Below are 288358 nucleotides of genomic sequence, written 5' to 3' on the forward strand. Positions count from 1 at the left end.
CCGCAGAATTAGTGCATTTACGCCCGGAAAATTAGCTTATTTTTAGGTTGAAAATCGCACTTACTCTATAAGACTCCAGCAGAACTTCGGACCGGAAGCGTAAATCCACGTGACATTGGAACTTCCCTTACGTCATTTTGACAGGAAGTTGCAAAAAACCCATTTTGACTAATTTTTTTAGACTATTTCTGTTGCGATACTGTGCATAGTTTCGGTTGGGTGTGTGGTTATCCGTGGAGGACTTCATATTTCTGTACAAAAAAAAAAAGGGGGAGGTTCGCTTGGCAATTTACAAAGTTCAAAAATAAATTTCCCGCAATGAAAAATTGTCCAAAGCCTTCCTCAATGGTGGCAAAAGCTTTCAGAATGTAATTGTCGAAAGTCCGACAATCCTCGGGCGAGTACGTAGCCAGTTAGAATTTTTTATCCCCTTAAGTTAAACACCCTGTATACAGAAGCTACGGTATACATATGCAACTGACCGTTTTTCATGTTACGTGTGTGATTCCCTCTTCGCGGGCTCCTTGACAGTGTTTCATTTTTTCCCCTTTTCGACGTTCCCGTTTATAGTTGGAATAAGAGATGACAGTTTGCTCAGGGAGCTAAAAACTACTGGTACACCAAATTTTCCGTCCGTCTTCTTGATGTGGCGCGAAATGTTGTGTGCGAAGTCGTGTTTTTTTGTTTTTTTTCTTTCTCGTCCTTCTTGTTGTCCGCGTTTTTATGCTCCGTCTTTACAGACAAGTGTCACGGCAGTAAAATTCCCTTGATTAACAAGAAATTCTTTTTTCCCTAGGCAGTCTTCAAATCCCCTAGATCTAGGAAAATTTTCTTAGGTTGGGCAACACTGAACAGGCGTCTCGCCTGCCGGCAGTGAACACGCGCGACAGACGGCTCTGGTGCCAATCCAGAGGAGTTGCACGTGCGGCCTCAATAACGTTCACAGGTATCCCCCGGCATTTGTGTGGATTGAAACTACAGTGTAGTCTTTGAACCCTTGAGGTCGTAGCGCCCAACTGCACTCGGAAAAAAGCGTGTCACCTGAAAGATCTGTCGTAAATTCCAGCCTACTGGTGGTGATAGGGCTTGCCGTTGTCGGCCTCACGTATGTGGGCAACGTCACGACTCACGCCCTGGGGGAATGTGCGTCCTGGGCCGACTTCATAGGGAACTGTGCCGACATATGTCTGAAAGCGTCTGAGGAAAACCCAGGAAAAACCCCAGACAGCACAGCCGGCACCGGGATTCGAACCCGGGTACCTCCCAGTCTCGACGTGACATGGCCAGCACGCTAACCACTGAGCCACGGGAGCTGGTCCAGCCTACTGGAGGCTCCTGGTCCGGCTCTCCTGGCTAACCAATGGCAAATGCACCAAAACATGCATTATTCGTGCATTTTTGCATGGAATGTGCATTTTCATGCGAAATATGCACTAACGCGCAATATATGCATTTACATGCGACTTAAAATCATCGTAATCGGCTGCAAACAGAGACCAAAAGCTGTTTTTCGTTTCCCACGTGCAGGACCATATCGAGAGAGAAAAAAAATATGCATTTGCGTGAAGGTCCTTGCCATACTCATAATCAACAGCCAGGCCTACTCGTTCTTCCCCACTCATTAAAGTTAAAAGAGCCTCATTCTAGGGTCGATTGTTTCAAGTTATTTTTTCTCCCGCACGATTCGTGACTGGAACGTTTCGCCATTTGCTACGACATCTGCTCCTACATTATCATCTTTCATTGACATGTCGGAATAGAGCGTTATTAGTGTGATTTCAAATGTTCGTGTATGTACATGTGTTGTGTGTACCCACTCCCGTTACGGTCCCACTAGGAACCAACGGTGTTGCCGTAGTCTGTCACGCTTAGGAGGGGCACATCACATCTAACGCAGGAGGGACCGTGCATCCTGGGCCGACTTCACAGGGAAGTGTGCCGACATTTGTCGTAATGCGTCTGTGGAAATATAGACCCATCAGCTATACAGGGTGTCCCACCGAAAAAGGGCCAGGGGCTAAAGAAAAAACGGAGTGATTTGCACAAATGGAACCAACTGTACGTGCTTGACAGTTGTGTGGTCTATCCAAAAATATTATGTTCATCGCCCCTTGTCAATGATTTAGCGGTAATTAATTTTCTAACTTTTTAATTATCGGTTTTAGCTCTCAGATGTCAATGAGGAAGTTGTAGTACATGTCGAAAAAGACGCAACTGAAGTGGTTCGAGGTCGCTATGCCTTGTGGTGTCGTTTTTTCCCGGGCTTAAATGTTGGTTTCAGTTGCCGGGCGGACCGCAGATCGCTGCCCAGAATCCGGCACCCGCGCGCGACGATTCCAGCGCCCTCCGACGTACATTGACCTTGAGATTAGTGCTTGGAGACCATCCTTGGGCCACGTCACACAAGAGGAAGATATTTCACCTGTTTCACGGCACACCTATCGGAGTGCACTGCAATCGTCACGCGCGGGCGCCGAATTATGCGGAGCGTTCTGTGATGCGCTCGGCTTCTGAAACAAATTTTTGAACCCGGGAAAAAACTAAACCACAAGCCATAGCAACATCGAACCACTTCAGTTGCGTCTTTTTCGACATGTACTACAACTTCCTCATTGACATCTGAGAGCTAAAGCCGATAAATAAAACGTTAGAACATTAATTATCGCTAATTAATTGACAAGGTGCGATGAAGAAAATATTTTTGGATCGAGCACACAACTGCCAAACACGTACAGTTGGTTCCATTTGTGTAGAGCACTCCGTTTTTTCTTTAGCCCCTGGCCCTTTTTCGGTGGGACACCCTGTATGACTAGTATCAGCCTAACGGTTCATGTTTACCGATTGTTACTGGGTAAACGAATCAGATGCCTCAACATTACCCAAAAATCGCCGATACCTAAATCAAAAAAGTATCGAGGTACGCGTACTGCTTGCGACACAGTTGTCTGAAATCAGCACCCCGTGGTTTATCCCATCTCAAATCTCGAGGTGTTACAACACCATTTATTTCGAGTAAGAAACACGTGCAGCATATGGTCTACTTTGTGGGACAGATGCTCGCCATCCCATCACTCGGGGTCGTAGTCCCTCTGTCCAGTGTACGAGGGAGACACTCAACAAAGCCCAGCTTACCAGAAGACAGCAAGGTTTATTACATCTTGCCGACTCCCAGACCAACCGCTCAGCCTGAGCCCCCACGGCAAAACAGCCCCGGCCAAATGGATCCCTCCGCTTTTATTAAGTTCACCGGAGGCCACACCTCCAATAGGAACCGGTGGCGCACCTTGCCACCACAGGTAAACAAGTTAAGCGAGATAAGTCCCACAGCGGGTGTCACATCCACGTGCCGGCGATAACGTCCCCCACACTCCCCCCTCCTCAATCTCACAGGAGGGGATCATCTGCGTCCAGCATGATATCTTCCGGGTCTTCGGGAACCAGAGCTGGAGCTGCACCAGGTCGGTCGAGTGTAGGCGGGACAGGTCCTCTCAGGAGGTCCGGGCAATGACGTCGGAGTAGAGCCAAGGCAGCAGCAATGTTTGACTCCACTGAACTCGAAGCGGACCTCTGGGCCTCCGTGCGAGCATGGTGAAGATTTCCCCGACGGTGGGCGGTACGGTGAAGCTCAGGGACGCCACACAAAGGGCATAGGATACGCCTTTCCTCGTCCGTCATGGGCAGAAGAGGGTCGGCGGAGTGACGAACCTCCAGGGTCAGGCCTCGGAAGGGATGCGGGATCTGGTTCGGGTCCATTCCCCTCAACGGTCTAGGTTGGGAACTCCAACGGGATCTCCGCGCCCACGACACCGGGTGGCCGCTTTCGACGACAGTCCACGTGGCTACGGAATGCGATGCTCGTCGGGCAGCAGTGTTGACATCAGGAGTAGAAAACTGATTGCGAACGAAGTTGACGGTGGGAGGAGCTGCGCTCCACTGCTTGGTGCCTCGGTGTCATTCCTTTTAAAAACAATAAAACAGTGAAACAGTGAAACAGTACAAATGGTCAGAAGGAATCTCCTGGTGGCTAGGGTCTGACTAAACCCCGAATGCATCGTGAGTAACCGTGAAGACGGGAAACGCACGGAAAAGACTAAGTCGGATGCAGTATGTACTAAAGACCGAGATAGTCAATGCCACTGAGCTACGTCTGCAAGGGCGTGAGCTACAGCGTATGCAACCTGGTTCGAAATTGGAACTGGTGCACATCTGCATGATATAGCGGAAGCACGCAACTTGCGACATCAAACGAAGGCACCGGCACGGCGCACCTGATTTCAATCTCGTCTGATATTTCCGTTGTCGCCTGATAAGGCAGGCTGCTGATCATGCAAGGCTGCGATCCATTCGTACAAAGCACTTGCAAAGGCACATGCACGTAATGTCGCAGTGGCGCCTGCGTTTGCGGTGGCGATGCCAAACCTACGTCAAGGCACTTTCCCCCCGACGACGCCACACTTGACAAGCGCTCTGTCGTACGGTGGTAGCAGATCGCGGCACTGCAAGTGCGCAGTCAGCTCTACTTTTCACGAGTCTGAACCGTGCACCTGCTGGGCGTCAACGGCGCTGCACCACGTGAAGTACACGCTAAGCGGTGTATCTCCCCTGCGCTGGGGGGCGGACATTGGGGGCTGAAGCGGGTGATTAGGTCCGTGGCGGGAACTAGAAAACAAAAAGGACCGCAACCGAATTTAGCAGAAAATGAAAGCGTCCAAAAAGAAAACCTACCCACGGTCACGCTCTCAAGGCCGGCTATTAGACTCAAAACACACAAGGAAAGAACGAATGAGGGAAAAAAAGGGAGCACACCGGAAACCCGCGGTATAACTGGTACCCAACACCAACCCTCCGCGCCCATCCAATCAGCGTAAACAAGATTCAAAATAAGAACAGGACGAAGGTACGACCCGTTATTAACATGCAGCAATTTGCGAAAAGGGGAAATGAAGCGTGCTGGAATTCCGCAGCGCTGCCGCTATCCAACCACCCCGTCATGCCAATCCAAAAATCAAATGAGACCACCAGAAATACCCTTTTAAGCTTTTTGGAAACCTACTGGGTCTTCCTCGCAATCAGACAGACGAGCCGGTTGGGCGCCACTTGTGGGATCAATGCTCACCATCCCATCACTCGGGGTCGTAGTCCCTCTGTCCAGTGTACGAGGGAGACCCTCAACAGCAGAGCCAAGGCAGCAGCAATGGGGCTCTCCGGAGCAGAGCCAAGGCAGCAGCAATGTTTGACTCCACGAGCCCCACGTTGGGCGCCACTTGTGGGACAGATGCTCGCCACCCCATCACTCGGGGTCGTAGTCCCTCTGTCCAGTGTACGAGGGAGACACTCAACAAAGCCCAGCTTAGAAGAAGACAGCAAGGTTTATTACATCTTACCGACTGCCAGACCAACCGCTCAGCCTGAGCCCCCACGGCAAAACAGCCCCGGCCAAATGGATCCCTCCGCTTTTATTAAGTTCACCGGAGGCCACACCTCCAATAGGAACCGGTGGCGCACCTTGCCACCACAGGTAAACAAGATAAGCGAGATAAGTCCCACAGCGGGTGTGACATCCACGTGCCGGCGACAACGTCCCCCACAACTTTTAAATACGATATTGGAACAACATTTTCGAGGGCAATCAAAGAAATATGGGCTGCAGAACTACTGAGAGGCGATTTCAGACAACCGTGTCGCGAGCAGTACAATACCACTGATAATGATTGCCATGCCTGAAGATTGAGGAGACAATTTCACCACGCGGCGTTGAACTCTTCTTTTTATGAGTACAAGCACCTTCTACCAGTGCTCCGATGACACGCCACCGCTGTCTAGTCTATGGGAATCCGTCTGCTGAGGAAGTAAACCAAACTCTGATCATACGAACAGTCATTTAATAACATACCAACATAATGCCGTTTACAAGAAGAAACCGTTTTCCGTGCCAGACCAAGGCAGTCCGCTCCTGGTGACTTACTGAGGAAAAAGCCCCGTCTGCCTAGAGACCTGTTCCGACATATAGCGATTTGTTATATAGCGTAAAGGCCTGTTCCGACATATAGCGATTTGCTATATAGCGCTAGAAAATAGCCCAATATTCTCCTCCTCGCAGTGCTCCAAACCTCTAAAAATTAGCGCTTGTCGGAGTTGAGCTCGTGTCAACTTTTTCAGCGCTAATATTAGCACTACATTCGTATGGCCAGTGAGAAGGTCCTTCTGTGATGACGTCGCGGAAGTCATGGAGTTGTTTTGCTTCCGCATTTCACGGCGTGGCGACCCCATTGGAGCCGGCGAGTCTGTCATCCAACATGTCTGGTAATTTTTGGTTCAGTCAGTTGATCGAACTTGTTCGTTTGCATGCTGTCGAACTCCGGAGGCGCCATGATGGAAGAAACTGGAAACGACCACCGAACTTCCGCTAAATTATAGCGCTAGCGCTGCTTTGCAAGTGTGAACCATGCGACATGTTTTTGCGCGCTGATTTGTAGCGCTATACTAGCCTGCTATACTACTATAATATACTGCTATATACTAATAATACTATACTGCTATATGTCAGGACAGCACTTTATGGCCATAGTTACCGCTGCGCCAATAAAAAACGACTTATCATCATGATATATAGCGCTACAAAATAGGGCGATATTTTCCTCCTCGCATTGCTCGAAACTGCTAAAAATTAGCGCTTGCTCGGGTGAATTTTTTATGCGCTAATATTAGCACTGCATTCGTGTTGGCCAATGAGGAGGCCCTTCAGTGGTGACGTCGCGGAAATCGTGGAGTGTTTCGCTTCAGCATTTCGGGGCACGGCAACCGCATTGGAACCAGCGAGTGTGTCATCCAAAATGTCTGCTAATTTTTCTTATTGCCCTTCTTGATAAGGGGTTCAGTCACTTGATCGAATTTGGTCGTCCAACGCTGTCGAACTCTGCAGGCGCCATGATGGGAGGGACCGGAAACGACAACTTCCACTAAACTATAGCGCTTGCACCGCTTTGCAAGTGTGAACCGGCCGATAACAGTGAGCGCCGTTTTTGTGTGCTGTTTTGTAGCGCTATATTACCGCGCAGCTATATGTCGGAACAAGCCTTACATCGCTTTTAAGCAGTAAGACACCGCCGTCTTTTGCCAACACGTACCACCGATATCAAGTGGAAACCGTACACTTCGTCACTGCTATCAACAGTCCGTAGATCACCGTGTCGTCGGGCGTGCGATTAGATAATCGTTCACATGTTTTCCCCACAAGTCTCAATGATTGTCCTGTTCGCCGCCACCACCTTGTGGCGCTCCACCAAGTGCAACTACTTAAAAGACTTGACATTCAATGCGTCAAATAAGTTTCGTTATGGTCATTTAGTCAGTTCAATCGCTGCCACACATGAAAAAAAACAGCACAGTTTTAATGAAGCATTGTCCGAACAAATCACGTAACAATTTTCCACAAAGACCCGAATAGACGTATATACGCAATACATGGTTTTGACGTCTCACATTTCCTTTTACTTCGTCGAATGCAGAAAGGCTCGCAGGACATTTCAGTACACGCCAGAAAACAATGAGTGGGGCTGTACCAACACTGGAGCCGTTAAACATATTTCGCAATCGTAATGCGTAACAATATCGAGAGCGTGATCCTTCGTAACTTGACAGCCTTTTGCGCCGCGTTCAATGCGAGCGTTTGATTGTTAAATTCTCGGAAGGTTTGACGGCGCCCAAGACATCAATCGTCACCTGTCGAATCTCATCATGATAACGTAATTGCGAAGCACTATTGTGTCACAGTTGTGAATGACATTTGATTGCTCAGCTAGAAATTTTTCCACAAACTGTAGATGACATTTAATTACGGCAACACTTCGTCTGCAAGTTCAAAAATGCAGTGCGCAACTCTTGAAGTGCACAAGAATTTATTCGGGAGACATACGTTGTTGGCTTAGGTGTCATTTACTAACACAACACGACAGGGTTTAGATGAAACAATATAAAGGGTCGTTGATTGTTTATTATTCATTGCTACTACGGCGAACGTCCCGACACCTGGAACAATTTCTTCCACACTCGCCGGGAATATGCGGCCTCACTTGCTAGAGGAGATATTGGCAGGCAAGTATAGAACATGTACCCGATCTTCTACGAAATCCCAAAAGGACAAAAAAAAAAAAAAGAGTGTTGTCAAAACTGAGCATCGCCATCCTATCGGCCCTGCGTGTATGCTCGACCGATCATTCACTGACTTAGGAAATGGCCATCCAGAAAGGGAAACTCCCCAGGGAGTTCGAGGGAAACTCCTTTCGTGGGAAACTCCCCAATCAACATCATCAAATAAAGTTGTAATAAATTCCTCTTCCAGGCTTGTATGAAGCAGTAAGGTGGCGCGCTGTCTTGGTGGAAATGTTTTACAGGGAATGAACCAGCGCTGTAATGCCCTATGTCCCTTGAATAAATTTGTGTACGCTTACAAAATTGTACAATCCTTTCTAAAGCATCCTGTATGTCAATCACACTTTGTAATGGATTTCCTCCAATTAAGGTGGTCCTTACAGTTTTCCCTTTGTACAGTGAAACTCCTTTCGAAAGACTGCGTTGAAAAGCATCGCAATATAAAAACTTCCCAGCGAATGGAACGCATATGACGGTTTAAGGCATTAGAGGATTTTTCAGAACGGGTGCGTCGCGTAATGCCGATGGGCATATGTGCTGAATCCACGCATAAATTTCCTCCTCTCCCTCCTCCGGTGAAAAACAAACAAACAAACAAACAAAACACCGACCTCTTCACTCCCCCAAATTCAGGGTCTGGATCCGCCGCTGCGATAGTCCAGTCGATGCGTCGCCTGCAGGTCCAAGGAAAGAACCGGAGCCTCTCAGGAAAGTGCTTTTTCGGGGGACCGGAGAGCAGCGTCGTTACGGGACATCTGGCGCCATCTTTCGTCAGAAATATAAGAAAGGGCCACGGTCTTCCTAGGCGCTCTAAACATGCTTTTACAGCACAACAATAAACGCACTCTAAAAAAACATTCTGTCGATAAGCTTATTGGGTATTTATATTTTGTTCTTTTTTACGAAGTGAAAGCTATATGCAGGTAAGACTCATCTTCACCAGAAAGACACCCAAAATGGCGTCAGCAAACTTTTCCGACATTTGTTACGACGATTTTTCTGATTGCTAGGCAGTACGACGATGAATGTGAAGCTTTCGAGGATCAGGCATCCGAGGATCACTTGACCGTAGCGTCGAACCGAAAATTCCGTAGGGTTGGTTGAGGTTCGAGTTCAGACCAAACGCAAGGGTTCGGTTGGGATTCAGCTCCAGGGCGACATATGTATAACGGCTTCAACAGCTTCGTTGTATAAAATATGTGCGATGGAACTGTAAGTAGTGCAATGTGAAATATCTTCTGGCGTAGCAATACAACAAAGAGACCCTTTAGTTTACTTTTCGCCGCTTATTCATAGTTTCGGGGGTGAATTAACAGGTCGTTTTTTTTAATCTTTTAAAACTTTTGTAAAACTCAGAGAGCTACCTTTCCCTGTTACCACCGCGAAGCAACTGTGACTACACTCTTAGAAATGAACTTCACCGCACAGCACGCTCTTAGCCAACCATCATCTCGAATGATATCGTTATCTGCCCTGATTTGTTGAAAACGGAGGGCGTACGCCTTTTTTTGTGACAACTATGAACGGCATAAGTGTCACAAAAAAGGCGTACGCCTTCCGTTTTCAACAAATCAGGGTAGATAATGATATCATTCGAGATGATGGTTGGTTAGGAGCGTGCTATGCGGTGAAGTTCATTTTTAAGAGTGTATGAGCTCAGAGAGCTACCTATACACTCTTAAAAATGAACTTCACCACATAGCACGCTCCTAGCCAACCATCACCCCGAATGACAACGTTCTCGCTCTAGATTTGTTGAAAACGGGAGGAGGAGCCTATTTTGTGCCGTGCATAATGAGCACAAAACAGGGTCCTCCTCCCGTTTTCAACAAATCAGGGGCGAGAACGTTGTCATTCGGGATAATGGTTGGCTAGGAGCATGTGGTGAAGTTCATTTCTAAGAGTGTAGATGCAGTTTTCACAGGCGAGTCATGCGGCCAGGCGGGTATCCTGTCGGAAAGTGTATGTAGCTATACTGGACGACTAATCACCTAAATTCATTACTTAACGTAGCGATTAGATCTAAATCCACCTTCATTTTGAAACGAGCATGCATCTTGAGATATAGATCTCCAAATTTTGCTATTCTCCCAACGTTTCACTTGGTGAAGATCTCAGGCAAACTCGTCTTGGTTGTCGTTTAAGCCAGAGTTTATAAAGTTTTACTTCGATTCAAATGAGCGAAATTTCGAACTGGAAGTTCGAAGACCCAGCATGCGTAGCGCCACTTCTTAACTTGAAAACCACCCATACAGTGCCGTCAACCGACATCACCGGGACCAGCCGCGGGATGCTCAGCCGAAACCGCCGCTTTGAGAATAACGCCGCCACAGGCGCAAAAACCGAAAAGCGCCTATTGCTGAGCCTCGTTGCTGATTGGCCATCAGAACATCAGCACAGTCGCGCTTGTTCGCGTGGTGAACCCCATGTGTGGTAGCATCCTAGCCCGCTGTATAAGGAGGTCGTGTGCCCAGCATAGGCTAACCGGAGGTGAGCTTACTCTTCAATGGATCCCGTCTCATGTCGACATCAGCGGCAACGAACGAGCGGACCAATTAGCATCCTCGGCACACCACAGCTGCAGCCCATCCTTACCAGTTCCGGCCGACACCGACAGGCTCATGGCCGTCAAACAGCTAGTTGAAGTGCGTCATCCTTGCATACAGGACATCATGCAGAATCATCGACCCTCTCTTCCCACGAAAGATCTTCCCCGTGTTATGCAGACAATGCTCCATCGGTTACGCACGGGATCTGCGTTCACGAATTCGCAACTGTTCAAGATCGGCTCCAGAGAGGACTCCAGTTGCGGTCACTGTAATCATCCGGAGACTATCGCACATATCCTGACAGAATGCCGCGCATATCATACTATGCGGGAAACTCACCTTCCCCACGCAAGGCCTGGCATACTGACGGACGTCCTCTTCCCCGAAGGTTGTTATGCAGAACGACTTTCAAAAACCCGCGGCCTCGTGCGTTTTCTTCAAGAAACGGGCCTAGCGGAAAGGCCACTCTACACTGTAAGAAAAAAAGGAGTAAAACGGGGAGTAATTGCAGCTTCTACTCCCCTAGTCTGCAATTACTCCCCATTTTAGTCTCCTAACCCCACATTTAGTCCCGACATTTACTCCCCAGGACTACAAATTGTCACTAAACTTCGCGATTGGTCTCCTGAATGCGACAGTCTACGTAAATATGTACCCTTGGTCAATTTGAACGACATAAGGCTGTATAACTCAGACAACGTAGCAATTTTCCAGACATACAGAGTAAGAAACAGTTAGCGCATTTTTCTTCGCAAATTGTGCCCTAGTATGGCGCAAGATTTTATATCACTCGATATATCACGGTTGACGGTTTGCTTCAAAGTATTTTCATGCATGCGCACCAATTATGTACCTGGGACTCTTACAACAGCGCGTGAAATGCGGTCTTCACTCTGTGACATTCATATACTCCCGTGCATTTACTCCCGAAAGGGACTATTTTTTGTGGCAATGCAATTACTCCCCAAAAGGAGTAAAAGTACTCCTTTTTTTCTTGGAGTGTATTGCACCTCTCACCTACAGTGTGCCTCCGTCCCATCAGTATCGGTCATCCTGCCTATGCATCACTTTGAAATCGTCAACTCTCCTCTCCCCCTCTTTTTTTTTCTATAGTCGTGACGATGCTCACTTGAGTGCGGCCAACAACGGCAAGCTACTTCGACACCCCCTCCCTTGTTCGCGTCTCCTTGCTTTTGCCTGTGTGTCTGCTCCGACGGTTAATTTCCGTACTCGCGGACGACTTGCGGCAATGGCTTACCCAGAATTTCGTCCTTGGGGGGTGTTGGGCTCCGCAACGGGGTGTCTTTATATGCTTTTGTCGAAATATTGCGCAATCTCACAAAATTTCAGTGCGTCTCCTGCAGATTTTGGGGGTGTTAGGGGGTGTAGGGGGGGGGCTGAATAAATCACTGACTTCAATGCTTACGATTTAGATTGTGGCGAACTACCGTGAACGGCCGACTGACTGATCCAGCTCAATAGAACAATGGAAAGGTGGAGGACATCGCAGGAAGTCTCTGCACCGCCAAAGCATGTAGAAACGGTTCGTGTGGAAGTCGGCATTCTTCCGAGTTCCCGTTGTTGAACGGTAAGACAAGTTTAGTACTTTCTACTCACACAAACAAATGCAGGTCTATCACGTGAAATGCAAATTAATCACTAGTACTTGAGGCGTTTCATAGTGTGGTGCCGTAATTTGTAGAGTGTGGATGCCGCTAATCAGATTATGTGTGCTGGCCACACTACTTGTCTCCCACATCACAGTCATTCGTTCGATGTGATCTACGAAGGTTTCTGGTACATGTGTATGCATTGATGTTCAAATATGAAATCAGCGTAGATTGCCTGTGCACAGCGCCCTGAGCTGAATGACTTGGCAGACTCAGCTCTCAATAATACACAGACTGCTGTGTGGTGACCACTTCACACTGGATTGACGCTCGTGTCAAAGTTGGGTCGAAAAGAACAGCTTCTCGTGTTGGTTGAAAACAAACAGATCAGTGTTCCCGTGACCATCACCGGAAACGGAAACTTCAGCTGTACTTATTGGATATGTGGGCTGCGATTTCCTTAAACTGCTCCCCAGTGTTGAAAGACGTAATGCTCCAGTGAAGCATGTTGCAAGACGTTGATTAGACCATTGATTAAGGCAAATAAACTTGTGATGTGATCAGTGGCGTATCTAGGGTGTGGCAGGTGTGGACAGGTGCCATGGGCGCCAGGTGAACATGGGCGCCATTATGTGGTCGGGTGTGAATGTGCCAGGTCGGGCACTCAACCTGGCACATTCATAAATGATCTAAAGCACCCGCCATTAGAGAGGTTGTAGTGTGAAACCTAGTGCGGACCACACGAAAACGCATCCCCAAGGACATCATGTTAACCACGAGGTAGCTAAACTGGGCGCGTGACGTATTTGACGAGAACGGGGCACCGTGAGCTAACCGAACCAGCTCAGTGAGCGACTGTCACGGCCGAGACCAAAGCAGCCTAAACAAAAGGGAGATCCCAGTACCCTGTACGGTTACTTGAGACGCGACAGCAGCGTTTGAGGATGTTTAGGTAGCAAGCCGATCGCAGCAGTGGGACTTTGAGAGAGATATCTGAGCAAGAAAATTGACCCGACGAAAAGAGGAGTTCGTATCGGGCGGACCAACAAGAGGGTCGACCTGAACCCGTCTGTCGGGCTGGGGCAGGTGTAAAGTGATGTGACTTCCTGGAGATGAGAATGTCTTCCCGAACTTTCGGGTTGCGGTCCAGATAATGCTTACGATCGCGGTTTCAATTGCCAGCTGTGAGCGGTCATTTAGCAAGCTAAAGCTGATACTCTCGTATTTAAGAGCATCAATGGGCCAGGACAGGCTTTCCGATTTTGCTGTCCTAAGTGTTGAACGAGAAGAAACAGAAAAAAAATTGATTTCAGTGACATTGTCGACAAATTTGCAGCAGCAAAAGCCAGAAAGGCTATCATGTGACGTTAGTGGGCCATCTGCACGTGTAGTAGTTCTGTGGATTTCATTAAAGTATTTACAAAACATGACCAACTGTGTCCTCGATATGTGCCTGAACAGGGGCGCAGACTCACTGGTTGCCATGGGCGCAGGTAGCTCTAGATACGCCACTGGATGTGATGTGATGTGATGTGATATGATAAAGACAAAATAAATTTGTGATTCATAAACCTTCATCGCTTTTCGTTCTTCAACTTTCGGGCAACACGTTCCGACGTTACTAGCAAGCGCGGAAAGAAAATTCGCGACGTCGTCCCAGCGAGAACAATACGAGGAATACGAGAAGACAAGGGGAAGAGGTTAGGAAAGCCGGTTGGTCTGCACGTGCGCACTTCACTCGGGACCTGCGAGCCCGGAGGCGCTGTGAATGACTCCTGGAAATCACGTGGTTTGAAGGCACGCCATTTTCCCTGCACCGTTGTGGCCAGGTCCCCCAAGGTCGCCATATTCCCATGTATTTGTTCCTATCCCGATGCGTGCAATGCCGGAGGCCGCCCTTAGATACCCCATTGTTACCAGACGTTGGCTTGCGTTTGATTGTAGCGCGCTAAAGATCCAGTTGAAGCACAATCCAAGCCAGGCCAAGTCACCGAAGGAGAAATGGACGACGGCGCCTGCGGCGCCTCGTACGAACAGGTACGCTACGTGATGCACGGAGCCGTGCACTAGATCCTTTCGATCGCTCAACACGTTTAAAAACGGGACCAAAAAGTGAAACATGGCACAGAAAGTTGTTATACGCGTTTTATTTGGACATATAAAGACTAGATTCATTCGCAGAAACAACAAAAACATTTTGCCGCTAAACTTAGCGCGCTGAAGTGATCCGGAACGGCAACAGTGGGGTATCTAGTGGCGGCCTTCTTCGTTGCACGCTTTTCCGAGGTGAGTTTGGGGGACCTGGTTGTGGCCATGGGAAGTTCCGGCGGCTGACCGGGACGTTGCGAGCCTGCTCGCACGTGCCCCGAGCAGCACGCAATGCCGCTGACCAACTGGTATCAACTATGATACCTGACACAGTAATACCACTTGGTTATGATGTGGTAATATTTCTTTTAGGACCGCGGAAACTGGGATATGTCGAGGACTAACCCAAACGTTGCCTGCCTGCGCGCTGCTGACGATGATCCAATAAGGCCGAAACCATTGTGCAGTGCTGTTATGGCGACGTCTATAAGTTATAAACTCATGCACCGCGCGCAGCCAAATCAATTCCAAACAATTCCAAGTCCTGCAGGCGTTCGTGCAGTTTTCCACACAGCTGGGTGGATGTACTGTGACAATCGCGTGAACTACGTGACCACGCGACTGCTATTTTATTTTCACTCCTCAACTATCATTTTCTTTACGTCACTACATATTTACCAGCCACATTCTCCATTTTATTTTTCCCAACACCTAACCAAGGAGCTCCAGCTTCTTTTCCCTTAAGAAATGCAAAGAAGGGATAGCACGGTGGGTGCTAAATATGACTGCACATGGAATCGCATACTCTGCACTCTTAAAAATGAACTTCACCGTATAGCACGCTCCTAGCCAACCATAATCTCGAATGATATCGTTATCTGCCCTGATTTGTTGAAAAGGGGAGGCGTACGCCTTTTTTGTGACACTTATGCTGTTCATAATTGTCACAAAAAAGGCATACGCCTCCCGTTTTCAACAAATCAGGGCAGATAACCATATTATTCGAGATTATGGTTGGCTAGGAGCGTGCTATGCGGCGAAGTTCATTTTTAAGAGTGTGTATACGCACATTCCCAAGATTTAGGGACAAAACGTAAAGCGTGCTTCACCTAGTACACCCTTGTGTTGGGTGAAACCCACCCCTACACGGCCCGTAGGCGCCATACATGTTGAACGCTTTTTCTTAAATAACTTCATTTCGCTTGCATAGCAGTGGTCTCTGGGGTGTCTTGAATATGTTATAAAACGAACATATTTACGCAGTTTGAACAGTGTACCAATAATTTCCTTGGTTCCACGGACGTATATATAAAGTGCAAGGGCTCTATGGGAAAATGGGTGGAAACGCGCGAGCGCATGGAACCGACAGTTTTCTACCTAGAAAAGAACGCTTCGGTAGAATGATGCAACTATACCTCTAGTATTTATACTCTCGTGAGCATTTTGACAAATAGAAGCGTTTACGAGTTAATCGGCCAGAAAGTTGCTGGCCTTGCCAACGGCAAGTAAAAATCTGGGCAAGCGCGCCAGCACAAGGAACCGACAGTTTTCTGCATAGAAACGAATACTTTGGCAGAATGATGCAACTGTGCCTCTACTAATTAAATCCCGGAGAGCATTTTGATAAGCGGAAGCGTTTACGAGCTAAGAAGCATGGACGTTGGTGTCCTCGCTCATCGCGCAAGCACGAGGAGCCAAAAGTTTTCTATGTAGAAAAGAATACTAAGGTAGTATGATGCAACTACACCTCTAGGTATTTATATCCCAGAGAGCATCTTTATAAGTGAACGCATTCCTGAGTTAAGTGGCATCAAAGTTGGCAGCCTTGCCCAGTGAAAGTAAGAATTTGGGCAATTGAGCCTTCGCTGAGAACCGGAAATTTTCCACTTAGAAACGAATACTTCGGCAGAATGATACAACGACGCCTCTAGTATTAGTATCCGTTAGAGCATTTTAATAAGCGGAAGCGTTTACGAGTTAACAGGCAGACATTTGATGTCCTCGTCCACCGCGCCTGCACAGGGAACCTATAGTTTTCTACCTACAAACGAATGTTTTTCTAGAACGGTGCAACTATTCCTCCAGTATATAAATCCTCGAGAGCGTTTTAATACACGGAAGCGTTGATGAGTCAAGAGGCATCAAATTTGGTGGCCTTGCCCACGGCAAATAAAAATTTGGGCAATAGCGAGATATACAGGGTGTCCCAGAAAACGTGTCATTGAATTATAATAAAAAGACTACACCACCTAGAATCATGCGGTCAATGGTATTTGTTCTTACTGGGTTTTTGCCACCTCCTCATGTGAATGTCGTGTAACGTAAGTTTAATTATCTAAATTTTTGCGAGCTTAAGTCGGAAGTTTGCCTAGTAAAGGTCACTTTTTTACCCCACCAATGTGAAGAGCGTGTCTAATTTACTCAAATTAATGATAATTGACAGGGATATTCAGGAGCTATCCCATCGGAAAAATTCCCTTGGCAAATTTCTGAGTTCAGTTCGCAAATATTTGCGTAATTAAACTTGGGGTACATGACATTAACTTTACAAGGTGGCAAAAACCTAATAAGAACAAATGCCGTTGACCGCATGATTCTAGGTGGCGTTGTTTTTTTATTATAATTCAATGACACGTTTTCTGGGACACCCTGTATAAGCCATAGTGGTCGACGCGTTGCTCAAAGAATACGAGAGGATGAAAGAGCTATGGAAGGGAAACAGCCCAGTGGTATCGAATGATAATCTAAAATGTTTTGGATCTGTGGTCTTGTTGTATCAATGCGAGGTGATGTATAAATAAAAAAGTTCGACAGCAACTCGCTCCCGGTGCAGTAGAGCGAAAACGAGACCATTCCAGAAGCAACGTTACCAATACTACCACGGTGGGTCGCCACAAGCGCACACTTCCATCCCTCTGAACGAGTGAACTCGCCCGCTTCCGCTCGCCGCTAGGGTGTCTCTGCCCAGAGAAAGTACGCCGCTCGCGCGTTCCGTACACTTTTGTCCAGCACTGTACATGCATAACGACCATAGAGATGCAAAATTTCCGGAAATTGTGAATCGCTCGAAAAAAAAAAACTTTCTTTTTCGTTTTTTTTTGTTGTTGAAAATTTTGAAAAAATGGAAACAAACGCGGTTACTGCTGAGTCGAAGCATTGCCGGCCAAGCCACAGCATACAATGAGCTAGAAACTTTAGTAGTGTTCACCCTGTAGGCATAAATGCAGAGCAGACCATCCCATCAGACTGCTGTCTACTCAGCGATAGGTAATTGGAACAACCCGTCCACTGACTCCGACCAGAACTCCGACATTATGTGAACGCGATGGCGATCGCTTAGAGCAGCCAGACGGAGTTCTAAGTTGGTGCTTGTTGGCGGATTAGAGGCACCTAAGGCACTGTTGGCGGGTTGGAACGCATCAAAGGCACGAAAATTTACATTTATGAATTTTGTCGCCTAGAAATATTGAGCAATTTTTCCGGAGACGAGAAAAAAAAAACGAAAAATAACTTTTTTTTTTCAAAAATTTCCGGTTTTTTTTATGGGGCTTCACATCTTTAAACGAGCATTGGCTTCAGACAGGGGCCATGCCTTTCAGTTTGTACTTTCTGCATTCATTTCACAATAATTTACGAACTTATTCACTTGAAAAAAAAAGGACCCTCAAAAGAGAGGAAACGCTCAGGAAACAGTGAACGAATATAAGGAAAACAAAATATATGTTCAGTTATGTGAAGCAGTGGTTTTTGGCGGTAGACGATACCAAGATTGAGCGCGCATCCATATTTGCTCGACTCTTTCTTCTTTCTTTTTTCTCGTCGATGATGACACGAGGACAGGGCAGTTAAACGTAAAAAAAAAATTCTTCAGTTCCAATTATGCTATTGTGTGTTCCGAAAAATTAAGTCGGTACATTTAGTTACTTTTTATCATGAGATTGACTGCCATTTGATTCATGATTCATAAAACTAATCTAAAGTATTTTTTCCAGCTTTCTCTATGTTTTATGAATTCCATACACGTACCCGATGCACACTACAAAAAATATAACGTTAAGGCCACTTGAGGGTGTGAGTTGTAACGGCGTAATGAACGACAGAGACGCCACGCATCGGCACTTGCGTCTATATCGTTCGTGTCTGCGTCCGTTCGTTACGTCCAGATACAAAAACGTATTTTCTCGAAGAGCAAACTCGATAGACACCGACTTGTTAGCACAATTCGGACAATGAAATATAAAGTATCAGCTCATGATAGGTTTCCTAGTCATTCTCGTAGTACTCCGAAAAGTAATCTGAAAAGTACTGCGTAATCCAGTTACAAATCCCTACAGAAAAATGCGTGTAATATTTCACTAAGCGTACGTACAAAATCTAAATATATAAATATCAATACAGTCACTTTTACTTAGTCTCTTAACAACCCTGCGCGGGAAGCTTTCTACGCTGAGTTCAGGAGACCGGATCCCTTTAAATAGCCGCATGAAAATCGGGCAGCTGGATGCGATAGAGGTTATCTCTGGTGAAGGATCAAAAATACTTTTGATCAGATCATAATATCGGAAAGTGTGTGCACGATGACCTGGACGAATGTGCAGAGGGGAGAGGGACTGGAGGAGAGTTCATCCTCGATACGCCACGTGGTGGCTTCGGGCTCAACTAATCTGGATTGCCCTTGAATCTTGCTCGTACACATGAAGTGCAAATTTCATGAACATGCACGTAATGTTTTGCATTTTACGTGCAAGTGGATGATTCGAAACCGAAAAGGAGCAAATAGAATATCGACGGCTGCAGTGTATCATGTTGCTCATATTAAAACAAGCTAGAAAGAGGAAGCCCAGACTAATCACAATAATCGTGTAGCAAGTCCAGTAATCGTAACAGAAACACGGATCGAAATTAAACATTCCATTCTTTAATATATACCATACTTACAACCCGGTAACGTTAGAACGTTAGCCTGTGCTAACGTTGCAACGTTGTTGTGCACCTTTTGATGAGTGACATATGGCGGAGGGACCTCATCGGCGAGACCAATGAAGTCGAACCTTCCTTGCAGCTGTACCTCGTGGAGCGATGCGGCTCCGAACTGTTTGTGTTGGTCTACGCAGCCTGTGAGCACGTGTTACGTGTTATCGCAAGAGCGCGCGCGATAACTCTTCTCCAGTTCTTGTACTCGGGGGGCGGGGCATCGCAAGGTTTAAAAGGGAACACCGAACTGTGAACGGGCTCCTTTCGGCGACGGTGTGGCAGCGGGCAGATGTCTGGTAAATAAACCTCGTTTTGTTTATGCATTTCGTTGCACTGCCTTTCTTCCTGGCTCTGGAGCTTCCGCGCCAAGAGTAGAAATAGCTTCCCACAACCTTAGTCTACCGGAAACTACGCGAAAGGGCTCTTGCAGCCGAATTTTGAAGCCTGTAAAATGAAAGCGGAATTCATTTGTTAATCGGATTGATATGACTATTATGATCAGGGTTCGCATGTGTCAAAAAGTTCATTCTGAAGGTTTTGATGCGGAACTGAAGAGATTCAGGCTCAGCAATACAAAGTTATTTTGGCTATGTCTTTGTGCGCAAAACTGCATTATGCTCTTGGAAGTGATGTTTGCGTTTCTACAAACAAGCAGTAGCTTATCCATTTGTTTTTCATATTTAGTTAAAGACTTCCCAACCAACCAGCCACCTTCGCCAACGGGTGTGCGTCCTTCCAGGAGAAGTTCACGGAGGGCGGAATGTCCCCAAGTAAAAGGGTCCTGGGGGCTCCTAGGGTAGATGGAATTGATACTTAGGATGAAGAGCTCCGCATCGTATACCTTGTAAAAGGAAGCTCCCCGATAAAGAATCAAGTACACACAAAAACCCACACGTTCACATCACCGTGGCTACATAACTAGTCAACAATTATGAGAGTCTGAAACCCTTGGAGCCTGCCCCCTCTGAAAGTGTGCAGAATCATCTCCTTCCACTTGGAAGAAAAATACTGTTACACGATGTGCATTTCTAGCGGTTCCCGAGTTCCTTACAGACTATCCTCATTTTCAACGGAACTAACCCGCATTCGCATGACCGCTTGAGCACCAATAGGCCATTTAGGGTGTGGTGTCCATATCTGTTGACATATGTAGCCTTCCTGTTGTGCTTGTGGAGGTGGATCAATTATGACTACATCGCAGAAAAACTCGTGATAGCGAACCTCGATATCTAGAGAACAAGCTCAATGAATAGGAACAGCCATTCCTGCTAATATTCGTCTCTTTTTTCTGTTTTCTTTATATGCAACGGTTTCTAGCCCTGCTGATACACCCTGACTGTATTAGCTGTCAAATTAAATGTCAGCGCCAACTTTGTCTATTACTGTTCATGCACCAAAATGGAAAAGCTTGTACCACCAAGAGAAAAGTGGGGTTATCTCTCATCGTCATCACTCATCATTGTCACCACTCATATTAGACCCCCATAGCTATGGGGTAGCGTTCCACTCCTAGAGTGGAAGACCTCCCCACTTCATCATCAGAATATATATGTTGTTGGGGTTATATTGCTATTTGGTCGCAGACTGGCAGAGTTTGGGAAGCGCTGCCTTAGAGTAATGCCGAATTTATTTCTGAGCCAGATAATACATTACTAGAAACAGTGCGCCACGGATGACACACGCCTAAAACACTGTGACATCAGGGTCATTGAATGATCGTTAATATTAAGAAACAAACAAAACAACAACAACTTGTATTGCATATCTACACATATAAGCAGAAAAAAAGTGTCCTGTTGTCTGCCACCTCGTTTATGGCTTGAAAAAGTTCTTGCATGATGAACTAGCACCGGGGAACGGTAAAGAGAGAAGAGACCACAGGACAGGTGTAGATCAACGCCAACAGGCCAGTTTCTTTTCTTTTTTTTACTTTGTTGAAGAACCTACGTTGCCGATATGGTAAAGCCCCTGTCCCATCTACAATGGTGTCAATAGTTATGTCCCATCAAGGACCATCATGAGAGAAGTGGTGGTGGTGGTTGTGACGAAAATCGGCTTGCCGTTGCTGGTCTCACTAATGTAGGAGCGTCACGACTGGAGCCAGGATGAGATGAGATGGTGTGATAACAGATGAAGGGAATGATGACGGCCGAAAGTTAAGATCTTGGGCAGTCACTGCCAGAATTGGTGAGAAGTTCGAGCAGTACTCATATACCTTGAGCGAGGCCAGACTCCTGGAGAAAGTAGACGAGGCTGCGAATTTTGTATAGTCTTTCCGTGGAAGAGCCTCTGGGATGTAGGACATCAACTACCGTACAATTCCTGCAATGGCTAAGGTATTTCTCCCGCACCGCAGCATATGCACAGCAACACGATGTGTTCGGTAGTTTCGATTTGCTGACAACTTGCGTTGTCTAGAGAGCCAATCTTGAATAAGTGGATGCCGATCTACCCCTAAACTTGCCCAATCGGATGTCTCGCAACTTTTCGGCTATTATACACAGTGCCGCCTTCAACCCACTCTTTAAATACAGGCTTGGTCGCTCTGACACCACGTTATGCTCTACGTGTGCCTTGCTAGCAGATATCCAGCACGTAACCGTGGGACTGTGTCCTCCGCAGAGTTAAACGAGAAAGGTTGCGAAATCGACTGAAGCCAATCACTGCCGCTCCGTTCATTGTGGCGTCAGTCCTTGGGCCCTGGACCGGCATCGTGCAACACCGTCGTGCCCTGCAGATTTTCTGCAAGTCACCGATCTCCTTCATGTTGTTTAATCCTGATGTGCGGCCTTGCTACCGTCTCTCCCCTCTCGTCTCCTCATTGTCATTTTACATCTCATGCAGTCCCATCGGCATTGGGGTAGTGGGCCACAACCCAGGTGGCGAATTTCCCCATTCATCATCATCAGCGTATTTGTTGTTGAAAAATATATTTGGATTAGTATTATAATACTCAAAAATGTGTATTACCGGGAGGAATTTATTGGCAGAAAAATAAAAAAAAAGGAAAAGGAAAGACAAAAAGGGAAATGTCAGCCAGGCAGCACGCCAGTTTGCTACACCCCCCTCCAAAAAAGAAAAAAAAAGGAAACGACTCACAGGGAGCCCAGGAGGCCCGAATCACGCAGAAAGCTGTTCTAACCGGTACTAATGTATACTGTTTCATAAACAGTAATACTCCTTGGCTTCACTGTTGTCTCTGTGTGACTCAACCCCGGTATGCAGTGAGGAGAGAGGCAACCTGGGTCCAACAACAACAACAACAACAAATAAATTAATGATGATGAATGGGTAATTCGCCGCAAACCTGGGTTCATGTCAAACCAGATCCGTGTCATTAGGTATTTGTACTGGTTATATCTGGGGACTAAGAATTCACGAAGCACATGGTTGAGGCAATTTTTAGGTCTCAAGAAGGCTATGGTCTTTGTTAACGTATCAAACTTGTAGGATGAACAGCTTAAAAAGGAGGCGGAAGGCCTCATTCTTCCCACTATAGGAGGACACACGCTCCTAAACGGCAAATTTCTTGTGGTGGTTCGCAGTGAAATCTCTATCTTGCAGATGTAACAGCAACTGGTATTCATCGGCTTTAGTGGAGCGGCTTTCCTTTCGAAGGCTGGTGCTCAGACCCAACAAACGAGCCCTTGAAGGCCTGTTCTTTTTTTAGAGAGAAAGTCAAATTGCATGTAAACGCCTGTAGTGTAATATAGGACAGGAAGCTTACATACTGAAATAAACGTTGCATGTGCGTTGCTGTTTTCAACTGTTTTCTGAAGGCAACTAAAGGAATATGTATTTCGTCTATTACCAATCTATTATAATACAGTACTAGTATTACGTTTTATAATTAAAGGTCTGCGCGAGTATGTAATTCTCGACCCACACCCACAGGAGTTTTGGTGGAGCTACCCGCACCCGCTGGTCGTGAGTAGAGGTGCAAAATTTCAAGAAATTTTGGATCGCTCGAAAAAAAAAAAACCGTTTCCTTGGGGGTTTTTCCCGAAAAATTGAACAAAATCGAAACAAACGCGGTTACTGCTGAGTCGAAGCATTGCCGGCCAAGCCACAGCATACAATGAGCTAGAAACTTTAGTAGTGTTCACCCTCTAGGCATAAATGCAGAGCAGAGCATCCCATAAGACTGCTGTCTAGTCAGCGATAGGTAATTGGAACAACCCGTCCACTCCAACCAACTCCGACATTGTGTGAACGCGATGGCGATCGCTTGGAGCAGCCAGACGGAGCTCTAAGTTGGTGGTTGTTGGCGGATTAGAGGCACCTAAGGCACTGTTGGCGGGTTGGAACGCATCGAAGGCACGAAAATTTACATTTTTGAATTTTGTCACCTGGAAATTTCGGGCAATTTTTCCGGAGAGGAGGAAAAAAAGCGACAAAAAAATGTTTTTTCCCAAAAATTTCCGTTTTTTTTTTTCGGGGCTTCGCATCTCTAGCGTGAGGGTGAATGTGCATACCCGCACTACAGGGGGATGCACCCGAGTTGCACAAGTTACAGTACATTACAGAAAAACACGAAAGCGTTTGTGGACGTTTGACAACCGATTTATTTCCCCCCCTTTTTTTTTTGCTATAGCCGCGACGTCGCCCTTTTCTGTGTGGCCCACTGATCTCGATTGTAAAAGGCTGGATCGTGGATAGGGAGCGCGAGCGTGAAGAAACCGGCCGCCATCTTACTGTACCCACAACAGTCGCCGCAGCGATCATGGCAACTTCTTGCAATTACGGTCGTACCAACCGTACTGGCAAGGCTACAGGGCCTGAATTTATACAGGTGAGTCACTCTTCATCAAGGAATAAATAGGCGTCCATTCTGTATATTTAGTTGACCATTATGAAGTGTCTTTTTGCCCAAAACGAGCACTGGATGCAGGTTGCTTGATCGCTCTTCCGACGTTCAATCGAGCACACTTGCATTTTACCCGGCGGCAAATACAGTTTGAGTGCATAATATGCTTGAAAGAACATGTTACACTACACAGGTAGTGTTGTCATCAATATATGTGCAAGCACTCGAGCGCTTTTTTGCATGCATTGCCAGCATGGTACACGGTGTTCTCTGCGGAAGCAAGTGCCACATTCATTTCTTTGAATTACCTTCGCGCACAAGTTCGGTATTACGTCATAATGAGACCACGATTGTCACCTTTTTTCATGTATTGGTATTGTTTTGTGCCTTGGTTTGATTTGTGACAAAGAATCCTACGTAACGGTGTTGTGGCGCGACTTGAATAACGCCTTCGTGCCTGAGCTGTATCGTCAGCATGTTACGATAGTAATAATTTGTAGCGTGTCGTGCTATTTGTAGCAGTTTTTAAGGCAAAAGTGGTCTCTCAATACAGATTTCGTCATGAGGGCTACCCAGTCAATAATCTGTGCAGACTGATACGGCTGGGTGTACAAGTAAGTATCACGTTCCTCATCGACTGGTTTCTACTTTACAGGAAGGAACAACCTCAGTGCACGCACTGTGGTTAGCCTCTCTCAGTTTTGCATATTTTCTTACATGTTCACATCAGAAAGACACCTTACGCTTTAGGCTCCTTCACCCAGCAATATAATAATTAGAGATTATAATTCTTTTTAGAAGAGTTCCCCATATTCTTTTTAGAATAGTTTATAATCTTTTTAATTTTTAGAAGATACAGGGATTGTAAACCATGTTTTAAACTGATGTTTTAACATTTGTCCAATGCATTTATTAAACAACATATTCATTTTTAACTGGTTGCACCCAAACCAATGTTCTAATGTATTATTTCCTTTGTTGTCGATACACCATAAAAAGTGGAATAATCATCATCAATGCAGGTTACTTCACAGCTGCCTCGACATACTCAAGAAATGGGTGCAGAACCTGCGTAATGCCCACAAACTTTGACTACCACAGCACCTCCAGAAAGTAAAGGCATATGTGTCATATGGGACTTTTGAAGGCATTCACAGTATATAATACCTTGTATGAACTGTTGTAGATCTAAGCAGCCTCTACAATACACTCTCAAAAATTAAAACTTGTCAGGGAGCTGTGATAATTGTTTCAGTTAATAGGCATGCACATATACGCTATAAGAAGAAAATTATTTATTGAGAATGCACTTCTCTGGCTACTCATGTTGTTTACATCTACTGTTGATCACATATTATATTCTTATATATTATTATTATATTATCACATATTCGATCACATTAAATTTAAAATTTAGCATATAATAATCAGGAGGGAAAATATCAGGAGGGAAGTTGCTATTCATTGCTCATTCCAAGTTTCCAACCTAAAATTGAGAGAGCGTACCTGACCATTGTCATTCCTAAAATATATATTGCCATTGTAACAAGGTCACAAAACAATAAATGTAGTCTTTTGCGACCTCCCTGCACATTCATTGTATCCTGAAACGCATAAGTGCAAGAAATAAATCTTGAACTTGAATAAACTTGATGTTGTATAAACTTGACATAAAATGTTGAATAATATAATGAATGATATAAAATATTGAATAAACTTGAACTCGTATATTCTCTTTACTCATCATCAGTGATCTTCATTACAAAAGCATATCGTGTTGGACTTTTTTGTTTGCGTTTCACAGACTGGGTACACGAGGGCCAAAATGACAAAATCACAACTGTTTCAAGCTCCAAATAGTCCTGTTGCAATTTGAAGACCATACGTGGAGCTGCATTTTTTGGAACATGCTCCACATAACAAGCATGACAAAGGCAGCACTGGATAGCAGGACCCTGTCCCCAAGCAGCTTTTCTCACGCTGCACTTGTATTCAACAAAAGCATGTGAGTGCTGGAGAAGGACATTCAGTTTGGCACAACCGCGCCTGCAAATAATCAGAACAAATAAAGGAAGAAGCAAACAAAGAAGGGCTGTACTTCAAAAAGAGATAGGTCCTGTGTCTCAAGGAGGTGTTACCACTTTCTAAGTAACTTAATTGATTAAGCTTACATCACTACCTGATTAACTGTCCTAACGAGTGTGATCTAATTGCGTGAAGTAATTATTTGGGCTGCTTCGGTGTGTCCATATTTGCGAGGCAAAGCACCGCTGTCGTTTACTAAAAGACTCCTTCTAAGGTGATGCTTGATATAAATACTAATACTAAAATACTAAATGCATACACGGCTAAAGCAACGGCTGTGATTCTACAGAACGATCACTTTCTGCCATGCGAGTATATCTCTTCCCGGACCGTTCTTTATGGAACAATTTTTGTCCAGAACGCAGTACGGGATATTATATACATGGTTGTTGTTAACCTCAAGTCGTTTCTTATTGAAATATTGGCTGGGAAACGTGCTGTAGTACAATTCGCAGCGCTGCACTGCAGTGACGGTCTAGTTTCGGAATGCAAAACATAACGTAATTAAGAATCGAACGGCAGGACACCTGTGAAACACTGTTAGGATACATCAGTATACTGGCACCTTACAAAATTGTGTGATGACAAACAACGACCAATGCTTGCAGCGCAATAAATACTGACAATCTCTGTTGCCTCCCATTGTTTTATATGGGCACACACAGCACTTTAGGACCCACCAACATGGCGGCCCGAAGGCACGCCTCTCCCCCACGAGCCCCTCTCCCATGCGCGATCCAGCCTTTATACATAGAGATCAGTGGTGTGGCCAACACCGGCGAGCCTATCCTGCCAATACCCCCCCCCCCCCCACCCCCTGTGGTCGGAACAACGTGTACGGCTTTCATTTTCATGCAACGAGGGGAGTGTACCACTTCTTCCGACGTGGCTGCTGACTGGCAAAGACCGTGTTATTCGGCGAAGTTCTGCTTCGGGGGCACCGGAGGGGACCGCGAGATCCAGCGAAATATTAGTCGAACGACATTGATCTGAATAGCGAAGTCCGCGCACAGTAGTTTGGAAATACATCACAGGGTAATCCGAGGGTTGCGAATTGGTTGTCGCAGAGGGTGTTATGAGGTCAAGCTCTGTTTTACAAGCGAGACACATGGACGGCAAAATTCGCGGCGTGGCGCAGTACAAAGCATCCTGGGACGGATTCTGGCGAAATAGGTCGTCGCAGCAGCTCTGTGTACGACGTGTCGCAGCGCGACAAAACTGCTGGATATCTCCGATCACGTCGGCGAGCTGTCGTATCGATGTGATGAGTGATGACGTCATCAACACAACAGCCAATGATGCTACCTCTCCTGTAGATGTGCACTCTTAAAAATGAGGGGGGGGGGGGTGTCGAGGTAGCTTGCCGTTGTTGGCCGCACTCAAGTGGGCATCGTCACGACTATAGCCAAAAAAAATGAAAAGAAGGTGGGAGAAAGGAGAGTTGAGGACTTCAAAGTGATGTAGAAGCAGGATGACCGGTACTGATGGGATGGAAGCACACTGGGTGAGAGGTGTACTAGAGTGGTCTCTCCGCTAGGCCCGTTGCTTGGAGAAAGCGCACGAGGCCGCGAGTTTTTGAAAGTCGTTCCGCACAAGAACCTTCGGGGAAGAGGACGTCCGTCAGTATACCAGGCCTGGCGTGGGGAAGATGGGTTTCCCGCATGGCATGGTATGCACGGCATTCTGTCAGGATATGCGCAATTGTCTCCGGATGATTACAGTGTCCGCAACTGGAATCCTCCCTGGAGCCGATCTTGCACAGTTGAGAGTTCGTGAACGCAGATCCTGTGCGTAATCGATGGAGCATTACGAGGCGTACGCCTTTTTTGTGACACTGATGCTGTTCATAATTGTCACAAAAAAGGTGTACGCCTCCCGTTTTCAACAAATCAGGGCAGATAACGATATCATTCGGGGTTATGGTTGGCTAGGAGCGTGCTATGCGGTGAAGTTCATTTTTAAGAGTGTGGTGGCGAGCCCGAGAAAAAAATGGCGGACAGTGTGCATGTTGAATGCAACGAGCAGCTGATCTCGTCGTGTTGCGCATTGAAAGACAAATGAAATAAGGAACGAATCGTACTCGTTGGCTACCGTTTTATCATGTGAACAAATTTCGTTACTTTTAAATTAAGTGTAAGCGAATGTACCTTTGGCCGCGCTGTTCTACGCCGGTGCGGAGTGACATGTCGCAGGGATGTCGCTGTCCATGTGTCTGTGAATGCAGCATTCGACAAGTCGTCACGCCCCGTCGCACGACGTGTCGTGTATTTCGTCATACATGTGTCTTGCCTGGCTGTGCACGGCAGATGTACTAGATGTCACGTACGGTCGTTGACGAAATCACTGATTGTTCTTTTTGTGTATTTAAACGACTGGCAGAATTTCGCGTTTCATGAAGTGCCGTGCGCCGGGGATTTGCACCCTACCCAATTTAACGTTCCGCCTGTTCACTACTAATATATTACATAACATAATGTATGTATAATGTAATGTACATACATACATAATGTAATGTACATAATGTATGTATATATATACATAACAAAATAAAAACAAAAATACAAGGACGTTTCGACGCCTATACGGGCGTCCTCATCAGTCGGATACACACGAGAAATGTATAGGCGTCGAAACGTCCTTGTACTTTTGTTTTCATTTTGTTATGTAAGCCAGTGTAATATATTTTTTGTGAACATGTCTCCTGGCTTTCGGTCTATTTTCATTCCGCCCGTAAGAAAAACCTCACACAGCGAGCGCCTCCAGATCATTTCGAATGAAAGTCACGAGCGCTATATATCAATTAACGTATTAATTTGTCTTTACTCGTATTCCAGGTCGCGAGTACTGCTTTCATTGTTTCCTTTCATTTTTTACTCCCTGCGAACGACATCCGATAACCTGTTTATGGACGGTTCGTATCGTCCGCGTTTTATTGCTTCTGCATTGGCGTAATTTCTGTGCCCGTGTTCGGTCTCTATTAAGGCCTGGGCGCAGCTCGCGTTACATCACAGACTGAACGCGCCGGCAGCTCGCGTTACCCGAGAATCGAAAGATTCTCCTTTAAAAATTAAGTGGTTAACATTAGGTGAAGGAAGAGGAGGTCGAGAGGGAGCGTGCAGCCCGAGAAGGCGGAGAAGAAGAAAAAAAAAGAAAAAAAAAAACAGGGAAAAGGGGCGGAACGGCGTCCGTTACCCGACGCCTTTACGGGAAGCGAAAAGAAAGAGCCGCTCCCAAATTGCAACGCGCAACGTGAGACCACGGCGTCGGATGCAATGTTGGTGACCCGAAGGAGGGATCTGGTTTCGGTTTTGAGCAAGATGGCGGCGGCGTCGGCAGTGCTGCTGCTGCTGCTGCTGTGGCGCAGAAGGGAGTTTGGTTGCAGCTGGCAGAGTTGGAGAGGTTCGAGGTAACACTACTCGCTCGTCGGGATTGTATGTCGCACGACGCTGGTGTAGGGCTCAGTTTCGTTTCTGCTTTCGCGAGACAGCGGCGAAAGCCGAGTTGGGCTTGTCAGGCAGACAGGAACGTTGCTAAGAGGATCAGTGTTGTTGACTGCGCAGCCAAACTTTGTAGGAGGGAGGGGGAACTTGAGTGAAATTGTACGCTTGCGCAGCATCTGGTGGGAGATTTCGTGTGCAAACGTGAAAAAGCAGAGATCGTGGATTTCACGTAGACGTCTAACGACGTGACATAAATTCTGAAACATCTCCCCCTGTAGGCTTCTTGTGGACGTTCCCTTGGAAGGTCAATACACAATGAAATACCCCGGAATACACATTGCCGAACGATTACTTACTATATAAATCAAGGTGAGGAGGAAATGACTAAATCAAACCGGTTGACCTTCGCCTGTACTCCATCGAAGACACGACTTAGGCACAGACTACAGAACCCTTTATAATTCACCGTTACGATGACGATGACCGAAAGGGGTATCCCGAAATGCCGCCGTTAAGAATCCCCCGTTTAAAATCCCCTATGTTAAAAATCCCAAACGACGCTATAACGTAGCGTTGCGTGCGCGCCCAGCTGTCGGGATCCCCCAACCGCGTGGTGAACCGTAAAAAAATAAAAAAAAGAAGTAAATGAAAAAGAAAAAGCCTACACTGACCTAACCTCTGAACCAAATTCAAATTCTGACCATTTCTGCTGATCTCATGTGGCCCTCATGCTAAGCCTAACGGTCTCCGAAAAACTGTCTTTTATTCACGACAATGACTCCTACCGACGTCAAAATCACGCAGTATTGCGTGGTTGCAGTACACAGTTGCAGTACGTGGTTACACGTAGTAATATATTTTATTCAACGCTATCATTCTGCCATCCTTCATATTAAATCTTCAATTTCGAAACCTGGGACTTTTAACGTTGGATTTTTAACGTTAGGATATCGTGGCATCTCCGACCGAACACGGTTTAGACTTCGTTGACATGGTACCTCTGATATTCTACTTCACGTGTACATTCCGAGAGCAATGTCGTGTAGAAATGTTTCTGTTGGATATGGTGTTCTTCTTTAGACGTGCCACATAAGTAACGGGAAGGAAAAAAACGAGGAGGAGGAGAAGTCCAGGCAACAAGAATACAACTGCCCCGAAAGAAGATGATCAGTTAGAAAAAGAAGGAGTCTGGCTCCAAATTCAGGGATCATTTTCCCTTCGAATCAGTTGGTGCATCAACAGTTACGGTACTCATTTCCAACATGGCTTACTTAAAGTGCAGCTCCGCTGCTGTTCCGAAAGTATGAAGACGTTGTGATATTCAGAACCGTGGTCCCAACTTCATTCATAAACGCACATTGCTTTCCAAATTTCCATACTCCTTCGTAAGAAATTTGAGAAAAACTACCGGGCGGCGGTTCCACTTGTGACGTCATACTTGGAACTGCTCGGATTGGATAGCCACACCTAGCCAGCTCTGCCTGGCAACCGGTTTGTGTTTACACTCCGTCATGGCCGCTGTATCGTGCTGAAATAGCTGTCACGAGCTATCGGGGACCACCGCACCGTTTTATCACGTTTCTTATAAGAAATACTTCGTCTTCGAGCACGTTCTCGTTCTCAATAGCTTTGGTGGTGCTTTCTGCACGCGCAGCAAGTTCGCGCATAGTGCGCTGCCAAAGCTATTGAGAATGCGTACGAGCACGTCACACGTTAGGTGTTAGGTCTTGTTGGTAGCATGAAGCACAGTGCGGGCACAGAATGTCCGCTCACGACGGCCGTCGTTGCACAACGAGGCCATCCTGTAAGGCTTGTTAAAGAAGACCGGCAAAACTATCTTTGAGGCTATTAACGACAGCAATTATCACGGAACACACCCAAAACATTCACCTTCGCCCATAGATCTCCGCCATCGCATCGACGATTTGGCGTTAGCCAAGCCACGAGCGCGGCTAAGCCAGGACGAAGCCGGGATTGGTCAGGGTTTGCCGACTACAGGACCGCCGTGCCAGGGAAATTTAAAAAATTGTTTTCTTAAAAACTACAAACAAATGGTTGAAAATTTTTCACATGTATGCTCCCTGTGCGGAAACGAACGCACAGCCCAAGCATGGCTCCATTCTGTCGCAGTCGAAAATCGGCGGAGCTGAGCTTTAAAGATAATATTGTGTCAGTAATTAGTGCAAGTTTCAATGAACTTCTACAATTAATATTCTTATATAATTGCCATAATTTCACGCGTATAAGCCGCACCACAGATAAGCCGAAGGACCCGTTTTAAAGAACATTTAAATTTTTTTTTCGGGCAGATAAGCCGCACTCGCAGATAAGCCGCGGGCAATACAACGCGACTGATTTGTGCGACAAAGGAGAAAATACTCCAAAAGCCGGGTGATGAAGACATACTGTAAAACCTTTACTGCTCCGACTTGCACAACAATTAATGTTTTAATTGTTGTGCAAGTCGGAGCAGTAAAGGTTTTACAGTGCGACAAAGGAGGCCAAAGAGACGGCCATAAACCCTGCGGTCCATACTCCCGGGGCCGGCCTGGTGTAAAACGAAGGAGGTAGTTCTAGTGTTCTACTACGATCGGACTGTACCCTTCTTGTGTGTTTTTCATGGATCGACGGGTCAGTGGCCTTCCAGAAGACACGAATCACTGTCACCACTTTCGTTAAAGCTGCTTGGGGGAAGGCACCAGGAGGGTCAGTCTACTCGAAGTTGGACACGCCCCTGTTACGCATTATTCATGTATTGGCAGGGCCGTGCTGTTCCAGAGGCAATGTCGGTCCTTTCGTTAAAACCGGCATATGGGTAAAATTCATCAGATAAGCCGCATCGGTGGATAAGCCGCAGAGAACCCGCCAGAAAAAAGAAATCGCTAACACGCCGTGGCTAATACGCGTGAAATTACGTAGTGAAAATAGGTTGATGGTTTAATTGCAAAGTTATAGAGCACAACCTTGGGATCTCTAATCTGCAAAAATTTAAACCGCAACGAGGTTCTGTTCTCCAGTAAACAAGTTGCGAAAATGTAAAACCTCCGAGCGTCCTGCGGAGTTCCGTTTTTCATGCTGCCGGGTTTTCCTATCCTCCTATCGCTGTCGATCTCTTTCATTTTGCTGACAGGCTTTTCCTCAATGCGCAATTTTTACTGATAACATAACTCAAGGTTGTGCTCTACAACTTTGTACTTAAAGCGTCGACCTATTTTCACTTATAGATATTTATTTGAATGTTAATTAAAACTTGCACTAATTACTGACACAATATTACCTCTAAGTAGGCTATATCGGGAACAACATGGAGTGCATGGCCTCCTCTGTATTAATTTCTGTTTGTTTGATTGTTTGTTTGTTGTTTGTTTAGCTTCTCTTCTTGGCTTTCTCATTCGATTTATGTGTTCTTCGATTACAAACTTATCTTGCACAAGAAAGAGAGGTGCTAGAGCAGGTGGCCTCTTCGTCGACACTGAGGTTCACTGTTCTTGGAACCCACGATGTTTACGAGCGACTACACTCTTAGAAAAAAAAAAGGTGCATCAGTTACACCTTTTAGGAGGTACTATAGTTGTCGCATATGTTGTGCCTAAAAGGTTGCAACATTCTACCTGCTACCTCACTCTCAGAACATAACTTCACCGCATAGCACGTTGTCCGCCAACCATTGCCACGAATGATAGGGCTATAGCTCCTGATTCGGTGAGCGAGAGGGGGGGGGGGGGGGGGGCGTACGCCTTTTTGAAGCAATTTGGATATATGATAATTTATTTTTTCACCCTTTTACGCCCTTTATCAGTCGCTATGTTGACCTATAGGTGGTAACTATAGAAGTTAACACCTTTTCACGCCTTTTTTTTTTCTTAGGGTGTAGGTCTATAGGACTTCCTCACTCACGTTGTTCAATACCACGATCTCCTGATTAGTGAAAACGATTGATTATGGTGATACCGTTTCGATATCGTTGCCGTCGGTGGGACTCGTGTTATATAGCGGCAGATTTTTGCTTTGCCTGACACCATATCTCGAGCTTGTTTACCTCTTCATTTATTACGTGGCTGTACAATTGCACTAGTACGTGGAAAAACTAATCATTGCTTTGGAAAGGGAAAGTTATGACCACGGCGCAAAAACTAATTATTACAGTCATGAAATGCTTCTGGAGTGGAACGTTCGCAACGGCTGCGTTAATCGAAACACACACACACACACAAAGGAAAAATGAACGATCGGTCATGTAACGGGTGACCCGTTACATGACCGATCGTTGCAGAAGTGATACGTTTTCTACAGGGCGTTTTTTTATCCTTTACAGAATTTTTATTTAAAAAACTATAGAACAGCACAGGTGTCGTTCTTGCAGTTGAGTTCTACGGCCAGGCGGACATCCTCTCGAAGACAGTACTTAACTTCAAGTAGACTAATTACCTATAATTAATTAATTATAACTCTTTAATTAGTGCATTTCCTGCGAAAGGGAGATAGCAGAACGGGAGAGAGTCCGCGTTAAAAGATTTTTTTTAAATATAGAAACGCGCACGTGCGTTGAAATATCCATAGTCTAATTGTGATATGCAAATGAGCCGAAGCCGCGGCGACCAGGAGCGCAGGGAGCACTGCGATCATTCCACGTCAGAGGGTCACGTGATTCGGAGCGATGGAGATGATTGGAGTATATAGGTACTGATCTGCTGGCCAGATCGACCGCGGCCCAGATAAGCCTCCGTCTGCGAACGTGATGCGCTCCTGAGGCGTGCTGTTTTGGTTTCGGCTCATTTGCAAAATAGCGAAATTTCAGGATAGATATTTCACGGCACGCGCTCGTGACATGATTTTTAAAAGATAGAATTGCTTTCAACGAGGATTGTCTTCCGCTCTGATATCTCGCTTTTGTCAGAGATTCCCTAATTGAAGAACTAATTAATGCATTTCAGGTAATTAATCATGTTGTAATATACTCTCTTCGAGAGGATGTCTGCCTGGCCGTGTAGCTCGACTGCAAAAACGACATCTATGCTGCTATCATACCTTTCGTCTTAAAAAAAAAAATCTGCAAAGGATAAAGAAAAACGCTCCGTATAATCTGTTTGCCAAGGACGTGAGTCATGCTGCTCCTTATCGAGCTGTTTAAGAGTATGCTGCTGACGAATTGAGAGAGGAAGCACCGCGATAGAACTCCGTGCCATTGCGATCACGAACGCCGAATGCGTCACTCATAAGTAGGGTCCGGAAATTTAGGCATTAAAAACGATGGAAATGGACAGGCATTTATAGGTCCTCAAAAATACGAAAACAAGCAATAAAATCCAAAAGTATAGGCACGTTAATCTGGTACGCTCTTTGGCTATGTTGGTGTTTCAGTATATGATCCATCAAGGAAAACTTGCTCGTTTAAAGGATACGGTACAGTGCTGGACAAAAGTTTGCGGAACACGCTCCAGCACATTCTTTCTTCAAAGTGACACGCTAGCAGGGAATAGGACCGTACGGACTTACATACATGTGCCTAGGTAACCCAGTCACCTGTTAGCAAGTCCGTATATAAGGTACTATTTCCTTCTAGCGTGTCACTCTGAGAGAGGAATACGCCGGAGCGTGTTCGGTAAACTTCTGTCCGGCACTGCACATTTCCCGGGTAAATTACTTTTAAAATGTAATTAAATTACATTACTCATTACTCCAGTTAGAATTTAATTAAATTACATTAGTCATTACCGCAACTGAAATGTAATGAAATTACGTTACAATTACTACGAAAAGTAATGACATTACAAAGTAATTACTTTGCCATTATTGGAATACATGTTCGCGAGTTTTGTGGAAGGCACAAGGGACAAAAACACAAAAGTTGACGAAACTTGCCTTCCCTAAAATTCGGGGAAATGTATGCTGGGAATGTAAGAACAGTTGGCTCGTACTCTTCTATTTGTCTCTTCTACATGTCGGGCTAGTGTGCCACGTATGACGTATCGTTCCACAATGTAGAGACGAAGGTGACACAAAGTATCACGACAACAGGAAGATTGTCTGGAGGATGGGGCCCGCAAACAATGATTCTCCAAGGCTACAAACTGTTGACCTGGGGAACGTTTGTTTGTGGGTGCCCTAATTAAGGCAACTGGCTCGTCGAAGGAAACTGGCGTTCCCCGTGCCGATTGAGTGCGTCACCGTTCATAGTGGGCGTTGGAATTCTTTTAACTCGCCGGTCCCCCACTCTCTGCCAAGTGCACGCACAGAACAGACACTCGATTCTTTTGTAAAAAGTAATGAGGAATGTCATTAAAATTACTGCCCAAATGTAATTAAATTACATTACAAATTACATAATGTAAAAAGTAAGTATAAGTACAAGGATATGTAAAGTAAGTAACGTATAAAGTAACCATAATGTAAAAAATGAAATGTAAAAAGTAATGCATTACATTACAAATTACCAGGAAAAGTAATTCATTACAGTAATTTCATTACAGTAATGACATTACTACCCAGGTATGGTACCGTACCATACAAGTTTTGATGTCTGGTATACGAATGCTGAGGTGACCTGGAACCACGCTATATTGCATAACACTTTTAGTTTTCCGTCCTCGAAGGTCTTGGATGGCTCAGAGAGGCCACATATGTTTTGATCAAATATACATGAACCCCTTCTAGCGAACCAAGGTACTGAAGGAAATCAAACGCGAAAAAGGAACAAAAGGCGTAAACAGGTAGAAACGAGAAGCAAAACCCAGCACTAAGCACGAGCCTGAAAGCCACACTCACACTCACAACTTTATAAAAAAAAAAAGAAAAGAAAGGAAAAGAAAAGAAAAGTCGTTATGACATCTAGGAATGCTTAAAAAAGGCTGCAATTCAATAGAATCGATAACAACAACAACAACAACTTTATTTTCGACCTTGGAGAGTGGGGAGTTTCATCGCCACAGGCGATACTCTACCCCACTGCTGGATGGAATTGGGGGAATAAAATAACGAGCCCCTTCACAATAACGATCGAAGTCCGTAGGTGTCCAGAAATGTCAGAAGAGCTTTGAGCGCAGAGCGTTGCTGGGCTGGATTGGGCCAGGGACCAAGCAATTTTGATAGGGAGAAAGGGCGAGAGTCCAGCTGACGAAGAGACTCGGAGAGTGTGGTTCGGGAAGGTTCGTAGTGACGGCAATGAAGAAGAATGTGCTCCAGATCCTCAAGAGCACCACAGCCTAGAATCGATAACAGGGCAGGCAACCCCGAAAATGTCGCATTTAGGCTTTTATAGGCATTTATAGGCAACTGCCTAAAAATTCGGTCCCTACACTCTAAGGGGAAAAAAAAAAAAGGTATGATTTTCTACCCATTTCGGTAGGGCTGCATTGCAACCACATTTCTACTCCAACCAGTTTTACGTTTTGGGTGTAACTACAGAGTAGAAACAAACTACTGAGTAGAATCTGTCGTTCTATACCAGCTTGGGTAGGAAATTGTACCATTTTCTCTTAGAGCAAACGTGTGTGAGAGAGAGAGGAGCAAAGGAAAGGGACGCCGCCGCTTATATACCCGCGGGGGAGAAGTCGCGTGTGGATTGGCACAAAATGGTACAAGTACTATCCTTATGCAACTCTGGGTAGGAAATTCTACATTTTTTTCTTAGAGTGTATAGTCATAACGAATACAGGTTGTGCTGCCATCGTACTCTATTCCCCGTTCAGATCCCGTACCATTCGGACCAATTGCGGTGTAGTCCCGGACGCAGGAACCATTCATCCTTTCACGTTCTTTCCTACATTACGTACTTATTCGTTTTAATAAGAACTGTACACGTAGTTACATGAACTGCGCATGTAGCGTTTCTGCCCGTCCTTTTCACCCCATCTTTTTGACTCCCAATACAAAAAACGGTCGCATAATATATGACGCCATTATCGTGGGGGGCACCGTTAGCTTTACGACTAACGACTGGGAATACCCCTACACCTGTCTTCGAGTAGAACATAGATTTAGCGTACCCCCTTTGCGCGTGTCATGCAACGTTCACACTACAGCAGTGAAGGCCGCGAAAGTTGCGAACAAGGAACATGCCGGTCAACTTGTCACTTTCACACAACAACCCGTATACCCCGCGGGGGCCGCGAATGTGACAAAAGCTGCGACGCGAAAGTTGAGATTGCTTCGGTGGCGGTTGTGGTCATGATGGAAGTGCTTACCGTACACTCTTAAAAAAAAGGGTGTACATTAACTCCTTTCCTTGCCACCGAGGATCTTCGCTAGGTTGAACGGCCGCTTGTCAATGCGTTGCATAGAGAGTTCCATAAGGGCACGCTCGTGGTGGTATTGCCCACAAGCCAGGGTGACGTGGCTGAGGTCGCCGTGCACTCCACAAGTGGGGCAGAGGGAAGACGAGGTGGAGCCGAGACGGTGTTGAAAGGCAGGTGTAAAGGCAACGTTGAGCCTCATGCAGTGGAAGAGAGCAGTTAAAGGGCGCGGTAGTCGCGGAGGGAGGACGAGAGAAAGCGTGGGGTCTACATCAGAGAGAAGGGAGTGAGCTATGTCGTGTTCCCACTGAGCCTGCATCTTGGGACCGGTGAGTGTCGGCCGTGGTCGAACGCTGCTCACCAGACGCAGGGCCTTCGTCTTCTGGCGGAGTACTTGTGCTCCACCGGTCTGGCGACGGCTCTTTGAAAGCCCCATCATCATCCCTTCATCCTCCCCAATGCGAAATAAGGCAGTGTACCGACTCAGCGGCGGTGAATCGCCCACCCCATCATCATCATCCAATGTATGTGTGTGTGTGTGTTTCCTTGCCACATATATAACACCCTTTTGGAGAGTACAAGTACGCTCAAAAGGGTGTCTCCTCACTCCCTCAAGGGAGTAGCATAACACCTTCTCCCTGTCGGGCAATAATATTACTCTCCAGTAGGGAGAAAGGTGTTATGCTACTCCCTTGAGGGAGTGAGGAGACACCCTTTTGAGCGTAATTGTACTCTCCAAAACGGTGTTATATATGTGGCAAAAAAAAAAGGAGTTAAAGTACACCCGTTTTTAAGAGTGTAGTCGGCCACGTTGAGGCGGCCAACATCATGACTATCGCAAGGGTGAAGGGGGGACAGTGCCTCCTAGGCCGACTTCACAAGGAACTGTGCCGGCATTTGTCAAAAAGCGTCTGAGCTTCGACTTTCGCCGGGTAAGCCGGGAATGACGCGAGTCTGGACCAATGAGCGCTCTCCGCGAGCGAGAATCAAGCAGTGGCACGGACGGCAAACATGTCGCATACGAAACCTGTGTATGAAATTCCAATGAAAGCTCTAAGGCAACACTAAATGTTGGAAGGGAGTTGCCTCAGGACAGAAGCCGCCGATATTTCGAACAGAGACTGTTCTTCTTCTGGGCACCGTCCTCATCGTTGGCATGGTATTTAAAGGGTTAGGTGTGACGTGTTTAAAGGTTCATGCGAATTGTGGGTCAACAGCCCGGAGGGAAGAAAGGTTCCGTACGGGCTTTTACGGCCGGAGTGAATGGCTGCTTTGTTAGAGTGTGGAGGGGATTATGTGAACGTAGTGATCTAGGCTACAGACCGGTTACAGAAAAATGGAAGGTTCAAAAACACGTGGACGAAACCGGACAACCTGTTGTCCCGTTTCGTCCACGTGTTCGTGAACCTTCCATTTATATTTTGCACCTGTTATCCTGGTTTATCACAACGACATTATACGTATTTCAAGTGCGGACCTTGAGTACAGATCGAAGAATTAAACGGAACAGAGTCATTCCCGGCATTCGGAGCACAATGTGAACGAAATGGTTGCGACAGCCGTAAAAGCCGTGAATGAATTCCCCCGCGCGGCTTTCGATGGCGCAGTGCGAACATATAGCATCAGAAGTTCAAATCAATTCAATTCAATTTTATTTCATCTTTAGGATGTGGAGATGGGGGGAAAAAGGCTGTGGGCACAGCTTGACAAGTTCCCATCCCCAAAGTTTACGCTTCGAACTAGCACAGTAAGAAATAAGAAACAAGAAACAATGCCCAGTAATTATACACACTAGATATATAAAATACATTATCACAATTCCAGAGGTGACTACAACCCGAGAAAATTAGATGGTTGAACCTCAATGCCATGTTCAAAGAATCTATTTAAGATAAAAGCTAGAATGTACGGGAGTGATTGTTGACCAAAATTTGTACGTAAACGCGGAAGCTTCCATTTTTGTTTTTGCCGAACGTTACAAGGGAAATCATTTGCCTATAGTGTAAATAGTGAAGAAAATTTGGGCATTTTTTGTACATAGATATTAAGCGATGTAGATATGTAGATTTAACACACTTACAAGATTAAACTTTTTAAAATATGCTTTCATGGAGCCACAATAACCAATATTGGCCACGGTACGAATTATCTTATTTTGCATGAGCAGAAGCCTATTTATATTACTTTTAGTTGTCGTACTCCAGCCTAAATGACAATAGTTTAGGTGAGACATAAACAGTGAACGGTATAGTAGTAGCTTAATTTGAAAAGGACAAAGTAAAAAGTTGTGACAAAGAACCAGGGCGCATGAAAACTTATCGCATATTGCTGCTGCGCGCCAGTTTGCGAGAACGATTGCGGGCGATTCCACGAAATCGTTCCGTAAATTTGCTCGCGCTCTCTTACGAACGGCGGTCCTGAGAAAGGCGGAGGACGCGCGCAACGAAACCGAAACTGAGGCGCCGCAAGTTCCGTCCTCCTCCGACGCATGTCGCTACCAACACCGCAAGCGCGCCTCCTTTCCAACAGGCCGCGTCGTCTGCCATCCAGCTGCACGGCAGCATCCAGACTGCGTCTTTGGAGGTTGTGCGAGGCAAATGTTCTGGATCTGACAGCGTAAAAGTGTGTGGTGTTCGAACTCCAGGTACAAATGTGATACTGGTGTTTGTGGCAACGATGCGTTCGAAGACGTCATCCACCTCGTGAACCGTGAACAAAATACTTCGGCCGGCGATGAGCGGCGGACCGCTCGCCGAAAAGTCTCCAAAGCGGCGCTCGAAGAATCGTCGTCCGCTGCATCCTCCAGCATTGCTTAGGGTAAAGACTGAACCTGCGGATGATATAAAGGTGAGTGACCCCGTCCACGAACATCTTCACCAGAGCCACCAAAAAAGGTTGCGTGGAACGAGCTGTCGCTCTGCAATGCATTGACGTGTGTACCAGCCGTTGCGCCACGCCGGATAAACACGTGGGTGCGCATCTGTCCCGAGGCATCGGTATCACTTCTCATTCACCTAAACATTCGCTCCCTTGTTCCATTTCGATTTTACGCTTACTTTACTTTGCGCTTACTTCGTGCATATGCTTAACGAACTGCAGGGACCTGTGCAAGATTTTCCTCACGGGGTGGTGTTCAAATTCTGTGGGGTTGGGGCAGACACACACGAATCCGCGGAATATTGCGCCGAATTTTTACATAAAACATATACGTATCTGATTTTCACCCCGGAGGGTTTTGGCAGAAGCCTTTTTGGCTTTCCGTGTTGAACGGGTGTAGGGGTGTGTACCGCTCAACTTTCGAGCATGCTTTGTGCTTTCTTCTTTTCTGATCCTGTTTTGGGCTTAGAAAGTATGTTTTTCGTGACAACGCGAGAATTCTGAGGGATACTGGAAGTAACTACATGCATCTGGTCACGCAGTTGCTTAACTCGCATAACGATACGTGACGTCTGTTGGATTAAGCGTACAGCCTACTTTTTTTTCACACTGACGTCCAAAGGAACATGCTACATGTTACATTTACATCACATACTAGGTTTACGTGTACTTTTACATCTGGTCCACACTCGAGACACAAATAAACGCAGCGCTTGTGCGCCTCCGCTGGGGAAATTCGACACGCGTGGGCTGTTGTTGGTAGGCATATAAAGTGTTCACGCGTATATTTTACCGCGTACAAAGAAAAAGGAGCGGCGCGGGCTCCTCAAACATCTGTTATGACATCAACTTTGGTGCCGTTCGTTGCGGCTCATCAATCTTTTTGTGTGATTATCCGCACAATGACAGGCAGCGTCGGAAGAGAGGCGATGATGCTTTCGTCCGAGGCAGGTGAGACGGGAAAATGGAATCGTGTCGTCACAATCGATCTTTCGTTTTTCTTCTAAAATGCGGGGCAGTGTTTCTATTTTTCGGTCATGTGTGCAGAATTTTGTGCTTTCCGTCGCTGCTGCACCCCTTGCCGTAGAAACCGCATTTGTGTAAAATTTAGATGGGGCAAGACCTAAATCCAATTAAACCCGTTCGGATGTTATTATTATTGATGTCGTTGAAAAACGTGGCTACTTCGAAGACGTGACGCGCACGGAACATATCCATGTATATACTGCTCGCAGTGTCTAGCATCACGAATTGCACAGTTTTCGTCCAATGAAAAGGACTGGAGCGTTCTCCTTCGGTTACATGTCACCTTCTCGCCTCTTGGCGGTGCTCTGCCCCGTTTTTTAAACTTTTTGAAACAGAACAAGATGGGCCTTTCTGGAAAACCACGTCCTACGACTGTTATTTGTCTCAGTTTCAAATAAGAAAAAATGCCGAAGAGACACGAAAAAAGGGGGTGAACAAACATGACTTGATGATAAGCAATTGTTCTGAGGCTGGAACATACAAAGGGACAAACGTAATACACAAATGGACAAGCAGTTTCAGCAAGTTCAGGAAGTCGTAGTTGAAGCACCCCTTTGCAGTCCGCACCTCGGAGCAGCCTCGTTTGGGACCCTCACGGGCAGTACGCTGTCCTTGCTCTCTTCCTTACCTTGGTTTGTGGTGTCCTGGAAGGCGTAATAAGGCTGGAACCAAAGCTATACCCTCAATCCTTTCCCCGTGTTTTGCTAAGACGCCGCAAGGCACGTATCGCCACACTTCCCCATGAAGTCGTCCCAGGACGCGCCACCATATCAGCATCCAGGCTGTTCGGCAAGAAAACGCCACCAACCTACAATTGGCTCTGTATCACCTGCTTGCTTGTTAAGGTCAGGGTCGGCATATTTCAACTAAATTCGGAGGCAATTATTTCTAATTGATTTGTATATCCCGGACTGTCGCCCGCCGCTGCTACACCATCGTCAGCGGCTTCCGGTTTCTGTTTCGCTGGGCATGGAAGACACCGATTTTAGACAAGGGGGCGGCGGGGACTGGTGTTTTGCGAAGGCGCTATCAGCTTACGCAGCGGCGGCTGCTCGGTGCAACGAGGGGAGCCGAAAAGGGAAGGGGGAAAGTGGAAGGGAAAATGTGACGATTGAGGTGCAGGAGAGGGTGTGCAGTTCCTCTTGCGTCGAATGGTCCCACAGAGTTGCCCACCAGAAAAAAGCATGCGAGCATCTCTCAGTAACCTCCATTGGGATTCCCCAGCACTGTTTCACCAGGATGTTTGACGACGTTACCCGATAACGACGCTCTGCGAAAAAAGTCTACACCAACATCTACATGCAACACAAACATAATCTCAAAATCACTTGCCGGCTGCACATTGTCTCTTTAAAGGAAGAATGCTTGCTTGACACTCTGTGAAAAATTCGGTGACATTGTGTTCGCACTATATCTGACATTGTGCAGTGAGTGTTTCTCGGCGTCGAACGTCTCCCCCTTTCCTTTCCCCCGTTTTCCTTTATGCTTTATCCTGCTGCACCCACTCTACCCCTTTCTTGTTTCCTGTTTTTGGTTGTTTGTTTGTTTGTTCTTCTATTTTTCGTAGCTAACCTTTTTCTTTCTTTCTTTTTTTCACCCACAAACGCGTTTTGGAGTAGCCAGTTCTGACTGGGTCGGGACTAACCTCTCCGTATTTTTCTTTCTTTTTCCAATCCAAAGGAAGAATGAGGCGGTATTTACGGTGTCTCAAAACCCTGTCTCCTCTGTCACACTGTTCATCAGGAATCACCATGCTAAATATTTTCGCTCTACGGTGTCTTATAACGGCGCAATGAAATTTACAAAAAAAATATTCGGAGAAAGAAGCTGCGGACGGCCGACACGATCCACGCGTGACGTCGAAGAGCCCCTGTGCCTTTCTTTATTACGTCACGACGTTCCCTCATTCTCTGATACGCTCTTTCCAAGAGTGGAGGGTGTTTGAAAGATGTGCGGAACAGAGGCTTAGCGCGCGCACTGCCCCTCACTTGCGCCCCTCGTTCTTTCGCAGGAGCTCATTTTATTCGTTGCAGAACACGCCACAGGAAAAAAAGAAACATTTTGGGGGTCACACAGTTTCAGTCAGGCTGGAGTTGACAGAAAAAATCATTAAAAAAAGGGGGAGGGAAGATGAGGGTTAAGAAATATGCGAAGAACAGCAAAAGAAGATGCAAACATTGCGGAAATTTTGAACTGTTGGGAAAACCCGGTGCTTTCATATTTTCTTTCAAAAATAATTTGAAAGAAATTTTCGCTCTCGTACGACCTACGCTCTTAAAAAAAGGGTGTACTTTTAACTCCTTTTTTTGTCACATATATAACACCGTTTTGGATAGTACAATTACGCTCAAAAGGGTGTCTCCTCACTCCCTCAAGGGAGTAGCATAACACATTTCTTCCTACTGGAGAGTAATATTACTCCCCGGCAGGGAGAAGGTGTTATGATGCTCCCTTGAGGGAGTGAGGAGACACCCTTTTGAGCGTAATTGTACTCTCCAAAAGGGTGTTATATATGTGGCAAAAAAAGGAGTTAAAGTACACCTTTTTTTTTAAGAGTGTAGGTAGGGGACATCACAGAATGTATCATAGTGTAGTCTAAACACGCATTTAGTTTGTTTAGCGCACAAATACGTGACATAACAACGTTACATCAATGAACCATTGCGCAAGCCTTTGCTAACTAGAACTAGCAAACGCATAAGGTTCTGTGGAGCCGCAAAATTCGCGGTAATCTTGACTCGCAGATATAGAGAACAACGGTTTCTAATATTCTCTTTTCCCCGAAAACAAAAGAACAAATAAAACTAGAGATAAACACAGTTTTCATTGTTCAGTGGGTAAGATTTAGTACCGGGACGCGCTAAAAACAGAAAAGGAAAAAAGTGGAATAGCTTTTATTTGTTCTAGCTCAAAAATGCACATGTTTTATTACTATTTTGGCCTTGCTTGGGCATTATATTTTCGGATAAGTACATTTTTATTTTAGTCATTGGAAATTTTTGGCAATTTTTTCGACGCCGGCTTATAAATTAAATGTAAGAAACCGGTTCCCCCTCCCCCATTTTTCCTCCTTTTATTCAAGGTCCGCCTATCACTGGTATGCCCCCAATTTGATACTTCTAGAACTCTGCCAGATATTAAATGAGCAACGAAATGACACTAAGTACTGCTGGAAAGTCCGCTTTATTAATCCAGCAGTCTATCAGGGGACACAACGCAAAATATTTTCGTCGAACGGCGTCTGGACGCCCAAATCTATCTTATCTATAAAACTCCCAAAAAAAGCCAGCAATGAGCCGGTCACGTTTGATGACACACCCAAACCTCCTGGAGTGGTGTAATTAGATCAGCGTGACGTAGCATTAGAGTAGAGAGCAGGCAGACACGGTCTCTCATTTTCCACCTAAAATTCATCTGCCGATGACACGGCACGCCATCACTTCAGGCGTACTCTGTACGTCACAGTGTGACGTCAACAACACTCATTCGTGTACGGGCACTCCGAAGGAGTTGAGGATTTCTAGAAGGTGTACACGGGGTGTTTCACCTAAAGCGATAAAAAATTCCAACTGGCGACGTACTCACCGGAGCATTGTGGGTCTTTCGGCAATTACCCGTTCTGGAAACTTTTGCCACCATTCAGGAAGGCTTTGGGCAATTTTTAATTGTGGGAAATTTATATTTTTCAATTGAACTTGGAAAATTGCCAAGCCAAACTTACTTTTTTTTTTTGCAGAAATATGAAGTCCTCTACGGATAACCACAGTCCCAACAAAGACTATGCACAGTATTGCAACAGAAATAGTCGAAACAAATTTGTAGAAATTGCGCTTTAGCCGTGCCTGCTTGAATTTCGCAAAGAAGCGCGCCCGAAATGTGCGTCTAGAGGAGGAAATGAACCCGCCTTGATTTGTTTTGCCTTCTTTGTGATAAGACGCTTGTAACTACCATCAAGGTCAAAGCGGGAGAAAGAAAGGTAAAACTAGAAGCCGGAGCACTTCCTCCTCTCCTCGCACCTTCCGTACGCTCTTCTTTGCGACATCAAGCGGGCGCGGCTAATTTTTTTTCGACAATTTCAGTTGCAATACTGAGCATAATTTTCGTTGGGGCTGTGGTTATCCGTGCAAGACTTCATATTTCCGTAAAAAAAAGAGAAAGAAACTGAAGTTCGCTTGGGAATTTTCGAAGTTGAATTGAAAAAAAAATTCTCAATTAAAAATTGTCCAAAGCCTTCCTGAATGTCGGCAAAAGTTCCCAGATGGTAATTGCCGGAAGTCCCATAATCCTCCGGCGAGTACGTCGCCATTTAGAATTTTTTATCACTTTAGGTGAAACACCCTGTATGTCAAATACCTCGTGCTCGCTCATACCAGCTCTAGGATAATCGTTCTTTCGCGCGATAGCGTGTTATCCGTTGCACAGTCCACCCCAGAAAAAAAAAAAAAAAAAAGAGACAAATTTACGGGCGTGCATATCACTGCTGTTTTAAGTTGTCCAATGACTAACAGTTACTTGCTGCAACCCAACTATTATGTCGTCGTCTCTTATACGGTCTATGTCACAATTTTTTTTCTCGTTTTTCTCATTGTCACATTTTTGGGACCGGCCTTGGTGGAGCACTTAGCATGTGCACCTTTGGCTTCGATCCCCGCCGAGAGCGCCAGCATCTTGGCGGCAGGTTACAAGTTGCTCAGACACGCCTTCTTCAGCGAGAGACGCTGAAAACGCTCTGCTGAGCTTTCAGCACACTTTAAATAACTTTCAAAGGCAGGCAAGATTATTCCGCACACCCACCACTGTGACGTCGCTCATGATCACAATTGTTTCGCGACGTAAAGCCACGAATTGTCATTATTGTTGTCATCATCATTATTTTTCATTTCTGTTCTGATGGAAGAGGTATTCCTGAACACGCAACCACGTTTTACTTCCGGAAAGCGAACGGTTTTCTTGCGCAAGAATAGGAAGTTTTATACCGTGTATTCACACGAGCGACATCCTCACGGAATATTCTAGTGGAAGAAAAAGCGAAAACACTGCTCACAGAGCCGAAGTTCCGTCCCGTGTTATGTTGAGCATTCACGCCGTGCGGAATATGGTGAGTGGCGTACTTCGCATTTAGCAGACGACACTTAGCAGACGACACCGCCAGCGTGTTTTCCTGTCGTCTGCTACGGAATATCTTGTGGCCGTGTAGCAGGATATTCCCCTCGGTTAGCAGTATATGTGAAGACACGACGTTGAGCGCTCGCGCTCACGTCACAGCAGAAAGCTATGACGCAATCCGCTTCTGGGGGAATGTGGCTCGTGTGAATACACGGATAGTGGACCGTGTCACTCAAACGGTTCGCGAAAGGTTTTCCCGTTACCCTATACCAGATCATAAGGTTCTTCCCATTTTTCATCTACAATAACGTCCGCGAAACGTTTTCGCTGAGACGTTTTCGCGAACGGTATCGCAGGTGAACTTCATAATCCCTCGCGATAACTAATAAGTTGCGCTGTCTCGGCGATGATCGTAAGGGTACATTTATGCTGCAGCATCGCTGCTGGCACATGGCACATCGCTGTTTGGCGATGACGAAACAAACACATGTATCTCTGTGGGCGCGTTCATGCTGCAGCATCGCTGCTTGCCAAAGGCACGCCATTATCATCGCCACAACAATGCTGCCAAACATGTTTGAACATGCCCGGGGACTACCTGACTTCTGGCGATGACAGGTCAAACACAGAGCTTTCTGTTGGTGCATTTACCCTGCAGCCTGGCTGCTCGCTCATCCTCGCCGCTGCTTGCCGCTCTGCTCGCTGCACCTAGGAATGTAAACATGTTTGTCTTCCTGGTATCATTGATGACTGGCGTCTTGAAATCCGACCTGCGATTGGTTGTGATGAAGTCGGTTTCCTCCTTCCCACTTTTCCTCGTTTCCATCCTTCCACAGTGAACGCTGCTAGGCGACTGATATAGCGAAAGCGAGCAGCATCTTGAGCAATCTGCAGGGTAAACGCACCCTAGCGGTTATGCGAGCAGCGATGTGCTTGAAGCTGCAGCGAGCAGCGAGCAGCGATGCTGTAGCATAAATGTACCCTAAGACACGATTGGTTGCAGGAATTCGCGCTCGCGTCCCAGATGCCATGGTATTCGACAGTTTCAGCGGATCGTACTTTGTCGCCTTGCGTACGCTACGATAAGACGCTACTTGTTCAGCGTCCGAATGCACAAAGCCACGTTTTAGTGTACCTGGCTGCCCCCGCAATGTCTTCCGGCGAACGCTTTCGACACAAGAGTGACCAAGCTGTTGTCCGCAACCGAGTCCCACGACTTGAACAGCCGAAGTGTAACAACTGACAAGACGCTACTAAACGAGCATACTTTATTTTCGTAATATTTCGTGTCAACTTGTACTTTTAGTATATTTTGCTTTTGGATGTCGAACTCTGAACAGGTCGAGGAATCGCCGGTGCTATAGCCAGGAAAAGCTGCTCCCGCAAAAGCTTCTTGTGTATACATACGCTCTCCTAGAAAACTGTGCACTCTCGGAAACTCTTCTTGCGCAAGGTACTACTGCTCCATGACGAAAACCCGAGACTGGGAAAAAGACGAAAAACAGACGACACAACACAAAGTCTCAAAGCTCGTTTGCTTTTTAACCATTTTATCTGTACTACTGCGCATTCGTAATAATGGGAACGCTATCTAGCGTGCGCAAAGCGATAGCGTATGATTCACTAAAACTGTGACTGACTGGTAGTGACCACAGACATATGTTGCTTCATTGCCGCTGATGCCGACACGTTCGGGGATCAGCTACAATGGGACAGTGTGCGCTGCAACAGCTGCCTTCTTATAAACCTGCAGGATGTTAAAGGACATCAGGTCTCAGGGAGCCGCGTATCCCCAAGTTGGCCACACACTGGAGCGCACTGGGTCTTGAGTCCGTTAAAACGACCCACGATTGAGTAGGGCTGGCTGATATCTTTCGCACTGCAAAGAGAATGGCGTAGAGCTCGGCACACGTAGATGATGTTCTGTGCGAAAGATGGCAACCACAGGAGACTGACTGAGATAAAATAACAAACGCTGAGGACGAGCCATCCCGAATAGATGACTCTTCGTGAAAACCGACGTCGACGTCGACGTCGTCGTCGTTTAATGTTGTTATGGCTGGTCTTCGGGGTTGCGTCTGGAGGAAAGTGGCTATTTCCGTCTATGCTGATGACATTTGTCTCTGGACCAGCGACAAATCTCGACGGAAAAGACAGCCCACGCGTAAATTGGGTATTTCCGCAAATCCGCGGTGCTTGCATACGTAGGGGGAAAAAGCCAACGTACTGGTTGAAAGTGTTACGTGCTTTTGCTTCTGAGTATACAATCTGTTCACAAACGTAGTTCACCAATAATAGCAGTGAACTGCGCAGCAACGCAACAGATGACGCACTGTGGCACGTCATTTCGGATTCACTAAAGAACACCTTATTGCGATTGCACCAGTGGCTTCGCCCATTGGGTGGTTCTGAGGGTCGTGACGAAGACTGGGAGATGGTGGGTTCGAATCCTACCACCAGCTGTGCTGTTTAAGGTTTCCCCTGGGCTTTCCGGCAGGTTTTCCATGCAGAAGTACCCTTGTAGTCGGTTCAAGACGCGTGCTAACCCCCCTGTCGACCAGCTGCATGGCCGAGTGGGCTAAGGCGTCCGCTCGTTGGTGGTAACCAAGGTCGTGCTGTAGACTGGGAGGTGGTGGGTTCGAATCCTACCGCCGGCTGTGCTGTCTGAGGTTTTCCCTGGGTTTTCCGAAGACGTTCCAGACGAATGTCGGCACAGTTCCCCCTGAAGTCGGCCCAGGACGCATACTAACCCCACTGTCCCCCACTCCTTCCTGCTATCCTCTCTCCGTCTGTCCACATCTGTACGTCGCTCATAGCCACTGTTGCTTCGCGGCGCTAACACCCAATCAAAAAAAAAAAAAAAAAAAAATAACCCCCCTGTCCTCCTCTACTTCCTGCTGTCCTGTCTCCATCTGTCCACATCTGTTGTGCGCTGCTCATAGCCACAGTTGCTTCGCGGCGCTAATACGGCACAATAAAAGAAACGATTGATTGATTGATTGATTATTTAAAAGAAAACCAGGGATAAAAAAAGAAACGAATTGCGGCAGTGCATCTAGGAAACATCGACAAAAATGCTATATACGGAGAAGCCACAAGGCGCAGGGTACTTCATGAAGCAGGACGATGGAGAATAGTGCGCGCATCTCGGAGGCTGCGGCCACCGTTTATCAGCTGGTATTTAACGAAAGATACGATTCGATTCCCCACGAATCAAGCAAGACATCGCGCGGATATGCGCGCGGATCCGTGCATGGAACCGCATCCGCACACAGCTCTCGCTACAGCCTACAATCTTGAGCGTGCTACGTGATGACGTCTTCTTTTCGCGAGTGTAACGACAGTGCGTGTGTGATACCCGGATGCACAGCTGGACCGGAACAGAATGAAGCCCCGAGGCAGGAAAACGTGCCCCGTGGGTCGTCAGGTTTCAGTCGCTGTCATTCACGTGTGCCTCGAAAAAGAGGGGACACGAGACCGCTAGATAAACGGTCCAGAAACGGACGCTTCTAAACAGTTTCCCCCGAAAGGCCAGAAATAGCGCTAGGATTACTCAGTTGCTGCTGCGAGGGTTGTCTGTCCGCTATGGGGCCATGGACGAATGTTTACTTCGTTTGCGTAAGGATCACGCTGGTTGGGAGTACTGTCATGGAGTAACATCAGGAGGCCGGTCAAGCTGCCGTCTTGGTTTGAATGCGCCGTACTGCATTGCTCGGTGGGGTCTAGTATGCAATTACTAGGTGGGTAGCATTAACAGCGAGAAAATAAGGAAGAGCAGCGTGTTACGCGAGAGGTAGAAGATAACAACTATCGAGGAAGAAAAGAGAGCTCAAGGTCGCACGCTCGCTCTCCATCGAGGATGATGGCATCGGGTGCATGTGTGCGCGGTGTGTGTGTGGAGGAGAGGGGGGGGGGAGTAAACATTGCTTGCAGTGCCCTGTGCCAGAGATAGACAAACTAAACCTGCACGCGAAATATTGCACGTACATATAAAAAGAAAAGACATATGGCAAAACAGTCTGGATAAATTCGCGACTAACTATTTACCTGTTAATTTTATACACGCCCTTCGGCACCGCTTCCGGTGTGTCACCAAAATGACATCCGGTTTCGCAAGCAAACACTCTCTGCGTCAACCACTGTGCCGATTGATGCAGTTATCCCTTCTGCTTTGAGGAGAGAGAGAGGCCCGTATACGCCTTTTTGTGGCAATTCAGATTGCCACAAAGAGGCGTACGCCTCCCATTTTCAACAAATCAGGAAAGTGAAAGATACTATTCTGCATGGTGGCTGGTTCCGAGCGTCCTTAGTCGCTGAAGGACCGGAAGCCTTCGTGGCACCGGAAGTTGTGACGGGGCCTGTTTATGTTTACCTGATAATGTTACCTGCGTTTTCACCGCCGCGACGTTGATGTCAATATCCTCAGGTTTATGCTCTCCATGAAATCAAACGACCGATTCGATGCAAAAGGAGCTGATTGTGTTTCATAATCTCTGAGAACAATCCTTAGTCATCCTTATCGCGGCCACGCAAACTTGTGACGTCCGCTGATTTGCAGTTGTTGTCGCTTACATCACCGTGAAACTGAACCCGGATGCGAACATGGCGTACTTAGCACCCTGAAATTGAGGGACAACGGAAGAGAGAGAGAGAGAGAGAGAAAAGACTGCAATAACATTCAGCTGTGTTTGAGATTCTTGTTCGTTTGTGTCGTTTTCCTGTTCCCTCAATGTCGTGGTTCTAAGTATGGATATGCAGCAGTACCAGCTGTCCTGCTTTCTCGCCGCCCTCTGCGAACAAGTCGTTCGTTTTTCTTGCCTATCTCAATGAGTACGACACTCTTCTGAACGCAATTTTGCACTTGGCATCCGCACGAGACTTACGTTTGAGTACAATTCTAATCTGAAAAGCTACGGGGGGGAACGAAGAAAAGGCGCAACCAACTGCCTACGAAAGAAGGAAACGAGGATACCTTTGGGACATGAACTATCCTGTGGGTCAGATCCCTTCAGGCTAGAGATGCGAAGTCCCGGAAAAAACCCGGAAATTTAGAAAAAAAAAGTTTTGCCTCGTCTCCGGAAAAATTGCCCAAAATTTCCAGGCGACAAAACTAAAAAATGTAAATTTTCGTGCCTTCGATACGTCCCAACACGCCAACAGTGCCTTAGGTGCCTATAATCCGCCAACAGCCACCAACTTAGACGTCCGTCTGGCTGCTCCAAGCGATCGCCATCGCATTCACATAATGTCGGAGTGGTCGGGTTGTTCCAATTACCCATCGCTGAGTAGACAGCAGTCTCATGGCATGCTCTGCTCTTCATTTATGCCTAGAGAGTGAACACTACTAAAGTTTCTAGCTCATTGTATATGCTGTGGCTTGGCTGGCAATGCTTCGACTCAGCAGTAACCACGTTTGTTTCAATTTTTTTCCAATTTTCGGAAAAAAAAACCGAAAAGGACTTCTTTTTTTTTTTTTGGCGATTCAAAATTTCTGGAAATTTCGCATCTCTACTTCAGGCATACCGTGCTGAGAAACGCGATGGTCGCGAATACCCAGAGCCTCCATTCAACGAGAGGACAACCATCCTAAACATCTACATGCAGCAAAGGTCGACGGCAGAAGTTCTTGTGAACAACTCTCCTTTGCCCATTCATCTTGTAGCACCGAGCGCTCAACATTAAAAAACAAGTAGCCACAGTCGCGCAGGCAAATAATTCGATCAAATCTGAATTGGGTGAAAAAGAAATGTAGGCGCTCCGTTGATATTCCGAGCAAACTTTCCGTACGCAGAATGAATTTTGGTGTCTACCATATACGGCAGCTATCCGGCAGTAAGAAGTGAAAAAGATCGAATGTGAGATCAAAGTATTTTGTAAAAGCACCACGGGGCAAAACACATGACCGTGTGTTTTCTTCCCCGCATAACGAAAGAGGCAACAGGCTGGTACAATGCGATGCCGGAACCAACAATGATGCGGTGACCAAGCGTTGATCTATTGAGAAATCATCTTGTGCATCTTTGTTCATAGATTGCGCGCTGTTCTTCGACGCGGGTTATTTAATAGGTGTTTTCATGTTAGTATTCTGCGCAATATAATATTAATGATAATAATAAGTATAATAATAATAATAACAACACGAACAACTCTGTCGATAACTGTGCGCTGGCGCGTTTGATTTCAGAACCAAACGAATTTACTCAGGTATTATATTTTATCTATTAATCATTTCGATGCTCTTTTATTGTCCGCACGTGGAACAGCAAGTGCTACCTCGCGAGAACACAACAGCAGTTCCGTTAAGAGGCATTCTGCTTTTAAAAAGGCAAGAAACTTTGAGACAAAGTGAAAATTTTAAATTTTGAAAACAAAAATTGAATAAAAACTGAAAATTTGAAAAAATAAAGAAAATAGAGGGTTTTAGTGCATCGTACGCTATCGCTTTTGCGTACGTAAGGGTTATAGCGTTGGTGGTCCTGCGCACGCGCAAAACATAGAGAGAGCTTCGCGCATTGCGCAGAACCACCACGCTATCCCTTACGTCCCCAAAGGCGATAGCGCACGATGCTCTAAAATTCACTATTGACGTGACCCGACAAAATCTGCTCCACACGCACACAGGCATTTTGCGAGCAAGCACTCCTCGACATCGAAACAAAAGACACTATAAAGGCACAGGAAACGTATCATTTATAGTCGTATTATACGCTCCTACACACAGTCCTTGACGAGAAATGCTGGCTTTATAGCTTCCTGACTATAGTGCTCGGCAGCCTTGCGTACGTGCATGCGTGCTGGAGGAGGGGGGGGAGGGGGGAGGGGCGTGTCGTCGGTGGCGGTAATTGCAGCTCCCCTACTGCCGTCCGTTATTTGTCTCTCACAGCCCAGATACCTAGACCTAGTGTCCATCAATGTGGCTGTTTCTGCTCACGTCGGTATTTCGGGCGATGGACTCGATCAAAAAAAGAAAAAATGAAAAATGAAGAAGGCAGGAAAAGATTTGGTCGCAAGGCGAGTTTCTCAGCGGCTTCAGTTTATGTTGTTGATGTTTCTCTCCAGACGTGCTGCAACTAGTCGCGAAAATGTGGATTTTTTTTTTTGAAAAAAGGCAAAATATCGATATTCGTACCGATATATCAATATTGATTTTTTCCTGGATACTCGTGCGCGTAGAACAGCGCCTGCACGATGCAATGCATGGATTGTACATACAGGGTGTTTATTTTTACCCTTTATGGAATTTTTATTTTAAAAAATATGAGAGCTACACAGTTGCTGTTTTGCAGTAGAGTTATACGGCCAGGCGGACATCCTCTCGAAGAAAGTATGCAACTACAAGATGACTAATTACCTAAAATTCATTAATTAGGTGATTTCGGGAAAAGCGAGGGAGCAGAATGAGAGACTATCCTCGTTGAAAGCCATTCCACGTCTAACGCACATGTGTTAAAATATCCGTCTTCGAATTTTGATATGCAAATGAGCCGAAACCGAAACTGCGGCGACCGGCAACGCAAGGAGCACAGCGCTGATTTCACGTCAGAGGGTCACGTGATTTGGAGCGATGGAAATGATTGGAGTAGGCGCCGATCTACTGGCAAGATGAACCGCTTTTCGGGAGGTCATGACTGGGAGGTACCCGGGTTCGAATCCCAGTGCCCGCTGTGCTGTCTGGGGTTTTTCCTGGGTTTTCCTCAGACGCTTTCAGACATATGTCGGCACAGTTCCCTTAGAAGTCGGCCCAGGACGCACATTCCCCCAGGGCGTGAGTCGTGACGTTGCCCACATACGTGAGGCCGACAACGGCAAGCCCTGTCACCACCACCACCACCACCGCTTTTCGCTCCAGATATAAGCCTCCGTCGACGTAGATGATGCGCTCTTGAGGCGCGCTTTTTCAGTTTTGATTCATTTGCATACCAAATTCAGCGATGGATATTTCAGCTCACGCGCTGTGTTTTTCTGGATTTTTAAAAGATCGAATGGCTTTCAACGAGGTTTGTCTGCCGTTTTTCCTCTCTCGCGTTTGTCCAAAAGTTCCTAATTGAAGAATTAATTAATGGATTTGAGGTAATTAGTCATCTTGGCAGTCATATACTCTCTTCCAGGGGATGTTCGCCAGGCCATATAACTCGATTACAAAAACGACATCTGCGCTGCTCACATAGCTTTTTTTTAAATAAAAATTATGTAAAGCATAAAAATAAACAACCTGTATATCGTGCCCATATGTGAGCCCACCAACGCTCTGCCCTCAAAGTTCTTTTGGCCTTTTTTGGACACCATGGGACTTGGATCCTTATTGTGAAGGCGCTCATTATTTTATTCCCCACATAACCACCAGCAATGGGAAACTCCCTATTCATCATCTCGAAATGAAGTTGTTGTCGTATCCTGTAAGATTACATTGCTTAACTAATGAAACAGCCTATGAGAAAATGGCACTTAAAATATTTTCCCTGAACGGTGTCTTATCACCGCCCAAGTGGATTCACAAAGACGGCAAAACAGAAAAAAAGAAAGAAAAATATCATTGTGCGGAGCTGTGTGGCACTTGAGTCACTGACCAATATGCTGCGGTAAGGAATACACTTGATCGGCTATCCCATCGCGTCATTGTCCTCGTGACGTCACGAATGACGTTAACTACACTCATTCTCTTTCGAGCTTTCTGAAGGAGCTTGGCGAGTTTCCAGAACGATGTCCCGCATCAAAGACCTCCTTGTAGCTGTCCATGAAGAACGCTCGTTGTTTCTGGCGTAGTAGCTGGGGGGATGAAACGTAGATGGACGAAGATAACACTTAAGTCGTCGAAAGCCACGAGTGCGTTCGTCTCCGTGAATACGAGCGTGACTTGCAACAGTGTAAAGGCCCGTTCCGACATACAGCGCTTTGCTCCACAGCGCTGCACCACAGCACTGCAAAATAGCGCTGTATCACCACTGTGGGGTTCGCACTTGCAGCGCTTGTCCCAGCGCTGTACTTGGTGATCTCACGTGATCGTACCGTCACGTGAACGCGGCGCCGCGTTCTCATTGGTTCAGGGAGCCTATCGCTGGGAGACAGCGATGGGAAAGTTCACCGAAGCTCAACTTCGCCAAGCGCTGTTTTCCATCGAGTCGCGTTCGGGAGAGGAGGGAAAAACAGCGCCGTTTTCCAGTGCTCTGGAGCAAAGCGCTGTATGTCGGAACGTGCCTTTAGAGTGTAAGTACGTGTCGCTGTGTATACTAGCGCGGTTTGTTGACAAAAGTAACTGGTTCTTCCTGCAACGGAACAACAACAACAATAAATGAGGAAGTGATGATGACATGGGATGTTCCCCGTGGTAGCCACATGACCGTACCCCACTTCACAGTGGTTAACATGAGATGATGAATTATGGTGAGATTGAAGCGACGACAGGTCGGAGTTCTGTTTATAGCTCTTCGAGGAGTCCAGTGGCTTGCATGAAATCAAAAAGGGAGCGAAAAGCCCGGCACTGATGCGCAGGGGAGCTCCATGGACCAAGTACTTTGGACAGGCTGAATGGTCTATGGTCGAGGAGTTCAAGTTGGCGTCGAAGTACCCGGCGTTCACACGTGTACCGCTCACAGTCATAAAATAACCTCTGGGACGTAGGACATCGTCCAGCGTGCAATTCATGCAGTGTCAAAGATATTTTTCCCGCACCACAGCATATGCACAGCAACGGAGCAGGATGCGTTCGATAGTTTCGATTTGCTGACAGTGTCAATACGGTTTGTGTTGTCCAGAGAGTCAATATTGAATAATAGTGATTTAGTGAAAACGCTTCCTGTTCGCAACCTGAAGAGCAGGGTTTGTGTACTGCGGGAAAGACCTTTCAACGGGAGATCAAGTCGATGGTTTTGCAAGATGTCCGGGATCTCATGGTGCTGTGTTAGTATACGATCTCATTGAGAACAAATTTTCTGTGTCTTTCTCCCGGCGCTAGCAATCTGGGGCTAGTGCTGTGGTGCGCAGCAGATGCCAGTTGATGGGGTGGGTGGGGGGTGGGGGAGGGGGTAATGGCAGGATCGGTTCGCCGTTGTTGGCCGCACAGGAGTGGGCGTCGTCACGACTACAGCCAAAAAAAAAAGAAAGAAAGAAGGACGGATGGATGATAGAGGGTGAATGGTGGAGATGCGTAGAGGGTGCATGAGTTTGTCGGGGAGAGCAAAGTGTTAGATGGTTCGTCGAGCAAGACCTGCCCTTTGCAGAAAGAGAATAAGGTTTCTTGCTTCAGCGGAACGTTGGGCAGAAGAACCACCGGGGTAGAGGATGTCAGCTATAGCGTGCTCGAGGTGGAGCGGGGTTTATGAACTTCCCCGCATAGCACGCTCCTATAGGCTATACACTCTTAAAAATGAACTTCACCACATAGCACGCTCCTAGCCAACCATCACCCCGAATGACAACGTTCTCGCCCCTGATTTGTTGAAAACGGGAGGAGGAGCCTATTTTGTGCCATTATGCACGGCACAAAATAGGCTCCTCCTAACGTTTTCAACAAATCTAGGGCGAAAACGTTGTCATTCGGGATGATGGTTGGCTAGGAGAGTGCTATGTGGTGAAGTTCATTTTTAAGAGTGTAGCCAACCATCATCACGAATGACATCGTCCTCGCACTGATTTCCTGAAAACGAGGGGGAACGCCAGTTTTGTGCCACTGATGCAGTACATAATCGGTACAAAAAAAAGGCGTACGCCCCCTTTTTTAAAACAAATCAGATTAGAGAACGATGTCATACGGGATCATGGTTGGCTATGGGATATATGCTATGCGATGAAGTGCCTACAACGGCAAGCCGGTATTCGTCACCACCACAACGACCACAATTTTTAAGAGTGGAGCACTAAAAGGAACCAGTCAGTTTCGGGACAACATGTGCACAGAAATTAAATTGATTTATTAAATCGTTACCTGTTCATTCCGTGGAATCAGTCTTGGATTTTCCCATGGTTTGATGCCCCTGTAGGGGCCTTTGACGAATCCTAAATAAATGAAATAGATAAATATCATTCAATTCCAAACTACACGATCTTTGGGCATGTCACGGCAAATGAGACATGTCTTTTGACATGTTTTAACCCAGAGTGCCTTCGTGCAGATGCGGGCGGCAGTACAACTCGCACTTGTGTTGTGTGTCCGTGTTCTCTGCGCTTACGACATGAATCAATACCAACTACCCCGTTTCCAGACGTTACAGCAGAGAGTGTCTTAGCTTAAGTTCTCTTTAATTAATTTAATTTTCTTTAATAATAATAATAATAATAAATAAATAAATAATAAATAATAATAACTTTTCTTTAATAAATTTAATTTTCTCTTTGCAATGCCCGATAACATTCCTTAATCGTTGTCGTGCACGTCTAAACTGCGTCTGATAAGATGCAGTTTCTTGTTATTGAACAACTGTCGCGCCACTTTTCAACCGAAACCGGGACTGCTCCCAATTACTATGTGTTTTGTAGATTTACAAAAAAGAGCAGACAAAGAGGTTCCGTTCTTCTTTTCCCAAAATAAGGCTTTTTTTTTCTTTTGGTGTGGTTGTTTGCAGTGATAGGCAAACGAGAGCGCTTCAATTAATGTGCTAAATACTTGCAAAAATATATACTTGATCCCGCCGGTGCTAAATACTTCAAGTAAAGCATGAAGTATTCAGAAATGTACTTGAAGCACTGATTAAAGGGACCATGAAAGGATATTTGACAAGCCCACCATCATTTTTAATTTGTTCCCCTGTACTAAAGCATTCACTCTGTGAAGTATGAAGTTGAAAATGGTTCAAATAGCGAAGATATTCTATATTAACCACGGGCGTGAACGGCAGGGTGCTATACGGCCCGCCTCCGAGGCGAACTGGCTGTGACATCATGCACAGAACATGTTGCCGATTCGTGGATGGGCTTTTGCGAGCAACCTGCAAAATTTGCAAACAAGCTTGCATACTTCGCCATGAAATATGTTTTAATTAGACCTGGAGACAAGATTGTATCTAACGTTGACACAGAATCCTACGAGAAATGTAATATAGCCGTTCACTGTCAATATGGTTACCGGAGCACGTTTTCCTCTTTGAACTTCTTCTTCGTCAAAACATACCTCCGTCGGTGACATTTTACGAGCTGCTGAGTACTGCACTATCCATAGACGCTGTGTGTGTCGCATAATCTCTTCCTCCATTGCTGACAATTTACCTTTCGTCATATTTCAAGGGAATTCGACGGCAGATATACGACGTCGTTGTTGTCCAAACCGAAACCATGCACCCACATGGTCCTGCGGGGTGTGTCCTCCTCGTCGTTCACAGTTGGCTGAGAGAATTGGATGGCGATGACGTAAGCCCGCTTCGAAGGCATATATCCAGCGGTCACACCCTGCTATTTTTGTCTGATAACTGCGCCCCCGTTGTACTGAATACGGTTAAAAGTCGATGTGTGTACGATAGTGAGGGATCATGAGAACGGTTTCCGGCAGAGTACTCGGAATTCGCGAAAATAATTTCATGGTCCCTTTCAGAGACGATCAAATACAGCACGTTGTTTTCTTGCCACGTCTTTATGCTCTTCACATAGGGACTAATATGCACATACATACGTCCAAATGGAACTTCTCATACAAACCACACGCAGACGGTGTATGCATCAGGAAGCGATGCGGTGCCAATTTATCAGCTCCATTTGGCTTGCGAACTGGCGCCCTGCTCTGAACACCACCACAAACACTGTGGTGCCGGCTGCCGTAAAACGAGCTATCAAGGCTCGCTGAAGTATACTTGAAGTCAACACCGGCGTCTACTTTGCGCTTCCCGGGGGACAAGTGGAAAATTTACGCCCCCCTCCCGGTATTCGTGCTCCCGGAAAGGTGCTTTGGCCCCCTGCCACCCCCACCCCCCTTGTAGACGCCGACCCAGCTTGAAGTACTTTAAGTAAAGTAGAAAGTATTATTCAGCAGAATTACTTGAAGTAACGTAAAAGTGCCCAAAAGTATTGCAAGTACAACTCAAGTACCGAGTACTTCAAGTGCTGCCCATCACTGGTATAGTCTGGCACAATTATTACCAAACTTGTTCGGCGTGAAAATATGGGGAAATATCTTTTTTAGACGAAATGAAAGTTTAAGTAGCGTGTCTCTGGTGTTCGTCTTCGTCCTTTGTGTTCGCTGGAAGTGAAAGAAACGAAAGTGCCCTGCAGTCACGGATTTGCAGTTAGCAAAAGTAATTAAGTTACAGACACAAGTACTGCGTCCGAAAATAGTATCGAAGTTACTGGAAGTTATTATAGGTTAGCCCTTTCAGGATGCAACCAATTACCATAGTGAGATTTCCGCGGTAGTTATTTTGCGAGGTTGTCGTTCAGTAAGCTCCTAGAGCTCTCCAATCCGGACTAAGTGCGTGGAAAAATATCGGGCTTTCCCACTCGAGTATATCAATTACAGGTACGTTTTACGGCTACTTTCACCAAAAGTGGTGCCTGGATTGCGGTTGCAAGTTCCACTCCAAAAACAGCAATTCGATATTTTAACTACTTACCGAAAAAACTTACTGTTAAATAACCGAAATGTACTATGTTTAATGAACGATTAAATAATTTCAACGCAGCGAAATTAACGAAACGTTAATTCTACGGCCGAAACCTCGCGATCCACTCCAACGTAGAGAGCCCCCCCCCCCCCTCCTCAAAATTTTTTTCTATATCCCCCTCGCTCCAGGACTTGGGACGCACCGCAAAGTCTCACAGCGTGTGACCCACAGCCCAGACAGCCATCATACGGACGATTCCTTCTTTCCGATGCCTCACAGGCCGGTCATTGTGTCGTCTGCCACGAAACACTCAGCAATTACATTGTGGCGGCGAGGTTAATTTTGGCGGCAGTAGGCGGCGATGCGGTTCCCGCTTAGAGCTAAATTACCGATGTCGCGTCATTACTAAAAGGCGTTTGCTTCGTTTGTACAGCCCGAGGACGTACCTGGGACCCACCGTCAGTAGTCCGCGGGAAGGAAAAAAAAACAAAACAAAAAAAGATGGCGCGTTACACAATGGTCGTCGCTAGGGGTGCGGTCGGTGAGTTAATGTGCGGCTTAACGACGCCGTCATTGTTGGGCAGGGCGTCATCCAGCTGTTGGAGAGTGAATCGACGCCCATGCAGTCTGCTTCGCCTTGGGGTTGCCACCTTCATGCACGGTGTGTCTCAGCTCAGTGTTTCATGCGCGGCTTTTCAAACTTGTTTAAGATACTCATAATCCGACTTATAAAGTTGTGGGCGCGTTGGAACTAATCCTTTATCCTTTAAGCTTTATCATAAAGCTTTATCAAGCTTTATTAAACTGGAAACTCTTCTTTTTTAACCTGATTGCACGTTGTGGTCCTGTGGTCCGTTCTAACACGACCATTTTCTTGCTCCTTGTAAAGGGCCGTGGTTCTAATCTACGATATACCATGTTGTTCAACAGGATGTTAGGACGAAGAGAAGCCCTACGCGGTGCATGTCAGTAGAATACGCACACAGACGCTTACGTTTCAATGAAATGTGCATCGCCTTACCTTGGATAGTCGTTCGATGATGAAACTTTATCGTGTAGGATAACTTCGTGCCGTTAGTGTCTTTGTATCGCTCTTTTAAGTAAAGCAATAGGAGCGACCGAACCGTTTTTATGCTTCGCGTTCTGATATAAAAAAAAATATATACGGCATCAGTTCAACTATAACTGCTAACTACTTTTGTAACAGCTGCAGTGTACACTACAGTTTTAACTACGGGCCTTTTCTTAACTTCGTTTGTTTGTTTCTAAGCCTTCCATGTGGCCCCACAGAGCGCCAACGCCAGAGCGCCACAGAGCGCCAACACAGAGCGCCAACGCGTATCAGGAGCAGAGGAGCCACTGCACGGGCCGCATTCTTAGGTCCAGGCCCGGCAGAAGTCCGGCCTTCCTTTGATTTACCTGCCCGGGCTGCATACCTAGCCAGGGCCCGGCACAAGCCCGAAGGATTTTAAGTTTCTTGGCCCAAGTCCGGCTCGAGAAATGTATAAGCTACCCAGTCCGGGCCCAGTGCAGCAGGCTGTAAAATTTGATCGTGGCTAACTAACAGAGTGATAATACAGGCTCGAGTCCGACCAATAGGTCCAACAATGTACGGGCCCGGTCCGTGCCCATTATGGTCGAACCCGGGCCCAGCCAAGGCCCGCAAAAAGAAGGCTTTATCCGGCCCTTCTCGGGCCGGGGTCGAGGTTTCGTGTAAACCCGAGCCCATGCTGTGCTCTAGGAGACAGCATAGTCTCCTCAGATTAAAGTTTTCGAGTAATTTCGTCCTAAGGCAAGGCTGCTAACTTTGTCCTGCACAGCTGCTAATTATATAAAGATAAAGCGAAAGAAACCTCCATAATTTCTTCGTGTTTGGTAGCGGGAGGTGCGCCAGAAATAACGGGCGTTCCTGCACAGAAACAATGGTCGTAGATGATGCGCGCGTGAGAGGGCTTTGCCCAGCACTTGTTGCCCTGCTGCAACTGCCGTTGTAGTTAACTACAGACAAATAAAGTTGAAATACGTAGTTGTAGCTACATTCCTGCAAGCAGTTTATAACTACTTTGTCACCACCATAAGGTTGCCTAACAGCTGGCTGAACCGCATGTCTACTGCTCATCACTAACAGAGAGCCTTTCGAGCTGACTTTCTGCGTACAGCTCCTACACCTTGTTAAACTAGGGCCAAGGGAGTGTGAGAACTTCTCCATAACGGTCCAAATGCGCGTCACCAATCAATTCCGCTCACTCATGCTTCCGCTTCGCGGAGCGCGAGGAAACGTTTCTTCGTCGTTTGTGGAGTCAATTGAAGAAGAAGGAAGTGACGATAATAATAATTGGGAGTAGTTCTATACTGCACCGCTACTGCAGATTAATGGCGAATTCCATTGGAGGAGCAGTTTTTGCCCCGCGCTGGAGGGGGGGGGGGGTTCGTGCATGTTCCCGGCGGGGTCGCACGGGTTTGCTTTGTCAATGGAATGCTAGCATTCAAGGTAAGATGCGCACTCTGTGCATAGCGCGTGACCCGCGCGCTTTCTCGGGTTTGCTTTGGCCACGTGGGGTACAGCAAACTGCTTCGGAATCGCACAGTACAATTACACAGCGGTGCTCACACTGTTCACGAGACGCACGACTACACTCTTAAAAATGAACTTCACCACATAGCACTCTCCTAGCCAACCATCATCCCGAATGACAACGTTCTCGCCCCTGATTTGTTGAAAACGGGAGGAGGAGCCTATTTTGTGCCGTGCATAATGAGAACAAAATAGGCTCCTCCTCCCGTTTTCAGCAAATCAGGGGCGAGAACGTTGTCATTCGGGATGATGGTTGGCTAGGAGCGTGCTATGTGGTGAAGTTCATTTTTAAGAGTGTACCTGCGCGGCACACGAGTAAGAAGAAAAGGAAAAGACAGCTCCAATATCACGGCATCACTTATCGCGCACATGCCGCCTCCTCCCGGTCGTGTTTCGCTGAGGTAATCGCTGGGTCAAAAACTATCGCTCCTTGGGAACAAAATTTTTGCCCCTGCTTCGCCAATGGAACATTCAACGCATACCCCGATTCCGCCAATGCAACGGTTTTTGCCCCTTCCCGGGGCAAATGTTTGCCCCAGCTCTGCCAATGGAATGCGCCAGCAAAGTTATGCCGCGTACCGACATGCGGCAAATTTGCGCGGTCAGGGCGGAAGATCCTCGTAGTGGGGCGGGAGAAGTCGCGTTCCACTTTACCGCGCAATGCAAGATTTTTAGCGGCATGCCGCACATCGTCGACCACTCAGGTGGTCAACGGAGATTGCGTCACGCCCTTGTTTTGTTCCGGCATCCCACGCAGTCTGCAGCACGTTGACAGCGTCGTCAACGTCAAAATGTCCATATCTCGGTTTCCACTTTCCACACATGTGAACCGCATGTGAGTACGCGCACTTGACCGAATTAAATTGACGAGCCCTAACTGTCAATTGAATGCCAGCAAAGCAGCTGCAAGCTGGTAGAATTACGTCACTGCATTTCCGTTTCGGGTGTTTGCACTCCGGTTTTGAGACGGAGTCACAAAGGCTGGGCGCGTCAAGTGCTCCAGTGCGCAGCTCAAGCAGCTTCATTCGCTGGTGCGGTGGCTCATTTAATGCGTAGGGTCACGACTCCCTTAATTCTGGAGGAGTTATACTTAACCCGCCGATTGTGTCAGCAGCCTCGCACAAGTTTGGCAGGGATCATCGTGGCACCGCGTTCGTTTCTGCTCTCCGGCACAGCCTAGACCACCCAGCAATGCATCCAAATGATAATAACAACAACCAAAGGCTGCACAATTACTACACTTCAACAAGAACAAGAACACTTCCCTCAACGACGATAAATCGCTCTCATTTTTTTGTCTTTAAGTACATCGCGTTACCTGGATGCCCCAGTGCGCGTTCTGTAAAACCCCGAGAACCACGAACCGTCGATCGAGACGGACCGATTGCGTGACCACGGGAGGCGCCATCAATGGGGCTCCGGTAATTGTCTTTTGATGGTGGACTCGTCTTTTCTGGATACCCGGGCAAAAAAAGAAGAAAGCGCTCCAATTAAACTACGCCGGCGAATCAGGGACAAAACATTGGAAGGGACGACAAAGAATAATCGGTAAACACGCAATCGTTCCACGGGAGTTGGCGCTTTAATTAATGGAAAACAATTAATTAATGAAGGCGCGTGCGTCTGGACGATTATCGCGCGGATAGAGTCTCTAGTCCAAGGAAACCGTTCGATAACGCTTTCGCTGCATTCACGTTTTTTTACGAAGCTCCTGTATTGACGTCTGGTCTGAAGAGTTCGCCGAAGGTACAAGCTGTCAGAAGGTATACAGGGTGTTTCAGTTAAATCCCCGGGCTAAATAATTCGCGAACCGGCGCACCAATCGAATAACTTTCTTTTTTACAAGTATCTGTCCAATACCGCCTACAAGATGCGCACCGCGTGAATGAGCGGGAGGCGCTCATTATTTAAATAAAAATGCAAATGAGTTTCGTAAAAAAGCGTAACTTCCAAAGCAGGGCGCTGTCGGTATTAAAATGGGTACTACCCCTTTTGGGACCTTCAGTGGACACCTTTCAGAGAAAAATCTGCCACCGAAGCGGGTCATTTGTTGCAGTAATTAATTGGTTTCGGTTTACGTATTTTTGTCGCGGCTGGTCGCGGCGAAGCGCAAAAGGACGTAATTCATTGGTGTAATTCATTGGTGTAAGGACGTAATTCATTGATGGATAAGGGAGTGAAAGAGCGTCTTTTTGCGCTTCGCCGCGACCAGCGACTGAAACACCCTGTATACAGGCCGTTTTTTTTTAGCCTTTATAGAATTTTTGGTAAAAAAAAGCTACGAGAGCGGCATAGATGTCGTTTTTGCATTTGAGTTCTACGGCCAGGAGGACATCCTCTGGTAGAGAGTATGTTACTACGGGATGACTAATTACCTGAAATTCATTAATTAACTCTTTAATTAGGGAAATTCGGCGAAAAGAGAGATAACAGAACGGGAGATAATTCTCGTTCAAATCAATTCTATCTTTTAAAAATCAAGAAAAATTGCGTGTCGTGAAATATCCATAATTGAATTTTGGTATGCAAGTGAGCCGTAGCCGGAAAAGCACGCCTGAGGAGCGCATCACCCTCACCGATGGAGGCGGTTTATTGGGGCAGGAAAGCGGTTTATCTGGCCAGCTGAGCGGCACCTACTCCGAACATCTCCATCGCTCCGAATCACGTGGCCCTCTTACGTGAAATGAGCGTAGTACTCCCTGCGTTCCCGGACGCCGCGGTTTCGGCTCATTTGCATATCAAAATTCGGGGACGGATATTTTAACGCGCGTGCATGTTTCAGGATTTTTTAAACTTGATATAGCTCGCAAGTAGGACAGTCTTTCAACCTGCTATCTGGCTTTTCGATCCGAGATTCCTTAGTTAAAAAGAAAATTAATGAATTTTAGGTAATTAGTCATCTTGTATAGTTACATATACTTTCTTCGTGAGGATGCCCGCCTGACCGTTGAACACGACTGCAAAAACAGCGTCTATGGTGGTTTTTCATAGTTTTATTAATAAAAAAAATGTGTAAATGCTAGAAAAGAAAACGCCATGTATCCGTACTTTTCTTTTAAAAGACTTTCTAATCAAGCTTCCATCCATCTTGCAATCATTTACGTTCCGTTCGACGATCAAACTCGCCGTGAGCTTGAGGTGGCTGTACATCGTGGGCCGCCTTCAACCGCAACCAAGTAAAGTCAAAGGTAATACTAGTCCTCAAGTACCGTATTTTCACGCGTATTAGCCGCGGCTTATGCGCGATTTTTTTTCTCAACTGCGCCCTGCGGCTTATTCACCGGTGCGGCTTATCTGATGACTATTTTTTCCTGGTATTTGCCCCATACGCCGATTTTAACGAAAGGCCGACAGTGTCTCTGGAAGAGCACTGCCCTGCCGATGCACGAACAGTGCGTAACAGGGACGGGTCCACATTCGAGGAGATTGATCTTCCTGGTGCATTCCCCCAAGCAGCTTTAAGGAAAGTGGTGACAGTGATTCACGTCTTCTGGAAGATCACTGACCAATCAGTCCGCGATAAACACCCGACAAGGGCACAATCCGATCTTGGTAGAACTCCAGAACTGACCTCCTCTGTTGTACACTGTGCCGATCCCGGAGTATGGACCACAGGGTTTATGACCTTCTCTATGGTCTCCTTTGTCGCACAAATCAGTCGTCTCGTATTGCCCGCGGCTTATCTGCGGGTGCGGCTTATCTGCCAGAAAATTTTCAAAACGTCCCAAAAAACGCGTCCTGCGGCTTATCTGCGGTGCGGCTTATATGCGTGAAATTACGGTAATTATTCCTGACTCAGCGTGTAGTGGGAAGCAGCGGAATGGTTCAGCATTCAAAGGGTTCTCAGAAATGTGCATTTTCCCCTCAACACAATCACTTCTCGTATACCATATAGTTCATTCTGTCGTCCGCCGCAACTCGTTTGTTCATACAGTGTCTCCATTGAGATAATGTGTATAAAGCGTAACACGAGCAGGTAACATTTACCGCATTTTCTATACAAATACGTTCAATACGCAGTCTCTCTTTCTTGGTATGTGGTTACCGGTCTACCACTCGGCGGTATGCTGCTCGGCGGGACGAGAGGATATCGCGTGTCCTTTGCTGACTTCGCAGGAAGCTGTACCCACATTTGCCATCGGAAGGCATCAAGGGAAAAACACCAGGCTGCACAGCAGGTCAGGTTTTGAACGTCACCACATATAACGGTGAAGTCGAACAATAGACCTTGTATCGCCAACTGTAGGATGGGACAAGCGTTAGCTTGCCCACATCACGCTCCAAAAATAGACCACAAAACAGCAACCGCCTGAGATCCCTCAGAAGCCTTCATTGGGATCGCAAGCGCCACCTGTAGGAGGCAAAGACTCATGGGAACTTAGAGCGTCTCGCAGCATTACGAGTCGTTCAGTGGTGGAGGTAGAAGAAGAACAACAACATTCCCGGTGTGCACAGCAACAGCGTCAGCCGGGGTAAACCATGACCGAAGCAGACGACAGAGCAGCGCCCCTCCAAGTTCCCATGCTGCTATGCGCCTCGCGCTTGGTGGCGCGCGCATCTTTTTCAAATCGTCTATTGCACAGAATGATGCTGTTATCTCTGACGATTTGTGCAAAGCACGGGACGTACGCCTTTTTGTGACACTTTACATAACCGCCAGAACATCACCGTCACAAGGTGGAGGTGGTAAAAGGGCCCGTCATCGGTGGTGCGGGGTGGGGTAACGGCATGATCGGCTCACCGTTGTTGGCCACAGAGAAGTGGGCGACGTCACAACTATGGCAAAAAAAGGAAAAGAGAAAAGAAGACGGATGGAGGATAGAGCATGATGGGTGGAGATGCGTAGAGGATGCATGAGTTCATCGGAGAGAGCAAAGTGTTAGAGGGGTGTTGAACAAGATCCGCCTTCTGCAGAAATGGCTGCACCACCCGTTTTTAGCCAATCAGGGGGCAGAACTATCTCATTCGGGACTGGGGTTGTGGTTGGCCAAGAGCATGCTATGGGCTGATATTCTGTTTTAAGAGTGTGACTTGCTTATTGTAATCCCAGCCGCTTCTGTGTTGTGCCCCAAACACGTACCCCCAAGAAGCCCCGCAATTGGCGACTTTATGGCGTTTACAATGAAACACCGGGTGTGCTGAAGTGTACCCATTATTCGATTCCATATAATTAGAGAAGACGGACGTCTCAACTTTTGGACGGTTGTGTCTGTTGAAAAGAAAGGCGTGGTCATCCCGTAGCAGAACCGAGAAGGGGCGGAGATGCCATTGATTTTCCATCAGGCACCGGCCACGTTCTTCGGACAGGATCGGGGTGCTTCCATAGATACAACTTCCTCTGTGGGACAAATCCTTTCATTCACCGCCGTAATGGCCATGCGGTAGATTGCTGCTTAACCTCCAGCAGCGCCATGAAACGTACCCTTCTCTGCACGTATGTGGCGAGGTCGACATCCCGGATCCAAACCATAGTTAAACAAACGGTGATTTCCTATGGTTAGAGAGTGGACTTTTAGGCACAACCAAGTAGTGGTCTTCGTCGCATAAATCCTTTTAGGCCAACCAACCTTCAGAATCGTATCGTTTTATCTTTCGACTGGAAGGAAAGTTGATACGTGACGTCAATGTCAGTATCTTCCTGTTTCTGCTCAGCGAAGCAATCAAGCTGCGAACTGCAGAGAAGACCCGTCGATTACGTTTCACTTGATCTCTAAACAGTCCTCAATGACCTTTATCTCGGTCGCACACCTTTGTGGCGGCCACCATAAAGTGGAACAGATGATGCTTACGTCACTGTAAAACCGGAACTAGACGTCAACTCAACGTCCATTCGGTTTTCTTGTTTATCCCGAGAGCCAGGAAAGGGGTTGTGAAATCACCTCCAGCAGCATATGTTTAACGCACTATGTCGTGGTTCCGTTCAGCGTACGCAACCAAGCAGGGCGAGACCAGTCCAGACTAACTGTTTATTTCCGAACATCTTGGTGGCAAAAACACTGCATACAGTGAAAAATTAGCTAAGAAGCAAGCGAGCTGGTGAAGATGATGCATAACGTCAAACTTCGAGACTAGGGAACACGAAGGGACAGACACAACACCAAGTTTCGAACACCCGTGTCAGCAACCCATCCGTAATCCTCGGTCTGACCTTGAGCAGACTGCTCGTTCTCCCGAATTGACCTCCTATTTTGTCCTCAACTGGTTGTTTCTCTTCTTTCTGTTGTGTATATATATTTCTCGTATGTGAAGTAAAATTTTCAGCTGTGTTTGAGACTTCGTGTTGTGTCTGTCCTTTCGTGTTCCCTAGTCTTGGCGTTTTACATATTGCATACAGGATCGATGTTGCAGCCAAGCTGCGGAATACACCACTGCTTATTGTCGCTACACAGGCCGGACATTTATACCTTGTCAGGGAAAAATAAGAAGGGAAAAAATCTCTGAGGGCGTTTCCTTTTCCTAACAGTCAGACGCATGTATCTATCACGCTATTTGTAACATTGTAATCCATATATTACAGTAAAACCATACTTCTTCGTGACGTTGCCCACATACGTGAGGCCGACAACGGCAAGCCCTATCACCACCACCACCACCACCACCACCACCATACTTCTGTCCGGAGCACGTTGCTTTTGTAATAATATTTTCAAACAATGCGCTTCGTAAATAAAATTGTAAAATACACTTTCCAAAGCTTAGCTCTCACACTCTCGTTTTATCAATTTGATTATGTGCAAGCCACGCCTTTTTTTTTTTTTTTTGGTAACCCTGTATGTCGACAAAGTACAGAAATTTTTAATCGACATTCTTGTCGATATTCGCATTCAAATATTCCGAATTTTTTATCCTCGACCCCAAAAGTCAAATTGCTGATTGTTCCTGACGACCTTGCGACGGTTTTACAACCTTGACCGTTTCCGAAAGAAACTAAAACAGCACCGCGTTTCTTCCGATCGCTGTCGGATTGTGCATGTCACAAGGCCAGCCCTCTGAAATGAGTCTTAAAAACTTGCTCAAAGATGTCGTTCAAATATCAGACACCCTACCCCAAGGGTTGTAGAATGGCTTGGTGGTACATGTATTGCTGGAGACTGCATACAACTCTCTAAAAAGGTGTTTGTACCACCTACGAGCCTCCAGATAGAGCAGCGATGGACGCTGCCTATTCGCTTAACACGAACGCCAGGACGTGTGTTTATTAATTTTTGAGCCTAGCAGTGCTGCAACTTGTATTTATGCTACAACTTTATGCCACGTCCAAAAACTTATACGCGACGAATTTTCAGTCGTGGATATCTGGGATCCAGACATTCCTACAAAATCACGTGACAGGTATACGATGACTCTTCGAGATATTATAAAAGTAGATCAGATTCCCTGAACTGGAACACTTTGCTGTATACCAGCAATTCATATCTAATAGAAGACGAATGTCGGCACAGTTCCCCCTGAAGTTGGCCCAGGACGCATACTAACCCCCCCTGTCCCCCACCCCTTCCTGCTGTCCTCTTTCCATCTGTCTACGTCTGTACGCCGCTGATAGCCAAAGTTGCTTCGCGGCGCTAACACAGAATTAAAAAATGTAATAGATTTACACGGGTTCAGCCAACAAACGCGTTCACTTCTTACTTAAGTCGCTGTACTCTTTGGTGCGCATTTCTGAACATCTGGGCGGGTGTAATGGTGGCACGCTTTGTCGCACGCTTCTTCCTGGCGTTATCGGCCGCACGCCGCTTACGTTCCTCATTTTCAGCCAGACTTGGGTACATTACATCTAAAAAGTAACTGAGTTACAGTTATAGTTAGTTTCTTGGTCAAGTAACTACTTACAGTTACAGTGACTGAAAGAAAGTAACTTAATTACATTACAATTACTTTTTATAAAAACGACCATGAGAGGGTGATACAATCGTTAAAAACGTGCATTTATTTACATTTACTTAAGTGCGATAAAAGTATTATTGCACTTAACCAGAAGCTGTATAAGTCAATATGTGGCTCTCCCACAGCGAAAAATACGACATGTGTGCGTACGTAAAAAAAGGATCGACATGTGTTCGAGTAACTAGTTACATTTTGCAGTTACATTCACAGAAATAGTAACTAGTTACAGTTAAAAGCTACTTTACTGGAAATGTAACTAGTTACTGTAACTAGTTAACCCCAAAAGTAACTAGTTACAGTTACAAGTTAAAAGTAACTAGGTTACTACCCAAGACTGTTTTCAGCCACCCCGTATGCGTCTCCCGCAGCAATGGCGGCACAACTGCGAACTCCATACCTGTGCGAATGCTCCGCAGCACACCGCATACGCTGTAACTCCGCGGTGTCCGTGTTTCCAGGCAACGTGGACACATCACGTGAGAGATGCGCTATGCAGACACTGGGCGACCAGTGGCATGGCTTGACGGGCGAAAGCGTCCGTTCGTTGGGGATAGCCAAGGTCGTACGAACGATTAGTAAGTGGTGGGTTCGGATCCTACCAACACCTGTACTGCGTAAGGTAAACTGTGTAACTTTCCTTCCCCCTGAAGTCGTCCCGAGGCGCACACCAACCCCCTGTCCTCTCTCCCTCTGTCCTCTTCTCTACGCCGCTCTTAGCCACAGTTGCTTCGTGGCGCTAACACCGAATCAAAAAGAAACACACATTAGCGAGTATTAGCGATTCTCAACAACAACAACAACAACAACAACAACAACAACTTTACTGCTCTGAAAAACGATACGATCAAGGAAGTTGTCAAATCCATGCTTAGCAGCGTGATGCCACCAGTTTCAAAGAAGCAGAGCGATTGGATTCACTCTAAGAAAAAAAAAGAAGAAGAGTAAAATGGGGAGTAATTGCATCTTCTAGTCCCCTGGAATGCAGTTACTCCCCATTTTGGTCCCGTAACCCAGACATTTACTCCCCAGCACTGCAAATTGTCACTGAACTCCACAAATGGTCTTCCTAATGCAACAGTCTATGTGAATATATGCTCGTGGTCAATTTGATGGCATAAGGCTGCATAACTCAGCCAACTTAGCAATTTTCCACCCCCACAGAGTAAGAAACACTTAGCGCTTCTTTCTTCACAAATTGTGCCCTATGGAAGTCGTAAGATTTTATATCGCTCGACATATCACTGTTGACTGTTTGATTCGAAGTATTTTCAGGCATGCACGCGAATTTTGTTCCTGAGATTCTTAGAACACAGCGTGAAATGCAGTCTCCACTCTGTGACATTCATTTACTCCCGTGCATTTACTCCCGAAAGGGACTATTTTTTGTGGCAATGCATTTACTCTTCTAAAGGAGTAAAATTACTCATTTTTTTTCTTAGAGTGTTGTCGTGTTTTCGGGAACGTTATCGTGAACACCGTCCGATGTACTATAGCACATCGGAGGTGCTCTAGCAAAACTATACGACGAAGGAAGTTGTCGAATCCAAGATCAACATCGTGATATAAGCCAACTTCAAAGGAATCAGGTGTTTGGCTTATCACGTTTTCGGAATCGTTGTCATAGAAAAACGTTCCAATCTGCTAAATCTCTTCTAATCCTTCTAAGGCCGGATTCACACGACCGTTCGTCGTTCATATGCTTCAAAAACACAACGTAATGGCATTCGAGCCCCATAGGTTCCAATGGGCCCGTTTTGCCTCCCTTAGAAACACGGACGCGAAAAACGCCTAAATCTCCCTACTGAATCGCGATAAAGAAACCTTTCCAAACAGTGTGACGCACATGAGAGAACTGATCTTCTGAGGCTGGAACAACATAGAAGGGACAAATACATACAAAGCCTCAATTTGCCTAAGAAATTAACGATGAAAGATGAAAGTCACTGAAAAGGTTAGCCAGCTGTCGGAGTCGAACCCACATCTTCTGGATTGCCGATGGTGATGTAAATGTGATGTGGATGTCTAGATGATGAAGATGTGGGTTCGACTCCTACAGCTGGCTAACCTTTTCAGTGACTTTCGTCTTTCATCGTTAATTTCTTAGGCAAATTGAGGCTTTGTATGTATTTGTTCCTTCTATGTTGTTCCAGCCTCAGAACATCAGTTCTTTCATGTTCAACAGTTGCCGCCTGCGTCGATCCCGTCGTATGAATGTGTGTACTAGTGAGCAAAAATGTAAGAGTGAAAGGAGGATGAGTGAGAGAGAGTGGCTGGTTTGTCCCTTCAGATGACGCACCCTGGAAGTCGCTGAGAAGGCGTGTTAGCTTAGCTCAATTGGTAGCGCCTTGGACCGGCAATCCAGAAGATGTGGGTTCGACCCCTACAGCTGGCTTACCTTTTCAGTGACTTTCATCTTTCATCGTTAATTTCTTAGGCAACTTGAGGCTTTGTATGTATTTGTCCCTTCTATGTTGTTCCAGCCTCAGAACATCAGATCTCTCATGTTCAACAGTTGCCGCTTGCGTCGATCCCTGTCGTATGAATGTGTGCATGAGTGAGCGAAAATGTAAGAGTGAAAGGAGGATGAGTGAGAGAGAGTGACTGGTTTGTCCTTTCAGATGACGCACCCTGGAAGTCGCTGAGAAGGCGTGTTAGCTTAGTTCAATTGGTAGCGCCTTGGACCGGCAATCCAGAAGATGTGGGTTCGACTCCTGCAGCTGGCTAAACTTTACAGTGACTTTCAACTTTCATCTTTCAGTGTGACGCGACGGGGACAGATAACCGAAGCCCTAAAAGTGCGTTCAACAGATGCTATCGCATTCACAAAGACAAACAAGCATGCCGTATTCGAGGCTCAACTTCACACTTGCACGATGTGTCATCTCAGGAGTATTACGCAGCATGACACCAGACACGTGTTCCGCTCGCAGGTGTGTTGTGTTAGACACACCGAGTTTCTGCGTCCGGTCCCTATGAATAAACAGCGGCGAGGAGGCAGCATTGCGCAGCGCTTTTTCTCTGCACCGGTGTTGAAGCAACGGAGGATCTGAGAATATCTCTTCTCCTTATTAGGCGGCGCCGTATCGAATATCCCCCAGCTGGGAGCTCGGGTTACGCGCTCCGAGCAGCCGGATACTTTGGCATCGCGTTTCCTGGCTGGCCTTCTCGACGAAATTAAGAGGGAAACCCGACGACCCCGGCGGAGTGTTCTATTTTGTTCCCGGGAATTGTATGTCCGCTTTCTTTTTTTTCTCCGTGGCAAGGACGGGGTCATTCAACGGTTCCTTGTCGTCACATTTTAAAACAAATGTTGCCAGGGGTTTGTCACGCTGGAAAGCGAAGAAGGACGTGTTCCCCCGGGCAATGGTGCATCGAGGCTTCGGCGGATGTTGGTATCGTGGTGGTACAGTGATACTCCCAAGCCTCTTCTGGCAGTGGGCTGTGTAAATAAACTTCAGTTTTAAGTCCAGCGGTTGTCCTGTCAACTTTTTTTGTGTGTGTTTGTGTTTGTGTGTTCGCGTTCCTTCTCTTGGCTCCAGGGGGCTTAATCGCTTCATCGTCGTTACGGTCGTTACAAGCTAACGAGTGGCGGGAAATTCAAAAAGGTGGGCACGTGACACATTGCGCGTGACGTGTACCACGGCCTTCACGTATCGCGCGAAGAGTGCCGTGCACGTGTTCTATCACGTGCCCACCTTTTTAAATTTCCCGCCCACCTTTTTGAATTTTCCGCCACTCGTTAGCTTGTAACGACCGTAACAACCATGAAGCGATTAAGCCCCCAGGGTTGTTTAAGTAACTTTTAGAAAGTATACGAGAAACAGTTACAGGTATACGGCTTTAAAAGTATCCGAGTTACAGATACCGATACCCCGTGGGAAAAAATTAACTGATGCAGTTACGTATACTTACAAAACAGTATTCAGTACTTTTAGAGTTACTTTTCCCATCAAATTGATTGGTTTGATTTAGCGAGCTCTTGGGGGCTGCATTACGATTACTAAAGCAGATTACATTTCGTCACGTGATGTGATATCGCATAATGTTTTTTTTTTCTTTCTTTTCTTTCTTATTGATTCTATACACTTCCCAGATATGAACCATTAAATATCTTTATTCCAAGAAAATAAACTGGAAAATGACCAGATAGCACGTAATAACAAACCAACAACTTATTTCAGCTTTTCTGCTTTTCTTTTTAATATTTCTCTACACTTGCGTGCCTTCTCTTTGCACGAAGGAGCGCAGTAATTTCAAAATTATTCTCCATCATGCGGGTTCGAACATTTGTGCTGACGAGACCCCCCCCCCTCCCCCCCAAGCTAAATAACTGCTCAACCGCGGCACTGCATAGCAACGAAGAGCTTAAAAAAAAAGAAATAGAGACTTCAGTACCGGGAATGATTGTACAGCACTCAGGTCAGGTTGCCTAGCCGGACTGCGCCACCTGTTCATGACGGTTGTCGCTCATATTTTTTTATGCGAAAAAAAAAAGAAGAAAACACTCCAGAAAAGAGCAAAGGTTACTGAACAGAGCAACTGGGCTACGGATAAAAGTACCTAATTGAAAATGTATCTCATATTTCACAAACGCACAAAGCGTGGTCTGTTGCAAATAGCTCGGCCTGCTATACCTGAGAACACTGTACAGCTCCCCAACTGACCCATCGGGTCTTAAGTTAAATAATTAATATTTACTAATCAATTAAACAGATAGTGAAGCAAAATGCTGGCGACTACGATACACAAATCCTAACAACATCCAGTTGGTTTCATTCGGCGCTCCGTGTTTTTTGAAGACCATGGTGAATATTATTTCGGACACCCTCGTACAAACCATGTGCCTCCTCCTTTACCCTGTGTTTCTAATCGGTAATCAGGGATTTTGACCAGCACGGCTAATGGCATATATAATTAATTTCTACTTTTCGAGAAACTTCTATGCTCATGAAATGCTTCCCTAACGAATATGAATGCTGTTCTGCATAAAAGTACACAAAGTGATGGGGGCTGGAGAAAGTGTACTCGTAACTCATATCCCCATTTTTTTTTCTTTATCATATCACGCTCACCATCGGGTCGCCCTAGTAAAAATGGCGAAAAAGTTGGACGAAAGAAAAGTTGGAAAGAAAAGGATAGAGGATAGGATAGAGAAAAAGATAGAAAAGTTGGACGCCATTCTATGTAGGATGTAGGGAGGTGGTACGATGATGAGGGTAGCCGGATTCTCCACAGTGTGTAATCTAATAGAAGCAGTGGTGCAGTGCTGCCGCAGTTTCGCGGATTTTTAGTACAGCCGCGGAGTGATCACCTCAGGAACTGCACACACGAGCTTATTTGGCGCCCGCCTCTTTCAAATTACTCATCCTCCAAACAAAGTACAATACCGATATCTTTTGGAGTTGATATCCATACATTCTTAAAAACGAATAAGATAAAATTCCTTAAATAAAATCCTAGCAGCATTTCGCTCTCGCTTCCGGCATTGCAAAAAATGTGAACAAAACGAGCATTCATTCAAATTCTCGGGTCAATATCCGCGGTATAATCAATCGGCGCCGGTTGCGAAGCGCCAGGTCCCCCCAAACTCACCTCGGAAAAGCGTGCAACGAAGAAGGCCGCCACTAGATACCCCACTGTTGCCGTTCCGGATCACTTCAGTGCGCTAAGTTTAGCGGAAAAGTGTTTTTGTTGTTTCTGCGAATGAATCTAGCCTTTATATGTCCAAATAAAACGCGTATAACAACTTTCTGTGTCGTGTTTCACTTTTTGGTCACGTTTTTAAACGTGTTGAGCGATCGGAAGGATCTAGTGCACGGCTGCGTGCATCACATAGCGTACCTGTCGTACCAGGCGCCGCCACTGGCGCCGCAGGCGCAGTCGTCCATTTCTCCTTCGGTGACTTGGCCTGGCTTGAACTGTGCTTCAACTGGATCGTTAGCGCGCTACAATCAAACGCAAGCCAACGTCTGGTAACAATGGGGTATCTAAGGGCGGCCTCCGGCATTGCACGCATCGGGATAGGAACAAATACATGGGAAAATGGCGACCTTGGGGGACCTGCGAAGCGCAGCATGCCGAATGGGATAGCGCCATGCTTTTCGTTGCCGTGCAGTTTTAGTAAGCAATGTACGAGACACTCCGGGCTTTCCTCGTTTGAAAATGTCCCAACTGGACACCCCGATCTGTTCCATCTGCAGTCTAGAAGCTAGACACGTTACAGCTTCTCATCAACTGCCAGCGATATGAGTAAGTGACACCGTACCACACAGAAAGTGCCACACTCCGGCATCATGTAGGTCGCCTTACACGGCACAGCGGCGTTAGGGCAGAGCTACCGAACTTCTATATCCTTATACAGGGTGTCTCAGTTAAATCCTCGGGCTAAATAATTCTTGAATGGGTGCACCAATCGAAGAACTTTCTTTTTTACAAGTATCTGTCCAATACCGCCTACAAGATGCGCACCGCGTGAATGAGCGGGAGGCGCTCATTATTTAAATAAAAATGCGAATGAGTTTCGTAAAAAGGCGTAACTTCTAAAGCAGGGCGCTGTCGGTATTAAAATGGGTACTACCCCTTTTGGGACCTTCAGTGGACACCTTTCAGAGAAAAATCTGCCACCGAAGCGGGTCATTTGTTGCAGTAATTAATTGGTTTCGGTTTACGTATTTTTGTCGCGGCTGGTCGCGGCGAAGCGCAAAAAGACGCTCTTTCACTCCCTTGCGCTTCGCCGCGACCAGCCGCGACAAAAATACGTAAACCGAAACCAATTAATTAGCGCAACAAGTGACCCGCTTCGGTGGCAGATTTCTCTCTGAAAGGTGTCCACTGAAGGTCCCAAAAGGGGTAGTACCCATTTTAATACCGACAGCGCCCTGCTTTAGAAGCTACGCTTTTTTACGAAACTCATTTGCATTTTTATTTAAATAATGAGCGCCTCCCGCTCATTCACGCGGTGCGCATCTTGTAGGCGGTATTGGACAGATACTTGTAAAAAAGAAAGTTATTCGATTGGTGCACCGGTTCGCGAATTATTTAGCCCGGGGATTTAACTGAAACACCCTGTATGCTGCGTCTGTCATTTGGAGTCGCCCCGTAGACCTCGCTCGCGGCGCTGTATACTTTGTGCTTTGCCTATACACCCCATAGACGGCGTGCTGTGGAAGTATTCTTTCTTCTTACGGTATAATCTTATAATATTCTTTCTTCGAGATATAGGGGCAGAAAATCTGACTCTAATCCACCGTTTAAAATCCCAGATGTTCAAAATCCCAGATTTCTAAATTAAAGCTTTTTTATTTATTTATTATACGTCAAAGGCCCGTCATAACATGACGGAGTCGTGCGTTGCATAGTAGCAACGTACAAAGCATAAGTTATAGGCAAAGTGCACTTATATGAACAGAAGCAAATAAACAAGCAATGGACATTACACAGTATAACTAAAGAACATTGTGGGCACTAAATGCTCAAGTCACCCATTAAATCAACAATTCTCTTTTTGAATGAAACAGGATTAGTAATGGTTGCAATATCATGGTCAAGATCATTCCAGTGTCGTATTGAACGAGGCAAGAAAGACTCCTGGTAAAAGTCGTGCTTACATAATGGCCTCATTATTTTATTAGGATGGCATTTTATTAGCTTTAATGTGAAGAATGACGGAACGATAGTGTTGAATAGTACATATTACTGACAAACCTCGCCGTATTGCCTGATTTTGACGTCAGTATAGAAATCATTGTCACGAATAAAAAGCAGGTTTTTGGCGACCGTTAGGCTTTAGCATGGCGGTCACATCAAAGCAGCAAAAATTATTATGTTTGGGTTAGGTTAGGTTAGGTTTCAGAGGCTAGGTTAGTTTAGGTGTTTTTTTGACAGTTCACCACGCCGTTGGGGGGCGCTCCCCATAGTTGGACACGCATGCAACGCTTCTCTAGCGCCGTTTGGGATTTTGAGCATATGGGATTCTAAACGGTGGATTCTTAACGGCGGCATTTCGGGATACCTCCGCTGTCCGTTCCTTAAGTGAGCTTTTGTCAGTGTCTTGTTAGTCATTGTCAGTTACTTGTCTTTGGAATCCCATGTTTCTCCACTCATTTCGTACATTCTGTTCGCTTCATTGCCTTTCATTTCCATGGATTCACAACATCTCAGAAGATTGCTGCGCCCAGCTATAAGTGGTACGTTGAGAACGAATTCGTCCATGTCTTTGGAGCCTACATTTCGGTGTTTTTATTTTTCTAATTTCAATTCAATTCCTCAATGGAGCGGAACTTCTGAGGAAACCACGCAACGGTCATAATGGCAATGAGTCGTGAGGGAAGACTGACAACAGTCTGCTGTGATTGCTCGCACGCGAATCGTGTCGCTTGCGTTCATTTTATTTACTTTTTATTTTATTTCCGTGTTAGCGCCGCGAAGCAACTGTTGCTATGAGCGGCGTACAGACGTGGACAGACGGAGAGAGAACAGCAGGAAGGAGTGTGGGACGGGGGGATTAGTGTGCGTCCTGGACCGACTTCAGGGGGGAACTGTGCCGACTTTGGTCTGGAAAGTCTTCGGGAAAACCCAGGGAAAACCTCAGACAGCACAGCCGGAAGTAGGATTCGAACCCACCACCTCCCAGTCTTCAGCACGACCTTGGTTACCACCAACGAGCGGACGCCATAGCCCACTCGGCCATGCCGCTGGTTTACTTACTTTTTTAGAAATCGAAAGCTGACCTTCGTCGGGCTAACCTTTCCTCTTTCTCAGCCTCCGCGTTTCCTGCTTTGCTTATTCGTTCGGATGGGGAGGGAGCGTATACATGGATGGGGACATCCACCCTGCTTTTGACGTGCGCAAGCTTCGTTCGCAGCGTGTTGAAAGAGCAACGAGGTGACATTTAACGTGGCTCGAAACCCTGTCTCATTCGTCATGCTATGTCTTCAGGCGCTACAATGCAAAATATTTTCGCTCTACGGTAAGAATTTTCAAAAACAGCCAGACAAAGCAGCCGCGCCCGACCGACACGGTCCTCGAGTCACGTTCTTTGTTTCTTTCTTCTCTGCTCACGCGCCGCTTGTACTTGCTTGCGCTGTGTCGCTTTGCGTCACGACTAACGTGCACGGGACCAGGTTACGTCACTACGTTCTCTCGTCCTCTGATACGATCTTTCCACGAGTGGATGTTTTTATCGTTTTCTTTTTTTTTTTAACGTGCGTGCGAGAGAGGCCTCTACTCGGCGTTCTTTCGCAGGAGCTCATTTTATTCGTTGCAGAACACGTTGCAGCGCTAAAAACAGTAACAGAAATACATTTGAAGATCACCTCAGTGCCCCTTTAACGTCTGCGTGCCTCACGCACCGCTTCCTTCTCTTCACCGACGCCGCTGCGAAGCAGGCCCACACCTCTGCACCATTGTTATCGGTCCCGCTATCACCCTCGTCATGCCGACTCCACATACGCCGCATGTGCTCCCAGTACACTCGCCTCTTCACTGAGAGCGCCGTCCCAGCCCGCACTTTCCTTCATTCCATCGATCCCAAGATGGAGCTCACCATCCCACTGAGCCTCACTCGAAGGGAGAGCTCACTCCTTCACCGCTTACGACTCAACGTCGCTAAGACCCCATCGCGCCAGTTCCTCATGGGCAACATAGGTTCTCCACTATGCACGAAATGTGGTGTGGTGGCGGACACTACCCACCTCCTCCTGCACTGCCGCCTTTACTCTTCAGCCAGAGCCGCACTTGAGCAACAGCTCACACACCTCGGCCTGCACCTCACGCTGCGGACCTTACTCGGCCTCGTGCAGCGCGCCCGACAGTGCGTAGTCACCAGATTGCTCCTCCGTTACCTCGCTGCAACCGACCTACTGGTCGCCCTGTGAACCGGACTATGCCCGCCTGGGTACTCTCTCTCTGATTCTTTTTCATTCTTTTTTTTATTCTTTTTTTTGGGGGAATAGCAAGCCGACACCCTGTCTGGCTGACCTTTCCCTCGTTCCTCGTTCTTCTTTGTTTGTTTGTTTGTTATCATTAAACATATCCCCCCCTTTCTCTTCTTTTCTTTCTTCTTATTGTGTTCCTTAATATTTGTCGCGACTGAAAAATGTTGTGTACGTTCCATTTAGAGTCGCTATATAAGCTTCGCTTCAGAGTATCGACACTGAGGTCCAAGGGAGAGCAGGAGCGCCATTTTGTTTCCGCGCCACACCGGTACCATTCCTAGTTGAGGATCAAATACGGCTAACATAATGCTCGCTGTCGGATAGAGCAACGTGTATGATCGTTGTGCGATAATCCATGTATTGTCCATCAGAACATCCCGAGGTTGTCAAGGTGAGCTCAAGGCCGTCAACCTTGATGAGCTGCTTGTAAGAGAAAGCAACATTTCACCCGCGCACGATAGATGACGTCGTGCGCTAAAGTGCGCCAGAGCCATTTATAGGGAGAGTTTGGCGATTCTTTGATCTTTTGTGGCCTTATGGGAGGAGCTTATTTTGACGTCAGAGTCGTCGTTGCGCCGCCCAAAAAGCCTGAATCCGAGCGGAATCCCCTTATCAGCCATCTAGTCCGCGCCATATTGATGCTGTCCGCCATCTGGTCGACAGCTTCGTGGTCGCGTTGAATGTAATCTACAGGAATAACCGGCTTATGACCCACTCGCGCCAGTGATAAGGGGGGCTTTGTGTCCGAACTGAGAGAGTTCAAGGACGAAAAGCTTTCCAAGCAAAAGGTACGCACGTGTATTCTCTCTTTGGAATGTAAACAATGATCAGCATCAATATGGCGTCGGCGACCGATTGACGACTGGATAACAATGGAGTACGACGAGGGAGGTCGTTTAGCCGTGACGTCGCATGACGCGCTTTAAGTTAGGCTCCTCCTAATGGCCAAACTCTCTCTATAAACGGCTCTGAAGTGCGCGTGCGCCTTGCTACCGTGGCGCGGAAACAAGATGGCGCATGCTCGCTCTTGGAACTCAGTGTCGATACTCAGAAGCCAAGCTTGTTTAGTGACTCTAGTTCCATTTACTGTCTAGCACTTGCAAACGCTTCCTATAACAAACGTAAATGAGACATTTACTTGGGAAAGCCCGTGCGAAACGGTTAATAGTTTTTTTTTTTTCTTTTCGGATCTCCACTACCTAGCTTTGCATACATGTGTTCAGAAATTCCGCTTCCTGTTTATCTGAGGAGTCACACTAATCCAAGATAAAGTGAACGAACTTATATGGGGAGCAGTCGCAGCGGAAGAATGTCAGGCCCTTCCTTTGTACGTTCTTTTCTCTTCTTCTTCTTCTTCTTTTTTTTTTGTTTGGGGGCATATAGAACCATTCCTACATAAAAAGTAGGGATGTGGCAACCGAATCCGCGAATCGTCGAATCCACGAGTCCTACACTCTTAAAAATGAACTTCACCACATAGCACGCTCCGAGCCAACCATCACCCCGAATGACAACGTTCTCGCCCTAGATTTGTTGAAAACGGGAGGAGGAGCCTATTTTGTATCCATTATGCACGGCACAAAATAGGCTCCTCCTCCCATTTTCAACAAATCTAATGCGAGAACGTTGTCATTCGGGGTGATGGTTGGCTCGGAGCGTGCTATGTGGTGAAGTTCATTTTTAAGAGTGTAGGCAGGGATTCGAGATTCGGGAACCCGAATCCCAGTGCCCAAAACGGCGAATTGAATCTTTCGAATCCACCGACCACGTTTGTTCGTTTCTTTTTCAAATTGGCGCCTCCGGAGTCCGCCGAAAGCCTCGTTGACCGACTGGTGTTCTCTTGTTTGTTTGTTTACATTGCTCTGAACTGAAAGAGTTCAGACAGGAACTGTTACATTACAAGTTTAAAAAGTAGTATGGTTTTGCTTTTGAGGGTTGCTTTAGCTTTATGGAAATAATTCAGACTCGAGAATCTATGTATTTCTTGTAGTCACACAGGTAACATGAAAAACGGTTAGGAGCAACTAATATTTATTCGAACAAGAACTTTCGTGCAAGAGACTGCACTTCTTCAGGTTACACAACTAAGTGCGACACGAGTATATATACCAAGTGAACAGATACAATAAAACAGGTTTCCAGAACTAAGTAAACACAAAACAACCAGACAGTAATACGATGCATCACGTGAGCAACCGTCACATAAGAATCAGGAAAGAGAAGGTGTGCGGGTAAATGAGACATTCGGAGAATTGGGATTCAAATGATTTGGTGGTGTTTACTTAGTTCTGGAAACCTGTTTTATTGTATCTGTTCACTTGGTATATATACTCCTGTCGCACTTAGTTGTGTAACCTGAAGAAGTGCAGTCTCTTGCGCGAAAGTTCTTGTTCGAATAAATATTAGTTGCTCCTAACCGTTTTTCATGTTACGTGTGTGATTCCCTCTTCGCGGGCTCCTTGACAGTGTTTTATTTTTTTCCCCTTTTCGACGTATTTCTTGTAGTCTATGAACAATATGTTAAATGTGGTAAGCTATATGGGTATACTTTCTCCCGAAACTGAACTATTATTATATAGTTTTTTCATTAAACAAATCTATATCGTATTCTGCTTCGAAACACTCTCCAGTAGAAGTTTTTTTTTTCTTCTTGGCTTTGTTACTCTTTTGAAAGAAAGGATTCGAGATTTGTAAATATTTGTGGATTCGCAGAACCTGCCTTGGATTCGGATTCGGATTCTCAAAATTCTGGATTCGTCCCATCTCTAATAAAAAGGAACGAAGCAACGACATCCGTTCCGTCGCCGATAGGTTACACTCTTAAAAATGAACTTCACCACATAGCACGCTCCAAGCCAACCATCATCCCGAGTGACATCGTTCTCTGACATGATTTGTTGGAAACGGGAGGCGTACGCCTTTTTGTGACAATTAACATTTCTGCATAAGTGTCACAAAAAGGCGTACGCCTCCCGTTTTCAACAAATCATGTCAGAGAACGATGTCACTCGGGATGATGGTTGGCTAGGATAGTGCTATGTGGTGAAGTTCATTTTTAAGAGTGTAGGGTAAGCTGCTGGAAGAAAAATATGGAGATGTTGGCGCCAATACAACCTATGGGGCTACGCTAGATCAATAACATGTATATAGGAGTAGTATCCGGGTGTGTATGTAAGAAAAAGGAAAACGCTCCTGTGCTCGGATTCTTCAGAATGACTGTATACGGCAGTGTACACGGTTCGTCAAAACAAGAGTTCCTTCTGGTCACTACAGGTGTAGTGCATTCTACAGCTCGGAGTACGAAGCAAATATTTCATTAGTAATTTCATATAAATATAACTTCCCAAGCAGCACAATGTACTGAAAGTCGGGTGCAACAGGGGTGGACGGTATGCGTCTTATCAGTGCTCTTTAGTTTCACGAGTTTGTTCAAGTCTTTCCACCTACCCGTCCACCCCTATTGCACTCGACTTTCAGTACATTTTGCTGCTAGGGTTAGCTGAACCAAGAGCTGACAAAAAAAAAAAAAAGAAGAGCTATTAATTCTTCCCGCCTTACGATGTTGTTTTCGTAGATAAGATTCCTCGTAGCGATAGCGGAGCACCCATAAATTCGCAGCTGCAGAAATATGCGCCAGATATATTTTCCCCAAGTTTTGTCGTAAAGCTACTGGTGACGTTCATTATGCAGCCGAGTCCTGCCTCGTGTGGCACCCTCGTGAGCGTAGCTTGGTGAAGGCCCTATTCTGTATACACTGCCAGATGGGAACGGCTAGGCCAATTATGATCATGGCGTTACTCGCTGGTTTTGGCAAAAATAGCAGCGTGCACACTAGGCGAACTTTACGGTCAAATTATCGATCCTTCTGCTGCGTATCTGGTACTTCGTTCTTTTAACTCTGATGTTTGCACCTCTTCCAAACGCGATGAGGTGAGCTGAACGTTTTTGGCGCCTCATATATTTATCAGCGCCGCAGCTTCCGCTTGTTTTTCTTTTATTTTGACGTAGCATTTCCGTCCAATCTGTTAAAATTTGGAGCAAATCTGTAAATATTGCGGATCAGAGTTCTTTTTGGAGTGAAAGACGGACATCGTGCATAGACGATTGGGACTGCTGTCTTTGAGCATCCATTTTTAGAGCACTGCAGAACTATTCAAACTCTAGATTTATTTCATAACCTTTTCCATTCTTCTGCGCCTCTAACCTCCTACATTCGCCAAGCTCATTACACGAGCAGCCGTGTCAACCATTCTTACAAGTGAGAAACATTCTTCTGTCACACCAACACATTCCTTCTACCCGCGCGTCATCAAACTTTGGAATTCATTGCCCGAAGGAATCGCATCCATCCATGACCATTCATCCTTCAAACCGGCAGCAGCGCATCACCTTACTCCGCAGCGCACATAATCATCTTCTTATTTGGTATTTTCAATTTGGACGCTTGACTCTCTGGTCTCCCACCCACATTGATTATTCAGTGATTGTTGTAATTGTTGTCATTGTAATAATTTTCTTTTGTATTGCCTTCACCCATGTAATGCCTTCTTGCCTATGGGTTTCTAACAATAAATAAATATTCCTCTCCACTGCTCGAGAGTACACTCTTAAAAATGAACTTCACCGCATAGCACGCTCCTACCCAACCATAATCTCAAATGATATCGTTATCTGCCCTGATTTGTTGAAAACGGTAGGCGTACGCCTTTTTTGTGACAATTATGAACAGCATAAGTGTCACAAAAAAGGCGTACGCCTCCCGTTTTCAACAAATCGGGGCAGGTATAACGATATCATTCGAGATGATGGTTGGCTAGGAGTGTGCTATGCGGTGAAGTTAATTTTTAAGAGTGTAGGCAGTTTGTAGTAGTTCTAGGGAGCTTTGAGAGCTCCCGTTACGTTTGTACCTCCGCTTCTAACCGAATATCTTATAACTACCGTCAGGCCTTGCATGGGTCTCGGTTCCGTTTGGATATCCATCTGTAGGACAAGGAAGCGCAATACTTGCCCACATCACATTTCAAAAACGTGTCAGTTTTGTTTGCGGCCTTCGCCTGTTAACACATTATTTCGCAGTTCCTTTAATATTTGCTATCCCTCTGTCTGCCCTTCATTTCAAAAGCATATTTGCAGTGTGTGACTAAACGGAGGACCTGTGGGAACGCAAATGAAATGCTAAAAGATACGCGATCTGCGCGTGTGCTGGTGTGGGAACGGTATACAGCTCACCTCCCCAGGAACCCATCTCACAGAGTGGTGTCATCTCGTCTTGCACGGCGTCGGGTGTCGGCGCGCAGTTGCTGTTTTCGGGGCTTTAGGTTTCCGACCAGGGCTGCAGATGGTGAGATAGGACGGTGAAAGGAGATACGGGTGTTTAGTTCAAGGTGCGTCTACTCTAGATCATGTTTCGGCGCTGCTTTCTACTCTGTTTTGAATGTCGTCATTCTCTGGCTCTCTAGGATATGCATACGGTGGCTTATCGAGTTGTGCAAGTCGTCGCCGGGGGTAACTACGATTTCTTTGCCGTCAATGTACAAAGCATATGCCAAGAGTTCATCTTCGTTTTTGTCGCATTAATGAGTCGCACAGATGCCGGACGTTCATCTTGAGGGGACTAACTAAGACGCAACGTAAATTGGGGATACTGAGTTAAGACAACACACAACGTTTAAAGGAGGTAAGAACTCCTATCTGCAGGTATTTAGTTACGGCTGTAATAGGTGTAATATTGTTCTTCTACGCTTCATAATTCTATTTACCATTTATTGTTCAATACTTCTGCTTCATAACGTGTGCAGCGTTAATACAAAAATTCACTTTTTTTCGGATACGGGCGAGTAGACGTACCGCCATCCAGATACCTCTATCCAATGTTACGTCATCTGAAGAACTGTAGCACCCAATCAGACGCCAACGCGGAGGTACACATAATGTCCTGCTCCACACTTCTAAAATTGAACCTCACCACATAGCACGCTCCTAGCAAACCATCATCCCGAGTGACAACGTTCTCGTTCCTGATTTGTTGAAAACGGGAGGAGGAGCCTATTTTGTAGCCATAATGCCGTACATATAATGATTACATAATAGTCTCCGCCTCCCGTTATCAACAAATCAGAAGCGAGAACGTTGTCTTTGGGGATGATGGTTGGCTAGCAGCGTGCTATATGTGGTGAGAGGTAGACCTATCAGATTCATGTATACAAAACGTGACACAGCCAACAAGTTAAAATCGCCTTTAGGAGCCGACACAGTCGGAGGGTTAGCTTGGTACGCTGTTAAAACAGAACTTCACCCCATAGCACGCTCCTAGCCAACCATCATTCCGAATGATATCATTCAGTGCAGTGATTTGGCGAAAATGGGAGGAAGCGCCTATCTGGGACAGATTATCTTGTCCCAGATAGGCGCCTCCCCTCAGTTTTGAACAAATCATGACGCTGAATGATATCATTCGATATGCTATGTGGTGAAGTTCTGTTTTAACAGTGTAGAGTTCATAGCCCCTTTAAAGGACCTCTGAAAGCCATCTCAAAAATTTTCCGTTCCGAACGCGTTGTGGAAGCAGGTAACTTAACATGATGATTAACACGAAAATTTTCTCTGTGCGCGATGTTTTTCGTAGAAAAAAAGACACTTGAACATCGCCGCGCGTGTTCCCACTCGACTCGCTCCTCCGGGTCAAACGAGGAGGAGAAAGAGAAAAACGTCATTGGTGACGTAATAAAAGTGGTGCGAAAGCGGCGACTGCGCTTCTATCCGGGTCACTGACTGGTTTTCTTTTCTTTCTTTCCGTTTTCTTTCACCCTGCTTTCTCTTTGTCAAGGGATGAATAAGGGAGGACCTCGATATTCATGGTCGTGAAAGCCCCGTTCTCGAAATTCATGTTCTGGAAACAAGGAAAAGGGGAAATGCTGCTTCGTAAGATGTTATGCCGCGATTAAGAACATAACATCACTATTTAACCACTCAAATTCAGGAATTTTCTATATGTGTTCAAGTCGCCATAGCGAACGAAAGACACATTTAGAAGCCATTTGGCTTAGCAGGGCGGCATGTTGGTTGGTTAGTTGTGTGCTTGCAATATTATGGGTGGGTTAGTCACAGTTTGCCGTTGGCAGTTTTCCGCGCGCAACATGTGCATTTTATAGTCAGCTAAAATTTACGCTAGTCACGTGTTGTTTCAGTGCACGCTGATATGTCGTCGGACGCAAACTTAACCGGCGTTGTCGGTCACTATATGGTGAATAAAACTGATGCACTATATGGTGACAAAACAAATGGCGCCGAGCACGGATGAACTCAAACTTGCGTGTCTGCGTCGTCCACATTTGTAGTCTGCATCGGCCAATTCTCGTTTAGCTCGATGGTTGGTAAGTTGACCATAAATTGTGGTGGTCTTATGACACTGCTTGGCTATGTTGGTGTCTAACTCATGCAATGAATGTTCAACTCCTGATGCCACGATGTGCCGGCGACGGCATATTGCGATAGATTTCACTGTATTGTATCTGGCAACGTATGGGCAAGAACACTCCTCCAGCTGAATAAGGAATTAACTGAATGGCTAACAAAGTTGCTAGTCAAAGTGACAGGCACTAGTGATCATAGCGAATTAGTGATATAGCGTATATTGATATAATGACATAGCGGACGGAATTAGTGGTCATAGCCATGCAGCGATCATTTCGAGGCGTGAAGTGAAGCAGCGCTTAGTGCCGCACTGTGTTTATACGTATTGCCACCAACAACACAACAAGAAACAGTCACCACGATAACGAACAGCATACAAAACACAGACACGGACAGAACAGCGTTCAACTGGCACCTGAAGTTTATTTTCATAATCCACCTACTCCGGAAGGTCGCTTTAGGGAAAGCAAGGTCAAGCGGGGAGAGGTTGACCGATTTTTGGTTGACTTTGCTCGGGGAGTTCAATGAGGAGGCCTCTACAATCTCACGGTCTAACCTTGAACAGTGTCCGTAGACCAGTCTTCGTTTACTGTATCTGATAAACCAAAGAAAAAGCAAAAGAAACGTCTTCCACCGTTGCAGCGGGGTTCCGAGTGAAAAATAGCAGACGACGTTCTTCGAACCAATCAGGGGCTCCACCTTTCTCACGTCAAAATGACGTAAGCGGCTCGACGGCTCGTTCCGGGTATTGCCACCGTTGCGCACGGTCGCAATTTTCAAAATCGAATTCTGGGATATTAATGCACCTGTTGATAGTATTACTTCGCATGGTGCATTTTAATATGCTTATTAACCACTTGGTTAAAAAAATGCTAGTGATTAAAGTGCTTTCCTAGCTCCTTTAAAGGAGCAATGAGGTGACATTTAACGTCGCTCGGAATCCTGCCTTATCTGTAAAGCTGTTCACCAGCAGTCACCATGCAAAATATTTTCGCTCTGCGCTGCGTTAACTGCGTAACTAGGGTTCCGGGTTTTCGGCGTTTATTTCTGGACGTTACCAGAGGATGTTTTTCGGAGTTTATTGTTTTTTCAAAAAGCGGAGTTTTTCGGAGTGTATGGTTTACAGCTCAGTTAATATCCGAAATTCGGAGAACATTTGATGACGCACGCACAGTTGCGCAGCGAAAACGCAGTTCTCAAATTTATTGCTTCAACACTAAAGAGACACAAGCTTAACAATACATTTCGTGTGATGTACACTGAGGTGTTCCGCAATTCCAAATGCACCCTTTCCGTGTGCAGTGCTCACTGTTATGCGACAGTACTTACATATGACAACCTCTGCATCGCGATCGCGGGACGGTGTGAACTCCTCGAAATCAGGGTACTCCTTGACGTAGTCGCAGGGCTGCTTTCGCTTGCGTCCCATCTTGTCGTCAGCACTGCAACTAGTTGCCCTTTAAAGGAGCTAGGAAAGCACTTTAATCACTAGCATTTTTTTTAACCAAGTGGTTAATAAGCATATTAAAATGCACCATGCGAAGTAATACTATCAACAGGTGCATTAATATCCCAGAATTCGATTTTGAAAATCGCGACCGTGCGCAACGGTGGCAATACCCGGAACGAGCCGTCGAGCCGCTTGCGTCATTTTGACGTGAGAAAGGTGGAGCCCCTGATTGGTTTCGAAGAACGTCGTCTGCTATTTTTCACTCGGAACCCCGCTGCAACGGTGGAAGACGTTTCTTTTGCTTTTTCTTTGGTTTATCAGATACAGTAAACGAAGACTGGTCTACAGACACTGTTCAAGGTTAGACCGTGAGATTGTAGAGACCTCCTCATTGAACTCCCCGAGCGAAGTCAACCAAAAATCGGTCAACCTCTCCCCGCTTGACCTTGCTTTCCCTAAAGCGACCTTCCGGAGTAGGTGCATTATGAAAATAAACTTCAGGTGCCAGTTGAACGCTGTTCTGCTGTATTTTGTATGCTGTTCGTTATCGTGGTGACTGTTTCTTGTTGTGTTGTTGGTGGCAATACGTATAAACACAGTGCGGCACTAAGCGCTGCTTCACTTCACGCCTCGAAATGATCGCTGCATGGCTATGACCACTAATTCCGTCCGCTATGTCATTATATCACTAATTCGCTATGATCACTAGTGCCCGTCACTTTGACTAGCAACTTCGTTAGCCATTCAGTTAATTCCTTATTCGGCTGGAGGAGTGTTCTTGCCCATACGTTGCCAGATACAATCCAGTGAAATCTATCGCAATATGCCGTCGCCGGCACATCGCGGCATCAGGAGTTGAACATTCATTGCCTGAGTTACACACCAACATAGCCAAGCAGTGTCATAAGACCACCACAATTTATGGTCAACTTACCAACCATCGAGCTAAACGAGAATTGGCCGATGCAGACTACAAATGTGGACGACGCAGACACGCAAGTTTGAGTTCATACGTGCTCGGCGCCATTTGTTGAATTTGTTGTTGTGGGCGCCACTGAAACAACACGTGACTAGCGTAAATTTTAGCTGACTATAAAATGCACATGTTGCGCGCGGAAAACTGCCAACGGCAAACTGTGACTAACCCACCCATAATATTGCAAGCACACAACTAACCAACCAACATGCCGCCCTGCTAAGCCAAATGGTTTCTAAATGTGTCTTTCGTTCGCTAAGGCGACTTGAACACATATAGAAAATTCCTGAATTTGAGTGGTTAAATAGTGATGTTATGTTCTTAATCGCGGCATAACATCTTACGAAGCAGCATTTCCCCTTTTCCTTGTTTCCAGAACATGAATTTCGAGAACGGGGCTTTCACGACCATGAATATCGAGGTCCTCCCTTATTCATCCCTTGACAAAGAGAAAGCAGGGTGAAAGAAAACGGAAAGAAAGAAAAGAAAACCAGTCAGTGACCCGGATAGAAGCGCAGTCGCCGCTTTCGCACCACTTTTATTACGTCACCAATGACGTTTTTCTCTTTCTCCTCCTCGTTTGACCCGGAGGAGCGAGTCGAGTGGGAACACGCGCGGCGATGTTCAAGTGTCTTTTTTTCTACGAAAAACATCGCGCACAGAGAAAATTTTCGTGTTAATCATCAAGTTAAGTTACCTGCTTCCACAACGCGTTCGGAACGGAAAATTTTTGAGATGGCTCTCAGAGCTCCTTTAATAGACCACACAGTATGACCTTGGTTCGATGTTTATTTTAGTGCTTAAGTCACGTGTCGGACAAAGAAATCGTAAAACAGACTGGAGGAAAACCCGGACGGTAAATCCTCAGGAGGTCGAGATGACCGCCGAAGAAAATGATAGGTCACGGAAACCATTATTATGTTGCCGTGGGGCCGGTATCCGAGGTCAGAAGAAACTCAGGACACAAAAGGAGGCCAATAACAATAACCCGGTTATCAGGGAAAACATCTGCCAAGCGGAGTTTTTCGAATTAATCCGAATTGCTTAAAATTTTACCGGAGTACGTTTTTCGGATTTTTTCGGATACATCCGAAAACCCGGAACCCTAGTTATAACTGCGCAATCAAATTTTCAAAAAAGAAGAAGAGAAAAATAATAAATCGGAGATAATAAATTAAAAAAAATAAGTCTGAGAAAGCAGCCGCAGACGACCGACACGATTCTCGCGTGATGTATTGGAATCTCCGTGCCTTGTTTCTTTGTTTTCTCTTCGCAGCTCACGCGACGTTTATACATGCACGAGCTGTTCCGCTGTGCGTCTCTGGTCACGTGAGGGGAGTAGCATACGTCACGACGTCCTCTCCTTCTGCGACGCGCTCTCTTCACGAGGAGGAGAATTTTTCAAAGGTGTGCGGAGCCGAGCCTTCGTGCTCGCACTGTAGGCCATCGTTCTTTGGCGGGAACTCATTTTATTCGTTGGGGGACACTCTGCACCGAAAAATAAAGAAAAAAGTCTGGGGGTCACCGCGGTGCTCCCTTAAGCGTGTGGTCACGAGAGCGCGATGCCGGTGTAGTGTAACGGTGGCGCACATGACTGGCAATAGACTGCCGTCTTTCAGTTCCAGCCTACACTCTTAAAAATGAACTTCACTGCATAGCACGCTACAAGCCAACCACCATCTCGAATGATATCGTTATCTGCCCCGATTTGTTGAAAACGGGAGGTGTACGCCTTTTTTGTGGCAATTATGAACAGCATAAGTGTCACAAAAAAGGCGTACGCCTTCCGTTTTCAACAAATCAGGGCAGATAATGATATCATTCGAGATGATGGTTGGCTAGGAGCGTGCTATGCGGTGAAGTTCATTTTTAAGAGTGTAGACAGCCGACAGTGACGAAAAAAAAAAAAAAAAATCGTTGCATTTACTCCGCATAACCTGGAACGAGGTGTCACATCCCCCTTTTAATTCGCAGTTGAGGAATGTCATTTTTTTTGTGGGGGATTACAGAGAGAATCGGGAAGATCGATAGACGGTTGACGGCTTGGAATGACAAAAATTGGAGGAATAAGGAACACGGTATGCACACCAAAAAGCGACACCGGAACTACCGCTGTGTGTCGCTAACAGCGTAACCTTCTATCCATGGAGGAAGGAAACACAGGAGCGGCCCTTCCAACCTTTTGCCGTTGGGACGGGCGTGCCAGCCCTCACATTGCATTCTGGGATGCTCCTGTCTACCATGTGACCGCTCACGTGACCCCAAGAGCATGCGCAGGCCAGCTCCCAAAGCAGACGACGGGAGCAGTGATTGTCTTGCAGCTCAGACCGCTCAGACATCTGCATTGTGATGAACGCCGCGCGTCCAGTTTTATTTGTGTGCGTTCGGAGGCTTACTCTTGGTTTACTCTTCTACTAGAAGACCGGTCACAGTCTGCAGGACTAGAAACATCATTCGTGGCAGCGACGTTTGTGTAACGACAGCCGCAACTGCGGTAAGAACACGTTAAGAAAACGTTGTTTCCGCAATGGTGCTCACATGTAAGAGTAAATGACTTTGGAAAAGCATAAAAGCACGTTACGCTGCACGAGCAACAAAGCGTTGCTAAACCGAAACTTTAGAGAGGACCACGTGGTGGACAGGAAGTAATGGCGGTTTTGATAGCAGCGACCGCCAGGGGGGTCCCACGGAAATCTGTTCGAAACGGCCGCTCCTGTGTTTCCTTCCTCCATGCTTCCATCCCTCCGAAACAGTGAACTCACCCGCTTGCGCCAGCCGCCAGGGTGTCGCACCGAAGAAAACGTACAGTGCTCGCGTGTTCCGTAAACCTTCGTCCCAATCTGCACCGTGCTATTGATGATCAGCCGTTCCCGAAGCAGCAGCTATATCCAACATTCCAAACTGTCAATTGTATATCGACCTTTCCTCGTGAAGGCCAGCCTTCAAATGGATCGAGTTAAACAATGTTATTAAACATTTTGCTATCAAGTCCAAGTGTAAACTAGCTTTTGCCACATCCTTCTTGCTTCTTTGGTATACAGATACCGGAAGCTCACATCTGAGGTTTCTTGAAGTAACTCGAGGGTGATAACATTTTGTGACTTTCCGGCGATCACTCAGCAAGTGTTCTCCACGGGTGATTTGGATCGGTTTTATGCTCACCTTCTTTCTACGTTCTCCTCTTAGTTTTTAATGTCTTCATAGTCATTATTAATTTCCTAGGTGTACTGTGCTAGACAGGCACAGATTGCGGCCAGTCAAATCCTCTTTTCTCCCTCGTTCTTTTAACGAAAAAAGGGGTTAAAAGGGGTTCTTTAACTTTGGGGAGTAATAGACTTAGTTATATCTGTTTTAATTACCATAATCCTCGCTTTCACAACACTATGCACATTTAAGTCAATAAACCCACTTAAACATTTATTTTGAATTTTCATTTAACACATTCATCTTATTAACATTTATCGGTACTCGCCCAGTTGATGCCCTTCATTACTACAGGTGAGATTTTAACAATGATTTTTTTTCGCATTTTTATTATCACTCCTTCCTTAGAATTTTAACGGTAATCCAAGTATATATACTTTGAAAGTATAAAAGGATATAATTCTGAATATCTCATCCTATTTTTGACACTGTCAAAAATAGGAGGAGATATTCAGAATTTTATCCTTTTATACTTGTACACTTGTACAATAAAGTAACTTGACTCGATTATAAACTTGATTAAAAAGTATATATAATAAAAATTCTAACTGGTGAAATAGCCCTCCGCGCAATCATTATTAATAAATCATAACGTGCGGGAAACACACATAAGTCCAACATTGACGTATCAAAACTCCTTCTTCGACATAGAAATAGAGTATCTCACGGCCGATACGCACCCGTCCCAAAAGCATTGAAGATCGCGTGTCATAGTTATCAACCCAATTTCGAGAACGCTATCATCAGGCTGGGGGAGATCCTTCCCGACGGCGGGCAGGACATCTTCGAAGCTATACCCTCAATGAGCTGTCCCACAAAAATTTGAGTCAAATGTCAGAGGAGTAGAGTATAGATGTCCCTTTTGATGCAGGGCAAACTTTCTGGTGGAGGCACAGAAGCGACAATGTTACAACAATGTTTGGCAGTTCTCGACTAAGAAAGACTTCCCAAAATATTTTGTCGAACTTTTAAATTTCCCCCCTTTGACTAGACTGGCGCTGCGCTCGCCTGAGCCACTCTGACGATGCTGCTTCATTTTCGGTTCCGATTTCACAGTATCATCCGGGGGCGTGTGGCGTAAGGTCTCTGGTGGATTGCCGCACAGTTGGCATGATGGGGTCGAAGCCGTAAAAGATTTCACTTTCCGTTGTGTTTGTTAACACTAATGGAGAACCCTGTCAACCACCAAGGGTAAAAACACATAGGGTTGAAGCACCTATTTGCTAGGCACGGACAGTCCGTTATCACGTACATGCCAACGGAGCACATGGTGGCAGGTTGCTTCACCAAGCCTCCGAAGAAGTCGCAGAACGCAATGTTCGCAGAAGGCTATCGTGTTAAAACACGCTGTTCATTTGCACATCGAAGAAGTTCCTGCTTGGAAGTGGAGTGCGTTTCCTCTGTCACAAATATACTCTGGAGAGATTCCCGGCTTCGAATTGTTCTTCCTGTAGTTTTTGGAAGAACCCCCCAGGTGGGAAAGATTAATCCACAGACCCGACCACTGTGGTGCGCTGATGATCGCAGTTGTCTCGCGACGTAAAGCCCCGAATTATTATTGTAGCTTTTGGCTCTGTTTCTTCATTCTATTATTTTCCTGGTCTTCAATTTCAACGCTATTGATTTGTTTCTTCAGAGGTGCTTCCGCTTTCCAAGCGAACAGTAACAGGGTTTGGAGTGGGGGGGGGGGGAGTTTCAACTCTCCCGAAACCGTACCTTCGGTAGTGCATTTCGGAGAGGGAGACGAGGGCGAAATCCTCCTCCCCTATGTAAAGTTCCCATAGAACCCATCCCGAAATATTTTACTGTCTATACGCTCCTGCCTGCGGAGGTCGCTTTGGTTAGTCGTTGCCTTGTCTGTGTGTTCGAATAGGGCAGCTGCTATAGTGGACGCTGTTCGTGTATCTAGAGTCACTAAATAGGAAGCAGAGTAGCGACACTGAGCCACGCCGGCGAGCGATACCGCCATCTTGGGTCCGGCGCGACTGCGTCGCCTAGCAATGGGACGCCAACGTCCCCCTTCCCCACCAGAGAACAGCGCGCAGTCGAGCCAGCTCACAACCGAGGAAACCTGTTTTGGATGGAAGGGATTCAACATGGACGGCGCGTTCTTGCAAAGAGAAACCACGTGACACGTCCGGCCCAATCGCGGACACCGAACGGCGGCTCCGGCGCGGAAAAGGAAGGCGATACTCTGTAGCCCTATTTAGTGACTCTACGTGTATCCTGCGAGGACGGGAGCATCCCTTTGAGTGTGAGACCTTCCGGGAGAAGGCCGATATATGGACGAGGAGAAAGGGAAGCATGGGGCGAGAACCGTCGCCGCTCATTGCTCGAACTAGCTTGTGTGTGTGCTGTTACTATTTTCTATGCGTACCGTGTGTGTGTGTATTGTTGATCGTGTTAAAACACGTATATGATACGCGAAAAACGTATTTTGACAACTCCAATCTAACTTATGCCATCTTTTCTGAGTTCGATTGAATTTATTGAATTTTCATCACGCCCGGTGCTTGTACCGTGCTATCGATGATCCATCAGCAGCCGTTCCGGAAGTAGCAGCTATTTCCGAGATCCGAACTGTGAATTGCCTATCGATCTTTCCGCGTGAAGGGCAGCCTTCAAATTAATCAAAGCACTAACATCGAACGTGATAGTGTTTAAAGTGTTTAAACAGTGGTTATGTTCATCCCGTGTTGTTTCATCGTGTTTTGTTAGTGTTTGTTCACCGCGTTAGTGTTTATTGATTGTTATCGTGTTAAGACACGCTGTCCATTTGCACATCGAAGAAACTCCCCGCAAAAATTTCGTAACCTACTTTAGTACTTGTCATGCAATGGTGCGCATAACAAGTGATCATGAAGCTCCGACGGAAGTGCAATGGAACATTCTTGTATAGCGAGTGACAATATAGATACCATAAGGGATTTTACGCAAAATTAAAGTGTACTGTATGTATTGCGTAGCCTTCTTATTGGAATGCACTCTGCATTCGAAGCGTTTCCCGGAGTTACTTTCTTTTTTCGTTTGTGTCATCATCGTTGCATCTGATATGACTCCAGCTTTACCTAACAGTATTTGCCTTATTTGTGTCGTTACTTCCGTAATCCTTTCATATTATATGTATTATCCCATTTTGTCCGCTGTGAAAAAGCCGGCTTCCGCGTACCGTGATAAGCCTCTAATGCTAGGTTTTCCTTTTCAAGGTCGTCTTGTCTCGAGAAGTTGCATGTTCCGCCAGTCTGTTATTAGAGGTCGTTTTCGGTTTAGCTTCCAGACTACCTTTCCTCCGCTACATGACGCCCGAGACAATAGATAGTTTTAGCAGACCGTTGATAACGTTGCTTGCGTCGAACTGTATCCACCGGAATCAATCAGTGGATAAGATTCTGAATCACGCACCACTGCGATTGGTTCCGATAGGCACGATAACCTCATCAACGGTATACTAAAACTCACTAATAAACGCTCCCGGTGTAACTTTTCATCAACTTCTGCAACCCTTAACGTAGGTGGCGACACTAGAGAGTTTTTGTAGACCGTTTTTACATCTCCGATACGATACCCTTGACGGCGTTGTTCTCACGGCGCATGCGCGGCGCTATCGGAGCTCAGCTAGCGTATCGCCGGTACGGATCTCCTCGAGTAATAGCGTAACGTGTTTGAGTAGTATACCGGAGGTGTCACGGTGTCGCGGGTTGGGGGCCCGGCGAAAAGAGGAATAAGAAGACTAGGCCAACTATACGCGAGAAGCAAGATGGCGGTGCGGACTCCCATAGACTCCCCTAGCATTTTTATGCTGCGCAAGGTGATTGCGAATAACCCTTTAGTAGATTTGGACGAAATAGATTGCAATAACAGAACTCCTCAGCAGCGTAATATCGAAAGGCTTCACGGATGATGGTTCGCGATTTGCCTCCCCCCCCCCCCATACGGGTTCCAACGCCCCCCCCCCATACGGGTTCCAACGATGTACTACAACGTCAACAGCGTCAGTCTCGATATATCGAATCGTGCATAGTATCGGGGCGTTAAAAAGCGATAAAAACCGGGCTGGTTGGTGGTACATCCTAGAAGCGATAAAACCCCGGTGCACGGGACACAGAGAGACACTGGTTTACCCGTTGCAACGGGTTTACTGAAACTGACTATACTGTTACCGATGCGGCGGCACAAGCCGGCTGGTGTAACGGCATGCAAAATATGTTGGGAGGGGGGATGATATATTTATTAGACGAAAAGGAAAAAAAAAACGGGGGAAAGGTCATCCAAACGTGACGTCGGCTTGCTATTCCGGAAATAAATAAATAAATAAATAAAATTAAGAAATAAGAAATCAATAAAAAGAAAAGAAACGAATTAAAGAAAGAAGAAGGAATAAGAAATAAATAAAAAGAAAAGGAAAGGAATCAGGAAATAAAGGATAAACTAACAAATGATGAAAGAAGGATGAGGTAGATTAAAGACAAAGATGACCAAAAAAAAGATGACTCACATGAAAGAATGATGAGATGGATGGAGGGGTTCTGTGGGGACTTTACTTGTTTCCCTCTGAGAAATGCTCTACCAAAGGCACGATTTCGCGATGGGGGCTTGATGAACACCCGAAACAACCCCTCCCCCCTGGTTACGCCACTGGTATTGGCTGCACATTCCTTAGGCGTGTTTCCTGTTGCTGGTCATACTCAAGCAATATGTTGCCTACAAATGTGCTTAAAGCTGATATGGTTCCGGAAGGGGTGCGCCGGAAGGAAAGGCAGGGGTTGTCGCCAAAGATTGGAGGTGTAGGGAGGTTTGGATTAACGACTGCCCCCTCCCACCAAGTGGTGTTCGACAAAAGCAGTGATCTTTTGCTAATGCACCACATGATTCAACCAGTAACAAATCACTAGTGAGATGAAAGAAGGAGGTCAGGAGGAAAAAAGGTGAGCCAGCTGTAGGACTCGAGCACACATCTTCTGTATTGCCGAGATGTGGGTTTAAGATGTGGGTTCGAGTCCTACAGCTGGCTAACCTTTTCAGTGGCTTCCTTCTTTCCTCATTAATTTCATGGGCATTTGAGGCTTTCTGTGTATTTGTCCTTACTATGTGTGCCAGCCTCAGAACATCAATTGCCACTAGTGAGATGTTCTTTCCTCTTTCTGGATTCTTCTTTTCCTTTCATTTTTTCGTTTTGTCTATGTTCTCTTCCAATGGAACACCGAATCGACATTGCGTCTCACTGACATCTCCCGTCGTCACCTTCTTTTTTCCTTGAATAAACATATGCCCCCGCCCCTTTAAAAAAATCGGGAAGTGACGAATCGAACCAGTCACACGCTTGCTCGGGTGCTTGATTACTTCGTTCCATACTTTGGTAACGCTGTATTCTCCCGTGGCTCAGTGGTTAGCGTGCTGGCCATGTCACGTCGAGACTGGGAGGTACCCGGGTTCGAATCCCGGTGCCGGCTGTGCTGTCTGGGGTTTTTCCTGGGTTTTCCTCAGACGCTTTCAGACATATGTCGGCACAGTTCCCTTAGAAGTCGGCCCAGGACGCACAGTCCCCCAGGGCGTCAGTCGTGACGTTGCCCACATATGCCCACGTTGCCCACATACGTGAGGCCGACAACGGCAAGCCCTATCGCCATCACCACCACCACCACTGTATTCTCGTTCGCACGTGCGCAATTTGCGTCCGAAAATAGCTCGACGCGTCTGCATGGCACGCCCACATTTCCGCCAGCAACAAAACCAGCAACAATCCTCCCTGCCCAGAGAACTCGAGAGAGGAGCTATAGTAGAGAAGTGGCTTTTGACGTTTCCACACGATGCCGCCTGGAAGGGAGGAGGCGTTCAACTGCTGCGCTGGAGAGGCTGCCGCTGTTCTTGGGAACTATTTATGCGACATTAAAGGGGCACTAAACTGAGAGAAAAAAATTCGGACTGAAAGATACTGTTACCCTGGCAACAATGCAAAAGCAACGCGATTCACCCGTCGCGTCTAATACCCCTGTCACACGGGCATTTTCGATCCTGCTCGACCGAACCTACTTGAACCCAATGCAGATCGGATGGTGCTACACGGCCGCTTCCAAGCAGGATCGAACTTTGATCGTGCTTGACTCAAGACAGTTCCCATAACAGGATTGAGAATTTCAAGACGGCTCGACGGCCGCCATTTGCATCCTCGACCCCGGTGAACTGTCATAACTTAAGACGGACATGCGCGCGAAGCTACAAATGATGCTTACATCGGTATACGATAAATTACCACTAATATCGCTGTTATATAGGAAACGCGAAATTAATGAGTTCCGTTTATTCATTTGCACAGGTCAACCATTCAATGCGCATTGAAAGTGGCCGTGTAGCAGCGTCAAAACTCGAGCGTGCTCGGGAAGTTCGATGCAGATCGGATTCGAGAAGGATCGAAATGCCCGTGTGACAGGGGTATAAAACTTTCGCTTTAAAAGCGCGAAGGGCATACAGTTTCCACTGTCCTCTTTCTCTCCATCTCAAGAGGCGAGAATATGGGGGGCCTCCCATTGGTCTCCGCAAACGATGTTCCGCGGTAATTGGACGCCCTACCGGTGGGACGTGTTGCGCGTCTGGGGAGGGAGAAAAGAGGGGTCATCGTAAACCGCGATTCCGCTTGCGCTTAAAGATAGTTCGCTCCCGAACGACACTAAAAAAAGAAAAAAAGAAAAAAGTAAGAACGTGCTGGACAATGCACAACTCCCCGTCAACCCTCTTCGTTCGAAATCGACGTATTTTCCGAGTTTTCCGTATTTTCCTTCGGACGTCGGCAGCGCGTCCGAGCGCCGGGGGAGGGACGTATTGCGGGAGGAGGCGATCGGCTCGCGTGACATTTCGTGACGTTGCTTCAGGTCTGGCGATAGGAAGCCGCATCTCGATACCGGGAAAAACGTACAGCCCTCTTGTCATCACACTGTTCTCGAATGGACGTCGGAAAGCGTGGTTGGAAAGCCTGCTTGCGTGAATCTCGTTGCTTTCAGATGCCTATACAATAAATCATACTGCTCGAGCAGCAGGAAACTAATGCACGGACCCGATAAAGTTCGAAATACCCTACGGTGTCCAACAGAAATCAACGAATCGATGCTTGGAGAGCGAACTATCACTTTAGATCACGAACGACGCCGCGGATGAATCCAGTTACTCTTGTATTGCTCTCAAGGTTTTTGTGTATAATATCACGGTTTCAAATTGCGGTCTGTATTTCGTATGGTGAATGGTATTGCACCCTGAAACACCCCTTGTCCCAACGCGAATAATGTTCATGATGCTGAACTCTTGAAAAGCTTCGAAATTTCAGAAAGGCGTCATAAATTTTAAACGTTTTTGTAAAAAGATTTTCCCGTTTAAAATGCGCTGTTTTTTTTTTCTATACACGCAATTGAAATTACCTTCAGGCCTCTCCTCCGCGATTCTCCTTCCCCTCAGTGTTCCTCCTCTCGACTACTGCAAAGGAGGTCCCCGGTGCCTCTCCATTGTACAGTTTCAAAACGTCGGTTTTGCACACGCGGCTCGCAGAAAGGAGCGTTAGCCAATCATGGACGTTAGATGCGGTGCGACGTGACGTCGTCAGTGGCGTAATCTGGCACCGCAGGTGAGTGGCATCAAGTTTCTCCTCACCACATTCCTGTCGCTGCTCGCCGCAGCGCGGCGCTAGCTGCTCAAGCTTCGCAGAGCCGTTTATTAGGAAAGTTTGGCCATTGGGAAAAGCCTGTCTCAAAGCGCGTCATTTGACATCACACGACAGGCGGTGCCAAGGCAAGTGGCACCATTTTGGACCAGAGCTACCGCCTTGAAATCTCCCATTCCGCCATTTTGGAGAGGAGATACGGCCTTGAAATCCCCCCTCCCGTACGGCAGCGGCTCTTCTTTCATCCCGTTCAAGTGGGCGGAGCGATGAAGTATCTCACGTCACGGCAACATTATTTATCATCATCATTAGAGACCTTAACAATGGCGCCTGGTTCACGCGACCTTCCTCTCACATACCTCTTACTCCACTCTCCCTTGCTGTCATACTTATGCCTGGTTCATACTGCAACTTCTCTCCGTTGCGATTACGGTACGGAACCAGTACGGAGACGGTTGTCGTACGACACGCTGTTCGGACACTAATTGCGTTCTTGGTGGTGGTGGTGATGGTGAAAGGGCTTGCCGTTGTCGGCCTCACGTATATGGGCAACGTCACGACTGACGCCCTGGGGAAATGTGCGTCCTGGGCCGACCTCTAGGGGAACTGTGCCGACATATGTCTGAAAGCGTCTGAGGAAAACCCAGGAAAAACCCCAGACAGCACAACCGGCACCCGGCACAGAATTGCGTTCTTGATACGGAAAACGCTTGTGATTGACCAATCACGCCTCCACTCTAGCACGCCTCCATTCCACAGAGAGTCATGAATGGGCAACAGTGATGTGGTTGGCGAAACTTGGAGTTATATGGAAGCGTACCTGTGGCATACGGAGTAATCAGAGCTTCTTGTTTCGCCAACGTGCTTTCGACCATGGGGGAAGGAAACACAGGAGCCGCCTTTCCAACTTTTTTCCATTGGGACGGGCGTCTAGCCTTCGCATTGCATTCTGGGATGCTCCAGTCTACCACGTGACCGCTCATGTGAGCCCATGAGCATGCGCATGCCGGCTGCCAAAGCAGACGACGGGAGTCGTGGTGTCTTACAGTTCAGATACCCTCATTGTGATGAACGCGCGCGTGCAGTTTTATTTCTGTGTGTCCGGAGGTTTACATTTGGTTTACTCTTGTATTACAAGACTAGTCACAGTCTGCAGGACAAGCACGGAGGACTAGAAACATCATTCATGACAGTATATGACAGCGACGTTTGTGTGACGATGTGGCCACGTTTTGTGTGTTTCTTGATGAAGTGGTAAAGGATGCCATTAATCAAACTTGTACAACAATGGAGGAAATCAAACGAATCTGCAGCTGTAGCACAGCGCCAGCTCGCAAACGAACGATTCAAGATGACTCTGACACACAGGGGCACGAAACAACCGATCAAGTACGTACTTACGAACGAAACCTTATTCCCGTGACAGAGCTGCTTTCCGTTGAACGACAGCCGCAGCCGTGGTAAGAACACGTTAACATAACGTTGTTTCCGCAATAGTGCTCACATTTCAAGAGAAAATCGCTTTGGAAGAGGATAAAAGCATGGAAAACTGCGCGAGCAACAAAGCGTTGCTAAGCCGAAACTTTAGAGAGGATCACGTGATGGACCGGAAGTAATGGCGGTTTCGACACGAGCGACCGCCAGAGGGGTCCCACGGAAATCTGTTCGAAACGGCCGCTCCTGTGTTTCCTTCATCCATGCTTTCAACGGAGGCAGCCATGTTGGAAAAGGAACGGCGACAGCGGAGCAATGAAGCGCTTGCGCGGTGCACGTTCGCTCATTGGTAAGCTGTATAGCCGGAGGCAACCCGTACCTAGGGTAGAAGCTGTGCTGTGTGGGGTTTTTCCTGGGTTTTCCTCAGACGCTTTCAGACATATGTCGGCACAGTTCCCCTAGAAGTCGGCCCAGGACGCACATTTCCCCAGGGCGTCAGTCGTGACGTTGCCCACATACGTGAGGCCGACAACGGCAAGCCCTTTCACCATCACCACCACCACCTAGGGTTCTTCGTTTTCGGGTTTTATGATTTTTCAAATTCGGGAGGGAAAGATCGAGTGCTATTTACACACGAGAATTCGTGAAGAAATCGGGCGCTATGATCTCTGTTTGATATATCACCGGGGAATGTTCGGGTGAAACGAAAGGCATATGAAACAAGCCACTGCTGTGACACTGGGGCGAGAAACAATAATCTTTATATTTCCGCTCGGAACTGGGATAATGAATGACCGCAGTATTCAAACACTTGCCAAGCTCCACAAAAGCTCGTCTTTGACTCCTGCAGGAGGGATCATAAACCGAGGGCAAATGGGTTGTCACAAATAGCTCTCTTTGCTGATATTATGATTCACTTTTCCGACGGTTTACCGAGAACGACAAGCTGAAGGACCGCAAGGATCTCGGGTAAATATCGGGTTTTACCCGAATTCTTGAAAATTTGTTCGGGGGGGGGGGGGGAACTGTCGTGAAAAATCGGGTTTAACCCGAAAACGAAGAACCCTACCCGTACCGCATGGAGTTCGGTGGAGCTCAACTCTTGCGGTGCGCGTGCTTTTCGGTTCGCCGTGCTTCGTCGCCATGACAACCGCGCCGCGCCGCATCCGTAACGCCTGAAAATGCGACAGTGTGAACCAGGTGTAACGGGCGAAGTGGTGTATTTAACGCGCGCTGCCGGCCTCGGTAGCTCAGTCGGTTTTGTGTCGGCTTGCTGAGCGGGTTCAATCCCGGACGAGAACGGTAGCAATGGGGCGGAGGTAAAGATTGCTTCCAGCACATTGTGTCGGAGAAATCCGACGCACGTCAAAAGAACCCCTCGTGGTCGAAATTATCCGCAGTCCTACACAGCGGCACGTGCAGTATGTAGCCACACAATTGTGGGCGGACTCACCTTACGTTTAAATCTACTCCCGATTATTATTAACGCGCGCTACACAATATCGACAAGTTCAAAATCAGCATCCTGTTTCATGCACACCTTTTAGGAGGTAACAGTTGTGCCTAAAAGGTTGCAAAGTTCTACCTCCTATCTACGAATGATAGGGTTACCGCTTCGGATTCGGTGAGCGAGAGGGGCGTACGCCTTTTTGTAGCAATTTGGATACATGATAATTGCTTTTACCACTCTTTTACACCCTTTATTAGGTGGTAACTACATAAGTCACCACCTTTTCACACCCTTTTTTCAAAGAGTGTGGGCTGTTAATAAAACCCTCTCGAGGTGTGAAATAGCAAACCAATCTCAGGTTTTGATGCCCGGTGACATGGACCGGAAAGTTTAGATGCTTCTGCACATATGGGAATGGTATGCCACGTACGACAAAGCGAGCCGATGTGTGCAATGTGCTGCCACAGTGTTTGGTTGGCTGGTCCTTGTTTCTGCCCAGTTGTCTGCTCGCCGATATGGCAGCATGTTGCTTGGGGGAATCGTGTGTGCTGGGCCTACTTCCCAGGGAACTGTGCCGATATTTGCCTTAAAGGTACCAGGAAAGCCAATAGAAAGCATCCAGAAAGAACAGCCGGGGCTGGGATTCGTGTCTTACCAGTTTCGTTGAAGGCGATTGTCAGCTTGACGGTTCGTCATGAGCATTTTCTGAAGCTCTCACTTGTGGACAGCGTGTGTTTTTCACGAGACAAGTTTATTGTGCAGCTGCACCCGTTTTTTCAAAGAAGTAGCTCATCCCCACTAAGCACTAACAAGCTCTCCAAACGGTCCGAGTAGTGCGACACCGCACCAGGGAGAGAGGTGCCGTTCCGAGAAAGAGGCCTTTGGCCCTAACTTGAAATGTGCGCGAACGGACACTGCGCGGGGGATTTGGACTTCGTCCTATGAAGACGACCGAAGTCGTGGTCAGTCCGTGAATGGACGAAGTGATAACAACGAAACTTCAACGAGCAAGATTTGTAATGTGTAACTCCTCATAATTGATACGTATAAACGAACCTTCACTGCGACCATATGGAGCTGGAGCACTGGAACCGATTGGTTTGCCTCTCCAAGAAAGGTCTTAACCGTTGCCAAGATGTCGTCTCAGTAGCTGCGTCATGGGCAGCTATTTTTGGAATACTTCGAATGATCGCTTTTTTTTTATTGCCTCTTCGGCAAACGACATTTTAATCTTAATCTTTCTTCCCTCCGGTCTGTTGACCCACAATTCGCATGAACCTTTAAACACGTCACACCTAACCCTTTAAATACCATGCCAATGATGAGGACGGTGCCCAGAAGAAGAACAGTCTCTGTTCGAAATATCGGCGGCTTCTGTCCTGAGGCAACTCCCTTCCTACATTCTACCGGTTCGCTGGATTTCTACCCATCAACATTTTAATCCGTTTTCTTAGGATGTTTGTTAATCATCTGTTGAAGCTGATCGCAAAAGACCGCTTTTCTTTTTGTTGGAAAGCGTTTAATTGCCCTGTACACGATTTTCATCACAGGGCCACGATGCTGAACCGAACATAGCGTTTGTTCTGGTTATTTGGCTATAAACCGCAACGTTTATGGAAATAAACGTCGCGATTGGCCTTCGCGGGGGAGCTATAGTGACGAATCGCTGGCAAATGACGCATTTGTCGCGTATGCATGTACGGAAGAACGAAAGTTGAGCATCGGGCCCCTATAGTGTGCTCTGAAAGAGTCCCTCGTCGTTTGTGTGGTGAGAGAGAAGAGAAGTTTCATGCTTCAAGAGGTACTATATGAACATGTAGAGAACCACGTGCGCAGCTTTGTCTCCAATTGGGGGGGGGGGGATATGTTTATTAAGAAAAAGAAAGGAAAGGTCAGCCAGACAAAGGTGGGCTTGCTATTCCAAACAAAAAAAAAGGCAAAAGAAGGGGAAGGGGAAGGAAAGAAAAGGGGACGAAAAGGAAAATAAGAAAAGAAAGGGGAAGAAAGAAGGAGAAAAGGGGAAGAAAAGAAGAAGAAGGAAAAAGAAGAAAAGGAACAGAAGAAAAGAAAGGAAAAGGAAAGGAGAAGAAGAAATGAAAAGAAAAGGAAAAGAAGAAAGAAAAAGAAGAAAAGAAAAAAAGAGTTAAGAACAAATGAGATAAGGTAAGGAAAGGAAGAACACAAAACTAAAACTGAAAAGTCACACACACAGTCACACAATCACAAGGCGTTGACAAGCGTGGAGAAAGGGGAGGAGCGCTGTGGTGACTGCCCACTGGGTGCCGGTGAGAAACACAGGGCTCACAGGGAGCCCAGGAGACCCGTGTTACGCAGAAAGCGGAGCACCGCTTTTGTGACTCTCCACTGGTTAGCTCGCTGCACAGGGCCAACGAGTGTTGCGAGAGAAACGTCTGTCTCCAATGGGCAGTTGCTGGCGGCGGTCTTGAGATGGTAGTCACGTACAAAACACCGAGCAACCTGCCTGCCTCTGGTGCTCGAGGGAGAGAGACGGGGGGGGGGGGGAGATCGCGCTTCCTGGGGTGGCTTCCATGGGGAACAGTACCGGTACTTACCTCAGAGTGTGGAGAAGGGAGAAGCCAGGAAATACGGAGACAGCACAACGAGAATTAGAACCCTGATTCATTACCCAATCTCCGACGAAAGATGTACAGCTCTGGTCAACCTTAATAATAACACTGGGAAAAAATGTGGTCTGGTCACCTAGCACGATTATACAGCAACCCTTGGTGCCACGAGGAAATCTTAATTGAACAAAATTATTCTGTTAGTTTAACGCGAGGATTTTGTTTATTTAACAGCCCCAAGGGTGGCCGTTAGCGCGCTCAGGAACGAGACCGCGTTGTTTTCAGTGTTATCATTAAGGTTGACCGGAGCTGTACTCATCGTAATTCTGCATTAGTATTCGGTTTAACTCTCATAATAATTTGGTGGTGGTGGCGTGCTATTTCGGAGGCCGCCTTCATAGGGAACTTGCCTACATTTGTCTCAAAGCACCCCCCCTCCCCCCGTCTGAGGAAAACGCAGGGAAAACACCCCAAGAGAACAGCCGGCGCCCGAATTCGAACCCGCGCGCGTCACCTCTCACTCTCGGCGCGGAATCCCGTCATTGTAGTCACTAAGCCACGAGAGCTGGTACAGTTGTTTAATTAACGGATATTCGATACCGTCGTGGGCCTGCAGCGTCGGGTGTATCCCGTTTGAAACCATTAAAAATAACCTTTCAAAAATAAACGCGTAAGTACCCACTGTTAAAAATATATCTCCCAGAATATACGCTTAAAAATCAACGCACAAGAATAATCGCCGAAGTATACCCGTTTAAATAAAAACGCTAAGGAATCCACGGTTAAGAATATATCGTTAAAAATAAATCGTTTCAGAATCCCCCCAAATCCACCCTACAGTTGCTATAGAGTCGACTATCCCAAACTAACCTAACCTAACATAACCTGATCTAACACGGCGTAAATTGCAATCAGTCCGCCTCCGTGCTAGATGGTGAGGGTATTTTGAAACAGTTTATTTTTAATGGTGAATTCTTAAACGGTGATCTCAAAGCGGGGATAGTAAGCGGTTTATTTTAGGAGAGATATTTTTAACCGCGTATTTTTTAAGCGGATTATTCTTGAATGTTTTATTCGTATGCGTTTATTCTTAATGGTGGATTTCAGGGACCCCCCGCAGCGTCAACTATCGTTTCACGAACGGCAACAGCGCCAGAGAACTTGGGTAACAACAAAGATCTCCCACATCCGGGTACATGTAAATGTACCCGGCTAAGATAGCAACGTAAGGTCTTTCGGCATCGGTTTCGTATAGTGTTGACCCCGTGTTGACAACGGCATATACATGGATGCAAGGAGACGGGTCCCGTTTGTCCATTAAGCTGAATCGAGAGAGTTGTAATTGAAGCCTCCGGTCTCTTCTTGCGGGGCCCGCGACGGTACGCGTCCGATTTCAACCGCCGTCTTGGTTTTCCACCCTTTGCGTGCATCACCGTGTTGGCTCCGGTTACGGCTCCGGGGATTTGTTGTCATCCAAAGCTCATCTGCTGAAAATGCCGGGTACAAAAAAAAAAAAAAAAGGAATCCAGGCGGGTGTTTACGCGCTGGAAGTGCGGGTGTACGATTCCCGCCGCCATAACGTATGCAGGGTAAATAACGTCTTCTTTCCGCGAAACAGAACTGGACCCGTATACTCTTCCATGGGGTGAGCTCGATTTCACCATTGACAGGATGGGAAGAAAGGAAGTAAAGTATACGTCACTGAAGCAGCAAACAGCCCCACTTCGCAACTTTAGGAAAGTACGGAAGGAAATTAAGCACCATTCTGGCGTGTTGCTGTGTGTGTGTGTGTGGGGGGGGGGGGGGAGAAGGAGGAGGCATCAGTGTCAAAGTCGTTACACGCAGGGCACGTCTCTGCCGTTAGGAAATGAACGCTGGGATTCGAACCTGGGCCTTCTGATTTCGGGTCGGATATGCTACCGCTGCACCACGACATTTCTCCGGAGCTAAAGTTCCTCAAGTCCAAGGTACTTCGTCCTGTTCGTAGCCGGCCTCGGCTAATTTCTCGTTGTTTACGTAAGAAATTAATTTTGACAGTGTCTGTTCAGAAAGAAGCACTGGAAGAAGTAACTGGCTCTCTAAATAAACGTTTGTTTGGTTGTATGTGGCATAGGCGGCGTGCAGCGCCTATAGGAGCGTGGAGGAAGGAAACACAAGGAAGCGGCCCCTCCGACAGTTTTCTATCGGGACGAGCGTAGCCGGCCTCGCATTGCATTCTGGGATGCTCTTGTCTACCACGTGACCGCTCACGTGACCCTCCAGACAGCATGGCTCCAGCAAAGCAGACGACGCGAGCTGTAGTTGTGTCGCAGTTCAGATGGCAATATTACGTTGAACGCGGGCTTGCACTTCATTTCTGTGTGTTCGAATGTTTACTGTTCTATTAGAAGACCAGTCACAGTGTGCAGAACGCAAAAGGAGTACGCGGGACCGGAAACATCACGTGTGGCAACGGTTACTTCCAACGTATATACTTTTCTTGTCTAAGTGGTAAAGAATGCCGTTCCATTAATCAGATTTGTACAACAACAGAAGATATGAAATGAATCTGCGGCAGAGTTTGAGGTCCCAAATGAACAATTCAAGATGACTCGAAAACACAGGGGCGACTAAAGCAAGTTACCGTGTACTTACGAACAAAACGCGTTCCCGTGACAGAGCTGATTTCAGTTCAACGAGAGCCACAGCCGGGACAGGAACACACTACCATACGTCGTTTCTACGACGGTGCTCACATTTTCACAATAAATTACTTTCAAAAACCGAAATCATACGGAGAGCAGCGCGAGAAATAAAGCCTTGCAAAACCGAAACTTTAGAGGGGATCACTTGGTGGACAGGAAGCAATGGCGATTTTGACTCGAGCGACCGCTAGAGGGTGGCTACGCTTGTCTGGAGGCAGAGCCGTATATTAAAAGGGAGTCTGGCCATGCCTATACCTGAAGCTCCACCCACTTTTTCAGCTTTCCGACCAATGGAGTCTTGAAATATGGGGCGCTATCAATCAGCCTGTCCTCACTATTTGCCCCCCTATCCAACATGGGCAGCGCCATTTTGGGTGGCAAGTGGATTGGATGGGATTGAAATGGATACCTCTCGCAATCTGCAAAAGTAGTGGATTGTTGGTGCAAATTTGATAAGCGCCACCTAGGGAGCGTAAGGCACGTCGGGAATTGTCGTCTGCTTCCGTCGTTGTACCGCTGCCGGCAGAACCACCTGCTGGGACACATTCTGTTGTCGGTATGACTTTTAAACAAATCTACATGAATAGTTGGAATATAAGAGGCCTAACACCGGCATATAAGGCCTATAACACACAACATATAACACACAATATAAGGCCTAACACCGGCGACAAAACGTATTATTTTCAGTTAGATATTGATGGATGAGCATAGGTTGAAACTGATTTCCGAGAAACTTCTATTAGGATGTACATTTGCAGCGTAAAATCATGTTAGTCTGTGAAAAGTTTTTGTCACGAAATCCCCGCTTCACTGTGTTTGTTTTCGTCGCCATTTTGGGTGGCAGTATGGTGTCATAACGACCCCATCGGTAAAAAGCAAACCAATCAGAGGAGCGAAACTGTGATTGACAGGTCGAGCCGCTTTTTGTGACTCCTCCCAATGGCCAGACTCCTTTTTAATATACGGCTCTGGTCTGGAGGGAAGAGCCGCTCCTTGTGTTTCCTTCCTCCATGTATAGGAGCGCCGGTGCTCGTCCCTCTGGCGGAGAAACGCAAATGCTTCGGGAGACGTTGGGCGCTAGCAGACGACGCTGCGCCCGTTTGCATTCATGTTTCCTGCAAGCGTTCTCGTAGGATTGCCTCATGTTAGATATAGTGTGCCCAGTTTTCGAGCAGGCGTCTCTTCGTAGGGGTAAAACTTTTGTAATTTTTACCACATAACTCACGTGTCGTCGTTGACATTCAGGCAAACCGCGTCAATAGCTTGACATGCTGCGGGTTACCGCTCGCCCGATGTTTCTCCATTTGTGGAAACTCCTGAACCCGTGAACAACAACAACCCTTTAACGAAAACCTTTTTTAACAACAATCCTCGGCTTTCGCGAATATCCTGATTGCTGGGTTCACTTTAATTATTTCCAGATTTGTGGGTGGTGTTGGCAGAGCCGCGGGATGTCCCCCAGCAGCAGTGTTTCCTTTCAGTTTGAATTTTTGGGTTTCCTAACTTGTCGGCCCCAACACGTAGTTTTATGATGGGATAGCGCTCCAAATTGACGCTGTTTCTCAGAAAGGATATATTGCATTTATGTCTAGTAGGTGTGGTTTAACTCTTGAGAATAGTCACATAAGAATGTGGTTCACAGTCTACGATATATTGTGCTAATGTCACGCGTGATTTGAACTAATGCGATTAACTGAGCCAGAAAAGTATCAAAAAGTCACTCTTTCCTCAACGCGTCTCTTCAGGCAAAGGCCAAGTGCAACGTGCGCTTACTCAAGCGACAATTTTGATTGATTGATTGATTGAAAGAAAGAAAAAAAATGGGGATTGCGACAATTTTAATATGTTAAATTCTCGTAGATGCAATGAAAAATGGCAGTGTTCCTATTGCAATAGTACATTACGACTACAAGGTGATGGACTAAAAAGTGCAATGTTTACTTTGTTATATTTCGAGTTCAACTAGCCAAATTAGATCGATTTACGCGTGCAAAACTTTACATTTCATTGCGACGTTTTTACCGCCTTTCTCTTCATTGCGTATTGTTAGCGTTGCTGTGGGTTAACTCTCTAAAGGTACTCGGTTTGATGACTTTTTTATTGGATAGCTAGTTTAGCAGCGTATCTTTCGATTTTTAATGTGAAATGCTCTGTGTCGGCTTGCTTAAAAATCCGAGTCAAAATTAGATATGTCAATTGCCAAAAGAAGACACACACACAGACACACACACGCACACATAAAGAGACGATGATGAGAGGGCGCCAAAGGAAACTCTCAAACCCTTTACATTTTACCACTTTTGGTATGGCACACACCATTGAAATTTTCCCCAAACTTTCCACCACGATATCGAAATCTCCTTCGTTCACAAGAAAGAAAGTAAAATAAAATAAGAATCACAAACCACAACTGCCATTCATGCTAAGGGCGGTTTTTGTAAGGGAGGCGCAGTCGGGAGGCGTCGGGTGCTCGAACGCCGCTGGTTTCCACGGAAATAATTTCCAGCATGTCATTACGTTTGGCGAGAAGCATCCAGACTATTTCTTCGTAAAACACGGTGATGAACGAACACGGTAACTGAATCACGCGTTGTGGATTTGCCTATCTGTCAATGCAGCCGCCGCGTACGACTCCCAGCACGTTTGCGGTTGTCTCCCGCATGGCGGCGCGGCTGTCGCTCTTGACACCGCCTACACTCTTAAAAATGAGTTTCACCACACAGCACGCTCCTAGCCAACCATCATTCCGAATGACAACGTTCTCGTCCCTGATTTGTTGAAAACGTGGGGCGGAGCCTATTTTGTGACACTTATGCTGTTCATAATTGTCACAAAAAAGGCGTACGCCTCCCGTTTTCAGCAAACCAGGAAAGATAACGATATCATTCGAGATTATGGTTGGCTAGGATCGTGCTATGCGGTGAAGTTCACTTCTAAGAGTGTATACATGGAGACTTGGAGAGTGACCGCCCGAGCTCCTCTTCGTCGTCTGCACTTCCTGGTACCCAGGACTTGCGATTGCTGGTGGAGTAGCACTTGCGCTTCCGCCACCTTTGCCCTTCTTCGAAGGCGATGCCCCTGAACGAACCACACGTAACCTCAGGGGCGGATCTAGAAGGGGGGGGGGCAGTTGTCCAGAACCCCTCTTCAATTTCTATCTTCACATAGTTTTTTATTGACCCTAGATCGCGTATCTAGCACGCTGTCCATGGCTGGACCCCCTCGTCAGGAAAATCCTGGATCGGCCCCTGCGTGGCCTTAGCTCTAAACCAAGGTGTTTGCCACAAAAGCGAGCTCGCGTCCGTCTCCTTCCTAGTTGTGTGCGTGAACGATCATGAAAGTATCCGTTGGGACTATTGTTTCAAGCAGTGCCCGGCGCGACGATATTCCGCCTCGTAATGACGTATCTCCCAGCGTCATTGTGACGTTTGATCTTCAAGGAAAAGGCTCGCTCAGAAGGGCCTCGCCCACAGCCCGCGGAGTGTGGACGAGGGAGTCATGTGTACTTTGCGAGAGACAGCGCGGTGCTTCCGACTGTGCCTTCACTGACATGCACGAGCACACATAGGAAGCACTTTACGGGAACGACACGATAAAGGAAGCTGCCAAATCAAAGCTCAGCGACGTGATGTACCAGCGGCATGGCTGAGCGGGGTTGGTCTCGTTCGTGGTAGCCAGGTAGGTCGTGCTGAAGACTGAGAGGTGCTGGGTTCGAATCCTACCACCGGCTGTGCTGTCTGAGCTTTTCCCTGGGTTTTCCGAAGACTCTCTAGACGAATGTCGCCACAGTTCCCTACGAAGTCGGCCCAGGACGCATACTAACCCCGCTGTCCCCTACTCCTTCCTGCTGTCCTCTCTCCATCTGTCCACATCTGTATGCCGCTCATAGCCACAGTTGCTTCGCGGCGCTAGCACGCAATAATAAAAAAAAACGCATGTGATGTCAGCAGCTGCAATAAGACGATAGGCTTATCCCCTCTCCCTTTCTCTCCATTGTCGTGAACACATTCCAATTTACTGAAACTCGCCACTATTTCTCAATTTTGAATGCGAACATCAATTTCGTTGATTTCGTAATTTTCTAAACAACGCTGAAACTGCGTCGCCATTTTTTCTTGTTGTTTTTTGTGCATGTCCAGCGGTATTCCTCTAATGCTGCTGACATCATATTCCTGAGATTTTGATTTTTGAAATTCAATTCAAATTCATTTCAAATTCAATTTTGAGCTTGAATCTTTTGAGTGTTGTTCTCGCAGAGTGTTGCCGATCTACTAAATCTCACTTATACTTGAATATTCGCTAACAGCGTGTTTCACGGAAGCACTTGAGTGAGTTGTAACGTTGCGACATCTCTTGCAGTAGTTGCGTTAAAAGGTAAGGTTGATTTACCTCTTCTTACCAATTTCAAGTACCGCAGGCTACCCCACGGTGAAAAGACTGATAAGATAATGTAGCATAAAATGTTTATACTTTTGTATCCGTTATCAGGAAATCACCAAGGCTCCGAAACATCAACACAGGGCAAAGGCCGACTTTACTATCACTATTGGTATAGTAGTTTTGACAGTTGTCGAGAATAAAATCCGATGTACTAATTTGCGTTGTTGCACACGCACGAGAAACCGCAGGATGAACACTAACACAGTACTAACACAGTAACACAGTACTAACCTTGCCGTAAAATTACGCCTTATAGTTAAAGAGCTACTTCGGAACGATCGGTGAAATAATTGCTGGATTGCTGATTAATGGATGAAGGAAATACGGGTCTCCGAAGATGCGCAATGAACAAAATGAAAAAAAAAAAAAAAGTTGTTCCATCACGATTTTTTTTTTTTTTTTTTTTTTGCGGACGGTCTACCGAACGGATTTTTGTTCTGAAAACGGCTACGATATCAGGTCACCGAAAGGAACAGACGTTCTCATTGGGGCAACTTCGTAGCTTTTATAATTAAAAAGTTAATTAACGATTTTTAGGTAATTAGTCATTTGACGGTCGAGCAGCATATGGCCAAGAACGTCCGCCGGCCCAGAGACGATAGAAGTGAAAACAGCATGTCTATAGCCCTTATAGTTTTTTAATGAAAAATTTGTATCGCCTAAAAAAGACACCCTGTAGAATGATTATTAATTGCCAATGAAGGAACAATATAAAAAAAGCACTAGAACCATATATTGAGAGAACTGAAGTGATAATTGACCAAGTCATCTTGCTGCCGGTCGTAATGTCATAATAATGTGTGTTTTTTTATTATTATTAGAAGCACTGGTACTTTTTCAACATTTCATGTCTCTCAACGATCAATTTTCTTCATCAAATAAGCTTTTTGTAAAATGTCAGACTGGGACTGGAGTTGGGAGTTGGACGGACTAAAAATAATGCGGAGAGGTTGAACTGCTGGTGCTGCATCCCGCTGAAAGCGCTAAAACGATGGTGAAAAGAGGAAGACACACATATAGCGCTATCGGTTTTCGTTTTCTTACTATCATTTTAGCGCTTTTAGTACGGTGCATTTTTGATACTTTTTTGTGAATTCTTGTGTGGAGTCCGGGTACTTGAGTACTTGACGGGAAGTACTCGAAAAAGCACGGTACAAAGTACACGATTCGAAATGTACTTAAAATAAAGTAAGAGTACTGATAAATGTACTTCAGGTGCTACTTGAGTACTTCTCCATGACTGGCTAGGAGAAACTTGTGTCGCACGTTCGATTTTGAGTTGCTGCAGATTAAGCTCCACTGCGCGGCCATTTTGTAGCTACTCTGGCGCCATCGTGCGGGTATTTGCTGGGAGACTGCGGGCGCTTCGGTTCAGTCCACTGGCAGAGCTGTGCGTTCGGGATATGGCTCGTTGTTTGGGCTCCCCGTTGGCTTTATAGATGCATAAGTGTACATTTTTCTACATATGAACTGCGTTTCGTAAGCCTTGGGAATAAAATAGAGTAACAACCGAAGTCAGCAAAGGGTGTGCCATCTGGTAAACTGCTGCGACACCGCAGGTGCTACATGCGGTTCCTAGTTTGTTGAACCATACGCCGAACATAATTATGTTCAATAAGTTCAGCGCACCGGCAAGCAACACACGAAACAACATTATACTTGACGTTTCGGGTCCCATACGGGTCCCATCATCAGAAGTGAGCCGTCCTCTCCGCTACTGCCTATTTATGTACCAGTGGGAGCCTAATTATGTTTGTGTATGTTTTTTCTATGTACATGTGTGTGTGTGTGTGTGTGTGGCGCAAGGGACTATAACAATGCGGCTAGTATTCAGTGGACTGTTGACGTCATGTCATGCTTTTGTCTTCATATATTATTTCACCTGTAAAGCTCACTGTTTCTCATTCACCGTTCTCACTTTCAATTACGTATCGCCAGGAGGCCAGTAGTATTTCCAAATCAATAAATAAATCGCAATGCAAAGTGAACACGGCCGGGGAGTGCCCTCCAATCTACCAGAGCGCCATCGCGCGGCCGCGGTGCGCCCTAACGAGTTTTTCGACGGATTTTCCTGCCCAGAGAGAGTATTCAGAAACCGTGCTATTACATTTCTGAAGTGCCCAAGTTGCAAGCTTTCGGGGAAAGTACACAGTTTCTATAGCTTTCACATTCGCTTTACAGTCCCTTTAACAACAATAACTTTACTTTGGGATGGTGAATCACTCTAGCATGCGACCTCACCTAGACCTCACACATCAACTCCATTGTGACTCAAGCAAATAAATCCCTAGGCTTTATTAAGGGTCACCTGCACCTGGCCTCACCTGAAACGAAGTTTCTCGCCTACACAACCTTAGTCCAACTACAGCTGGAATGTGCCCCTACAATCTGGAAGCCATCCCAACATCCCTTAATCGACAAGGTAGAAGCTGTACAGAACAGAGCAGCGCTGTTCATAGTTCGCGATTACCATCCTTTTTCCAGCGTCTCAGCCATTACAGCCAAGCTCTCTCTTACTCATTTCGTTACCAAACGAAACGTGTTAGGCCTAACGTTCTTTCATAAGGTACATTACGGTAACCCTCTTCCTCACCCCATATACTGTCAACCCACTCACAAGTTATTTCCAAGACTTGATCACCCGCACAAAATACTTGCTCCACCTACGCGAACAAAAAAAAAGTCCTCTACTCTCCGCACCAGCTGATGGTGTCCAACTGGAATGACCTTGCTGCCGACATAGCATCAGAACAAAATAGAGTGTGTTTCACTTAAGGTGATAAAAAATTCTAACTGGCTAAGTACTCGCCGGAGGATTGTCGGACTTTCGGGGATTACCTTCTGGAAACTTATGCCACCATTGAGGAAGGCTTTGGACAATTTTTAATTGCGGGAAATTTTTTTTTTCAATTCAACTTTGAAAATTGCCAAGCAAGCCTCACTTTTTTTTTTCTTACAGCAACATGAGGTCCTCTACGGATAACCACAGACCCAACCAAAACTACGCACAGTATCGCAACAGAAATAGTCTAAAAAAATTTGTAAAAATTCGGCTTTAGCCCCGCCTGCTGAGTTGTCGCAAAGAGAAGCGCAAGGTATGTGCGGGGAGAGGAAGAAGTGTTCCTGCCTCTTGTTTTACCTTTCGTTTCCCCGGTTTGACCTTGATGCTGGCGACAACCGACTTATCAAAAAGAAAACAAAACAACCGTGTTATAACAAAAAGAAGCCAAGACAAATGAAGGCAGGGGACACTCTCTCGTCTAGACGCTGATTTATAGCGCGCGCTTCTCTGGAAAAATCAAGCGGGCCGGGCTAAAGCGTAATTTTTACTAATTTTTTCTAGACTATTTCTATTGCGATACTGTGCATACTTTTGGTTGGGTCTGTGGTTATCCGTGGACGACTTCACATTTCTGTAAAAAAAGTGAGGTTCGCTTGGAAATTTTCAAATTTCAATTGAAAAAAAATTCCCGCAATTAAAAATTGTCTAAACCTTTCCTCAATGGTGGCAAAAGTTTCCAGAAGGTAATTGCCGAAAGTCTGACAATCCTCCGGCAAGTACGTTAGCCAGTTAGAATTTTTTATCACCTTAGGTGAAATACCCTGTATATCGTCCTTTATTCTCAATTGATATGGCCATTTTTAGAACGAATGAATTTCTTTGTGTGGAGTGAACGAGTTTTATGTATTTATGTGTACATTGTTTAGTATTTGTCGTCCCTTTGCACTTTCCCTCTGCACTTTACGTGACAAATTACGTCATCTGACTCAATTTTCATTCACGAGTAACCACTTAACCAACAGGTCTTCATAGCCAAAAGTGCATGCTGAAGGTTTGCGGAAGTTAATTTACATTAAATGAATAATCGAAGTACTCTGTACTTTACCCGAAGTACATTTGCGTTGTGATACTTCGCACTTTGGTGTATACAGACGGCGCCAGGTACTTGGTACTTAAGCACAATATTTTGAGGGCACTGGACACCACAAGTGTCTGCCGCCGTCATAAAGGCGATTAAGGGTCGTTTTGAAATCTGATGCACCCCAACAAGCAAGTTTTTCGCAAACCGGTGGTTCGATCGCGCGACAGAAGAAAACTTCGACGGTTATACGCAGTGACGTTATGATAAGGAAAGTGCTGGCTGTCAAAATCAACTATATATGGCGAAGTGGATTAGAAATGTTTCGCACGCTGACTGAGCACCACAGCGAGCCATTTTTAGCGTTTATAGCATTTTTACCGTTTTTTAACTTTCGTTTCTATCCGGAGCGATTAAATAAACACCTTTCGATGGGGAGGATCACCAGTCTGTTGTGTCACGTGGAAACCAAGCAAAGTATTGATTGCTTAGGTAACGCGAATATTTTCACGTTACCCACCAATCTCATATTACAGGCCCGATTATAAACGCCTCCTCCCAAGAATCTTCGACCCAACTTGTCGGCCATATTTTCTGACGAAACATGTTTTTGAAACACCCAATCTTTACATAAGTCATGCGGTTCACTTTTTTATTTTTTATTTTTTTGTTTATCCACCCGTTCCACTTCAAATGAATCCAGCAATTTCTGACATTATCCAGTTTCTCTCTCAATATGTTATTATGTTTTTTTTTTGTTTTTTATTATTCCGTATATACCGCGCGAAAAATTATCTTCCGCCTGCTTGGGTGCAACCTAAGCGCGGCGCGAAATTCAATGCCTTCCCGTCTCTTTCATATTTTTAAACGCGCGCGTATCGCGTGGCAGCCGACGCTGGTAAAAGGCGAAACCATCTTTCTACCTTAATAATAATATTATTCTTCGCGTGCCTTTCTGGGCAGCCAGAAAGTTGTTAATTTGAAATTCTACGCGAGCGACGAGTTTTTGTGCAATACGTCGCGGTTCTTCGTCGCGCACATACGGGGTCGAGTAATTAAAACCGCGTCGGAATGGTGGCGGACTAAACATATTGGTTTTGTGTTCCCAATGTTGGTCGCGTAAGAAGAGCTTTTGATCGGGCCGTCACCCGAGCCCTTCTTTTTGCCCAACTTCCGTGGAAGAAGAGAATTTTCACCGGAGAGACCGGACAGGGTCGAAATACGGTACCTGTGTTTCGGACATGAATGCATGCGCGCAGTCAAATGAGTTTCTTCGATGCTGGTAGAGAGACGATATCATTGCTAAGGAACTGCGCGCGTGAAATAAAAGTACTCACTCGATCTTTGCATTTTTTTTAATTGTGGTGGCGGCTTGCGTGGTTCTCATTGGCACTCTGAATTAAGCTGGCCACTAGCAACTGAGTGCACTCTTAAAAATGAACTTCACCGCGTAGCACACTCCTGGCCAACCATCATGTCAAATGATATCGTTGTCTGTCTTGATTTGTTGAAAACGTGAGGCGTACGCCTTTTTTGTGACAATTATGAACAACATAAGTGTCACAAAAAGGCGTACGCCTCACGTTTTCAACAAATCAAGACAGATAACGATATCATTTGAGATGATGATTGGCTAGGAGTGTGCTATGCGGTGAAGTTCATTTTTAAGAGTGTGGGATCTCGACATAAAGTTTCGCTGAAAAAACAAACAAACAAACAGAAAAACAAAGAAAAACGAGAAATATTCACTGTTCAGAAGGGAGGAACCTTGACTGTGGCAAGCCATGCACGTCTGCTGTTAAACTTTTATAACATATCGCACCACTTTTCGTACGTAGCTTAATTAGTTGGAACTTGCAAGCAACATGTCGTTGAGCCCGGTCACTGTAACTGACTTCTCTTCCACGGAGATGAGATGCCAGCTCTAATAAGATTGTTAAAACAGGACTTCAACACGTAACGCCCCTTCTTTCATTCAAAATGATGTCGTTCTGTCTAAAGAGTACTTCTTTTTTGAGTAGTTCATACAAAATGCAAAGCCTCCGTAAAAAAGGCGTAAGTCCCTCATTTTCGACAGACGAAGAGGGGAGGTGATACCTGAAGATCAATTCCAACAGTGTAGCTGTCACACACACACACACATAAATGGGATGATGATGTGTAGCTGTCAGCTTCAGTAACTATACAGTGCTAAAACAAACACTCAAGGCCATTAAGGTTGATGTAGTTCTGGCAGCCTTTTACGTAACTTAAATACTCTACTTACTCCATATGTTAGATACTTTTAGGAGTAACTGGACACAAATACTTTTTTAATCTCGGTACTTTGTATCTTAAGTATTTTTGGAAGTAACCTGTACCCCTAGTATGCCTTAGTTACTTTATTATTACCTTCACTCTTAGAAATGAACTTCACCGCACGGCGCGCTCCTAGCCGACCATCATCTCGAATGATATCGTTATCTGCCCTGATTTGTTGAAAACGGGAGGCGTACGCCTTTTTTGTGACACTTAGCTGCTCATAGTTGTCACAAAAAAGGCGTACGCCTCAGGTACGGCGCCTCAGGTTCAATGAATACGCTGGACAGCTTTGGCCCCAAGGGCATGCTACTGAATGCTGGTGCTGAATGCTAGTGGAGAGAACCGCTTTCTCGTATAGTGAGAGCGACCGAGGGAGTCTCATGGCGAGCCTGGAAAGAAAGCGGTCCCTGCACGCTACTTTTTTATTCTTTATTTTAACATTTATTTTACGTCCAGGGCCGCCTTCTTGCCGTAAGCCAGAGTAGTAGCTAATTTGCATGAAACTTGTAACTGTCACTAGTTACTTTTTGCAGTAACTATAGTTATTTTTCTATACAAAAGTAACTGAAACCTCGTTACCGCTTTTCGTTAAAGTAACTGTAAAATGTTTCCGTGAATAATTTACTCAGGTATTGCAGTATTTTTCACTCATTAGCTCCCTATAGAGTCGTTTTGTCAAGACTTTAAATACCTTAGAGTTTTCAACAACAACAACAACAACAAAAAAACGAATTTCGTCATCTCATACGCAGTCCTGTACACACACCTTAACCAACTTCCACCGTGCTGTTAGGGACCAAGGGAAATCATCCGTTTAAAACGCGGTGTAACCATGTGCTAAGATAGTACAAATAAGCGGTATAACTTTTTTTCTTTCGAATTACACTTATTCCGCTCTTTTCCAAGAAAGCACCTGCAAAGTAACTAAGTTACTTCGACGTGGTAGCTGTGTAGCTATAACTAGTTACATTTCAAAAAGAGTAACTGTAACTTTAACTCAGCTTCTGCACTCTAACTGTGACTGCGACTTAGTTATTTCTTTTGAAGCTTGCCCATAACTGCTGCAAGCAATCCGTCTCATCAACATTGGCTATCTTACTGGGTCCCGTTCTTCAGCCGACCCAGTGGGCCGTCACCACTATACGCTCCTCCGTTTTCTCCGCGCTACGAAGCTTGTCATCGCCTTGTGATTGTGTGGACAGTGTATGTGATTTGTCAGTATTTTTTCCCCTTCATGTCTCTTTCTTTTTGCCTCCTTCTGTTTCTTTAGTTCTTTTTTTTTTTAATAGCAAGCCGACCTCTGTCTGGCTGACCTTTGCTTTTTGAAAAAATAAATCTTCATATCCCCCCCCCCCCCTTTCCCGTCTCATTCTGTTTTCTTCCTTGTCCCGTAACTTCTCAAGCTCAAAGGAGATGCTATCGTCGTATCTGCGGGAATAATGATAGATCAATAGAATTTTATCATTCATCCAAATGCGACCCCCCCCCCCCGGGAATTTTTTGTTCCAGCTACGCGAGTCCGGTTCCCAGTATCCCGCATAGCATAGGAAACGAGAGGCAAGACCTGAGGAAAAAGCGTTACCTTCATCTTTATTCTAAAATCTTATCCCTTTACTCTTGCTCCCTATACCCTTTGTTTTTCTCTCACATGCTTTGTTACACTAGTCTTTGTTCCTGTGCTCTTGTGTATGGCGTATCCGTATCTTGCAGCCTATAGACCTCTACCTGTTTGTAAACAAATGACGTCATAATGTTCGACAGCGCCACGAGTTTGGTAGAGTTGAACTACGTTCAAAGCTAGTGGCGAACAAGGTCGCGCCCGAAAACCACGGTCTTGAGGGGATTACGATGGTCTCTGAAAATGACGCGACCTTCGGTCCTACTTTTCTTTCAATAGACGATTTCAGAAATTGCGTGGATGGTCCACCAGAGAGCGCCGTGTTGCGAAAGCCCCGCTGCACCTTGGGATTTAGTTTTCATGAGTCAGAGAGAAGAAGAAGAGCGCAAACGGTTTCGGTTTTCTTTCTCCTTCACCTCCCGCAACTTCGAGCAACAGGAAGCGAGCACGAACGTAAACCATTTCCCACGACGCATTGCGCGATGCGCGTGACTTGGGCGACGGAGGGCCCCCGTGCGGAGCACAAGGGCAATATCTGAAAACGTCTATAGGAGGCATCCGAACAATTGCCCATTCGTGGAACCCAGCTCTCCCCTTCCCATCTGTTTTGGTTTCGGTGTGTCTACCAACGTTATGATGAAGTTTCTCGAGTAGAGGTTTATTGAAAGTTCCCTCGCTGGGTAGTACCCTATTTGAGTGGTTCTTCAGCGTGGTAGAGCAGAAAACGAAAAACGAAAACAAGTGGGACAAACTCATAGACATAAACTTCGTGCAACGGATACACTTCCTTCTTAGGTGGTGGTGGTGGTGGTGTTAGGTACACACGTCATCGCTTGCCTTCTAGCCTATCTCTCATTTCCGAACTGGTTCCGATAAAGCGCCCGACTAGCGGGCAACCAGGGAACCAATATTCGACACATCGTGGTGGGAGGGGTGCCGAAACGGAGTTGCGATTCCCACAATGATAATAATAACACACACACACACACACACACACCGAATAGAAACGGAGTGGCATGAACGATGGGGCCTTAACTGCCGCATTCTTCCGGTATCGTTTTGTGGCTCATCTTACATGTTTCTACTGTTACATAGCACGTATCCCGTTTTTCTTACCTTTATCTCGCGTCTGTTTCGGTGTATGCGACAAGCAAAACAGTGGCATCTCCCTTCCATTGTATATTGGTTTCCTTGTGGCCCGCGGATCATGCGCTCATCGGAGCCAGCTCACGGAAATCTGTGTTTTGGAAGTGGCGTACAGGGCAGTGCCCCTTTCACCTTACACTGGCGTAGAATTTGCACTACTAGTTGAAGTTGTCGGTCTTCAGTTTTGTTGGTCTAGGTAGCGTAGTGAGCGGTTTCCACAAACCACGTAGGAAAAACGGCGGCAGAGTCAGGCACGCAAAATTCGTGTAGACGTCCTGGTGTTTCCTTTTTGTCCGCCCTAAGGCAACTCCCCTTTTTATGAAGATTTGTTGCAGATAAAAAGGAAACACACTGTATATTGGCATCGTTGGAACAAGAAGGCGGTGAGAGACTAACGTCTAAACGACGAGAGTCCTTGACAAAACCAAGCGTGCCGCTTTTAACACAACCGAAGGTGAGACTGCTTCAGCTCAGTTCCTGGAAGACTCCCGCGTCGCGGTATTCTACGGCCCGCTATTGCGACATAGCCACCATTTGCCAGGAGGAAGCAATGTCCAGCTGAGGACACTCCTTTTTCTTCCGTGGTCGCTGGCGAAATACCTCAGGTAGATTTGCCCCAAGTAGAACTATATGAAGCCGAGGTTGCACGTTACTGATTCCTGGAAAGCTGAGCTTGAGTCTTTACAGTTCTTGCTTGTACCTATTCAGGAAGTAGTAGCTGTTTGCGTAGAGTATAGCTGTACACGCAACTAAGCTGTTTTTACGCGTACTGCAACTTTTCCATGACTGCATTGCATGACCATTTCCCTATACTTATAGAGCTGGGCATGCGCAATTGCGATGTCCAATTGCACGACCTATAAGGGCGTTTTTTAATCATTTGCAGATTTGTGAGATCATACATGCCGCTTTTGCAGTTCAGTTATACTGCGAGGCGGACGTCCTCTCGAAGAGGGGACCGTGTGGTACTACACGGTGGCTAATTACATAAAATGCATAAGAAAAAATTTTCCTTACGAACGAACGAACTCTTTAAGTAGGGAATCTGAGGTAAAAGTGAAATAGCAGGATGGGAGAAAATCCTCGGTGAGAGGAATCGCACTTAAAAAGAATATGAAACGTGCACGTTCGTGAAATATTCATCGCTGAATTTTGCTATGCAAATGAGCCGAAACCGAAACCGCGCCGATCGGGAGCGCAGGGAACACAGCGCGCATTTCACGTCAGAGGGCCACATGCTTTGGAGCAATGGAGAGGATTCTGATGGAATAAGTGCTGACCCGCTTGGCCAGATCAAACGCTTGCGGTATGGTTGGCTAGAATGACTGGTGTGGTGGTGGTGGTGCTGGTGAAAGGGCTCGCCGTTGTCGGCCTCACAGAGGTGGGCAACGTCACGACTAACGCCCTGGGGGAATGCGCGGCCTGGGCCGACTTCTAAGGGAACTGTGCCGAGATATGTCTGTAAGCGTCTGGGGAAAACCCAGGAAAAACCCCAGACAGCACAGCCGGCACCGGGATTCGAACCCGGGTACCTCCCAGTCCGGACGTGACGTGGCCAGCACGCTAACCACAGAGCCACTGGAGTGATGAGCCGACTGGTGTGATGATCGGGAGTGGTGGTGGTGATAGGGCTTGCCGTTGTCGGCCTCTCGTACGTGGGCAACGTCACGACTGGCGCCCTGGGGGAATGTGCGTCCTGGGCCGACTTCTAAGGGAACTGTGCCGACATACGTCTGAAAACGTCTGAGGAATACCCAGGAAAAACCCCAGACAGCACAGCCGGCACCATTCGGGAGCCATTGAATGTATCCGCCGATGTTCCTGCCAATGGATGGCACCACGCGCATTTCGCTAATACGCGATCGAACCGCCTCTCGTAGCGTGCCTCGGAACTCCGGGTCACGTGAGATCAGCAACCCCTGAGCACAAATCTTTTTTTTCCTGCACAAGTAGTAGGTGTTCCAGAGCGTAGCCCAGAATCACAAATGAACCAGAACCACGTGAATCACAGGTCACAGTCGGGTCTAGCACGTGGAACTCGGAGCACGTGCGGATTAATGATAAAAATAATAACAAAAAGCCGGGCTGCGATTTTTCAGTTCTTGCCGTGTGCCCGTGCATCCTTCCTTACCTGAACTATCAATGACACGTTGATCATAGTTGTCTCGCGACGTTAAGCTACAAATTATCAATTGTCAATGATACTCAGCGTAATGCAATAGCTTTCTATGCACAGACGGTCATTGTATCGCCCACATTAACAGTTACTTGCGGCTCAGATAAGCCTTCGTCGACGAGCTTTTTTTTTGGTTTTGCGCGCGGTTTCTGTTTCGGCGACGGATATTTCACGACACGGGTTCGTTTCAGGATTTTTAAAAGATCGAATGGCTTTCAACAAGGATTGTCTCTCATTGTACTATCTAGCTTTCGCCCGAAATCAAAGGGTTATACAAAACGCATTTTAGGTGATAACTTATCTTACATACTCTCTTTGAGAAGATGTCCGCCTGGCTCTTTTGCGCTGCGATGCCTATGACGACATCTATTCTGCTTTCATGGCTTTGTTAGAAAAAAAAAATATGTAGAGGATAAAAAGACTCTCTGTATAGGTAGAGACCTGGACAAGCGGCAATTGCAAATGGGAGAGCTGGGTGCTGGTTACGCTAGTGCCCGCTAGAGACGACACTTGGCGTTGTTACCGGGAGTAGATGACATATACGTTATCATCATCTTTGCCAATGTCGTTCGTCTGCATGTTCGTCTACAACACCGTCCGCTGCTTGCTACGTACGCGCTACCTTCCTATGGCCCAGCATACTTGCCACGGTTTCGGCGAATCAGGTGATGACGAACAGTGCATTCGCAGCGCCGGGGTAGTAGTTCTGGCGGTCGCCGCAATTGGCTATGTGGTTTGGCACTAGTTGGCACCCGCGTCAAACTCCTCCAAAAAAACTCCTCTAGTCAAACTCCTCTAGAACGAAGGTCAGGGGACCGCGAAAAAAAATTCGTAGTAAATGTCACTTCGTTAAAGAGGATGTCCGCCATGTTGTTTGTTTACATTCCCGTTCCACTCCGTACACCATAACACCAAAAAAGAGAGACCATTCAAATTGTTGGTATGCCCTCACAGAATTCATTTATTTGCGCATGTCCTGTGATCTCACCTCTAAGAGCCATCGGTAAACACACTTGTCCGCTTCTCCGAAGTTAGCCGCGCGTATCCTTTTTCGTGCTGAGGACCCTTCGTTGTTCTCGTGCTCCTTCTGTATCTTTTCTCGGTCCTTGAAAAACGTCGAGAGCGTAGAAGCACTAATTCCAAAGTCTTTGGCAACGTCCAATTTATTTCGTCCGCTGTCAACTGCTTTCAGCACCGCGATCTTCTCCTCGACCGTAAACTGCTTCCTCTTCGAGGATGCTCTTGTGGACATGTCATCGCCGCATCTCGTCGACATGTCTGCCATGGCACAACGTGTCGCAACAACGGATTATTTGCCCTGGTCTGCGCTGCACGCTGTGAATTCAGGTCGGAGAGGAGGGCTATTGGACTTTGAATAGACGAGTTCAGAAAATCCCAGTGCTCTTTGCGCACGCATTGCATCCTGGGCGCTTGCTGAGCGGGGGACGAAGAATAATCTTTCACATTTCGCTTTCGCTGACCTTGACACGTCGTGGACAATGGACCGGTAGGGGAGAAATCGGAACAGTTTGGAGGTCACCCGTTTCTTTCGTATTAGTAAACTCCCACAGTTCAAAGCAACACTAAGCACTCTGGGATTTTCTGAACTCGTCTATTGCATGTTATCGAAAACGGTCGTGGGAGCCTTTGTAACCGAGCCTCTGACGATGTCACCCCTTTCCAAGGTCAAAGCTTGGAAAGGAAGATCATCAAGGAAAGGGTCCCCCGGAGGAAAACTTGGTAATCCTGGTAAGACCCGGCGAAGCTATAGTTACACCCCTGGGGAACTTCGTTGCATCTGTTGGAAAATATGTTGAAGGGGTCGCGTTTTTTTTTCGCTATTAAAGTACATTCGTTGAAAATAAATTCGTACTAAATGTTTAATAAATGCATGGGGATCTTGCGGAACCACGAAACAAAAATTCGTTCTAGTGGTATTTTCATTAAAACGGCGTTCGCTCTAAAGGAGTTTGACTCGTTCGTATTCGGTATCCCGTCGTTTGCCGGAACCACAGCAATATATTTTTGGCCATATAGGCGCGTGTACAGGGTAGGAGGACAGCGCACACACAGCAAGCAGCAGATAATGGGCAAACGCACACGCAGACGAACAGCGGTGGCAATGATTATTATAGTGTACATGTCATTTCCTCTTCCAGGAATGCTAACTCAACTGGCGTTTCTTGCGGCCAGTAACTCTTAACCCAGTCGTCCCACTGCCGATCGCCTCATGACCAGGTCTCTATATATATAGTAGTAGGTCGTGCAACTACCCATACATTTTGTGACCCAGTGCGAGCAATCGAAATGAAATCCCGGCACCAGCTCCCTGTCTGGGTGCTTTTTTTTTTATCGGACACTTGTCAGGCAACTGTCGTCACAGTTCCCTGTAAAGTCAGTCCAGGACGCACCATCCCCTGAGAAACATGCCACCACTACTGCGGGCAGATCGCTGAGTAAACACGCCATCAACCAATCAAGCAGCCAACCAACCACACGTATTGCATGCAGAATGCATTTTGTGAGTCTATATACGTACAAGCTGTTGGCGGTCGTAGACTCAACTATAGTGTTCCTGTCCACGCAGGTCACTTAAATGGTCTTCCCGTAAATTTACTACAGCCCGTGTATCCATTTCTTGCCACTGTACACGCGGCATTTTGGGCGCGAGATTATTCAATTTATTATCACCCGAAAAAGACATGGTAAGGCCCTTGTAAGTTTGGAAAACTATTTTAACGACTGATAAAAATCTTGGAAATAAGCATTTTTGGTGCTAAATAATCGGGATCTGCTAACCATCGGCGGATGTTGCTTTCGAGGCTACGACTTTTCGGTCGGAAAGGAGATTGTCGATCTCCTTTTTCGAAAATGCCCTCTATCTAAAAGGAGAATATCCGTTATCGTGTGTCAATGGGCGCAAATGCCGTTCCGGTGGGTGTACTCCTCTAGAAATGCCCTTAATGTGGTCAGGGGTATAAATTATAATAGAGCTTCACTCGGCAGAACTCTATTCGGATGCACTCCCATCATGCCATAATAGACGACTTCAAAAAATCCCAGAGGGCTATGGGAGATATGGGTTAAAGCCTCCCGGTCAACTTCAACCCTTCCGTGGGTGTTCTAATAGCCAAAAGCCGTTCCCTATTGTCAAACAAGAATGACTCGGACACAAGAGATGTGACTTACATGGTTTAATCTTTGCCGCCAAAGCACACAACTATCTACAACGACCGTCACAGCCCGATTGTCCCACTGTCCCGTTGTTTTCCCCGCGTCCCTTCTCCTCCTGGGGTCCTCCCTTGACCTTGGGGACTAGCGGTCGCCCAAGGCCAATACGGAGTGCTAGCCTCCTACGAGTGTGCCATGGAGGACCCCACAGGGCTTAGCGCCCCTTTGAACTGTGGGAACTTGCTGGTAACACAGTAGAAGAATGTCTCCAAACTGTTCCGGCTCCTCTAGAGTCACTAGATAAGCTACGCTTCAGAGTATCGACACTGAGCTCCAAGGGCGAACGTGCGCCATCTTGTTTCCGCAATGCATGTCGCCCATTTACGACCTGTGACCAAAGCAGTTCTGACTTTCTTGAGCGATTCAGGTCTTATGAACAGCCTGTGAACTCCAGTCGTGCAATCTCATTCTTCTGTGCCCCACTCTCACCCTCACCGCATTAATCTCACGCTTGCCTTTTAAAGTGTCTTCTGTGATCCATCTCATCATTCTTCCACCGTTTCTTAGTCATCTTTTTTTTTTTTTCTTTAACCTACACTCTTAAAACTGAACTTCACCGCATAGCACGCTCGTAGCCAACCATCATCTCGGATGATATCGTTATGTACCCTGATTTGTTGGAAACGAGAGGCGTACGCCTTTTTTGTGACACTTATGCTGTTCATAATTGTCACAAAAAAGGCGTACGCCCCCTGTTTTCAACAAATCAGGGCAGATAACGATATCATTCGAGATAATGGTTGGCTAGGAGCGTGCTATGCGGTGAAGTTCATTTTTAAGAGTGTGCCTTTGAAAGTGTCTTCTGTGATCCATCTCATCATTCTTCCGCCGTTTCTTAGTCATCTTGTTGTTTTTTGTCATCTTTGTCTTTAATCTACCTCATCCTTCCTTCATCCTTTGTTAGTTTATCCTTTATTTCCTAATTCCTTTCCTTTTCTTTTTATTTATTTCTTATTCTTTCTTATTTCTTTATTTCGTTCTTTCTTTAGTTCTTTTCTTTGCTTTTATTTCTTATTTCTTCATTTTATTTATTTATTAATTTATTTCCGGAATAGCAAGCCGACGTCCCGTTTGGCTGGCCTTTCCCCTGTTTTTTTTTTCCTTTTCGACTAATAAATATATTCCCCCCCCCCCCCCATTTACGACACGTGCACCTCATCTTCAGCAATGTTTCGCTGGTTGCTTTTCTATTCACTGTAATTTCCCGTGTTTGTAAACTTTTTTAATGCATGAGGCGGTATCATTTCTCTTTTCTTTTTTTATTGTAGCATCTAACGACGAAGTAGTCTTTTAATCCTCCTGTGTGCTTTGGGTGTGTCCCAACATTTCCCTTCCCTGAAGAGCCCAGATTGGGACGCCCTTCGCTCCCTTTTGCGCAAGAAAGATAGGGCGCTTTAATAAATAAGTAGCTTAAATAATAGATAAAGAGCGTGATCAGCGTTCGGCCGCATCTCCCCACGAATTTTCGGCCTCCTCCCATTTGTGAGCCAACCGCAGATAAGGGTCGTTCGCGTGACAACCTCTTCGGGAATGCCGTATCAGAATCTCCAGATTCTTGGTCGGCATCCGACTGATGCGCTCCAAGTGAGCACCGCTCACTATAGTTTACCAAGTTATGTGGGTTTGGAATTAAAATTTAAGTAACGCATTATTTAAATAATGGACGATGTCGATTTCAATTAACGATTGGAGCCTTATTTGAGCAGCGCGGGGTAACGAAAATAGGTAAAGGATTTTGAAGCTCTCTGTCTCTGTCACAAAAATTAAAATAAGACCGAAAAAAGCTGTGCGGTGTGTGCTGGTGCATTGTTTGGCGGCAACAATATAAATAAAGCCTCGTATTTTAGACTTAAACACGGCAGAACTCGTGCACGTGCATCAGCGCTGCTTCGACTAAAACCCGGAAAACCTCGAGATGAAGTGGAGAACACCAAATACTTCGCCAAACAGTGCTTCCACTCTGGGTCTCGGGTCTAAAAAACGACACGGAGAACGGGAGGAAGCGGCAGTATTGATGCGGCGCGTCACCCCATACGTCGCTTCACCCGGTGCGAACCGCACCCCCCCTAGTGACGCCACTGCTGTGTTGCACAACAACTACTGTGTCTTCATTGAACTTTCATTCAGAGAAGTCAGTAGAATTAGTTGAAATTGAGAAACACTGAGACAGGTTTCGGGTCATAAGCGATTCTGCACGACGGCCGTTGTATAGGCCGCGCGTTCAGAGGCAGAGTATTGTATTTGCATGGCAAACTGTAGAGTGGGACAAGCGCAATGCTTGCCCACACTCTTAAAAATGAACTTCACCTCACAGCATGCTCCTAGCCAACCATTATCTCCAATGATATCGTTATCTGCCCTGATTTGTTGAAAACGGGAGGCGTACGCCTTTTTTGTGACACTTATGCTGTTCATAATTGTCACAAAAAAGCCGTACGCCTACCGTTTTCAACAAATCAGGGCAGATAACGATATCATTGGAGATTATGGTTGGCTAACAGCGTGCTGTGCGGTGAAGTTCATTTTTAAGAGTGCACATCACGAATTCAAAAATAGTACCGCTTTCGCCCTCAAAACGAAGAGCAGGCTCTTACTGCTTCGTATCTCTCCATCTCATCATTGTATCTTTGTGTGTGTGTGTGTGTGTGTGTCCCTCCCCGGAGAACACTAAAGAACGCGTCGAGAAGTGTATTGTCATCAAGCAGGAGAACTACCTATTGGCGTTTGGCAACAGCAGGAAAATTTATTTACAGGATGCAGTGAGGCTACTAACAATATGCCATGGGACCACTTACAAGATATCTATAAGAGGAGGTGAATGGGGGTGACAATGGAGAGAAAGGGTAAAATGCAGAGGTTGCAGTTACGCATGACACAGACTTATGTACAGGGATCCAGTGGTCAAAGCGAATATCACGCACTCGATGTGATGTATGCACACACACACACACATACGCATGTACACACACGCAACTGGAGAACACACACAATTACATAAAAAAATGCACACAGACTGGAGGGCATATGCGCAGATGTCACTGATAAAGACAACGCGGTGTATGTACAAAAACAAAATCGTCTATGCAGAAAATCTGTGATAAGCCCGTGTACGAAAAATACTATCTAATGGGACAGCAAAGTATTTCAGTACCACCTACGCACGCAAAAAAGGCTATGGCGACATTACCGATGTGGGAAAACCACCAGGCCCTTTCGCTCACAGGAAACATCTTCCGCATACCAAGTCTGAAGAAAAGCGTCAGAGGACATGTGGCGCAGCTCAGAAGTAAGGAAAGATCTGAGCGCAGATCGTAGAGACGCGACCGCCGCTAATATCGGCAAAAACCTCCCGCCCCGAAGCAGAGCACGAGTGCGAGCTTTCCAGAGCGTCTCAAAGCCCAAGAAAGTGGCCATGCGGCAAAAAAGAGGCGTATAGGAGAGCGAGGAGACACGCGGAGTACTCCCCACTGCATGGGGCACCTCAAGGAGAAGCAGCGTGATACCCGGACCCAGAAGATACGCGACACGCGACAATCGTAAAGGACGTGTTGGACACTCTCGGGTCGGTCGCAGAAACAACAGGTGGAACTCTGCACCATGCCGAAGCGATGTAACCTATTGAGGGAACCAGGCTTGCCAGACAAAGTCCTGAGAGGAGCCAGGAAGGTCGCTCAGCAACCGGCTGCGGAAGGGGAGACTCAAGCCCTGAAGACGGGCACGGGCCATCTCATCAGCGAACGCGAGGCACTCAGAGATGCGAACAGCCGCCACTTCCAAAATGTCGCGCAGGAGAAGCAAAACACGCTCAGCCCTCATACGATCCCTTAGGAGAGGAATATCGGGCAGAAAGCGGGTCTGCATCGAACAGAAGTAGGCCGCGAGGCGGTTGGCTGCGCAGTTGATGTCCCGCAATACTCCCACCAGGACCTTGAGGGCAAGGCACTTGCAGACTACAGAGAGATCGAGAATGCTCCAGACCCCCAAAGAGTCTGGAAGCTGCAGAGCCGGGCGGTTATAATGACAGGAAGCTTCCCCGACTAGAAGAAGGAGAACAGGGCCAAGTTCAGCCGCGTGACAACGGTGGGAGGCGGCGGTAAAACCTGACTCATGTGCCATAAACGGGAGCAGAGAATTGCAGAGATTTTAGAAAAATGTTTCCAGAACAGCACCGCAAGCGATACTGCCCGTACATCAAAGAAAATATCTTCACAGAACAGCACCGCAAGCGGTAACTGCCCCGACGACCGTTTTATGGGCCGCGCAATTAAAGACACGGCCCACCCGGAGGCGGACAGCGTTATCAAGAGGCCCCTGTCCGGTATATGAAGCAGTATCAATAGCAGTATATGAATCCGATATCGTAGATGTGTATTGTCATCAAGCAGGAGAGCTAGCTATGGAAGGTAGGCTCCTGTATCATTGTATTGTTGATGAGCCACAGAAGATTGTGTACTCATCTTCCTAAACTCCTGTATCATTGTATTGCCAACTGTAGGATGGGACAAGCGTAAGCTTGCCCACATCACGGTTCAAAAATAGTACTGCCCTCGCCCTAAAAACGAAGTATCATATATATGTATTGGCATCATCGTGGAAGACCAGCCATATTGGCTGGCTCCCTTTAACGCAACAAACGCACTAGTCTACAACCATCGCAACGCCAACACCCAAAGACGAGTTCACGGCAGGTCTGGGATTGATGTACGTGCTAGATGCCACCTCGCAACAAACCAAAACTCACGGAGAGTTGCTCGTGGGACAGCAGCACGAAGGATATTAGAAGCGGATGACATACCTACCATTGCTTTCTTCGAAGAGGGTCGCTGATGTTTGCCACCGCCTACCAAACTGGACGGCCCCAAGAACTGCTCTCTCCCTGTATAACACTCTACGGATGCCAGCTCTGACCCTGTTCAGTACCTCAACGGCGGTGCGAGCACGGCCACCGTGCACAGCTATACAGCGTGCTATCCAGACCTGGTAGTTTATTTCTACCGCCAGGAGTACAAACTGGCGTCTATCGCAGACCGGAACTGGGAGCGAGCTCAGTAACTGGACCGTGCTCCACCGAATGAACGGAATGCCGTAAAGCACCTCAGCCTTGTGCCACAAAAAATCGGGGAGTAGACAGTTGCGAAAAGCGTGCTCCGACGTTTCAAAGGAAGGGCAGAAAGGGCAAAAAGGCCTGGTCAAACCAAAGCGGGACAAACCTGCCCCTGAGAGGTAAAACGTCGTGCGCAAGACGCCACTGCAAGCAAGCTTGCACTGCGCGCATCCAACCAGCCGGCCGTAATATGAAGCCACGCGATCGGGCGAGGCACAGCCGAGCTCGCCGTCGGAAGGAGCTCCAGAAGAGCGGCATAAAACTGCTTGACGGGCCAGACAAAGAAATCCTCCGACGGGAATGATGCGCGTATAGGCGACGGACGTTGCAAACGTGGATGCATAGGGTTAGACCTAACGCTGGTGAGACAAGAGCGTAAGTCTCAATGTACGTAGTGTATTACATGGAGGTTGAACTACACATGTGACGGTGTGGTAAATAATCCCAGTCAGTAACGTGGTTGCATCCAGCATACATCGGGTACTACATCGGGTGACAGGGGGTTTACGAGTATATGTTAATCTTCTTCCTCAACATCTTCAACATGGGCGGCGCTTGTACTTTGACCCCAGAGCAGACGAAATCTTTCTCGCAGTCGCAATTCGAGGTCGCATTTCGTTGGTCCCACAGTGTATAGACTGGTTGCTGCGAGTCCCTGTGCAGGATGTAGCGGGGTGTATACGGTGAGTGAACATAGTGAGTATATACAGGGTGTTTCAGTTAAATCCCCGGGCTAAATAATTCGCGAACCGGTGCACCAATCGAATAACTTTCTTTTTTACAAGTATCTGTCCAATACCGCCTACAAGATGCGCACCGCGTGAATGAGCGGGAGGCGCTCATTATTTAAATAAAAATGCAAATGAGTTTCGTAAAAAAGCGTAACTTCTAAAGCAGGTCGCCGTCGGCGTTAAATTGGGTACTGCCCCTTTTGGGACCTTCAGTGGACACCTTTTAGAGAAAAATCTGCCACCGAAGCGGGTCATTTGTTGCAGTAATTAATTGGTTTCGGTTTACGTATTTTTGTCGCGGCTGGTCGCGGCGAAGCGCAAAAGGACGTAATTCATTGGTGTAATTCATTGGTGTAAGGACGTAATTCATTGATGGATAAGGGAGTGAAAGAGCGTCTTTTTGCGCTTCGCCGCAACCAGCCGCGACAAAAATACGTAAACCGAAACCAATTAATTACTGCAACAAATGACCCGCTTCGGTGGCAGATTTTTCTCTGAAAGGTGTCCACTGTAGGTCCCAAAAGGGGTAGTACCCATTTTAATACCGACAGCGCCCTGCTTTAGAAGTTACGCTTTTTTACGAAACTCATTTGCATTTTTATTCAAATAATGAGCGCCTCCCACTCATTCACACGGTGCGCACCTTGTAGGCAGTATCGGACAGACACTTGTAAAAAAGAAAACTATTGGATTGGTGCACCAGTTCGCGAATTATTTAGCCCGGGGATTTAACTGAACCCCCCTGTATAGTATGGTACCCGATAGCGTTGCACCTGAAATGTAGATCTGTCACACGCAGTGTTGCTGTGAACCGCTGCTGTGTCGGCAACAACAACAACAAAAGTACGTTTGTGTTGTTTGAGAATCGTAGGGATGTGCTTGTTTTTAACTAGCGTTTTCGGTTTTTATTTTCTCTTTTCTCGTTTTCAATTCAAGTCATGTATTTTTTTTTTTTCGTTTCTTGATGTACAGTCTCTTTTGTTTTTTTTATTGTTTTTTTTATGTGTGTGACGCGCGTGTCTTGTTGATTTATTTATTGATTCTTTAAAAGAAAACCAGGGAGAAATTAAACTTGTCTCCTGTCTGAACGTGGTGTTGTTGTCGCATATTGTATTATTGTATTTGTATGTATATTGTGTCTATTCGTAGTACATTGTATTGTATTTGTGTGCGCCAACATTAGGGTCATCACGACCGTTCTTGGGCACCAATAAAACATTATTATTATTATTATTATTGGGCGGATTTGGCGTACGTTTTTCGGTGTTTATTGATTTTCACGAAATCGGCGTTTTGCGATGTCTTTCCTGGCGTGTACATGTTTTACCCGACAGTTATCGGCGAATAGAAATCACAATGTAATTTCCGCACGACGAACATGGCGTTGTTCGCTGCGGTGGCATTTTACGGCTAAAAGTAAACGGATATTTTTCACAACCCTCGTATTTCTATATGGTTTTCTGATCTGCATCAACAACTTGCTGGGCATTTGCTGCAATTTATCTCTGTCATGTCCCGGAATGGCCCTTTCGGTGTTTTTCGATTAAAACCCAAAACGCGGAACCCTACCTTTAACCCAGGGCAATTTGCTCAAAATTCACTTTCCTGAACCGGTTCGAACGGATATTTTGCTCTCCTGCGGAGCTGAGCCCTAACCGAACCAATATGCCTGAACCGAATCGAAAAAGATAACGGTTCCGATCCCTGCTTAAAACATAACTTCACCCCCCCCCCCCCACCCCACCCCCCAGCACGCTGAAGGCCAATCACTGCACAGAGTGATGCCTTTGTCACTCTCGATTAGTGAAAAGCGCGGGATGTACGCCGTTTTGTGACAATTAACGTCACTGCATGATTGTCACAAAATGACGTGCGCTTCTCGTCAGGGAAAGGTAACGGAATCTTTTTCGTTTCCGTTACCACCGTTGTTGCTTTCGTTTCCGTTTCGGTTTTCGGTACCGCACCACCTCCAGCTTTTTGTTTTCCTTTCCTTCTTTTCTTTCTTTTTTTAAATAAAAAAAAGACCGTTGAGACCGTGACAAAACTTAATCTCTCTACGTTCTGAAGTCTACTTTGGGCACTCCGGGGATATGCATACAAGAGACAACGTTTCTTCAAAATGCATATATAGGTACGTGATATCTGTGAACAGCTAATATGAACATGGTTTCCAGGATGGTGGTGGTGATGTTGAAAGGGCTTGCCGTTGTCGGCCTCACGTATGTGGGCAACGTCACGACTGACGCCCTGGCGAAATGTGCGTCCTGGGCGGACTTCAAGGGGAACTGTGCCGACATATGTCTGAAAGCGTCTGAGGAAACCCAGAAAACCCAGGAAAAACCCCAGACAGCACAGCCGGCACCGGGATTCGAACCCGGGTACCTCCCAGTCTCGACGTGACATAGCTAGCACGCTAACCACTGAGCCACGGGAGCTGGTGGTCTCCAGGAACGTTACTCACGCTTGCAACTTCCAGGTCACCATAAGCGTATAAGAACTTTGCTTCTTCTATTTACTGTATACTACTTACTTATATGCTCCAGTTTGATAGTACATTTTAGTTTTAGTTCTTCAGTTAATTTTAGTTTGCTTCATTGAGGTTCATTTCATAACTTTATCTACATGATATGATAAAGAATTGCAATAATTCGGGTCCTGCGGTACCCGAAATATTACCGTAAATTATTGTCGTTTCCGTTTCTGTTTCAGGTATTCTAACTGTGCCATATCCTTTTCTGTTTCTGTGACGGTTACCTGCTATATTTCCGGTATAATACAGTTTCCGTTTCTGTTACCGTTTCTGTTACCTTTCTCGGCTTCTGGTTTTCAACAAATCAGGGGAGAGAACGATGTGGTTGGCTAGCTGCGAGCTATGTGGTGAGGGTCTCTTCTACGGCATGCGGCTCCATTGTCATCACCACCATCATCTCTCTTTTAAAACTGCAGACTGCGCTACGGACATGTGCATACACAACGTCACGTTAGATGCTGCACTTCCGTGCCTGGAGTACAATCTCTCGAACATCATCTACTTTCCTGCGAACGACATGTATGGCTGCGTTGTTAATACGGAACTTCACCACAGAACATGTCGTTCTTCCTTTCTTGGCATGTTACAAACGGACATGAACCGCTTGTTTACACTTTGTATTCCGCGTTAGTTGTAAAAAAAAAAAAAAAGGCGTACACCTCCTGTTTTCGAGGGCTCATGAGGCAGAACGACACCTTTCTGACTCTCGGTTGGCGGTGTTGTGTGGTGTTCTACTTTGTACTTTATAGTGGCGCGTGTACCACAAACCATGACAATGACTCATGATTTTTTCCTTCTCTGGTATAAGCTTTTTGCAGTATCTAAATCATGCATGCCCGACACCTCAACACGTTACTCACATGTCGTACGCCTTGAGAACAATGACCGGGTGGGGACCACCGAGTCGTCTCTCTCCCTCCCTACTCTTCGTTTTTATTGACTTCCTTTCCCGAACTTGAGTGGCCGCCGCCTGGTGTCCCTTTAACGTCGCCTTTTCGGGGCGACGGGGCGTGTTGCGAGGCCTAACGTGGCCGCCGTCTTCTGCTTGGAGTCACGGCGCGGGCGGGGACGTCCCGTCCTCGAGCCTCGGTGGATCAAAAAAAAAAGAAAGGAAAGAAACAGCGATGAATCCGCCCTTTGGCCGTCGGTCGCGACTCCTCCCATGCTAGGGACAAATTATAGGCTTGGGGGCCTGAAGCGGTGACGAAGACCCAGTCTAGAATTAAGGGCGTTCTTCCATCGACTGCCTCCACTCACTGTAATCTTAGAGACGATGTCTTCTTACGTGGGGGAGTTTCTTTCTTATAAATATACACGGCAAGTTTTTTGATGGAAGAAGTCTCGCCGCCCGCTGGAGCGCCTTTGTTTGCTTCTCTCGTGACAGATCATTTTCTTTGTTGCGTTGCGTCGGCTTTTGTTGTGTACTCTCGCATCCGGGACCTCCTAGATGATCAGCTTCATTACAGGGTTGCCGCGGAGCTCCCTAAAGTGTTCGATGTTGTTGCTCAGCATGATGACGACTACATGGGTTACAGAACTGTGAGTGGCAGATTTTGACGTTGGCCGGAATTGTTGAACGCTCGATGCGTAATTAAAAATCGACGAGCATTCTTGCTGCCATCGCGCCATACTATATACACTATACATTTGTATTACAGATAATACAGGGTTCGCCAAGATAAACTTCGGGGTTTGTAACGGAGATAAAACAAATAAGAACAGTGTCGGAAATCTAAAGTAGGTGTTAGAGGATGTATTATGCCCCAAAATTTTATGTCGATACTGCCATTTGGTCCGTTCCTCTGCGGATATTTTGTGAAAATTAAAAAATCGCCGCTGCCTAAACGGTAATACCTGTGTTTCAGCTCCTTTCCGTCAGATGGCGAAACGGTCGAACGCGGCGTTGCAGACGACATCGAAATCTGCACAAGTGGAACTGAATGCAGAATCGTACTCTGCAACGCCGCGTTCGACCGTTTCGCCACCTGACGGAAAGAAGCTGAAACGCAGGTATAGCCGTTTAGGCAGCGGCGATTTTTTTTTTAATTTTCACGATTTATCCACAGAGAAACGGACCAAGCGGCATTGTCGACGTAAAATTTTGGGGCATAATACGTCTTCTAACCTCTACTTTGGCTTTCCGACACTGTTCTAATTTGTTTTATCTTCGTTACAAACCCCGAAGCTTACCTTGGCGTACCCTGTACTATACGTATAATGATTATAATGATATTTGTACCCGCGGCGTGGCTGAGCGGGTAGGTCGAATGTCGGCACAGTTTCCCCTGAAGTCGGCCCATGACGCATGCTAACCCCCTGTCCCCCACTCCTTCGTGCTGTCCTCTCTCCATCTGTCCACATGTGAACGCCGCTCAGTAGTCACACTTGCTTCGCGGCACTAGCGCAGAATAAAAAATATTAATATTTGTTCTTTCGCCACAAATTTTTAGGAAAAAATCTTCCCGGGAACAGCACCGCAAGCGTCCAATTAGCAATTCATAGGACGGGGTGCCCCGAAAGTGGAGAAACAGCCATATACAATTAAAAGAGTGTTTCTTTTTTCATTTTTTCTTTTAAAAATCAATAAATGAATCAGTGTTTTTTTAAATTCCGTGTTAGCGCCGCGAAGCAACTGTAGCTATGAGCGGCGTACAGACGTGGACAGATGGAGAGAGGACAGCAGGAAGGAGTGGGGGACGGTTAGTATGCGTCCTGGGCCGACTTCAAGGGGAACTGTGCCGACATTCGCCTGGAAAGTCTTCGGAAAACCCAGGGAAAACCTGAGACAGCACAGCCGGTGACAGGATTCGAACCCGTGCCACCTCCCAGTCTCGGCGCGGAAAGCGATCATCCTAATCACTATGCCACGGGAACTGGTAATTGAAAGAGTGTGGCAGATGGCAATTGAATTTTATGTGCAAGCTGCGGGCAAAAGGAGAAATCGGTTTAGACATTGTCTCGAATATGGCGGCCATCTTGAATGTGTCCATCTTGTGACATCTAAAAGCTGGGAGATAATTTAAACAGATGAACGTTGTCTTCAAGTTTCTTAAAGGTGTTCCACAGCCGCAGAACATCAAGTGCCATCATGTTCAACGTTTTCTTTTCCGGTCAGAATGCAAGGTGGATGGTAGCGTAACGCTCCAAACTCCAGCAAAGGTTCATAGTGAAAAGGTGATAGTGTGTCAGGGATACGCCTTAAATGACTTTTCTCTATGAGTTCTCAGAAGACATGTATTAGCCATTAGAGACACGGCCTATTTTGGTTCGAACAAAACTAATTGAATTGAAACAAGCAGCAGGATTATTTTGTTATGTTCTAGGTGACTCACGTAATTTTTCTGAATGATATGCTTTAAACAAGTTTTAATCAGTTTGCGTTAATTTGACGCTTGACTGCGTCATTTGTGAAAATTCCTATTAACGTTATATGTAAAGCTACCTTACTTGTTTGTTTTTCTCAGTTCTTCTCCGTGACTCACGTGGTTCACTGTCGACAAATACCGTAGGGATACGTGCAATATACAGGGTGTCCCAGAAAACGTGTCACTGAATTATAATAGAAAAACTATGCCACCTAGAATCATGCGGTCAACGGCATTTGTTCTTATTAGGTTTTTGCCACCTTCTAAAGTTAATGTCATGCACCCCAAGTTTAATTATGTAACTATTTGCGAACTGAACTCGGAAATTTGCCAAGTAAAGGTCACTTTTTTACCCCACCAATATGAAGAGCGTGCCAAATTCACTAAAATTCATGATAATTGACAGTGATATTCACGAGCTATCCCATCGGAACAAATAGCGGAATATCATGCTTTTCGGAGCACCGGACCATAACGCGCGATGACTATTTGAGCGCAATCGCTCTCAGTCCGACGAAAGGAGGTTCCGAAGCCAGCCCACAGAGTGATAGTAGGAAAAGTAACAGTTCCTAAAATTGGGAGAGGGAAAGCATTATCCCAGCGAAAGTCGGACGTGATAAGCCATGCATGTGTTATCTCTTTCTGCGATGTCGGGGTGGGCTGGGTTTCCAACCTCCTTTCGTCGGACTGACAAAGATTGCGCTGAAAAAAATTCATCGTGCGCTATTCTGTGCGACCTCCGTAGAGCATTATGTTCGGCTATTTTTTCCGATGGGATAGCTCCTTAATATCCCTGTCAATTACCATTAATTTGAGTAAATTAGACACGCTCTTCACATTGGTGGGGTAAAAAAGTGACCTTTACTAGGCAAATTTCCGACTTAAGCTCGCAAAAATGTACAAAATTAAACTTACGTTACACGACATTCACATCAGGAGGTGGCAAAAACCAAGCAAGAACAAATGCCATTGACCGGATGACTCTAGGTGATGTAGTTTTTTAAATTATAATTCAATGACACGTTTCCTGGGACAAGAGAGAACTGATGTTCTGATGAGATGTGGGTTCGCGTCCTACACTCTTAGAAATGAACTTCACCACATAGCACACTGCTAGTCAACCATAATCCCGAATGACAACGTTCTTGCTCTAGATTTGTTGAAAACGGGAGGCGGAGCCTATTTTGTGCCCATTATGCACGGCACAGAATAGACTCCGCCTCCCGTTTTCAACAAATCAGGGGCGAGAACGTTGTCATTCGGGGTGGTGGTTGGCTAGGAGCACGGAGTAAGAAGACTAGGAGATGAAACTTCACTCTCTCCCGCGACCAGAGAATGTACGAGGAGCGCGCGCTCCGCGGCCCGGCCCGCAGTGCCATCTGTTGCACGAGGACGCATAATTTTCGAAACATGCGGTCACGTGATACTGTCCCTTGTCTGGCGGCGTGACTAAAACACGTGAAAGCACGTGAATTAAACGCTAGAAAAGAAGAAGAAGATGAAACGCTTACTCGACCATCGTGCTCCTGTCGTCTGCTCAACAGAACCGAGAGGCAAGAGAATGAAATTGTTTTCCGTTGTTTTCGCTAAACAGGAAGCGCTATGTAGTTGACAAGTGCGACCTTTATTGCCAAGACAAACATCGTTCACGTTCATCAGTTTGTCTTCGTTCGTAGAGGCTGCCGTATGACTCGCGAAAAGCATCGTTTCCCCATAGCCTTCCATGTATAAGCGCAAAATGGAAGACAGTGCCACCGTGCCATCTGTCGCGTAAAGTCAGCAACTGCCTTTTTTTCTCTTCCCCAACGTGACACTCTCTGGTCGCGCGCCGGCGCTTCCTTCTATGGGCAGTGTCATCTCCTAGTCTTCTTACTCCGTGGCTAGGAGCCTGCTATGTGGTGAAGTTCATTTCTAAGAGTTTACAGCTGGCTAACCTTTTCAGTAACTTTCTTCTTTCATCGTTTTCTGGGACACCCTGTATACGGTCCATACCAGTGATCGCATCAGAAAGCGATCTCTGGGGGAGGGGTGTGGTGCCGAGCTTCCGGCATCAGGGTGTGTGTGTGTTTATGGGCACATGCTTATGATTATGTATTGGTAGCCGAGCTCTATGGGCAATCACGAAACTTCGGTGGAGGGGGCTTGAAGGAACCACGGCGAGCGTTGGAAAGTTCCTTACCCGTACCAACATTACTTCGCTACAAAATTAGTCGGTGTGGAGAACCGTGCGACCGGATTGATTTTTCGGATTACCCGTATCATACCAGTCTATCTACACCCTTAGAAATGAACTTCACCGCATAGCACGCTCCTAGTCAACCATGATCTCGAATGATATCGTTATCTGATTTGTTGAAAACTGGGGGCGTACGCTTTTTTTTGTGACAATTATGAAGAGCATAAGTGTCACAAAAAAGGCGTACGCCTCCCGTTTTTAACAAATCTGGGGGCTTAATCACTTGCACGCATTAGCAGCTAACGATAAGCGGGGCACTCGTCGAGAAGTGCACGTCATAAAACACGTGCACGGCGCTCTTCGCGCGATACGTGGAGGGCGTGGGATACGTCACGAGCAATGTGTCACGTGCCCATCTTTTTGAATTTCCTGCCGCTCGTTAGCTCATAACGAGCGCAACGACGATGAAGCGATTAAGCCCCCAGGGCAGATAACGATATCATTCGAGATCGTGGTTGGCTAGGAGCGTGCTATGCGGTGAAGGTCATTTTTAAGAGTGTAGACTGAAAAAGCACATGGCGTAAACAATCTATGGACAATGCGAAATGCATCAAGGCCACATGCCTTCGGCAAAACCTGTTTTATTACAGCTCAAATCTTCCCATCTGCTTCCGCCACGCATCACAAATTTACACCGCTTCGATTATCCACCTAGGATTAAGGGTCCTCGCTCACTATGATTTTCTGAATCATTCCCCCCCCCCCCCTACTGTACTTGCGTGGAATAATCTCTCTGAGGCTCTGATATCCGCACACGTCAAAGTAAAATTCAAAATGCTGTTTTACATATGTTGTCATCTCCCGTTGCATCAGTACCCTGGTCTCGTTTTATTGCGTTGCATGTTACTTCGTTCTACACTACGTGCCCTAAAAGTACAACGAACAAATGGTCCCGGAAGGACCCTTGAAGTATGCAAAAATAAAATAAAATAAATGACGCACCAAAAAATACGAAATGCCATAGTGATGCGCTCTCCCAGGTGTGGATATTACGTTGTCGTTTCTGCGTCTCTAATATACGTCAGAACATAGGGACTCAAAATAAAGCTGAAAACAAACCTATCAGTCACGAAAGAACCCTTCATTTGTTCTTATGTCTCAAAGTGGGTAACACTACGTAAGAAGACGGTGACAATGATGGTGATAAACGAGGCGAGATGTGCGTAGGAAGATATGTTTAACGGAAGGCTTCGCAACGATCGTAACAATAATCGTTATACAACGCGTTTGGTGCAAAATAGTCCTCCAATACCCGCCATAAACTTTGTTTTCTTCTTGCTTCTTCTTGATTCTGCTCAAATATCAAACTGACGGAAACGAAACTGAGCATAGGAGAGGTAATAATTGATCATTCGTGGCTTTTCCGTCACGAGACAACAATGATAATGAGCGATGCTACAGTGATCGGTCTGTGGATTACTCTGGCGCACCTGAGGGTTCATGAACGTGCACCGAAATCTCGGCAGTGGAGAGGAGGACGCAAGAATTTCCCTTTCCTCCTTCTTCGAATGAAACGGCGTGGGTGACGTCGCGACGCATGCCAAAAGGGTACGTGGCGGTCGCGTCGCATCACATCTCTTCCGGTGAAACGATACATATGCGTTTGAATACTATTTCTATTTTTCGTAGCTAACCTTTTCCTTTCTTTTGTTTTTCACTCACAAACGCGTTTTGGAGTAGCCAGTTCTGACTGGGTCGGGACTAACCTCTCCATATTTTTCTTTCTTTTTCCAATCCAATCCAATCCACTACAGTGTGATTCATGTGTCTGATTTTCACACACACACACCTTTGGCGTGTTGACTGACAAACTCGAGCACGACCCAGTCTCGCGAACGTTGCACCCTCTGCCCATCAGCCAACTCTACGGAACTCCTCGTTTGGAAAGAACCGCCGCCAACTGCTTCCCTCAGAGCCTGATCTACGATCTACATATTTTCGTATTTATCTGGACTGTGTTCAGTACCACAGCAAGAAATATAAGGGCTGAGCATGCACACCCGATTGGATTGTCTTTGGGCGCACGCGCGACGTTACGTCGGCTGCGGAGCATCGGGTAACAGCATAGGAACTGCTTTACGCGCTTAAACTTTTCGTAATTCAATTAAACTTTTCATCATTCGCATATCCCTAGCTCATGCATATGACGTGCCTCGTGAAACTGATGTCGAAGATCCTAATTGCGAAATGATCAGAAGAAATTCGGCTATGGGTTGATTTCTCGCCTCTTTAACGGTGTTGCCTCGCACTGGCGACGTCGTCTTTCGTCTCTCGGGAAAGAGGCATAAGGGGCAACCGCGACGTAAAAATTGATTTGTTGCAACCCTCTTTGATGCGACAACTCGACCCATCCCTCTTTAAGCTCATTCATCCATAATTAACACCAGAACTATAAGATGTAGAACAAACAGAAGGCCGGCGGCATGTGAAAGAATGCACGATGACCTGCAGCCGCGCAGTGCAGCTCCCAAATCGCTTTGTTCAACACAGGTCGCTCAGAGCCAGCGCCTTCATAAATTTCAAAAAAATCGTTTCTATGGGCTGTGATTCCTATTTCGTTTTTAACTGAGATATTTGATAACGGTGTTCACGCCAATGATTGTGGAAATAACGCAAGCTTGAAATCGATTTCGTTGCGAAGTGATGGTGGTGGTGATGGTGATGTGATAAAGAAATCCCTAACGGCTCCCTCGGTAAATGGAAGGAATCACTCTAAGAATGTATTGGGGGTGTGTTGAATCTGTCTGCTACGTACACTTATGTGATGATCCAAGTCTCCCTTCTTGTAATTGTGCAGGATTATGCAGAAACTACAATGAACGAACTCCTGGGCTGGTACGGATACGACAAGGTGGACAGTCACGACACTCAGGGTTTAAACTTCAACCACTTGGCCGCTTCCAGCTCCGAAGGCGGGAGTGGGGCCGAGGACGGATTCCTTCCCGACGCTCGACTGCGGGTCGCCAGTCCAGAGAACGACCCCAAGAGTCCGAAGGCTGAGATTGGTACGTCCATTTCCCTTACTGTGCCCTTTTGTGCTGAGTACCCAGATTGTCCTCGGTGACGGCAAATACTTCATATTGAAAAACAACACCTCGGTTCCGACAGAACGAGACGAAACGAATCGTCGCCCAAGCACCTCACGAACTTCTCACACCGCCGTCCATCCCTTGCCCTACAGCTTTCATTTTTCTCCGACGTTGACTACATGATGAGTGCCCAAATTCCGTATATAGTTTCCACTTATTGTACATTGGGAAATGGGGGGGGAGGATATGTTTATTAGACGAAAATGAGAAAAAAACGGGGGAGAGGTCAGCCAAACGAGACGTCGGCTTGCTATTCCAGAAATAAGAAATAATAATAACTAAATACAGTGAACCCTCGTTAATATGACCCCCGATAATCTGACATACGCGCTTTACGACCATACTGCTTGGGAACAATTTAGTGAAACCTCTGCAAATCCCCCCCCCCCGTTAATATGACAATTCCGCATTATGACCAAAATTTTCGGGAACGACCATGGTCATAATAACGAGAGTTCACTGTAAACAGAAAAGATAAGAATTAAAGAAAGAAAGAAATAGGAAGGAATAATAAATAAATAAATAAAGAGAATTAAGAAATAAGAAATAAATAAAAAGAAAAAGAATTCGGAAATAGCGAAAAAACCAACAAACGATGAAAGAAGGACGAGGTGGATCAAAGACAAAGATGACAGAAGAAAAAAAGATGACTAACAAACGGTGAAAGAATGATGAGATGGATCACAGAAGATGACTTTAAAAGGAAAGCACGAGGTTAATGCGTTGAGGGTGAGAGTGGGGCACAGAAGAATGAGATTGCATGACTGAGTTCAGAGGGAACTGGGGCTCCGTATACGGTACTCCCAAGGAGTGTCCGACTTTTCCCTGTTCGCGAATGGGTCGCCACATGTGTCAACTCCCTCATTCTCGGTACTGAAATTTAACTTTCATTTACAATGCGACATACATATGCGTTCCCAAGGTGGAACGCCTGCTTCAACCGCCAAAGTCGACATTCCTTCCCCGCGTGATTTACCACGAGGCTTACAAACGAAAGGTAACACATTATGTTAAAGCAGTAAACGCGCAATGTCAGAAAATGTATCTGTTCGATAGCCTAAGACTGTTCCGTCACAATTTTCGTCACAACTGCGCTTTCGTTTTCTTTAGAAAATTACAATTTAATATTACGGGCAGCATTGCGTCGAAGGGGTCACCAACTGCGCCTTGCTCGTCAACTACGGCGGCAAAACTACATTGCATGCGCATAACACTGGGTCTAAAACGAACGAAGTTGGCGTCGGTATCGGCTACGTAGCCACCAGGACCAAGCAATCAGTCGTGAACATAGATTACTGTTGCTTGTCGAATTGGTGGTTGCTTCCACAGGGGTGAAACCAGTGGCGTCGGAACTATTTTTTCACTGGGGGATCCAAAAAAAAGCTATCATTAACATCATCATCATTATCTTCTTTGTTTGTTTGCCTTGAGGGACCATGTAGGCGATGCAGGGGTGGTACAGAATTTCAAAACTTGCTCCAGACATATTACGACCTGTGCATACTTGTACAGCAGACCTAAACGAACATTGCAGAAGTAATGTGTATGAATATGTCAGTAGGAAGATAACGGTAATATAATTATAAACATAATTTACACATCTTTTACACATACTTCACAAACAAAAAAGATAAACGAGCGCTACTAGCCGCGAGAGCCCGGTTTCTTTTTCTTTTTTTGCAGTCAAGGATATATTTTTTTTTTAGCTTGTTGCCAGCGCAGCAGCTCCAATAATGGAAGACGCAACAGAAGGAACATGATATGCATGTCTGAGTGGGAGCCGCGGTACGGAACGAAGATTTCATTGCCAGTTATCTTTAACTCTTCTCAAACTTAACTCGTAAAAAAAAGTGGTTTAAACGAAAATTTGCGCAAGAACTTGTCGCCCTGTGGCAGTGGCCTTTGACTGGGGGAGCCGTGCTACCTCATTTGTAAATGAAGGGGAGCAGCCGCTCCCCCTGCTCCCCCTGTTCCGACGCCCATGGTGAAACAAACCCGCCATTGTTGTAACTACCTCAAGCGGGTGCTTTTGGCAAAACTGCCATCTAGTCCTGGTCGCACGTCATAGAAAACGTCATTTTGAGGTCACGTGACTTTGTTTACATGTCGTTTTGCCGCTTACCGACAAATTTCCGTCGTCATAACGCCAAGGGAGGAACGTATTTTGCCAGCGTAAACTATGCGGTGCTTCTTCCGCAACATCGTAGCCCATTTCTCCTTAGTTTAAGTACATCGCATCGGCTCAGTGAGTCTTAACGCTTGTTCGTCATCACATCTTTGGAAGTCGTCAACAGTACGAGGCCTTATGTGTAAAAATTCGCGTTTTACTGCGAGATTATCGGATAAAAATAATTACCGTGATCGAAGGACATCCAAAACGTTGCGCAGAAACAACAACCGCATTGTTTACAAACGGTTTGGCTGCCAATCACGGGCGCCGCCATCTTTAAGGTCACGTGTGCCTCGACGTTTGCTGTGACGTGCGACCAGGACCTGTCCAGGATGCATTGCGTTTGCCCAGCACGCTTTCGTCTACGGAGCAATACATTGGATGCCACCCCTGTGGTTGTTTCCCACGAGACGTCGCCACAAGCCGTTTTACCGCAATTTTGTTGGCAAATTAAGAATATTAAGTTTTCTCTGTCACGTGTGGAACTTGTTGGGCTGAGCTTACAAGCAGCATACCGTTAAACAGCGCTGTCAACATAAAGTTCCTGTCTGCCGCTTTACAGGATACCTATAAACATCGAGAAAAATATGCAGTAAATAGCACCCAATACACCATTATTTGTGTATTAAGCGGGCGCTATTTACCTAATACAATACACAATATACAAAAATTTGTTCTCCTCTTTTTTTACAAACAAACAAACATTTGTCGTACCGTGACAACGTACACTGTAAAAACAGAGCTCGTATGGTGCCACTGCCACCATTATTCCGAACGATTATCTCCCTCGATTTGATAAGAGCAAAGGGCGCGGGGACACTCGCGCTTATGGGAATGGTCACAAGAATGACTCTCTCTCCTCAAATCAGATGACGTGATAAGGCTATCATTATGTGCAGTGGGTGGCCTGTTCTGAGACTGTTTAATCGACATCTGATGATGTCCAAAATCCTTAAAATCCCCAGTGCAGGGGAAGACAATAAACGGCAAACACGAGACAATAGTGAGTTTTACTGCAATGTACGCTATCTCCTTTGCGTACGTAAGGGATAGCGTGGTGGTTCTGCGCACTGCGCGAAGCTCTCTTTTATGTTATAGGCGTGCGCAGAACCATCAACGCTATCCCTTCCGTACGCAAAGGCGATAGCGTACGGTACACTAAAACCCTCTAATACTGACTGCCAACCAAATTTTTTTTAATTTGTGGAAACAATGAACGCTTATGAACATTCAACCCTCTCACGGTCCCCCTCCTCATGTCCAACAATCTGGGACTTTCAAAGTTTTCCTCGCCGGGTTATCTGCGATTAAGCTATTGCGATGCTATGCGATCAAGCTAATCCAGCAAGAAAGTTCCAGGTTGTTCGAGAGGAGGAAGGGGGTGAAAGGGGTAAGTGTTTGTAATCGCGCATTGTTTCCGCAACTAAAATTTTTGGTTGTCAGTCAGTGCGTGTGTTGTCTCGCGTTTGTCCTTTATCGTCTTCCCCTGCACTGGGGTTTTTAACCAATCTAGAATGTATCACCAACCAGCCCCGATTTTAACCTTGTACCTGATGATGCACTCTCAGAGAGAGTTGCCACAAACCGGTGCCGCTCCTTTTTCTTCTTATATGTGGACATAAGAGACCTACTCATAAAACCTACTTCACGCAATGTGACGCAAAGTACTTGCTCGCCTCCTTACGTAATCGCCTCTCTAAAACCATGTGGACAGGCGACGTCGCGAATCACTCGTTGCTCGCGTGAATCGACCCCAACTTCACCTACTGCCTTCCATCGAGGATGCCAAGGCCGTTAGAGTCCGGCATCCATCGCTTGCGACTTAACGTCCCGTTCGCAACAGCATTCCTTCGTTGGATCGCCGAACTGTTCAACTTGCGGAACTGCGGAGAACACGGAGCACGTGCTGGTCTCCTGCCGACGCTTCGACTCTAGTCGGCGAACACTTAAGGACGCCCTTGCGAAACTTGTCAACCGACCTTTTAGTGTTGAGAAGGTACTGGGGAGCTGGTCAAAGCAGCACCAGCAACCTGCGTTCTGTGCACTGACGACCTACCTCAAGGACATACGTACTGATATAATCCTTTAAATCATTTAGTGCTTTCACACGTCAAGCGTCCTGGAACAGCTGGTCCCACCAGTGCGACCTACGTTTCTATTTCCATTCTACTCCATTCCTTATAGATATGTGGAAAGCGTACGCCTCTTTGTGACACTTAACATAACTGCGCAGCTGTCACAAAAAGTTGTATGCCTCCTGTTTTGAACAAATCGCGGGAGAGAACAGTGTCATTCGGGATGACGGTTGGCTATATAAGAGCGTGCTATGCGGGGAAGTTCTGTCGTTTCTTGTTCGGGTTTTCGGAACCCCGCCATTCTCGCGTGACGAGCGGGAAGAAAACGGTCTCTGGGTATCTTTCATTTAAAGATCCGTTTCATAGAGCCGAATACTCTCGGAATGTGCCGGCACCCGCGATGTCCACTATGGATGGCTAGGCTGTGGCAGACGAAATTGCAGATGTCAGTCGTGCCCGACAGTGTATAAGTTTGGTGCGTTTCATTTCTTTGTCAGGATGAGCCACTTCATATATATTGTCGTAGAATTCATACCTCTTTCCGATCGTTTGCGATATATCCTATATACTAAGTACACGAAGTTGCAGTTACGTTACAGACCTCCGAGTTGCGTCCATTCCCATTGGCAGCCGTAAGCACGTGACTTCTCGTGCGCTGCCTCACTGGCGGCATTAAGGTCTGTGACGTCAGAGCCGCAGGAGTTTCGGTATCTGCGGTGCCCATTTTCTCCGTTTCTATCACCGTCTTTGCTGTGAAACCTGCAATGCAGGCTCACATCGGTGCGAAGCACCACTTTTACGTTTATCGAGGATAACCTGGGATTACCTTCGGTGGAATAGGCCACCATGTCGCACAGCAAAATCTACGCTGACAAAACGCGTTTACAGCTTTGTTTCGTGTTAACAGGAATATCGGCAAGCGCTAAAGCGACATACGAACAAGGTCAGATGACCTAACAATGACGTTGCCTATGACGTGCGACCTGGACAAGATGGTGATTTTGCAATGAGCGACAGCTGGGGTGTAGTTACAAAAATAGGGTGTGAAGGTCGCCCCTTTGGGGAGAGCGGAGATAGGGAAGCCGCGCCCACTGTTGCTATGAGACTGACGTAAGAGATCTCCATGACGTAATCTACGCTTGCAGAATCCGAAACTATAGCAAGTTTTGCGTGTTCTTTGGAGAATTCGTGGAAGCGCCTAATGTTCACTGCGGTATTTATATTTTGCGGACTGAGTCTTTCAGCGAAGTACGTTCATAATTAGGATTTCTCGGTTTCCAGCGATTATATTTTCCGATGTATTATTGAGCAGGACGAAGATAGGTGGAAAAGAGAATATATCCTGTTGTCATATACGATGTAATGAGCAAATTGAAGCTCGCATTACTGTAATTTGGTTTTGCGCTCGTTTTTTTTTTCGCGTTTTGGGAGGTTTCAGAAATATAGTCTCCGAAAACGATAGGCCCTAATTATGCTTTTTTATGCTCGGTAGTGGCATACGAGAGAGCACAATAACCCAACGAGTCAGAACAATAAGTACGCTGTTTCCCAGATGTCTTGCAGAAAGAGTACCAGGCCATCCAGAGAACGCCGACGATTCAGTGAGAGCCTTGCGCAAAAAAGAAAAAAAAAGAAAAAAACATATAAATGAAAGGGATGTTAATATCACATAGAGATTCCGCAGTATGATCGATAGCTCTAGAGACCCATGCCGCCATGTGGCGGACCAAGCGGAAGCGGGTGGGAAGTAACAGTAATATTTTGGGTTGTATCGTGTGGCTCATTGTACATGATTTGACCGTTACACTTATTATAACGTCCTTCAACCTGTCGTGCTATTCACTATCTTACACAGTCCAGCTGTTACAGAATTGAGCGCTCCGCGGTTAAAAGTAGTCTGTCCTACATCCCTTACTTCCGTGGGACCTAAGCACCTAGCCATCTGGGCTTTGGCGGTATGACAGCAGAGCCTAGTACAGGTTAATCTTTTAGTCACATTGGCTCTGGGCTCCGTGGAGTAAAGGCAGTGTGTCCGTATAGTGAAGGCAACCATCTGCCTGAACGGAGCTCAGAAAACGCGTTGTGAAGGCAGGTACAGATCCCGGCAAAAGTTTACGGAACACCAGAGCGACGTATTTCTTGATCTGAGCGACGCCCTAGCGGCGAACGGGAGTGGACACACTTACTGAGAGGTGCGTCGCGTACCCGGTCACCTGTTTGTAAGCCTATCTGCTCCTGTTTGCAGCAACCGTGTCGCTCAGGTGACTATATACACCACTCCAGTGTTCCGTAAACTTTTGTCGGGACCTGTACCTTCACTTGATGATTAGTACACAAATTTTCTCTGCACTTTTACAAATATTTTACATTTGTGCTGTCAGGCGCGACGCAACACACAGAAGAGGAGACAGAAGATATCGCAACTTTCAACCTCTGTTTACTGAATGACAACAAATGAATCGAAATACATCAAGATAACCGAAAAACGAGCCTACACCCCGCGAGGTTTCCCCCTCTCCCCTTTCATCCAAACGGCGTGCCTTTACCTATCAGAGCTTCCTGTTTTTTTTTTTTTTTTTGCTAATATTTCGGTTACCTTGATGTATTTCAATTCATTTGTTGTCATTCAGTTGGGACATCGTCTGTCTCGTCTTTTGTGTGTCGCGTCGCGTCTCGCAGCATTGTGTACCAAGCTGCACGGTCTTTGTTACAATGTTTCATTTCATTCGTATATATTTTTCACAGAAAAAAAAAATCACTGGCGATTTAGCGCTAAATGTGAGAGAAATGCCTCAGCATGAAGTGCCTTTTCCGGTCTATACTTGACTTCCGGGGGTCCACCTCCGGTTGTCCACGTTCGGTCTAAACCCGACTTCCGGTTCTCCACTTCCGGTCTAACTTGACTTCCGGTTGTCCTCCTCCGGCCTATACCTGACTTCCGGTTCGACACTTTCAATTACTATATGTGAGCCAATTTGATCAACCTTTAAGCTCAACTTTCTTGCTTTAATCACATTTAATTACCCGTGATTACCTTTAATTATTCTTACCTCTTACTCTTAATTACCTTCAACTACTCCAATTTCATATCATTTACCTTCGTTTACATTTACCTTCTTATATAGCCTTTACATTTCCACTTGTATCTGCCACGCTGAGGCTCCACCATCACACACACACACATACAAACTTTTCCATTTTGTCACTTCTAATGCTAACGCATTAAAAACTTACTCGAACATCGCCCAGCGCATGTTCCCGCTCGACCCGCTCCCTGGGGTCAAACGAGGAGGAGGAGGAGGAGAAGAAAACGTCATCAGTGACGTCATTACGGTTCAAAGGAGCTACCGCGCTTCTATTGAGGTCAGCGCTGCTCGGTTTTCTTTTTTCTTTTCTGTTGCTTTCTCCCTGTCGAGAGGTGAATAATGGACGACTTGGAAGTGCCCGCTGAATATCGACACGCGTTGCCACTCTCAGAGTGGAGAATTGGGACTGTGCAGAGATGCAGAATGATGAACTGTACGCCGTGCGGTGATACACCTTAAACGACGGCGGGCGCGGCCTTGGCCGTTGTCGTCGGTCACCATGTGATAACCAAACGAAAGCGCCGCGACAGCTCGGATGGTTCCTAAGCTGACCATAAGTTGCGGTGGTTTATGACATTGCTTGGCTGTGTTGGTCTTTGCCAGAGGTGAACATACTGCATATGCCGGTCAACGGATACACGGCGCGGGGACATCTGCTGCCGCCGCGTGCTGGCCACGGCATTACGACGAATTTCACTGGATTGTATCTGACACCGTTACGGCAAGAATACACCCATAGCAGAAGAAGACAGTAACTATGACTAACAAAGTTGTTAACCGAAGCGATGGGCGAGATAGTAATGATAGCGATGTGGCGATCATTTTGTAGCGTGAACTGAAGCAACGCTTAGGTCGAACGTAAACGTGCACGCGCTAAGCAAAGGGCTGGCCGTAGGGAGGCTCGAAGGGGATTCGGCCCGATTCCTCGTAGAACGAGGCAAAAGCGCATGCGCCGGACCGCGCGTCCTTTCCGCTTCCGGCGGCTGTCGTCTGCTACTTTGGTATCTCTTGTTCCGCTTGCGTTTGGCTTCCGAACTTCGTGTCAATATTGTGCTCCCATGTTGTTAAACTGTCGGGTACAGTGGATATGATTTGTACCCATCTCATCATCGTCTCCCTATGTGTGTACGTGTTGTACTAAAACGGCCAGATTGTAACAATCACTGGGTGGGTGGACAAGGGAAGCCAGGATTGTCCGTGCTCCTCCCGATGTTCAGTATAGTCTGTAGTGTTCATGCACACATAACTTCGACAAGCAGTGTCTTTCTTTGAATTCACACGTCGTACAGCTCAAGGTGGTGATCCCAGTCCCGAATTCGTCGCGCCGTCACTACGGGAATAACAACGTGAGGGTAACGCTTGAACCGCGCGACGCGATCCACAGATGCACATGTCCTCCATATTTGCTTCGAGGCGAGCGTCCCTCAGGGAGCGTACAGGACGCACATTCCCCCAGGGCGTCAGTCGTGACGTTGCCCACCTCTGCGAGGCCGACAACGACGAGCCTTTGAAAAGAGGTAATGCCACAGACAGAAATTTACAACAGAGCCATTAAACCACGCTCAAAAGTAACTGCCCCTGAATGCAAGTTACGGGCAAAATCTAATTAAATTGCAGTTACGCGCACTTTTGACAGCATTTAGGTATAGTGATTACTGATTAATTACTCCCGACAGTTAATTGCGGTATCTTAATTACTTCACACCTGTGCTAACAACCGTTTTTGGCTCACTGGCGCCGCCACAACTGGCTATGCCAACGATGCTGTTAGGTGCGGTGATTTATCAGGGCCCCCTCCCCACACCCCTTACGCACTCCCCTAAATATTTTGTGACATTCCATGGTTTTGTTTGTGGCGCACCCCCAACAGGGGGGCATTGTTATTTCAGCTTTAGACACATATGTCACCCATGATACGCAAAGCTGGTCTGGCGTAATTGTAACGTAGCTGTAACATTGTTAATGGCCCCTCACCCTATTCTCTCTCTCTCGCGCGCTTTTTTTTTTTTCAGGGAATTCTTATGCGGTTGCGGTTCTGGATCGACTGGCACTGCTGCTACTTTGCTACTGTGCTACTTTCACTTGAGTAGCGGTGAGCGCTACTCCATAACTTAACTTTCGGTATAGTAACCGGTTCCTCTTATCTAGGAGTAGTTGCTTGAGCTACGATCCAATATCTGCATGTTTTACTTTCTGCGCCTAGCTTAGTCTAATTCGGGTAGCGGGCAACGGGCACACAATCGTGCAAAACTAACTAACCAGCGAAGTTCGCTCTCAATGTTTCAATGACGCGAGAGAGGGCGCCACACACTCATAATCATTCCGCCACCTATCTTGAACACTGTGAACTATTGAAAGCTTCCCACGTACTCGCAAGACTTTCGTTGGGAAAGTACTTTTTTGTCAGTCTCTGATCGACCCGTGAAGAGAAACGAGGATAATTTCGGGGCAGGAAGTCTCGTACGAGTGAATGGCGTGACTGAAACGGGCGTGGATTTGTCCGCGCAATCAATCAATGGTACTCGTTGGGACACGAAGCCCAGCAGCTCTATCATAGGTGGAGTCACAATCGCCATAATCATCAGCGAAGTTGAAATGCATGTTTTCCCTTTCTTTCGAGTGTTTCGACGGACAGCAAATTACACGAATTCGTTTGCCACCTGAGCGGGAAAAAACGTGGCTCGTCGGTATAGCCCGTTCATAGTTCATAACAAGGGCTGGGCTTCTGGTTTTCGAGGAACACCCGCCGAACGTCTTTTTGCATATTCGACATTTTTTTGAAAATATCCTAATGTAACCCCTAGCAGTAGGATCGCGCTGTATTCCGAGTATAACGTTAGCGGTGGGAAGCGCCGCGGAGTCGTTCTTTTTTTAGCGGTTCGCCTTATTCAAACAGCCATTCCGCTGCTTGCATAGAACAGCCAGCACATGAATATTTTGTCGGAATACAATGTACTCAATCGAATAAAAAAAATTCCGATTTTTATGTAGCAATATAGACGGCGATACACACACGCTGAGTTTCCGTAAAACTAAATAAGCGGAAGCCTATGGTAGTTTGGTAGTTTTCGTAGCATACACTGGATGATATACGAGTCGCATGAAAAAAAAAAAAAAAAAAAGAAAGAAAAAGAAAACGAATCCTACCACTTCGATTTTTCTTCGTCTTCTTTGTTCTGTACTTCCCCTGCCGCCTCAGCCGACTCTCTTTGGGTTCGCTTGCTATCTGTTCTCAAATAATCGGAAGTTGCATGTCACGTCACAATGTCATCGAACTCGCAGACATGTCATCCAAGCGTTCAGTGAGCTTAGCGTGCAAGGGCTCGAGGAGGTCTTCGCACTTAAGAGGACAGTCCAGACCCGAACCTGTCACGAACGAATCCCCAGTGGATGCTTTCGGTTAACTTCGCAGAAAGTAGATTGAGTCCTCGGTACTCAACGACACGCTTATTATACACGGCGATCAATAGAAACACGTGTACATCGCACAGCCAAGACGCTCGACTTGAGTTCTCCGTCCGCTGCAGAATTCACCTCCAAGCTACCCCATTTTTTTCACCCAACTCCCCAATCATAGCTTTGTTTTTTCAGTCGCAAATGATACCTTCCCCTCATAAGGCTCACGTTGCAAACACCACAAACGTTGGTTCGACCTCTCGAAATTTATCGCTTCCCGTCGTTCGCTATACAGATGCATGGGAAGCACTACTCACGGTAACCCGATCTCTCGTATTTTGCCGCCAGAGTACGTGAGTCACTTCCAGGCCCCGGACGTGCCACGAACAAAGGTGAATTGTTTCCGAATCTTCAAAGTGGCTACCCGTGCTTTGTGATGGCGCGGGAACAGGGGTGCCGGAAGGTGGGGGGAAATGGGGGCGACGGCGATCCCTTGAGTTCGGGCTGTGGGGATCATGCCTGCCCCCTTTCATCATGGAGACGGGACGGGGTGCCTGGTATTATCTTATACGGCATATTTTTACAGAATTTGCACGTTCATCAGCATGAATGTTGACTACTCCAGGTGATGTTTTCTCAGTGAGAGGAATCTGTAACTTGGCACGAATCTATTTACTAGTATTTAGTAGTATTTACTAGTATTTTTTTTCTAATTCACTCCGTGTGAATGAGATACAGTGAACCCTCGTTAATATGACCCCCGATAATCTGACATACGCGCTTTACGACCATACTCCTGTGGAACAACGCAGTGAAACCTCTGCAAATCCCCCCCCCCGTTAATATGACAATTCCGCGTTATGACCAAAATTTTCGGCAACGACCATGGTCATAATAACGAGGGTTCACTGTATAAAGAAAGTCTGGCCATTGCCTAAGTAACTAATGATAATTAATGGCTTTATGTCGTAAGACAATTATCATCATGTGCGACGTCACAGTGGTCGGTCTGTGTGGATTAATTTTGCCAATCTGATGATTTTTTAGCGTGCGCCGATATCTCTCGACGCGGCGTGTCTAAGCAACACCCCGCTTAACTAAGTCAATACAGTAAGGTGAAGCTGCTTTTTATAGCAGCATATTGTAAATAATACTGCTCCACGAGGTTACTTTAGTTCGTTTTATTTGTTTTTTTTACTTTTTATGTCATTAACATTTGTATATATTTCATATGAGGAAGGTTCTTGATGTGCCGATCCTTTGAACTTCAGCTCGGGGTTGGTGGATGGGGGATATGTTTATTCAGAAAAAAAAAGAAAGGAAAGGTCGGCTTGCTATTCCAAAATGAAGAAAAGAGAAGAAAAGAAAAAGAGAAAGGAAAAAGAAAAGAAAATGGAAATAAAAAGAAGAAAAGGAAAAGAAGAAGAAAGGAAAGGAAAGAAAAAGGAAGAAGACAAAACTGAGCTCCTTCCCTGTGGCAAGGGAGTTCTGACGCCTCCGCGCCGGAACCACTTCGAAAAGAAACTCCGAATAAAAATAAAAATGGAACGTGTCATTTCCGATAGGAGCGTCACGAGTGCAGCGAATAGTAACGTAATGAGGCAAAAAATGGCGTACGCCCCCCCGTTTTCAGCAAATCGGGGGGGGGGGGGGACGGTGTCACTCGGGATGACGGTTGGCTAGGTGAAGTGCTGTCTGAAAAGTGCAGGCCTGCCGTCTGCCTCGGTTTGTTCGCCTGTGCGCGAACGTGGGTGTGCATGGACGAAAAAGTAGGAGAGAACGGGGCCAGAGTGAATGAGTGTGTCTTCATGAACGAGACCTTGGTACGTTCACGAAGAACGTGATGTCGGCGTAGCTTAACTGGGTTTGACTCCCACCACCGCCTACTCGTTGAGTTATCGTCAACTGGTGTCTTTGAGTTGCCATTTCCGTCCCATAAGTAGCAAGTAAAGTAGCAAGTTGCTACTTTATGTTCACCGTGCAAAATATACGTGCTGAATTAAGTACGCAGCCACTTCCGGTTTAACATGAGAGAACTGATGTTCTGAGGCTTTTCAGTGACTTTCATCTTTCATCACTTCCGGTTTCCCGGGTGTGACCTAACTGTCAGGAACTTCCGGTTTCTGTTCTGGCCAGACGTCAAACCACCTATTCTAGACAAAACTACCTCTTTACGCTTTGCTGTATCATAGAACGGCACTCTATCACCTTTATCCCCGTCACGCCCTTGTTACCTATCCATCTATGGGCGTGACGAAACTACATAATCGGTTATTGCTCCCAACTAAAGAGTAAATAATGTTACCATGTGTATTTAGCGGGACTACGTTTTCTTTTTATTTGCGGGGTCGTGGGCTTCACCCATCAAAAAGGAAGAAAAAGATAAACGAGCGCCTGTGTGACATAAATGTAGAAACCATGAACGAGTGCTGCATACGAAAGATACATACTTTACAAAAATGCTTTGGGACTAAAGATATGGAGGAGTTGTCAACGTGCGAGGAAAGATCTCTTTCGGGAGTGAAGCTACGTCAAGTTGTCAGCCTTCCAGAAACTGGCCTCTGCGGCGAGATTTGATCGCACGAAATAATCTGTCTATTACTCATTACATCACTCATTCAATTGGCCATGGAATACGTACCGCTCAGACTCATGGTTGCCAACAGCTTCATTTTATCATTCTCTCTGTCTCTGTGTGTGTGTGTATATACAGCACCCGGTGGGTGCTGTTCTAATGTGCCCCTACACCACCATCCGTTTGTGGAAATAAGATAATGCAACAATAAATTGGCAATCACCCTCGTGTGCGGGCAGAGTACCGCCATTAGTGTGCCGCAGTCAACTAAAGGATTACAGCTGATACGCGCGCACTATCGAGGTATTCAAAATTGCAAAGGTTTACAAAAACTTGGGTTGTCCCAGCGAGTACAAACGACAGTGACTAAAAAACAACAGCAACAGTGACACATAAAAAAAACACAGAAGAATTACGCGTCACTTCTAAATTGGACACATACACACACACACGCGCGCGCGCGATGGGGACTATTTGCGAATTCGGACGTGGACGGCGTCACAAGGTGCAGCGTGCGGCGACATCTAGCTTTGGAAAAAGCGTGAATCGGAGAGGCGGCTCGACTTGTAAGCCATCTCGATCGGACCCAGGAAAAAATGACCGCGAAGAAAATGCCCCCGGGAATAATGCCCCCTGAAGAAATGTCCCGGAAAAAAAAGTCCCCTGAAAAAAGAAGAAAATAAAAAGAAACTGGGGAACCTAGCATCCCTAAGGCTTTTAAAGGTCTTCCAAAATGACAATGATTGTTGTTTCATTGCCCTCGGGTGTCATTGTGGCTGATTTGGGTGCATTTATTCCGTTGTTTCTTAGAATAAAGCGGCCTGCATGATCAGGAACTCCTGGGGCGCAACGCTCGGTGATAGCTGTCTCCCCCGCATTGCACATGCAAGAGGACCCAATTTTTACCGCTGGACACATTTGACTACAGTGTTTTCAGGCCACTTTTGGTGCTTTTTTCCCTGCGATTTATTTTCCTTGTTACCTCTCACACTGCATACCTGGGTAGTTATGCCATTACTGTAATGAAATTACAGTAATGAATTACTTTTTCCGGTAATTTGTAATGTAATGCATTACTTTTCACATTACGTAATTTGTAATGTAATTTAATTACATTTGGGCAGCAATTTTAATGACATTACTCATTACTTTTTACAAAAGAATCGAGTGTGTGTTCTGTGTCGGCACTTGGCAGAAAGAGAGTTGCCGACTGGCGAGTTAAAAGAATTCCAACGCCCACTATGAACGGTGACACGCGCAATCGGCACAGAATAAAATATGTTTCGTTTTTACAACGTAGTGTTGTCTGACAGTGAATTTCCACATCCTCAATATCGTTACGATTAAACTCGCAGTAATGACCTTGTAATGTCATTACTTTTTCGTAGTAATTGTAATGTAATTTCATGACATTTCAGTTCCAATAATGAGCAATGTAATTTGATTAAATTCTAACTGGAGTAATGAGTAATATAATTTAATTACGTTTTAGAAGTAATTTTACCCAGGTATGTCACACTGTACATCGCGCTTGCGAGCCATCACTCCGAACGGCTCTCCTGATTTCTTGAACAGTCGCGTACACCTTTTCGTGGCACTTTACGTTTGTGTTGGTTGTCACGAAAACGTACGTCCGGCTGTCTGCTCAAATCAGAAAGTATAACTGTATTATCCAGCGTAAAGTCCACACTCGCAAAATTACTGCATTTTGATTGCACGCCAGTCAGTCCGAGGTCACGTAGGATATATTTCTTAGTATTATATATATATATATATATATATATATATAAACTTAATATTAAAACGGTTAGGCGCAACTCAGGTTTATTCGAACGAGAACTTTCGTGCAAGAGGCTGCACTTTTTCAGGTGAACAAGTGCAACCTGTAGAAGTACAATCTCTTGCACGAAAGTTGTCGTTTGAATGGACCTTATAGTTCCTCGTAACCGTTTTAATATTATATTTTTTACTCCGTCATCGCGGGCTCCTAGACAGTGTTTTTTTTTTTGTTTTGTTTCCCATTTCGACGTATTATAAGAAAGAAGGGAAATAAGAATTCCACAGTCACGTGTACATCTTGTACCAACTAACATGAGAACTGATTACAGGTTGTTGTTTGGACTTAAGATGTGCGGCACGTGACGAACGTTGTCTTCAGTGAGAATCTGTCTACATACTTGTTAATATACAGGGTGTTTATTTTCTCCTTTGCAGAATGTTCATAAAAAAGCTACGAGATCAGCACAGTTGTCCGTTTTGCAGTTGAGTTATACGGTGAGGGGGACATCCTCTGGAAGACCGTATCTAACTACAAGATGACTAATTACTTCAAATTCATTATTTAACTCTTTAATTTGGGAATTTTGGACAAAAGCGAGATAGTAGAACGGGAGAGATCCTCGTTGAAAGTCATTCCATCTTTTAAAAATCCGGAAAAGAGTGTGTGCAGTGAAATATCCATCGCTGAATTTCGGTATGCAAATGAGCTCAAACCGAAAAAGCGCGCCTCAAGAGCGCATCATCAATAATGGCCAGATAAGCCGACGGAGGCTTATCTGGGTCGGAAAGCGGTTTATCTGGCCATCAGATCGTCACCTATACTCCAATCATCTCCGTCGCTCCCAATCACGTGGCCCTGTGACGTGATATGAGCGCTGTGCTCCCTGCGTTACCGCTCGTGGGTTTCGGCTCATTTGCATAACAAAATTCGGGGATGGATATTTTAACGCACGTGCGTGTTTCAGGATTTACTAGACGTGCTGGAATGACTTTCAACGAGGACAGTATCTCATCCTGCGATCTCGCTTTTGCACCAAATCCCCTAATTAACGAGTTAATTAACGAACTTTAGGTAATTAGTCATCTTGTAGTTACATACTTTCCTCGACAGGACGTCAGCCGGGTCCTATAACTCAATTGCTCTCAAAGATTTTTTTATAAAAATAAACATCCTGTAAGGACTTAATTAAGCGGTTAGGTAATTTATTTATTTTTAGTGGGAGGACTTTTGCGTGCGTAGATTTCGCAACCAGTTTACGCGCACCGAAAGTGTACGGACCGTAAGTGTTCTCCGGTAGACTTTCCAGACGGAACGGATGTCGGCAACAGTTGCGCCGGAAATCTCTGACACACGGTGATGGAAGCAATGTTTGCCTTCCCTCACATCGCTACCGTCCTCGGCCGGGATTCAACCCGCGATCTTGAGCTCAGCAAGCAAACACGTTACCGACTGAGCTACCGAGGCCGGCTTCTCGCCACATGTGAACGTCTCAGCACTGCTCGTTGCAACAGTCACATCGCGGCACTGACACCGAGCAAAAAAAAAGAAAGATAATATCACTTTTAATCATGAAATGATTACAAGCTCCGCTGTTGGCGCGGATGGATACGGACGTTTCGGTACGGGATTTTCGAGATTACAAACACCTCGGTATATGGCCGTTTCGGTACACGCAGTCATTTCGTTACAGCCCACCTGCTTGATGCAGCGTGCATGTACTTCACTCCTGAAGATCTTTCGCGGGGTTAAAACCAGGTTTGGTTACCGGAAACGGTAACAGAAACGGAAAACGTTAGCTCTCGAATTCCGCAGTCAAACGAAGTTAGAAACAGAAACAGAATTATTTTCGTTTTCATTCCTACAAACCGAGACGGAAACCAAGTAGAAGTGTGGCACCACGTAACGGAAACAGAATTCATCTTTCGTAATGCTTCTTGTCCATCTTTTTTAACATTTTGTTTAATTAGATTAGTGTATTAGGTCCCCGACGTTTTCAGTCGTCTTTAAAGTCCTCTAAAGTCCTTTAAAGTGTTTAAAAGAAATTTTGCTGCGGTAACGAAAAGCAACACCGAAAATTCTCTGGAAACGGACGGGGAAACAGAAACAAAAAATCGTCATCATCAACAACAACTTTATTTTGTCACGGTGGGGTGTTTCATCACACAAAAAGTCAAGTTATTGGACACGGAATCGGAAACACTGCTTCAGTGACGGTTTGAAGGCAGCGCTCCGTGCGCTTTCTCTACAACCAAATAATTAAATAATTTGGGGTTTAGGTCGCGAGACAACTGAGATCATGAGCGACGCCACAGCGGTCGGTCAGTGGATTGCTTTTGCCCACCTGAGGGTTCTTTAACGTGCGACGAAAACTCACCACACGGCACCCCGTATTTAACGTCCCTCGCGGAAGACGGCGTGTCTAAGCAACTTGTACCCTGCCACCAAGTCCAAATAAACAAACGAAGGAAAGTTTGTTAAATGGTGTCATTCAAAGCCGGATTCGTCACGGTACGCAGACGGAGAACCGGAGTTGAAAATATTTCCCCCACCCGATAATTCTTATACCGAGATATCCGTGTTCCAAGATATCCGTGTATCGAAACGTCAGTGTACCGAGACATCAGAACCCAGAATGTCCCGAACCGAAATGTCTTCTACCGAAACGTGCTAGACCCGGAGAACAAGGAGCAGTCAAAAACAGGGACAACGACACAAGAAGACACACAAACAGAGGCTCCACTATCAACAAGTTTTTACTGAGCTACACAAGCACATTTATAACCAATGGTGTAGAGGGGAAAAAAAGGGGGCAAAAACGGAACACACGTGGGGGCCATAAAAACACGAGGAACAACCGGATCTAACTACTCAACTCCAGCTTTTAGTCTGCATTCCAAGAACCCAAACTCTTCCCTTGTTAGCGATATCGACGGCTCACTAACACATTTATCAGACCCATACTTCATTATCAAAAAGGCCTCGAAAATTTCCCTTTCATTCTTCGATTTGAATCGTCCTCTATTCTTTGTTCTCGGAAACTCTGGAACGCAGCCGCAGACCCTAACGTGTTCATGCATGCGTGCTAGACCCTTGAAAATGACAGGAGTAGGCAAGCTAGATGATGTTGACTTGATGACGTTAACATTGCCTCGAGTTTGAGGTAAAACAGGACGCGACAAACGCGCGACAGACTGTGAGTCTGTCGTGTGTTCGTCGCGTCCTGTGTTTTACACCACACTCGAGGCAATGTTTACGTCACCAAGTCCTATAGACCCGTTGGCGGATGTTGCTGTGGCCCACACTTTGGCCGAACATTCATTAACCTATGCGGCGGCGGCCGTCTTCATTTTTGTGCGTTGCTGCGGGGGGGCGGGGGCGCGTTAGATGACCTTTGGAGTCGCTTCAAATGCCCTGTCTGAGAGGGAGAAGAAGAAAAAAAAAAACAAAAAACAAAATGAAAGCCCTGGCAACATAACCCGCATGTGAAGAACACTTCTCCTCCCACCGGAGTATCGAATGATCCGCACTCATTAGGCAGCTCATAAAAAATGACTGCCGACCAGCATCGACGCACTCGAAGTCGTGAGCAGCGGGCTGTTCCTCTCGACGGCCGACCGTCCACGCCTCTTTCGACCACACCCCCTGTGCGCTCTCTCTTTATATGCTGATTCCCCTTCGCGTTCTTCTTTTTTTTTCTTTTTTTTTCTCGCTCGCTTTTGTTGTTTTCGTTTTTTCGTATATGTACTTTTTTTTTTTTTTTTTTCGAGCGCAACCGTCGAGTTAGGTCATCAAATCCTTTGCGAGAGCCCGAAGTGCTCACGTGAAAGATTCACTTAATTTTCGGCAGGACTCGCTTTGCTATAAGACATGAAGGATATCGCCGGTCATGGGTAAGTTATTTCAGCAAAGTAACTATGTTATAGTCACAGGTTCTGAAAGTATAGATACTGAAATAGAGTCACTTTTTCGAGCTCAGCTAGATACGGCTATATCGGGTTAGAGAGACTTAGCTACTTTAAATGTAATTTTTAAGAAATGTAATCCGAGTAAACGCAACTTTAAAAAAAATAATTTGAGCATTCGTGCTGTTCAGGCGCAATTACATCACGTGCTTTTTGCACATAAGCCGTAGTTGTTTTTAAGAAGTTTCCATTACTTCACACTCCTAACATAGCATAACGCGCACTGCAACGACCATTGCGCCAAATCACTCAGTTATCGCTTCTGATTCGAGGAGGGACATCAGCGCACGCGGTTTCCTGGCAATTGACGAATATATCCGACTTTTCAGACGAATGTCGGCACAGATCCCCCTGAAGTCGGCCCAGGACGCATACTAACCCCCTGTCCCCCGCTATACTTCCTGCTGTCCTCTCTCCATCTATCCACATCTGTACGCCTCATAGCCACATTTGCTTCGGGGCGTTAACACGGAATGAAAAAGAAGAAAATCCAATGCTTAGTCGTGACCAGCGCTGTATAAGTTACTCAAAACGTGCAATTATGCTACAGCTGCATGACATTAAAAGTAACTACGTTGCAGGAAAAGTTACTTAGAGTGAAATGTACCTCAGTTACAGTTACTCGTGAAATGTCATTCAGTTACTTCTCAATTACTTCCCGTTACTCATGTTCGAGGTGACCGTATGTAAAACATTGGAACAGAGTGTAGTACTTGTCGAAAAGAAACTTCTGAAACAACCCACATATACTCACTCGCTTGGTAGTCAAGCTGATGACGCTGATAAATTTGTTCTTAACGGCAGGACATCTTTTAAGTTCTGATTAGAAACACTCTGTAACGTTCCACCCCAGGACCTAACACTGGTACGGAAATTCGATGGTAGAAGTAACTTTCCTCAGAATACAATTAAGTTACTCGAAAATATAATTAAATTACACTCCAGATGCACGTTTTACAAAGTAGTTGGTTTCCAGGAATCTGTTACACAAAAGGTAATTTCTTACGGTAGCTCAATTACTGGTAGTTAGCTAATTTACAGCTCTGGTGATGACGCTCCTTCTGTTCCCGGCGATATCTCTCGCGAGTATCCGTGTTCGTATATACAGGCACGCACCATCATATCGGTGGATGTCGTAAGGTCGTTCTCGGCCCATTCGTAGTGATAGGCGACAGAATTTCACGCCGAAACACATTGAAATGATACTTGTTTTCTACTCTCTTCATGCTTTCAATAAGAGACGCGTGCACAATGCTTGTAGTTCAATTCCAAAATAAGGATTGCCATGCGATCAGAGCGGTTTTCTGGACGCCAGAATCTCCATACTATTTTTCTTCCTATTTCTCTCTCTCTCACTGGCTGTGTGGAAACTTTGCAGTGCAACCGGAGGACGACTTCAGCAGTTATAATGCGAGCATATTGTTTCTGAGCAGCAATTGTCATATAAGTGAACGCGATAGAGTGGTATATGTTACCGTAAAGCAACCAAGGCTGATGACGGCGTCGCTCGTAGTGCTGGTGGTGCAATATTGATCGTGCCTATTCCGAGAAAATTCGTGCCCTTTTGGGTCTCTTTTAGCGGCTTTTTAGACGCCTAAATCGTGTCTTTTTAGTGCGTTAAATGCGCATAATCCGGAGTTAATCCAAAATGCGGAATTAAAATCCGCTCACGACTCAGCTGCTGCCCGAGACTGTATATGGCGTTGCGTTTTGCTGCGAAATCCATTTTCTTTTCCTTCTTCTTCCTGCGTGCACGGTGAAGTTCTGCGGGAGGAAATTGTTAAACTGCGAATTCCGTAAAATTCCCGAAAAAGAACGGCTAGTCTAAGAGCCGTAAGGAGAAAGGGGGGAGGGAGCCGTCGTGTAACACGAGGGCGTGGCGCTCCGTTCACGCCCCCAACGGCGTTGAGTTACAGGGGGAGAGCGCTTTGTTGTTTCAAAGGGGCGTCCGCCAGCTGCGGCTTGGGTTGTGGAGCCTTCTTTGCTTCGTATTTTTCATCGGCGTCCGCGTTTTTTTTCTATATTTTTTTTTCATTTTTACTCGTCGGATCCTAGAGACGCCTAATACGTGAGCACGTTTTGCGAGGGACGAGCAAAAAAAGAGCGAGAGAATCCCAAATATAATTAACGAGATAAAATAAGTTACGTGAAGCCCGAATAATCGATTGCCCCTTTCGCGAACCGGACGTATAGGTACGCGTGACAAATGATGCCGACTTCAACGACTTTGAAGTCCACGAATGTGGCAATACTGTGCCCGTACAGCGAAATGTGGCGTCCGCGTTGCACCACCCCATCACATATAGCACTCTTAGAAACGAACTTCTCTGCATGAACACCGTAAGGGTCACAAAAAAGGCGTACGCCCCCTGCTTTCAACAAACCAGGTCAGATAACGATGTCATTCGAGATTATGGTTGGCTAGGAGCGTGCTATGCGGTGAAGTTCATTTTTGAGAGTGTAGCACTCGCCCGTCACTCACTTGTATGCAGAGTTGTACGTAACGCGTTACTAGTAATTGCGTTACTAGTAATCCATTACTTTTTTCAGTAATTTTTTAACGTAATCAATTAATTTTGTGAGCAAGTAATTTTCCAAGTAATCTGATTACAATTTTCGGTAATCAATTACTGAGTAATCGATTACTTTTTTAACCTTCTGTCAACAATGGCAACCCTTTCAGCAAACCAATCTGTTCTTCTGTTCCGCCACGAGTTGGACTGAAGCAATGACGTAGAGGTCACTGTGACGGCCGTCTCTAGTCCACGCGTGTTCCATGCACACCACAGTAATATGATAATCCCTTACAACCGCGACCTACTGGAGCAACAGTAAAATAGGTGACTGTATTTATAATTTGTGCGGGCTCAACATAACAATTGTAACAAAACGAAGCGGATGTTTCGATGTTGTCTTAAAGGTACTATAAAGCAGTCGAGGTGGAACCTCATGTTTCGTGTGCCCTGAATTGTGTACGTCCTCAGGAGTAAAATGCCGCAAAAATTTCTCACATAGACCTTATAGCTCCCGAAAAAATGCAAATTTAAACCTACTGGCAACGCTGTGGCGAAGCAGACCGACGAAACGCCAACTCCGCCAAGTACGGCGGCGAAAATGTCTCAAGTACAGAACTATGGGCCGAACAGAGCGACGTACGATGCTGAAACAAGGCCCAGGTATAGACGTTTAGCTACTGAGTGCAAGATTGGGCTTGTGTTTATGTTCTTTCACACAAATTACATTTTATCAAAAGCTAGTATTTGCAAATCCCAACAGGAAAGCCATCTGTTTATCGGTCTCCTTGTTTACAGGGTTGCTTGACAAATTGAGGACGTCTTCCCACCAGGCGTCGCCCCGACATTCTTGACTGCGTTTTTATTTACCAATTAAAAATACTTAGAGCAAACTCGTGCGCATATTACTTGTTGTGCTGAACCTTTGAATCTAGCGCTCTCACGTCATGCTGATTGCATCGGTCCGACCTCGACTGCTTTATAGTACCTTTAAATGTGTATATATATCTGTAATAAACGCGTGTATGTATCTTGTATGTTGCTTTCAAATGTATTTGTGAATTTCACTTATCGTGTGTGTTGATGTCTCATATTAGAATTTGCAACAAGAGCTGCATGGTTGCATTCACTGCAGGCTTGTTGGCTTTGGTATGGCCCACATTTTCAAAGTAACGGGAAAAGTAACGCGTTACATTTTTAATCGGTAACTATTACATTTTTGATGAAGTAATTTGTAACGGTAAATAATTACTTTTTGCGCAGTAGTAACAGTAATTGTAATCAATTACTTTTTTCGAGTAACGTGTACAACTCTGCTTGTATGTCGCTCTGCTTCGAATACCGCCAGGTGGCGATGTGCAAGCACCGCGTCTAGGGTGAAGAGTAGCCGAGCTAGTAGGTCAGGTAACCGAACCGCGTCTGGAGTGTCTTGACTTGATCCACGCGGTTTGGTGGTGGTGGTGGTTGTGGTGGTGATGGTGAAAGTGCTCGCCGTTGTCCACCCGACAGATGTGGGCAACGTCACGACTGACGCCCTGGGGAATGTGCTTCCTGGGCCGACTTCTAAGGCAACTGTGCCGACAAATATCTGAAAAAGTTTGAGGAAAACCCAGGAAAACCTCATACAGCACAGCCGGCACCGTGATTCGAATCCGGGTACCTTCCAGTCTCGACATCAACGCAGTATCAGCTCGTATGCGCACCGAAATTCGGCGACGCATTTAGCAACGTATACGTGCTCGTTTTCGAGCATAAAAAAAAAAAAAAATTCGAGAATGTATTTCAGTGATGATTGTCTCACATCCTGCTATCTCACTTTTGCCAGATAGTTGCTAATTAAAGCGTAGGTGTAACAATTTTAGCTAAACATTCGTCCGGCATAGTTACATAGCCGCTTCGAGAGGATGGCCGCCTGGCCGTTGCAAATCTCAGCTGCAAAAGCGGCATCGATGGTGTTCTCACAACATAAAAAAAAATGTACAGGGTTCGCCAAGATAAACTTCGGGGTTTGTAACGAAGATAAAACAAATAAGAACAGTGTCGGAAAGCTAAAGTAGATGTTAGAGGACATATTATGCCCCAAAATTTTATGTCGATAATGCCGCTCGGTCTGTTTCTCTGCGGATAAATTGTGAAAACTAAAAATCGCCGCTGCCTAAACGGCTAGATCTGTGTTTAAGCTTCTTTCCGTCAGATGGCGAAACGGTCGAACGCGGCGTTGCAGAGTACGACCCTGCATTCAGTTCCACTTCTTCACTTTGTTTCGATGTCGTCTGCAACGCCGCGTTCGGCCGTTTCGCCATCTGACGGAAAGGAGCTGAAACGCAGGTATAGCCTATTAGGCAGCGGCGGCTTTCAAATTTTCACAATTTATCCGCAGAGAAACGGACGCAATGGCAGTATCGGCATAAAATTTTGGGGCATAATACGTCCTCTAACATCTACTTTAGCTTTCCCACAGTGTTCTTATTTGTTTTATATTCGTTACAAACCCCGAAGTTTATCTTGGCGAACCCTGCATACAGGGTATCTTTTTTTTTTAAGTGCCAGATTTTTTATTAAAAATCTATGAGAGTCCCAGATATGCGGTTTGAGCGTCTAACATTCCTGGCCTGGCGAACATCTTTCCTAGTGTTCGATGACTAACCATAATCCGATAACTTATTAATTAACGAGTTTTAGGAAAAACTGAGATGGCAGGATTACAAGACCGTCGTAGTCGAAAGCTATTTCAGCTCTCAGCGATTTCAAAATTTTTGTGTGTCCTTTAAGATACGAGCAGTTTTTGTTTGCTACGGAAATGAGCCGAAACCGAAAGAATGCGTCTCAAGAGCGCATCATCAACGCCGACGGAAGCTTATCTGGGCCGGAAAGCGGATTATCTGGCCAGCAGATCGGCACCTACTCCAATCACCTCCATAGCTCCAAATCACGTGGCCCTGTGACGTGCAATGAGCGCTCCGTTTCGGCTGATGTGCATAACAAGATGCGAGGATGGATATTTTAACGCGCGGGCGTGTTTCAGGATTGGTTAGATGTGGAATGGCTTTCAACGAGGACTGTCTCTGATTCTGCTATCTCGCTTTTGCCCGAAATACCCGGAGTTCATTAACGAATTTTAAGTAATTAGTATAACCATAATTAGTATAACTCCTGGCCGTATAACTCTACCGCAAAAACTGTTCTGCTCTCAAATATTTTTAAATAAAAAATCTGTGGCACCTAAAAAACAGACGCCTTGTATATTGTTGCGGACGAAAAAAGAAAAGTTATTAACTTAATTAACTAATTAGTTAGTTAATTAACTAATTAATTACCAGGGCGAAGTTCGAAACGCGATATTTTATTTGGAGCACACTATGTCCGAGTAACATATCACTTTGCGTAATCACACTCGTGTTTGAATGGTGATCGCGATACAATCAATTCCTCCGATACATTGATTATTCATACATGATACATTGATCGATTGATTGATTTTTCCGATAAATCTAAGCAAGCTCACTCGTCGAAACCGTGACCCAACTAAGCGACGTGCGTGCATCGTAACTGACGTCGTCCTCATGGCTGCAGAGCGCGTTCAATTTATCCCGTGCACTGTTCGTGACGTGTCGGTTGGGAAGGGGCGTTCCTTCAAAGTTGCAAGGCTGAGGGGTGCTCCTCACAAGGTCGAACACATTGTCCGCCCTTCCCTCCGAGCAATGGATCCACGTTGTGGACCTGTCATGATGCTGGCATTTGCTCGGGCCAGCAACACATGGAGGGTCCGGCCGCTTTGTCGGTGATCCGTCGCCAGCAGCCATCGCTGGCGTCTGCTCGATGTGAGGTGGCACACTGCAGAGAAGAGGAGTCTCGCTTTAATAAAAGAGCACACCACGAGAGAGAAGCGGATAAAGCACGGCTATACCCCCACCAGAGAAAGTCTGCGCACAGGGAGCACAAATATACAACAATATATATACAGGGTGTTTCAGTTAAATCCCCGGGCTAAATAATTCGCGAACGGGTGCACCAATCCACGAACTTTCTTTTCTACAAGTACTATCTGTCCGATACCACCTACAAGCTGCACACCGTGTGAATGAGTGGGAGGCGCTCATTATTAAAATAAAAATGCAAATTAGTTTCGTCAAAAAGCGTATCTTCTAAAGCAGGGCGCTGTCGGCATTAAAACGGGTACTACCCCTTTTGGGACCATCAGTGGACACCTTTTAGAGAAAAATCTGCCACCGAAGCGGGTCATTTGTTGCAGTAATTAATTGGTTTCGGTTTACGTATTTTTGTCGCGGCTGGTCGCGGCGCAGCGCAAAAAGACGCTCATTCACTCCCTTATCCATCAATGAATTACGTCCTTACACCAATGAATTACACCAATGAATTACGTCCTTTTGCGCTTCGCCGCGACCAGCCGCGACAAAAATACGTAAACCGAAACCAATTAATTACTGCAACAAATGACCCGCTTCGGTGGCAGATTTTTCTCTGAAAGGTGTCCACTGAAGGTCCCAAAAAGGTCCCAAAAGGGCCAACATATTGCGCGATAATGCAGCGCTTGCTCAATACGCTGTGCAAGTGCGTCTCTGCGCATGAGAGGAGGCAGTGAGAGGGAAGAGGGAGGACGACGCCTTAGCCAATGGGGCTTCCCGAGTGGAGTAACCGGGAGAGGAGATATGCGCAGAACGCTCGGTTACTTGCAGAGCGTATACATTCTCACTCTCCTTCGCCAGGTGCAGATAAGTACAGATGTCGTCTGCTGCAGCTTCTTTTTTTTTTTTTAATTCCGTGGTAGCGCCGCGAAGCAACTGTGGCCATAAGCGGCGTACAGAAGTGGACAGATGGAAAGAGGACAGCAGCAAGGAGTGGGGGCAGCGGGGTCACGTCCTGTGCCGACTTCGAGGGGAACTGCGCCGACATTAGTTTGGAAAGTATGCCGGAAAACCCAGGGAAAATCCCAGACAGTACAGCCGAACCCGCGCCACCTCCCAATCTCGGCGTGGAAAGTGATAATCCTACACTCTTAAAAATGAACTTCACCGCATAGCACATTCGTAGCCAACCATCATCTCGAATGATATCGTTATCTGCCCTGATTTGTTGAAAACGGGAGGCGTACGCCTTTTTAGTGACACTTATGCTGTTCATAATTGTCACAGAAAAGGCGTACGCCTCCCGTTTTGAACAAATCAGGGCAGATAACGATATCATTCGAGATGATGGTTGGCTACGAGTGTGCTATGCGATGAAGTTCATTTTTAAAACTGTAACCACTATGTCACGGAAGCTGGTCTTTGCTGCACCTAATCGCCCCAGTCCATTTCAAATGTATACACTCTTCGAAATGAACGTCACCGCGTAGCACGCTCTTAGTCAACCTTCATGTCGGATGATATCGTTATCGGCCCTGATTTGTTGAAAACTGGGTACGTACGTCTTTCTTGTGAAAATTATGAAGAGCATAAGTGTCACAAAAAAGGCGTACCCCCTCCTGTTTCCGACAAATCAGGGCACGTAACGATAACATTCGAGATGATGGTTGGCTAAGAGCGTGCTATGCGGTGAAGTTCATTTTTAAAGATTATAGGGTTGCAGTGGCTATCAGCGCGACTGCGCCCACGTGGCTGGTGGCGACGCGTCACCACTGAAGGCACGGTCGTGATCTTGGTGGCGCTGCACTCTTAAAAATGAACTTCACCACATAGCACGCTCCTAGCCAACCATCATCCCGAATGACAACGTTCTTGCCCCTGATTTGTTGAAAATGGGAGGAGGAGCCTATTTTGTGCCGTGCATAATGCACAAAATAGGCGGCTCCTCCCGTTTTCAACAAATCAGGGGCGAGAACGTTGTCATTCGGGATGATGGTTGGCTAGGAGCGTGCTATGTGGTGAAGTTCATTTTTAAGAGTGTGCGGATGTGTCGTTGCTTTGGCGGACAACTCCTCAAAGCTGACATTACCCGAGGTAGTTGGTTCGAGTTGGCACTGCGAAGAGTGTCTACAAGCGGTGTACAGACGTAAATAGATGGAGAGGTGACAACAGGAAAGAGTGGAAGACAGCGGGTTAGCAGTGAAAGACAGATGTTGAAGCAAACAGAACAGAAAACAGACATGTACACGTTAGACAAATAGTCACCCCTCTCGGCACCGTGTCACCCGATACACGACCGTGTCACCCGATACTTAGTGTGGTTGTAGCATGGCGGTGGCTAAACCACGGATGGGGGAGGTGGCCGGGTGATTGACCTAAGGGGAGCTCCAAAGAACACCAGACGGGAGCTCTCATAACTGTGTCCGGAAAGGCAGTCTGGACTCGAATTTCTTTCGAACGTTCGGCACGTTATTAGGGAGTTTTAGTTGGCCACTTCTGCTCCTCCGATAACTTTCCGACTCAGCTTTCCGCAAAGCGCGCATGCGTAAACTGAGTCGGAGATCTCTATCGTCTACGAAAAATATCGGAATCCCACTCATTCCGAATTTATCGGACTTCTTTCGTGCGAGCTTTCGTGCTCCCACTCAGCTGGAGCATGCGCAGAGCGTTCACTTACATACAAGATGGCTGACAACAACAGAAACAATATCGTTCGCTCGCGGCGTGCACTGCGAACGATTTGGGTCTGCAACTTCCCGAATTCATGGCTCGGCGACAACCACGGGTACAGTAGCGGTTCTTCTGAAGAAAGGACAGCGGACTGCTGACGAGGCGTAGTGTGCGTACTTCACACTAGAGCCCTGCGCGGATGAGATTTTTGGCATCCGCATCCCACCCGCATCCGCGCAACCGTTATCCGCATCCGATCCGCATCCGCAGCACACACAACAGTTTACATCCGCATCCGATCCGCTGACCAAAACGCACCATCCGCATCCGATCCGCAAAATCCGCACGTTTCGAAGGACGCGTAAAGACCGCCGGAAGCATATATTGGTATAATTTCAGATGCCTCCATGCTGTCACGGAACGACTCACGACGACAAGCAAAGGGAAACATTTCAACAAACGCGTTATGGAGAGACTTCTGGAACGCGTGGAACGCTACCTCGTCGGTGCTCGCGCGGTTCGAGACGCCAGAATGCCTTCTCTCCCGTCTTGGCCGTGCAAGGTCAAAGGTGAACCCGAGCATGGGCTCGCTGTCGTAGCGCAATACAAATAAATTGCTGGTGGAAAAATTACAGCACGCGGTATATCCGCATCCGATCCGCTACCGATCCGCTGCCTTCGTATCCGCATCCGATCCGCACCCGACCTCACGCCATCCGCATCCGATCCGCACACCGCAGAAAGTTCTGAATTTTCATCCGAATCCGCATGTATCTTGCGGATATCCGCTTCCATCCGCGGATGGTGCAGGGCTCTACTTCACACCTTGTGTGACTTCCTCCGTCTGGACGCCTAAGCCTACGTGAAGATGTGCATTGTTTCGCAGACAATTTTTTGACCGAAAACTGTTGCCGCCGCACAAATGCGCAGCGAAACATTCTGGAACCTAACTTATGATACGAGTAAACGAAGTTTAAGATTTGTGCGGACAGATGGCGTCCCGCTTGATTTTCCGTATCGATGGGGTAGTTCTCGGTGAGTCTTCGTCTGCAAACTAAAACTGCGGACAAGCGCTATACGAATCATTCCCACCGACTCGTGAGTCGTATGTGTTTTTCGGAGATCGTATCGATCGGCGTGTTATCGTAGTGGGAACTAAAACTCCCCATTGTTCCACACTCTTAAAAATGAACTTCACCGCAAAGCACGCTCCTAGCCAACCATAATCTCTAATGATACCGTTATCTGCCGTGATTTGCTGAAAACGGGAGGCGTACGCCTTTTTTGTGACAATTATGAACAGCATAAGTGTCACAGAAAAGGCGCACGCCTCCCGTTTTCAACAAATCAATGCAGATAACGATATCATTCGAGATTATGGTTGGCTAGGAGCGTGCTATGCGGTGAAGTTCATTTTTAAGAGTGCAGTTTTACACGACAATTGCAGCCATTCGTTAATTGGTCATAAGTAGAGGGCGCACTTTCATGGAAATGCGTGTTTTATCTCGATATGGTTTCGCGTCTGTGAGATGAAAAGAAGAAAAAAAAAGAACACTTTTGCTCTTGGCACCGATTGGAACTGATTAGAGGTCTTCTGTGATGCGTATAAATGCGTGTTTCGACGTACTTTCAGGTGGCCGGGTGCCAGAGCCTCCGTTATTTTTGTTTATTTTTTTTTTCGTGGTAGGTTTTGCTGGTTTCGGCAAGGTTTGGGCCCGTTTCATGAAAATTTCGGTCAGCATATAATATGTTCGATATTTAGAAGGGGGTGGGGGGTCTTCAGCCACGTCCCTGGTTGCTCCACTGCGCGAGATACGAAGACAAAGCATCAAAGCAGTGCCAAGCACACAATACTCAGAGAACGAAGCTTAATAGAGAGAACGAGGCTTCCGTTGGATAATTTCTATGTGCGAGCCTAAGTTCGTCCAGTGCAGAGATAGTTTTTTACAGCACATTTCGAAGATTCTTGGTGCCTATAGTACCGTGCGTATTTAACGAGTTTTTACTGCATATTTATCCGCGCTCTAGTCTTAATTATGTTATAGTTGTGTGGTTTGCGACGTCTAGGTTGCGTGCGAATTATTCGTCAGCGACATTTTATGCGATCACAATCCGGAACAACGACAGAGTCGACTTGAGAATTTACTGTGCTGTCTGGATAGTTTGCCGGAAGACATGGGGAACCTTAGAGCATAGCCACACTCTTAAAAATGAACTTCACCGCATAGCACGCTCCTAGCCAACCATCATCTCGAATGATATCGTTATCTGCCCTGATTTGTTGAAAACGGGAGGCGTATGCGTTTTTTGTGACACTTATGCTGTTCATAATTGTCACAAAAAAGGCGTACGCCTCGCGTTTTCAACAAATCAGGGCAGATAACGATATCATTCGAGATGATGGTTGGCTAGGAGCGTGCTATGCGGTGAAGTTCATTTTTAAGAGTGCAGGTGCTAAGATTCGAACCCACCACCTGACCTCCGAGAGGGTCCACCAAGGTGTGAATGCCGTATCCACACTCTCTTAGAAATGAACTTCACCGCATAGCACGCTCCTAGCCAACCATAATCTCGAATGATATCGTTATCTGCCCTGATTTGTTGAAAACGGGAGGCGTACGCCTTTTTTGTGACAATTACGAACAGCATAATTGTCACGAAAAAGGCGTACGCCTCCCGTTTCCAACAAATAAGGACAGACAACGATATCATTTGAGATGATGGTTGGCTAGGAGCGTACTATGCAGTGAAGTTCATTTTTGAGTGTGCAGGTATACATAGCTGGTGGAGGAGGCGTTATTACCGAACACTACTTTAGTGTCTGTCTTAATTTACTGAATCTTGTATACTTACGTCCGAATGTCTCCTAAACGAACGTTGCTACCGTCTGAATATTGGAATTTTGGAAAGGAATATCTCACATTTGATCGGGCGTTTCTGCAATTGGCGTTGGTACGGAGTGACGACACAACAGCAGGCGAGCGACGATGGTTCTGACGGTCAGGTTTGCGCAGCTAGGGAGAAGATAGAGGCCTGCGGACAGCACGGAGACCAAGGCTACATAGCCGAACGTCCTACGGCCCATGGTGAGCACAAGTACGACGCTGATGGCGAGGAAGGCCAGCGTAATCGCAACGTGTACCACTATCTGTCGGTGAACCAACAAGGGCATCCGAACGTGGAACGGGTGGATGCTTCTTCCGATACTTCTTCTTCTTCTTCCTCTTCCAAGTAGATACTTCCGATGCTTCTTCCGATACTGTTCCCTCGTGACACTTCTTCGTTTCGTCTGCAGGTAATAAACCTCTACCCGAGAAACGTCATCATGACGTTGGTAGACACACCGAAACCAAAACAGGTCGGAAGGGGAGAGCTGGGCTCCACGAATGGGCAATGGACGATTTTAAAAAGATGCGCGCGCCATCAAGCGCGTGGCGCAAGGCAGCATGGGAACTTTGAGGGACACTGCTCCGTCGTCTGCTTCGGATATGCTTCATATCGGCTGACGCTGTGGCTGCGCACACCGGGAATGTTGTTGTTCTTCTTCTGCCTCCGCCTCTGGCCGTATCGTAATGCTTGAAGGCGCTCTAAGTTCCCATGAACCCTTGCGTACCACAGGTGGCGCTTGCTTTTCTAAAATGGTCTAAGGACCGAAGGTCGGTCCTTTTCAGAGACAATCGTAATCGCCTCAAGACCGTGGCTTTCGGTCGCGACCTTGTTCGCCACTAGATTTGAACGTAGTTCAACTCTACCAAACTCGTGGCGCTGTCGGACATTATGACGTCATTTGTTTACAAACAGGTAGAGGTCTATTAACCAGAAGGCTGTTCTGTAATATACCTTAAACTTGCATTTAATAAATACCGCAGACAGTTTTCGTGGGAAAAATGTCTCCTTTTATTCGCCACCAACTATTATGCAGCTGACTGAATAAAATTCAGTGTAACCGAAAACATACACAGGGTGCGTCGCGTAACGTCTCGTTTGACCCTTGTAAAAAAAAACGGTTCAACAGAAAAATATGGGGTAAGGCCGGCCAATAATTTTGCCATCTACTAAAATTACTTTCACCGACTTTTAATTGAGATAAATTGAATTTTTTGAATTAAACTCGGAAATTTGCCTAGTCAATGTAACGTTTTTCTTGCTACATCAGATAGACCGTGGTTGAATTAGCCAAACCCACCGCAAAATACATTACGAAGTACGGCGGTTATATTCAGAAAAGTCGTCCGAAAATCAGGGTGTTTATTTGCGCATTTGTCAGCGACGCACTAAGTCAGTCGCAAAACAGCGGCTGAAGAGGTCATATCACAAGCCACCCGACAGAGCAGCGGCAGAAAAGGAGGATAGGGAAGAAGAGACGCCGCGTATGTGCAGATAAGCGGGTTTCTGATTGCTGGATGCAAAGGCTACCTTTCCCTTATTTTTCAGCTGCTTTGTCAATCAGGTGCAGAGCCGTTTATAGGGAGAGTTTGGCCATTAGGAGGAGCCTAACTTGAGGCGCGTCATGCGACGTCACGGCCAAGCCACCTCCCTCGCCGTACTCTATTGTTGTCCCGTTGTCAGCAGGTCGCCGACGCCATATTGATGCTGATCGTTGTTTACGATGGAAGGCTGGAAGACACGTGCGTACATTGTCCTTCGAAAGCCCTTCGTCCTTGAACGCCTTCAGTTTGGCAACAAAGCCCCCCTTATCACAGGCGGCTGTGGGTTATAAGCCGGTTACTCCTGTAGATTGCATTCATTGCGACAACAAAGCTGGCGGACAGCATCAATATGGCGCGCACCAGATGGCTGATAAGTGGATTCTGCTTGGATACAGGCTTTTTGGGCGGCGCAACGACGACTCTGACGTCAAAATAGGCTCCACCCACGAGGCGGCAAAAGATCAGAGAATGGCCAAACTCTCCCTACAAATGGCTCTGATCAGGTGGAGAGTGGTACACCCTCTCACGGCGCTGTTTTGCGGCCAACTTAGTGCGTTGCTGAAATATGCCCCAACCAGCCCAATGTACTGAAAGTCGAGTGCAATAGGGGTGGACTGGTAGGTGGAAGGCCTTGAACAGACTCTTGAAGCAAAGGAACATTGATAATACACATACCGTCCACCCCTATTGCACTCGACTTTCAGTACATTGTGCTGCTTGGGGCGCAACCAAACCTCAATTTTCGGACAACTTTTCTGGACATAACCACAGTACTACGAATCGTATCTTATCGAATCGAATCGTAATTTGCCTAGTCAATGTAACGTGGAATCAGATAGGTCGGTCTATCTGATATAACGTTACATTTACTAGGCAAATTTCCAAGTTCAATTTAAAAAAATCAACTTATCTAAATTAAAAGTCGGTGAAAGTAATTTTAGTAGGTGGCAAAAATGGCCGGAAGGTAGTCGCTTACCCCGTATTTTCTGTTGAGCTGTTTTTTTTACAAGGGTCAAATGACACGTTACGTGACGCACCCTGCATGATAGGCATGATAATATTTTGCCATCCCACAATGTATACACGTGTTTTGTTCCAGCTTGCTGTGCTCGTGAGATAGAATCAATCATCCGGATACTTTTTCATTTCATTTCATTTCATTTCATTTATTGAGCCTGAAATGCCGGAAAGGCGCTACATCAGTTTTTTTTTTTTTTTTGTACGAGAACTCAAACTGCTTAACGAAGTTATCATAAGAAAGGGTGTGTACAACATTTGATGGTAAAGCCCATTCGCAGATGAGACACTGTAATGGTGAGTAGAAAAACTATCCTGTTGAACCGAACACTCGTTGTAATTGAAATTAATGGTCTACACGACCAGTGTGTTTAACAAGGCCTCTATTTTCAAAAAGCGGTATACCGCTGCGCAATTTTGAGGAGGTGATGCTGATATGAAAGTCCCACGCGTAAAAAAAGCAAAGCGGACTGATTTATACTTGAATACTCCAGCCTTTCAATTAAGTATTTTTGCTGAGGACTCCATGTATGAGAGGAATATTCTTATTGTGGACGTATGAGAGTTCCATACGCAAGTTGCTTAGCTACCGGAGTAGCCTAGTGAACTTTTTTTTTTAGGAAGCCAAGTTTTCGCATTACTTTTTGACACAAATTCTCCGTGTATGTTTCCAGTTGATATCGTCGGAGAAATAAATCCCTAAATATTTGTAATTGCTTATGCGTTCAATGGGGTCATTTAATAGAAAATATTGGTTTATCATACGCTGTTTTTTGATATTGTCATAATTTTAACTTTAACCGTGTTTATACCTCCATCTGCCATACCCGACACCAAGATGTAATGCTATCTAAGTGTGACTGCAGTATGACACTGTCATTATTATTGCTTATTTCTCTATATAGCACAAGATCATCCGCACTTAAAGCGAGTATGGCATCGCACCTCACAGCTGGCGACACCGGTGCGACCTACGTTTCCATTTTTTTTTTTTTTCTATTTCGAATCTGTAGACAATTTCACTCACGATTGTCTAGATCGAAACCGCACGTCTGGTCTGGAGCATCTTTATTGTCCGACTGGTTCTCCTCTTACGAGGATGTATATGGTATGCGTTTACATAAACATCAGTCAGGTGTTGGGGGGCCTCTGGCCTCGTCTGAATCAAGTGGCGGATTGGCGCCGTGCTTTTGTTTTATCTTCGGGTCGAAGTGCTCGAGTTCGCACGTTTACAAATCTAATCTGTCTATCGCATCCGTCGCGGTCCATACCGAAACTACAGTGCCATTTTACTCCTCGTTCATCACCGACAATAACACCAAAAATCCGACTCGAATTAGTAGAGTTGTTTCTACGCAATTTGATGCAATGCATGGCAAGAGCAGACGAGGGGTGTTGAGAGCATTCCGGAATCCCCTCTCTGTAAACGTCACTTGGACAAGGCCAATCAGTGAGCGCCCTTTGGCGCAGATAAGACCAATCAGGGAGCGGTAGAGAGACCTTGGCGTCCGACCGCCGGGCGGGAGGGATGGCTTCTGTAGGTCGCGGAGAAATTTGAATCGTCTCGTCAAATGGCTATTTCTGGTTTGCTACGTGCGTGTTTGTACAGTAAGGAGCGTAACACCACGTGTTCCACGGAACATGGTCACGTCAGCACTCACACTGGTAAGCGAAAGTCGTCGTATTTACCGAGGTCTTTTCACTATATACGCTGTGCAAGTGCGTCTCTGCGCATGAGAGGAGGCAGTGAGAGGGAAGAGGGAGGGCGCCGCCGTAGCCAATGGGGCTTCCCGAGTGGAGTAACCGGGAGAGGAGATATGCGCAGAACGCTCGGTTATTTGCAGAGCGTATTGCGGTGCGAACGCGTAGCAGACGACCTCGGAGACAACCACTTGCGCTGCGCTCCCACTCGTGTGCCCGGCTTACGTCGTTCTGGCTCAGCTGCAGAGGGAGTGGGAATCTTGAAAACTAGTAAGCTGTAAGTAAGCTGTTCTCGGAAGCGAAACTTCGCTCGAGGATTGTGCAGTGACGTCACGTTTGGTCACGTGACTCGGGAAAACATATCGCCCCACCGGAGTTACTGTAGGAGGGCATGCCGTGAGTTGTTGCAGTGTGCATGCAACTAGGAGCGCATATCGTAAAAACACACACTGTTGGCCCATTCGGCCCGCAGTATCACGCCTGTGACGCATGCCCGTGTTTTCCCGAGTCACGTGGCTCAAAGGCGCTCGAAGGACGTCATCTGCACGAGCCTCATTGACTGTGACGCGGTGACGAACATTACCGTATCGGTCTCATACACACCTTTTCGGATACACACCTTTTGCATGGACGTACCGAGAAGGGGGCAAAGTGGGGGGGGGGGGCGTGGCCCCCCTGGAAGTGGAGCTGAAAATAGTGCGCTCTTTAGTCATAGGCCGTAATGATTATTCTCAGGTGTTATGATAGCAACCTCTGAACACCCACGCTCTTAGAAATGAACTTCACCACATAGCACTCTCCTAGCCAACCATCATCCCGAATGACAACGTTCTCGCCCTTGATTTGTTGGAAACGAGAGGCGGAGCCTATTGTGTGCCCATTACGCACGGCACAAAATAGGCTCCTCCTCCCGTTTTCAACAAATCAGGGGCGAGAACGATGTCATTCGGGATGATGGATGGCTAGGAGAGTGCTATGTGGTGAAGTTCATTTTTAAGAGTGCACACAGTGCGCAACGTGCGCCTCCAGAAAAAAAAAAAAAAAAATGTGGTAGGGCTTTTGTGGTAGGGGTGCATGCTGTTCGTTATGCATCGGGTTTGCACTCTTGGCCCCCACCTGGAAGCGCTTTGCCCCCCTTGGAAAAAATCCTGGGAACGCCCATGGTTCCTTTGTATAAGAAGGCTAAAGACAGAAACTAAGGCTGTGGGACATGATAAGATATCAGTTTCATTTGTGAAAAATATCGTTCATTTCATATCTGCACCTCTCTCATGTATCTTTAACGAGTGAAGGACGTTTTTCTGACGAACTAAAAGTCGGCAAGGTCTGTCCCATTTACACATAAGGTAGCAGGCTGCAACCGGAGAAGTATAGGCCAATATGCATTTTGCCCACGGTCAACAAAATCATAGACCGACTTCTACTTACTAGACTTGAGGATTTTTTTTTCAAAAGTATCGAGTATCAGTTTGGATCCCGTAAAAACAAATCTAATGAGACGGCTATCTTTTCTATTAGTGGACTCATTAAACTTATTATAGAATGAAAATTCTTCACTATGGACGTTTTTGTGGATCTCTGGAAGGCATTTGACACTATCGATCAGTCATTGTTATGTGTGAAGTTGGGGCGTTACGGAGTTCGCTTTGTCAATCTTTGTTTACTGTACGTAGTTACCTGCAAGATCGAAGGCAATTTGTACAACTCGAGGAGACGACTTCATTTCTTGGCGGCGTCATTTCATCCGGTGTCCAGCAGGGATCAATTCTGGGTTCGTTTTTATTCCTCATTGATATAAATGATCTGGTTTCGTACTCAGATACACAAGTAATTTTGTATGCAGATGGCGCAGATCCATTTTTGTACAGAGTCATAATATCGTGGACTCGTATAGAAAAACCAACAGCGTTCTTTCAATGTTAATAACATGGTTAATGCGCAATCAATTTGTCGTCAGTCCAGCCAAATCTTCCCATGTCATACTTAAGTCAGCGCAAACCCGCATTTTTTCACATAGCACTGCTCTACTCCTTGGCACAAACATCGTAAAACGTTCATCGCAGTAGTTCATCCAGAAATGCGAACATGGGGGTGTAGCAAAAAAAAAAAAAAAAAAAGGTGCAGGGGGAGGTAATCATTACAGCCTGAGCCATGGGCAAGAACACGTAAACAAACACAAACACGTTGTTTACGTGTTCTTGCCCATCGCTCAGGCTTGCCTATCATGGAATTTATCCACCAGCTAGCCTGCATTTACGTCATTCTGTCAATAATCATTACAGCTACGCCGTAAACAAAAGAGTGGGGATATGGGGGGGGGGGCGGTCTGGATAAATCACTGGCTCATCGGTAAAACTACTAGGCCTAGTGTTTGATGAACATCTTCTATTGCATGATACTTTAGTATATGCAGGTATATACACGATTGTCAAACTTTATCACTTCTTAGAACGGTATACTATATGACACAAACCCAAAGTTATGAACCCTATATGGCATCGAGGTACATGCACTGATACACCGGTCCACGATACACCCAGTGTATCTAGCCCAGAATAATGCGCTTCGCGCTATGTCATCGCTGTCACCATGAGAAAGTGTCACATTCACATATCGCCTTTTTAATGTAGCATGAGCTCATGTATTGTTTATGTGTAGATCGTATACAATTTTATATAGGTTGAGACACAGCCTTGTCTCTATACCCTATGTAAACTTTATTAAGGAACCTACACTCTTAAAAATGAACTTCACCGCATAGCACGCTCCTAGCCAACCATCATCTCAAATGATATCGTTATCTGCCCTGATTTGTTGAAAACGGGAGGCGTACGCCTTTGCTGTGACACTTATGCTGTTCATAATTGTCACAGAAAAGGCATACGCCTCCCGTTTTCAGCAAATCAGGGCAGATAACGATATCATTTGAGATGATGGTTGGCTAGGAGCGTGCTATGCGGTGAAGTTCATTTTTAAGAGTGTAGGAGCCTTTGATCTACACTTTGCCCAGTATATAGGAACCAGCTACGGTTCTTTCTCTTTGCAATATTTTGCTGCCAAAGTCTGGAACTCACTCGCACCCCATATTCATACTTGCAAATCGTTCAGTTTTTCAAGAAATTCATGAATGCTGTATGTGTGAAAGTACATTGTATTTCTTCATTTTGACTCAAGTGTTTGATGTTGGCCCCCTTCCTTTTGATAATGGTATTTTTTCTCACTGTGATCGTTCCTAAGTCCGCCTTCTCTATGAGGCGTTTGAAATGCTAGCCATTATCTGTTCGTTATGCTTTTCTAATGATGACTGTCGTTCATTAGCTTGAGTTGTGTGCATAATATTGGATCAATCTCACGCCTGTATTGCGTTTGATCATTTCAACTCGTGCCGTTTAATATAAAGGATTACTCTGTGCCAAATCTGTATGGCATTAATATTGTGCGAGCAGAGAGAGAGAAAAAACACGAACTATTAGTGCAGATGGCGTCTCCGTTTGCAAGCCAGGTACCGTTACTGTTGAGCAGCTTTCTCGCGACTCAATTAAAATTTGCTCATAACTATACACTCTTAGAAAATTACTTCACCGCATAGCACGCTCCTAGCCAACCATCATCTCGAATGATATCGTTATCTGCCCCGATTTGTTGAAAACGGGAGGCGTACGCATTTTTGTGACACTTATGCTGTTCATAATTGTCACAAAAAAGGCGTACGCCTTTTCAAACAAATCGGGGCAGATAACGATATCGTTCGAAATTATGGTTGGCAAGGAGCGTGCTATGCGGTGAAGTTCGTTTTTAAGAGTGTAGGGTTCCGCGTTTTTGGAATTGGCCGATAAATGCGGAAAACCTCCCGCCGAGTATTTTTCTAGATGTTCCGCATTTTTTGAAAAACTTCCGAATATGCTCTTGCATATGGTGTTACATGCTGGAAATGCCGGTATAGTCGATTGCATTTTTTCCCTCCGGGGTATCACATTTTCTGACGCAATGACAGGAGCTGTTCGAGCAGTAAACACCACACCAACAAACCACCATTGCGGGTCCAGGCTACCATGAATCACTTTTCGTCGCCATCTTGCCCAAAACACGTGAAAATATGTTTCACAGAATTAACAAAAAAAGAAAAAGGAGAAGCAGAAGAAGAAGGCTTTCACAGTATTTGCATAATCGCCATACCGGTTACAATAACCCTGCAGTTGTCTCAAGGAGTCCGTCAAGCAACTCTTCCAGGCGCCCGCATTGTACAAAGCGAAGGCGTGCAGGTCAGTCGGTAGAATGACAAATGGTTCAGAACAAGAAAATAAATGCGTAGAGATTGGGAAGCCCTCATTCAGTAACGGGACTCTTGCTTTCACGCAAAATGAGTATACTTACTCAAATTAGTGCCTTACTCAAAAAGTGGACCGAAACACACATCGTCGCTCGCGTTCGCTCGAGATGCCCTCTATCGGCAGTAATCCGAGGGAAAACGGGGGAGGGCGGTCATCGCGGTAGAGTAACAACGTGCTCTTTAGAAGCAGTCATAACTCGGGGCATTTCTGTTGCAATGAGGAGGAACGCTGTAATACCAGCCACCCAGGAGCCTTGCTTCCTTCCGAAAGCTCGTGTGCAGTATATGACCCGCATTTAACGACGCCGTGACTGCCCTGTAATTATGTCCTTGCTGGTCCGTTTGCCACTGCGGTGTGACGGGTGTGACTTATGGTCGCCGCTACCCAGAACTTCGTTGTACTGCGTGGCATACGCAAGCCCGTCTAGATGCAATATGTAGACGTTAAAAAGGAGTTCCTTCTACAGAGCAGGCGCAGTTGAACGTCAAAATATGTGCCTTTAGCGGTGATATTGATTGACATTCTCTTCTTACTTTCATGGTGAAAGGGAAGGGAATGGTATAACCTGAGTTTTAGGGCTGCCAAGTAGTTGGTACACGCTACCCCGGGGGTAATATTTCCCAGCGATGCTTCCAGAGCTGGCGGGAACGTCAATGGATATCTGAGACGTGCCACAGATAAGGACACTGGTCATTCTAGCCACCGCTATTTTCGTGAACCGGACAAATGCACCGGGAAATACGATAACGATGACGGGGAAAATGTTGCTAATGGGATGTCGAGGACGGAAGCTGTGTTTGGCGAATTCGCATAGCGAACCCACGGACTGACGACATCTGCGGTAGTTGCTAAATAGTTAAGCTAAAAATTAATGTAGTGCACGAAAAGAGGGAAAATATTTCATACCTTCGAGCTGGATATAAGTTTCTAAGCTTAAAGCGACTGTCAGGACCAAAATCAAAGCTTGAAAAAAAGAACGCTGCTACATGCTTCCTTATGATTCGTACAGCGAATTATTTGTAGTTGAATTTCATATAGAGCGCCAGAGCCGTAGTGATTGGGGGGGGGGGGGGGGTGCGAGAGGGGCAGCCGCCCCGGACGCCCTCGCCAAAGAAATCGAAATCGCGCGTCCTATACGACTCACCGATTCGTATAGCGCATGCGTGGCGCTCGAGTCGGTCGTTTCGTTCGGAGGAAGTGTCCTAATTAGGGAATTTTAGGAGAACATAGAAGTTTCACGATAACGTTTCCGAAAACATGATAAGCCAATCGCCTGATTCTTTTGGAGTGGCTGACATCGCTTGCTCATACCTGACTGACTGACAGCGATACGGAGTCGAAATGGGAGGGCGTTTACGATTTTCTGAAACTAACTAATCTCTCTATTCGGGAGTTTGAGTTGCCCCTTCTGTTAGTACCGATACGTCTCCAACTGAGTGCCGCCGCTACTGCGCATGCTCCGGCTTTCGTGTGCGAAAGGTTATTGCGCTCCCACTCATTCGGGATCTATCGGAAGCCTTCAGTGGTGATCCAAGGGGGGGGGGGGGGAATCGTCCCCCAAAACGTCAGTTTATACATTGGACTTCACTCTCTCCCCTCCCCCACTACGCGCTCCGACAAAGAAACCGCCCCCCCCCCCCTAAACCGATGGTCTGGACCCGCCCCTGGTAGCCTTTCGCGTGTGTCTGCGTCACCCGAAAAGTTTGAAAGCAAGATAGCCAATACCAACATTCACCCTAGGCGCATGAAACAGGAAAAATGTATTTAATGTCACCGAAGCGTATTTTAATGCCGAAACGGTAGTACATATTGTGTAAAAGATTCACGAGAAATAGCGCTCTAGGCCACGCTGGTCTGAGTCGTGTGCGCTTTACCGGTGAATTTTCGCGCCGTCAGATCAACCACGCAGATGAGTAGTCACCGAAATGTTTCCCGAATCATGACTCATTTCCCTTTTTCGGGGCTGTTATGGGCGGGAACATGATTCGTTGGGTTCCCTATTACTCGGAACTTGGATTCGATAAAGCTGTCGAAAGGTTGGCAATGTGATGTGAGTCACTCCAAAGGGTAATAACGTTTTCGGAACCGTTATCGTAAACACGCTGCAATCTAATCACACTCGTAACTACTATTATGGCGCTGTTAAGCAGCGCCTGTATGTATTTGTTTTGAAAAACGGCGAGTTTTAGTGTATCGTACGGGGCTATCGCCTTTAGTACGTAAGGGATAGCGTCTTGTCCCTGCGCACTGCTCGAAGCTCTCTTTATGCTTTGCGCGTGCGCAGAACCACCGACGCTATCCCTTACGTACGCGTAGCGGTAGCGTACGGTGCACTAAAAATCACTAATGCATAGCATGTTCTGCTCACGACCTACTAGATTATAACGACCATGCCATAATCAGCAACCACTATGAGGAGTCCGTCCGCACGATCCGCTAGGGGCGCTACTCATCGACACGCGAGATCTGCACCACGATTGGACGACGGAAATTTGAATTCTGAACGCGCAGAAACGTATGTACGACTACCGTAGCAGACGACAGCAATACCTCCTAGGAAAACGCGTAGAATGATGATGATTAACAGCCTCAGAATGAAACATCTGTGGAATATCCACCGCTTGTACAGGAATACTAAGGTAAGCTGAAGTACAAAGTATTGTAGGACTTGGGGAAGCAATAACTGGGACGATGAGTAGCGCCACCGCTGCCTTCCAAAAATGCGGCGCTGGGAAGGGGTGCCTACGATATGGTCGTTATAATCTAGTAGGTCGTGGTTCTGCTGTAAGTACGCCATGTAACACGTGGGAAGTGACATAGAAGTGGCTTAATGACTGTTTCCTTATCGTTCTACCTATCTTACTTCTGTGCAGCAGCCTGAGTCCTACGATTAGAATAAACGCCGGCCATTATAACCTCACCCTGTCCGTTTGCCTGCCGAGGCACGCGAGTACGAAGCGAACCCATGCATAATATTTATAGCTGGTTATTTGCACTGTCTTCTTTACAACGAATGTCCGTCCGGCAATGTGCACTATATACTTTCATATACTTTCCTATCCACTGTATCTTTCCTATTGCAACATCCACTGTATACTTTCCTATTGCAACCGTCCTACCCGCTTAACGAGGTGTATCCAAAGTGCCTTCCAACCTATACGTTAGCGAAACACATTCAACGTCCAAAACCTCCACCAATATGTATAGTGTCACAAATCACGTGACTTCTATCCCGCATCGGCCTCTAATGGGCCGCAAGTGGGCGTGTAGGGCTTAATTTTCAGAAAGGAGGCTGCCTCCCTCAACGTCCACCTAGCGGCAAGTAGTTCAACTGCTCCTGGCGCCACTTTCAAAGAGGATCGTCGTGACCTCCTTTTTTTTTCGTTTAACTCGGTACCTCTTTTTAAAACCCACCCTCACTCTCGTTTTTAGCTTGCGTGTCATTAAAGGGAATTTATTCGGAGTTTCTTTCGGATATCACCGTCGCCTGTAAGCAATCGAAATGGAAGGAGCGGTCGACCTCTCGGTTTCCCGGTAATAGACACCTATGCCCTCTCTTTCCCACTCCCTTTGATGCTGTCATTATGTTATGTTGTTGTTTTCGGTTTCCACATCGGAAATTATACTGTGTCATTGCTCGAGAACGATTTATTTTCGGTCCAGTATAAATACACCTCGGTGGGCGTGTTTCGACTGCGCTGCGAGGGAAAGGGCGGTTTCTCCCTTTCTTAACCGTGCCCAAACAAGGCGCCGGAAATGTTGTCACGTTCTCGGGCTGGGTACGATTATTCCGACGTGGTCCAAAGCGACGACCCGTATGAGGGCGTTGTTGTCATGTTTTGATGGATGTTGCATGATTGACGGGCTTGATCACGAACATGTCAGAGGGGCATGGGTCGTGACAAATAAGAGATGAATTACTTCTGCGTGGAGTATTAGATAAAGTATCGGAACCTACACTCTAAGAAAAAAAGGAGTAAAACGGGGAGTAATTGCAATTTCTACTCCCCTAGTCTGCAATTACTCCCCATTTTAGTCCTCTAACCCAACATTTAGTCCCGACATTTACTCCCCAGGACTGCAAATTGTCACTAAACTTCGCGAATGGTCTCCCGAATGCAACAGTCTACGTAAATATGTGCCCTTGGTCAATTTGAACGACCTAAGGCTGTGTAACTCAGACAACGTAGCAATTATCCAGCCACACAGAGGACGAAACAGTTAGCGCATCTTTCTTCGCAAATTGTGCCCTAGTATGGCGCAAGATTTTATATCGCTCGATATATCACGGTTGACGGTTTGCTTCAAAGTATTTTCATGCATGCGCACCAATTATGTAACTGGGACTCTTTCAACAGCGCGTGAAATGCGGTCTTCACTCTGTGACATTCATTTACTCCCGTGCATTTACTCCCGAAAGGGACTATTTTTTGTGGCAATCCAATTACTCCCCAAAAGGAGTAAAAGTACTCCTTTTTTTCTTAGAGTGTAGGGGGTGCCGAATGCGAAGGTTTTTTTACTGTAACAAACGTTTATCTTACGCTAAATAACAATAGTAGAACAATCACTATGGACCCTCTCCGAGATGTATTGGACGACGTTTCAGGACGAGGTTTTGCTAACTGTGGTATTCTGTGTGTTGAAGACGATTCATACGAGGCGTGTTAACGTACTAACCCGAAGTTTTGAAATCTTGTGGCACAGGCCGGGCATATCTTCCTCCTCCCTTCACCCCTTTGACCACTACGCTATTCGCTCCGAGATCGAACGGTGTCGGCGCGCTGCGGAGAACAGAGAACTATCGCAGTGTGGACGCGTCGTCTGCTTTTACACGTTTATTCCGCGTTCAGTGCCGTAGGGGGAACCGAATAGTGTCGTACCATCGCGGCACAAGTGATCTTCCGGCGAATATACACAAGAATTACGAAAAAAGAACCATCAAATCCGAACATCGGCCCACGTGTTATCCACACTAGAATGGTGACAGTGTCGCCCCCTATAGGTCGATCTCGTAGCGAATATCGTTTTGTAAAATACCAGGTCGCGAAGACCGACATCACCTCTCGGCGAAGTGTTGCTCGGAAAGCGACACATGCATTGCTTCTGTCCGTGTAGTTTTGAGGCTGGCGCTCTGTGTGTGATACACTGAATGGAAGGAGGAGCGGATGCATTAACACGTGAAGGATGTGTTAACACAATTAGGGCATACTTCGTGCACCTCTAGGTCGGCCCCAAGTTTGCGAGCTATTATAAGTAAGCGGGTCCATCCCTGGACAAAAAGAGCAAGGTAAAGGCCATTACTCAGCAAGTCTGCAATGCGACGTTCGAGCACTTCCCGGTGGCTAGATACAGACGGTATACATATCGGAGTCAAACTGTTAGGGTCCCCCTGTAAATCTACCTGCATAATAGCGTGTAACAGATTCATGCATTACGAAATATTCGTAACATAAATCGACCCCAGCCAGCATACGGGTCGTCGATGTGCATGAAGTGGCCAACAGGGCGTATATTCCTAGGTTTTCCATATCAACGTTTTAATACTTAGCACACAATTATTTTTACAGTATTATATTTACTTTAGCTCAGTATGCAGCTTTCAAGCATATGGCAGCCGTCCATGTTTTGGTTTTCCATTTGCTTACCGTAAAACCGGCTCAAATCTCTTCTTATTAGAGTACTATTATTGACACTGTAGTATTATTAATTGGCGCACACCGCAGCTAAGAGCGGGCAACTTTTCCCAATTAGCGTTCATGGCGGAACCAATGTACGTGCGCTGTTACGTCACACTAGAGTGCTACGATGCATAAACCGGGTTTCCCAAATTATTTTATTTCTGTCACTTTGGAAAAGCACCCCTTTGTACGCTGGACGTCCAAAATTCTGTCAATCATGCATGGAGTACTAAATATTATGTTAAACTTTTGATCCTGCATATTTGTTTCGTAAAATACAGGAATGCTAAAAATCCCATTACTCTATATTGTGTCGATGTTCTAGATCGCTTTTTTTCTTTTGCTATAAGCGGTACACTGTCGCTGTGAAATTAGCATAGAAGGCATATTCCAGAAGGCATATTAGCTAAAAGGTGGAACTGTAAAGCTGGTTGTTACACATAGAAATTGTAACAAAAAAAGAAAAAAAATCAGCGAAATAAATATTGCAGCAAAGTTAAGGTCGCAACAAAGCGAACCAATCACGCATATACCAGGATTGCCCAGCGGTAGAGGTAGCTGGAAATGCTACGAGGACATGTGCGACTTGGAAGCGTCGGTTACGTCCTGAAACGTATGGTATAACCCGTATCACGCGCATATTTTACTCATTTGATTGATTGATTAATTGATTATTTAAAAGAAAACCAGGGAGAAGTTAATTTACTCATTTGAGTTTCACCACAAATGCGATACCTTATATCTGGCCAGGCGCTTCATATACTGTAGTACGATAAATGTATGCGGGATAAGGATGCTTGCTTCCCAAGCTTGCTTCTCTACAGTGTCGCCTGCAGTCGATCACGGCCGCACCACTCACATTGGCAACCATTCTCGGCCCTGGGTCTAACCAGACTGACCATCGTCAAGTTCTTGAGTATTTCAAGATGTTTCTCCGGGACACTGGTCTCCTTTCTACCCTATAATCTGCCTGCGTACCTGTGTGCTGTGTGTGTATTTTTGTGTGCTGTGGTTTTGCCTACCGTTGTGATGTCATACTTACTCCACTGACTATCCCTATTTAGCATCGTTCATCACCTCATCATCAGGACACATCACATCCTGCCCCATTGTGCCTTGGGGTAGTGGGCCGCACCTTAAGTGGCGAATTTCCCCATTCATTATCATTAACTTATTTGTTGTTGTTGTTGTTGCTTCCCAATTGAAATGTGCGCGAGCAACGATGTCGACATTACTTCTCTCGCACTGCACTGCTTCGAAGCGGCTGCTGTCGCCGTTGTCGAAATCCGACGCAACAGCCCAATATGGGGATGATCCCCCGCACCTATATGTCAGATGTCTGTCACGCGCGACGCCCACCACGAGAAACGCATTGAACAGTCGAATGCGAACTGAAAAGGGCCGTTCAACGAAACCAGCGCGTTAAACGTCGTTCCATTATGTCATTAGACGTATTTTGTTCCAAGTGGCCGACTGCACCCTAACAATCGTACACCAACTTAACTGCCAGTACACCCGGATTCACTCATTACACTCGGCGAAGCAATAACACCAACGAGCAGTGATATTTCGCTAACGATCCGCCTATAGTTCTCGCACAGTCCGAATGACCAGTTGGGAATGAGTTATGTTCCGGCCGCTTCATCTGCGTTCCCAGCCGTACATATACGCGGAGCCCTAATAATACGGCACCTCTTCGTTTGTATCATTGCGAGGGGGCAAGGACGACTCGTTAGGGCTTATTACGGGTGGCGCCCCCTACCCCCGTCGGTTTGGGAGTGCTACAGCCAAGCCTGAGGGGCGACGCCGCCGCTTGGTCTCTGTTTCTACAATTGCAGACTGCTAAAAAATGTGTGGGGAGAAGGAAAGGCATATGGAAGAGCGGTATTCTTTTTTTTTCTTTTTTTTTTTTCTACTTAAGCCTCGTCTTTCCGACTGAAGCGCACGCCTCCTTTTAAACGGTGGGAGTAGCCCGATCGGTATATTCGTGTGACCACTCACTGTCCGATTGCCGGCGCATGTGGAACTGCCGACTCTGGGTCTGGTGTTCGTGAGCGCGTGCTCTTCCTGACGACTCCGGACTTCGCATCGATGCCGTCATGCCGGTTCTACCGGACGCCCCTGGATCTTTGTGGAGGCCGCACTTCCGTTGGGAACATTCTGCGAATTACGGTAAAGCTTCCATCACAGCGTACTTTTCGCACTTTTTCTACGGGTGTTCGGGCGATACTTTCGCGTGCTTGGTAACCGCAGATATCATATTATCGCCGTTTGTCCGAATCAGACCCCGCAGTTCTGTCATTTGGTATTTGTCATCAAGGTATATGTATATTTCAGACCTCGAACCATATATTCACCATATATATCACCTTATATATCAAAGGTGCATGGAACTATAATATACGCGCAACATGCGCGTATCCCGGTAATAACATGTGTACTGATAAGTCGAGAGCTGCGCTCCTTGTGAGCTGCGGCATGGAACTCATATTTTAGGATTTTGTGCGAGTGCCTCTATCAGTGTGTATCTTTGTAGTGTGTATTTGTAGTGTGTATCTTTGCATTAGTGTGTATCTGTTTCTCTGCATGTTCTAGTGATATTTATTCACTTGCACCTAGTGTACTAACACACTAATTGTTGGGGATGGGGAATGTACTTTGTTTGGTTTTGGTTGTTTGTAGGTTGTTGTTTTGTTTTGGGAGTAGCAGAACTAGTCAGGAGACAAGTTCAATTTCTCCCTGGTTTTCTTTTAAATAATAAATCAATCAATCAATCATAAGTCGAGAGTAAAAAAAAATATGGAGAAAAGCTCGTGTTATAACCGTATTGTGTGCAATGGGAGGGGGTGAATGCGACCTTTAATCTACGTGTCTGGGTATATAACACAATGCGCGGTATATAGGCAATATATTTTACATTTTTAAATATTGTTTTTCATACTATAAGTACCTCACTCTAGATGTAGGACGAAATTCTGTAATCGAGAGCTGTATCGCAAAGGAAATTTCAAAGACGTAGAACGTACTCCGCACTCTGGATCGCTGTCAGCCAATCAGATATCAGCTACGTGATGTCAGCCATTTCAAAGGAATCAAGCGATTAGCTTATAATGTTTTCGGAAACGTTATCGAGAAACTTCAGCGTTCTCCTAAAACTCGAAGCGTGAGCGTGGCCGACGAGAAGATGAGTGACACAGTAACAGCTGAGCTAGCAATAGAACGCAGACACATTGTTAGGTTAGGTTAGGTGAGGCTTAGAAAGAGAAAAATATGGACATATTGGCTCGCGCATGAAAGGAACCGGCTCCTCGAAATAACCCATGTATATAACATAGAAATATTACAGTGTATATTCCACTTTGGAACACATTGCAATGATATGGGGACGTTAACACAGTCTTATCGTTAACACAGTCGTATTTTCTGTAGCGACGGTACGTAGATAAACCTTATTTTGGACCATTAGAAAAACTAGGTGAATGTGCAGAAAATTCAGTCAACTTCCGCCATTATTGAGTTTCGTAATTTTGTGGTACGTGTCTTGCGTGAAGAAAAGAGACGGACGATAGGAAATATTTACCTATTATATGTTTTTCTTTTTTTTTCGACAGCGTCACGTACTGAGTTTTGTTTCTGTGTTTGTTTCTGTGTTTTATTTTCCAAATGTTTCGTCGTTTTTCTTTCTTGCGCCCACCATTTGGTACCTCAGCACATACAGGGCAATGACGCTGAATGTTAAGGTGCACTTCAAGCAGGCTGTCAAAATAACCAACTGCTTGCTTTCCCAGATCAGTTGACCTATACATTTTTTTTTTTTTTTTACATTTGCAAAGTTTTCGTTCCAGAAATAATATGCATTCGTAGTTAGCCTCATTCTGAACTCCTGGGCATTCTCTGATGCGCAACGATTAGTGAAGGAGCTGTTACTTCTGTATTTTTTTATAATTTTCTGTACCCCAGCTGTTTTCTTCTGTTTGCTTGAAAGCATTAGGGAATAGCAAGCCCACACCGTGGCTAACCTTTCCCTTTCCTTCTTACTTTGCATTAAACATATCCCCCCCCCCCCCTCATTCTGATGTCAGTTGCTCGAATTTTTGCGAATGTGATAATTGACAAATTCGTATGATGTCTGTCTCTGATATTTTGCGTACTTAATTAGGAAGCCGCCGATGCACAAGACGAGCGTTGTGCGTTCCGCATGAACACATGTACGCTACATTTTGCAAACATCCAATTTTATTCCCACTTATCCCTACCGTAACATATGTATTTGCTGATAATCGCCAGTTGTAGGAATTTTTATCTTTCTGAAGCTGTAGAAAGCTTTGAAGTCATTAATTTCACGTAAAGGTTATTATTGTTATGTTTAATTATAGATACTTACTTTTGAAAGCGAACAACTGTGACATAATAAAGATTGGCCCGTAACTTGTAACGATTTAGGGGAAGAAGCAATTAAACAGAGAAGGTCAAACACACCATAATCCTCACTACGGCCAGTCGCGTACTTGAATTGAATGATGGCAGTTGAAGAAAAGGCACAAGCAGTGGGATTCGAACTCGTGCACACCCTCTGACTGCCAATCAGAGATGCTACCAATTACACCAAGCTAGCTACCACACGCTACAAAACACGAGGACATACACTTGTCCTCGTGTTCTGTAGCGTGACCTGGTATGTTGAAGTTATGGTAGTTAGCCTTTTGGTAACTGGTAGCATCTCGGTCCGGCAATCAGAGGATGTGAGTTCGAAACCCACGGCAGGTGCCTTTTCTACAACCGCGATAATCAAATTCCGTAACTTGTACTCGAGTACCAGTGGCCAACGAGTTCGTTGTAATTTTCTCTCTGCAGTATTAATTTCTTAGGCAACTTGAGGCCTTGTATGTGATTGTCCCTTCTACGTTGTTCCAGCCTAAGAACATCAGTTCCCTCATGTTCAGCGTTCTCTTCTTTTCCAAAAGCCGAGGATTTTCTACCACGTTCAGGTTCCCATATTTTATATAGCTACGGGGGGATATATATTTATTGAAAGGAAAGGCTACGCTATAGCTACGGGTCTCGCGCAGGGTTCTGCATCTATGCAACATAAACAGGGTTCCAAACGTGAGATGACGAATGTCGGCACAGTTCCGCATGAAGTCGGCCCAGGACGCATACTAACCCCCTCTGTCTCCCGCTCCTTCCTGCTGTCCTTTCTTCGTCTGTCCACGTCTGTACGCCGCTCATAGCCACAGTTGCCTCGCGGCGTTAACACGCAATAAAATAAAAAAGAAACGTGAGACAAACGGCAGAAAATGGAGGAATAGCATCCCTTGTCCCACATTCACGTTGTCAAAGCGTTCGATTGAATCCAACATTGCTGAAAACCACAGCAGCAAAGGTGCTGTTTCCTTCCACATGCTTGCATTACAAATGTTTCTTCGCACTTTTCTTTTTCTTTTTTTCATTTTCACCTGGTGTAAAAATATACGGGTGTTTACGTTTTATATAAATGCATCCTGTAACACATAAACAAAAACAATATTCGAGGGGAAAAAAGACAAACATCAACCCAACCTCACTTAATACCTTGTAGGGCAGCAATAAAATCAAGCAGCAATAAAATCGTACCAGCCATAAAATCGAGGAGGCGCCATTGAACACTCTTAGTTAGGTTGTGTGTGCCGTCGGTACCGATGGACTCCCACGCATCCTCTATTACTGCTTTTAGCTCTTGGTAGTGGTGATGGCGGTGTTATAGTGGCGTGCTATTTCCGAGCGATCTGCCTGTCGGTGTGTCTGCGACCTAAGCTCAAGTGTCATCTGTAGGGTTACGCAAAACGCAATGTGGATCAAAATCCGTAGGTTGCGAAGGATTGTTCGCTTTACAGTGAGCATGCTATAACTCTGTGCGTACCAGGAAACGATAAGGCAAATATGAAAAGTATACGAATCACTTTTAATTTGCAAATCAAGTTGCGGCTAGTCTAGCCTAAAACGTTTGTTTTGTTCGTTTCCAGTCTAGTAATTAAAGTACAAAAACTACAGGGAGTGAAGCATCTCAAAGCACGTTTAATCTGTGGCGATCTCTCGAAACAGAATCCGCACTTATCAGGTTACAATAAAGCTTTTTTTTAAATAACGGCCTCATATTCTCCCTCTTGTTTGCTGTGCACTTCGTTGTGTCTCACGTGACGAAGTGCAGACTCCGCACTAAACGTCATCAATTATAAAAAAAAAATTGGGATGCTTCATTATTATTATTTTTTGTCATTTTGATGCCTCTCCTAGTGCTGGATTCAGCTGTATTCCTGCTTTCAATTCGGGGATGCCTTATAAGGAGCATGTATAAGAATAGGAAAAATTCAAGGTTCAAGGTTTTTATTGATTGAATTGCAAAGCCATACATATCATTTCATGCAGAGGTCCCGTAGTTCAAACTACGTAGTTAAAATTGCTTACCGATCTGTTCACAGAGGCTGTGTTGAACGTAGAAGCCACAAAATTCTCTGGTTTTTGACATTCTGTCGACGCCAGCCATGTTTCTTTTCATTCTACGCTACAACGGAAAGGCGGAGGACAGCGTATGCCAAGTTATTTGCCTTTCTGGGGAGGGACTAATTTTATAAACACGTATTTTCTATCTTCTTATAGGCTACAACAGGTATGACTGCCCGACTTGTATGATTGATCTGGAATGATTATTGTAACGACGAAATAAACAAATGCGCCGACGTATTTCTTTATTCCGTCATGACTTCTCCCTGTTTATGGAACATTATTGCGTTATTATCGTATTTTATTTTTTCGAACGTTACCCTTGTATGTCCGCGAGTATCGATACCTTATCAATGCACATCATCGTATTTCATCAGTATCTATCCGTATGTATAGATATATATATATAATGTGCAGCACGAGGAGTCTGGCAAAAGTTTCTTAAATTCGTGGTTTATTTTTCACTTCGAGAACTGCGCTGCATATTTGCAGCATGACCTACTTTGACGTAATATTGTGTTAACAACCAGCGCCAGCATTAATGAGCTTTCATAATTAATTTCGTTCATTTGTAAACATCGGTCGGTCGTATTAATTAGAAAGTTGTAGAGTAGAGCGCTGAGGGCCGAAATCTTTTTCTTCTTTCTCTGGCTGTGTCCCACTTTCAAACCTTTGCTCCAGGAAGGTGCAAAAATTGTTTCATCGGCAGAACCAGAGTAGGCGCGAATGTTCCCCTCCGAGTTGGGGGAACCGAGGACAAAACCATCGCTCCAAGGAGCAGCAAGGTGCTTTTGACTCACCAGTTAACGTGACGCAAAACGGCGTTCATGCTGCTTCGTGGCTTTTTTCGAAAAATGTGTGGCGTATAAAGAATACCCTGTATGAATATTTGGATATTTCCTAATTAATCTCAATTACCTAATTAACTGGAGCACTACAAAATACCGCAATTTACGCGAGACTATACTGCTGCAAATAATATACAGAAAGTATACTTCGCATATGGTGTGCTAGTGTTTTTTTTTAATGGCTCACTTTACGTGGTACACTCTGTGTGTGTGTATGTGTGTGGTAGGGAGGGAGTGGTGGTCAACCTTATACTTGTAGTGTGCAACTGGTTCGGTAAAGGTGCAGCAGAAGACTAACCCAGTGTTCCCCTGGAGAACGTGCCCGAAAAGTGTTTAATCTAGGAAGCCTGAATACTGGTTCCCCGTTTTATTCCACCCTTTTCCACCTTTTGTTTGTTTGTTTGTTAGCTTTTTGGAATAACAAGCCTACATCATGGCTAACCTTTCCCTTGTCTTTTTGTTCTTTGCATTAATATCCCCCCCCCCCTTCTTCTCCTTCTTCTTCAACCTCTACGATACTCACTGGAAGATCTTATTTTACACACGTACGTAGAGCAGAAGAAAAAACAAACACAGTAATAAATAATAATAATTCCAATCTGATTCCGCCCACATTTGCGTGGCTACATGCTACACGTGCATACACGTGCGGCAGGGGCAGGACTGCGGAAAATTCCGACCACCTGTTGTTCTTTTGACGTGCATATCAATCGCATGAGCCGAAACCAAAACGAGCCCGTCTCGAGCGCAGGGGGAAAAAAAAAAAAAAAAAAAAACGCGCACTAGACATCGGTCGGAGGGCCACGTGATATGGAGCGATGCTGCTGATTGGATTAGGCGCAGCACTGCTGGCCAGACGAGCTCGGTGCCGGTTGTGCTGTCTGGGGGTTTTCTGTATTTTGCTCAGACGCTGTCCAACATATGTCGCCGCACTTCCCGGGACGCACATTCCTCCACAGCGTTAGTCGTGACGTGGCCCACCTCTGTGAGGCCGACAACGGCGAGCTCCTTGATCACCCCAGCACCAGATTGCGTGCAGTTTCATCACCACCTCCTGATAGGCCACGATCCCCCACGCGATAACCGCGACGTTGCCCGCCGGCCTGAGCGTGCCCGACGACGTCCAGCAGCTCCATCTTCGCCACCACCACCAGATGAACCGCCGATGGCGAAAGTGGTGTCCGTGCCGTGCCAGCTCATTTATACATGCCAAAATTGGGCGATGGAAACATCAAAGCGCGTGTTTTCAGGATATCGAGAAAATACTGTGGCTGCAAGTATTGACTGCGTCCAGTTCTCATATCTGGCATCTCCTGGAAAACCTTCGACGAAAAAGTGAACTAATGGATTTTGGGTAATTTGTCATATAGTAGTTACATAGTACATATTTATTCTCCCCAGCAGAATTTCCCTTGCCGCATGATGGGTCTGCAACAACAAAAACATAGATGAATGGATGATGATGATGACGTGGGATGTTTCCCTGCGTTGAGTGCAGGACCCTACCCCATTCCAAAAAAATTCACATGAAAGGATGAAGAGGGAAAGAAAACAAAAGAAACCCCTGCAAAAACGACAGCCTTGCGACTATTTTACAAGAGAGCTGTGTAGGACTTTAAAAAAAAAGATACGCATTACGTTTGAAACGGTGTGTGGTTGTTATTCTGTCTGTGTGTATCTGTAGACACCGGTCTGTGTGTGCCGTTCGCATCACTTGTGAGATCCGACCTAAAGTAAGTGTTCGGGACACGACGTCTGATCTTGCGTATGTATCACAAAATGGAACGCAGTTCCGCTATTATGGGCATCACATGTCCGTAAAACAGTCCTAAAAACAGGCATTCACATGATAAGCGTGTAATCAACGGCAACACGGTACATACCGTGACATTAACATGGTAATCACACGTGATGCCACAATGATGCCATGTTTTGATTTGCCAGGACTGTCTGAAATTAAGGGATTGTGCCCGGAAATCATAACAGCGTACTCTTACCAAATGAAAGATATCGGTAAAGCAAGAAATAGTACAAGGTATATTTAAACTGGTACCGAAAAAAAGGGATAACGCGTGTGAACAGATGAATACAATGCATCCCCTGTTGCTGGCCCCACGAAAAAAAAAAACATGTCGTTACGGCGCGACCTGCCATGATGGCGTGAGCGCTAGTCGAAATCAGCTGTGCACCAACGATGTCATAGTTCTTTTTCTTTTTTTCACAATGGACCCATTATGGCCACTCATTGAAGAAATGCAAACGTCTAATCACTACGAGTACGCACAGCTCTAGGTGAGAAATGGACGTTAAGTGAGCCTTCCTAATTTCTGTATGATCATCACGATGCCCTTCTGTTTGGAGTTGTCGAAATCTGCGATAACTGTATGTATTTCGAATTGATATTTGTCGTTAAACCTGCTATGATTTATTTTTCTCTGTTCTCGTCTGGTATTGTTGCCCTGGGTGATTAGTATGGTTCGGTCAGGGAAAGGGAATACAACGCAGACGAATTGAGCGAAGGTAAACGTTGCCATGGCTAATTATGCACTGCGTATTATTCGTACTGATGACGTCATCTCTGACGTCATTTATTTACAGTCGTAGTACTCCGCGCAACGGATGGATGGCGCTGACGGTCTCTATCATGGCGTCATTCTGAAGACGCAGGGGCCTATGGGGGTTACGCTACCTGTTTAGATATACCTTGAATAGTATACACTACTGTGTCAGTAATCTTCTTTTCAGCGATTTTAAAATCTCATTTCAGTTCTGATGACCTGCATATTGAGGAATATTTGAGAGAACCAGTGCAGCTAACGATCATGATATCGTTCATGGATAGAAGGGGAAGGTGGACGTCCATATGGTAACATACTCTTAAGTCGTGCTCTTTTTCTGTTTCAGATACGTCTAACCTGCCTCCGAACTGCATCTTGTGCGCATGGTGCCAAAAGGTTGGAATGAAGCTGTTCACACTTAGGACTGCCACTGGAAGTAAAGCTTTTTGTTCTGAACTGTGTTTCACGCAATGTCGAAGAGCATCCTTCAAGAAGAACAAGGTGTGTGACTGGTGCAAGCACGTCCGCCATACTGTCAACTACGTCGACTTTCAGGATGGCGAACAACAACTTCAGTTCTGCAGCGACAAGTGCCTCAACCAGTACAAGATGAACATCTTCTGTCGAGAAACTCAAGCTCATCTTCAGATGCACCCCCATCTACAAGAAGCCAAAGCGTCTGGAATTAACCTGATCACTCCAGAGCTGTGGCTTCGAGACTGCAAGGCGGCCACATCTCCTATCGAAGCCAACGGCAACGCGACTCCCGAGAGAGAAGATACGGATGATGAAATGCCGCTTCAGAAAAAATCTCCTTCTCCGGTTCCTGTGGAGCCAGTGCATGCGGACCCCGTCAACCTCACGAAGCGCTCAAAACCACCTCGACAACGCACAGAGAGAAGACGGTTCTCTCGATCACTGCGCAGCTCTAAAGCAGACGTCACTCCAGCACAACAAGAAAACAGCCACACGCTGGGCTCTGGGTCGCTCTCAGTGCCCCAGCACCAAACCAGCCTGCTCCGCTCACCAACGAGTACGAGCAGTACGCCGTTAAGCAGCAGTTCGGGTTCGACGGGATCACATAGTCAAGCGATACTGAACGGACATAGGGGTAGCCCCCCTGCCCAGCAGCCACCGATGCCTCCCCTGACACGGGTCATGCCGAGCTCGGTTCCCCCGCACAGTGGTCCGCTTGGTGGACCGGACAGTAACTTACGGCCACCTTTCCTACCTCCTCACCCTATGCTGCAAGTTCCAACTCCTCAGCACCTGGAATCCCTTCTGCGGATGCAGCACCAGAACGCTGTTCGTTCGGGCGTCCCTCCGCCGCCATTTCCCTACCCGCCCCCGTGCATTCCACATCCCCCATTCCCACCGCAGAGACCACACCTTCCGTTACCACCTCACAACTCTCTCCTGCCTCCAGCTACGGTTATGGTACCTTACCCAATATTCCTCCCTATACCCGTTCCGATCCCAATACCGATTCCTATACCAGTTCGGAAGGAAAGCTCGCTGTCACCGCAGTCGTCCGCCGCGCATGGACGGTCTACGTCCTGTCCAGCCGAAACGGGCGATAATGCTTCGAAGGCGGAAGCGGACGCCACCGAGGGGAAAGGGATCGAAGTCTACAGGCGCCGTCGTCGAAGAGCACTCGTGGAGGACGACGACATGCGCGATTCTGTGGACACCGAGGATGAAGACTGCGCGACCGAACGCTCTCTCGTTGGCATCAAAGCTAGTCGAAGCGTCACCAGTTTGGGCTCTCTGCAAGTCAGGATCAGCAAGACTGTTCGAATTCCTGGTCATCTGGGTCAAGACTCGTGCTCTGCGGAGTCCAGGGAAAAAAAGCGGACGGACGTTACTGCTTCGGACATCAGACGTGACGCAAAACGGAAGTGCTCGCGCCATTAACAATCGTGCTCAGTATAGATATATATATATATATATATAATAGATGTTATCAGTAAACGATACGTTGTTAGGGTGTAGTATGTGAATACGTTTGTAAGAAAAGCGTCAACAGCAGTGGAATGATTGCGATAGAATTCGGGCCCATGCAAGAAGGCATGCTTGAGCGTTTTTTTGAGCAGTTATTGCCTCCAGCTCGGACTGTTGATAACTGATAGATATACTCAGGCGCGGTTTGCGCTGTGCAGCTCATAGATGCTGGTGTATTATAAGATCTCACATTGTCCTATGTGTGTATTAGTACTGTACAGAAAAGTGACATTACATTGAAACGAGGAAGGTACGTTCATGTGAGAGACACAAACAACGTTTAAATACCCCGTCGTCGAAGCAACGACGAAACAATAAAGGTAGTTGACGAAAAAAAAAAAACGCAGTCATTGTATTGAATTCGTTGACATGTTAAGAGGTCCCCTCTAGAACTGTGTGAATATTCCGATTTCCGACTGCCGAAGTGAATAATTGTGTATTCCACTCGAATGCTCAGGCATTCTGAAGTACCGTATTCGAATTTGGAATCAAAGCAATGTCTTGTTCAAGTCAGATATTTCGAAGGGATCTGAAGCTGCACGCGTAATCCCGAAGGCGCCACAAAAGCAGGTATAAGGAAATGTGTGCGCTGTTTCATATGAATACCTGTTGTGCGTATCACGCGTGCATGGCTGTATGCGATTCGGTTATATCTAACCATTCGCTTCGGGTTTGACTATTCGCACAGCTGTATAGTCCCCTCCTTGCCTTTTGGAGTGATCGGATTCCCGGATTACGGAGGGTTATTTGCAGAGGGGCGCTGGTGCGCACTCACTTTTTTCGTCAACTTCCTGTCTTTTTTACCGAAAGTAAACAACAGACGTGCATTATCTGCTTCAAAATGCCGCTGGCTCGAAATATGTGCTCTTTTTTTGTGTTGAATCTAGATAGAGGTGTTACCGAAAGACAGTATACAGGAGTTAACAGTGGCGTAGCTAAGAAGGAGTTTCGGGTATTCAGACCCTCCGAAATCATACATTCGTTACAGTGCATTTGGATGAGGGAAAACGATGGTGAAATAAAGTTCACGTAGGTGCCCTCCCGAAATATTTTTCTGGCTACGTTACTGGGCGTTAATGACGTCATTCGTTTCTGAGATCGATTGAGCCCAAGTTCCCCAAACTTGGGCTCAACGGGTGCCACAACCTATGATTTGGATTGCTATGGAATGCGGAATAAAACGAGACGTTTCATGCTGACCCGAGTTATTGTTCTGTTGGAATATGTCAGTCGTCGAAACGGCACCAGGCACCTTGAGGCTTATGTTTGCCCCTTTGTATGTTCCAGCCTCAGAACAATTACTTTCCATTATGTATTGTTCTGCACAGATAATTTTACGTTTTGGGTTCCTTGCCGATGAATTCTCAGCCAGTTCAAATTTGCTGTCGGACCGACCTGAAGTGCATTCCTGGCGAGACAGCATCAGAGTAGAAAATAAAGAGTTCCCAGAATAAGGGGTGCAGTAGTTGGCCCATGGTGTTGCCCGCAATGCGGTGGACGAAGCAAAGGAGAATATTCACAAGATAATTGAACAAAATCTGCACGTCACCATAGTAGGCATCACAACGCTGTGCAGCCGGTACTAAAAGCGGCACGAACCCAAGCAGCACGCCAATATTGGAACATATAGGGGCTGCCAGGATTATCAATATTGGTCCAATATGGGATGTCAATATGTGACCAATATGGGGCGTGCAACCAGGCTCCATATTGGACCAGATAATTTTACTGATCCACGTTGCGTATCGTTACAAAAACAACACTGCATCGCCTTAAAAAGGAAGAACAGGTGCTACGCCCGTATTGCTGAAGGACCCACGGAACTGCCAATGCCAAACATCTGTATTGGCATCAGAGCGGAAGACCAGCTACACAGACTGGCTCCCTCTAACGTTTCACACTGACTAGACTAGGACTACGTAGATGCCAAATCTAGAGCAATATGATCTCTCTAGAAGCCTCCCTCAGAAGCCTTCATCGGGATCGCAATAGTATATGAACCGAAATTTCCAACCCGCTGCTTGAGTACAAAGGAGCGAAACACTTTCGTGACGGTGACGGACATACGCCCCAGCAACTTACACTGCCTGCAGTAACTTGAAAGCACCTATCCTATCAAACTTTTTTTTTCTACTTGACCTGCCGCAATTCTGTTGTCAATAGAGGAACCAGAGACATTTTAGCCCGAATGAAACGTCCGATCCGAATGTCGCGCATGCGCATTAGTTGTAAGACGCGTGATTTCGCTCAAACGACCACGCTCTCAGTCGGTTTTACCGATTGGCATTGGCATCGCGAAGCAAGATGGTGGCTCTTTGCAGCAAGTGGAAAGTTGAGTTGCTGAGTTGCAGTATATGTTACAGCGGGAATGCCACGTATGTTGACTGTTTGGAACAATGTGTGTCATCTGCGGGAAGTTGTTGGATGTAACGACGTATTGAATTGGGCATTTCTCACGCCGTCCAATCGTCCAACGTCCAATCATGCAGTGCTGCTTGGACACTTGGTACAACACAGGTACGTACCATTTTCTGCATTTTCAGTCAATATGTGGTGTACAGAACCAATATTGGGGAAATCCTGACAAAACGGGTCCCATATTAGACGCGGACAAAGAAGGAAGACAGGACGACTGCTAACTCTCAACTGGCAGTTTTTACTAAACAAAACATGTTTATATACACAAAAGAAAGGGGGGAGCCTGCACCTAGTCACATGACACCACCGGGTTACACTGCAACGTGTTCCCGAGATAACTTATCTCCGCGGGGGAGAGGCTCAGTGACGGAGCGCTTACGCATTGATCATCGTCGTGTTTTGTAATGAAAAATGCCTCTACTATTTCCCTCGTTAGCTGCTCATTGTGTACTGATAGTACATCTGCTCGCGCGAGGTCTTGTTTGCACCCACAGTCACGACAGTGCAAAGCGAGGTGCCGGGATGGTGTTTTCTTAATGGATGCCCCATGTTCCCTTTCTTTTGTGTATATAAACATGTTTTGTTTAGTAAAAACTGCCAGTTGAGAGTTAGCAGTCGTCCTGTCTTCCTTCTTTGTCCGCGTCTTTGTGCTGCTTAATCACGATGAATGTACACCAACTACCCCGCGTCCACACACTCCTTCCCATATTAGACCCGTATCGCCAATGACCAGCCAATATGAGTCCAATATTGTGTGCTGCTTGGGAACGGTTGCCTTTTATGTTTGCTGAGACATCGCCCATGACCTCTGCAGAGTAGAAAAGTGCGAAATCGAGCTATCGGATGGCGACCAGCTTTGCGTAGCGTAGTGGTAAGGGTGATCGCAATCCGCGCCGACTATAGGAGATGACACGCGTTCGAATCCCGGAACCGGCTGTGCTGCGGCAGTCTTTCCAGAGGAATGTTGGCACACTTCAACCTGATGTCGACCTAGAATGCACACTCACCCCGGGTGATTACCTTTACCCGGGCCGGAGGATTACCTTTATGTGCCCCACGCTTCTTTAAATACAATGGCAAAGATGAGGACGGTGCCTAATACCCTAGTTAGACGGCATTTCAAATGTCAATTGCGAGAAATGGCCTTCGGCCTCTCAAATGACCTTTGTTCGGAGGCGCCTGCCCGACAGGCAGAAAAGGAGTGCTCCTCAACTGACTGCCCTCACCGGCTCCCTTTTTCGGTTTCGTTTTCCCTGTCTGCTGTGGAAATTTGAAGTTGGTCTGTGCGCCACAAGTCAAGATGCAGAAGCCATATGCACTTCTCTAAATAGGATCTAAATACGTTTACACAGTTTCACTCCATTATCCGCATTTTATAGGTTTTCCTACATTCAGCTGCGAAGGTAGCGAGGGTACAATGGCATAACACTGTTGTCGAGATTGCTCCTTTCTGCTCCTCAAATGTCGTTGGGGGCCTCCTTTCGTGTTGATGGTCATTTCTTAGAAAGGTCATTTGAGCTGCCGTCTGACACGGCTGTCAGAGGTCATTTTTTGCAAATGAAAATTCCCTGAAGTCCTTCGAGCATGCCGTCTGACAGGGGTATAACAGTGTCTCCGCGAAATGAGGCCGGTGCCCAGTGGAACAGTACCTCTGCGAAATTTACGGCAGTTACACCAACCAGAGGCTTCAATTTCTGTGGCGTAGGTTACTTCAGTGCTTCCTCAGAAATGAAAGTGAACATATTCGACACAAGTGTGTCTGGTTGGGTGAGAACTATGATAGTAACGAAAATCTCCAGCCAAGGTACAGGACGGGGATACCCGACGTTTCGGAGTCAGTTCGGCTCCTTCCTCGGGGGTGACTGTAGTGGCCGTTGGCAGCAGCGTTCTTGCCGTGGTTCGAATTTCGTGATTCGTCGGATTGTTTTTCAGTCACGTGACGGAGGCCGCTGACGTATACGCTGGGTAACGGTCCAACAGATCGGTTAAGGTTTTCAGGTGTGGATTGTATATGCCAGGACTCTACAAACATTCTTTTGGTCTGACTACCCTCAAGGTCGATGATGCAGGCGTTTTGAAAGTCGATAGGATGGTCTCGAACTTGACAGTGTTCAGCGAGAGCGCTTCGTTCGATGTCTGACTTCCGCACATCATTCTAATGTTGCCGTAGCCTTTCGTAGAAGTTCTTTGTCTCGCCGATATATGATGCGCTGCATTTGGTGCATGGAATTTTATAGACTACACCGGACTACCGGTATAGACTACCGGTGGAGTCACGGGAACGACGCGACTGGCGCTAAATTGTGAATGTCAGGGGTTGTGAAGTACAGGTTTCCCGCTCATTTTAATCCATTTACCAATTTTAAATCTACCTGCCGAATGTTTAATCCAGGTGCAATACAGTTTAAGCCGAATGCAAAATTTTTAATCGGGGCCCCAAAACAAATAATCCGCGTGCAAAAATTTTAATCCACGTGCCATTTATTTTAATCCACCAATGAATGAAATTGTTGGCCAGAGTATTTGATGATGCGGTAGCTCAAAATGACTTTGTTTCGAGGAAATTTGTTTAATATTTTCGATTTCCTGACAGGAGCGTCTCCTAAGAACACAACTTCCTTCCAGACAACATCCTTGTAACGAAGGCAACTGATTATAAATTATAAATACAGGTTACATAATTTGGTAAACAGGTACGTTAATCTGAAACAACAAAGAAGGGGAAAATGGTGACGGGATTATCGCTGTCTGTGCCTCTGAATATGAACACAAACCATCGGACGACGTTTCTGGCCTGGTTGTGTTTGATTTATTTTGAGCCGGGTATACAGGGTGTTTGTTTTTATTCGTTACATAATTTTTATTAAAAAATTGGCAGGGCAAAAAAGAAAAAAGACGATGCCATTTTTGCAGTTGAGTTCTACGGTCAGGCTGACATCCCCTCGAACAAAGTATGAAACTAAACGATGACTTAGCTCTTTAATAAGGGGATTTCGGGCAAACCCGGAAGATCAGAATGAGAGACCATACTACACTCTTAAAAATGAACTTCACCGTATAGCACGCTCCTAGCCAATCATCATCTCGAATGATATCGTTATCTGCTCTGATTTGTTGAAAACCGGAGGCGTACGCCTTTTTTGTGACAATTATGAACAGCATAAGTGTCACAAAAAAGGCGTACGCCTCCCGTTTTCAACAAATCAGAGCAGATAACGATATCATTCGAGATGATGGTTGGCTGGGAGCGTGCTATGCAGTGAAGTTCATTTTTAAGAGTGTAGTTTAAAGCCATTCCACGTTTAACAAAATCCTAAAACACGCACCTGCGTTAAGGTACTCCAAATTTTGATATGCAAATGAGCCGAAACTGAAAAAGCGCCCCTGAGAAACGCATCACCTTCCCCGACGGAGGATTATCTGGGTGGGAAAGCTGTCTATCCGGCCCGCAGGTCGGCGCCTGCTCCAATCATCTCCATCGCTCCCAATCACGTGGCTGTGTGACGTGAAATGAGGGCTGTACCCCCTGCGTTCCAGGTCGCCGCGGTTTCGGTTTCCGCTCACTTGCATATCAAAATTCGGGGGTTATATCTTGAAAGATGGAAGTCACTGAAAAGGCTAGCCAGCTGTAGGACTCCAACCCACATCTTCTGAAATCTTAGGCACTTGAGGCTTTGCATGTATTTGTCCTTTCTATGTGTTCCAGCCTCAGAACATCCATCGTCTCGTGGATACCTTCACAAGCGCGTGTACCAGCTCCCGTGGGATAGTGGTTAGGATGATCGCTTTCCACGCCGAGACTGGGAGGTGACACGGGTTCGAATCCTGTCACCGGCTGTGCTGTCTGAGGTATTCTTTGGGTTTTCCCGAAGACTTTCCAGAAAAATGACGGTACAGTTCCTCCTGAAGTCGGCCCAGGACGCATACTAACCCCCTACTGCTGTCGTTTCTCCACGGCTGTATGCCGCTCATAGCCACAGTTGCTTCGCGGCGCAACATGGAATTAAAAAAAACAAGCGCGTGCGTGTTTCAGGGAAGGCACGAACACACTACTCAAGTCAAGTTTTTTGAGTCGTGTGTTCGTGTCGTCCCTCTGTGTGCCCAGGCCCAGGCTTTTACACTATGGAATTCATCCACCTGCTGGCTTGCATATACGCCATCTTATCAACAGGTGCAGTGCCCGTCTCGCCCAAGGTTATAGGTAGTCCCAGAAAACTACTCGTACGAAACATCCCGCAGAAGCCCTCATTGGGATCTCAGTATAAGCAGAAAACTTACAACCCGCTCCTATACAGTACAAAGATGCGAAACACTTTCGTGACGGTAACGGACATACATCTCAGCATGTCCCACTGCATCTGCAGTAACCTCAAGGCACCTAGCGTTACAGAACGCATATCCCTTTCGACGAGACATTGCGTTTTTTACCGTGACCTGCAGCTTCCATTGTCATTAGAGACTATAGCCACAGACATTTTCGCTCGAATGAAACCACCTGTCCGAGTGTCGCGCATGCGCATTACGAGACATAAGACGCACTATTTCGCTGACACGACCACACGTGTGGTCGTTTTGTCGTTTTCTTTTATTACCGATTGGCAGCGCGAAGCACGACGACGGCTGCTTGCTTAATTGAGGGTTTTCGGTAAAGAGCGGGAGTTCAGAATCAGATACCATCCTGGTTGAAAGCCATTCCACGTTTAAAAATCCCTCTGTGTGCCCAGCGGATATTGGTCCAATGGGGAGCCTGGTTGCACTTTTCATGTGGGTCCAATATTGGCAGCCCACATTGGGTTAATATTTGTGTGCTGGCTGAGGAATGATCCACTTTCAAATGCAGCATTGGTACAACACTGTCAGGCGCGGCTAAAGTAATGTGGGCTGCGGCTGACGGGCGATTCAAGACAACCGTGTCGCGAGCACTGCCTCGATTGGGACTATATTGACTTCCCATTTACACCCGATATGGGACCAATGTGAGGCCAATATTGAGCTGCAGCCTGGGCAATATGGGGTGTACATTGGCAATACTGGAGCTAAATATCGGCTGCCAATATTAGGCCTTGCTTGCCAGGATTGCAGTTGGGTCCAACATTGCGAATCTAAGATAGCCTATATTTGTCCAGCCTGGGACCAACATTGGGGTGCTACCTGGGGCGATGCGTTTCCTTTACCAATGCAGTCACGCTCAAAGTACACAAGGTAGAACACGCCCTAGCCGCTGCTGACCTATGTGTCGTTGAGAAGGGGGAATTATGTTTGAGAGAGGTGCGGTCAGGCTGTTCGTGAGTGGCAGCTCGGTGCAGCCAGGACAGGGAGCAGAAGGAAGAGCGAAAAAAAAAAGGAAATGTGGTGGTGGTACATGAGAGGGAGGGGTGTGCAGTACCTTCTGATCTCGGAATAGGGAAGTCTCGAACTACCCACCGCAGGAAACACACGAGCATCCCTCAGTAGCCTTCATTGGGACGCTCTCTGTACCACGGTAAGAGGCAGCGTGATTGGCGAAATTACCCCGCCTCCGCAGCCTATAGTGTGCCATATTCGCAGCCCAGTGTGAACATCCATGGACGCCTCCTGGACGCGTTAGTTGGGATGCTTCAATGGGTATACAGCAGCAGACATCCCACATACGTCACCCTTTGGACTCTGTGCGCACCTTATTCGCACTGCGTGCGCAGGGGGACGCTTGAGCCCCCCTTTTCGCCGTGGACCTGTCGTGCACTAAGTCGTTGCCACGAATCCGTCGTTCCCTGGTTGTGCTGTGCCTCGACAGTCACGGTTTTTCGCAGTGGGTAGCACGGAACCTGTCTGCGGATAACGGAAGAGACGAAAGAACAAGCCCTGAACTTCTACAAGGGAAGGCATCTGGATAACATTTCAGTGGTACCAGACTCTCACGAATCAAACAATCTTTCATCGACAGCTAGCTCAAGCGACAGTACGCAAGACGTGTCTAGAGGAACGTCCGGAAACGGACCCTGTGTTGTTGAAGGGCGAAGAATTGTGGTGTCCAACAGATTTCAAACGCTGGGAATCCATAGTCTGTTCAACTGCACACTTGCAGCCATGGAGATAGCGTCAAAGACCAGAAATAGATTGCGAAGCAATATTACGCTGCAATGCAAAATGTGCTTGCTGAGTACGTTGTCGATACTGAGGGCCCACCTGATAGCATGTCAAATCGTATGGACGTGAACACAGCAGCTCTGTTCAGTGGCGTAGCCAGACCTCCAAGGAAGGGGGGCTCTATACGAACCCCCCCCCCCGCTGATCCTGGGTGCGACAACACACAATACTTGTGCACACCGCAGCATGCGGCTGAAAAAAAACAAACAAAAAAAAACACGAAAATAATTGATTTGGACATTCACAATACGATTATACTGTGATGTCCAATGAGGTGGTGTCACGAGATTGGAAGGATTTTGAAAAGCTCATACTTTGGAAACCGTTCAAGTGTGCCGCTTAGATAGACGCCATGAACTGTAAGAACTTTCCCGATCGTCACACTGGTCCCCCCCCCCCCATATATTATTTTCTCCTCGGATTTGCACGATTTGCGTGAGTCGGTCAGTGGCAGGTAGGGGGGGGGGGGGGGGCTCGGGCCCCCTAGCCCCCCCCCGTGGCTACGCCACTGGCTCTGTTTCAGGGCAGCAGCAAGGGGTTATCCATCGGGGCTAGGTATGGCGTCCTTACTTACCTTTATGCAGCTCTTAGCATGCCGTACATGGCGAACGGAATGTTCGCCAACTATCAAGACCAGCTGGCAAATGGCACTGAACAGGCAGCGTGGATGATGATGGAATAGACTGCGAAGGAAGAAGCAGTGATTGCACGGCAGCAAGGCGGCGTTGACGAGGACGGGTACCCACTTATCCCTGTAGTCGCGGAATGGGCATGGGCCAAGCGATCGCATAAGACAAAATACGATTTGCTTTCGGGCGTGGTAAGTTCTTTTGTGTGCTTCTGTTTCGTTTATATAGCGGTTCGTCCGTTGTCTCCTGTAGGGTACCATTGTGGGCTTCCGGACGAAGAAGGTTCTGTACCTCGCTGTCAAGAACAAGTTGTGCGCCATCTCCACTCGGGCAGAAAATGTTGGTAAGCCGCCAAGCAAGCGCGTGTGATACACTGTAAACTTTTTCACACCTTTAAAGGTGTGCGCTATGAACATTCAACCCGGTTGCGTAGCATTGCATCTCCAGGATGATATTTTACAAAATTTGGAAAGGATTACTAAAGATCAAGTGTCAGTGCAAATCTTGCTTTCATTATGTCTTGGATATCGTAGGTACGAGCTAATGCATATATGCATCGCTATCGATAATCGAGCACGCGCAAGTGTCTACAATACTGTTGAACAATGTTGAGATGTTGCAAGACTGAATTTTTGTAGGACAGACAACATTCGAGTAGAGAAAATTTGTGCGAAACCGCGCTCCATTATGATGTTACCAAAATTACACCTAAAAAGGCGTGCGCCATGCACGTTGTTACACCTTTAAAGGTGTGAAAGGATTTAGAGTGTACAAGAACGGATAGCTCTTGCAGCATGGAAAGCGCAGCTGCTGTGGAAGGCTTCCGCCGCAGCGTTCCGATGTATGGCGTCAAGTACAGCTGTGTGATTGCTGATGGAAACTCCAGCATGCACAGCGCCCTGCTGTCCTCTCTATATCCTGGGATGTATATCGAAAAGATTGAGTGCAGAAACCACATATTACGGAAGTATATAGCCAACCTCAGGAAGCTCCACGTATGCAAATGCTTGTTACTGTGCCTTCAGCAATGCGAAGCATACTGGATAGAAAGTTGATGCTCCTTCCTAAGGCGGCTACCGCAGGCGGCCACCTAAAGTGATCTTGAATTTCCTTTAATTCCGTTGTTTACTTGCTTTCATTACTCTCAATTCCCCTTTAATTGACGTTAATTGCCTTTAATCACATTTAATTACATTTGGTAATTTTTAATTTCATCTAATCTTTATCTTAATTGCATCGTATCTTACATTCATTACCTTTACATCAATTTTCTTGCTTTAAGTGCCTTTCATTACGTCTAATTACTTTCAATTACGCTTACCTTGTACTGTTAATTACCTTCGACTACTTCACAAATAATTTACCTCCATTTGCATTTACCCTCTTGTATCCCCTTTACATGTCCACTTATACCTCTTCCTTGGTGAGGCTTCACCATCTCACACACGGACACACATACATGCAGCTTTTTCCATTTTGGCACTAATGCTAATGCATTAAAAGTAGAATGCGAAATTTGCCCGAATAGGTACTATCCACCCGGTTACGCTATATGGTACTGTATGTGTGGACCTACTGCGCAAACAGTATAGCGACACGCCATTCAGTGGCATTGCTCAGACAATAGAGGAAAACGCAGATTTAGCTCCAGCAAAGGACGTCTGCTTGTTTTTGATCAACGCAGGGAAATATTCGATGCTAGAAAGGGAAACTCTTATCATGTGGCAAGAGCCTTTAACCAGTTCTCTGATGTGCTTGATGACACGTGTAGCATATCTGCTGTCCCAAGCGGCGCAATGTACTGAAAGTCGAGTGCAATGGAGGTGGACGGGTAGGTGGAAGACCTTGTGCAGACCCGTGAAACTGAAGAGCACTGATAAGACACATACCGTCCAGCCCCAATGCAGTTGACTTTCGGTACATTGTGCTTCTTGGGGTCTTTGCCTGGGCGATGGCCAGAACACTCGGCAGAGCCTTTTAGTGCAACAATAATGACACCTATTACGCTCTTGACGAGAACAAAAATAAAATATAAAGGAACACGCGACGGTTCGCTTACTTCTATTTGTCTTATCGCACTTAATGAAACAATAAAACAATATTTTAGTTTGTGCTGCTCAAACGGCAATTTACTTTTCGCTTCAACGTAATCTCGAACGCGAGGTGGCCTTTCCATTACACCCCCTACAGCCATCAGATTGCACCGGACGAGGCGTTTCTAATCAGCACATTAATGGCTCCTCTAGGACAGGTGAGGCCCCCCCCCCCCCCTGCTGTGACATGACTTCCGACGTCCGTGCCAGGACCGAACCGTGCCAGGAACCGTGCCAGGACCGACCGTGCCAGGAAGCGAACATGGTACCTCTGTCCGTACCATGGTAGCTCAGCCGGGTCGCTGTTGTGTGAACTACTGCCGTTTAAATAAGGTGTTGGCGGTGAATATGGAAACTGCACGAGTTTTTATATTCTTGATGCCAGTGTTAAGCACGTCTATTGCCCACTTTGCTGTAAAATTTGTACTGGTGCAAAAAAAAATCACTGGCGATTTAGCTGTAAATGCGAGAGAAATGTGGTGGCATTAACCACCTTTTCTGGTCCATACTTGACTTCCGGGTATCCACTTCCGGTTTAAATACAACTTCCGGTTGTCCATTTCCAGTCTAAACCCGATTTCCGATTGTCCACATCCCGTCTATACTTGACTTCCAGTTTTTCCGGCATGATTTCCGGTTCTCCACTTTCGGTCTAACCTGATTTCCGGTTGTCCACCTCCAGCCAATGCTTGATTTCCGGTTTGACACTTTCAATTACTATACGTAAGTCCATTTACGTAGTTCAATCTGGGTAGAAATGCTGCGAACATCCTAACATATCTTGCATTACGTCAAACAGTTAACAGCATCGGATAGCACCAAATATTAGCGACAATACTTCATTTTACGATGTTCATAGACACAGCGAAGCCTTCCTCCTTCTTCGGGTACAAGTTGCACAGACGCGCCGTCTTCCGCGAGGGACGCTAAACGTAATGTGTTAAAGAACCTCAGGTGGCCAAAATTAATCCACAGACCCCACCACTCTGGTGTCGCTTACGATCACCGTTGTCTCGCGACGTAAAGCCCCGAATTATAAATTAATTCCGCCTTCTTCACTTACGTTCCGACGCCCAAACAAAGTACTAATTCACGCGAGTGCTTTGTGTCATTCAACAGGTACTTTGTGGCGTCATAGGTAACTGTATCACGTGTACGGAGAGCTCAGTAGGTGAGTGCTTTCAATATTGCACTTTGGATTGCTTTTGCTAAATTGCTTTGCTTCTGTCGACAGCATTGGCGATAGCGTACTAAACAGAGTGCATCCTGCATTCCGACTCGTTCGATCTAAGCAAGTTGAAACACCGTTTGGCTGACCTTTTCGCTTTTCCCCATTTCTTTTTCTCTTCTAATAAATATATAGCCCCCTCGTCCGAAAAACACAGAGGATCACCTACAACTTTGTATTTTTCGTTTTGGAAGTACACTTGACTTTTTTCGAACTCCCGTCATACTTCGTAGAAACCACTGAGTCACGTGCACAGATTTCACACAAATAATCTTCTAATACGGTCATAGAATAACGTAAGTTACATATGTGCTACTATACACACTATGAGAACTTTGTGCCCAACGATGTATTCCCCGTCACGCCCCCACAAACGCTGTGGCGATCCATCCCAGTTTCATCGAAGGCGAAAGAAGTATCACGTGCAAAGAGATCGTAAACAAAAAAGTACTCGGAGGTCGGCCTTTTCCAGGCCTGGCGATTGATGCTGAGCCCTGGGCGGGGCCGCTCGAGCCCTGAACAGCGAAAAGGAGGTTCTAGGGCTTGCTACCCTTACGGCGTGCCAGTGACGTGGTCTCGTTGTGTGGTCGTTTCAGACGACACGTCCATATTGTCCCAGTCGTCCTTCACCGAAAACTCTGCCGTTCCACTCGTTACTTTCCAGATTTGTTCAAAACTTTTTACACTGGCCTTTACTCGGAGGCAGCGAGGAGGAAGGAGGCTGCGAAATGTTGGCACTCAGCGGGGGGTGCTTCAATCCAAATCCCCGTCAAAAATATTAGAACCTCAAAATATCCAGGAATGAGCTTAAATCTGTTTGTGTGTGTTTTGTGGTGGTGCACGGGTGCTCCACCTCAAAACATTTCAACGAGAAATCTAATGATGCTATATGGAACCTTTCGCAAGGTTCGAATGGTCTCTTGTGTGACATTAGATAGAGCAAATATGCTATTCATCTTGATTTCTTATTGGGGCCCATAGCAGAACTATGCAAGATGTTTTTTAGGTGCACCAGATTAAAAACAAAACAAAAAACATATGAACTTTTTTAGCATTTGCCTTATGCGGCCAAGGGCACATAGCCTGAAAGGTTCAATAGCTCTCGAACGCAGTCTGTAACTAATAGATGACTAATTACGTAAAGTTCATTAATTAGCTCTGTAATTTGGGGTTTTCGTGGGCAAAAGTGAGACAGTAGAATGGGAGATAATCTTCGAACACCGTCCTATATATATATATATATATATATATATATATATATCCGTATATATATATATATATATATATATATATACAGTCAACCCTCGATTTATGAACACTCTTCGTTCCTCGAAAAATCGTTCATAAATCGAGGTAAAAGGTGCACGGAAGAGAAATGGGCTGAAACACGACAGGAAATGCACTAGATTAAGTTTATCTTTGAAAATCCTCTGTAACTGTGCTCAACACCATACATTTGACCGTATTTATCCTGTTCAGAAGAGACGATAGAAGTCCGGCACTTGACTAGTGTGCCTGGTCTTCGAAGTACGGTATCGCACTGTGCATGTGATTTCACGCTGAGCGAGCTGTCACAGCTTCGGAACAGTACTGCTAGTTATCTTTACTATTGCCACGTATCATCTTTGAAGCGACCACACGGAACAGCGGCAGCGGGCGGGGAGACGTCGAGCGACGGGCTGAGATCCACGACACACCGCGCTGATTAGCGAGCGATGCTTCCAGAAGCATCTGTTCCTTCGCTCGCATCAATCTCATGCACGGATCGACGACCTTGGAGAAGCTTCTCTACTTCCTCTTCTTCACCAAAGCGCGCTTTCTACAATGTTTGCCGCTGTATATAAAAGCTTGTGAGCTCCCAGTCGGAACATTCTTTACCTTTAGTTCTGTCTAAGAGCTGCCGCTCTTGTGTTAGCCAGCTAAGCAGTTAGAATAAAGCGTTCGCCGTCTCGCTCGTCCGTGACACTATCACTATGATCACACTCGGCATCATCATTTGACAACTGCACTAAAGCACCATCATCAAGCGACTCACATATGAGTTCACCGTCAGCACAGGAAATGTACACCTCTGTTCTCACTCTCTAATTCTTGTGGCTGTGGGACACTGCACGGCTGCTTGACGTTCATTCTTTATTCATCTTTATTGACTCGATCCGAGTACTTCCCCGTGCGTCGACCCCCTTTCATAAACACAGGTCAGAACACATGCGTTTTTTGTGGTTCGTTCCCTGAAAATCCGTTCACAGTTCCGATATCGAGGGTTCATAAAACGAGGGATTACTATATATACATGGGTTTTGTTCAGTAAACGTTTTGCTCTGGCTCCGATCGTCTGGCTCTTCCTCTACACAAATTTGTATATATATATATACATTTTTTTTTTCAAATCCTGAAACGGGGACGGGGGACGTACGTTTAAATATCCATACCCGAATTTGCTACGCAAATGAGCCGAAACCCGAAATTGCGCGCGTCTGGAGCGCATGACCTTCGCTGTCGGAGGCTCATCTGGCCAGAAAGCCGTTGTAGAGGAGGTAGTATTCCCCTACATGAGTCCTGACCGTCCATGATGGAATGTCCCAGTGGGCAGATGTGCGTGGGACCACGCTAGGACGGTGGCGTTAGAAGTGAGGAGCCAGCGCAGTAGCGCGACGCAGCAGGGACACATCTTCGTCATCATCGGTAGGCCACCACAGTACCCCCCCCCCCCCCCCTCAGACGCGGAGCGGGTAGAGAAACGCGGCGACAAGAGGCATGGCGCAGGTGGACCAAGAGCACCGAAGCGTCGAGGAGGGTGGCGAAGGCAGGCGGGGCGTGTGCGGTGAGGGCGACGTGAGTCGTAGCTACGACCGTGTTCAGGCGTTGCCGAGCTGACGCGTCGTCAGGGCGTGTGCCCAGCGACTTGGCGATGCGGTAAGGGAGTGCGTTGCTCGACCAGGTGTCGCTGGTGGATCCGGGAAATATCATCACGATGTACGTGGAGGCCTGGCGAAGTGTGAGGGACAACGGTGTACCGCAAACCGGTACGGGGCGTCGCAGCCGAAGGGTTCCGGGTCAGGGCGAGAAGATGGTGTCCTCCTATTACGAGCCCCCGGTGGAACGACGTGCTCGGGGACTCATGAGTTGTGCCGTAGTGCCATTGACTGCTGTCTGCGCCAGGTTTGATGGTGGTGATGAGGTACGTGGAGCGAATTGAAGCCTCATGGTGGTAGTCGCCGTCGAGATTTGGGAAGAAATGTAGAGGAGGCGGTGTCCGTCAACATGCGGCGATGATGGAATGTCCCAGCGGGAAGATATGCGTGGCCTCACGCTAGGACAGTGCCGGTAGAAATCAGTGTCGTGTATGCCAAAGGGAGTCTGGCCATTAATGGGACCTGCCTATACCTGAGGCTCCACCCACTTTTTAAGGTATCTAGCCAATCACAGGTCGAAATACTGTTGTCTATTATTACATCCATCCAGTACTTGTACCTCACCCTTGTTTACTGGGTGCCACCATTTTGGAGAAACTCGATTGATTCGGATTGGAACGGATATCACTGGTGACAGAACAAAACAACGGATTTTGCGCCCACTTTTATCAACGCCATCTGCACGGAGAGAGGCATGTTGGGAAGGCTCAGAATTGCAGAAATGATTGCTGGCAGAATAAGTGATTGGCCAGGAGAGCGGTACAACCGCTTCTTCCTAGCAGACGACTGCCGCTATGAAGTTTTAAACCACGTAATGTAAGTAGATCGAATAAAAAATGAGCAATGATGTATATATAAATAGAATGAAATTATATAATGCAAAATCCTACGTATAAGGGTCGTCCTTCTTGCTATTTTCTTGGTATCACGATCTTAACTAGGCCTAACGTTAGCGACGAAACATCCCATTTTCGCGTAAATAATGATGGCGGAGCGAAAGTTGAAGCTGATTTTGCAGACGCGTAAATGAGGATATATACTCACAGTATGAAATTAAAGTAGTCTGTGAATTTTTTTTTGTCACGAAATCTCCGCTTCGCCGTTCCAAGAACCTTCCTCTATTTTGGAGAAAATTTGGTGTCATGGCAGCTCCCATGGAAAACGGTCACCAATGAAATGCGCCTAAGTTTGATTGACAGGTTGAGCCTCTTTTTTAGGCTCCTCCTAATGGCCATACTCCCTTCGGCATACACGGCACTGGGGGGGAGGGGGGAATATAGGTTTATTGCAAAACAAAACAGAAAAAAAAACACGAAAGAGGGGAAAGGCACGGCACTGGTAGAAATGAACACCCAGCGCAGAAGCGTGCGGCAGCAGGGGCACATCGTCCTCATCATCCGTGGTCACCACACTGTTGATCTGGCCAACACACACTAAAAACAGAACGTCACCGCACACTGTTAAAACAGAACTTCACCACATAGCACGCTCCTAACCAACCATCATACCAAATGATATCATTCTGTGTCATGATTTGTTCAAAACAGGGGGGAGGCGCCTATCTGGGACAAGATAATCTGCCCCAGATAGGCGCCTCCTCTCATTTTCAACAAATCAATGCACAGAATGATATCATTCGGAATGATGGTTGGCTAGGAGCGTGCTATGTGGTGCAGTTCTGTTTTAACAGTGCATAGCATGCTGAAGGCCAACCATCTCACAAAATGATGTCTTTATAACTATTGATTTGTTGAAAACGGAAGGCGTATTGCAGACACTTATGTACTTATGTTAAGTGTCTCGAAAAGGCGGACGCCCGGCGCTTTCCACAAATCGAAAGTGATAAAGGTATCATTCTGTGAAATGGTTGTCCTAAAGAATGCTATGCGGTGAAGTTCTGTCTTTAGAGTGAAGGGTTATCGCTTCTGATTCTCCACTCTTCAAACAGAACTTCACCGCATAGCACGTTGAAGGCCAACCATTGCACAAAATGATGTCTTTGTCACTATTGATTTGTTGGAAAGCGCGGGGTCAATTCTATGTGGTGAAGTTCCCGCTTTATAGTGAAGGGTTATCGCTTCTGATTCTACACTCTTAAAACAGGGCTCACCGCATAGCACGCTGAAGGCCAACCGTTGCATAAAATGCACTAGTAGTTAGATAGAACCGTTTCTGCAGGCCAGGTGGCGCGAGCGAACCGCAACATCAGCGCCTCACAATATGCAAATCGCGGTAGTGAAGCAGACGACGCGGCAATTTTAAATACATGATCTTGAGTTGTCCGCACTTGGCAAGATGCACCGGTTTTTCTGTGCGCTTCCTACAGGTTTTATAGCTTTCCTTGGCGCCATACCGCTTGAAACACCATTGCAGAACCCGCTGATGAAACTACCTACTGTTGGATCCGTGGTCGCTTGGGCCCGAAATGGGCGCTGTGCAAACTTCGCTGCAACAGCCATGTACTCCCTTCGAGAGGAAGTCCGCCTCGCTCTGGAATCCAACTGCAAAAACGGCATCTATGCTGCTATCCTAGCTTTTCTGAAAATCTGGTACACCTGAAAAAAACTCACACCATATTTGAACGACATTGTTGCAGAATCGATGGAAAAAGGCTTTTGTGTAGAATCAATTTGACGAGCTGAGTCACGACACAATCCAACATGCACCTGAATAGAGACACTATATAGGAGCACCATATGTTAACCGCATAACATCGCAGTCGCTGTGCCCATAAATGACGGTCGCATACAGAGCCATCGGGAAATCTGTAATTCTGTACACTCTTAAAAATGAACTTCACCACATAGCACGCTCCTAGCCAACCACTATCGCGAATGACAACGTTCTCGCCCCTGATTTGTTGAAAACGGGAGGAGGAGCCTATTTTGTGCCGTGCATAATAGGCACAAAATAGGCTCCTCCTCCCGTTTTCAACAAATCTAGGGCGAGAACGTTGTCATTCGGGGTGATGGTTGGCTAGGAGCGTGCTATGCGGTGAAGTTCATTCTTAAGAGTGTACGGCTGTCAAGACTTCTCTCGCTCTCTGTTTAGAAGAACGCACGTAGCGCATTGGTAGTGCATACACACCCTTAAAAATGAACTTCACCGCATAGCACGCTCCTATCCAACCTCCATCTCGAATGATATCGTTATCTGCCCTGATTTGTTGAAAACGGGAGGCGTACGCCTTTTTTGTGACAATTATGAACAGCATAAGTGTCACAAAAAAAGGCGTACGCCTCCCGTTTTCAACAAGTCAGGGCAGATAACAATATCATTCCAGGTGGTGGTTGGATAGGAGCGTGCTATGCAGTGAAGTTCATTTTTAAGAGTGCATGTGCAGCCCTCAGGAAGAGTCGAAGTTGCCAAAGCAGTTATATCCTGCATTTTTCTTTTAAAAAACGTTCCGTTTTATGAATGCAACATCCTTGAGTTCCAGATATTACTATGCATTTTGTATATGATATGCAAGCAGATTTACACGCTCGTGGTCACCTATATACAGTTCGGAGAGAGCTATGTTCCAGTGCCAACTGTCTCGCATGAACAGCAGGCCGTAAAACCTTGCCGCAGTCTAGGGCCCTTGCTCTAACCCTACGACAGCGCCGTCAGTGCCTGCTCTTATCTCATAACTTCTGACCTCTACCGGCCTGATTGATCTCATTTAACCTCATCGCACTACATCACATGTGACAAACACTACGAACTACTAACATCGACAGTTACGGCGCTCCCTTATATGTATGGTTCCTCGTTTGGTATGTGTTCTGTTATATATGTGTGTGCGTGTGTGTATGTCTCAGCTTTTTTGTCGCCATCCCATTCATATATTAACATTAACCCACGTGCAGTGAGGTATGGTATCGCAATTGCTGCGGTGAAACACCTCATCCCATCTCATCCCATCGTAGTTGTTACAAGCTGCGCTTCATATAACACACTTGTTAGTCCCAACCAGAGCTGAGGGAGTGCCCGCGCTTCCGTTTACCATGACCACGGCGTGAACAAATCTGGTAAACTATAGCCGGGGTAAAGCTCCAGAGGGCCGACAGTCGCAGAACACTAGAAGCAAGTCTGGCTCGTCTGGACGCCCGGCCATTTGACTTTGTAAAACTCTTGCAACCAGAGCCATTCAATCACCAAGCGGATGCATTGAAAGCCCTCCTCCTATTCCTTGCAGAAACGCACCTGATCGGCATTTCGTGACACTTCCTCGTCCCTCGTATGCGACAAGTGTTCCCACTGGTTCGGGGTGTTTGTCCCCCCCCACCCCCCACCCCCAACTACTGGGTTTTCTCCCTCTTGCCTTTTTTTTTCTTTTCAACTAACTGTGGCTATTCCGTGTGATTTACTGTTAACTGTACGACCTCCGTCCCAAATGTTTCCTTCCTCTATCACATCACATCACAAAGTTCCAGAGGAGGGGCTCTAAACTACTCTTGACAATTTACATTACCGCTTGTCCTTCGTGTGAGACGCCGCTAACGACCTGGATACGTTATCGTATGACGGCCTCCAAAAAACACTACTCGTCGTTGTCCTCCAACAGACGTGAACCTCCGAAATCAGGAGAGAACACGATGTCCTTCTAAATGCATGGTTGGGTAAGAGCGTCTTTGGTGGTGTAGCTCTTTCTTTTTTTTTTTTTTTAGTGCACGCGATTGACATAGTAAGGCGACTGCAAATTCTTCTTAACCTCCTTGTAGTGTATCGTTTTCCCATCGTAAGATGTAGAAGTAATATGGACAAACAGTAGGGAACAAATGCCTTTTTGAAAAAATTTCGACTCTGTGAATAGATTGGATCCCGTTTAATCCATTCATATCCCAGTGACACAAACAGAACGCAGATCACAGCGGTTGATCACGACTTCGGAAAACGAAGCAAGACGTAAAGACGTTATCTCAAACATGATGCATTGCTTTGACAAAATCACCTGCATTACGCATGAACGGCGCCTTCTACTGTTTTTACTTCGACAACGCCTATAACGTCACCTCAATCATAACAGACCACACTCACTCTGAGAAATACCATGCATGATAGCTTGACACATGAAAAGAATATATTGTGTAATGTGTGTTGTTAAACAACGAAGAAGGGTATGGAAGTGCTTGCAAAGTATGGAGTGAATATTTCTTTATATTTACAGTACCTCAGTATGAACAAAGTGCAATAATAGACTAGTATAAAAAAAACAGCGAAACATGACGTTAAACTTGCAGTACCATATCATACCTCCTCTCTCATTATCTCAACGCTTCAGTATTTGCTATCAGTGTTTGTTATCAGTTTCAGTGTTTGTTCAGTGTTGGTCGTTATTTGTCTTCCCTGAATTTCGTGACCTACACGGACTAGTTACAACTAGTTAGGACGATACACCTCGGAGAGATCACACGTACTTTGCAAGTACTTTTCTAGACTGCTCCGAAAGTTGTACAGAAGTGGCAACAGCGGACCTACTTATCACTTGGTATCATGCGCGTTGGAAGTGACAGCCAGGAAAAAAGTTTGCCCCAATTTGGCGAGGCTGATGAGACAGAGTTTTCTTGCCCTTATAGCTATCCCTTCCAGGGAAAGAACTATCCCTAAAATATGCCGCAATCAAAAGACTATCTAGCTGCTTTCGAATACATTTTTATTTGCAATGCCCATTTCATGCTCGTTCTGATATGAATCGCTGAAGATGATACAAAAACGTGTTCGAAAGTAGCTCACACCACTGCTGATTAGCACTCTCCATACTTTTGCTTACGATCAAAAACGTTCGTAATGTGGTACCGTATCCCTCTTATATATACAGGGTTGTTCAAAGATAAAGTTTATAGTTGTTGTTCGCCTCTTGCAATGTCCACATATCCTTCAACAACAAAGCAGTAGTTTTTGGCCTTAACTGGAATTGTAAAAAGATACCTCTCGTTATTTATCAAAGCAGTTAGAGCAGGTTCCATTTCTGACCTAGACGTATTTCTGGGGACAGTGCCACTCGAAAAACAAAAGTCATGCTGTCACATTTATTTGTGTTTGATCAGATTCAGGTAGGTTTTAGTACTCTTTAGGTTTCCAGCTTGTAATTGATTGCAGTGCTACCCGCTTTTTAGGGCTGTATTCCGCACGAAAGTACATCTAGCTCGAAAGTTACGTTATTTTATCGCATAACGATGCTCCACCAGGTTCTTACTACTCAAATTAGAACAGAAAGAACGAGAGATTGTGGCCAGTTTGACGGTTGATTGAAAGGAAAGTAGACATTCCAGCATGCGAAGAAACAGCTGCAAATTTTATCTTCCACGCACATTTTGTCCCCATTGAATGTTTTGAAGCATGTCTGTGAGGTTGCAGTTCATCTGGCCTTCGTAGTGACAGCGAGACGTTCTTCCAAATGCGCCATGTCGTTCGGTTACTCCACATTTTGTAGTATGGTCGCCCTGAAAGGCAAAAAGAGAAAGAATCTTGATGAGGCTATGTATAGCAAACAAAAATGGCAGGCAATACTCGTGCCATTCCTGGCAATCTTGTCATACGCACAACACGTTTTAGAACCGGTAAGCGACAGAGTCAGGGTATCCAGTTAACATCATTTTATTTGTTAGGTGCGATAGCTAACGGGATTTATAATAGGTCTGTGGTAATTTTAGGTGTCCGTACGAACTTGCGATGTCCGTATGCGCTTCTCTTCAAGTCATTTTGCTGCGGGAGACCGGACACGGGATGTTCGATCCGGACACTTGTCTGGGTAAATATATGAAAGAGGGTTTCCTTTCTGGCCAATGTTTCTAGCAAAATTTTATCAGCTTTAAGTTTGAAGGAACATAAATGGTACACAAGTTCCATCGTACATAGATGTTTCCTTTGTGTTAAGGGAAGTGCCTAAGGAGGGGGGGGGGGCACTTCCCTCAACGTTTCTTTATCGGTTCGCTGGATTTTCCGCACTTCTACAGAGCTGCTTCTTATGCATCGTTCCGCTACAGGGCCAAGCGCTGAACCATAAACTAAGCCAGGCGTAAGCACGTTCAGCTATCTTTGTTTCGATGGGAATTTAGCATTCGGGAATTCAAAGAATCCTACCTCAAGCTGTTTGTCAGCTGAAACCAGCTCCGTACACTCTTAAAAATGAACTTCACCGCATAGCACGCTCCTATCCAACCGCCATCTCGAATGATATCGTTATATGCCCTGATTTGTTGAAAACGGGAGGCGTACGCCTTTTTTGTGACAATTATGAACAGCATAAGTGTCACAAAAAAGGCGTACGCCTCCCGTTTTCAACAAGTCAGGGCAGACAACGATATCATTCCAGGTGGTGGTTGGATAGGAGCGTGCTATGCAGTGAAGTTCATTTTTAAGAGTGTAGTGCTAAAGTTGTTTCAACCCCCCACGACACTCAATTCGGCTGACTTTTCCCCTCTCATTTTCCCCCTTTTCTTTTTTTTTCTTCTAATAAACCCCCCACCCCCCACCACGAGAGAGTCGTAATGCAGGTAAACGCAATTAAATGTTGTCGATGTTGATGTTGGCGAAAAAAAAAATCATAGTGAGAGATTGAATTCGCCACACGACAAATTCGGCTACTTCCATAAACGCCCACCCCACACCAAAGAAAAACAAATAGATACCCGCCGCTTTCGCGATAAATATGGGCCACAGGGTATTAAATGTCGCGTTTCTCCTTGTGTCATACAAGTTTACTAAACCTGATGTTCGAAGATAAGCACACTGGCCAAAGAAACGGCAGTTATGAATAACTAGAACGAGCCCTGAACTGTCATTAAGTAGAATATAAAGGACTGGATTCCACATGCGTTGACATTTGACGGTAGAGAATCGCATCTGGCGATGAAACACCCCAATCATCGCGATCGAACTAAAATTGTTGTTGTTGCATGAGGAAGCGAGATTTGTAAAAAACAAAAAAGAAACGAATAACCAAATACATTGCTGTTTATAATAACGTTTTTTTTTTAAATAGAGGGCGTTGCGTCAGTGGAAGTACTCACCCTGATCTGTGAGCCCTGTATTTCTTGAAGGCGAAGTAGCAACCTACAACGATTGCTATAGCGAGGATCGGGAGAATCACAGCAAGAATGATCGTCGAAGTGGCCACGGACGCTGTGAAATAGAATTTCGGGAAATATTCAAGTTTCACAAGGTTTTGCAGCACACATAAAGACAAACGTACAGTATATCATCTCGTTCGTTCCGGCCTTCATATACCCAAGATGAGGCGGTGATTGATACTGTGTTACCACTTGCATTGTTCCCGCTCAATATGGGAACAAAAATTCAAGAATTTTACTCGAGGACGTAAAACACGGTTTATGGCCGAGACATCAATATTTCGCAAAAAACATTTATAAGCGCACATGTATCACACGACTGCGCAATAGCCCGTTTATTTCTTGCACTTCTGGCATCCGCCACTGATGCGTATTGCAATTAGTGCTAGCTGCTGTGGTTTCGAAACTGTTCTGATTCTGGATAAGCGGAATTCGCACTGCAACTTTGTGCGAATAAGGGAAAAATTGCAAAATCGGAGGTTTTCAAGGGCTGTGGAAAATTGCAGGATTTTCCGGACCATGAAAACAGCATTCTCGAATACAGGTGTATTCGAGGGTTTCAGGAACCAGTGAGAGCCATGACTTGTGTTTGCGTTGCCCTCTTAGATTAGCGTAGACTAGATCAGTCTATTAGCGGGAAGATGAGATGAGGCAAAAACCTTGTATGTTTTTTTTTTAGTTCCGTGCTAGCGGCGCTAAGCAACTGTGATTATAAGCGGCGTACAGACGTGGACAGATGGAGAGAGGACAGAAGGAAGAACATTCGTCCGGATGGTCTTCCGAAAACCAAGGGAAAACCTCAGCCGTTCCGGGGATTTCAACCCGCGTCACCTCCAGGTCTCGACGTGGAAGCCGGTCATTCTAACCATTATGCGACGGGACCTGTAAATTTTGGATGGTAGTGCAAAGAGATGCAGAGCGTCTTCATTGAGTATCATGATGAGTGTATGAAAAAGAAAATACGGGAGGACAAGCAACACGATTATTATTTTTCTTTTCTAAACGTCAAAACTTCTGTAAGTTCGGTCCAGGTCAAAATTTACGATGCAACGAAATTATGCCGAATTTCATTACCCAACGTTACCCCCCTCCGGTAACACGGTGAGTAATAAATCGATAGCAACCAACCGGCTAAATGCGGGTAGCTTACACGTGTAAGATTCTAGCTAACAAGGCCATTGTGGCTGCTGACGCAATCTCTGGGTGTGGCGGGCGCGTGGCAAGAGAGCCGGAAATATAGGGGTACGCGTACCTTGCGTGCAGTCTATCTCGCGAACGCCTCAAGCAAGGACGCCGATCGAAGTGTCGTTGGAAAGCGCATGAGAGGTTCTACCTCGACCTTAAGCGATATCGGCTTCAGCAGTAATAACGAAAATTTTATAAATTTACGAAGGTGAAATGTTAAAATTTTGCGAGAATGTCGGCATATATGAAACTAAAATATGATCAGAATCGAAGGAAACAACAATCAGAAGAAATGGCGGCTCGAGAGGAACCCAAAAAGTCCCCAAAGTCCAGCACCCAGTGACCAAGAGGGCTATGGAAGCGCCCTAGAAGTTTAGCGTCGCAGGCAAATTCCACGTCCGGCGCGCATAGCGACGCCCTCTACCCCCTCTACCAGCAGGGCAACTTCGACTTGTGAGAGTGTGAAAGCACCCCGCAAAGAGGAGGTGTGTGTGTGTGTGTGTGGGAGGGGGGGGGCTCAGCACCGTGGCGGAGCTAGAGTCCACCAGAGAACCCCAGCCGCAGTTGCGATAGGATGTGGCTATAGGGCACGGCCTTCGTGTCGTTCGAGGCGAACGAGTTTGGAGCAAAAGAGTCAGAGGTCGTGACGTTTTCATGTTAAATACGGCTCGTTCGGACACGGCTGAGCCCGCCCCAATGTCTTGATCTGTTAGCATTATAGTCCTCGCTACGCAAGAATCGCGGCGTGGTCTGTCTGTAGCCACGGCGCGGCGCGCATGCGCGGGGAGTGGAGAGGAAAAGAGAGGGTGCGCGGAGAGTGCGACATGCGACGCGGCCACGGCACAGGCGCGTCGGCACTCGGCACGGCAGTGCAGCTGTGGTGGTCGACAGGTTTAGACGTGTCTGCGTGATCGCGCCGTTGGTTATGCAAGGAGCGGTGTCCAAAGAAGACTGCGAGACAACGCCGCCAAGCTGAATAGGAGTAAGCCAGAAAGGCTCCTTTGGCTGCGCATGCTGTCTTGCGTTAGCGTTGTGTAGGGTCCTGCAAAGGGTTCTGTAGCGCTTGTGAAGGGTTGTGTAGCGTTGTGAAGGGGAGCTCCCAAAGGGTTTTCAAGTTTTAATGCTAACGCACTTCCATCGGATCCACCGATGAATCGACCATTTTTCTTTTTTTTTCTTGGGGGGGGGGGGTCGAATTTATGTTTTGGGAGTAGCAGAACACGTCCAGAGAATAGTTCAATTTCTCCTCTTCTTTCCTTCTTACAAACAAACAAACGATTATTGAAGACAAGTGCTCTGATAGTAATGCTAAGGTATTGTGGTTTTCTACTAAGATGAGCTTGGCATGGAATTCGCGTAGCGTCCCATTTGCTTTCCTCATAGCGTCTATAGTCGCCTTTACATGAACTTGATAGAAGCGGGTGGAGTTGGGTTGTCGGCTTCGTCTCACTCATGTAAACGCTGTCGGGCCGTGTTGACCCCGTGTCGAGTCGTGTCGAGTCAACCCGACAGCAGGGGAAGGTGATTGGACTTGCCACGCTCGGGCTAGGCTAGATGTTCGACTCGCTCGGCACTGCTGGGGTCGCCTCCGGTTGGAGCGAGTTCATGCAACTTCACTTCATCAATGAGATGCCAGCCAATATCCGTGATCCGTGCTTTCACTTCTGCCAGAGTTTATGCCACGTAATCTTTAGTCTGCTTTCGTCGCTTAATTTTTTCCTTCTTTTTTTACAGGTACACCCGTACAACAGCGGTCTCGCGCCACGAGAATAGCAATTCTGCTTGAGTGTTCTGAAAGGGACCATAAAAAGATATTTGACAAGATCATTTTCAATTTGTTCCTCTGTACTAAATAATTCATTCTGTGAAATATGAAGTTGAAAATCGTTCAAATAGCAAAAATATTCTATATTAACCACGGCCGTGAACGGCGGCTGCTACGACCCGCCTACGAGGCGAACTACCCTTGACGTCAATCACAGTCGATGTTGCCGATTCGCGGACGGTCTTTTGCGAGCAAATTGCAAAAATTTGCAAGCAAGTTGCCGAACTTCACCACGAAATATGTTTTAATTTGACCTGGAGCTAAGATCGTATCTAATCGTTGACAGAGAATCCTACCTGAAGTGTAATGTAGCCGCATGTCAGCATGATTACTGGAGCACTACGGTAGGAGCACGTTATCCTCACTGACCTTATTCTTCGCCAGAAAATATCTCTGTGGCCTTATGGGAGCTGCTGCGTACGGAACGATTCCTAGACGCTTAATCTCGTTCTCCATCGCTGACAATTTACGTTTCGCCATATTTCTACTGATTTCGTCGGCAGACATAAATGTCGCTGTTGTCCAAACCGAAACCATGCACCCACGTGGCCCTGCGGGGTGTGTGCTTCCGGCCGTCCACAATTGGCTGAGAGGACTGATAGTTGATGACGTAAGCCCACTTGAAAGAGATGTGTCCGGCGGTTACGGCTTACTACTTTTGCGTGGTAACTGAGGCCCTGGTACACTGACTATGGTTAAAAGTCGAAGTGTGTATGATAGCGAGGGCGCCATGAGAACCGTTTCCGGCAGAGTACCGTAATTTCACGCGTATTAGCCGCGGCTTATGCGCAATTTTTTTTCCAACGGGCGCTCTGCGGCTTACACACCGGTGCGGCTTATCTGATGACTATTTTTTTGTGGTATCTTCCCGGTTTTAACGAAAGGGCCGACAGTGTCTCTGGGACAGCACCGCTCTACCGATGCACGAACATTACGTAAGAGGGGTGCGTCCCCATTCGAGTAGATTGACCTTCCTAGCGTCTTCTGGAAGACCACTGACCCAGCGATCCATGAAAAACACGGAACAAGGGAATCCGATCTGGGTAGACCATAGAACTGAACCCCCTCTTGTACACCATGCCGACTCCGGAGTATGGACCACAGGGTTTACGGCCTTCTCTATGGTCTCCCTTGTCGCACAAATCAGTCGCGTCGTATTGTCCGCGGCTTATCTGCGAATGCGGCTTATCTACCAGAAAATTTTCAAAACGTTCCTAAAAATGGGTCCTGCGGCTTATCTGTGGTGCGGCTTATACGCGTGAAGTTACGGTACTCGAAATTAGGGAAAATCATTCCATTGTCCCTGGTATAATGTTAATGTTCATTACTAGCAACCACACTCATTAATTTTATATGAGTACTCCAACGTTTATGAAAAAAAAAAAAAAAAACGACAGTTATTTCGGATTCGATCACTGTTCGCTCACCTAGTGTGACTCTGGACAGAGTAGCTGCGGGTCCACGTTTTTGCTCAGTGTAGCCTATGTTGAACGACAGGACTTCGATTGTGCAGTTAGTTGATGCAGGGAGACCCGTGATCTTGTATCCCTCTTCCTTAGTAATTGCAGATGCGTGTCCAGACCCATTGTTCCACTGGACAATATAGCCATCTATAGGCCCGTTAAGAACACTCGGTTGCGCCCAGGACAGCGTTATCGAATCCTTGGTCACTTCTGTCGACGCTAAATCCCGAGGAACAGAAGGAGCTGCAGAAACGGAAGAAAGTAAAAGCAGAGTCAGTAAAACACACGAGCCATGAACATGAAATAAACATTGTAAGATGAATGGGAAGTAGCAGAGTCGGTAAAACACAGAGCCATGAACGTGAAATAAATATTGAAAGATGATTGGAACATTTGAACTCCTTCCATTGACCTTAGAAGGGATATGCGGATACCTGCGGTTGGAGTTTTAATGCCTAATTTATTCCAATGATATAGGGACCTTGGCGACCGCGCGGCCTGTCGTGGCCTTCCACTTTCACGTCAATCTCCCCCTTGCGGTCGCTATCCTACTGGCACTAAGCCACCATTATAGCCGCGGTTACGTTCAATACGACACAAGCGTATCGAATCCAATTTGTCGAATCGAATCCGTCCGTGTAAGCGGGTCGCTTCGCTAGGAGAGCGAATCGTATCCAATCCATCTCGGACCGTAAACCAATATTTTAAAGGTTAGCTAATTAGTCTCATCTAATTTATTAATCTGCTACAATGTATAAAAAATCTTGCGGCTACAGTACACGAGTTCAAACAAGATTCAGTTAGTTTCATTTGTCTAGAGTGCCCCACGTGTTTTTTTTTTTTAATGATACAGGTCGGTTTGGACACCCTGTGTATTATACCGGGCGGACTAAATCCTCGTTGAAACTATTTTTATGAATATTTAGGCCTAAGGAGGGTAAATGATCATGTATCGTTTCCACATACGGAAACTAATGTTTGTCTCTGCACTCGGCGTGTGGCATTTTGATACATTGATTGCACCATGAACCCACCGTATTGCATGCAATAGCGTATGGACAGAAAAATATTTCGGAACGGGTTCTTCGGGAACCTGACATGGGGGAGAGGATTTCCCTCTCGCGAAGGCATTAGTGAAGATACGATTCTGGGGCAAGGGGTCTGAACTCCTAAAATCTCCTCTTTGGATACGACACGGATTGCATGCCAAAGTACGGAGAAAAAAAAAAGATTCTTTTTCGGCCTGTAGTGTTTGACCGAGATAGAAACCCTCAAAAACACATCCGCGTCCAGCTGTGACGTCAGAGCAGCAAATGTCCCTGCTATGCCTATTGCTCCTCGTAAGCATGTGATCTCTCCCCTGCCGCCTCACTATAGGGGACCTGTTCGAGGTGAGGTGACCTGAACATCGGATGAATTTCGGTGTTCGCGGTGCCAGTGTTTTACACGTCTATTCCCCCCTTTGCTGTAAAGCTTGGTATGCAGGCTCACGCCAATGTAAATGACAGTCCGTGATAATTGGGCGCAAAGTTACATGACCGGGTCCCGCCCAGAACAAAGAGTAACGTGTCATCTCACACGCTTACAGAAAGTTGCGTATTCGTATTTTGTTTCATGTAGGTTACAGTTTCATGTAGGTGTTGTAGGTTACAGTTTCGATACACGTATTTATCTAGTGTTGATTAATTTTAGAGGCACGCCGTTTTCAAAAGGTCCAGTTGTACACCATTGAAACAGAGCTGGCGGTGACGAAACCGGCTTCAAACAAGGGCTTCACCACATAAGCGAGGCTCACACAAGGCATTGCATACAATGATACTACCGTTACAGGGCGAGAGGGGCAGCCGCCCCTTGACGCCCTCGCTGAGGGGGCGCCGATGGGCAGGCTCTGCCAGGCCGGTTGGACAGGATAAAGCGGGAACGAAGGAAATTTGAATTTACGATATCGCTAGTGCAAATATGCGGTTTCATTTCTTTGTTTACAGGGCTTCTGAGGGCAGTGGGAAAAGGGGAGAGGGGGCGCTCCTGATTCACCTTGCCCTAAGCGCAAACTTGCCTCGCTATACGGCTCTGCTTCGGCGTACAACTTTTTTCGACAATTAACGCAACTGCATACGTTATCACAAAAACCCTCCCGTTTTCAGCTCAGAACGATGTCGTTTGGGATGATGGTTGGCTAGAAGCATGTCATGTGGCGAAGTGCCGTTTTAAAGGAGTATTTATCGCAACGGCTACCCTCGGGCTTTATTTGTCCTTCATTAGCATAGTTCGCCACTGACAAGCGTGCGTCAACGCAAAGGCAGGCGCTGGTGGTGGTGGCGGCGTGCTATTTCCGAGCGAGCTGTCTGCCGGTGTGGTGGCATGTTGCTAGGAGGATCGCGCGTCCTGGGCCGACTTCACATGAAACTGTGCCGACGTTTGTCTTAAAGGGAAGGTCGCATCCGTTCCAGTCGATTTGGAAATATAGTGTCGTGTTATTGCTTCTGGACCACTGCCCACGGTATCGAAAATCACACGCGAAATAGAACCGTAGTTTGAATGTTATTCGACGGAATACATGACAGAAGCGGGCGCCGGATGTTGAGAGTGTGCCGGAATTCGCTCTCTAGAAAAACGAGACAACGTCGCTCTCTAAGAACCGGTGAGGGTACGACCTTAAGAAAAGGAATGTCGCCACCTTACGGGCGTCTGGACGGCGTGCTCTCACTCTTCGCTTAGGGAATCACGCCATGCTGCTGGAGCTTCTGCGGCCGCCGAAGCAGCACTGGTTAGAGCATTGCACGGAGATGAATTTACCGGCCCGTACCAGACGGCACGGACTCTTACTGACCATAGCCCGACTCGTTTGCCGAAGACTCAGCCCGGCCTGGTCCGTATGCTACGGCACGGAGACATACCGACCCTATAGCACGACCCGGCTGCCGAAAACTCAGCCCCTCCGGTGCCCGAGCCGCATATGCATAGGAAGGTTTGCGATATGATCCGTCCAGGTTCAGTTCGCACGGAAGATGTTGTGTATATGGGATGCAACCTACTTTACTGGGATTGGCTAAGGAGTACATATGGAATATAACACGGGAGCGACATTTCCTTAGGGGAGTCGGTGCTCGACTGACTTCGCGCGATGAGCGCACGTGACACGCTATTGCGTAATGCCCACGGTTGCCCGAGGTGATATCAATGTTCAACTGAGATCGGCAGAACACTACAGAAGAGACCCATAATGCTGTAAACGCGGCAGCACAGCCTTTGATTCGATTTGCGCGTATAGCAACACGTCGGCGTCGAGTCTCGCGCGCCTATCTGCGGTGCACGTCGCTGGGAGGACGTGATCCTCAACATGGCAAAATCGGGAATAACGCTAGTACTACGTTGTAGCGTTTTAGCAGAAACACGGAGGAAGGGCCCCGACGCTTTGATGCCTTATTTTCCATACCAATGCGTGCCCGGCTCGGGTTTTCGGGCCAGCCCGACCCTTCGCAGTGCTCTAGATGTGTTCCCGTATCCGACCGTTTCTTTAAAGCGTATGAGGAAAATCCAGTGAATGCACCCGGATAAGCATAGCCGAACGCAACGCACGGATTCGAACCTGGGTCACCTCCTAGCCTCGGCGTAGAACTGAACTGCCATCACCGTAGCCAATACGCCATGGGAGCTGCAAGCGCTGCTGATGAGCAAGGGAACAGTGAACAGTTATTACTGCTATTATTGTCGTTATTTGTATCACCCTCACTATATGTAAGCGTTTCCAGAGATCGTTTCGTGCAAATTGCTGGCAAGCGCTGACGCGTTTGCACGGCGAGGAAATTTATCGAGCTCTTCGGACAACAGTGGTGCGCTGCCATCTGTTGTTGGTGAGAGCAACTGTCGCACGAAATTCATGGCGGGACCCCATCGGTAGAGGTGTGTCTCGTGGGCTCGCCTCTACGTGTCGCAGCGGTGCCGTAATGTACATGAAGACATCAAGCACAATCAGGCAACAAAACTTAACAATGATGGTTCGTGGTGCGTCTGATATTAGTATTGTTGTCTGTAGTTGATAAATATAGCAATGCGCTCTGTATGTGACGTAAGTTTCGCCTTTGAACACTTCTCCAGGGGCGTCGGAAGGTGGAGGAAGGGGGCGGGCGCGCCCCTCCCTCCGAATATTCGCAGGGGGGGGGGGGGTCTTGCCTCCTCCCTTAACTTTTGCTCTGGGTGTCCCGATACCCCATCTTTCATTCGAAAGTCTCGATTCGCTATCCCCCAATTATCTAACGTGATAATGTACGTGCGGACCACCTCATGGGCGAGTAGCAGCGACACGCCATTCAAGTTGCCTTGGTTAGACAGTAAACGAAAACGCATTTTTCCTCTCCAGCAAATGACTTTTTTTGATCAACGCAAGGAAGTATTCCTGGATAGAAAGGGAAGCCCTTATCCCGTGGAGCCTTTAAAGGAGTACAGAGGGCCATCCAAATAAATTTCAGATTAAGACATCTGATGAAAGTGTGTGTGTGTCATTATACCGAATAGCGCGAAAGGTTTTGATGTGTGCAATTTGTTTCCCAGAAAAAAGCTCACATAAACATAGCTCGGCGCCTTCACCCTTAACTCGCCACTCCAGCTATAACGAGGATGAGGAGGTATGATGGCACGTCACCGATGACGGCATAAGGAGAATCGTTCTGGTTTGCCGGTCAGTGGGGGTCAGCGCCTTGTCCCTTTGCCGCCGTAAACCTGTTTTGCCAGTTCTCCCGGAGAATTGGGGATAGAAGGAGCGGCCGAAGCGTTACCGAGCAAGGAGAAAGGCTTTATCAGAACCCCGAGCAGCCGAGTAGCAGACGACAGCGGAGTAGCAGACAACATTTCTCTAGGCCGATCAGCGAGCGTTCTCCTTATAGCGTCAGCGCGAGGTTCCAGGCAGATCACAGGCTGGTACTGCTCTTCACCAACGTGGCGCACGGTCGCTTTTTGCGGCGTATTTTAAATTCAGTTTCTGCGATAATTATGACTCTGTGGTGTAAATTACTTCGTACGATGCACCTTACTGGCAAACTTAACAGTTTTATGGGAAGAAAACTGTGTGTTAAAAATGACTTCTGTGCTACTTTAAGCAGTTCGCTGGTGCGTTAGATGACTGGTGTGGCGTGCATTGCTGTTTTTGCCTGAGCCATGGCCTCGACACAACCTTTTTAGAGCAGCAATAATTACACCATTCGCAGACGAAATCATTACACTTTCGAAAAGAAAAAGAACAAAAACTACACGCAACCGCTCGCTTTAATGAAATCATCAAAAAGTATTTCAGTTTGTGCTTCTCTAATGCCAATTTCGTTTTCGCCTCGAGGTAATCAAGAACGGGAGATGGTCTTCCCTATCTCCGTTACACCCTCCACCGTCACCCGATTGCTTGGACGGGTCATTTCTAATACGCGCAACAATGGCTCAGCCTCATCAATATTACAGCCGTGCTAGATTAGCGCGTTCACTACATTGCAAGTAACCAAGAGTCCATTATCGTGAGCCACATTCTAGCCCACTATAATTTCACGCTGCTGCAGACTCATCCATATTGGTCCTGTTATATTCTCAAGCGATCTGTGGACAATTTTCGCGCCAGAAGAGAGGATGTACCCATATTACGCACAGTGGCGTAGCCACGGGGGGGCTGGGGGGGGGGCTCGAGCCCCCCCTACCTGCAACGGACTGGCCCACAGAAATCGTGCAAATCCGAGGAGAAAATAATATATATATGGGGGGGGGGGGGGGTGACAGTGTGACGATCGCGAAAGTTCTTACAGTTCATGGCGTCTAAGCAGCACTCTTGAATGGTTTTCAAAGTATGAGCTTTTCAAAATCCTTCCAATCTCGTGACACCACTCATTGGACATGACAGCCTATACATGTAATCGTATATTGTGCACGTCCAAATCAATTATTTTCGTTCTGTTTTTTTTAACCGCATTTTGCGGCGTGCACGAGTATGTGTATGTTGTCGCGAACAGGATCAGCGGCGGGGGGGGGGGGGGAAGAAGGGCAAGTTTTCGTATCGAGCCCCCCTACCTTGGAGGTCTGGCTACGCCACTGATTACGCACTGCGTTTGCGCACCATTTTAGGTGAGGCAAAACAAGTTAAGGACGGCATACTTACCGCTTACATCTGTTGTAAATTTAGCAGCCTTGAAGACTGGCCCACACGTAGTATCATTAGTGCAGGATGCGACGGCGGCCGTGTAGTTTGACCAAGGGTGAAGGTGATCCACTGTGACATTCGTTGCGTGTACGGTAGCGTTGAATACCTCGTGACCCGCGTGATCGGAGACATTCACTTTGTAAGATACGATTTTGTGCGTCTTATCCTGTGGCACCTCCCACTGAATAAGAGCACTGTCGCTCTTCAGTTCCGTTGGATCAGGGTATGGAGGCATTGGTCCTGCATTATTCCACGAGGATAAACACAGAATGCAGCGTAAAGAGGGGCGATCTTCATAACGAACCCTGAGACTGGGAAAAACACACTAAACAGGAGTCTGAAATACAGCTGAAAGTTTACACCATGCCACACAGGTATATACATGCAGGGGGAAAGGGAGGGGGAAAGGGGAAAGAAACATTTTCAACTGCTCCGTGTAGGAAACACAAGGACTGGTAATAACATTCCCAGACGTACATATCTCTAAGGTTTCCCTAGAACACGTTTCATTGTGTCCGCCTCTTTGACCACAACCCTGGCCTCCTTCCAGCTGGAAGCCAGGAGGAGGAGCCTATTTTGTGCCGTGCATAATGGCCTAACAAAATAGGCTCCTCCTCCCGTTTTCAACAAATCGGGGGCGCAGAGGCGGAGAGTTTTCATTTTCCCAGGGGGGGCAAGGGCGCACCGCGAAATAAGTACTGTGGCGGGGGGGGGGGGGTATGTTTATTAAGAAAAAAAAAGAAAGGTAAGCCAGATGGATGTCGGTGTGTTATTCCAAAAAAAGAGTGAAATGGGGTAGACAAAAAAGGCAAAGAAAAAAGAAAGCAAAAGGAAACAAAAAGAAAAATGAAGAACACAAAACTAAAGCTGAAGAATTACACACTCTGGCGGGATCTTATGATGTATGCAGAACTGGTATAGAAATAAGAGGAAGGAAGAACAGAAAAAAAAAGAAAAAACAGAGAGAACGTAAACAGTGAACATGTGCACAACTGAAGGCATTGCGCCTTTGAAAACTGATTGCAAAAGGAACAAAACGCATTGAATCCTCGGTGTTTGACCCGAAATGCGCGCAATATTATGAATATGGTCAATGAAATGGAGCAGCGGGAGTTGAACCCGCTCCCAACGGATATGCGTTCCGAAGGTTCTACTGTTACACCTCACTGGCAGCTGCTGGTACCTTTTCGACTGCTTCGTTTCATTGATCTGATTGCTTTGGGCGAAATTCAGGCTATGTGTTGTGTTTTTCTTTCTTGTCTTACTTTCTACTGTGATGAGTATGGTGGGCGGATACATATTTTACAAATTGCAAGATGCATTTTTGGGGTTGGTGCCTCTTCGCTCTTTTGACCCGGGCGCGCCGAGCCCTAAAGGTTGGTGTCAGTCTCTTAGCGGGACTTCCCGGGGGAGGCGGCGCCCCCCCTAGTTCATGTTCCGGGGGGGGCAAGGGCCCCCGCGCCCCCCCGCAGTCGGCGCCTATGCGGGGGCGAGAACGTTGTCATTTGGGATGATGGTTGGCTAGTTGCGTGCTATGTGGTGAAGTTCATTTCTAAGAGTGTATCTGTGTGGGACGGAATAAACTTTCAGCTGTGTTTCAGACTCCTGGTTAGGGTGTTTTCCCCAGTCTCAGGGTGCGTTATGAAGACAGAATGCAGGCACAATTATTACTATGAGTGCCGAGAACCTCATTCATGCAAGCAATACCTTTTCCTTGTGTAGTGATGTTGAGCACAGCTGCAGGACCGTAGAGAACGCCACCGTGATGCCTGTCTAGGTTGAAAGCAACTAGTAGAGCCTGATACTTTGTATACTGATCAGTCACATTGGCGGTGAGGCTGGTGTGCTGTCCATCAACCTTGTAACTGATTTTCTGCACGCGTTCCAAGTTCGATACGTTAAGTAGATATCCGTTAATAGGACCGTTAGGGTGTTTGGGGAGCTTCCAACTGAAGGTAAGATCGACGTACTTCTGCAAGACGAATTTGAAGTCTTGCACTTCCGATGGATCTGAAAAGATTGAGGAAAAGTCGCTTGTTGAGACACGGCGGTTCCATTGGTGCGAATTTTGATGGTAAGTGATTTTTTTAAAATGTTATTTCCATGACAGCAACAGATACAGTATCTTGAACATTACGTGAGATGGGAATGAAATGGATGAACCATACGGATCGAACGATAGCGATATTTATATCGTGAGACAGAATCAGCATCTTCGTCACCTCGATCTTCGTAATCAGCTACTGGGAACAAGCATTACACTCTACGAAAGAAAAAAAAAAGAGTAAAATGGGGAGTAATTGCAGCTTCTACTCCCCTAGACTGCAATTACTCTGCATTTTAGTACTCTATCCCCGACATTTACTCCCCAGGACTACAAATTGTCACGGAATTTCACAAATAGTCTTCCGAATGCAACAGTCTATGCAAATATGTGCTTTTGGGCATAAGACTGCATAACTCAGCCAACGCAGCAATTTTCCAACCACACACAGTAAGAAACAGTTAGCGTTTTTTTTCTTCGAGTTTCTTCGTGTTTGAGTTTGAGTTTGATTGTAGAAAATTTTTTCTTCGAAAATTGTGCCCTGAGTGTATGGAGCGAGGTTTTATATCACTCGATATATCACTTCTGACGGGGTTCACTTAAAAGTATTTTCATGCATGCACGCGAATTATGTACCTGGGGCCCTTACAACAGAGCGTGAAAGGCAGCCTCCACTCTGTGACATTCATTTACTCCCGAAAGAGACCATTTCTTGTGGCAATGCATTTAGCCCCCAAAAGGAGTAAAGTTACTCATTTTTTCTCTTAGAGTGTGGAGCCCTTAAGAACCTGATACCGTTATCTCTCCTGAAAACTTGAGGTGCACGCCTTTTTTTTACACTTCTGCTGTTCGTAATTGTCACAAAAAAGGCGTTCGCCTTTTTTGTGTAATCAGGACAGGTAATCAGGACAGGTAACGATATCATTCGAGATGATATTTGGCTAGGAGCGTGCGGTGCGGTGAAGTGCGGTGGTTCATTTCTAAGAGTGCACGTACCAGCAGCATCCGTTCTTGCGTGAAGTCTTCCTTTCTTCCCGCAGTAATCCTTGCCGCAGTTCTGCACCGTGATGTTGTAGGCTGTCCAGGGGTCCAGGTGGTCGTTTACGTAAGTGTGAGTGCCATTGGCGCTGGAGGAGTTGCTCACGTAGCTCTCATTCCACCCAGCCGCAGTGAAGTTGACTAAGTAATTTGTCGCAAGAGGGTCGACATCCCATTTCAAGGCCACTGCCGTTGCGTTGATCAAAGTTATATTTAGATGCGTGGGGGCATCTGCAAATCGAGTGGATTTTGGTTTAGCTGCGAAGTGGACTTTAAGAAAGAAACATTGGACACATATCTCACTCCCTGGAAATTCTCTGAAACGATGAAATAGAAAAATAAGGATGACAGCGCAGACAAAATGGACGACACGTTGATTGTGATCGGACTGTCGGCAGGGCAAGGGTACACTGGTGTCTAATCGGTGATGGTGGCAGCTATTACAAGCAGGGTGACTTTTGGGACCAGAGGGTGCTCCCTTACTGCTCGTGGACAGCTAAGACCGTTAAGAGACTGCTCCATTTGAATTGTTTTGGTACGATCCGCCAGTAACGGCACGCGAAGCATTCACACCCTCGTGGCCACCATTGACCTCGTCTCGTCGTAGCATTTCATCCCCTGTATGGCACAACAAAACCAGATTTTATCATCTTCGTTTTCAACGTGGCGAAGAGGATTTCTGAAATTGCTGCGTAAGAACAGAGACGGAAGGCACTGAGCACATCTCCCTTTGCTGTGCTCGATATGATACCCATGGATGTGATATTCGTGTAGCAACTAACCCCGGTTATATTCTCGACGACAGGACTTAGCGGAGACTCTACGGGAGTGTTAAATTTCAGCTGCAGACCCCGTGGCGGATCCCCCAAAACGTCAATGTATACATTGCACTTTTCCCTCCCCCACTACGCGCTCCGACAAGGAAACCGCCCCCAAAGCCGACGATCTGCATCCACCCCTGTGTAGAGCGCCGTGCCTTCGGCCTGCTATCTTTCCCCTTACTGCTTGTTACACACATAAATCATCAATACGTACTCATTTGCTTTCGTAAGTAAGCCGGTATCGAGCGGCCGATACGTCCGTAAGTACTGCTCTTGCTGTTCCTAACGTAACCTAGTATAGGGGAAGCATACGAAAGGCAAAGGAACACTATATGAGTGGCCCTTTTGGTCTGAATAGAGGCATAGAGTTAGATATATCAGTGTGCTTCTCTTTCTTCATTTAGGATCTCCCGTCTCTAATTTCCGTTCTTCTTCCTTTTTACCCTTCTTTATGCGTATCGCTTATTTGTGATTAAGGTTGGATTAAGATTCGAGGCATTAAGGGATTCAAGACTTGGTTATATCAGTTGCCATTTCGATACAGTCCGGACGTGCTAGTTGCGAGCAAGAATTACACTATTAATTATGCTTACAGATTCCCGTTGTGTTGACACTCAAAGGCACTGGAATTCCGTGCAGTTCCTTCTCTGAGAGAAGGTTGTAAGCCGTAACGTTGCACTGAAATTCAGTTTGTTGCTCCTCGAGATCAAGACTTAGGCTGTTAACGTGAGCGGCGACTGTGCCCTCCACACGATGGGGAATTTCATCGTGAAGGCTTTCACAGACGACCGTGTACCCGTCGAGTGGACCCCTAAGAACAGAAGGCTTCTCCCATGCGAAATTCGCTACAGTTCGGTTGACTAGGTGAACGTGTGCGTCCCGTACAGGGCCGGGATCTGAAAATGAAATAAGATAAGGCATCAAGCACGTTTAACTCACATAATGTACAAGAAGGTTTCCATGCAATCCGCACTTTCCGCTATAACTGTCGGTCTCTGTCACGTACAGTCCGGGCCACCGAGAGAAATTACGGGCCCCCGGAATGCCCACACTGTAAACTGAAAAACACCCTTATGGGTGTAAGTGGTTTGTCCTATAACTGACACCACTTTTTACACCGTATGGTCTAGAACACCCCTTTTAGAGGGTGTATTCTGTGTAAAACACCCTTTGAAAGGGTGCTTTTCCTTGAAAATGCCTTCTTTTGCACCCTTTAAACACCCTTTTATGGGGGTGTAAGATTGTTAAACACCCTCCTAAAAGGGTGTATAAAGGGTGCAAAACACGGCATTTTCAAGGAAAAGCACTCTTTCAAAGGGTGTTTTACACAGAATACACCCTCTAAAGAGGGTGTTCCAAGACCATACGGTGTAAAATGTGGTGTCAGTTATAGGACAAGCCATTTACACCCATAAGGGTGTTCTTCAGTTTACAGTGCAGGACTCCTCCTCTTGGTCCCGATAACATAGGCTATAGGTATTTCTTCTTGATATAATGACGACAAATGACGGGCGCAATTCCCGGCGGCCATGTCGACAGTTGGCCCGTCGTTTAAGCTGTGTGGTGCACGGGTGCGGGCACCATCAGCTTTGAATGTAATTGCTCGAGTTTATTTCATCTGTCCACGAAAAAGACAAAGGGTGTGCTTAGGAGAATTCACAGCGTGCCAACTTTTAATTCGCTTCCTAAAACATAACTGGACTCTGTTTGCATATTTGAAGGCTTCAGTGTTCTCCGATACGCCAAAGTACCCTGCGCATTTGATACTCTGTGAGCTGCCTTAAAGGTACTATAAAGCAGTCGAGGTCGAACCTATGCAATCGGCATGACGTGAGAGTGCTAGACTCAAAGGTTCAGCACAACAAGTAATATGCGCAGGAGTTTACTCTAAGTATTTTTAATCGGTAAATAAAAACGCAGTCAAGAATGTCGGGGGGACGCCTGGTGGGAAGAAGTCCTCTATTTTGTAAAGCAACCCTGTAAACATGGAGACCGATAAACAGATGGCTTTCCTGTTGGGATTTGCAAATACTACCTTTTGAGAAAATGTAATTTGTGTGAAATAAAATAAACGAAAGCCGAATCTTGCACTCAGTAGCTAAACGTCTATACCTGGGCCCTGTTTCAGCACCGTGGTGCTGCTATCGTACGTCGCTCTGTTTGGCTCAGAGTCATGCGCATGAGACATTTTCGCCGCCGTGCTTGGCTGAGTTGGCGTTTCGTCGGTCTGCTTCGCCACAGTGTTGCCAGTAGACTTAAATTTGCATTTTTCCGGGAGCTATAACATCTATATGAGAAAATTTTGCGGCATTTTACTCCCGAGGACGTACACAATTCAGGGCACACAAAACATGAAGTTGCACCTCGACTGCTTTATAGTACCCTTTAAAGGTACGCACTTTTGTCTTGAGGCCTAACTGTGACTGCCCTGTAGTGACAGCCTCGCAAAATTCATCGAGAGAATCGTCTCAGGTATTCGTTGAAAGTCGCATTCTGTCGAATGATCTGAACACTTGTTCACTTTGCTGTTCACTTCCGATGCCCCTTTAATTTCTCACTGCACTGGTGCACATTGTGAACGGCAGCTTCTGCTCAGAGAGACCTATTTTGCATATTTTTATTACATTTTATATTATTTATTTTATTTATATTATATATATATTTTTTTATATTTTACCATGTTAGCATACTGAATTCTAAGTCTTTAGATTCGTTTTATTATCAATAGACGATTTTAAAAAGATGCGCGATCCGCCAAGCGTGTGGCGCAAAGCAGCATGGGAACTTTGAAGGACACTGCTGTGTCGTCTGCTTCGGTGACAGTTTACCCCGGCTGACGCTGCTGCTGCTGCGTTCACCGGGAATGCTGTTGTTCTTCTTCTACCTCCCCATCTGGTCATCTCGTAATACTCTAAGACGCTATAAGTTCCATGGAGCCCTTGCGCGCCACAGGTGGCGCTCGCTTTTCTAAAATGGTCTATCTAGTTTTCGCAGTGACTGTTTTTTCCCAATGAAGGCTTCTGAGGGATGTTTGGCATTGGCAGTTCCGTGGGACTGCCTGCCTAGCATTAGTTCATCCCGCCCTTCGTTTTAAAGGCGAGGGCAGTACTATTTTTGAAGTGTGATGTGGACAAGCTTTCGCTTGTCCCGTCCTACAGTTGGCAATACGACTGTTTTCTCCTCTTCTTTTTGCGGCAGTAGAATACACACTGATGCATTATCAGCGACGGAGAAATGGATGATAGACTATTTTGAGAAGGCCATAGTCTACGAGAGCCCTACAAACCAGTCGATTATCCAGATCGGCAAGCTCGGAGGGTGTTGCAAAAAAACTGGGGACGCAGTTACGCTGTGACAGAACAGTGGTACACAGGAAATAAATTGCTGCTGCAAACTATATATATATCAATGAAGTGTTGCGAATGGTTGCATTGGATCCCTTTCAGTGGCGTAGCCAGACCTCCAAGCCCCCTCCAAGACCTCCAAGACCTCCAAGAAAACTCGCCCCCCCCCCCCGCTGATCCTGTGTCGACAACACACACATACTTGTGCACACTGCAAACTGAGGATTAAACAAAGGAACGAAAATAGTTGATTTAGACGTTCACAGTACGATTACATGTATAGGCTGTCATGACCAGTGAGGTGGTGTCATGAGATTGGAAGTATTTTGAAAAGCTCATACTTTGAAAACCATTCAAGAGTGCTTCTTAGATAGACGCCATGAACTGCAAGAACTTTCGCGATCGTCACACTGGTCCCCCCCCCCCCCCACACACACATATATTATGTTCTCGGATTTGCACGATTTGTGTGGGTCGGTCCGTGGCAGGTAGGGGGGGCTCGAGCCCCCCCTAGCCCCCCCGTGGCTACGCCACTGATCCCTTTGTACTGGTCTTCAACTTTCTGATGTCCCATGTTATGTGATAAATGTATAAGCAATAATAATTGGCAGTAGATTTGCACGTAAAGTGAGTCAGCCTATATTTTTTAGGCGACACGCTGCACGTGCAGCGGGGTAGAACTGCGGACTATTCGCATCCCTGATCTCTTTTGCGTTCGCGAGAAATCTCGAATGTCATGAACGTATCATTTGCTTCGGTTCCAGCGGGGCTTCCCAATGCTACAAGTATACTTGCAGTGCTTGTTGAGAATAGCTGGCTGCAAGATTTAAATGCACACTTCGCCGGTATTTTGAGGTACGGCCTGCGTCAAAGTTAACTTGAACACCACTCCAGGCTGCGAAAAGGGAAGAGAGACACCCTAGCAGCGACTAACAGAGAACAACGCCTTCATAACGAGTTTCACCCCCTGTATCTGTAAATAGGTGACCAAAACAACCTTCGCCGTGTTTTCCATACCAAGAACCCCGAGGGTTAGCAGGCCGGAGTGGCATACAAATTAACCCTGATGTGAGCTATACACCTTTGCGTCCTCGCCCAGCTAGAGCCACAAGAGGCTGAAGATAAATCAGTTAATTTTTTGTGCCCCGTGACGCTTGCATGCTCTACCTTCAACTGTAGACATGTCACCTGATGTCCCCCAAAGCGAGATTGTGATCTTAGACATTGTCCGCCCCGTTATATCACAAGAGAAAGAGGGAGCGTAAACGACTTCACCGCATCTCACGCTCAAGACCAAACAGCATTCGTAATTATGTCGCTCCCTCTTCCGATTGGCTGAGGGCGAGGTGTGTACGGCCCTTTCGTGAAACTTCGCGAATATATCAAGTGTAACAAAACAGGCGCACTGTTTTCGACAATGACAAGGCAGGACGGCATCATTTTGTATACTGATTGACATCGAGCCATGAATGCGGTGAAGTTCTGTTTTCAGAGTCCGGCGCCTCACAGACGGTTACGGGCAAACTTGTACAAAATACTGCGCAAAAGTATTTAAAATAAGATACTAAATACTCTACGGAAAAAGTATTTAAAATAGAGTACAAAATACTCAAAACTGAAAGTAATTTGAGTAGAGTACTCAATACTCTAAGAAGTATTTAAGATACTATTTAAAGTACTTTAGTATTAGCAGTAAGTGAAACGCGTATTCTGAACGTGGCCTTACAAATGAAAGGAATAAACTTCATCAGCCATGCATATCTTTCATTTGCAACGTCTTGGTGTCAAGTAATGTTTGGTGAACTTTGGTGAACCCAAGTAAAGTTTGTTGATATGTTCTGACCCAAAACTTGGTAATCCCTCCTGTATGTCGGTTCGGGTCTTTCAACCTCTGGCATGTGTTTATTGCTTTGATGACCAAGTAAATAAATGCCGGGATTATCTTGTACCTAATCCCCTGGTGATTCACATGGCAATATGAATAGGAACGGTTTTCTGACGAAGCTGGCTATTGAGAAGCAAGGCCAGGCTTGGGACCAGCCTATTGTACAAGAGGATAAATGACAGATTCGCGAAGTCCCGAAAAAAGAAAAACAAAGAAAAGGGGGTTAAATTCCAGTGAGCTGAAAATCTCGGCACGGCGGGAACCGTGCTGGATATGGCTTGACGAGGAAGGAAAGTATTTTGAGTACTGAGTAGCAAATACCGAAAAACCTATTTTAAATACATTAAAAATACTTGTCGCAAAAAAGTATTGAGTAGAGTACCAAAATACCGGAAAAAGTATTTAAAATACTGTATTTTGAGTACGTACTCAAGATACGTACAAGTCTGGTTACGGGACGCCACTTCGACGGCAAAGTAGACGTGCGCTAGCTGCCAAAAAACGCACGTCAAATGTATCTATAGTGCCTGAAAGAACGAAATTACTGTGTCCTCTTCGTAGGCCCTCGCATTCTACAAGTCGCAGAAGTATGCATACCCCGCTCTGAGAACAGGCATCTCGCTTACCTCCAGGATTGGTCTGAACCGTCGTCACGCACCCTGTCCCGTTGTACCACTTGTTTTCATAGAAGTAGTACCCGTACAAGCGGACGGTGTAGTTAGTCCAGGCATCCAGGTCATTGAAGGACCAGCGGTAATTGTCCTCCGGGGTGGGTGTGAATATAGCTTCTTCACATAGACGTGTTACCGTATTGCAGACTGTCAGGTTGTATCCCGTGACGTGCTCGTCGTGGGGTCCATCCCACCTAACCTCGATGCCACTTAATCCTTCCTGCTTTGTCACATTGAAGTTGTCCACCCAGGGTGCTGCATAAAAGAGTTAAATTGTAGAAATATGTGACTAAAAAAATGTAATGGTTGTCCGTGTCTGCTTGAACGATTCCCTATAGCATGGGGATGAGAGAGTGACTTTAACGTCGGGTTCTGGTGGGTAACGCGGAGAACTATAATGAGGGTGGTGTCCTGCCTCTGGCATTTGGTGGCTTCTTCTGAACTACCTTCTTCTTCTGACTATCGCACAGTCATTTGTGTCATGCTACTATGGTTTTGTGCTGTATTCGCGGTCGTTTTTGTCCAACTAGCTTGTTCAATTACATTACCTTCTCATGCACCCCACAAGTAGTAAAAACATTCATGTCGTTTGGAAAGGTCATACGTGCGGTTTACTCATTACACATGCATTTAGTATACGAATCCTGCGACGTGGACAAGCGATGGAATCCACGCGCAACATTTCCTGGTTCCGCCCGCGTGTGCTACGAATTGGGGAAACACAAATTTTTATAGAGAATTGTTCTGACAGTCGCACTGTAACGCATGCCACATAAGTATTCCGCACAATGCGCTGCTATCCATTTGGAATGGCTAAAATTCTGAATGAAATCGTCGTTCCTCTGATTGATTTGCCAAGCTCTGATAGAGCTTTTTGTCTCTGGCTCCGCCACGTTTGTGGAAATAAATACTATTATTATTATTTTCCCTCACGCGGCTTTTCCTGCACTCTAACAACTGAACTTCACCACATAGCACGCTCTGCGCCAACGATTGCCACGAATGATAGGGTTATCGCTTCTTATTCGAGGAGAGAGGGAGGCGTACGCCTCTTTGTGTCAATTATCATATATCCAAATTGACACAAAAAGGCGTACGCCTCACTCTCTCCTCCAACGAGAAGCGATAATCGCATCATTCCTGGCAATGATTGGCGCAGAGCGTGCTATGCGGTGAAGTTCAGTTTTTAGAGTGTGACCCACCGGAGTCATGTTAATGGTAGCAGGAGGACGTGCGCCTCGCTCTCCCGTAATACCAGAAACAATGTTATCGTTTTGTTCAGTGACTGAACGTGAGCCTGCTAGGAGGCAACTTTCTATTTTTAGAGTGTCTCGCACACCTGCGATGTGTATACGCTCTCGCAACTTGTCAACACAGCACGTCGCTTGCCACCTATCACTCCGAACGGTATCGGTGCGGTATCCTTGGGCTAATATTTCTCCTCAAACCAGGGGCTCACTCTTGAACTCCAATTGAACTCCAATTGAACTCCAATTGAACTCCAATTGAACTATACGTTACTCGGACATAAGGAGTGTTATCGCTATTATATTTCCTCGCCTCCTGATCCCGAGATCGCGGGTTCGAACCCGGCCGAGGACGCCAGCAACTTGGTGGCAGGGTACAAGTTGCTTAGACACGCCGTCTTCCGCGAGGAACGTTAAATACGGGGTGCCGTGTGATGAGGTTTCATCGCACGTTAAAGATCCCTCATGAGGGCAAAAGCAATCCACAGACCGACCGCTGCGGCGTCGCTCATGATCTCAGTTGTCTCGCGACGTGAACACCCAATTATTAAAAATATTATTATTATTATATTTCTTAAAGGGTAGCCACTCTCCAAACGGAACGCGCGGTGTCTGCACTATGGTGTGACTGGGATGGAAACGTTGCGATTGGTCTTCGGCCGGGAATGTGTGACGAGCAACGGGGCAAGTGACGACTTTTATCGCACCTTAAGGAACTGCGAAAAGTTGGGGATTGAGCAAGAGGGGTTGCAAACGGTGTCATTCAGTGCAGAATACATTTAAAGAGGCAGCACAGTTGTACAGTGCAAAAACCTCTTCTCGAGGAGTGAATGATCGACGCGTTACTTTGACGCTGCACAAAAGAAACGGCTTCCTCCATGGTAAGCGTGCACTATCCTCCTCGCTGGCTTGTGCTGGTTGCAAAAGCGCTGGGTGTGAGACCCGTTGAAAAAAGGTGTATGGGTCTGTTCCACTCGCTGAGGGCCCTCCGAATCGTATTCTTCAGCACCAATTGCGGTCGTGTAGCTGGAGAGGTCGTCTAGCGTGCACACGGGTGGGAGGTATCCACAATAACAACCGAACACAGCCGACCCAGTAAGTTTTAATGCAGCTCAAAGAGGGCGCGGGTGAAAACCGAAAAGAAACATCGTCGTCGTCCTCGACGCTACAGTTGCCGCCCGCGCCCTGAACCAATGGGCACGTGTAAATAGGACGGGGGCCCTATGGATGCGCTTGCGATGCCGCCGGGGTCTAGGCCAAAGAACGTCGAGGGTCGGAGCAGGAACAAGGACGAAAGCCGAGGAGCAGGATGACGGGACGTTCTCCAAATAAGCGGGCTTGAGTCGGTCAACGTCATGCGTACGTCAGGCAACGTCAGGCATACACGGGATGACGGCGTGGCCCCGCTGGTCGCTCATGGCCGGTGATGAAAACGGTGGCCCGGATGACGTACCCGTTTGTCAGATGACATGTTGAAATCAATGATTGAATCAGCGGGCGACCTTAAGAAAGGCAAGACAGAGTTTCACTAGAGCGCTTTTGGGTGGTAAACGGCCGAATTAAGAGTTCATGGAAGATGTTTAGTCGCCGACGATGCCCGATGAACTCCAGGACTTGCTCCGTTCCGTTTTAACAATAGCTGTCATAATATTGATGATGGGTCTGCGGAGTTGATGGTGATGCATGACACTGTCGCTCACACGATAAAGTTCAAAATATCGGTCACAAACGTAGTCTTCGTTGTAGAATTCTTTACGTCGTTGGGTCCTGGGTGTCTGCTGAAGGATCAGCTGAACATTCGAACTGAGTTAAAAAAGCCACAAGTTCTTCCTCGGTGGTGGATTTCGTGTTTTCAGACATTGATATATATCGAGATATCTCAAAAGGTGGGATGCAGTGTTGAAATTCAATGCACTAACCGAACAATCACGAACCTTGCCTACACTAACATGACACGTTGCGTTAACAGGACGTGCCATGATCACATGAGTGGGACGGATCCATAAAGGGAATCCAAGTCCAGAATTCGGAATAGTACGCTGACAAGGCATGCTACGCCAACTTGGGAGCAAGGAACAATTATTTACTGTAATGACAAAAAGTGAAGGTCTTGGGTCTTGCTAAAGCAGGTAAAATGAAATTCTGGGGGAAAGAAGCAACGAAACTCAGACAAAAGATTTCACCGTATCTGTCCCTGTACGTTCCATGTCAAACGAGAGAATGTTAGGCTAACAGGCAGTTAGGTCTACACGCAAGAAAAAGAATATCGAACGCTGAACGTTGAAACACTCCTTTCAGCCACCAAAAAAGTGCTCTGCAGAGACATCAAAATAGACTACTGTCTCAAGTGAGACTGGTTGAAACTACTCAAGATGGCTCCTAGCCTCGGAAAAGAGCATAGGTGCACTGACACAAATGAACATGTTCGCTGACCTTCACAAGGTTGCAGCTTCATAAAAGACAAAATAGAGCGTTGGCACTGCCCCAAGAAAGTGACTGAAGAAACATGGGCAAAATGTGGACCGAACAAAATGGAACGATTTTGCTTTTAAACCCGATGATGATCCTGACAACTGCTCCATGTGGGGTATGGAAAGGACGACGACGTGGCCCCGCTGGTCGCTGATGGCCGGTGATGGTGAAAACGGTGACCCAGACGATGTACCCGTTTAGCCAGATGAGATGTTGCAATAAAGGATCGAATCAGCATGAGGCGCCCTCTCCATCATAGTTCTACCCATATATGCCACGATGTTTATGGTGATGGGTCTGCGGAGGTGTTGGTGATGACACTGTCGCGCACACAGTATCTTCCTTCCAATTCCTGCTGACGGTGAAGCGCTTGGCCAACCTGTTGACGACGGAGTGAACGTCGCTGTAGCGGGGTTGCAGGGACTTACGAAGGGCGTCGGTGCGGATGAAAACGTGCGAACCACCCTGGAGATCCTTGGGGGTAAAAAAAAAAAAAAAAGTCGTGTTGAAGGCGTCCCAGGCGCGATAAGGTGCAGAGATGACGTGACGCGGGCCAGTCGCGCGGCGTTGTCGTCTTGGGGGAGCTGAAACATTGTGGTCTGCAGGCGGTGCAAAAACGTGGGGCGCCGTACACAAGATTCGCAGAATAGGTGAAGTCTCCCTTGAGAGCAGAGCGGATGCCGAGCAACACCAATGGTAGAGCGTCAGTCCACGAAGAAGGACTGGGAGAAGCCATGAGCGCGGTTTTGAGGTGGCGATGGAAACGCTCGACGATGCCATTGGCAGCACGATGATGAGCTGTCGTGCGTAGCTCGAAATGCACCAAGCAGCTTCGTCATGAGCGAAAAAAGGCGTGCCTCGAACTTTGGTCCATGGTCGGTGACAACTTCAGACGGTGCGCCAAATCTTACGACCCATGTGGACATATATGTTGAGGCAATATTCTCGCAGGTGACGTCCGTCACGGGAATCGCTTCAGGCCATCGTGTATACCTTTCTACGCAAGGAAACAAGTAGAGGCATCTGTTGGATGGAGGAAGAGGACCGACGATGTCGATCATAACTTTTTGAAAGCGATGATTGAGTGGTAAACGTTGACAAAGGGGCGGTAGTGTGGCCAGCCACCTTGGCGCGTTGGCAAGTAAGGCACGTTAGTGTCCAGTGGCGTAAATCCGTGTTAGAGGGAGGCCGTGCACAACGGGTACAGATAAGCTTCTGGTATGAGCGCACTCCGGGATGGGATAATGAGTTCAAGGGGTTGAGAACTGCTTTTCGTAACGCCACAGGGACTACTGGCCCAGGAGAACCACGGGACGTATCGCAGAGAACAGTTGACGAAGCGTTGGGAACAGTGACATCAGCAAGCGTGAGAGACCAAGCGGGCGTTCGCAACCAGAGGATGGTGTGGTCGTCAGCTTGCAGGCGCACAAGATTGTCAAAGTTGAGGCTGTTGTCGGAGGCGATGGAAAGCGCACGGCTGAGAGTGCCGACAGGGATGTTGTCTTTTCCTTTGACGAGCCAAATGTTGTCGCGAATTCTGCCATGTAAGACAGGTGGCGCATTTCGCGGGCCGAGTATACGCTCGCTGTTAGAGGTAAAGGCCGAAGTGAAGGGTCTGTGGTCCGTATAAACGGCGAAGGAACGTCCTTCCGAGACATAGCGGAAGCGAAGCACGGACATATAGGCAGCAAGCAGCTCCTTCCCGAATGCGCTGTACTCCGTCTGGGAATGAGTTAGCTCCTTCGACTAAACAACCAAGGGTCCCAGAACAGGCTCGACGCACCGGTGAAAGGCTTTTCTGGCGGCATTGTTAGGCGCGTCAACCATCAGAGAGATGGGTGCGTCTGGGCAGGGGTGTGGGAGCAGCGCTGCCGCAGCTATGGACAGCTTAACTTGAAGAAATAAATGGCTCCATCTGTATAAAAACCAAACCCTACACCGCCATGAAGATAATGAAACAAGGAGGTGTCCTCAAGGCTCTGAAGTACCGGGGGCGACGAGGTACCACTTTGAGGGCTGCCACGTTGTCCCTTACCATTTCCGGAGGAATTGACTCTAAGCCGGGGAGTACGTAGCGAAGTAGAGAACTATGGTTATAGGTCAGGGGGCAGAAGAAGTGCTATAATGCAGTTCAGCAGCGCGGGTGAAAACCGCAAAGAACTTCGCCGTCGTTGCCCTACTCAGGCATGTATCGCCCACAATGCGGCTCTGAACACTTGTGGTGCAATGGTTTCCGCAAAAGAGGCGATGTTCTTGGTAGAGCTCTGCACGGGCCCAGGCCAAGCATCTTCTGTGCTCTGTGCCGGGCCCAGGACGACAAAATACCCCTGCACTCGAAACGGAGCCAGGCAGACAATCATGTCGCCGTGAGCCCGGCCGGGCCACGCAGCTAATTTCGTACAAAGCAGGACTATTAGTTCATATGATCACGTGTTTCCATCATTCCTGTGCGAATATTTGTAAAAAGATTCAAATGACACTTATGGTTTGACCATCTAGAACCTTCTCAATTCCAATTCGCGTTTCTCATGACTCCTCACATCTTTCACAATAAGGCTCGGAAAGCTTTGTCAGAGGGGTAGTGATTGGAAGCAGGAGTCCTCAAACATCCTCTACTTCCACTCCACCAAAGCTTGTAGAGTAACGACAAGGCGTCCGCTCCGAACTTTGGTCTGGCCCTCTTGAGCTTGTTAAATCGCAAGTCCTAGTATATTTTCTTATAAATTTATAAATTTGGATAGCGCTGGAAAGAGAGGCAAGTCACAGCTGGCGATGCTAGGCCCTGTACTCTTCGCTGAGTCACCTGGCTGGGCCGGGCTCTACTCACTGTGCCACCGGACCAGGCCGGGCTGAGCTACATAAAAACAGGAAGGCTCGGGCCCCCGCCGGACCGGACCATTTTTCGATGCGCTCGGGCCGGGTCGGGCCAGGCCTGACTTTACTCACTATGCCACCGAGCCAGGCCGAGCAGGGCCGCATAAAAACGGGAAGGCTCGTGCTGGACATCTGGTCGGACCATTTTTCCGGTGCGCTCGGGCTGGGACGGGCCCCGAAAAGTCGGCCCGTGCAAAGGTCTAGTTCCCGGTACAGCGGGAGGGCAGGGAACACGCCAGACACGACTATCTAGTAAAGGCGCTCTGCACATGAGGGGGGAGTTGATGCGGTGGTCGCCGTGCGAAACTTTAAGGCAACAGGCCCATACAAGAAAAAAAAAAAAAGCTAGCGTGCAAGCGGCATTGTTCTGCAACGTTCGTATTATATCGGTATCGCGCTACGGGGTGGTGGCCATTGTGCGTGCTATCTGGCCCTACTCTTCTTTGACCATTACAGGGTGTGTTGATAACGATAACTCTTCGCTCCATAGTACGAGACATCCCGTGCCAATCACCGTTACTGGAGCGCTGCTCTCCCTTTTACTCCAGGCGCGGGGTGCGTGTATAATATTTACTTTTGCGAATGATTCTGGTTGTTACCGCGATGCATCCCAATGAAGGCTGCCGAGGAATGCTCACATATGTTTTCTGCGATGGGTAGTTCTGTGAGACTACCCGGATCTCAGACCAAGCGGGATCTGACTATCTCACCCCCGCATGCCACCTTTGCAAAGGTTTGAGCACCTAACAAAATATAACAAAACAAATGAAAGAAAAGTAATGCCTTGTAATACTGCTGCACAATAAAACCAATTAAAACTAGCCTGGTGTGGCAATTACTATATGTACAGGTCATTCATATTTTTCATTGGCTCACCACGCAACATTGGAACAATATTGGCAGTTCCATTGGCACAATGTCGAACCGAGTTGCACGGCCAATATTAGACCACGTATAACTTAAATTGGCTGCCAATCTTGGACTGATATTGGACCAATGATGGTGTGCTGCTTGTGACATGTTTCGCATTCCTCGTGGGACCAGCGAAACAGAGGTCACGTTCCGTTCCCTATGTTTGCGTTCATCCAAATCAGTGTCTTACCTACAGGCCCCGTAAACACGTCCGTGCTGACGCTGGGGCTCTCTATCGTGGCACCGTAGTCTCCAAAGAGTGCGTAAGCACGTACATTGTACTTCTGCCAATAGGGTTCGTCTTTCAAAGTGAAAGTAGTAACATCTCCTCCGGCTTTGAACACCCTGCACTCGCTGCCGACCTCTTCGCACGCCAATATTCTGTATCCGGTGAGGTTGCGGTGAACATGCTGTGGAACTGACCACGTGAACGAGACGTCGGTCCTTCTCTCATGGCGATTAACACTGGCATGGAAGTCATCGGGCGGCAGAAAATCTGGAAAATAAAAAGAAACACGCAAAATCACTCTCATGAGATGCACGAAGGGATAACAGTTCTTCTTAAGAGGATAGCTGCAACCATGACGAAGTGGCCTTGACTTAGACAGGTCTCTTTTATTCTTGTATGTCGTGTTTATTTGAAATAAATACCACTGCCACGCCGTCTTTGGTGTAACAGTTGCTGTACAAAAGGATCAGACATGCCATGGGACTAGTACATTAGTACAAATCAACTATGTTGTCATGTTGTCTACTACTCGTCTACTCTGATGTCAAAAGTACAATTTTATCGCGGTCTTCAGAAGCCGTTTGAGAAATACGGGCTTGTTAACAACACGGTGCCTCTTATGAAGACGTGTTGCAAGAAAACAAGGATCCAGTAAACTACAAACGTCTGTTAGACGTACTAGAAATATCCAAACATCTAAGACCGAAGGGAACGTCTAATCAATATCTGTTATAGGTACAGTTAGTACACGAAAGAACTAATGTTCTGAGGCTGGAACAGCATACAAGGGACAAATACATACAACGCCTCAACTTGCCTAAGAAATTAACGATGAAAGATGAAAGTCACTGAAAAGGTTAGCCAACTGTAGGACTCGAACCCACGTCTTCTGGATTGCCGGTCCAGGGCTCTACCAATTGAGCTAAGCTAACACGCCCTCTCAGCGACTTCCAGGGTGCGTCATCTGAAGGGACAAGCCAGCCACTCTCTCTCACTCATCCTCCTTTCACTCTTACATTTTTGCTCACTCACACACACATTCATACGACGGGATCGACGCAGGCGGCAACTGATGAACATGAAAGAACTGAGAGTGGCTGGTTTGTCCCTTCAGTTGACGCACCCTGGAAGCCGCTGAGGAGGCGTGTTAGCTTAGCTCAGTTGGTAGAGCCCTGGACTGGCAATCCAGAAGACGTGGGTTCGAGTCCTACCGCTGGCTAACCTTTTCAGTGACTTTCATCTTTCATCGTTAATTTCTTAGGCAAATTGAGGTTTTGTATGTATTTGTCCCCTGAATATAGTCCAATTGCCGGGAGTAGACATCTTTGCTAGTTTGAACCGCACCGGCTTTCAACAAACATAACAAAATACAGTTAACGTTTCGGGTCCCATTCGGGTCCCATCATCAGAATGACGCTGTCCTGGTCGTCACCGAGTATTTACGTAGAAGAGGAGCGTAGCATTCTGGGAGGGGGCCTGGTTGTCGACTTGTCGTATTTGTCCCCTGTATGTTGTTCCAGCCTCAGAACATCAGTTGCCGCCTCCCGTCGTATGAATGTGTGTGTGAGTGAGCAAAAATGAAAGAGTGAAAGGAGGATGAGTGAGATAGAGTGGCTGGTTTGTCCCTTCAGATGACGCACCCTGGAAGTCGCTGAGAAGGCGTGTTAGCTTAGCTCAATTGGTAGACCCCAGGACCGGCAATCCAGAAGACGTGGGTACGAGTCCTACAGCTGCCTAACCTTTTCAGTGATCTTTCACAGTTAGTACGTTGTAAACGGTGGAGGTCTATGGGACGTTCATTGTACCCATGTTCTAGACGTCCTCTGTGCATCCATTTAGAAGGTGCAATGAACGTATAACGGATGCTACGAACTTGTGAGACGTTTACAAAACATTGCTTCGACTGCCAATTTAATAGTAATTTTTGCATAATGCTAGAAGAAAGATAATCTATCTTTTGAGAACGTGAGAAATTGGAGAACAAGTAAACGCAAGTTTTTCCATTGTTTGCGTCCTGCTGTCTCCAAAGTATTTATGTAGCACTCTTCCGCCAGCACAGGAAACCTACCAGTTTGACAGCTCCACTCAGTAGGTAACCACATCATACACCATAGCCTGAATTAAAAACACAATGGGCCGTGCTCTGGGATGTGGGCGCCAGCTGCTTCTAGTTGGTACCAGAAAAATCTCTTCTGCCTCTTTATACGGTGGGCGAGTCGAAAATGCTCGGCGTCATCCATAGCGAACAGAGGGACACCCTCAATGCTTCGCGACGAACACTAGCTCATCTGGACATCTGGTCAACACTCACCGCATGAAGCACATATTATCTTACGCAAATTTTTTCTTCTCTTTTTTTTTTTTTTTTTGCTAGGCTGCTTATGGAAGCGATCGTTTCAACAACCAAGATATGACTGTCGATGACATGACTTATATGAAGGTGACGTACCACTGGTTTGTGTGGTGAATTGCACCGTCGCGGGGTCGCTTGTGTACTCTTCGCCCTCGTTTGTGCTGATGACAGCCGCAACTTTTGCATTGTATGACGTGCCCGCTGTCAAGTTATACGACGTCACAGAGTAGGTCTCGTTGTCCCGGTACGGCACCGTGTATTTTTGGGTACAAGTGTCGTTCAGCGTGCACAGATCGACTTTGTAGAAATTAGGTGCTCTTCTTGAACCCTTTGTAGGATCAGCCCACGCGACAGTAACAATGGTGGGAGCCACAGATTTCGCTTCAAGGTATCCTGGAGCCGGCGGTTCTGAAAAAAAGAAAAAGGGAGGAAAAGGATGGTGTCTTCAGTCTTAGTACTGTATGTGCCATTTACCATGTATTTACCATTTATAGTTACTCAACCAACACACTTTACACCTTCTCGTACTTCTACTTATCACGTATTAAGGCGGACTCACGCGATCTAGTTAATGTTCGCTCCGGCTGCGCTGTCGCAAAGTTGTTTACTTCGCTTTGCTTTCCTCGCGCGCTTTAAGGAAGTAACATAATCGACGCGAGCGTGCAGAACATGCTAGCAAACGACAAAGACACTATTTTCGTTCCCAGGGATCTGGAAAACTGCACTAAGCTTGTCGAAGTTGTTAATTGCATTCAACTCCTGGACTGTTACTGTAGGGTATGAAATCATTTTGGGCAAAAAATCGCGGGCTGCGTGCCGACAGAAACGATTTTGTCGGATCTCCCATAGACTCTCACGTATTAAAAATTTGACAAACTTTAATTCACCAAAAATCAGTGGATCGCGTCAGGCCCTCAAAAATATGTCATTCCCTAGATAAAATAGAGGGGAACACAGCTGTGCTTGTTCCGTGTAGAAATTTAGTGATGTTTACAAGAAGCCTGCGAACAAAAATTCCCCACAGACTTTCTTAAGAAGTGAGTCCGCCTTAACCCGACCCTTTAGTTCACCGTGTAGCCCTAAAGGGCTAAATGCGCCGGGAAGAGGCAAGCATGCGGGGGTGCCATCCGCGGATACGTCGTTTGGAGACGGACTACACGCTCACACACGTCCTCACAGGTTGACTTCTTTATTGCAACTACAACTAAATAGACAGAGAGAAAGATGGAGACCACATAAGGGAGGTAAACGGACATTCTCCGTGGAAACGATACGAGGATGGGAAGCCAGAGGAACTTTATGTAAGTGGATGCTCGTCCCCAAGTGATTCACAGACCGAACCCCAGACACTGGAAGCCCATATGAAACGTTCTGTCTTTGCGTTAGCGGGGAAGACCGCCACATAAACATAAACATACGTTCGTTTCCCCAACACACCGCTTTCGAAACTTCAGGAGACCCCCGTTCTTGAGCTGTTGTTTCCGGCAAAGATCGCTGAGAACCATGCTGCTCCTCGGGACATAGTAGACTGTACACTGCAGCTATATTTTCTAAATTCAAAGCATATGTTTTCGGGAGAGTGCAGGACACGAATTCAGGGGAAATAAGCGTGCTGCGGAAAACTGCATTTCGAAGCGAAAACGATGCGCATTGCGCGTTATTCACTTCGTGTGTGTTGATACTGTCACACAGATTGTTCAAAGCGATATGGTGGAACAATGTTGGTAATACAACCCAAGCAGCACAATGTACTGAAAGTCGAGTGCAATAGGGGTGGACGGTATGTGTCTTATCAATGTTCTTTAGTTTCACGAGTGTGTTCAAGGCCTTCCACCTACCCGTCCACCCCTATTGCACTCGACTTTCAGTACATTGTGCTGGCTGGGAATAAACAGCAACATTCTATCTTTAAATGTGGTCATGAAGTGTGAAAAGGAAAAGTATACACTTATCGTGTAAGTCGTCATTACTTGTTCTTCGCACAATCCCAAGCAGCACAATGTACCGAAAGTCAAGTGCAATAGGGGTGGACGGTATGTGTCTTGTCAATGTTCTTTAGTTTCACCAGTTCGTTCAAGGTCTTCCACCTACCCGTCCACCCCTATTGCACTCGTACATTGTGCTGCTTAGGATGTAAGGCGCAGCCGGAAGTTGCTATATTTACTGCATTACGCATTGAAATCCTAACAAACAGTTTCTAACAAACTGACATCGTCGGATTGAACTGCAAAGTGTTTCCGAGATAACCTCTCCCCCTTTCCCCCGTGGAGATAGGTTATCTCGGGGACACGTTGCAGTTCAATCCGACGATGTCAGTTAGTTGGGAACAGGCTCCCCCGTTTTTTTCTTCGTGTATACAGGGTGTCCCAAAAACGTATAATTGAATTATAATAAAAAACTACGCCACCTAGAATCATCTGGTCAACGGCATTTGTTCTTAGTAGGTTATTGCCACCTCCTCATGTGCATGCCGTTAGTTATATACATTTTTGCGAACTCAACTCGAAAATTTTCCGAGTAAAAGTCACTTTTTTACCCCACCAATACGAAGAGCGTACTGAATTCCCTCGAATTCATGATAATTGAAAGTGATTTTCACGAGCTATCCCATCGGTAAAGCACCGAGCACCGCAGATTGCGAGAGGGAAAGCATTATCCTGGCGAAAGTCTCACACGATAAGCCATGCCTGTGTTATCTCTTCCTGCGATGCCGGTGTGCTCGGTTTCCATTTTCCAACTTCCTTTCGTCGGACTCACAAAGATTGCGCTGAAAAATTCGTCGCGCTATGCTCCAGGTGCTCCGTAAAACATGATGTTCGGCTATTTTTTTCAATGGGATAGCTCCTCAATATCCCTGTGAGTTATCATGAATTCGAGTAAATCCGCCAAGCTCTTCACATTGGTAGGGTAAAAAAGTGACTGTTACTTGGCAACTTTCCGAGTTTAGTTCGCAAAAAAATACATAATTAAACTTCCGTTACATAAGATTCGCATAAGGAGGTGGCAAAAACCTAGTAAGAACAAATGCCGTTGACCGCATGGTTCTATGTGGTGTAGTTTTTACTTTTTTTTTTTTAAATTACAGCTCCATGGCACGTTTTCTTGGGCACCCTGTATGTATATTGTAAGAATTGTACTTTTTAGAAACCTCGCGAATATTCTGCATTTCCAACTCAGTGGAATAGCCACCCGACACAGACTCGGGGAAGGCACTTTGGAGGGGGGACACTTGACACCTCAGGGGGGTCTTCGCGACCAGACGCTCGCTGGCAATAAGTCAGTAGAGTGGGCCAAGGAAGATGCGCTGTCGAGAGTTGCGTGGTGCACGGGTTGACAGCTTGGTCCGTTACCCATAAATACCGAGTAGTGGGCGGACAATTAGGAGGTGCCTGGTTCGGTCTAAATTTAAACTAGGTCAACCATGAGTTGGCGACGTTTGAAACGGGCTTCTTGGATTTGTGTTTGCTGGCGGGGGTTGTGTCTCAAATGTCACCCTTTTAAGCGGAGGACACACGAAAATCCGTGTGTGGAAGCCGCAACGATTTTATGAAGACGAGGCGAAAGCCCCGTGACTTCAGTCGCTATAGTTTTGTCTTGTATATAGTTATGTAAATAATTATGTAAATGAAGCCCAGTTCTTGTTCGAAAATACCACCCTGTCGGACGTCTCTTGGGAATATCTCCGATCTGTGAGCTACATCAAACGGACCATCTTCCAGCAACAACGGAAGAAACTTTACTTATATCGTTAGCATGGTTGAAGTACTTACTTCCTGCTCCAGTATCGCAGTTCACACTTGGCCCTTCTCTGCACAATATACCGTTCTGTGTAGTGTAGCAAGCATAGCCAACGACTGTTGTGCTGTTGAAATATGGCTTGTCCCCGAGCGTCAACTTCATGGCGCCGACAACTTCATAAGATGTGCACACGCTGCCGGAACTACACGCCTTGAATCTGTAGCAGCAGGGCGTTTCTCCTCCTTCGGGTGCATCCCAGGTGAGTTGCAAGTCCACACTGCTGCTTTTCTTGGTCAAAGCGCACTGCAGGTTTTCCAGGGATTCATATTCTGTAAAAAATTGTTTCGCTTATTAAAATGAATACATGCTCCAACAATGGTTACTGTGACAATGCATGGTAACGTTTCAATGGCGAGTTCCAACATATTGGACGCATATTGTACAATACATTCTACGTTATAGCAAAGACAGCGGTCCTTCCATCGATATCTAGAGCGAGTTCATTGCTTATTTGCGATGTTTTGAGAGCGAGACTTCAGGGATAGGAGTTTATTCCTGGCGAATTAGCACGTCCTAATAGAATATAAGCTCTACGAAACGGAGAGGCGGCGACTCCGTGATCGGCTGAGTGGTGCTAGCCGACTGACGTTCAACCTGGCTGCAATTCTTGGCCCATGTCAGGGCCATGTGAAACACCATCGAGGTCTTCTGATGTTCTTGGAGTTCCTCTTGTCTGCCGGTTTGCTCCAGACGCTGTAGGGTCATTCCCTGCATCTCGAGGACCATTGGCGCTTCTTTCATGTGTTTCTTTCTTCACCTTTCTTTTGTGCCACTTAGCGCTGCGCAGCCAGTGGAGGAGAGTTCAAGTGTTGTACTTGCACATAACTTCATTTGCATATTTCACATCTAATGTTTCGCGTGTAATGGGGTAGTGTACTGCTCTTCAGCGGTGAATCACCCCAGACCATAATGATGACCTATTTGTTGTTGTTGTTGTTAGGTAAAGTAAAAGAGAAAGAGCTTCATGGCTGGAGCTACCGTGTAAAGCGGTAAATTTTCGCGATTACGCATTCGTGTAGTAGACACGTAGAAAGCAATACTGCAATCTGAAATTTCTTTTTCACAGTTTTCAGGCATTTCAACTACTTTATACAGCGCAATGACGCCAGCAGAGGGCGCGTACTCATCTCCCACTGTCCCACTGTCATCTCCCACTTTGTCCACGCTTGTACGCCGCTCAGAGTACAATTGCTTCGCTGTTCTAACACGGAATGTGAAAACGCAGTGCAAGGATGGGAAATGCCACTTTTATCAAACGCGGTAGAGGGTGCCTCAAGCTAAGGATTCTAGCATCCGCGGTTCGTGAAATTTATAGGCCGCGAACAGATCATGCCTTGAGCGGGATTTTTGAAACATTGCGGGACCGAAATTAAAGGGCCTTACAGGTACAGGCAAATGGTACCAATAACACAGTTATGGTGATGATGATGATGATTAGGGCCCGAATTTTCAGGCACTAATAGGTAGCGCTCTTCGTTGGATTAATCATTCTAGGCCAACCACCTTTCAGAACCGTATTGTTTAATCTTCCGACTGGAAGGAATGTTGATACACAAAATGGTGCGCACTCCCTTTCTCAGCTTATCGGTAGACAGAGCGATATCATCCTCGATGAAGATTGGCATACTGTGTGCTATGCGGTCAAGAGCGCCCCGTGTTAGTGCCAAAAAATCCGTGCCGCAATGATGATGCATCACTCTAAAAAATGAACTACCTCGCATAGCAGCATAGCAATAGTTGGCACAGAGCGTGCTACGCTGTGAAGTTCATTTTTGTAACCTCAATTAACCTCAGTCTCTTTCTGCAGAAGGCAGATGCCTTGCTGGACGACCCATCCAACACTTTGCTCTCCCCGATGAACTCGCGCACCTCACCGCATCCCCATCCTTCAACCTGCTCTATCCTCCATCCGCCCATCCCTTCGTCGTGTTTTGTTTGTGTTTTGTGTGTTTATTTTTCTTCTTTTTTTGCTATAATCGTGACGACGCCCACGTCTGTGTGGCCATCAACGGCGAGCCTATCCTGCCATTCCCCCCTCCTCCTCTCAATTTTTAGAGCGCGGTAGGATGGAAGAAAATGGAGGTGCGACTAATCCCGGTCACGGCGGGACTAATACAGTGTCCTTCACAATATAAATATGTTGCATGATGCTGCGCTGTTCACATGACAGTCGCTGCCAGGAGACAAGGGTTCGTTGGCTGAATTTCGTCCTCCTGTGATCAGTCCGTTGTCGTCTGTTGCTTTTTTGGTACCAGAGCCCAAAGTTTGGGCAGTAGGTGTAACATTACTCTTTTCCGCTGCCTGGGGAACGACGGACAAAGAAGGTGACACACCACAGAAACAGCCATCTTCCTCCTCCTCCTCCAACCCTCCCGCATGACATCTCACAAATAAGCTCATAATGTTCTGTTCATGATTGACTGCTACATGCTTCAGAGCATTAGCGTCCTCGTTAGTATAGTGGCAAGTGTCGCCGCCTGTAAGTGCATATTGAAAATGTTCGTCTGCAGAATTTTGTAAGTCTTACATCTTTTTAGATTCATTATATGGTCTTCTTTCACTTCTATGGAATGTTTACCTTGCAAACGCTCTCGCTAATTTTTAAGAACGTAAGCTGTTTCCGTTGTGTGTCGCCTTCTTTGTCTGATCTTTTTTTTTCTGCATTAAACGTGCCCCGACCCCTCCCCCCAAAAAAAAATTTTCTCGCGGCATGCGAACGTTCATGTGACGACACATGAAATTGAAAAAAAAAAAGAGCTATAGAAATGACTAAGAAGGAATCGAGCTGGTGAAGATGATGCATAATGTAAAACCCTGAGACTATAGTGAAGAAGATGATCTGTCTCTTCGTGTTCCCTACTCTCGGGGTTTTACATTATGCAACATGAAATTGGTTAACAACCGAAAATATCGTTTAACATGCCCAATCGTTTGCCATCGCCCATGACATCGCCCAATCGATTAACATGCATGAAGTTGAACCTGCAACTGAAATTGAACCTCTGTACGCAATAAGGGGATAAGTCGAAAAATCCCAAACTGAGAAAAGGGGCCTGATCTGATTGTCTGTCCCATTGACACACATGCATTTCCCGTTCCTTACCTTCCTGTAGCGGGCCAACAGATTGCAATAAGGTCCTAAATTTTCATTGGCAGGTGCATACTGGTATGTAGATGTCATTGCAACAAAAATGGTAAAAAGAGGGCAGGTCGACTTATCCCCTTATTGCATACAGAGGTTCTATTGTACCTAAACCAAGGTACTGCCGTCTCTTCAACCCCGACATTTTCAGAAACCGCACTCACTGTTTCCGTACGTTGTAAAGCTTGTTGTCCTCGGCTTGCTGGTGAAGGTGTGAATGCCGTTAGATATCACGGCGTACAGTTTCACGCTGTACAGCGTTGCTCCCGTAAGATTGGTTTGTAGCACCTGGTATTCGTCGCTTCCTGATCGTTTCGTGGTGACGTTGGAGCAAGTGGTGGCCTTGCAAAACTCGGTTATGTACTTATTTGGCGCCCTCCGGTGTCCAGTTGGATCGAACCACGTTAGCAACACCGTGGTGGAGTTAGTGGGAGTAGCCGAGAAGTACACAGGAGGCCTCGGAGCTATCAAGGAACACAGTACAGGTTAGTAGATATATATATATCACTCGTAAAAGATATTTCAAGCTGGCACGCTCGGCCATGCACACATACATGAGAAGTTCGGCCTTAATGCAATCTAATACCAAATTCCACTCCATTTCGGTATTACTTGACCCGGTGCGCCACTCACGACAGTGGTGCGTCACTCGAGCTTGTCTCGACTTCCTCCAGACGACAGGCCACTCGAACCAGTTAGGATTTCACCACCAGCCTTTCATGTCATCTGCGCTCTTAAAAATGAACTTCATCACATAGCACGCTCCTAGCCAACCATCACCCCGAATGACAAAGTTCTCGCCTTAGATTTGTTGAAAACGGGAGGAGGAGCCTATATTGTGCCGTGCATAATGAACACAAAATAGGCTCCTCCTCCGTTTTCAACAAATCGGGGGTAGAACGTTGTCATTCGGAATGATGGTTGGCTAGGAGCGTGCTATGTGGTGAAGTTCATTTCTAAGACAACGCCGACAACGGCAAGCCCTTCCACCACCCACCACCACTCATTTCTAAGAGTGTACACTTCACTCAGCCCTGGTTATCTAATATTTGCTCTTGCTTCACCTTTGTATTATAAATTTTTAGGAATAGCAAGCCGACCTTTGGTCAGGCTGCCCTTTCCAAAATTAACGCCCCATTGAGAGAGCTGGGTCAGAGTTTTGAAGTGCTGCTCTTTCGCCCTGTGCATTGTACGTCGGCGGTGGAGCGAGTGCATAGGCAGAACGCAGACAGTGAAGAGTAAGGCAGGGACAAGCACTCCAGTACTTGTCCCCGCAGTGCGCAGTGTTTGTCTCTGTCTTAAGCTTCACGGTTTGTGCTCGGCCTATGCACTCGCACCTTTTGCGATGTCAGAGTTGAGCTCCGTTTTATGCGTGGAATGTTCCATTGGAGGTGACATACGAAATACTGTGCCTTGGTCTGTACTGGGCAAAACGAGTCGAACGAAAATTAGTGCCTCACTAAGAAACGACCGTCTATGGAATGCCGTGCCTCCGCGGAATCCTGTCGTCACCACGTCGCTTATACGGCCAATCTGACTTGGGAAGGAGACACGGATTGCAGCGGCGCGCACTGTGGAAGGTAGGTTTGCTCCATAGATGACAGATAGGGTCGTCAACCCATATGTCATCGCTGGGAGTAAGCGGTTGACCTAACGCCCAAAGTTGGACAAAATTTTCGTTCTCAGGGAAATTCAGCACAGTTAAAACGGCGGCTACATTTGCCCTGCATACTATAGCAAGTACTCAGCACGTTTCGTCTCGAATCGACGACTTCCAGGCTTCTCAGTGTGTAAGAGGGAACCTGCCGAGAAGCAGCTTGACGCACGCCCGTGAGACACGAAAAGCGCTCTAAAAGCTTCACAGCATGACACGCTAACCACTGCGCCGATTGATACATATATCGCTTCTGGTTTGAGGAGATGCGCGGCGCACCCCTATTTGTGTCAATTAACGTAACTGCATCAGTGCCACAGAAAGGCGTACGGCTCTCGTTTTCAAATGTAAGCACGATGTTATCCGCGATGATGGCTTGGGTAAGAGTCTGCGATGCGGTGAAGTTCTGTTTTTAGTGTGCGGTAGCGAAACCACTGCCCTTAAAATTAATTTCGAAAAGAATTGGTCGCGGATTATGCTGAAAGATTCTGCATACTTAGTCGCAGTATCATATGAAACCACGTGGAAGCCTTTTCCTACACTCTAAAAACATAACTCCACCGCAGAGCACGGTAAAGGCCAACCATTGTACAAAATAATACATTTATCGCTGTTGATTCGTTGAAAACGGGAGACGTACGCCTTTTAGAGGTACTTATGTAATTATGTTAAGTGTCCCGAAAAAGCGTACGCTCTGCGCGTTTCACAAATCAAGAGTGATAAAGGTACTATTCTGTTAAACGGCTGGCCTTCAGCGTGCTATGTGGTGAAGTTCTGCTTTTGAGAGTGTGGATGTGGTTGGTGTTAGTGTTGCAAAACAAAAAGAAAAGTGGAGGTCTAAATAAATTACTGTAATATATGTATCATAATAAATATATACCTAAATAATAATAATAAATATATAATGAATGGCTGTATTAGCTGGTATCTAAATCTTAACCGTGTCAGCTGTAAGTTAGATCTTCACGGGCCAACTCTATAGGTGCACTCTTAGAAATGAACTTCACCGCATAGCACGCTCCTAGCCAACCATAATCCCGAATGATGTCGTTATCTGCCCTGATTTGATGAAAACGGGAGGCGTACGCCTTTTTGTGACAAGTATGAACAGCATAAGTGCCACAAAAAAGGCGTACGCCTCCCGTCCTGAACAAATCAGGGCGGATAACGATATCATTCGAGATTATGGTTGGCTAAGATCGTGCTATATGGTGAAGTTCATTTTTTAGAGTGTTTCTCCGTGAACACATAAAGTAACATTGACTTCTGCGAAGGTCACAAGACCCCAGTTATTTTTACGGTTATTTCTCAAATGTTAGTAAAACTTGATATACTTACGCCCATTATTGGTAGTCACGTTTAGGGTTTCAGGGATGCTTCGAAGTGTTACATTTTTGGATTCATCGTTGTAGAAGACGTACCCCGCAACGTTGTATACTTCCCAGAAGTCCAAGTCATCGAGCATCAATTCCGTTTCGCTGGGCCGGACATAATGGACGTCGCACGGTTTGACTTTGTCACGGCATACCGTGAAGCTGTAAAAGAAGAGGGGTAGAGCGCTACTTGGAGGCTTCCACCACGTGAGCCGTGCGTTCACGGAGCCATCTCCAGGTTCTGTTCCATTCTTCAATTGGTACTTGAAATTGCTGATCCCAGGATAATCTGTAGTAAACGCAATGCATAGTAAAACACCATACATCGCAAAACATAGAACGACCCATACCTCGGCGGAACTCACTCATGCTCACTCATGCTCAATCTGGCGATTGGCCTCAGCATGAGTGAAGTAACGGAGAGCTGGGGCTCTATTCTCGACTAAGTAATCGACCTCGATTACTTTGTGACTCGCCTGTCATAGGTCGTTACGTGAAGAAGGCGTGAAGAACAAAGGTGAATGTCACGCGCCCTCAACCAATAAGCAAGCACTTCATCCTGCACTTTTCATGTTTCATCTACACGTGAGGCGTACGCCTTTTTTGTGACAATTGTGAACAGCATAAGTGTCACAAAAAAGGCGTACGCCTCACGTTTTCAACAAATCAAGACAGATAACGATATCATTTGAGATGATGATTGGCTAGGAGTGTGCTATGCGGTGAAGTTCATTTTTAAGAGTGTACTGTATCACGAAGATTGCGGGATCAAGAGCCCGACTATCGGTTGAGGGCGCGTGACATTCATTTATGTTCTTCCCGTAACGACCAATGACAGGCGAGACACAAAGTAACCGTAAGTAAGTAAGTAAGTAAGCAAGTAATCGTAAGTAAGTAATCGACCATGGTCGATTCCTTTGACGAGAATGAGCCCCCGTATAGTGAACGACAACGAAAGTCTCCGTATTAACGCGGCGACTACGTAGATGAGCAGGACAAGTACCACTAAGTGGGTCTCTCCAAACTATCCTCCTAATCATCATGACAGGCCGTTAAATCATTCTCGATATTCTGGTCAGTTACAATGCCGGAAGAAGAACATGGGCGGAAAGCGGACTCATGGCGAAAGCGCTTGGGGCTCCTATACACAGTGGAACGTGGCATACCTGACAAAATTCACGCTCATGAGCGCGCAAACTCATGTTCAATGTGCTGTATAAGTTTAGCATGAGTGAGCAAACGGAGTCCAGGGCCCGTTTGCAAGAAAACTCTGTACGAGACTCATCCGACTCATTCTCAATAGTGCATTGAGCACGCATTCGCTGTTGAGCAAGTATTGAGCAGTGCATCGAGCCCGCGTTCGCTGCCCGTGCGGGAAGCGCCGCCGGAGCAGTTGAGATTGAGTCTGAGGCTCGAGCTCAACTTTTATGCAGACGGACCCTGAGCGGAAAGTGTGTGAGCGTGAGTAGGCAAACCAGGAGCTGAGCTGAGGATGAGTGAGCATGAGTGGACAAACAAGGAGCAGAGCTGGATATGGGTGAGCAGTGCCGTGCTCTGCATGTCGCAACATGAAAAAAGTTTAGCGGGAACAGAGGAAAATAGACATTGCTAGGGACTCGTAAGTACTCGGCCATAGATATTAAATGGTTTTAATTGAATGGATGATGGAACGGTCTGAAAACTGGACATCACCGCATAGCACGATCTGCGCCAACAATGGCCACGAACGATGGGGTTATCACTTCTGGTTCGAAGAGAGAGGAGGGCGTACGCCTTTTTGTGTGAATTATCATACGTCCAAATTGACACAAAAGGGCGTACGCCCACTCTTTGTTCGAGTCAGAAGCGACAACCCTATCGATCGCGGCAGTGGTTAGGGCAGAGCATGCTGTACGGTGAAGTTTGGTTTTTAGAGGAAAATACATAAGAATGCTTTAATTGCAACAGTTCTTGACCTGACGTTCTTCAAGTTTGACTCCTCTTGGATGTAGATAGCTGCTGTTCATGCCTCATACGTTCTTAAAGAACGGTCTCGTAGATTGGGACACATTCAAAATGGTTTCGTTTCTATTCTTTGTTGTGCAGAATGAAGCCCCAATGCGAATTCTCTTTTTTCTATCCATACAGCTATACATTCTTAAAAATGAACTTCACCACATTTCACGCTACTAGCCAACCATCATCTTGAATGATATCGTCATCTGCCCTGATTTGTTGAAAACGGGAGGCGTACGCCTTTTTTGTGACACTTAGGCTGTTCATAGTTGTCACAAAAAGGGCGTACGCCTCCGTTTTCAACAAATCAGGGCAGATAACGATATCATTCGAGATTATGGTTGGCTAGTAGCGTGCTATGCGGTGAAGTTCATTTTTAAGAGTGTAGTTGTTGAAGTAAATCAGCAGGAGCTGCATGTGACTTCCCGCGAGCTGTCCTGCCAATCACAGCATCCGTCTCAATGAATAATCGTGTGGGAGTCGACAAAAGAAACAAAGAAACGAACAAACAACTAAGTTCGAAATTTTCTTGGACTGCCTGAAGCAGGCTATCTTTTTTGAAGCAGGGAGGCATTAAAACTTTGGCGTCCTCACTTGACGGACAAAAGGGAAAAAGAAACTGTTCGGCTGAACTTCAGAAATCTTGGACCGCGACTAGCAGAGACAAACTGCATGTGACCCCGACAGCAAACACGCAAGCCTTTTCGCCTGTCCACTCCCCAGTTGGCCTGCTCAATTGTAGAGTCACTAAATAAGCTACGCTTCAGAGTATCGACACTGAGTTCCAAGAGCGAGCATGCGCCATCTTGTTTCCGCGCCACGCGCTACCCACGCGCACGCGCACTGCGCACGTTAGCGCACGGTGCCATCTATCGTGCGCGGGTGAGATGTTCCTTTCGTTTGCAAGCAGCAGTTGACGGCCTTGAGCTCACCTTGACGTCCGCCCTGGTTGACAATACATGGATTATCGCACAACAATCATACATGCTTCTCGATCTCACAGGGAGGATTATGTTACCCGTCTTTGATCCTCAACTGGGGATGATGCCGGTGTGGTGTGGAAAGAAGATGGCGCTCCTGCTCTCCCTTGGACCTCAGTGTCGATACTCTGAAGCGAAGCTTATTTAGTGACTCTACTCAATTGGACTCAACGCGGCGTTTTTCTATGAATCAACGAGCCTTAAAGGAGTACAGAGGGCCATCCAAAAAAAATTCAGATTAAGACATCTGATGAAAGTATGTGTGTCATTATACCGAATAGCGCGAAAGGTTTTGATGTGTGCAATTTGTTTCCCAGAAAAAAACTCACATAAACATAGCTCCGCGCGTTCACCCTTAACTCGCCACTCCAGCTATAACGAGGATGAGGAGGTATGATGCCACGTGACCGATGACGGTGTAAGGGACTCGTTCTGGTTCGCCAGTCAGTGGGGGTCAGCGCCTTGTCCCCCCGCCGTAAACCTGTTTTGCCAGTTCTCCCGGAGAATTGGGGATAGAAGGAGCGGCCGAAGCATTACCGAGCAAGGAGAAAGGCTTTATCAGGACCCCGAACAGCCTAGTAGCAGACGACAGCGGAGTAGCAGACAACATTTCTCTAGGCCAATCAGCGAGCGTTCTCCTTATAGCGTCAGCGCGAGGTTCCAGGCAGATCACAGGCTGGTACTGCTCTTCACCACCGTTGCGCACGGTCGCTTTTTGCGGCGTATTTTAAATTCAATTCCTGCGATAATTATGACTCTGTGGTGTAAATTACTTCGCATGGTGCATCTTACTGGCCTACTTAACAGTTTTATGGGAAGAAAACTGGGTGTTAAAAATGACTTCTGTGCTACTTTAAGACGGAGAATAATAACAGGAAGTTACAACTAAGATGCATTATTACACATAATACGGATAAAATTTAGTTATCATAAAACCGACGTTTCGGCGGAAACTTCTTCGCCTTCTTCAGGAATGGAGGGGACGCGTCTTTCCATTTTAATGCTACGGGACTGCTGGTGAAGTAGTAGCGCTTGAGGCTGAGGCAGTGGTACTAAGTCGTGGAAACTTCCAGCAGGTGTGTCCCAAGGTCTCGGCTTTCAGTGACTGTAGGGTTGGAGTGCGTCATCGTCTGTAGACCGGGTGTTTTAGTTAAATCTCCGGGCTAAATAATTCCTGAACGGGTGCACCAATCGACGAATTTGCCTTTTTACAAGTATCCGTCCGATACCGCCTACAAGCTGCGCACAGTGGGAGTGAGTGGGAGGTGCTCATTATTTAAATAAAATTCAAATGAGTTCGGTAAACACAGGAAACTTCTAAAGCAGGGCGCTGCCGGCATTAAAATGGGGACTACCCCTTTTGGGACGTACAGAGGACACCTTTTACAGAAAAATCTGCCCCCGAAGCGGGTCATTTGTTGCACTAATTAATTGGTTTCGGATTACATATTTTTGTCACGGCTGGTCGCAGTGAAGAGCCAAAGGACGCTCTTCCACTCCCTTATCCACCAATGAATTATGTCCTTACACCAATGAATTACACCAATGAATTACGTCCTTTTGCACTTCACCGCGAGCAGCGCGACAAAATTATGTAAACCGAAACCAATTAAATATTCCAGCAAGTGACCCGCTTAGGTGGCAGATCTTTCTCTAAGAGGTGTCCGCTGAAGGTCCCAAAAGGGGTACACTCTTAAAAATGAACTTCACCACATAGCACGGTCCTAGCCTACCATCATCCCGAATGACAACGTTCTCGCCCCGGATTTGTTGACAACGGGAGGAGGAGCCTATTTTGTGCCGTGCATAATGGCACAAAATAGGCTCCTCCTCCCGTTTTCAGCAAATCAGGGGCGAGAACGTTGTCATTCGGGATGATGGTTGGCTAGGAGCGTGCTATGTGGTGAAGTTCATTTCTAAGAGTGTAGTACCCACTTTAATGCCGACAGCGCCCTGCAGTTATGTTTCTTTGCGAAACTCATTTGAATTTTTATATAAATAATGAGCGCCTCCCACTTATTCACATGGTACGCAGCTTGTAGGTGGTATCAGGCATATACTTACAAAAAAGATAGTTCTCTGGATCGGTGCACCCGTTCGTGAATTATTTAGCCCGGGCATTTAACTGAAACAACCGGCATATACAGGGCTTTATTTTTATTCGTTACAGAATTTTTACTAAACACTAGCAGAGCAAGATAGGTGCCGTTGACGCAGTTGAGTTCTACGGCCAGGCTGACATCCCCTCGAACAACCGCAGGATGATTAATTACCTAAAATTCATTAATTAACTCTTTAATTAGGGGATTTCGGGTAAAAGCGGGAGGTCAGAATGAGAGACCATCAGTTGAAAGCCATTCCACGTTTAAAAATTCCGGAAACACGCACGTGCGTGAACATATCCACCCCTGAATTTTGAAATGCAAATGAGCCGAAGCCAAAACCGCGGCCACCAAGAACTCGGGGAGTAGAGCCCTCATTTCACGTCAGAGGGTCACGTGATTTGAAGCGATGGAGATGATTGGAGTAGCTGCCGACTTGCGGGCCAGATAAACTGACAAACTGCTTTCCCGCCCAGATAAGCCTCCGTCGGCGAAGGTGACAGGCTTCTCAGGCGCGCTTTTTCAGTTTGCGCTCATTTGCGAACTTTAAACTTGCGAATTTTAAACGTTGAATGGCTTTCAAATAGGATAGTCCCTCATTCTGATCTCCCGCTTTTGCACGAAATCCCTTAATTAAAAGGTTCATTAATTAATTTTAGATAACTAATCATCTTCTAGTTGCATACTTTCTTCGAGGGGATGTCAGCCGGGCCGCAGAACTCAACTGCAAGAACGACACCTATTTTGCTCTGCTGGCTTTTTAATAAGAATTCTGTAAAGAATAAAAATCAACAGCCTGTATATTCTTTCAGGGTGAGATGCTCACAGCTCTGAATATCCGGCATCTCCTATAACAGCATATTTCTGCAGATCCTCCAATCTGTGCGAGACCGTCTCTTTAAGGCTCCAGCCGTTCGGTCTCATTGTTTTTTTTTTTTTTTTCAAATGTCGTAAATTTCAAATGTGTTTTATGCCGAACAAGGCGGCTAAACTAACGTGACTACGATAAAATATGAAGGGCACATTCGGATTTCTGCGTTAAATTATTCTCCATCTCAGTAACGTATATGCACGAACTATGTCTCATGGGTGCATGAAACTAAGCTGCTAAATAGTAAAGTACTGTTTTATGTACTTACCGCTAGGCGTGCGTCCAAGCCTTATCTGGAAAAGAATGACAAATTGAAGCAGTTAATTTCAAGCACATGAATGCTGGTGTAAAGTCAATGCTCGAAATGTATCATCATTCAAACACTGGAGCTCATAGTATTGTCAAATAAATAAATAAATAAATAAACGGACATGTTTCGCTTTTATGCGTTTCTCGAATCAAGATAGCTACATATAATAATGATGCCATGATGTTACACGTGAGGTGCACACTCTTAAAAATGAACTTCACCGTATAGCACGCTCCAAGCCAACCATAATCTCGAACTATATCGTTATCTGCCCTGATTTGTTGAAAACGGGAGGCGTACGCCTTTTTTGCGACACTTATGCTGTTCATAATTGTCACAAAAAAGGCGTACGCCTACCGTTTTCAACAAATCAGGGCACATAACGATATCGTTCGAGATTATGGTTGGCTAGGAGCGTGCTATGTGGTGAAGTTCATTTTTAAGAGTGTACACTGTTAAAACAGAACTTCACCTCATAGCACGCTGCTAGCCAACCATCATTCCGAATAATATCATTCTGTGTACTGATTTGTTCAAAACAGAGGGGAGGCGCCTACCTGGGACAAGCTAATCTGTCCCAGATAGGCTCCTCCTCCCATTTTCAAGAAATCAATACACAGAATGATATCATTCGGAATGATGATTGGCTATGAGCGTGCTATGTGGTGAAGCTCTGTTTTAAGAGTGATAGCGTATCGCTACAGAAGGACGACACGACTCGTGCGGCAGAGGAACGAAAACTGAATGATTTAATTCACGCGCCACCGCGCACTAGCGGTTGTACACTCTTAAAAATGAACTTCACCACATAGCACGCTCCTAGCCAACCATCACCCCGAATGACAACGTTCTCGCCTTAGATTTGTTGAAAACGGGAGGAGGAGCCTATTTTGTGCCGTGCATAGTGGCACAAAATAGGCTCCTCCTCCCATTTTCAACAAATCAGCTGCGAGAACGTTGTCATTCGGGATGATGGTTGGCTAGGAGCGTGCTATGTGGTGAAGTTCATTTTTAAGAGTGTACACTGTTAAAACAGAACTTCACCACATAGCATGCTCCTAGCCTACCATCATTCCGAATAATATCATTCTGTGTCCTGATTTGTTCAAAACAGGGGGGAGGCGCCAATCTGGGACAAGATAATCTGTCCCAGATAGGCACCTCCTCCCATTTTCAACAAATCAATATGCAGAATGATATCATTCGGGATGATGGTTGGCTAGGAGCGTGCTATGTGGTGAAGTTCTGTTTTAACAGTGTACTCTCTATGCCCTTGTCTGCATTCTCCATTGCGCCATCGTGTCATTGACGTCTTGTGCTTTATGCCTCACTTGTCCTGCAGAATATTATATGCGTGCAGATATTTTTTTCAGTTTTTGCAATGTCAGCCTTCGAGCTGAAGGATGACACTAAGTTAAAGAACTGCCTAGACAGTTTACTTATAAGGGAAGGCAAACAAATAGCTGTGATCTGAAACCTAGCTGTCTGAATGTTTCGAAACTCTTCTACTGACTTTTCTCAAAACAAGTTCACAGCGGCTAGCGAATGGTAGTTGCAGGAACCGCTTTTTTTAACGTCTTTCTATTTAGCCTTTATTGCGTAATGTCTAGTGACACTTTTCCGTACATACACCGTGGCCAGATTAGTACAGGGGTTCAATATAATTTATATAGACCACCTACCGTGTTTCTTTATGCTATTTCTTTCTTTTCTCACCTTTTCTTTATGCACTACTTATTGACAAAAGAGTTTCTATAGATCGTCAATAATTTGTTTCATAAGGTGCAAAATCTGAAGTCGGCCCAGGACGCATACTAACCCCCCTGTTCCCCAAATCCTTCCTGCTGTCCTCTCTCCATCTGTCCACGTCTGTAAACCGCTCATATAGCAACAGTTGCTTCGCGGCGCTAACTAGGCATTAAAAAAAACATAAGGGGGCAAAACAACTAGCTGTTTTGGAATATGTTTAATACGAACCCATATGTATATCCCCAAAGTATAAAGTGTAAAGTGTATAAACCCAAAGTACACCGCATGATCCATTTTCATTTTTCTGATGATGTACCACATTGCTGATTCATCATGAGTAAATTTCGTTGTATATGTTACATCATTATCTCACATTATCATGGCTTTGTATTTTCTTTTTTCTTTTTCTGTACTAAAAGTTATATACATATACTCGCGACGGTGTAACGCATTATTATTGGCTGACCTTTCTCCTTTCTTTTTTCTTCTTATTTTTTTCTGCCCACTTACGTGAGGCCGACAACGGCAAGCCCTTTCACCATCACCACCACCACCACCACCTTATTTTTTTCTGCCAATAAATCTGCCAATAAATCTCCCCCCTCCATTATTATTGCAACCTACTCCGTGATGTAATGTCCCTCAAGGGACCTTTGGAGGTCGACTGAAATAAATGAATAAACCCTACCAGCTTCCGTGGCATAGTGGTTAGGATGGTCGCCCTCCAAGTCGCGACTGAGAGGTGACGCGCGTTCAAATCATCGCACCCATCAGAATTTCAGTTCGAATGTTGGCAGTGTTCCCCTGAAGTCAGTCTAGGACGCATACTAACCCCCCCTGTCACCCGTTCCTTCCCGCTGTCGTCCGTCCACGTTCGTAAGCCTGTAATAGCTACTGTTGCTTCGCGGCGCTAGCACTGACTTAAAAAAAATAGGAACCTTAAGAATATTTTCAATACGAACTCAGTACAAATGTCGTAAGAATTTTGTAATACACACTCAATAGTAATTATTATTTTATATAGTTTCTTACACTGTAAACTTTTTCACACCTTTAAAGGTGTGCGCTATGAACATTTAACCTGGTTGCGTAACATTGCATCTCCAGGGTGATATTTTAGAAAATTTGGAAAGCATTACTAAAGATCAAGTGTCAGTGCAAATCTTGCTTTCATTATGTCTTGGATATCGTAGGTACGAGCTAATGCATATATGCATCGCTATCGATAATCGAGCACGCGCAAGTGTCTACAATACTGTTGAACAATGTTGAGATGTTGCAAGACTGAATTTTTGGAGGACAGACAACTCGAGTGAAGAAAATTTGTGCGAAACCGCGCTCCACTATGGTGTTACGGAAATTACACCTAAAAAGGCGTGCGCCATGCACGCTCTTACACCTTTAAAGGTGTGAAAAGATTTAGAGTGTATAGTTTAGTAGTAGTAGTAGCAATACAAAATGAAAAAAATAGCCGGAGCTCTTTGGCTGCACGTATAGCATATGTTTGTAACTCAAACGTCGCCATGCCAGTACTGGACAGCTGTTTCGGCCTTGTTGGGCCTCATCAACAGTACGCAGGCAGGCACTCAAACGTTGCCTGCCTGCGTACTGTTGATGAGGCCCAACAAGGCCGAAACAGCTGTCCAGTACTGGCATGGCGACGTTTGAGTTACAAACATAGTAGCAATACAGTTTTCCATAAGAGGGTTCAAGTTGTAATATAACGCTATCACGTGCCACAATTATGTGTTCTTCTAGTTAACCGAAGTTGACTCAAGCAACAGGCGGATCTTTAAAGGAGTCAGGAATCCAAGCCACTAAAGCTGTCACTAACGCCTAATTCTAGTGTACGTACCTACAGTGTGTATATGATACCATGGCGCTGCCAAATACAACTCGGTCGCACGGTTGTAATGCCCTTAAAGGGACGGTCTCGTACAGCCGTGCGATTCCGAAACTTATCCAAAACGAGTACTGCACAAATACAACCGTCAAAATTTCGTTCAGAGTAACCAAGTCGTTTACGAGAAATTTGTCGAAACGTGCCGTAATAGCAGACGAATAAATTTGCGCTTAACTCTCACGCAACGTCACGCATGACGTCGGCCTGCGGCTACGTCGCCGTTGCCATGGCAGTTAGAACCTGCAGAAGGACCTTGGGTTGAGTAATCCCCTTTGCTCTCGAAATGGGAACACTCAGACATATGCCTCCGCGAGCGGAGAATGTAGCCCGTGCATTCACTATGGGGTCTTGGGGGGTGGGGGATATATTTATTAGAGCAAAGGGAAAAAAAGGGCACACGGCCAGTCAATCGGGACTGAAAAATTACAGAAAAAGACAATTTAAAAATAAAATTAAAAACACGAGGCTAATGCGTTGAGGGTGAGAGTGGGGCACAGAAGAATGAGACCGCACGACTTGAGTTCACAGGCTGTTCATGAGAACTGTATTCCTCAAGAAAGCTATATCTGCTTTGGTCACAGACCAATGTGTGGGATGTCGTACTGGGCCGAGCAGACTGGCCAGAGAAAAGTCTGTGCACCGCAGCTCGAGTAGGCGTCGTCTGAGCGTGACTCGAGGGGTGTCGAATCTGTGACAGTCGAGGAGAAGATGTTGAATATGAGCTTCAACAGCGCAAGTGAGGCATTTGGGCGAGTGGAGAAGACCCATCTTACAAAGAAGCAGAGGTGTTCCGGCGACATCAAGTCGTAGTCGTTGTAGAATGGACGCTTCATCACGCGAGCAATTCTGTGTCGCAACGAAATCCATCGACGGGTCGATAGACCGGAGATGATCGTTCAGTCGGACAGCGTCTTCTTCAAACGGCCGAGTGCCGCTGTGGCCGAGTCGCTGTTTCTGTAACCGACATGCTGAGGCTGAAAATGGTAGGAAACAGTTATCGAAGGTGACGCCCCATATGCCCGATGTGCTAAGGCGTCTGTGCGGGTGTTTCCGTGCAGGCCGGTGTGACCGGGTACCCATTAGAAACACAGGTTATATGACCCGAGGATAGAAGTCGGTTGTATGTTGCGACTGTCATGGTGTGTAGGCCGCCTATTGTTCTGGTACAATAATTTGTCAGAACTTCTCGCTCCTCCTCACTGTCCGTGAACACAGTCCAAGCGCCAGGCGATGACCCCACAATGTGGTTCAACGCGGTCAGTATGTCGAAGAGCTCGGACTCGGTAGATGACGCTTCGTGGGAGAGTTTGTGCGTCATTTCAAAGTTTTCATGTGGGATATAAAGGGCTGCTGTTGATCCACCTTGAGACACTGATCCATCGGTGTACACAGGGAGTCGTTGAGAGTCTGCCGGGAAGTGTATACGAACGGCCTTTTGGGACTAGCGGGGAGTCATCAATGTGGGTCGACTGGAGCAAGGGGTCACGACTAATGCCAAGTACTCCACGTTGATAAAGAGTGCATGCCGTAAAAAACGCAATTCGCAAGAAAAGGCCTACAATGTTGTCCGTAAGGGTCATCCTTCATGAGAATGCTCAGCCTCACAAAGCGAATTTGACGGTAGCAACCCCAGCCGAAATGTGCGGGGAGGTTTTGTCCAATACCCCTTACAGCCCAGAATCAGCACCAAGTGATCAGCATTTGTTTGAGTCCCTTGAAGAGCACCTTGGAGGAAAGACGTTCCACACGGACGAAGACCTCCAGAAACATGTCCCGCAGTGGCTACAATAGCATGACCACTTCTTTCTGCGCCAACGGCATCAAAGAGCTACCACAGCGATGACGGCGGTGTCCACCGACATACGGTGAATATACTTTGCGTAACTGACGTTGTCTGGTGCTTCCCGAATTGCACCGTCTGGATTTTGTTCGTCATTATTATTGGCATAGCATGGCATAGCCATGCCAATGGTGAGGAACGTGCCCAGAAGAAGAACAGCCTCCGTTCGAAATATCGGGGGCTCTCATTCTGAGGCACTTCCCTTAACATCAGTGCCAAACAGTTATTCGTGGCATCAACCAATTTGTTAGTACACGTCAGATGCCTGTCTATAACTCTTACGATTTGTTAAACAACTACATTAGTCATCAGTTGTCGAGGGTGGTTATTGCAGATCGAAGACGAGAAAAAAATACGAGTCATGTCTTATTACAACATTCCATTAATTGCGGCCTGAGTACGACAAATATATTTCATGGAACGTTTGCACAACCTTCAAAATTTGGGGTTACGTGTGAAAGTACACCATATTAACGGGTGGCTGGGCGTCCCGCTCGAATATGACCTTTCAGGCATCATCATTACACGAACGACAAATTTCTCATCAGTCGTATGTTCTTTTATTCCTCATAATTACGTCTCAGCACTTGTTCCTTTCAACATGTGCATACACCCAACATTCAGTGGCCGGGAGGGGGGGGGGGGGGGGCAGATTTCATGAAGAAAATAACACCAGAATCTTTTTTGCCGCTTTTTTACTTGCTTCTTCACAGAGCTTCTGGTGGGTGGGCAGAAGCTCGCCTTGGGATGGTTCTGCCGCCATTCGTTCTTTTAATGCGTTCGTTCGCGGTAATTGCGACGGTCTCCACGTAGACCAACATTATGCTGTATACATTTACTGGTTTTTGAATAATGACTTTCATCCTTCTGTTGTCCTCGTCGTTCTTGTTACTATTCTCATACTTGTGTTCTCTCCTGTCAGCAATGATATTATGGAAGGGGTAACTGACTTTTTTTTTTAACCTGAAGAGTGCTCTCATATACGACTGCGTGTAATTAAACTGTACAGCTATTGTATCGGTTCGAATGATTCATCCTGCTTCACTTTCCTGAATATATCATCGGTCTGTGCGATTATGATGGACTCGGAGGGTGTAAAGGTTACACTGTTCGTGCACGCGGTCTCCTCAACTGGAGGGCTGTACCGATAAGCTGTTTGCTCGGGCTGCGCACTGAGCTATTCACGTGCCGGTTTGTCATCGCGATAACGAATTTATGGAATACATGCAATACAACGAATTCTTAGTTGCTGCCTTTTATGAGTTAACACTGTCGGCTGGTGCTGAGCGAACAACAGTTATGAGACACCTATGAAAGTTCGTGAGAGCAGTTTAGAAATCACGACAAGCTAACAACCCGATATATATATATTTTTTTTGTGGGGGTGGTGGTGGTGGTGTGGGGGGGGGGGGGGGTTAGGGGCACGTTGTTCAAATCATTTATCGTCCACTAATAGGTATGCCAAAAACTGTCTGGTATATTATTTTTGTTTTTATTTTTATTTGATCATACGTTCAGGGCCCAATTGGGTTAATACATAACGAAGGCGGGCACTGACATATTAGGCAAGCACAGCAGTACAACAACAATCATAATTCGGGGCTTTACGTCGCGATACAACTATGATCATGAGCGACGCCACAGTGGTCGGGTCTGTGGATTAATGGTCATATTCGCGTCGCCCCTGGCGACGGAATGTCGAACGTCGTGTCTTTGATCATGAACATCACAACATGAACTTTGAACATCGTGTGTTATTTGATAAAGAGATCAAGATTTAAAAAAAAATGCTGCACTGTCATGCTTCCAGGTTTCCTTGACTCAGATCCTGGAAAGTGATTGTGATAATTTGCTCAGTGATACTGTTTATCATGATCCTGACATTCTCGCACGTGATTTCAACACTTGGTTTTCATTCTGTAGTTACAGGTGATGGTGGACGGTGACATGCATTTTGCATTTCCGACAACAGCGATGCTATTAACAATTTAGGACACTCAGAAGCTGGTCATTTGTCAATACAATGGTCTTACAATGAGTGAGTGCACTTACTTAAAGTAGTTTTAATTATAGTTATATATAAATAAATATAATGTTTTCTGGGAAATGCGAGATAGCAGAATTGGAGCCAGTCATCATTTAAATCCGCCGTACTTATTAAACACCCTGTCCTTACTTTGCATTCACGCAAATTATACCCGCCATTGTGTGCCTCAGAAAAGAAAGAAAGGAACAAAAACAGAGGTTCAACAGCGTAACAGCTGAAATAACACGAACAACAAAAACGTGCAGGACAGCTAGATCTGTATGTCTACTGTATTTATCGCCCGGGAAGACGCTGACCCGATTGTGGAAGAACATTAATTGCGTGGAACTTCCCCACGACTCACTAAAACCTCCAAAGCTTCAGGTACCACCACACTGGTGTAGGAAGAGATTATAGAGAGAGAGACCCTGAAATTGCAGAACGTCAACACAATGACCTCGACTTGCTATTGTATAACGGCCTAACAAAGGCTGACATAATGAGGGGCTTGACTTGGGGGGGGGGAGGGGCAGAGCCTCTGAAAGATAGGTTAATCTCTGCAGGAAATGTTATCAATTACTGAGCAATCGATCACTCAGAAAAGTGTAATTGATTACTCGAAAAATTACACAAAAAAGTAATTGATTACAAGTAACGCAATTACTAGTAACAAGTTTCACGCAAGTCCGATGTTGACCTACCGCAAATCCCGTCTTAGCAATATATTTTGAGTTTTTCTATATATAAAGAAAATTGATTACATTAACCTGATGATATGTACAGCGTAAGGAGTGAATTACAGTGGTATATACAGTGACAGCGGTTAATAACATACAATGAATAACAGTGGTATATACAGAGAACCCAGTTGATAACATACAATGAATAACAGTGGTAGATAAAATGCGACAGCGAAGAACAGTACATACAATGAACCAGTGAAACTATGAGGGCTGTGCAACTCACAAAGAGAGAGAGAGAGAGAGAGAGAAATACATGATGACGATGATATGACTCACAAAGAAGAAAACCTGTACAGTACTAAAATCGTGAAGAGAGAACTAAGAACCTTCTGTCTCGTTTTTCCCACAGTCGAATCTCAGTGCAGTTCACGTGAAGTTCAGCAACGTTCCGAGTCGGTGGCTTGGGTTTATGTGTGTTGTGCTGTGGTCATATATTTCGATGGCGTGTATAGGAGGAGGACAGTGCAAAGACAAATATGAGCAAAAGTTTTGCAACTCTGGCAATTTTTAATTGAGGATCAAAATAGAATTGACCCGAGCTGTTTATGCACGCTGAAGTCCATTATACCTGACATATTGCATCGGGGGTTTGGTCCCCTTTTGCAGAACACTAATAAATGAAACAAATGAAACAAAACATGTCGCACAAAAAAAAAAACTCTATAGTTTGGGACCGTCCGCTGGCGAGGGAATAAAATGTCAAAGTTGCTCCGTCAGAACGCTCTGCCACCGAGTCAATTTCTTTCGGATTTTATTCTTTTTTTTCTTTCTGGCAGACAACACACAGAGCCAAAATATTTATTGCTCCCGTATGTATGCGTGTTGGGGGCGGTACAACATTTATCTTTTCAAAAGAAATCGGTGATGTTGTCCGGGCCACCCTGCCTGAGTTGAGAAGGAATCAACCCAGTGTTCTTCACATTTGTATCGAAAAACACCACTGTTGTCCTTTGGTTCCTTCCAAGCTAGACTCGAAAATGTAAAGTACCTGCAGTTCGTCTATTTTCTTTTTTTGAAAATAGAGAGCGCTCCAGACACGCAATTTCATTAAAGATGAAATGCTGCGTTATACGGGATGCCAAACCTCCCGAGACTCATGGTACGAAAGTTGGAACCCCAGCTTGCCAAACGACGTTTCATGGATCGTAAAAGAAAAAAAAAAGGAAGAAAAAGAAAGTGTTTCACTTGCTAAAGCGTATCCCCGCTAAACTGTAACGTCTTTCCTGTAACCCAATTGTCGGAAACGAGAAATTGTACGGAAGCATAAGTACGTCGATGCCAGCAACGCATTTAACGCCTTTCGGCACGCCATGGCTTTTAGACATTTAGTTACGTGTCCTGTAGCTCACGCATAACGCTCTCAGCTATAATATTTTCTGTAACATCCGGCCTTCCACGATACCGCTGCTTCTACATGACTCTGAGCACATCCTGTTTGCGATCTTTACCCTCATTTTATTCTTTAACTACGTTGCAAGTACAGGCGGTAATGCCCTGTATAGAAGTGCTACGGGAAGGAAGTTTTCGTTCGACGCCACAACGGCCTCAAAATTGTCGCAAAAGCGAAAACATGAGCAACATGAGGGCATCAGGTATCAACGGCACTTTCCGCTAACATAGTGAAGTGCACATAACATACTCGTAAAACGCACTGGGCAATAACTGTATAGTACAGGCAATATTTTTATTACGAATAAATGTAGAGATCACTGACTATTGTCGGACGAAAGCATGAAGAGGTTGCAAGCCATTCGGACACGGACTGTTACATTGGAAAAGTGCAAAAACGCTGGGTTGTGTGCGCTTGAAGGTAAACATCTCAAGTAGCTGCAAATATGAAACGATAGGCATCGCACCTATGTTGGTACGGCTGGCTGTTATTTCGCCATTATACCTACACTCCATTATTTACGATCGCTAGTGACCGGTAAATTATGGTAATAAAGAAATAATGAAATATGGCGAGCGAATGCTTTGATGCTTTTGTTGTCTAGACTCGCGGCAGAGCCACGTCACGTGGCGGGGGGAGGTGAATTGAAGTCATGGGGCTGCACACGGTATCTCGAAGGAAGATGAAACACGAAAATAATTAGTGAAGCGATCAATAAAAAAGAAAATAATTCCTGCCGGGTGGTGTCGCAGTAGAAGAAGAGGGAGTTTGAGCTTGAATGTTACAGAAAAAAGTGGGACGACCCGACCGGTTTGGGCTTTGTGTTGAGATTAGTACACCTCTGAACCGATTATTTGCAAAAAAAGGAAAAAGAGAAAAAAAAAAACATATTATATGTGTATCATTGCGTTGCAAGAGAGTATACTTCTTATCTCTTTCAGATGGTTGGTGCCTGTTGCTTTTACATTCCTATAGTTTCGTTTTCGTGACTTTTCTGGCGCCTAGAATTCTGGTCAACACGGCGTGCATGTTTTGCTTCCTGCGCAGTTATGACGGAAGCGCGGCTACAGCCCTAGCAACATATTTCCAACTGTGTCGCTTTCTCCGCAGTTTTTGGGCTCGCTGCCGCCGAAGCAGCACGACGAACAAATGACGTCAACTTGGCGCTGTAACGCACGCATAGAACGATGAAGCGTAAAAGGAACGTTACCTGCCCTTGTTGACAGTTGCAAGCCGCTAACACCAACGTCAGCAACGCCGCCCGCAGCATGCTGCTTTCTTCACTCTTTGCGGCAGCGAGATGAACACCGTCTGAGAGCAACGTGTTCGGGAACGCGACACTCCGTAACCGGATCGGCCGCAATCTATTCCGAGGGAGGTACGATAGCACGTGGTTCGTTTTGACTCATCGACGGCGCTGCTTCCTCCAGGGAGGGAAACCTGATAGAGAACGATAAAGAACAATGGCTATGCAGAAGAGAAACATCAACCGTGCGAGAGTGCAGGGACATATATGCGAGTGCTCTATAGCTGTCGATCACGGATCTTCCCAGGATATTCTCCATGTGGGGGGCGTTTCGCTGAGTGGGTGCGACACGCGTATCTACAGCTTTAGGGCTTTTCTGACCCTCTGATATATATATATATATATATATATATATATATATATATATATATATATATCTGAGTGTCCTTTTGTCCTGACGAAGACAGTGCCACTGTCGAAACGTCGACCATTCTTTTTTTATTCTATGTGTTAAATTGCCCATTAAATAAATTAGTTTTATTTTGACGTTCCTGTAATCTGTAGTCCACGTGTTACTATTTCATTTATATATATATATATATATATATATATATATATACAAAGGGTAAATAGCCGAAGCTCTGTAGCTGCACGTTGAGCATATGTTTACAGTTTGACCGTGCACTCCGAGCCGAGTACAGCTGTTTCGTCCTACTTGGGACTCGTTAGCTCGGCGTAGGGAACTGACACGGTCTTGGGTCGGCACTAACAGTGCGTCTCGGCGGGACGTCAATGTTCCACGGTGACGGCGCCACCTGTGGAGGCCGCAGTGCAAGCTAGCAAGTACATATACAAAGCGTAAATAGCCGAAGCTCTGTAGCTGCACGTTGAGCATATGTTTACAGTTTGACCGTGCACTCCGAGCCGAGTACAGCTGTTTCGTCCTACTTGGGACTCGTTAGCTCGGCGTAGGGAACTGACACGGTCTTGGGTCGGCACTAACAGTGCGTCTCGGCGGGACGTCAATGTTCCACGGTGACGGCGCCACCTGTGGAGGCCGCAGTGCAAGCTAGCAAGTACATATACAAAGCGTAAATAGCCGAAGCTCTGTAGCTGCACGTTGAGCATATGTTTACAGTTTGACCGGGCACTCCGAGCCGAGTACAGCTGTTTCGTCCTACTTGGGACTCGTTAGCTCGGCGTAGGGAACTGACACGGTCTTGGGTCGGCACTAACAGTGCGTCTCGGCGGGACGTCAATGTTCCACGGTGACGGCGCCACCTGTGGAGGCCGCAGTGCAAGCTAGCAAGTACATATACAAAGCGTAAATAGCCGAAGCTCTGTAGCTGCACGTTGAGCATATGTTTACAGTTTGACCGGGCACTCCGAGCCGAGTACAGCTGTTTCGTCCTACTTGGGACTCGTTAGCTCGGCGTAGGGAACTGACACGGTCTTGGGTCGGCACTAACAGTGCGTCTCGGCGGGACGTCAATGTTCCACGGTGACGGCGCCACCTGTGGAGGCCGCAGTGCAAGCTAGCAAGTACATATACAAAGCGTAAATAGCCGAAGCTCTGTAGCTGCACGTTGAGCATATGTTTACAGTTTGACCGGGCACTCCGAGCCGAGTACAGCTGTTTCGTCCTACTTGGGACTCGTTAGCTCGGCGTAGGGAACTGACACGGTCTTGGGTCGGCACTAACAGTGCGTCTCGGCGGGACGTCAATGTTCCACGGTGACGGCGCCACCTGTGGAGGCCGCAGTGCAAGCTAGCAAGTACATATACAAAGCGTAAATAGCCGAAGCTCTGTAGCTGCACGTTGAGCATATGTTTACAGTTTGACCGGGCACTCCGAGCCGAGTACAGCTGTTTCGTCCTACTTGGGACTCGTTAGCTCGGCGTAGGGAACTGACACGGTCTTGGGTCGGCACTAACAGTGCGTCTCGGCGGGACGTCAATGTTCCACGGTGACGGCGCCACCTGTGGAGGCCGCAGTGCAAGCTAGCAAGTACATATACAAAGCGTAAATAGCCGAAGCTCTGTAGCTGCACGTTGAGCATATGTTTACAGTTTGACCGGGCACTCCGAGCCGAGTACAGCTGTTTCGTCCTACTTGGGACTCGTTAGCTCGGCGTAGGGAACTGACACGGTCTTGGGTCGGCACTAACAGTGCGTCTCGGCGGGACGTCAATGTTCCACGGTGACGGCGCCACCTGTGGAGGCCGCAGTGCAAGCTAGCAAGTACATATACAAAGCGTAAATAGCCGAAGCTCTGTAGCTGCACGTTGAGCATATGTTTACAGTTTGACCGTGCACTCCGAGCCGAGTACAGCTGTTTCGTCCTACTTGGGACTCGTTAGCTCGGCGTAGGGAACTGACACGGTCTTGGGTCGGCACTAACAGTGCGTCTCGGCGGGACGTCAATGTTCCACGGTGACGGCGCCACCTGTGGAGGCCGCAGTGCAAGCTAGCAAGTACATATACAAAGCGTAAATAGCCGAAGCTCTGTAGCTGCACGTTGAGCATATGTTTACAGTTTGACCGGGCACTCCCAGCCGAGTACAGCTGTTTCGTCCTACTTGGGACTCGTCAGCCCGGCGTAGGGAAGCGACACGGTCTTGGGTCGGCACTAACAGTGCGTCTCGGCGGGACGTCAATGTTCCACGGTGACGGCGCCACCTGTGGAGGCCGCAGTGCAAGCTAGCAAGTACATATACAAAGCGTAAATAGCCGAAGCTCTGTAGCTGCACGTTGAGCATATGTTTACAGTTTGACCGGGCACTCCCAGCCGAGTACAGCTGTTTCGTCCTACTTGGGACTCGTCAGCCCGGCGTAGGGAAGCGACACGGTCTTGGGTCGGCACTAACAGTGCGTCTCGGCGGGACGTCAATGTTCCACGGTGACGGCGCCACCTGTGGAGGCCGCAGTGCAAGCTAGCAAGTACATATACAAAGCGTAAATAGCCGAAGCTCTGTAGCTGCACGTTGAGCATATGTTTACAGTTTGACCGTGCACTCCGAGCCGAGTACAGCTGTTTCGTCCTACTTGGGACTCGTTAGCTCGGCGTAGGGAACTGACACGGTCTTGGGTCGGCACTAACAGTGCGTCTCGGCGGGACGTCAATGTTCCACGGTGACGGCGCCACCTGTGGAGGCCGCAGTGCAAGCTAGCAAGTACATATACAAAGCGTAAATAGCCGAAGCTCTGTAGCTGCACGTTGAGCATATGTTTACAGTTTGACCGGGCACTCCCAGCCGAGTACAGCTGTTTCGTCCTACTTGGGACTCGTCAGCCCGGCGTAGGGAAGCGACACGGTCTTGGGTCGGCACTAACAGTGCGTCTCGGCGAGACGTCAATGTTCCACGGTGACGGCGCCACCTGTGGAGGCCGCAGTGCAAGCTAGCAAGTACATATACAAAGGGTAAATAGCCGAAGCTCTGTAGCTGCACGTTGAGCATATGTTTACAGTTTGACCAAGACCGTGTCACTTCCCTACGCCGGGCTGACGAGTCCCAAGTAGGACGAAACAGCTGTACTCGGCTGGGAGTGCACGGTCAAACTGTAAACATATACCGGGTGTTTCAGTTAAATCCCCGGGCTAAATAATTCGCGAACCGGTGCACCAATCGAATAACTTTCTTTTTTACAAGTATCTGTCCAATACCGCCTACAAGATGCGCACCGCGTGAATGAGCGGGAGGCGCTCATTATTTAAATAAAAATTCAAATGAGTTTCGCGAAAAAATATAACTTCTAAAGCAGGGCGCCCTCGGCATTAAAATGGGTACTACCCCTTCTGGGACCTTCAGTAGATACCTTTTAGAGAAAAATCTGCAACCGAAGCGGGTCATTTGTTGCAGTAATTAATTGGTTTCGGTTTACATATTTTTGTCGCGGCTGGTCGCGGTGAAGCGCAAAAGGACGCTCTTTCACTCCCATGTCCACCAATGAATTACGTCCTTACACCAATGAATTACACCAATGAATTACGTCCTTTTGCGCTTCGCCGCGACCAGCCACGACAAAAATACGTAAACCGAAACCAATTAATTACTGCAACAAATGACCCGCTTCGATGGCAGATTTTTCTCTAAAAGGTGTCCACTGAAGGTCCCAAAAGGGGTAGTACCCATTTTAATGCCTACGGCGCCCTGCTTTAGAAGTTAGCTTTTTTCACGAAACTCATTTGAATTTTTATTTAAATACTGAGCGCCTCCCGCTCATTCGCGCGGTGCGCATCTTGTAGGCGGTATTGGACAGATACTTGTAAAAAAGAAAGTTATTCGATTGGTGCACCGGTTCGCGAATTATTTAGCCCGGGGATTTAACTGAAACACCCGGTATATATATATATATATATATCAGAGTGTCCTTTTGTCCTGACGAAGACAGTGCCACTGTCGAAACGTCGACCATTCTTTTTTTAATCTATGTGTTAAATTGCCCATTAAATAAATTAGTTTTATTTTGACGTTCCTGTAATCTGTAGTCCACGTCTTATTATTTCACTTTTATATATATATATATACAAAGGGTAAATAGCCGAAGCTCTGTAGCTGCACG

At 46.3% G+C, this 288358-nt stretch overlaps 2 protein-coding genes across 3 annotated transcripts; one reads left to right on the plus strand and one right to left on the minus strand.

The window, feature by feature from the left end:
* The first annotated feature begins 40475 nt into the window (after positions 1-40475).
* Positions 40476-203011, plus strand: LOC135400237 (sine oculis-binding protein homolog). Of its 2 annotated transcripts, XM_064632011.1 has the most exons (3): positions 40476-40782; positions 145241-145448; positions 201015-203011. In XM_064632011.1, the coding sequence occupies exons 1-3, from the start codon at positions 40669-40671 to the stop codon at positions 202580-202582; spliced, it is 1890 nt and encodes a 629-aa protein (XP_064488081.1). In that variant the 5' UTR covers positions 40476-40668; the 3' UTR covers positions 202583-203011. The 2 variants fall into 2 exon arrangements, with proteins under 2 accessions (XP_064488081.1, XP_064488082.1); XM_064632012.1 differs by lacking the exons at positions 40476-40782; positions 145241-145448 and adding an exon at positions 192657-192954.
* Positions 203012-222873: 19862 nt separating this feature from the next.
* LOC135400228 (phosphatidylinositol phosphatase PTPRQ-like) lies at positions 222874-283916 on the minus strand. Its single transcript, XM_064632002.1, has 15 exons — positions 283760-283916; positions 272857-272881; positions 266606-266929; positions 263778-264077; positions 260444-260740; positions 256770-257081; positions 254282-254587; positions 246542-246841; positions 241280-241582; positions 239824-240096; positions 238491-238793; positions 236742-237023; positions 230573-230851; positions 226076-226187; positions 222874-224506 (listed from the first exon to the last, which is right to left on the minus strand). Exons 1-15 carry the CDS (start codon positions 283817-283819, stop codon positions 224479-224481), a joined length of 3504 nt encoding a protein of 1167 aa, XP_064488072.1. The 5' UTR covers positions 283820-283916; the 3' UTR covers positions 222874-224478.
* Between the last annotated feature and the right edge of the window lie 4442 nt (positions 283917-288358).

This window comes from Ornithodoros turicata, chromosome 7 (genome assembly GCF_037126465.1).
Source record: "Ornithodoros turicata isolate Travis chromosome 7, ASM3712646v1, whole genome shotgun sequence".
Taxonomy (NCBI): domain Eukaryota; kingdom Metazoa; phylum Arthropoda; class Arachnida; order Ixodida; family Argasidae; genus Ornithodoros; species Ornithodoros turicata.

Bases quoted from the DNA above. Each gene is read 5' to 3' on its own strand.
- LOC135400228 (XM_064632002.1), bottom strand. From the start codon at position 283,819: ATGCTGCGGGCGGCGTTGCTGACGTTGGTGTTAGCGGCTTGCAACTGT. The intron at 246,842-254,281 runs GTAAGACACTGA...TCTTTTATGCAG, and splicing joins CGTGTTTACGGGGCCTGTAG to CACCCTGGGTGGACAACTTC. The intron at 226,188-230,572 runs GTGAGCGAACAG...TCTATTTCACAG, and splicing joins TCTGTCCAGAGTCACACTAG to CGTCCGTGGCCACTTCGACG.
- LOC135400237 (XM_064632011.1), top strand. From the start codon at position 40,669: ATGAGCGGCGGACCGCTCGCCGAAAAGTCTCCAAAGCGGCGCTCGAAG. The intron at 40,783-145,240 runs GTGAGTGACCCC...GTAATTGTGCAG, and splicing joins AACCTGCGGATGATATAAAG to GATTATGCAGAAACTACAAT. The intron at 145,449-201,014 runs GTACGTCCATTT...TTTCTGTTTCAG, and splicing joins GAGTCCGAAGGCTGAGATTG to ATACGTCTAACCTGCCTCCG.